Raw genomic sequence first — 288358 nt, 5'->3', positions numbered from 1 at the left:
CAGCAGATTTGTATCGTAAATGGCACTTCTCCCGCATGATGGTTTAATCTGTTAAACCAAGGGGTTGTCATTCAGTGACTCACCTTTTTTTGGCAGCAGAACTCAAACTGCAAAGGGAGGACCATAGCATTGCAAGGTAAGTAAGACTAGATCTTGAGTAACAGTGCCACACTTCCGCAACAAATAAAGCGAGAGGATTGAAATGCATCTTCTTGAGAGCAAATATTGAAGCCTTTGAAGAGACTGGCTCCAAATATGGCTGTGCTGAGGGTATTTATAACTACTACTCTGTGAAGTAGGCCTATGTGCATAGCAGGCCATTTTCCTGTAAGGGCTTCTTGCAGAGTGGCAGGCATGACCTTAGAGCCTGAACTAATGTCCATCTTTTCGGCTTGGGCTGAGTTTTATCTTGTGACGATGTTTGATTGTCAAATTGCACCATTCCTTCTCCCTAGGTAGTGTCCCTCCACTCAGCCAGGGCTAGTTCTGCTCTAGGAGCTGTTAGAGGGAGCAGAAATGCAAGTATAACTATGGATGGAAGCCTTCTTTGCACAAACCCTTCTGTCCTAAGCTTCCAGGAGTTTGTCTTTTTCCCGTGGTGCATTTTCAACCTGTTCTTCCTACTTTAGGAGTGTGCCCTACCTTCCCCACCCTATTTCTACCCCCTGGAGGCAGGGAGGACACATTTCTTTGCCTCATCCTTTTTGGCTTTTGGATTCTGTTGTGTGCTTTGTCAGCTTTCAAGGCGCTTCTTTCTGCGCTGTGCCAGGCTCTAGGGAGGGATCTTGGGATAGGTGCAGTTACTTTTGTGACTGCTGAAGGATTTATTATTTCTTTTTTTGCTGTCATGGCTTTTTTCTTTATTTTCCTCAATACATTGTGATCCTAAATGGCAATTTTCCATGCTGTAATCTGGGCATGGCTAGTTTGTGCTTAGATGCGATGGAACTTGATGCCAACATTTTGCTAGAAGAACAGTGATCATTGTGTTGATGCTAAGCTAATGTTGCAGCTTGGTGAAAGCAGTGCCAGAAATGGCTGCTTGAAAATTTTGGTAAGGTAAACAAGCAGTAAGACCACTCCAACACAGTTCATAAGAAATGCTACCATGCCACTGTTGAATTCTAGCGTGGGAGAAGACTATTGCGTGTTTTTCTTTTTTTTTTTTTTTTTTTTCTTTTCATTTGCTGCTTGGCAGCACTTTGCTGCTGCTGTGTGTGAATTTCTGTTCAGTACTGGCTGAGCTTAATCTGGGAGAGAGGGGTTCAGCCTTCCCTCAGCTCCCTTTGTGTGAAGAGCACTCTGGATGTGATGATGGCCTTCAGGTATGATGATGCTGCTTGGCTTGGCAGCAGTCTACCTCTGGCCAGAGGAATTCAGGAGGTAAAGCAGGACAGCCAGCTGGAAGTCTGCAGGGGAAGGTAAACACTTCCCTTTTCATAGGGTGGCCGGGTGGCCTTAAGGAGCCTCACGTTGGAAAGTGACAGTGGCTGAGTTCTGGTAGGATTTCTGCTTTTTTTTTTTTTTTTTTTTTTAATTTTTTATTATTTTGGAAAGCGGTTTCTTGAGAGGCATTTCTCTTTTTTTTTTCCTCCCTGGGATCATTCCTCATTGGGCATACAACATTCTTGCCTTGGCTAATAGGATTAGAAAAAGCCTGTGGACAGATTTCCTGCGGGTCACAGCCAGAGAAGTGAAGTTTGCAGATATTACGCTGTATGTGAGTCATCCTCCTTTATTTTCTAATCCTAGCTATATTAATTTATTCAGTGCTGGTTTCCAGAGAGCAAATTAATTGGGCCAAGACAGCAGCTTTTTCCCTTAATTGCTTAAGTAGAAGAGGCTTGTTGAGTATCTTCTCATGTAAATCATTGCCCAGCAGTCTGAAATCAACCCGCACTCTTGTGGCCGCTAATAAGGGAGATTTGAAATGTGCCTCTCTTAGCGTAAACTCTGTGTGAAATGTAACATACTTGAGCGTACTACATTACACCCTGTAATACACAGCATATGCTGGCATTTTGCTTTGGTGCCTATTTCTTTCCCAACGCACTTGAGAGCCCTGTTCCCCCACACAGCCACAGCTTCTTGGCACGTGAAGTTGGAGCAGAGGGAAGGTAGGACTTGGATTTTCAGCTCAGAGGCAGTGACAGCGCACTTCGGATCCAGATTATGCAGTGTACAGCTGAATGCCCTCAGAACACGTTTGAATCTGCTTGTTACGGTTTCATTCAGTTCCCCAGAGAGATCAGGGCCCTGTAGGCAAAGCCTGATACGTGCCTGGCTGTAGAGCAGGCTCAGCTGTTGTGTTCCACTTTCTCTTACAATCAGTTTAGCTAGACTGCTGCAAAAGTTTTTGCGGTCTTAATCTGTTTCACTGGTACCAAAGTATTGACCAAGGGAAGGTAAACTGCCCAAAGTTAATTTTGAATCAGAAGCGGTTCAAATCCTTGCAGCAGTATGCCACTCTTGCCTGTTGTCAAACATGATGATGCCTAAGAGTTACAGATATGTGTTGGTCTCCTTGTAGTGCAGGAGGCTGTGCTTGAAAGACCAGCTAGACTGGAAGGACAGATGGTGGAAAAGAAATGGAACAAGTCTGACTTCACTGCTGGCACCTCTTTGCTGACTGCAAAAGCTGGGAAGCTCTTGAGTCTGCTCCCTGTTGGCTGTTGATGTCCCAAGATGATGGGGTGGTCTGCCCTCTGAAATGCTGTGGAAGGGAGAGATTCTCCTGCCCGCCCATTTTGCCAGTGCTTTTGGGATTTGTTTCCCATGCAGGCATTCCCTTCCTGAGCCGTGTACTAGCCATGGCTTTTAGAGCTTGAGGGCCTTCGAACCAAGCCAGTGAGTCCAGGTGGCTTGCCCCTGCCGCAGCTTTCAGCTGGCCTCTGGGCAAGTGGAGCAGAGAAGGGCTGAGCTGCCTTTTGAAAGGACTCTTCAAAGGACACGCCAGATGAAAGAAAAGCCACTTAAGAACGAGTAGAAATTCTGACTGTACCAGTTCAAGAGAGGTTCTGGAAAAATGCCTTTTGTTCACTTCAGTGTGATATCCTAGTTTTAACCTCATAACCCAGAGAACTTGCATCCCCTTACAGCTCTGTTCAGAAAAACAGAAATGCTCAGACAATCCCTACAGAGTAAAATGCAATAGGGCTACATTTGAGGAGAGAGAATGCTTTGTGTCCCCCTCATAAGCCACATCCTGCCGGGTGCCTGGTGGGCAGTTTTTGTGCAGTCTCCATTCTTGGAGATGCTAAGTGTTAGACTGGGCAAGGCTCTGAGCAATGAGGTGTAATTTTGAAGTTGGCTTTAATTCTGGGTGTTGGATCAGATGACCTCTGTATGTCTCCTCTAACCCAGCCTCTTCTAGGATTTGATGATGAGGTAAAGGGTATTTTGGTTTGGGCTGGGTTGTTTATTTATTTTTTTTATTTTTTCTCAGAAGGAGAAAAGTAAGTTTTACAAAAGCGTTATTACCAGGTTTTCTTGTTGGAGAATCTGAGGCATCCTGAGAGACACCTCATATCCCACAACACACTAGGAAGGCAAGCTGCAATAAAATGCACCTGTGAGCCCCCAGGCAGTTTCAAACACAGGACAATAGACCCTCTATAGAAGACAGCTCATTTTCCCATTCAACACGCCTTTGACATGAATTTGTGAGTGTGAAATGACATCCCACACCTCTGCACCAGAAAAGATGCTCATTATCCTTTGAGCTGGGCAGTAGAGCTTTTCCACCCCCTCTGTAACTTTTACCCCATGCCTGACTCATTAAAATGTCATCAGGTTTCCCACTAAAAACCATCAGGCTTTCTTGCTCCGTGCAGAGATCATGTTGTGCTTCTTCCCTCTAGATTTGACATCCTGCTTTAAGGGTACTGCCTGGCTGAGTGACCCAGAAATCTCCTCCTGTACCAACCTGGGGACCTCTGGGAAAGGCCCACGCTGGGTCAGCTGCTGGTGTTGTCCAGCACCTGAACGGGCAGCAGCTTCCCCACAAAGGAAAGGAGGCACATACAGAGCAGTCTCATGGGCATCCCCCCGCTGTTGTCAACAAAGGGACTGCAGCAGAGCTGACACCCAGCAGTGCTTCCTCCTCACCTTCATCCAGCACGAGGGGGAAGCTTTGTCTCACTGTCTCCCGCCAGCAGAACCGTTGGCAGTGGTGGTGCAACCCAACAGAAGGAACCTGGGGGCAAGTCCAGACAGAGCTTTACTTCTGTTTGACCAACAGAATGGTCGTATGGTAGAGAGAGATTTTTTTTTTTTCAGCCTGTTGCAGCACTTTAGCTCTCCAGCAAGAACTTGTCTTCTGTCTACAGCAATGTCTGCTCTGTTGGAGGCAATAGCTTCTAAAATCAGGACCATCAGCGTTAGGTGATTGGTGCAAACACATCTGTTCCCACTGTGTGCATTTAAGTCTCCTCCTATGCCTCCCCAAAAGAAGCCTTTAACACAAAGCAACCCTCTACATCTGCTGATACAGGATGGCAAGAGGAGAGAGATGCTGCTTACAGTCCTAGTGAAGATGTTAAATAAAGAGGCTTTGATGTGAGATACAAAACTGATTTTTGCCTCGTGATTCTCTGCAGCTAGCAGGTGACTCGGTCATTCTTTCTCCAGTGCATTGGCTCCCTGCACCCTAGGGATGGCAGTTTTGGTGATCAGAGCCCTACTAAAAGGATGTGCTGTCGATAACTCACATGTTCACTGCTGTCTGCACCACCAAGTGATGTCTGATGCATTCTCTGTCACTTGTGGGTATGCAGCAAGGCCTTACACTGCAAGGAGAAAAAAATGTAGTCTGGAGAAACTATAGAGAGGAAAGACCAATGATAACTGATACACAGAACAAAGCCCATAAATTTTTGGCAATAGCAGCAGATGACAGCTGCAGTGTGGCAATTCTGCTGGGAACAATCGGGGGTCTCAGAGGTCACAAAAACAGGTCACAGGCACTTCCAGCGGTGACACTGAACACAGACCTCCAAGGTGCATGGTAGTGGAGCAGATCCACTGTCTACAGGGTCCCATTTGATCAAGGATGTGATGTTTGTATGGCACGGAAAGCATACCAGAAACCCATCATGTAAGCCTGCAAACCCTACAAACCTCACAGCTGGGGTGAGGAAGGTAGCGGAGAGGGCTTGAGGCAGAGTCGTGGGTTAACTTCTGCAGAGCAGCACAGCTTACTTGAGCCAATTCCATCGGGGGAAACTCTTGTCTGCAAACCACACTGCCTCTGAAATGACCATCTGCATCTTGGCAGGCAGGTCAGCGTGCAACATTTCCCACACAGGTGGCTGCGTTTTGTATCCTTCTACGTGCATCTGTAAATACCACGGTTTTGTGCGTGCTTCTGCTCTCTGCTGGTTTTCCCTACTTGTGGGCTCGCAGGTAGCTCTGCCTCGTGCCCTGCTGATCATCCTGGGAGCATGAGTTCCTTGAGGCATGAGTTGAGAAAATTGTCTTTAGATGCAGTTTGACAGCTTTTCTTTTTTAAAGAAGAAGGAAAGACAAATGATTTGGGCAAGCAAAGCTTTTACTCCCATCCCTTAACGTAGATGAATGTTTTTTGGAGTCTTTTCCAAAAGAGTGATTGTTGGAGAATGCTTGGGCTGGGAGGGAAGGAGGATGAGAAATGTTTAAAAGAGGAGAGGCGAGGAAGTCAGAGGAAAACAATGGTGAGACATTTACTTTCTCAGAATTCGGTCCTAGCATCATTCTTGGTGTGGTAGTTACGTACGTAATTAGGGTGGTATGATGGCGGTGGGAATAGAAGCTACTTAGAAAGCAAAAAGTTGTATATTAAAGCAGATAACTCAAGAGTGCAAGTTGTGCTCAGACAGCTATCAGGCCTATTAAGAGCCTAGAGGCTGTGCTAGGTGCTAAATAAATCAAGGGGAGTTGCTTTGCATTTGCTGGCTGAAGGAGGAGGGTTTTCCTTAAAGCAAGGCTTCGTGTCCACGTTCTTATAAAGCTGAGTGATGGTACCATGCAGCTGGGCTTCTCTCCCTGGAAATACTGACACGAAACTGCTTTGAGAGAGGACAAGGTTATTAACTTCAGCGGGAAATGGAAATTTGCCCTTAATATACATGTGAAATTGAATTGTCTGTAGCACGAAGCTTTGGAGATTACCCGTGCAAAATGAGAAAGTGATCTAAATTTAAAATTGTCCTCGGTACCGTAGAAAGTAATTGTGCAGCATGTTTCTTCCTACCCTGCCCCCCTTGCAACACCAAAATCTGCAGAGGTTGGCTCAATTAATTTAGGCTTAAACACAGAATCTGTGGCTTCACAGAAGTAGTTGCTGGTGAGGAGAGAAAGGAGCCTTTCTCAGAGGGATACAGACCAGTAGCTTTCTCCAGTGCATGTTTGAGGATGCTTTCCAGATCAGAAGGATGTTTGAACGTGGCAGACCTTTCAAATGCAGCTACATACTAAAAGCTTCGAGAGCTGGATGAAGGCAGGGCAGGGCAGGAATTGCTGCCCAGGGACAGCAATTGCTGCGACTTCTTAGTAGCAGAGCTCTTGCTGTAACTGCCCACCCCACTGAAAACATCCAGGGAAGACCACACAGCTGTTTCCAGCGTTCCAGGTAGCTTATCTTTTTCAGACCAGGGCTACTCTTGACAACAATGTGCAGCCTCTTCTCTTTTGTAGGATGCACCAGCCCCTCTAGTAGGGCTTGGGACCTGCTCATCAGCAGCTGGTCTCCACAGATGTGTAGCAGTCTTGCTCATGCTTCCCAGTGGGAAGGGAAAAAAAAAAAATAATAAAATTTTAAAAAATAGAGCCCGATAGGATGCTTCTCAGTGCTGATGATGTGTCACTTTAATCTGATCCAAGCTAAGGGACCCAGCCCTTCACCTCCTGGCATGGGAAGGAGCAGCTGAGACAGGGAAACAGCTCAGCACCACTCTGCCACAAGTCCTGTCTTGCCTGATGTTTTCTGCTGTTCTGGTGGCTTGTTTTGTTTTAATTTCACTGTATTGCACCACAGTCCCAGGCACAGTTTGTAGGTTTAGGTGGCTTTGCCTAGGCCTCCTCTTCTGCTCCCAACTCCTAAAACAGCATGTAACCTGTGTTTCAGAGGCTCTGCTGTCCTCCAGGCCTTCCTGGGTCAGACACTGCTGTTTGTCTCCACTTGCAGCCCACTCACGAGTGGCATGAGGCACAAAGAGGTCACAAAGCAGGAAAAGAAGGTGTGGATGCTGCCGCCGGGGGTTATGCCTAAGATGGGGCTGAGGGCCAGGCTTTTAGTGTTAAAACAACCAAGATGCAAAGTTTTCTGAGGGTTACAATCTTAGTGTTCCTTCCGCAGGCATTGCCTTGCTGTACTTGCACCTCTACGATGTGTACGGAGACCCAGCCTACCTCCAGGTGGCCCAGGAGTACGTGAAGAAGAGCCTGAGCTGCCTGACGAAACGATCCATCACGTTCCTGTGTGGCGATGCCGGGCCTCTGGCAGTGGCTGCTGTCGTCTACCACAAACTGCAGAACCAGAAGCAGTCAGAAGACTGCATCACTCGGTAAAACGCCTGGTTATGTCTTCGACCTGACGTTCATCCTGCACTTGCTTGTAGAACTGGTCTGGGCTTGTTCCAGGCCCTCTCCTCCAAGCCTGAGTAGATTTTGGCAGCCTTAGAGGCAGGGAATCCATTCACATAGCAAGGCAACGCAAACGTCTGCCCTGAAGAAGCTTGCCTGGCTGGGGCTGCAGGTAGGGGAGCAAGGATAGTGCTTAGCTGGCATTGCCACTTCAGAAATAATTCAGGTAACACAGGGAAAAAAATGCCCAAATTAAAAAAAAAATAAATAAAACTAACGGGAGGTTTGGGATTTTTTTGGAACCCTTAAATTTAGCTTTACTGCCATTTTGAGGAAAAGGAGAAATGTGTCACTTGCTTCCACTTACTATTTGTTAATTGGCTTTGACTTAGACCTACGATTGACAGCATCCTTTTCAACTGCTGAATGCAGCTGGTTATGATTCATTTATTTCTATTTCCTGCCTTCCTTCAACTGTTTTCAGATGTATTTTTGTTGGATACTTAAGAAAAAACAGGACATAGAAGCAGTCCTACAATCAGATCAGCAAATGGCAGAGGAAGGAAAGAAAAAGAGAGGAGGAGATTGCAGTTGCGAGCTTTTCTTGCTTAAGGGAGATAAGTTTGAGAGGGTGAGAAACAGCCCTGCGCAGAGATGCTGTTCATGAGTGGTCAGCACACAAACAAGACAAAACCCAGGCACTTCAGAATGATGCTGAATGTCCTTAAAACAGCCATGAGCTCCCAAAACATCATGCATGATACGGATTAAAAACGTCAGGAATGGCTATCTGAGGGTCCAGTATGACTTGGGCACCCCGTTCCCACTCCTTCAACTAAGAATAGCTTCTCATTTACATAGATGTGGTCAGTCTGAAGACAGATCTCCCTTTTTTATTCTTAAAATGCTCTGTGGTTTGGATTTTCCGTAAGACTGTGTCCAAGTGATGAATCTCACTATGATTAATGTATTTGCTAACAAGGCAACTGATCTGCCAACTATTAGCAGCCAGTTGTGGTCAGTACATAAGCCCCAAGTTATGGAAAATCCGTGATCTTTCTTGCTGTAATCTCCCCCTCACATATCCCTGCTGTTCTGCTTAGAGTGTTGTGGCAGAATGGAAAGTCGTGATTAATCCTGCACTGCCATCTAATGGCATAATGAGGGCAGAGCCTTGAAAATGGGTTTCTTCATACATCTGAGAGGAAGAAAGAGAAAATTGTGGCATTTTTGAAGGAACATTTACACCGTCCTTGCTCTACCACCAATTCCCAGAGCAGTTAGCCTGACCATGCTACCTTTAAAAAGAGAGTATTTCTCTTTGAGAAGTAGTTCCCTTGATCAAAGCTCTTCAGTGGGTTTTGAATATGCTGTTTAGTTACAGAAGGGTTGCTAAGTTATGCAGTGCCTGGAAAGTGGCCTTCTGTTACCGCTGTGGGGAAGGAGAGCCTCTCTCCATTGTGTTCTGCCTTTTAAAGCGCCTCATCTTCAGGTGCTGAGGAGAGAATTCACCAGCCAGGTTCTCCCTGCAGTGGGAAAGACAGGAGCTTACTTTTCTGCCTTGCTGTTGCCTAAATGAGTTCATGACCAAGAAATGTGCTTTTATGCTCAGGAGAGTAACGTTTCAGGGCAGCCCATTTTCCGAGACCGTGTGAAAATCGGAGCTGTGTTCCAGGAGCTCTTTTCCCTGCTGTCCCCCACCAATTCAGCAGGTCAGCGGTGTGCTTTTAGAGCCAGTGGCTTACAAATCCCCCCTCTTGCTTTGCAGCTGCCTCACTTTCCCTCTGACCAGACACTAGTGATTTCTGGCAGTTGAGATAACAGCCTGATCTGCGAGCAGTGGCTCTTTCTTTCAGGGCCCTTTTTTTTTTTATCCCCCTCACACCTGAGAAACACGTTCGGACTGTAGTCTGTACAGCAGCAGCCTGGGTATCTCACTGCACACATGCTGTGCAGCCCTGCCCCATGGATCTAAAAGGACAGCAACTGCTGGCAAGCTTCTCCCCTGATGGCCCTGGCTGGGAGGGCAGCTAGAAGCAGAAACGTGAAGGGAGCAAGAACAGTAGCTCCAGCTGCTCCAGATTTCCTCAGTAAGAGAAGATTTTACATCCACACTGCTGAAAATCCTTAGCATGGGTGTTACTTTTTATCCAGCCACCCATTGCTGCTATTGCACCTGACATTTTCCTGACATCCTCGGAGCTGAGCATCATCACCAGCCAGCATCTGTTCCTGCCAGCCTGCTGCTGGGCACTGCCCGTCTGCTGAAGCGCCGCCTTCCTCCTTGGGAGCCCTCCTTGTTATCTGCTTTCCTTGGACGTGGGGACAGAGGACACGGGGAAGCAGCAGGGCTTTCCCTTCAGCCCACGCAGCTGGGAGCAGGATCCCTGCCAGACAGGCTTGCCAGGCCCCTGGTTATTCCTAGCCTCGTGTGCAAAAGCTGTCTCTTGGGTTTAATCCGTAAGAAACCTCCCCAGGGAGCGATGCAAGAGGAGACAGGGCCAATCCACCTCGAGATGTTGTTCTCTCCTTTCTCCTCTGATATCTCTGCTCACTTTGAGTCCAGTGCCAAGGGAAACCCTCCTGCCAAAAGGAGTCAGAGCCCAGCGTCCTCTCTCTGCTCTGAGGGTACCCGGGACATTTGCTTGCCTCTTCCCCTCACAGCACCTCGTTCTGCCTGGGAGCAAGGGCTGCCAAAGTGCATCTTCTGTTCCTCACGCTGCTGTGACGGGGAAGCCCTGCACACAGTGCTCTCCTGTTTTAGCCCTTTCCCTCTTGCAGCTGCAGCAGGAATCAGCTGAAGAAGCAGCCTTGGAGCTGCTTTTGGTGGTGTTTCAAAAGTGATGGCATTTTTCAGAGTGCCATCATTTCTCGGAGACGAACAGGAAAATAAAGCCAGAACCAGTCCCAGCCCTGCCTGCTGCTCTGACACGGCAGGACCTCCAGTCTATGGAGTACCATCCTGAAGAGCTCTGTCACCATTAGCACAACGGGAATATCACCAGCTTCACAAAACCGTAACAGAAAAATGGCTCAGAAGGTTTCAGACTCCAGCAGAGCTCCCACTCTGCAGCTGTGGGCTAAAGCCTGGTGCCAACCCAGCAGTTGTCATCGTGGGGCTGCCCCACAGGCAGCCCACAGCACTCACGCTCTCCTGAGCTGCCCACTGTTGTTTAACTCTTCCTAGAGAAGGCTTCTTCCGTGTCCTACAGAAGCTTGATGTTAAACAGCATGTCCAGGTGCTTCTCCCCACCTCTTACCTAGATTTCTAGCTCCCGCCACTGACAGCGTAGCTCTGGAGCCCTGCAGGCATGGCAGTCAAGGGGCTTTGCTGTCAGGACTTTGGAGAATAAGGGGTGAGCTTTTCTCACATACCTGCAGCACTAGCCTGACTTGCCAGCATGCAGCATTGCAGGGAACTAAACAGACTAAAGCATTAAGCCAAACAAAAAGCAGAGGAGAAGGAGAGATTTTGTACCCTGCATAACTGGGATGCTGAGACACGGGGACTTGTCTGACAGATCTCAGGGCGTGGGCAGGAGTGGGGGACAAACTGTTTTGTGTTGTGTTGTGTTTTTTTTTGGTGTTTGTTGTTTGTTTGTTTTTTTAGCTCCAGTCTCACAACTTGTGTACATGGCTTTGATTGTCCTCTGATCACCCTCGTGAATTTTTCTTTATAGTTTGCTCCACCTACACAAGGTTGACCCCCGAGTGCCAGACGAACTGCTGTATGGCCGCATGGGCTACCTCTATGCACTGCTTTTTGTGAACAAGCACTTCGGAGAGGAAAAGATCCCTCAAAGTCACATCCAGCAGGTACTGCGGCTTCTCAACAGCAGAGGCTGAATTAGCCACCTGCTGATTCGTTAGCTGTCTCTTCCCATCCCGCTCACCTTTGAGCAGGTAAAAAATCAGTGCCAGATGCAGACAATTCTGGCAACAAGTGAGAAACCACCTTGAGGTTTCCCTCCTGCTGTTCTTTTTAAGAGAAGCAGCACTACATCCCCTCCTCCCCCCCTCTCTCTATATAAATGCCCAGACTGAATTGACATCACTCTCACTCCTTCAACCATGCTCCCCACTGCACGAGGGCAGTAAAGCAGCTTTGTTTTTTATCGGGATACCCATTGTGCTGGCTCCAAGACAGCAGCATTTCCCTCACCCACATCTCTTCCCACCCACAGGTCTGCGAAGCAGTTGTGGCCTCTGGAGAGAGCTTGGCCAAAAGGAGGAATTTTACCACTAAGAGCCCGCTGATGTACGAGTGGTACCAGGAGTACTATGTCGGGGCAGCCCACGGCTTGGCTGGCATTTATTACTATCTCATGCAGGTAAGAGGCACTTGGAGGGGAGAGGCTGGTAGCACTTGTTCCACTTTCCTACAAGGAGAGGCTTCTGAATAGGCTCAGGGCGGTGTCAGGCTAGGCAAGACATCTTTATAATGTATTTCCCTTTGTTGGTATCTGGGGGCTTTCTGCATTATTTTGTTGAGTTGGTTACTGGGAGCAATCTCAGATCGTTACAGAACAATAACCTGTAACAAAAACATGGTGAAAGAGATCATATGCATAGAAGAAAAGTGGGAAATGCCTTCCAAGGTCAGGCCTTCTATCTAAATGTTAAAGTTGTGGGACTTTTTACTTCCATAAAGCATCTGGGAGCTGCAGTGCCTTTTTGCTTTGAAGCTGCCTTTCTTACAGTTTTATACAACTCAGCAGAGTTCTGGGAATCTTCCCTGCCCTAGCTCTGAAATCAGCGTGATAATTCCCCTGTGTGGGTCACCTTGTGCATAAATTTACAGTGCTTAAGCTCTGTAATAACAGCAATAAACAACATTGCATCTTCAAAGCATTAAGAGTGCCCACTGAGCGATGCAAATTATTTTAACATAGCAAGGCTCATAGATATAGGTGTGGGGGGTTTGGGGTATTTTTTTTTAGACCTAACTCACAGCAGGTGGAAAAAATTCACCAAGGCTTGAGCTTTTTTTCACGTTTGAAGTAGGAGCCTCAAAGCTAATGCCTGTATGCAGGAGCGGAGTTCCTGTGAATTTACCTCTCTTACGTGACTCAGAGTAAGGGGTGGTTGGTGCTTTTGAAGCAGAAGGAGCTTTGCAGAAGAGGATGGGAGGTGATTATTGCTCAGGAGTAAAGAACAGCTGACTGGGGGCAAGGAAGACAGCAGTGTGCTGCTGTGCGCTCAGATTTGCACTGAGTTTTAGGCTGTTTTAAAATTTGTAAAGTCTGAGTCTCCCATAAAATGCCGTGCTGTGTGAAGCACAAGGAGCCTAGACGAGCTGAGCATAACGTACAGAAACCCTTGGGGGAAGCAGACAAGGGGCACACAGAGGATGTTGGACTCCTGTCTCCAGTGCTTTTACAGCACAAGTATTGACTTCTTATTTCCAAGGCATCAGCCTGGGAACAGCGTGATCCCTAGATTGGAGTCCTCCTTGCAGCCTGCCACAGGAGGTCAGAGCTGTGCAGTTTTCGTACCGGGCAGTGTCATTTGGAGGGGAAACCGAAGCCCCTCCCTTGCTCTCATCTGAGGCCTTGCAATTACCTAGAAACATCTGTGAAAACACAACATCACCCCTCCGGAGGGGTGGCCCAGCAGCTTCGAGCTGAGGTGCTTGGAATCATTCCTGGTATTCACCCTTAATGCTGTTTTTATACAATTAACCTCTTTACTCCAAAGCTGGGTACCTAAGACTATTCTTCCTTATCTTCAGGAAAAGACTTTTCTTCTCTTGCTTTGAGGGCTGCATTACACTCTTGGAGAAGTCTTTGTTTTGGGGATACACGAGGTATCTGGGAACGAGTCCCTGCTGAAGGGCAGCCTGGGGCCAAGCAGGTACCTGGGACACGTGAAAGCCTGGGCTAAAGAAAACACATAATTTACAAGGAGCAAGAAGGGACATAGGTGGCTTTGTTTCTATCTTTTAAGTGGATTTTGGACCTTTTAGGGAGAGACAGAAAGGTCTCCCGGATTTAACACTTTCTCTCTTTTAGCCTGGCCTGGGAGTGAGCCAAGTAAAGCTGCACAATGCAGTCAAACCCAGCGTGGATTACGTCTGCCAGCTCAAGTTCCCATCGGGCAATTACCCTCCCTGCATCGATGATACCAGAGACCTGCTCGTCCACTGGTGCCATGGGGCACCGGGTGTTATCTACATGCTTCTCCAGGCCTACAAGGTACCGCAAATCTTGCAAAGATCCTTTGGGGGCCCCTAAATGTGGAATTTCATCATGCAGAAAACATGCGAGACCCTCCTGCCTGAAAGCAGGATGGCTTCTTACAAAGAAATAACATCATCACCCCGCAGGGCCCACTGACTGACCCAGTTCATGTTTTAAAGACTTCATTTTTTAAATTATTTTTATAATTAAATTGTTTTAAAAAATATTAAATTACGTTTTTTAATTTATTTCTGAAAATAACCCATCAGTCTTGCAGGGTGTCCCGTTGCAGCTGGCTGATGGTGATAGCTAATTGTGTGGTAAGTAACAGTCACACAGCTCCATGCATCACATCCAAACATCCTCCAAAACAGGCAGCAAAGTCACACTGGTAGGCAGGAGAGGAGCTAATTAACCCAGGCCTCCCCGCTCACACAGGGCTGCTCTCTCTGTGTGGAGGAAATTGCCTCAGCGTGGGGGAATATTTTGTGTCTCTACAGGTGTTTGGGGAGCAGCAGTACCTAAATGATGCCCTGCAGTGCGCAGAAGTGATCTGGCAGTACGGGTTACTGAAGAAGGGTTACGGCCTCTGTCACGGGACGGCTGGCAATGCCTATGGTTTCCTAGCACTGTACAACCTCACTCAGAACATGAAATACTTGTACAGGGCCTGCAAGGTGAGAGCCTGTGTGAGGAAGGGAGAGGATTATTCTCTTTTGCATATTTTACATCATGGCCTTTTCCTTTGAAACCTCATTTCCAGCATGGCAGAGGTGCAGCTAGCTCTGACCAGTTCCACCAGCATAGTCCTCGAGCAGTGCAGTCATTGCCTGACAGCCTGCACAGAAGGAATGTCCTGCAGAAGCCTCGTTCTGCAAAGGGTTAATGTGAAGATGAGGGTGGTATTTCTTTTACGACACATATCCAGGAAAATTTATACACTTTCTGTTCCTCTTTTCCCAGTTTGCCGAGTGGTGTTTAAGCTATGGTCAGCACGGGTGTCGGACTCCAGATACGCCGTTCTCACTCTTTGAAGGTAACCTCCATTTCTGAGCTTGTGTTTTGCTCCTGGGCCTGAGCCAGTCCTGCACAGAAAAAAAAACTGAATGCATGATCCACTGAGGGCTTTGCAAAACTCGATAAAGAATGGGAGGGAAATTGTGTTCGCTGATTTTACTCTTTCCCAGAAGCAGATTCTTGTAAGACAGGCCAGGAGCTCCAGCAAGAGGGAGCATCTTGTCCCCTTGGGCCTCCTGCACAGATTCTGCACACAGATCTCAAGGGGAATTCATTAATGGGTGCAGGTCAAAGTCTGCCTTATGGTAGCCTGGCTTCTCAGGCAATCTCTCCTCTGTGCCTTTTTAAGGATTAAAAATCTCCATGGGCTTTCTAGTTCTATTTCAAACATGAGTGAAGAACAAGTGAGGCTGCATTTGTAGGCCTTTTTGGCTCCTGTAGCACTTTGTCACTCCTGCTAAAGGCTGAAAGAACTGGTTCCCCAGGTAACCTAAGTCTCCCCAGCTTCGCTGCAGGCCAGCAAACAAGGGCAGCTGCATCAGTGAGGATATCACAGGGTCCAAAGTTTTGCAAAGATGTTCAGATTCTTAAGCCAGGTAAAGCCAGAAGGGATGGGGCTGGAAGTGGGGAGACCCATCATGTTTTCCCAGGTGTTTTTTAACATTTGATTAATGATAAATGTAGGTTGCTCTACCTACAGAAGTACATAAGCTGCTTGGGAAACTTTGGAAATTATTTTAGGTCCTTCTGAAAACATTTCCCTTTCTTCCATCTTCCTGACTCATTCACACCCTGGATAACCAATAGCATTGGTGCCCATACAGAATCTCCCGAAGCTCATTGCCTGTTTTTTTGTTCTCAGGAATGGCTGGAACCATTTACTTTCTTGCTGACCTGCTGGTGCCAACCAAGGCCAAGTTCCCGGCATTTGAACTCTAAACCTGAGCTTGGCAGCTCCTTGCCTGAATCCTTCTGCACTAGGAAGAGCAGTTCAGCGCTGCTTTCTCCTCCTTCCAAACTCATCGTTGTTTACCTAACCGAACATCCACCCATCCCTCAGAGGGCACGCTAAGTTCTCTAATATTTCCAGTCATCTCATTGCGTTGTTTCAGTTTAAAACACAGAATGCAGGATTTGCTGGTGTCTCTTGAAAATGTGGGGCTGCAGTTGGGAGCTGGGGGAAAATGTACAGTATTTTGTTGGCTACAAAGTTTTGCTATTTTCTGTATCCCATTTTGTGGGAGAAAGATTTATATTGAATGTAACTTTGCCTATTTAATTTATTTTTCTTTCTTTTGTGCTGACAAATAGTTGCAGGATGTTTGCCTTTGGAAAACAAAAGATGAAATACTGAGACCATTGCCCTGCAATATGCTTTTAAGTGTTTTCTTTCTGACCATCCATGGAGCAGGTAGTTTAGGAGCTGGGCTGCTCCATAAGAAGTGAGTATGACGGGCTGTGGAGTCTTTATATATGTTTTTTTTAATGTCAGATTGCAAGTGGCGCAGCTGGAACTGACAAGCCAAAGCTTCGTCCAAAATTTACACCTGTGCTTTATAGGCAAAGGCTATTATGTATAGCTCCTTTGTGCATTTTTTCCAGTGACAGACGAATAAATAATCCACTAGTTTTTGTGCTTACTTGCTGTCTTGCAGAAGTCCATTGATCATTTAATGGAAAACTCCAATTTAAGTAAGCTAAGACTGCTTGCTGCTGTGGTTGCTGCTGCTTAGCTTTGAAAACTTATTTTGCAGTCCTTATTTAAAACTGTATGTGAATATTACAGGTGGCTGCCAGCAGCAGCATAGGAAAAGAAATGTATTCCACTGAGTCCTCTCAGTGTTTAGCCTGTTGCCTGTGTAGCTGTTGTTTCAAGGCTTTCTTTTAATAAGCTTTCCTGAACCCGGTTAATTTGAGTCACTTGTTACTGCTTCCTGGAGTTCAGTATGCAAAGTGTACCCATCCAACTGGAAAATCCGCCCCAGGTTAAATAGGCTTGACCTGTCAGCACACCGTATACTCGCAAGGGGTAAATATGCTTCCTTGTCCTTTGCTGATGCTACGCTAATTTGCAGCAGGTGGGGACCTGACCCCTTCAATCACTTTCTTAGCACCAAGCATGACCCAAGTACTGAGCACAGGGCACCTTACTGACTCCACGTCACTCCCTTGTGCTGTTTGATGGCAGCTCCATGGCCCGCACAGGGGTGGACGTGGGTTTGATCTTCCAAGGGTGCAGTTGGCGAGTGCCTGAGGGCACTGACAAGCAGGTGAGTGGCTGCAGGGCGGCGTGCAGCAGCAGCAGGCCGAGCCCTCTCCAGCCAGCGTAGTGCACTTGTCCCGAGGACCACAGCTGACACGCTCACAGCTAGCTCGTGTGTCTGAAGGCAGGGCAGTCTCTTCTTTAACAGTGGGGTAGGCAGACCTGAAAGAACCTCCACGAAGGGTTGTTTTAGCAAAGGGTAGAAAGCATTCCCTGCAGGCTGCCTTCTTCAAAGCCCAGCCTTTTGCACAGGAGGTAGTTCATGCAGCCTGATGTTGCGGCAGCACCGCGTCCCAGGGTTCATACATCAATCAGGTAAATCACCAGGGCTGGGACACAGCTGACAAATGGAGAGCTGTTCAATCAAACACTAAAATGACCAGGCTTTGGGTTATTTTACCCCCCACTTTGTGACAAGGATTCATTTCTGAAGAGATCAAGATAAGCCACAGCCACCATGCTGGTGAATTTGCTGAAATGTTCCCAGATGCATCCGTAAGCTGGACAGTGCCTGTGGCTTACAGGAACACCTTCAGAAGGTAAATGCTGCTGGGGCACTTCAGACAGGTTTGAGCCTGGTATTGCAGCAGTCCAAAGCTGCTTTATCACAGGTGCTTTCTCTTTCCAACAACCATAGTTGCATAGACTTTGTAGTCAGAAGCATACACGTGTGACCATCAACTAAGAACTACAAATTACGTTACTCATTGTGCTGTTTTGGTTTAAAAACCTCGTGCTGCATACTCCCAAGAAATAAATGAAAACCACACTTGAAGGCGCTGCCATCCAGCTCCATTTTTGTTGCCAATAAGATGAAAAATGTCCCAAATGCTGCCAGCCAAACAGCATCTGCAGGTGTGCAACCCCCACAAAACCCTGTTGTGGTTTCAGCTCTGAAGAAATGACAGCAGGCTCAGTGATGTATGAGGTGACAAAGGCAGGGACAGTGCGAGGGGACAAATCTGTTACTGTTCCCCCTGCCCATCTTTCTTTGAGCTCCCATTCCCACACTCAGTTTAGGTACAGGGCAGGCTTGGGGCCCCAAAAAGCTGCTGCTGGAGATGCAGCTACGTAGGGCAGAAAATTACTGGCACAGAACTTCTTTTACATGAGTTACCCAGCCAGACTCCACTTTTCGCCAGGATCCCCACCATGGTATCACCTATCCCCTTCCCCTCTTTTATTTTTATTTTTATTTATTTTTTTTGTCCAAAGGGCAACAACTTGGCCAAATTTGAGTGGGGTTTTCTTACTGTAGCAACCAAGGGAAGGAAGCCCTGACCTGAAGGCCAGCACCCAGACCAAGCCCCCAAGAGTTATAACACTATCCCGTGCCTGAAGACAAAATCGAACAGAGTACAAGGTAGCAAACTGTAAATGCAGGAGGGGAGAGCTGCCTGAACTCTGTGGCTGAGGCAATGAGCTGGAGCCTTACTCCTGGCAGGGGAGCGGGCTTGGAGACTGCTCTCATCCAAGCCTGGTTGGAGGTGGCTTCGGAAAGGGTTTGTCCCCCCCAGCAGGTGGCAATGCAGCCCGACTGCTGCTGGCAAGTCTGTGCCAATGCCCTACCTGGCTCCAGTTGCATGGGGTTTGCACAGGAGCTTTGCATGCACTTAGCTTAAGGCAGCCAAGCCCAGCAGCTGGGCAGCCACATCCATGGGGCTGCCACGAGGAGGGCAGAGCCCTGCGAGGTTCCTGCAGCACCCCAAGGGCTCTGCCTCTCCACTGCAGCCACCTCTCTGTGCTTTCCAGGCCAGCACAAGCTTGCTGGAGCCACCCTGAGCCCCAGGAGCTCTCGGTATGGAGGGGGGAGTAGGATCTCCACTGCTATACCCTGCCAGGGCCTGCCTGCTCATCCCAGGGCTTCTCATTTGACCTGAAGCTGCGATAATGCAACAAGCAGGAACAGATGAAGTCTTTTCATCAGGCAGCTCTTAAAACAGCTTGAACACACAGAAATGTCTGATCTGGGGCCAATAGGGGCCGTGAAAAGGGTAAGTTACTCCTAGCTAGCCCCTCCTGATTTGGCCGAGGAAGGCTGTGACCAAGATTGTGCTCACAAAGAAGACACCACCACCCCAAAACGTCCAGCCAGAGCCTCCAGTAAGGAGTTACTCTGAGGCAACTGATTTTAAAAGCAACAGGAATTCTTTTTAACAGCATACAGGGGGTATGTCCCCCCTCTAGTGGAGCAGGGTGTGAGGGCATGGAGAATCTGAGGGGGGCACAGCCCCTTCTCTCCTCCTTTGCTACCAGGAACGAACACTTCTCCAAGACTACAGCCTTAGGAAGAAAGAGAAGCCCATGCAAAGCAGAATTCCCAAAGAAAATCTTTTTACCCTGATCTAAATTTAAACCTCCAATAACATGACCTGATCCAAGCACAAAGCAAGCTTCACAGTGACCCGTAGCTTAGTGCAAATATCTGATAGATGCAACGAACTCTCCAGGTATCAGAGGAAATGTTGTGCTGGATAGAACGGGCTAATTCAGCAGGCTGCTAAACCACCAGGAATATTGCAGGGAACCTAGCAAGAAAGAAGAGGCTTGTAGTTCAGTTGCTAAATCATGCCTGACAGAGTTGGGATTCAGTTCACCTAGAGCCCTGGGAAAGTCAAAGAAACCAAAAAGCCCATGGGGAGGCCCTATTCGTACAGTGTGAGGAGCGAGAGGGAACTGAGAAACGTGGAGACCCCTCAGAAGTGGTGCACAGCCTCAAAATGGGGCTTGGAAAAACACATTGCTTCATTGACTACTCTCTTCCTGAACGAATCAAAATAACACATTTAATACCTTCTGCTTTTTTTCTTTCTTTTTTTTTTTTTTTGGTAATATTTTTATTTTTCTCTTTATTACCTTTGCTTCTCTCAGTAGCAGTGATGCTGTGGAAAAATCATCTCTGTGGGTCAGATCTGGAGCCAGTGCCTGAGCAGAGCAAAGTCCATGGCATTAAGCTGGTTTAGGGCAGTTTAGGATCCAGCCCTTCTGCAACAGCTGAGCGTAGGAGTCAGGGGGAGTTTAATTGACTTTGAATGGTTGATCACATTTCAGGCCTACCTAATAAACCTGTTTGTGCCTGACCTTAAAAGTAAGTCTTGTTATATTAATCAAAGGAACCCAGTGACTAAGACATGACAGGCATGGTTTGGTTTTGTGTTTGTTTTTCTTTTTCCCTTTTGGAAAGAACAGGTGAACTCTCCCATCATGGACGCAGCAGCAGAATGGCTCCCAAATACCCCTTGTCCATAAGCTGGAAAAAAGACCCAACACTCTCCCTTTGACACAAACATATTGATATCCCATGTGCACTCGCTGAAGCCCTCTGGCAAAGGCAGGGAGCTTCTTGGTGGCTCTGGAGTGAGAATTATGGTGTCTGGAGCCAAGCGTCACCCACCATCCTGGTACCAACCCAAGGGTGTCACTGACCTGTGAAAGCAGAGGGTGAGCACCGAGACCTGGGCAGCTGCTCTGAGACCTGGAGGGGACCATCCCGTCATCACATCCCGGGGGGTTTCTGCTGCTTCAGAATCAAAACCGCTCCCTTGGAAGCTGCTGGGGAGAAAATAGGACAGAAAAGCTGTCAATACAGCTGCTGCCTTAAGGCAGAGCCTGCTTTTGCATCACCCGCAAAGCCTGGGATTCTCGGCTGCTGCTCAATATTTGGGTAATCTAGATGCTACGAGGTTCCAGCAGAAGGGGAGAAGATGAATAAACCCTTTCTCATGTAGCCCTCAAATCCGGGGGGGACATTTCTTTTTAACACCCCATGCCGGACAGGACACCTTGCAGCCAGCCCTGCACCCTCAGATGCTCTGCATCCCCTCTGCTCTTTCCAGAGGGGAAAATTCAACAAATTTGCCCCAAAAGGCCACCAGATGCTGTAGTGAATGGCCAACCTGCCATCCATACCCAGCTGCTTGTGTAGATGATAGGGCACAACTTGGCTTCCTCGTGGTGAGGAAGACAACCAGTGGCAGAGAAGGCGCTGAGGTGCTCCGAAAGCCTGAAGGAGAGAAAATAAACCTGTGCCGGAGAGGAGCTGTTTCACTCCATCTCCTCATGGCCAGGGAATTTCTCACCGGCAGGACCCGCATCAGGCAGCCCTCATTTTGCGACCGTTGCAGTTTGCTGCAGCATCGCAGTGATCTCAGACGGTAACCCAATCTGCTGCTAGGGCTTCATCCTCCATAAATCCCGCTGGAGCCTGGCCCATAAATAGTGACACCGCGGCACGCAGCTGCATACGGGGCAGGAGCAAATGTTCCACATCGCGGCTGTTGGCTCTGATCGGATTAATTGAGGGGTCGATCATGTTTCCGCCACTTGGCCAAGTTTTATTATAGCTGCCCCCTCCTTACGGCGTGCTCCTGCCAGCGAGGGGGAGACCACGGCACCACCAAGCAGCTTTGTTGCCGGAGACCCCCGGAGCACCTCTTAGCTGCAGGGCTTGCCCCGTTCCCAGGGTTTATTTGGGGCTGTTTTGGAGCACTTTCTCTGCCACTGAGGTGTTGACATCTCCACGGTCTCAGGGATGCTCCTGGTGGTGGAGAGGAAGGAATTGATAAGCAAAAAACGAGAGTGAGACTGCAGAAGACAAAGCCTAAAAGACCGTAAGAAAGTCACAGACTTTGGCTGAGAGCACATCCCACATCCAGGATACCCCCATTAGGGATTTGTAGCACATTTCTCCCTCTGGGAAAGAGGACAAAGCCCATCACCCAGAACAGGGCTCACCTCCCCACCAGACCACAGCCCAGAGCATTTACAAGGGGTTCACGCCCCCCAGAGCTGGGGAATATCCCTGTCCAGCAAGGCTGACTGTGTTTTAGGAGCATACAGAAAAGACTGAGCCTGTTGTAGGGATCCCAAATGAGTACTCACAGCCGTGGCTTTGGGAAGCACACAGATCTGGTTTTTGGATCCTATTTAAGATAAGACAAGCGTATTTCCCCCTCTCATTATTTTCACAATAGCAATAGTTTCAGTTCCCTGGTTTTCATCAGCAATAATCGAATTCATTCATACCAGCAGCCACCCAGCCTTCCTCTGAGAGGTTTATGAATCCAGGTATTGAGTTACTGCCTTGTAAAATGGAGGAGCGAAGCTGTTAGCACTCACTGTCCTGATTTGTGACAGGAGGTAGCAGTGAGGGGGAAACAAAGAGATGTTCCTCACAGCAAGAAAAGAAGTGGCCCAGTATCCTCTCCTTGCTTTTCTCACTCTAAGGTTTAATATGAGGTGCTTTATAATAAGGCAGACGATTTGATCACAGGTTGGCTCACTTCTAAAGACAGGGCACATGAATTACCATGCTTTTGTGCCTTCCTTCCCTAATTCTTCCTCATTCTGAGTAATCCCAAATCCTCTGCATCTCTGACGGGAGCTGCTGCAGGACACGGGCAGTAGAAATAGTGGTTGTACCAGATCTGTGCACTGACTGAGACACGCCTTTTATTGTAAAAGGTTCATGCTGTGTCCATGCAGACAAAGCTGAAGCCTTTAATAGCTGCAAACAACAGAAGTTTCACATGCCATCCTGCTACAGCTCCTGAGCTGCCAGGAGAGGCAGCAGGAATCCCACACCACTCCTGAAGTAGTTTGGGGAGCTCCATTAGGAACTGGGAGAAAGCCTCTGTCTGCTTGGGTCCACCTAGGAAGTTCAGACCTAAGGGTTGGATTCGAGCCTGAAAAGCCTCTATGTGATGCCCTGATGACAATTCTTTAATCTTCATTTCAACCAAAAAGGAAGAAACTCAAAGAACAGGGGCTGGAGGAGATGGCTGAGAGCTGCTCCTGAGAGGGAGCATGTTCCCATAAACATGCCTCACCTTGGACTGGGGCTCAGCAGACAAATCTCTGTCCTCTGTCTGCAAATGCGAAGCTGGGGCTGCTCCAGCAAGTCATGTGGCTGCTCTCTGCTTCAGTTTTCTCCTATTTCTTTTAGATTAATTTACAGCATCTCTGAGGCAGGGATTCTCACTATTTATTGTATGTAACATAGGGCCCCCAGTCAGAGCTTAGAATCTGGCAATAATTCTTCGCATTTGTCCTAGGGGAAGTAGTAACTTTTGTACAGCATTTTCCAAATGCTCAAAAGCCACCGATTTCTCCCTGTACTTTGCAGCCAGGAGGCACAGCCGTGGCAGTGGGGTGTTTGACAGATTTGCAGTAGCCATGCAGAGAAAAAGAGAGCAGCATCCCACGTCTCGCAGCTCCCCGCTATTGCACAGCTCCCCTCTCCCTCTCTGACCATGCCTGCCGGTGCAGCTAGACGGGGAAAGCCGGGCAGGCAACCCTGCACAGCCCGGCCCTGCAGGCCTGCAGGAGATGTGCACTGTGAAGGCAGGTCCCAGGGACTTGGGATTAGTTATGATGCAGATCACACGACCCTGTCCTCTGCCCACGTGCAAGCCCGTGCCCTGGATGAACCCCAAGGGGAGCACAGCTCCGCAGCAAGGAAGTTGCCACCAGCTCTGTAAAAGGACTGTGAAAGTTGATGGTGAGAGGTGCTTTGCTTAACTGCTGCAAAGGTCACCTGCCTGCACGAAAACCAAGTTATAATGAAATGTGCCACATTTGCTGGCCAAGAGTGTCAGGGAGCTATTAAAAACAGCAGGGATGTCTTGGCCATCTATTCCACAGCAGCCCAGGCACCCCAGCTAGCTGCTGGGCATGCTTGCTTCAGCTCCAGCTAAATCACTGGACGTAACCTTTAGAGATGACACAGGGCTGGGAGTCTTGCGTGGGCATGAAATTAGGGCTGGGAGAAAAGACAACACAGAGAAATCCAACTGGCAGTTCGTAGTGGCCCTGGGAAGGTGAAAAGCTTCATCTGTCAGGAACACACAGAAGGTGGAAACACATGAATGCATGCCAAAAAAACAACAAACAGAAGTTGTACCAGGAGTCTCCTCTGACCCTAAAGCAGAACTGGAAGCCATGCTGAATTGTGTTCTTCCCAAACTGCATTGGAAATAAATAAAAAGATAAAAAATCCCCATCTTTGCTTTCCAAAGGGGCTGAGCACTTGTTGTTTGTCCCATGGCAGCACTGGGATGGGAATTCAGGCCCCCCGACATGGTCACCCTGTTCCCCAGAGCTCAGAGAGGAAAGGTGTGCCAGAGCCCAGTTAAACCCTTCCCATCAGTGCAACATCCAAGGCTTTGCAAGCGACACCACTTCAGTGTGCTGGGTACCACAACCCTGTTCAAACATTTTTCGAGCTCTACCCTGTTCCTTAAACCCACCTACCAGACTGCTTGACCATATTTACGCCTTTGCTTTCATCCTCCCTGCATGGTAGTTTCCCATTAGGTTTTATCTCCCCTTAATTTGAACCCTAATCACGCAGCACACGCGTACAGCAGACTACACGATCTTGTGGCCCCAGAGACCTTGTTAGGAGCAGAGTCAGCTGCTGCTTCCTCTTCAGAAACCCATCCCTGGTAACACAGCTTCAAAGTGAAGTGATTTCAGACACCTTGATTTGGAAGATGCTTGACTTAAAAATCCATGAAAGGAGGCTGCTTGCTTTTTTTTTTTTTTTCTTTTGCTTTTTTTTTTTTTTTAATGGGGGAAGATGTTCATCACTTTCTGAAAAAGACAGAATCAGTCTCAGAAAATCACTTGTGACTCCTTGGCCAATAAATAACAATTACCATCCTCATTACTGAGCAAAGGATGACAGGGAAAGCAGGTCTGCAGCAGAGTGCACAGAGAAGAGCAGCCCTCAGCTGCCAACACCACGTTCCTCCTGGCAGATGTCTTCTTGTCCCAAGAGTCGTTCCCATCACTTCTTGCTGGACTCTTTTCTCCAGCTGTCTAACCCCCAGCTGCAGCAGCTCTCTTCTCCTCCTGCGGGAGCAGGCGCTCACAGCCACGCTGCAGCTTTGGGTTTCTCCTTCGCTTGGAAAGGACAGGACCGTGGGACAAAACGCACTTGTCAAGATAATTAGGAACAGGGGAAACGTCAGCTATTAGCTCTAGCACGCAGGCAGAAGATCTGCTAAACCAGACAGGCTTTTCAGTGTTCAGCACCCTCAGGTAGAGGAGCAAACGTGCAGCCAAGAACAAGCAGCACACTGGCATTAAACGTTAAAGCCCACAGCAGGCTGAGAGTTATCATTGTAACAGTATTTAAAGAACAACACTACACAAAACTCCCTGTGGAAATGGAACTTTTCAGAAGGGGAGATGAACTCACCTCCATAATGAGAACAAAAGGGAACCGGAAGAGGTTGACAAAATAAATGAAAGGTGATGCCAAGTAAAGCCAGCAGGGAATGCATCCCTGCTGGAAGCTTTCTTGGGGACATCTCCACAGTGATGCTCCACGAGAGCATAAGCCCCAGCCAGCATTTTAAGATGGCTTAGAGTCTCAATTGATTTAAGATCACAAAAAGCACAAAGGGAAGAGAGAGACTCCCCAACTCTAACTCCTGTCAAACACAGCAGGCACAAACATGACACTGCAGCCTCACACCTCTCAGGACAGTAACCACGCTGGTATTAAAAACAGAGCTGTCCCCTCCAGTCCTAAGCTATGCTCTAAAAGCTGTGTGAAAATGGCATTCAACATGGGAAGAGAGAGAAGGGAGGAACTGCCGGGAGGTTGCCAAGATGACATCGCTTCCCATCCCTTGGGAGATGCATCCGACAACACAAAGGTTGGATCCAAGTTCCACCCCTAGCAATAGACAGATTTCCAGATGCCTTGATTTTCAGAACCCTTCATTATTTCAACAGGATTTTATCACACTAAGAAATCCTGTACACTCATGGCAGGGAACAAAGCATAAGTTAGGAGAACACATCTTTTTACATGGCCTTTATACAAATACTAAGTTTTCCAAAGGTTGTGATTTGATTCTAAGCCATCTCCTTTGCCCCTGCCACTTTACGTAAGCACAATAAGAGAAGAATTAATCAAGTGCCTCTAATCATCATCTGTACGTAACGTTTACAATGGCAAATCAAACAAAATGATTTCATATTTTCTGAAAGAAGCATTGGCTTGAGTTCACTGCAGCACATATGGCTTCATGTTATTACCAGTTAAAAGTATTCAAACATTATCTAAAATGCTTATTTTAGACATCTACCAGGAAACAGACCCAACTCCACTTGCCACAGAGAATCGGCAACAAAACATGTCACAGATAAAGGGGAGCCAGTCCCTGCCAGCCAGAAACACTGCATGCAATGCCTGGAGACAAAAGGTTACACGATCCAACGGCCCCATCCTATCTTTCTCCCAGGGAGGCTGAAGCCACAAGGCATTTCAGACTGCAACACTAGAGGAAGCTCCTTTATGTTGAAACTACCTTCATTTCATTTCATCACGTTAGTTGCAAAACATTCCTGCTCCTTTGAGATGGTACAGGTACCATTTATTGCTGGAAAGGCAGATAAATACCAGAAACCAGCATTTCATCTCTACACAATAGATGGAAGCTTGTTTGAATTTTGCAAAAACCCACTAAATTCCTTCCTTATTGGACAATGTTGTTGTATGAATATGAAAGAAATACTACAAAATAATCATTTGAATTTCTAAATCACTTCAGTTTAGTTGAAACGCCTTATATTCTTTGGCAAAATTTTCGCCAAGTCTATTCACCTTACCCTTTTTTTTTTTTTTTTTTTTTCACAATATTTGCTGAAAACTAATGATGAATCTGCAGGAAATAAATTCCTACGTAGTCTACTGGCTAATCAAAATGGCCCAGAGTTTACACTGAGAATAGTTACCTTTCCCCATCCTTGACAAATCCAGAAACTAAAACTCATTTGCCAAAATGAACAGATAAATAATTCCAATGTGACCACTGCTAAACAAAAAGGGTGGCACAACCGATTTTAAGAAGTTGTGGGGCTGGAGTTTGTGTCAGGCAACTCTCGTGTGGCAGCATCACCTTCCATGATCTGATCTCTCACATTGACTTTGGAGGCCCCAAAACTACAAAAGCAATAACTTCTATGCTGCACTTACCACGGTCGCTTCAAACTGGTCTTTCTGCAAACATTCATCCAAATCAGCGTCAGCACTCATTGCACTTGTTGTTTCTGAATTTTCTCTAGGAAAAAAAAAAGATATAAGCTCATAAGAGAAAGGGTTAAAAATAGAAGTTGTACCTGCACACGTGCAAACAGCACCCAACAGCAAACCGTTGCAACCCTATTGAGTTAATGGAGCTGCTTGAGAGAGATGAGTTTGGGACAAAAGTATGTAATGCAAATAACAGGCATTCCTGAGCTACCTTTGGGGGTAACAGTCTTCATAAAGTATGTCAGCAGCTGCTCGCTGGCAGCTCCAAAGCGATCTCATGTTGCAAAGCGGCTGACTTTGACAGAAGTTTAACAAGCAGGAAAAACCACCTCAGGGCCAGCTATTCAAGCGCAAGGGGCTCAGGTTGAACCCTTGCTCATATCGCACCCTGCAGGTGGGCCACCGGAGCCCTGAATACCTGATAGGGGACAGCAGCTTTCGCTGTAATGCTTGAGGCCTCTCGGTGGAGGCAGAGGCAGCTTGTGCTGGCTGCCAAGCACTGTCACACGAAGGTTTTGTCGTGGTTGAGGAGCTCCCCGTGGCCAGAGGGTCCCCCTGGTCCTTCAGCACCCAGGCACTGACGCCCTGCCTCACCCCGCTGGGTTTCCAGGTCCCGCATCCAGCTGCACTTTCGGGGAGGGTCACTGGACATCTCCCGCTAACAACCTCTGATCTCATCGGTCACACGAGAAGCAAAATGACATTCTTGAGCATCCCTGTGTGTCACTCGTCTCCCTACAGCTAAATAAGGGGTGCAGAACCAGCAGGCTATTTAAAGAAAGCCAGCAGAGCGACTTGACATCCTGAAGAAGAGGCATTGCACGCATATGCATTCTTGCTCCCCAAAAAGAGGCTCACGGCTCCAAGGTGCTGATTTCAGAGCCTTCCCGAGGTCAGTTTTCACATGCAGAAGGAAGGAGGAGGTGCTACACGCACAACACAAAAGGCCAGGCTCCACCACAGACAGTTTTAAGTGACCTGGACAGGTTTGCCCAGGGAATCGGTGGCAGTGCTGAGAGGAAAACCTCCCTGCATGCTCCGTCCCCCCATGTGGCAGCACAAGGGGTTGCTGAGTCTCCCCTCTCCCACCGAGAGCACTACGGGACCCAGGGTAAGAGGTGCCATGAGACAGCACCTGCTGATGCTATGGGAGAAAGCAAGTCCATCAACACCGGGCTGAGGATGGTGGTGGCCAGAAGGCTGGACCAAAAGGCATAGTGTCAGCTGTACGGGGCTGCTACAGGCAACACCCTGCCACCAGACACAAAATAACAGCCTCAAATCTCAAAAGCTCCCAATCAAAACATCAGCTCCATGTCTCCATGCTGATTCTCTGCCACAGATCCTTCCCAGGCAGCAACAGACACGCTAAGGAGGCACACGGGATGCTCAGAAACGCTCCAAGTGATTTGTGAGAAAGGAGCTGCTCCCAAGCACTGTACTCGTGTCCAGCCTGACAACCATGGCACAGATTATGTCCACAATACTTCCATGGATCTCTGTCAAGGCTTATTAAGCCCTGACAATGAAGTTAGACCCTTAAAAGGACTTTCTGAGATATGTGCAATACAATCCATCCCCTGATAGCATACTTCTATAGTCTTCTCTCCCAGAAGAGCATCATCTTCAGGGATATGATCCAAAATGCGTAAGTATTACCTGAAACCCATACAGATCCCATAAATCCAAAGCATTTACTGCAAGACATGGAAATAACTGAAAAAAATGAGTTCCTACAGCTTTGTTCTTGCTGGGCTGTCTCAACTCTAAAACAGCAAGGACTCGTGCATGCAGTCAGAAATCAGGGCGTGCTGGTGTACCCAGCACATTTTGGAGAGCCTGGACGTTTGGCAGTATTTAAGCAAACACAGACTGCGTGCTTGGCAGAGGCAGGATGGCAACGAAGAGGACAGCACGTGTATGATCAAAGAGTGATGCTCGCATCTCTAAGCTGCAGACCCTGAAGGCTGTCCGTACCTCCAGTCATCGTGAAGCCTATTAAGGGCCAAAGAAGAAAGATTGAGATTACAACACTAGATTTCCCCAAAATCAAATTATGTCCAAAAGGAGAGGGAGAAAAAAGGGAAAGAAAAGAGGTCGTTGCCCCATAAGTCACTTTGAGACTTTCCAGGCAATGCAGGTACACAGGGACTCTGTGCCCTATATCAGCTATCTTTCAGTGCCCTTTCCAAGGCTGAAGCCATTCCGTCTCCTAGTAGATTACTGAAAGGGGATCTGAGAAAGACTCGGTTCATTTAAATGAGCAGTAACATAACTCCTCTGCCGCACGCTCCAAGGAAAAGGGAAGAAGGGAAAGGCAGTGAGTGTCTGCAGCTCCCACACAGGGTTCAGGGCCAGGAATCCTGATCGTCCAGAGCAGCACCAGCATGATTTTATCGTATGTTGTGTGAGAGAGTGTGCCAGGATTAGTGTCTCACGCAGCACTTAATCTCCACATCTAAAATCACACAGCACTCCTCAGGGCCTGTGTAAAGAGTCCTGCCTGGCAGAGTTTGATACACGTGTCCTGCCCTTGCCCAGCAGGAGCCAGGCACAGCGTGGCTGCGTTTAGCCAAGGGGCTTGCACATCAGAGCTGCTGTGTGATCTACAAACCTTGTACAGCCACGAAGGCCAAAAATAACAGAGTTTGATGGGACAGTGAAAAGCAAACTGCAAAGAGCTCTTGGGCAACTCAAGTTCTTCCCCCAAGAACAGCAGTGTCGGGAAGGTTTCTGTGAGGCTGAACGTGAGCCAGAGGCGGCCCCGAGTAGCCCAGCACCTCCTTCAGGGAGCTGCTTCTCCCCGGGCAGCCTCCTGGGGGCACGGAGATGCTCTTGAGCTCTTCGAGGAATGCCTTGTATGTCTCGCCACCGCTTGCTGGGGGACGCTGACATCGTCTGGGACAGAATTAGAAAACCTTGAGCAGGAGGCAGGGCGACTGGGCACAAGTGCTAAGTCAGCCACAGGCTATATGCGGCACACCAGCTGGTGCCTCCCCTCCCTCCCTCCCGACCCAGGGCACATGCACGCTTCCCCCAGCCCTTCTCAAGCATCCCCCGTGCAGGTAAAGGGCAAACGCACTCTCTCAGGCTGCCCGCAACCAAATCCACCACAGCAGGCTTGTGTTTTCAGATATCCATTCCCTTGCCTGCTCCTTTGAAGCTGTTTGACTTCAGCCTGCACCACTGATAGCCTAGGCACAGCCCAGCGTGCCAGTGCCTTACACAGCGCTTGGAGGAGCCAGAAGACAAATCCTCCTTCCTTTGGCACGCCCATCGCCTCCCTCCAGCCAGAGCCCTTCACTTGTGCCCGTAACCCAGCCTTCGTGCCATTCACATGGCACTGTTTGCTGCTCACCTTCCTGTGCTCTCCCCTGCCCGTCCAAGGACAGGGCAACATGCAGGCTCAAAAGGTTTTTGGGAAGGCTCACCCTTGTTATGGTGCCTTAGCCAAAATCCAGCAGAATGCACAGCCACGTGCCCGTAACCACGCGTGCATAGAAGACCTCATTCGACCAAGACAGCTCTGAACATGCTGACCCAACCATTTACTGGGCAAGACTCCTTCCCCAGCTGGCCAGGGTGCCACGTAGCTGCAAGTGCCTCAGGTAGGAACAGGTTTCGCTTTTCTGTGTTGAAAGGACCTTGCACTGACAAAGCCAAACCACTGGTAGAAGAATTTGGTGCCTTGGTGCACGCAGTCAGCATCGTAGCCTGAAGCTGAGATCTTGAGAGAATTTGCTGGCAGCAGATCCCCAGCTTGTTACTTTAAGCCTGTGGTGAAACGTGGGAGAATCAAAGCAGACAAGCAGTCTGGCCAAGGCAGAAATCTCTCTTACAACCCCAAATCCCACATCTATGAGAGCACAAGAACCTTTGCAGCATCTTGATGTGGAAAGATGCAACTAGTCTCTATCACCTCAAGAACAGCTTATTGTGGTGAAATGGATTATATTCCTTCCCAATTTGTTACAAATTATAGTAACTCCGATAACTGCCTAAATGTTTGATTCCTTTCTACATCTTGTTATGTTCTTGGCCTTAGGTAGTCCCCCTGGCAACAAGATTCACAGCTTCAGCTTGGTGCAGGAAAAAACACCGTACTCACATACTGGTTCTGTAGCTCACTGACCCTCCTTTGTGTGGTTTCAACAAGCTTCTCCATGGCATTCCCTGTGCGCCTTGTGACTTTGGATAATAGGATCACTTCCCACTTATCAGCTAAACAAAGTAGGTGGTTGTACCATGGCACAGCTCCAAGCCGCTGCAGTCGGTCTCAAAGCTCAGTGCTTGCCAAATGGCACACACACGCTTACAGCTTTTCCTGCTGACACTGCAGCCACCCAACCTTCAGCAGAGGAACACTGCAAATGCTCAACAGCAACAGGTGTCAGGCAGGAGTTTATCACAGGAAACGAAGGACATGTCAGACAGCTGAAACGGTAGAAGATGAGTAGGTACGGGGCAGCAGAAATGCTCCAAGAAGAGACCGAAATAGGTAGTTGTAAATACTGCCTGTATGCCGAGTGCTGCACACCTTGCCTGAAAGCGAGCTCCCCTGGGCCCTCCCAATGACTGCTATATCAGGCAGCCTAAGGCACCCAGAGGGAAACCACTGGCCTGTGCCCTTCCGAGCAAATCGACATGGGAAGAAGCAGGCTTTACCTTCTGATCCCTGTGCAACATGCTGCAGGTATGCTGGGAGCAGCAAACAAGTGTTTCTTGGGCACTCGTTATAGCGTGTGGGCCTTGGTGGACATACCAGAAGCATAAGAGGAAAACGAAGGTCCTTCCTAGACAATCAAAAACCCAAGTATATACATTTTTTAATTACTAGGAAAATGGGAATCAAGGTAATTGCATCCTCAGTCATTTTAGACAGCAAAAGGCAGAAGTGTCAAAGGGAGCACACTGTGAGACAGAGCAGAAGCAGTGGCACTCACCCTTGCATCCAACAGCTCCAGAGCTCACCCATTCCCCTAGCATACGACAGATCCAGCCTGCTACTTTGTGCCTGGATGTAAACCAGCATCTCCCTCCTCCAAAAGGAGCGCCTGGCTCCCTGGGCTATAGGAAACCCTCTGGCAGAGGCATTTTGGTAAAGACTGGCCCAGAAAGGCAGACTTAAAAGCAACTGCAGAGGGACGGCAGCCCTCCCACCCCAGCGCTGCCATCAGCACCATCTCTGTGACCCAGGCTTGAAGAAGCCAGATGCTTCATTTTGAAAGTGTCAGAATTAATCATATCAGTGCTTCAGAGGGAAGAACGCACCTCTCTTTATTAAACCAACCAAATTTGGCCCAAATGCATCAAGTTTTGCATTGGCCAATACCGCATCTTCATCAAACTTTGGGAAAAAGGAAACAAAACAAAACCAAGCAGATCCAAACCTGTTTCTGCAAGTGACAGGACTCACGGAGCACGGCACCAAACAAACAACGTTCCCCCTGCTGCATTTTTTGGGGCCTGGTGAAACCCAAATCCCTCTCCCTGCTGACGCTGCCTCCCCCTGCTGCGGGATTCTCCTGCGGGATGGAGGTGCCCACGCACCCCCGGCAGGACAGATGCCAGCGATACCTCGCATCCTCAGCTGCTGCTGCTTTCTCTTAGAAGTGGATTTGGGCAAATCCCAGCGAGCGTGAGGCCGGGAAGCGGCTGCTAACAGCACAGGAGGAGCCCTCCTGCTGCAGCACCTGGCCCCAGAGCATGGGGACACATCTCCTCCATGTCACCTGGGGCTTTGCTCCCTGGGGACAGGCAGGGGCACACCACACGCGCTCCCAGGGATGCCTTGGGGCACATCCAAGCTCACCCACAGCACCCTGTCCCAAGAAACGTGACAGAATCCAAATCCTTAACCCAGCTGGTAAAATAAGGACCTGCCACCCACTTCCTTCTTTGCACCTGCTCATCTTCCCACCTGATCAATATGCAATTATTTTGTGGCAGCTCCTCACAGAATCTCTTTTCCTGACAGCCATCTGCTTTCTTAGGCCACGCAGTAAATTCATGCTTCATTTCTGGGAGCCTGTCTTCCTTAGTTTAACAAATATTTGATGCTGGCTTTCAGGACTATTTCATTGCAAACCTCTGGTGACTGCAGAAATTACTGGACTTTTTGTGTCACTGGTTTTTGCAATTAAAGTTCTCATAGGTGTAGAGATGCATTTAAAAAAAAAAAATCCAACTAAGTTACATCTCCAGGATCCATTTCTGCTGGTGGATTTTGCAAAAGTTTGGTTTGTGCAGTGTAGGACAACAGCATCACACAAAGGCCTTTGAGGTCTGAATTTCTAAGCACTTGCAGAGTGCAGTTCACAAAACTCATAATGGCCCCACCAAAAGCCTTGCACTCGGGAGGCTGAAGAGTGAATGGAAGAGAGACTGCTGGACCAGGGAAGAGTAAAGAGCAGCTCTGAATTTCTCTGCAGAAGATCTCAATCATACAGACCAGGGAAACCAGGTTTGAAAGTCAGAAGCCGCTTTGCTGTGCTGAAGAGTCTGTTGACAAGAAAGCTGCCTCCTGCTGAAAGCTGCATCTTCCAGTGAGACCTGGAGAGCACAGCGGGCCATCAGGGCACTGCGGGGTAGAAGGAGAAACAGACACAGGATGGGCAACCAAACAAGGGGACAACAGAAACTCCTCCTGTGCCTGGTGGCTAGTTCCTGATTATAACTACTGTAGGAGAAGGAAACCTTTTGTGGGGGAAAACATGGCATCCAGCTGATCTCCGGTCTATCTCGGGCTCAGCTTATCCAAAGGAAAGGGAAAAAAAAAAAAGGATCAAAAGGAAGAAATTAAAGGAAGCAATTTTAAATTTTAAACAGGGTCTTAATGTGATAGAAAGGAAGTCAGAGCAGCTGAGAAATGCCCAGGGTTTGGAGAGACGCCTTGGTTGAAGGCACTGCGGTGTTTTCCATATTTGTCTGCTTTATTTTTAAACACCCAGAGCCTTTGCTTGATCAACACTTCCTTGTAAAAGGAGGAAGCAGAGGAGGAGTACGGGGCTCTGGGGAGAGAGGCAAACGAGGCTGGAAATTGATGATTTTCCCAGTCATTAAAGTCAAAATTCCTGCTTGAAACCAAACCCTCCTGGAGCACTACACAGGCATGGGGGTGAAGGGGAGGGAAGGAGAGAATATTTATTACTTCAGCAGAACCCAGGTTCTGATGAGAAAAAAGGACCGCTCAACCCATGTCCGAATGTCTGCAGCAGATCTGAAGCTGGGTTTGTCACGTTTCCCCTCCACTTTCCACACCTTCAAAAAAATAAAAATAAAAAAACGCAGGGAAGGTGGCTGGGGTTTTTAAAGAGGGGTGGGGGGGAAGCCACCGAGGTCCCTTGATCTTATGAAGCCCTGAACTCTTACATTCCATTTATAGCCCGAGCTGGAATGACATCCCCCTTGATTAGCAAGCTGTCCAATCCAGCTGCCTGGGTCAGGACTGTACAAGGCACTAAGTGAAATATATATATGCCCTTTTAGATTTTAGCACATTGGGTCCACCCCCAGGGCACAGGCTGTAGCTCATTCTGACCACTGCTTCTCTCCCAGGAATCACTTTTAAAGGGTTTTTAAACTTTTTTTTTTTGGGGGGGGGTTACCTTTACTCTCAAGTTTAAGCAACACAAAATGGCACCAAAGAAGGACGTAAAGAAACCAGCGGCGGCCGCAGCACCAGCACCAGCACCCGCGCCAGCACCAGCACCGGCGCCCGCTAAACCCAAAGAGCCAGCGATTGATCTCAAGAGCATCAAGGTAAATGGATGAACGTGTGCTGAGCGCTGACCCCGAGCGCTCCCGAAGGGGAAAGTTAGCAGAGTCCTTGCTGAAACTGGCAGGGAAACGTTGTGTGTGTTTGTTTCCTGCTTGGGGACTGTGGTGAAATGAATGAATCCCCCCAGGGATTGATTTCTTGATCTGCCTGAGCTTTCGGTTGTGTTAGCAGCTGGAGGGATGCGAGGCATGGCGCATGATTTAATGCAAGAACGAAGCCTGGTGATTTCAAACGTGTTGTAGAAGGTGGCCCTCAGAACTTTTTACCAAATCAGAATTAGTCTGACCTGTTTTGTAAAGCTGAATTTTAAAGTTCCACCAAAAAAATCCTCAACCCCCAAGCCCTGACCTAAATGCATGAGAAAGGGTTACTGAAAAGTGAAATGAAATGTTTTCCCATAGCACGGTACTAAAACCAGATGTTATTTTGCAGTTTCCCCTCAAATTTATTTCCAAAATTTTGCAAATACCTGATAACCCTTTGGCCATGTGTTCTGAGATCAGCACTCCTTATCTTTAAAAGCAGAGATGAAAAGGATTTGCCAATTTCATCTATTTTCATTCTCTTTGCACAACAAACATTGAGAGAGACCCATGAGCTAGAAAGCCACGAAGGGAAGCATTTCAAGTGATTTCTCCTCATCTCTTCATGTTTACTCAAAATTTGCAATTTGCTTCATATTGAAAGTAACCGAGAAAAGATTTGCAGAGGTTTCCCTTGACCGCACATCCATTGGAACTTGGGCTGAATCGAGACTTTGCATGCCACCCGACATCACCAACTGCTGCCTGGCCCCTTCAAAGAGAATTCCTCAAATTCCCTTCAAAGGGAAATTCTCTATTTAGAAAGAGCAGAGAGAGGTTAAGCAGTTAAAGAGATGTAGGGACAGACCCACTTCTCTGGGCATGACTATACATAGTTATTCTCCACCTACCTGACAAGCTGATTGGTCCCGGGGCCAGTTTGCTGAACGCTGCATAAGGAATCATGCCCACTAGGAAGAAAAGAAGGAGTACAAGGTCTCCTAGTAGGACCTACTCATTTTAATTTCACGATGAATTCTGCTTCAGGTGCCTTAGTACACACAGTCTGTCACCCATACAGTCCCAGGATTGTGACCCATTTGGTAAAATTTCTGGAAGTTTTAACTTTCACCACCAGTAGCCAGTCCCTTGCTGAAAGAGCACATAGTTTCTTGCAAGGCTGAAGCTGAACTCACTGGCAAAGCAAAACCAAGAGCAAGAGGGGGTGGGAAAAGATACTTTGGAATATTTAGAGTGATCTTAGTAAAGGCTACAAAGAAAGCCACTGTTTTTGAGAATACTGTCTGAAAATTAGATAAGACCTCACATTTCACCCATCTCCAGAGATGAAGGGGACGCAAGCTAGATTGCCTACTAAATAATTTAATATGATTTGATAGCTCTCTGTGTCCAGTTCATTAGGGGAAAATAGAATTTTCAACTCCAGTGATCCCAGCTAATCTATCTTTACATAAATAGACTTAACAGTGTATTACCCGCTGAAAAATGGCCAGCTGCAGTCTGAGGCATCTCCGTGGTTCAGCCCAACCTACTCCTCTACCCGGGCAGCTCTCTGTCACAGCAGGATATATATACAGGTAGCAGAGAGAACACGCTGGGTTTTGTCACGTTGGGACTGAGAAAAGATAGCCTTCCTAAATTCTTTCTTTTGAAAGATACCATCAGACACTATTCTTCCTCTGTGATGTGCAGAAAAACCTGGGCTGCGTAAGACAAAACTATTCCCTTACCATTAGTGGAAGCACATAAGCATTACTGTTCTTATTTGCAAATGAGTAAAGCTATGAGCAGCACGCTGGATGGTGCAGGGCTGCCCTGCAATGTGCTGCTGGCACAGCCCCTGCCACACAAGCTCGTCACTGTCGTAGATCCCTCTCTGAGCATCCCCTCTGCTCTTCATCCTGACCTCAAGGAAGCCCTGAGGCACTGCAAGGAGGGACGGAGCCCCCCAGCACTGAGGGGGCCACCCCATGGCACAGCAGTCACCACAGGGTGACACAGGAGCCCGCGCTGCCTGTGAGGGTGAAGTGTCCCCTCTGTCCCCAGCCTTCCCCTCTTATGTGAGCCTCCACAGCAGGCCAGAGCTGCCCAGGTAGACTGTGGCACCTCCAGGGCTGGCTGTTTGGGAAGACACCAGGAACAACCACAGCACCTTTGACACAGACTTGGAACAGGAGCAGGGGCTGGAAAACCTCCTGAGGTCCCAACCAGCCACCCTGGGCTACCCGGTTGCATTCTTTGAGACCTCAGGCAGGGATGGGAAATAGCATCCTCCTCTAAACAATTTGCTTGGGAGATATATGTGTGGCAGAGTCAGCAATCATAATTCACATTTTCTGACTTCTAGCTCAATCCCTTCTTTAGCAGTAATTAATCCTGAATCCTTCCATTTGGCCAGGAAAGCATCAGCACAAGAAAAAGCACAGCACCATTTCCAGCCAAACTCTGGAGCCAAAGAGTACTTAAAGCTAAGCTTCTGACCAGGACTCTCAGTAAACAACCCAAGTCCTGGGGCTCTTTGCACTGATTTACCAGCCAAAACCTCCAGCCCTCCCAACAGGTCCCTTTCCAAACGGCCCCCCTGTGCTCACCAGGGGAATTAGCAGCCGTGCTGCAGCTTGCTGCTAACAAGGGATTCCTGGGACCACCTAGCTGTGGGGCCGGTGAGAATCTGGGGGGTCACAAAGCAGGCAGACGCACAGAAAAGCTTCTGTAATTTTTACACAAGTTCCCCCAAGCTCCTTCCATATCTTACAGCTGGAGCAGGGAAGAGTGGAGCTGCCTGATCAGGGTACAGCAGCTAAATAATCCAAACTTGGCTGTGCACTTCATTGCAATTGTCATCCGAAATAACGTTCTCCAAAACAAACAATAAAGAGGTTTAGCAATATGACAGGGGATTCTTTTGGGGGCACCCCTTCCCTTGGATGCCCTGCTTGGTCTGCCTTCAAGGAAACTGGTTCTGGGCCTCTTAGGGTGCATGCTTTGAAAGCCAGCCCTATTTATGAAGTTTCAAGCTGGGTTCTTGCAAAAGCAGGCACCCCAAAACCACCTGGCATCCCCAGAAGCAGTGACAGGCCTCTCACCCTCTTGAATCAATATTGTCTGTTCTTTCTTCCCCCTCCACCCTAAATTAACCAAATCAAAGCAAATCTTTGGTGATTTCCTAGTAGCAGATTTTCTGTTTTTGAGCACCACCTATTGACTCCAGCACCGAGTAACAGGAATACCAGACTGCAGAGACTCAAATCTAAACTCAGCCCTTTATCACCTCACCTCGCCATAACCAGCACAGGAAGGGAATCGAGGCAAAGACTGGGAGGAGGAGGAATTTGTTTTGATGTGGAAAAGTAAAAGACCCTTCTTCCTCCTACTCAAGAAAACAAAACTCAGAATTTACTCTATACAAATCTTTCTGGCCTTAAGTTATATTTCCAATTTTCCTTATCACTTGGGCATCCTGGGACTTGAATGTCAGGTGCACGGGTCAATAGTTACATCATAACTGACAGGAAAAGAACAGGGTGAGGGACACAAGGGAATGTCACCAACTGGACTTGAACAGGAACCAACAACAATTAAGAGAGAAATGACCATTTGGGTCATCTTGTTAAGAGACCCCTGGATTTTTTTATTTTTAACCTAAGACTCTAGGCAGGGCATTCTCACAAAACGTAGCTCGTTTGTTTTGTCAGCTTTTTTCTCCCATGCACACCTAAGCAAGAAACTCTGAGCTGACGAACAGCGCTGCTGTGGGCCACTTCTGATGAGGATTCCTCACGTGTTGGGTTTTGCAGCAGAGGCAGGGAGAAATGCCTAACCTTCATACTGTCCAAATCAGAAGCAGGTAGAGAGGGTTTGTTGGGTTCGATTTTGTCCATATCACCAACACACAGAGTGTGCTTTTGTTGTTGTTGTTTTTTTTTACTGGAAATCTAAGGGTCCTGCCCAGCCTCACAGCATTGGCCTTAAGGCTTTGGGACCTGGAGATGCTGAGCTCAGTGCTTTGTAGGCTCCTGCTCTGCAAAAGGTGACCCGAACACACAGTGTTTCACCAGGCCCTTTGCTTACAAGGGTACACCTGGGGGTACTTGCAAGTATCCACAGTATAAGGGACACTCATTTGGTGCACGAGGCTTCCCACACTGCTGCTTTCAAGATGAAATTCCATGGACAGGGACCAAACATGCTAAGCCCTGTTGCAGATAAGCTACCTATATGCACAGGGGAAAGTAATTCACAGCCATCCACTAGTAAAGACTTGCTGAGGCCTTGTGCAACCGTGTGATGCATGATGGAGCCTGCTGCATGGCAAACAAACCTGTGTGATTGTTTTGCTTTTACATACAGAGCTCTTAAGGCTGTAAAAAGTGTTTCTTCAAATGTCCTAACTCTTATTACATTTACTACTCAAGGAGGTGACCTCTGAACAGGCATTGCGTTGGATATAACCAGAGAGAGGTAATGTCCCTAAATGCACTGACAGAAAGCTGCTGGGCTGGAGGGCAAGCAGGACTGCAAATGTCAGCTGAAGCGCCCAGAGCGACGACGCTGCAGACCAACTCTGTGCGAAGTGGCACAGTGAGAACAGGAAGGTTAGCAGGAGCTGTGCTCACAGCACTGAAGGCTTTCTTGGGAACTGGCAGGTTCTTGGCTGAGGTTTTTGGCGCAGGCCTTTAGGTTATGCCTGATCCGACCCCAGTGATGACTCCAGAAAGATTCTTTAGGACGGACATACCTGCAGGACAAGGTCACCAGCCCCAAAGCGCCCTTCAGGTAGGACAGAGACAAACACAAGTACGACCTTGCCTGGAGAGATGTGCAAGTACCTATCTGACCATCCAGGCCAGCTTCCTCCTATCACTTTGACTGCTGAGACACGGCAGCATTTGGGATCCACTCCAGAGCAGCCCCGGCCACCACTCAGGAAGTTTTCTTTACAAATTTTTCAGAACTTTACCTCCTTTTTTTCCTCCTTTTCCTCCTAAAGTGCTAAGCAAGGAGTCCCTCAGAAGCAGAAACTTCCCCGTATATTTTAGCAGACACTTTCTTACATCTGCTAATGGGAAAAATGGTTTGAAAAGCAACGATTTTTGACAGGGCCCCATTCTTAGTAATTCACAGCTCTGGCAGCATTTAAAAGATGCCTATAGCCTTTGGAGGGTCTGGAGAGTGACAAAATTTGGTAGAAACAATGGAATTCAGAGAAAATGACAGAGAGAGAAGCATCTCAAAAGCTCACTTAGAGTACTTTCTAGTGCTAACATGGTACAGACTTTCTCCCATCACCAGATAAACTGAAAGAACCTAACAGTATTGCTAAAACAGCTTTAAACCCCTCAGTGCACAGAGATCATTACAGACAGCAACAAGATATTTGAGTTTATCTTACATAAGGTAAGAAGAAGGTGACTAATTTAGCCAGTGACAAGTAAAGAAAGAAGTTGCCTGTAAGGAGATATGAAACAGCCAAGATGGAAATTTGCCCCTGGCTCCTTGAGGCTTTATTACATCTTACACCCACTGCCAAAAAGTGCTTTCAGCTGGCTGCTTTACTGCATAGCATTTAAATGTCAAGTAGCAAGTTTAAAATAATGTTAATACTCTACCACTGCCACTGGGAGGCACGTTAAAACAAGGGATGCCTCAAAGAGCAGAGCTCCAGAGCCTCACGTTTCCTTGCACATCCCCTCACTGAGGCACATTCATGCAAAACTAAATGCAATTAGAAAAGGGACACACTAACAAATGAGCACATCTGAATGTCCTTCCCCCTATAAAGCCAATACAATCTGTGCAAAATGGTAAGATCAGCAGCTGCAGCACATTTCACTCCCAGGCATTTCAGAAGGGCATGTTCAATTAATTGCCAAGGTTCATCTAAAAGTTTTTGCCTAATTGTAAAGTTGCAAACTAAAGTCAGCAAACCAGGAAGTTACCCAGAGTACTTGGAAGGGGAAAATCTAACCCAATTCATCTATGTTGAGTCCATTAAACTAAGAGATTTTGAACTATTCTTCCAAACCTTGTAGTATCTCATTTCTTTCCCATATATTAGCAGTGTTCATCTTTATTCTTTCTTCTATTATATTTTCAGGCAGTTTCATTCTCAAAACCTGCATTTAGCGTTTATTTGCCTTCTAAAAGACAGGAGGCTAAATGCATCAGGCTGCTGATTCTTACTTAAACGAGAAGCAGCCTCTATGAATTCTGCAGCATCGATTGCACCAGTTACTGAACCAGGGTGAGGGTCAGCACAACGACTGCCTGCTTTCCAGCGGGGTTTGAGAGCTCTGTAATCCTGCCCTCCGTCATGGCTGCTAGAAAATCCGTGCATCTGTATTAATCGAGGAGCAGGCAGTAGTGGCAAGCAGATACTATGTGAACTACAGCAGGCACAACCCTAGCTATATCCACCCAGAATTAAAGGAAATCCTTTAAGGCCTGTATAAACTGCTAAACATATAACAGGCATCCTCAGGGACCCTCTGATATTCCCCTCTCTGATTTTCCCAAACATCCAATGAATTCTCAGTCTCTTCTATGGAGACAGCACCTTGAACCACCTGGGGGCTCTCTAAGCAAATCCCAGCTAAAATGATTCTCTTCTCTGTAACTCACCCAAAGGGTACCAAGCAGATGGAGCATCTTTAGCTTCTAGCAGCATCCTTTCCCGGGCCTTCACACCCTGCCCAGACCCATAAAACGAGTACAAAGTGGCTGTGGCTCAGCACAGCTGTATTTAGAGTGCCCACCAGCCCAAACTGGTGAGAACAGCACCACACAACAAAGACTTGGACCAGGGGTCCGGGAACCAGTGATTTTTTGAGAGAAAAGTTAGGAACTAATAAGAATTTGGAAGTAAAGGTTTGGATGGATTGGGTCTTCTGCTTATCTGGTGATAGGGAGTTGCATATAACCCTGTTCATCCTACCCTATATAACCAGGTTCTGGTCAAAACACTTCTAATTTGCAATGAGAGGAATAGAAGGCGGTCACAAGCTATACCTGGAAGAGCATTAACTGAAAATAAACAGCACTTCTCCTTGGTATAGATATCCTCCTGGATAATAACTTAGTCCATAAGTAAGGGCTGAATCAAGTTAGAGAAATCCAGTTCCTGCTGTTTTTTCCCTATCTTACAACATGTTCCAACAGAACAAAGGTTTCCTCATTGCAAGATCTTCCTTTCTACCTTGGGAAGTTTTTGAAAGCTTCTTACAGAATCACAAGTCTTACCTTTGATGATTTTTTTAAAGGATTATTGCATTTGCTTTACTGAGGGCATTTATAGATGCACTTACTCAAAGTGAGTAGCATTTTAAGCCCCCGACAGACCCCACAGGCTTAAAGCAGGGTGATTCTTAATTCAATTGTATGTGATGTGCCCATGCTAGAGAATTACTCCCCAGCAAAATTCTGTCTAGGACACTTTTATTTGACAAGTAATGAAAGGAAGGGCTGATGTGGTGCCCAGGTATTTCCTCATCTAAAACCTGAGCCAAAGTCTCATACAGTCAAGAGTTCAGCTGGCTTATATGGAGACCCCTCTCCATTTATACACACCTGATAAACCATTCAAGCCAGATACTTAATCCAGGTATCAGTTTTCTATATTCAAGACAAATTTGCCCCAGTTATTTTCTGGTTGTCATCTAACATGTTTTGGGATAGGTTTTGTTGTAGCCAACCACAGAGCTGACGAGGAAGTGAAGGTATCAAGAAATGTTTTCTTTGAACCAAATTCAATCATGTTGTTCCAGGGGAACATTTTCCAGTTGCCAGCACTGGACAGCAAGAGGCTGAGGGCAGGAGGAAAATTCCACAAAAGGCAACACACCACGTTGACCCAGGCAACATTTCAGCTCTGCCAAAGTCTTTAGAAAGCTTCTCTATTAATGCATCAGGACTGATGGCCAAGATCCATATTAGCTTTCTCACTGCCTGTGCTCCAGCCCCAGGCAGTATTTAATTAGAAGGTCTGAACTGTGCTAAGCCTATGTTGGATAATTCAGACAAAAAACATCAAACCTCTTTGCTACACAGCCCCATAGCCATGCTCTGTCCTGAATACGGTCCCGCTCCCACATGAAAATAGGAGCAGATACAAGTAGAAGAGGAATCAAAAGTGAAGAACTGGCAGCAGAGCATTTTTCATGCTCAGTATATGTTCCCCATATTCCCCCAAAATGCAAACAATGTTTTTGGACAGAGTGTTTTCCAACTGAAATGACTAGCTTGGAAACTTCTTTGCAGTTGTATCTTTAGTTTTTAAGTGGGGAAGTAGGAGGTTAAAGTCTCAAATCTAACTAAATATTTTGATTTATTTTGATTGTTCAGTTTAAAAAAAAATGTTAACAGTCTGCTTGGATCGGATTATTTTTTTCAGACCACTCAACAGACTGAAAAAAGCTGAATATTCAAAAAGGTTATGCTTATCTTCAGGGTAACTAAGTGAACTGCAGCAGAAAGTTTCTCACTAATCACATTTTATCATTAGAAAAAGAGTGGCAAGTGCACAGCAAAGGAAAATAACAAAAAATTAGAGAGGGGATGTTTGCAACATGGAGTCTGTTGCTGTCACAACCATTTCCACGCCAGCTTCATGACCCTCCCTACCCATTTGAGGTGACAGGGAGCAAGGTTTGGAGCAGTTTTTCTCCCTCTTTTACCTCTCACAGCACCCATTTGGAGATTGTGATACAGGCTTATAAGACGGTACACGATAGGAATTGGTCTTTGCTACTGAAGAAACTGCAGCACCTCCCTCCTCAAACCTACCCTGAAACTCTCCACTTGCAGTCCCAACGGGACCTCGTCTGCTACCCAAAAAGCAAGTGCCACCTTTCCCCACCATGAACAGTCACCCTTCCAATACCCAAAGCTTTCTGGAGGCTCTTGCTTCCATCACGGCTTCTTCCACATGCCTGTAGAACAAAAACCTCTCCAATTCTGGCCCCAGCAGCTGCTCTCCTCACCACACCAGTGAGCTCTGAAGCTGGCACACTACTGTCCTACCCCAACCACTAGAAGGAGGGTATCCTAAGTGTCCCACTGCTCTGAAAGGAACTTGCACATCAAATGCAAGCCTAGTACTAATATAGCTGGGTGCAAGACACTTGCATCAGTTTTCTCTTAGAATCATTCAAAATTTGGAAAACCCAACCAGCAGCATTTGATTGCACCAAACAGACAAGCAGCAACGCCACTCATCTAATGCAAAGCACCATATTATCCAAAAAAGGGGTCGAGAACAGCCCAGTGAAGGTGCAAGGACTATCAGAGATTTCATGGGCTTTGAAACAAGCCCAAAGCACACCATCCAGCTACACCTTACACACAACCTGCAGGCTACAGGCAAAAACAGCCAGCTGGGCAAACGCCTTGCACCTCTTGCCCCAAGTGTTCCTCAGTCGCTGACTTAATAGCTTATCGGAAAAATAGGAGCCTTCCCTAAAGGGAATTCTTGGTAGGCTTGGACAGGGAATATCCCTGCTTGACGGTCCGGACCCAGAAATTGCTGACGTGATTCAAACTTACTGCTTGCTACTCCCCTGCCCCTCTCCAGCCTCCTAAAAATAGCCGTAAGATGCCCATCGAGGCATGGAGCCTCCTGTCACTTTGCCCTAAGAAAGCTAAAGAACTCACCGAGGGGAGGGGCAGCTTCCTTCTGACACCTAATCCAGGCAATGCCGTCAGCGCTGCCAGATAAATAAGAGGAAGAAAGGCCAGGAAAGCAGGACCACTCTCAGAGACATCTCAGCTAATCCCTCCTGCCCGTCCGCCGCTCTACTTTTCCAACTCTCAATCATGGTGGGTCCACTAGAAAGCTAAAGTAGTTCGCAGCAAGCCAGCGTATTTTACATGATTAAATCCAGCTTCTCGCTCAATTTAGTTCTAAGTGGGAAAGATAGACCAAAAGATGACAGCTTAGGGTTGCTTGATTTTCCTCCTCAAGCCTAAAGGACTGTGGGAGGCTTTCCAGTCAGCCTCAAGCTCTGCTCTAGGCGGTGGTAGACGTGTGGTTCCTGCAGCTTCAGGCAGAAGGGTTACAGTTTGCTGGTGCTATAAGCATTTTTTTTTAATCTAATGCAAGAGTGGCAAAGGAAAATAGTAATATTTTTGATATAAGAAAGTATTATAGTTTAGTACTTTATAAAACAATGTACTGTCAAAAGCTAATTGGAAACAAACTTTAAGGGCATGGTTTATTTTCTTTGTTAACGTATAAAAAGCTGCTTGTTAAGTGATATTATTTCAAATGGTCATAATAAAGCAGGTCTACACTAAAGCAGTAAGCGACCTGATGCTACATTAATGACTTGTATGTTAGTTAAGAGGCTTTAGATTGTTATTGCTTCTAGCCACAACCTTGGCTTTCCCCAGGATGCAGATTTTAACAGAACCTTTAAAAACAGACCTGGTGATGCGTTTTTACAAGGCAGGTTGCTAGTTTAGGTTGGCAAGGCCTAATTAGGCAAGACAGAAGTGAGAACACTCAGCTACCTTGCAGCTACCTTGTGCTATTTGCTTTCTCTCAGTGCATTTTCAGCAGTACTAGCTCTCTCTTTTTTTTTTCTCTCTCTCTTCCCAACTGCAGTCCTTCACTCCTGACCAAATTAATGGTAAGTGAAACAAAAATTAAACTCTACCGGGGGCAGGAGGGGGAACATAATGGCTACTGAACACTAAGTATTCACCAGTCTTAAGAGCTCTTTTGCTATCTGCATTACTTCTGCACATCTGACAGGCCGTATTTTTGCTGTTTTGGAAGATACTCACGGATTGAGCTGGATGCTTTAGAAAACAAGCAGGTTCTCCCCCAGCCCCCCCTTCCTAAGCTATTTTTTGTGATTGATTTCCTTCCAACAGATCGAGTTCTCCAAGGAGCAACAGGATGGTAAGTTACAAGACAGCCAATGTGTTTTACATGTATGTGAGTTCAGAGAGGAGCTACAGGCTCAAATGTTTAACCTTTACCAAAAGATGAGCTAGGACTTCAGCCAGTAAAAGTCACCACAAACTCGGCTTCAGAAAAACTGTGCTGACTTACACTGAACAGGAACGTGGCCTCAGCCTTACATGCAATTTATCCGTGTGCTTATGCGTGGCCCAAGCTGAGAAGTTCATGAGCTTGTTTGAGTGGAAATAGCGTGGTGTTACCAGCTCTACCTGCTGAACATTTTTCAGCTGTGCTAAAGGGTGCTGAAAAGTGGTCTTTATTTTTAAGCCATGAGTGAAATAGACAGATGAAGTACAACAGGAAAGAGTTAAAAATTTCATTTAGCTGGGACTTTATATGAACAGAAGTATGGGATTCCACCAACGGCCCACTTGTCACTTTTGCTGGGGGATGCTATGGAAGGGGAAGCACAGAGTCTGTTTTATTGTAAATATATTCATGAAGCATGGGAATGTTTGGCAAATAAGCAACTTGTGCAACCTGTTGCTTATAATGGAATAGACTGGATATTATGCTGCAATTCTCAGGGATCTTGCTGTATTTCCCGGTGGGGATTTGTTGAGCACCAAGTCGCAAATGTTTTTTTTTCAAATCTAGTAGACGTGCTGATAAAAAAAAATCCTGATGTGAGCAGTTCCCCCTGAAGACTTGAAAATTTAAGCTGAATTTTTTTATATACTTTAGAAGATGCATTTAGGTTATATTAAATAATGTAGTTTTTAAAGACAATGTCTAAAATTCCATATCAAGTACAGCAGACCTCACTGTGAACAATGTATTTAGAATAGAAAATACAGGGATTTACTAGAAAGCTAGAGGAAGAGGAACAGCTTGAAGTAGCTCTTAAGAGCTCTAACCTTCCTGAACACCAGCCTTCTCCGGGTTGCACCATAAAAATCATCAGGGAGAGGTACTGTGCAGCAAGTGGGCATGGAAACCTTCTTCTGGCAGTCCAAATAGTCCTGGTCACAAAGGAAAGAGACTCCTCCTTACTTTGTAATTCTGGAAATTTTACAGAAGGGTAGGGAAGGTTTAATAGAGAAATGTCATCAATTCAAAACTGCTGGCATGTACAACAAAGCAGATTTTTCTTCCAGCTTCCCTACATATTTCAGCTCTAATGCTAAAACACTGTTGATTAAAGCAAGCAGAGAAGCAATTAATAACCACTTGCGAGAGGGAGGATTTCCCTGGAATAGAGATGTCCCACCCTCAGTAGCTATTTCCAGCCACACCAGCTGCTCGGCATTGCCCCCCTTAGAGAGGGATTTTAGATTTGCTTATTCCAGGGGTATAAACTAGGACTAACTATTAACAAAAAAAAAAAAAAAAAAAAAAAAAAAAAGATACTGCAGTGAAGCACATGCCTGAGACAAAAGTAAAATTTTCTTCTGAGCTAAGGAGCTGTGTTCAGAGCCCAATGAACATAAACCTCCATGGGATTTACAAAAAAAGAGGAACTCTCCCACTGACTTTGCTAATAACAGACTGGAACTGTATTTTATCTCTTGCTCTGGCTAAATGTCATGAATGCACCAGGTGAAAGATCTGATTGTATGGTATAAATCAGCACAGCTCCATCAACCTTGTCTGCTAGAGCACAGGCTGATACGAAGCTGGGATACTGTAAGGGGAAGCTCTACACAGCTTCAGAAGGCCTTGATTTCATCATCTGCAATAATAGCTGTAAGGGGAGAGGGTTAGCAGTGAAGGGTTATAGGTCTCACACATCAAACAGTAAGAAGATTAGTTTCAGGTATATTAGATTACAGCCTAGCAGGCTGACATCCTGTATCAGCAGTTTTACTGGGTGCCAGCAACTCCTCCACTAACGCAGTGTATGGATGGCTGGAGCAAGAACCAAGTACCTCTGTCAGATATCCCCAGCACAAGATGAATGAGGACATGACTTGATGTGGTTTATTGCTCCTAAATCTGCCCCGAGGCACAAAGAACATTCCACCTACACGCACTGCGGGACACAAAGCCTCTCCCTAGCTGCTGGGAGAACATGACAGCCAAGGGAAGGACATCGCGCTGCTTTACTCGGAGTTAAAACACTGAGCTATTAGGCACTGCAGTGCAGGAAAAGACCAAAACAACAGCACAGACCAAAATGCTCAGGACGTATGAGGTTTGAAAATGGCCTTTTAGATAAACCCATTACTTTTCTTTTTTTTTTTTTTTTAATTAAAAAAAAGATATCTTTACTCATTGCAATAAACAGCTTAAAAAGCTTGAAGAATACAGTAAGATTAGCATGGAGTTTTTTAGCAGAAAATGAAAACAAGCAATGTGTTGAAGGCAACTGCTTGCACCAATTTGTATAGGAAAAGTGTCAATACCCCTAAGTCCTTTGTCAGCAGCACGGGGGGGGGAGATGATTGAACTTTGATAATTTGGCAGCACCGAAAGAAGCAAAGTCTCAAAGTTGTATGCACTGGGAACGTGCCAGAATAAGGCAATGCAAGTGTTGCCACTGGAAAAAAGCTGGATATTCACCCATCTGTAAGAAGTGAGGACAGACAGGAGAGCAAATAAAGTAGAAGTGTCTTTGTAAGGCAGCTTTATGGAAAAGCAAGAGTAGCAGCATTTGAAATCTACCTTCAAGTTTCCCATTAGTACTGTGTGGCTGAGATGCTGGAATTGCAGGCAAATGTTTTGCACTCCTATGTGCTTTGGCAGAAGAGTCCCAGTCCTTGGGCAGGATAAAATGGAGTGGATTATTCAATAATATTTTTACCTTCTACTACCATGTCCTATAAAGAAACGTGTTCTTGAATGGCAAAGTCTGTAGAAAGCTTATCTTCCTCTGTGCTTGAAATAACTACAGGGTCAATCACAAAGCTACTGGTGGTTATTAAAGCCAGGAAAAGTTTAAAAATAGTTAAACCAAAACATCAGAAGAGAGGAGTTTTTCTTGGGACCATGGGTCAAAGATTCCCCTTCTAACTCCCCGGGAGTCGTTGGAACGGTGCCAGGAGACAAGAGGCTCACATCTTTGTCCATACAACTTGTCACTGCAGAGCTGTCTGGCTTGATTTAACCACTGCTCTTCCCTTGCAGACTTCAAGGAGGCCTTCCTCCTCTTTGACAGGACTGGTGATGCCAAGATCACCCTGAGCCAGGTCGGTGACATCGTCCGGGCGCTGGGGCAGAACCCCACAAATGCTGAGATCAACAAGATCCTGGGCAACCCCAGCAAAGAGGGTGAGTGCCCTGCAGTCTCTTCCAGGCCCTTTTTCAAACTGAGGAACTGTAATTAGGCAACATTGGTACTCACAGTAGGAGGGAGAGGATTTTTTTGCTCCAATAGGGAAGTCAGGTGGGATCTCAAGCAGGAACACATGGAATTTCACCAGTTCCTTTTGAAGAGGATGGCAGCCCATCTGTATATTTCAGCTGAACAGGGTGTTCTGCTTAAAACTAGTACAAGCATAGACATACGAGGTGTAGGCTGGATGTTTTGTTAGTGGTCTTTTACTAGCTGCCACTTTCTATTTCCTTTCCTCCCCCTTTTAGAAATACGAGCGGTGAATACTGTGATAATCTTTTCACAAGAGCTTAGGTACGGGACATCCCTGAGTTCGCTCAAGCAGTCACTTATTAAGATGGGCTACATCATATCCAAACACTTACATTTGGCAGAAGAGGCTCTAAGGAACAACTCAGAAGTCCTGAGTTCAGCATTAACACCCGTGGGAAGCGCTAAGCAGAGGACTAACAGTGAGGTGAAACCAGCAAGGTGCTGTAAGTGACTAAAGCAATACCTGTCAGGGGTTTTATATAGTCAGGTAGCAAAATACTTTCAGTAACAACTCTACGTTCAAAAATTTCTTATGTTTCCATCTATTATATTTCATTCCTGCCCAAATGAAAACTGCTCTTTGCAAAGATACAGGTAAGAAAAAAAAGAAAGGGATCGTTTAAGCAGCCTTGCTCTAACAAAAACACATGGGGAAGGCCTCACTGGAAACCACAATTTCTGGCTCACGGAAAGAAAGGGGCTAGATGCACTAAGCTTGTGAGGCCTTCAGCCTCCACACTGAATATGTGGGATATTCATATTCCTCTAGACATTCTTATTCTTAATTGGCTTATTCTTTTGCTAATAGCCTCTGCTTCTACATCCAAGAGAACCCAAAGAGGTCAGTAATGTGATATTGGCAGCCCCAGGGGCTTGCCTAAGTCCCAACATCCCACTCCTGTTGTCTTTCCCCACTGCTTGGGGTTCAAGATCCGTTTTACCATATTCTGTAGCTCCCACCCATCAAAATCTTTGCAACAACCAACTCATACAGCAAGCTTCATTCCTGGAAAAAAAAAGAAAAAAAACAAGTGTAAGCTTATAAAACTGTGTGAAAAGTTGAGGAAGTATGTGAAAACTCATATGGATGTGAAAATTAGCTCCCATGGTAAGAGGGAATTCAGATTTCACAGAGAAACTGCCAAATCCCATGGGAAAGGCAGGAGTAAGCTGGAGAACAAGGCGTGTAAGTGAGGTGGGAGGCTTCCCTGCATGTGGTGGTGAATACCCCAAGTGAACACACACTGAAGTGTGCAGTAGCATAGCAACTGGTGCTGTCTTTCCAGAGATGAATGCCAAGAAAATTACTTTTGAAGAGTTCCTGCCCATGCTGCAAGCAGCTGCTAACAACAAGGACCAGGGTACCTATGAAGACTTCGTTGAAGGTCTGCGTGTTTTTGACAAGGAAGGCAACGGCACAGTCATGGGGGCTGAACTCCGTCACGTACTGGCTACGCTGGGTAAGGGATTATCACCTCTGAACATTAAATTGCTGCTGTTTGAAGGCATGAGAGAAAGGAAAGATGTTCTAACTAGCTTGGAGAGACAGGAAGCTACAAGGCCAGACAAGATCGGGTTTCTGACCTGGGAATCCAAAGGGAAAGGTGATATAAAACACAATAGAAAACTTAAAAGAAAGGCTTTATTACTTCTAAACTCAAACCAGGTGCCAAGAGACCTTCTTGAGTGATAGACAGAACAGGCTGTAAACTTCAGTGAAGTAAAGCACACAGAGAGAGGATTTGTTGTGTAGTTTCTTCACTCTGTAGAAATAACTACAATTGCTGTGTCTATGTGCATGTACAGAACTTCTAAAGAGAGTTAAAATGAATAAATCTCAGTTCAGCTGCAGGCCTTTTCACTAACCTAGAAAACAGGAAGCATTTGGAAGAGCTGTAGGCTCCAGCATCATGTGTCTGTGTAAGAATTAACCAGGCTGTGTCTGTTCTCCAGGCGAGAAGATGACAGAAGAGGAAGTAGATGAACTGATGAAAGGTCAGGAAGACTCCAACGGCTGCATCAACTATGAGGGTAGGTGTGGGGGCTCACCACACCCTCTCTTGTCCTACATTTCAGCGCTGAGTTTCATTGCACTTGGCTTTTAGCTTCTCCGGCAAACCAGCTCGACAGAGCTACAGCTGAGTTATGTTGAAAGGTTTATGCATGAAAACAAGCACTGCAACACGCTTAGCCTGCAGTCACACTGCTGAAAAGGCTCGCTTTGGTCACAGCAGAGAAGGCTACTGCTGTCAGCCCTGGGTCTCTAGGCTCTGACTTTCTGTAGGAAAGCTGTACTGGGGGGAAGTAAACTAACCCACGGCAAATGGCTTAGGCAAAGCACTCAGTTTGGTCTCACCACACCCAGGCAGAAAGAGAATATAGTTTGTACAATATTAAGTTCTTCAAGCTTCCTATCACATTACCAAATCAAATTCAATCAGAAGTGCCTTTTCGACACCATCGGCTCCTGACCAGCTCTTGCCTTTAAGAGTATTTCCCAAACTACTATTTACTGCTCCTTCTAACCATCGCATTTGTATTTCTCCACAGCATTTGTAAAGCACATCTTGTCTGTCTAAGTGGACATCCCCAGATATGAAATGGTAGGTTCTTCATATTTGCAGTCTTAACCTTGTCTCTTTGCTATGCTTGAAGGTTCCTACAAGTCCATGGTTACAGACACAGGTTATGAAATCAACATGACACCATCTCCCCAATGATACAATAAAATTAAACTGTTTTCCAAGAGCAAGGAAAACAGGAGAGCAGATTCTTGGGCCTTAATCCAAGCTCCACAACTGGCTGGAAACTGAGGCAGTGTTTAGTGCATTTTTTTCAGATATATGTACCATGGAAAAAAACAAACAAACAAAAAAAAAATTCAGTTTATCCATGATCACAAACACCAGCTGAAATATCATCTTAGATTTCTGTTGTCATACAAAATTGGAGTTTACACTATGAAAATTGACAGCTTAAGACATTTATCCTATAATCACAGAGAATATTTGTTTAAAGAAAAAACAAGTCTAAGCAACACCTTACAACATATAGATTACTGTAGAGAGTAGCCTCAATACTGTTGTGAGCTACTCTTCAAATAAAATTAAGTAATCACCTGAAAAAAAGTATTTTAAGTCATGATCAATAGCCAAAAGGTGGCTTCAGAAGTATCTGAGCATTTAGCAGTATTTCTACAAAGAGAGAGCAAAACCTCACAACCCTGACATGATTCTCTTTTGTCAACAGCAAAGGCCAGCAGCTCTCTTTAAAGTGCAAAAACAAATACCGTGGCTTTTTGGGCCCTTTTGGACTGTTACTGTATCCTGGGAAAGACAGTCTCAACTTTCATAAGAAACAGACACCTCAAGATAGAAATCAAGGGCTCCGATTGTTATTTTGCAAGTGTTTTTTCAGCCAAAGGTGACTTCAAGTTCAACTCTCTCATTCCTTCCTAGAACAAGTCAAATTCGGAAAGACCAGATGGCACCTAAGATCTGCCCAAGTGAAATTCGTGCTCTGGCAGGCACCATCAACATGGAGACTGCAGAGGACTGGACAACGTGCCTCTAAGCCCACTAATTTCTACCAGTGCATCCACAGGTATTGCCTCTGGGTCGCTACACTTCCAAAAACTGAACTTTCATCAGGGCAAGCAAGATGGAAAAGCTGCTACCATCCAGCATTCATCCATCCCAAGCATCTCTTTCCATGTTGTTTCCCATGAAGCAATGTAATCCATTGGAAAATTAAAGCATCAATAAAACCCTGTGGTCACTTTGAGGCTATAAAGTCTTTTTTCCCCCACCTAAAGCAGTTCAAACCTACTCAAAGCAGAACTCAGCACTTAATTTATTTCTGTATGTTGTATTCCACAAAATAAAGTTTTATGAAAAAAAAAAAAACAAAAAAACATATTTAAACTTCTTCCAGAGGTCACTCTACTTAGTTTGGATGAAAAGGGTTTTCTTGGGGGGGACCGGCAGAAGGAACAATTAGGGAGCCACCACCTACATCAGCACTTGAATGTTTTGGGGAGGACACCCGCTACCTGGCACCAGAACAGCCCCTGGGGTGGCATCTGCCCTGAGATCCCAGGCAAGACCAACCACGGTGACCCTAATTTGGGGAGCCATTCAGAGCCACCCCCTTCCTGGCAAAATCTCCTCCTTAACACTACAACAGTGGGTCCGCAGCACAATTAGGAAGGGATCCTAACTACCTGTGGTATTTGTAATCTTATGGACACGTGGAACAGCAGCCACTCATACAGGCTCTGTACTGGGGGCACCAACCCCATGGCTGTAACCCCCCAGGCCTGGGGAGCCCAATAACCACAGGAGTAGCCAGCTCTCAGAGCTGTATTGTTACCCACACCTCCCCGCCCTAAGCGTAGCTCATTGCTCCTTTCCTTGAGTGTTCCCAAAACTGCCTTACCCTCCTTTCTGAGGGTCAGCTTGTTCTATAAAAATCCGGCTTAGCCTTATTAAATTACCCAAGAACCATAATTCAAGAGCCAACAGGTGCTGCAAGGGCAGCTGGTACGAGAATAAGCCACGGCACAACCAGTGAAGCAGCAGCTGCCTCTTTTCCAAGGCTTCCCCAAAAAAGTCTCCCACTTAAACCCTCAACATGCTGGCAAATGGGGCCAAGAGAGACCCAAAGATGAGCCCTGCCCAGAGACCCATGCCAGCAGGTAGTTTACAGGTGCTTGCTTCATGCAGTGGGAAAAAACCTTGATAGAAAGGGAGAAGGAAAAAAAAAAAAGGAGGTGGTTGTTTAGCCTGTCCTAAAAAGGTAAGGAAAAAAAGCGTGAGATGCATTAACCAAACTATTTATAGGGCCTCAGCCTGAAGGATGTTTCTCAAGGGACTGCTGGACACCCTTCTGTTTCTGAACATACTGCATACACACATGTTGTGTGCTTCCTCCTTCCAAGGAAACCATGGATCTCAGTTGCTGGGAAAGCAAACAAAAAGCAAAACACTTCACCATTTACACTGTCAGGCTCCTTCTGATGCTTCCTTGCTACACTACCCCGACACGCAGTCACGTAGCCAGCCCAGTCCAGGGTTGGACATGGCCTGAAGGACCAGAACTCCCATCGCTCGTTCCTCTCTGAACTGCAAGTTCAGTTAACTTTTCAGATATTTGGGGCCCAACCCCAGACTAGTAGCAGAATGGGATGACTTCTCATTTGTGGAGAAATAGGCTGGATTAAGCTACCCATTAAAAATATATATATATATAAAAAATCATGTTTTTAAAACAGTCCCATGTTATGAGACATAACCAGCTCGACAATACTTCTCTGAACTCTAATTGCAAGCAATCAGGACAACGTCACCTACATTACTCCACTACAGTAAGATCAGAGCAGAAATAATTTTCAGATAAAACAGATGAAAATAAAGAGAATACTCCTTTCCCACTAAACACTCTGAGTGGGAAGGGATTTCATTGAGCTACACAGGGAATGGATTTTTATGATAGAGTTTTGGTAGTTAAAAGTTTCCCAAATATAAACAATTATTTGTAAAAAAAATTTTAAAAAATAATGTCCATATTCTGATAAGACAACATTTGGGGATTATCTTCATTCAGCCATTTATAAAGAAAGACCCACTCCTTAAATAGTAGCCTCTTCCAGCTAGTGACAGCTTCAACCAGCCACTCTCATTCAACCATTGTGACAACAACCAGAAAATTGTTACTATATCTTCCAATGAAAACAAGATGTTTTGACAATTTAAAGAAAAAAAAAAAAGCTTTGAGAGAAAGAACAAACCCAGATCACTCAGTTTTAATTCCATTGATAAACCCCATCCCAACAGGTACCCAACCTGAAAGCACAACTTGGAAATGCATGAAAAGCTCTGGTGTGTTTTTTATGAGCTGCCAAACCTTCTGCTTTGCCTCAAAAACAATTAAAAAGTTAAACTTGTTGATTTGACCTACTGCCCACATGCTAGTAACCCCTGCATTGCTCAGAGCTCTGATCCTGGGGGATGCTCCTGAAAAGAAGGCCTCCTCTCCTTATTTTTTGCTTCCTGAGGAAAGATGTGCCCAGCACCAGCAGCACCACGCTGCACTCCCATACAGCACGTGCTCGCACAGTGCTGAGCTCCTCAGCTCCTCCTCACCCCAGAGAGAGAGACCGGAGACCCCAGCAGCTGCAGAAGGCTGCCCTGCATCTGCTCAGGCTCTGAATGGAAAGAGTGATTCTCAGTCTTGGTCATCTGACACCTCTTGCTATCGTTGCATTTGCTTTGTATTTTAAATAGAACATTGTTAATGAACATACTTTCCATTACTCAAAGCAATTGAGTTTAACTCCTCAGGAGCAGGGCTAGATCCCAAGGGAAAGGTCAAGCTGCAAAACGCTGGCCCTTGGCACACAGCACCATGGAGGGTGACTGATACCAGAGAGCTGGGGCACCATACAAAACCAAGGCAGAAAGGGCAGAACAACTGAGGAAAGGTAGCTCCAACACATGCCACCATGGAAAACCCAATGAGGAAGCTCAGCAAACACATCCTCCTTCTGGCAGAAAAATTTGCATGTACAAGGCTCCTGACTGAACAAAGTCCTCTAATATAACCCATCCAGGGATGTAAGCCTGCTCTCCCATAGCAATATTTTCTTTTTTTCCACACAGCTCCCCTTTTACAGTATTTCATACCATTATTACAAGACCACTCCACTTCAGCAGGTTTTCAAACTAATCTCAGTTTTTAAACTGAACAGGTTCAGTCTTTTTCCAAGCAGTATCTTGTTGTCCATGTAGCCCTGATGTAGCTTAAACCCGCATCCTTCTTACACCAGGGAGGCTGACTTTTATAGGGGTACAAGGAAGGGCTTAAGTGTCTCATGAAAAAAGAACAGTTCCTTAGTAACCTATTATTTCTCATTTATTTTATCATGAAGAATGCCACGCTTCCCCATCTACCCAGGTACTTACATTTATTTCAGAATGAAGACTGAAACATTGCTGAAGATACAGGATTTCACTCTCACATCTACCTTCTAGATTAATTGGCACAGCATACATGGATATCAGAGCACAGTTTATTAGAGCATTAAACTGAACTTTCCATTACCAAAATCTATGGTTTGGGAGGATGGTATAGATTAGCCCATAAACATTTCATTTCTTCACTAATGTAGCAATGATGGGCAGCAGCACTCCTAAATCAAACTGTTTGTTGTAAAAGAAAGGCTATTGCCAATCCTCTGGAAAGGATTTGCACTAAGAAACGTACAAGGGAGATTGACAAAAAAAGCAATAAAGACATGTGCATGTATTTCCTTAGCAGCATGAAAAGTATTACGAGACAGACAGTTCATGCTGATTAAAAGAAACAGCCATAATAATAGGTATTCGTAATTATACTCTGAAGTATACACAAAAATGCAAAGTGGTTTAGAGACTCACTTCCCAAAGCAAGCAAGGTTTCCAGACTTCCTTGTGCTCCATAATAATAAAATGTCTCTTTCCTTTGAGAAGATCCTCTTCCCAGGCTCTCAGCCCCCATTAAACTCCTACCACCACCACCCCCCAAGGGCTTGGGCAGACACAAGCCCTGTTAAATCTCAAAAACCCTAGCAAAAGTAACAGAAAATTCTCTCTTTCCAGGTAAAAGGAATTTATTGCTTCCTACACCCTAGTAACAGAGGACATGCACATCCTAAACTGCACATCCCTCCGTAAACAGCATGTATGTTAATACACACCATCCACCTAGTACCCCAGGGGAGACCAGGGATGCGTGTTTTAGGCTCTGTCCTTTAGTTGTTACGCTTCTTAGGTCTACCAAACTGGAGTCAGAAAAACAAAATAAGTTTTGTCTTGTCTTCCTAAGTATCAGCCGCCCTCCAGATTGCTTGCCCAAGAAAGAGCTTTCTTTGGGTCTTTGTGAAAGAAAAAATGATTCATTTTTTATTCCACACTATACCAAACACTGCCGTTTTTCAAGCTTTTCTCCACACAAATGACAGCACTTATTTACCACCTCATTAATTTAAGAAGTGGTTTCAGTCCAAAGTTTATCATCTGTAATGTTCCTGCATATCCAAAAAGTTAAATTTGGTTTTAATCAACAACAAACATTTCTGCCTTTGTTTAACTAACAAAGCTTCTTCTGCTCAATTTCTTTATAATTCGGGACCATCACTGATCTTTTAAGGGACGACTGATGTTATTACTGGATTTTTTGCACCTCCCTGATAAAATAAAAACCATCAATTAGATGAACCATACAGGTCACATCACGCATATCAAGAACAATTTAAAAAGAGCAGGAGTTACCTACTTTTTTTTGACAAGTTTGCTAAGGTTCTGTAATAAGCCAAACCCATAAGGGAGGTCAATACTTACACAAGCTCAGATTGCAGCCCTACTACCATAAAATAGCCCTGCTAAGCACTACAGGGCAATGCAGAAAGGTATAATGGGATGGTTGCAATCTCTAAACCCAACACCTACACCTGTGTGAGACTGGTGCTCAGCTGATTCAGGTTCTTGAAAGCTATGAAACATCTGTTAAAGAAATCCTTTGCTCCCCAGTGTATGTTAAAGTGACTACATTAATCTGTGCAAGTCTGTAGGAGCTTTCATCATCCCAGTTCTGCACGACTCCATTAAATACAGACTGACTCTCTCCCAGCCCCTTGCTACACTGTAGATAAGAAAACTTACTTTTCTATTTGCCTGCACTAATAGGTGCAGGCAAATAATGGCTCCTGGCCTCTGTGTCTAACACAATTAGCACAAAGCAGGGGAATGAATTCATAGCACAAGCTGCAACTGAGACCTCTCAAGCTCATTTCACCCCACTAACACTGAACTGGTGAGCACATTTTTGGTTAATGCCTGAGTTAGGCTGGATCTCAGCTGAAGACCCTGAAGGAAATGGAGGAAATGCTGAGTATCTCGTTAGCACTACAGCATTCAAACCCTCAGAGATGGTTAATTGAAAAACAAAACAAAACAAAACAAAACAAGAAATGTTGCAATGTATTCTGCAAATAAAATACCTAAGCTTATATAGAAAAGCTACATAATTTGGAATCAGGAGACCTTAGCATCATAGTTACTTGGCACTTATAAAGAAACAGCTAATGGGACTGATCTCAGCATTAACTTTATCATTTGAGCACTATTAAAGCAGTCGAATGGAATGGCTTTCCCTCAAATACCAAACAAATAATGAATGCGAACTCTGAGGCTGTAAGCATTGATATTGCTTGAGGAGAGACACTTTAAAATGCTATTGGAAGTGCTTGTTGCCAGCACACAGGATGCCACTCATCTTGATTCTGATATAATAGAGAGCAAAGAAGTACATTTTCATCCTTGTATAAATACACCATTGATTACATACGCAGGCAGTAAACCAGTTCTGGGAGATGAGGCCATATGTGCACAGCCCTGTTTCAGACAACAACAATACTTTCAACCTCCAGCAATATAAATTTCACATATTAACATCCATTGTGTTCAGTAAATGCCATTGTGTGCCTTTTACATTCAGAAACTGCAGCTCTGATCTGTGTCACTTGAAAAATAAGTAAATTTTAAATGATCTGTGACTGATGTACATAGGCCAACAGATCTGAGTAAGAAACAAACTTTGCTGAATTTTTGAATTCTTCACAGCCATCTTTGCGAACTTTTATCCCATGCCATGTGCCAAAGGGAACATAGACTGATGAACATCTCAGTAGCTGAAGTTTCCTTCTATGGTTACAGACCTACTAAATTCTCCCTACAGTAGAAACCCCTCCAACTTCTTCACTGGGAGTGCTGCTGTTCCTGAGCTCTGATAGAAATGATTTTGAAAAAAAATTTCTGAGTAACTCACATAATCCTGCTCCAAATCAGTACCGGCACGTGTTGAAAACTGCTGACAGCTGCCTAACTCCTAGAAGATGTGCTGGCACATGTATGCATGAGAAGCCTTCACAGACTCAAGCCCAGCACCCTAGATTGGCAACTCCATTTTAAACATGATGGTTTGAAGTTTCTCATAAAAAGACATGAGGAAAAAAACCTTGTCCCTTGGATGGACATCTTCTCCATCATCTTCAGGCCAAGCCATGTTCTCTACTCATGAGACTTACACACTTGATTCCCACATCCCTCTCCTTGCTGATACCCGGCTGACTGACTTCCCATAAGGGTCTTGGAGGGCTGCGGTGTCTCTCCAGTGAGAAGGAGCTGGATCTCCTGGTAGTGGTGTGTCTATATGCTACGTGTGGTCAGCAAGTGAGAGCCTGACCATGGTGCTCTGTCAGGACAGAGGAAGGTTATCGGTGCCCCAAAGGAGGCCCACCACTCATCGGCCACAGTCTCTCTGTCACATCACATCACACACGCATATTAACACCGTGTAACCCCAAGCAAAGGCTCACTAAGGACAGTCACATATCAGAGGAGACGTAAGTTGAGAGCCTGCATCTTGTTCAAGCTTGCCCTGCGCTATAATGCCAACATAGAAAAGTTGGACAAAGATCATGCAAGTCCCCTGATGGCCAGACATGCTAAATTGGCACCTGGGCTCTTCTTGAAAGAAGACAGCACATAACCTTTAAATAACCTACTCAGAAACCAAAGCTCTAGGGTATTCATATCAGACATGAATAGTTGGGCACTCTCTTTGCAAGAGATTGAAAGTCTAAAAAGGGAATAAAGAGCTTTGTGAGAGGGCTCAGTGCTGTCCCTTAGTGTGTTTTCGAAGCTTCTGTTTTTTCCTGCAGCTTGACTTTACAAACAGCAGCACCACTACATGTAGCAAGGCAGAGGAATACACTGAATCATAGGTCTTTTAAAAGGAGTCTCTGTTACCCAACCATGCAGACAGCCGAGGCCCTCTGGCAGAAGTCGTCACCTTCAGGGCTTGTTCCCACTGTTTACCTGCTGTCTGAAGGCCTCTGTTCAATGACTGATCAGCTGTGAAAAACATGCCTGCAAGTGGTTCCTCCACTTCAAACTGGATATCAAAAATGATTTAAAAGTCACATACATGCCAACTGCACAGGAAGAGCTCTAAGAAAAACTAGGACATTTGCATTCAAGGCCTGCAGTTACGTGTAGTTTCCACACATAAAATCATCTGTTGTCAAAACTAAATCCAACACACCTATTCCTAGAGGAGAACATGCTTGCACAGCAATAGTTGCTGCTGCAGATGTCATAGGATTAATGATGTCCTAGCCCAGGAACACAAGTGGAAGCTTGTAGATGGCTTATTTGACAGGAAAAAAAAATGCATGCAATGGGATTTGTTTGCTCAATTCCTTTATAATTGTTTACCTGCAGTGGAAATAAAAGACAGCAAAGAATAACTCTGAAAAAAAAAAAAAAAAAAAAAAAAAAAAAAAAATTCCTGACAAAGAACTGTTCAGACCTGGAAAGCTTTGCACAGGCTTTGTATCTGGAGAAGATATACTCCTCAGATGAAAAATAGGAACATTTTGACCAAAACCAGAACAAATTTCATTTAATCTGTCTTACCCACAGATCTCCACCTGAACACTTTTTCTCCAGGTAACCTACAACTTCCTTGTTTATAAGTTTTGCATTTTGCTAGGCCCCATGCACTTTTTCAGCATTATAATGCTTTAAATTACATTCCTTTTAGTAAACACATTTGACATTGTTCCCAAAAAAGGAGGCACTGAAGAGACTATGGGTTCTTTCCAGCTGTAGCAGTGACCTACAAATGCTGAAAATCATAAAAAAGAGCATAAATAGTGACCCAAAAGAGGGGTTCAGCCAAACCAAATTGCAACAAAGCCCAAATGTCACAGTGTCCTCAGATCAGGGCAGTAATACACTGTGTTAGAGCCCCCTGAATCAGTGCCTTAATGACATGCTGGGAGCACTTATGGTATGAGAAAGGTGGTGATACTAATGCTGCGTATGACTGGGGACTGTAGTGCTTACTGGTATAATACAGATTGCTCTAGCAGTTTGGAGTCTTAAAGGAAAAAGTCTGGCACTAGCCACACAATATGAGAGCAGGAGAGCTACTAGTTCAAGAGAATTTATGACTATGTATGTATGGCAATCTGCATCTCTCCCCTGAGCTGCCTGTACCACAGGTCAGGATGGACGGACAGGCCATTTACTGGTATGGCAGATAACCTTAACAAAGAGAAAGATTCACCGTGAAGAGGGGGAAAATCAAAATCAGAGACTCACCCTGTGACTATGTCCACATGAGGAACGAAGATGCAGAGACCAGAAGGAAGGTGTACACCACTGTCACTTAACACAGTGCTGTGTCCCTGCAAACGTGCAGAAGGCTGTGATAATTAAAGCACTATCCCAAACTGGAAACAGCATCTAGAAGAAGGCCGGAGATGTGTCCGCACTTTCTGCTCTGCTGTGGTAACTATTTCTGTCCTGTTTTCTGCAAGCAGAAAGTAAGTAAATAAATAAAAAGAAAATAATTGTTCTTAATGTCCATTTTTTTTCACAACCACCCTTATTCCTCCCTCCTCCCCCCCCCCCAAAAAAAATGAAAAATATCACTCTGCTTGCCACTGTCTGAGGCATTTACCGACCTCAGGAACTGACATAGGAAGCCTAGGCAAAGCCTGTTTTTCTGTGGCTTAGGGCAGCAGCTACCATCTCATAGCTCTTTTATAACTTTATCCTGTGTGTGGGCAGTGGGATTTGTCCTGCCAGATCTCATCGCTGCAACAAAACCACCAACTCTGTGAGCAGGGTAACCAGGGCACCCCCAAGAACATGAATCTTCTCCTTCTCAGCCTCAACAGACCCAGGACCAAGGTGCTACACTCATCCTGGAGCCAGTTCATGGGGTGCACTCCATGCACGATGGGACCTCACAGGCAGGCTCAAATCTTACCTCTGGGTACCCAGATTCAGCAATTCCCACCAGTTTGTTTTATTCATTTCCTCTTGACACCCCTCTACATTAACACTTTCTCCTGCATGCTTCTCTCCTGCCTAATCCGATATAATACAGGATCAGGCTCCTGAGTGAAAAAATGGTGTGTATTTTCTGGCTGCAGTTAGTTTTCTGGTAAGGGTGCTTCTGGTAGCACAAACTCTGCATTGCCAGAGTGTCAGACCAAAACCAGGAGAAGCAACAGTCCCTTCAGCATGCCCATCAGTAGCAACAGCAATGCCTCTGGCGCCATCGTGTGGCTTAGGCACAACATTGCTGAACAAAAATGAGGAATTTTTGTCTTAAAAAGAACACAACAGGTTTAGACTATGGCCTGATGTACAGAAACACCCAGATCATGGGAATTCTCTCAGAGAATTATGTTCTATTCACCTCCTTGTAAATTACTAGCTTTAGAATAACGACTTTGAAAGCTATCTTCTGTGTCACTATGCTTTTGAGTTCTGAGCCACTTCAGTTTTTTTGTTTTGTTTCTCAGCAAATATGAGGGTTTGAAACCTCCTTTTTGCTTACGAATTTGTGCCACCTCATGACTCCAGGAGATAATGCCTGAAGCTCCCCCTCCACCATGTGGGGAGAGAGGAAAGCATGTAAAATCTCACTGCCTGGCGCTATATATTGTTTTAACCCAATCCTCATCACAACCGTTAATTGGTGCTATTTTTTTTTTCTAGGTAGTTTGTATTTCAGGGCTTTGTTAAAGGAAACAGGCAGGAGCTCCTTCCTGAGTGGAAAGATGCTCTTTGATCCTCAAAACTTTCCCAGGTGGCTGACCCAGGAGAGAGGGGACGCCACCAACAAAGCCCTGCGAGAAAGGGCATAACAGGGATGTGGTCGTGAGGTAAAAATAAGAGCGCCAAAAATTTTGGCACACTTGTTCTGTAAATTAAAACCCACCTGGGGCCTGTGGAGCTGTCTGGCTGCTGAGAAGGACAGTGAAGGGTGGCTCTTCTTGGGCACAGCCCCATCCCTGAGGGGACATTGCCTCAGAGGAGGCAGGACAGAGCCGAATCAAAGGCCTCCCAGAGGTTGGGAAGGATTCATGCCCGGTGAAATCTCTCAAATAACCCTTCAGTAACTCCCTGAGTGCGCAGCCCCTTGCACCCCAGTGCCCACTCCCCTCTTCACCTGAGCCACGATTGTTTCTGCTTCCTCGCTTCCTTCCATAACGTGATTTCCAAACTACACTTAAAAAAAGCACAGCTATTTCAACATAATCCTATTGTGAACACGGATGGATTAGAAGGAGTTTATAAACGAAGGTAGGCAGAAGCGCGCTTCATCACACAGGCGCGTATTTCACGACAGCCTTCAGGAACCAGAAATCCTTCCCTTTACAACACAAGGCAAGGAGGGGAGCAACGCCTCCCTGACTGCAAGCTACCGCTGAACAAACCGAGGGATTATATATTCTGCATGGAAATATAAAATCAACCCCCGGGGAGGCGCCCTAGCAGCCGCGGTCGGCGGCGGGGGCCCGGCGCTGCCTCACCGCCACGCCCCGGCGCAAAATGGCGGCGCGGCTGCTCCGCCTGCGTGGGCTCCTGCGGGCCGCCGGCCCCCGGCCCTTCTCTGCCCAGGCCAGGTAGGGTGGCGCCGGGCTGCGGAGTGGGCACGGCCCCGGGGGTCCTGAGGGGGCTTCGAGGTGCGGGGGGTGGCGTGGACAGGTGGGGGGTGTGTGTGGGGGTGTCCGTGTGGCAGTGTTTGGGGCTGGAAGGGGGAAGGAGCCCATTGGGGAGGCGCTGAGAGAAGGGGGTGTCTGTTCGTTGGGCGTTATGTGGGGGCACAGATGGCTAGGCAGATGTACAATGTGCATGTTTAGGCACAAATGTGTGTGTTTTCCTGTCTGTGTGGGGGTGGGTGTGTAAGTGTTTGTGGGGTTACTCACAGTGTGTGTGCCCATCTATGTACGTGTATGTGTTCATATGTGTGAGCAGTGTTCATGTCTTTATGTATCCTGTATGTATCTTGAGGGGTTATAGGCATGTGCTCATGCAGCAGGAAACTTTTAGGCACAGGTACAAGTCTCTAGCTATATAAATGTGTATATATACATCTACAGGTGCCTATCTATATGCGTATGTTGGTGCCCCACTCGCAGGAGGGCTGCCAGGATCTGGGCGAGCCCCCCGAGCATCCTGGCCCCAGTGGCTTTGGGAGCGAGCTGGCAGGGCTGAGGCTGACCTTTGCTCCACTTCTGGTCACACTCAGGGACACGGAGTCCCGGTGGTGACAGCAGGTGACAGGGAGGACGCGTCCTTGCCCTCGTGAGACATGCTGACCTGCTGCAGGAGAGATTTTAGGGGGAGCAGCAGGGCCCTGGTGGCCTTGGGTGGCCTCTGAATTTTGAGCTGTGCCACCGTGGGGCGGTGGAAGGTGGTGGAAGAGCCCTCGTCTGCGTGCCAAGTGGGCTGTGCGCCCTGAATCAACAAAATAGCCAAAAGAGCCGTCTTAAATGTAGCTCAGTGTTGTCATAAGTAGCTTTAAAAATAAGCTGCAGCTTTTTGGGGAAGTCCATTGTATACCTAGCATGGGAAGCCTGAGTCTGAAAGCACAGCAAGCAGGTTGTGATACTGCATAGTTTGGGACAGGATTGGAGAATCTCTTTTCCATTATAATGTAACTCAGCTCTGTGGGTATAATTTCTGCTGTCTTGTGGCAATAAAGTAAAAGCAAGTCAAAGAACCCAACACACAAAGGTGAGAAATGAAATCTCACTTCAGCCATAAAGTACTATGTCCTTTACACTGTAAGCTCCTGGAAAAGTTTTAAACCTTACTGACTTTATTTATGCTTTCCTCATGTGGTTTCCACTACTGAAATCTATCACTGTTTCAGTTTTCCTTTTTTTTTTTTTTTTTTTTTTTTTTTTAATAATAAAAGAACCTTATTTTTGCAGATGTTGGTGTTAAGAGTTCTGTGATGATTAACTGTCCTGTGCTAACCTTTTAATGTATGCAAAAATACTAAAAGCTAGGAGATGTTAGTATTATTTTCAAAGTTAAAACTTTGCAGAAGTTGATGATAATGCAGGGTCCAATACAGCTGTAAGAGTGTGCGAATCCATGTTGTACTTCTATTTTGGAGAGTTTAAATTTTTGCCATAATGGATCCCAAGTTCTGGGGCTTTGGGGACCATGTATGAGATGAAGTAAATAACAGGAATATAACAGTAAAGAACAGGTTGTGAAGGATCACAACCCACAAAAAAACCTTTGCTCATTCAAAAAGTTTGTTATTTGAAGTTGAACTGAATTGCTTTTTGGGGTTGTGTCATGGGGGGATGAGGAGGTGGTGATTTTTAGCATCTCTGAGGATGAAAATATTTATCCCCTTACTTATGTATATATTCTTATTGTTTTTAATTTTTTTGAAGTGTTAAGGACAAAATGTTCTTGCTTTGCTGTCTCAAAGCCCAACAAAGTACGGTATTTATTGCAAGTATCCTTTGGATGTAATAGCGGGTTAGACTTGTGATACGAACTAAGTTTAGCAGGCAGATGTTTCCTTTCTTGTAAAAGGGTTGCGTAAATAGGGATAACTGTTCAAACGGGTATTCGCTTTTCTTTTTTAGCCCTGCACACACTGAACAGCATGGCACAAAGCGCCAAGAACCCTCTTCAGCTAAAAGTTTAACCGATATAGGAACTCGGAGGATCTTCACATCCGATCATGATATCTTCAGGGAGAGTGCCAGGAAATTCTTTCAGGAAGAAGTGCTGCCTTTTCATGCAGAGTAAGATACCTTTCAAACATTCTCGTTTGCCAAATAGTTTGCTTTTATTCCAAATATGCTTTTTTGGGTGTTACTTAATATGACAAAATAAACAGGGTATTTGTTTTCTTTTACCTTCTATTTTCAAATTGACTTGATTAAAACAAACCTGCCTATAAAATTTATGTGTGGATGAGTTGCACACAATCAAAATTCACAGAATACTGAGCTGCCATTATCATTTTAGGCATTTAAGCAGGACAAATGCAGTCTGTAGAGTTTCAGACAAAGTATCCCTATTAACTCTGACACTGGTGTTTTGATGGTAAAGTTAAGGAGACAGTTACCATGTTGTCATCCAAAAAGCATTAACGTTGTGTCTGGATTAGTGCAATGGATATTGCAGGTATGGTCCGTGCAGGATGGCAAGCTGGAGTATGCATTACCCAGAAAATTGCACAAAATACTTTGGTTTAAATTTGTATGTTTTTTGCTTCTGTGGAAGTGTGCGTGCTCTCTTCTACACAGTAGAGGTGTCATTCTTCCACTGAAATGGAGCTGGAGTTTTTTTCCCCTTATTTTAGTTGCATAATATTATAGTTGGGGGAGGTGAGATGGGAAGGAACTGAGAACATTTTTTTTGAAGGGAATGAACTGAGAATGTGTTTTTTTGAAGCGTTAAGCTACAGTACTGTCTTGAGCAATTCTACTTTACCTGAAAAACATGCCTGTAGCAGCAATGGGGGGGCTAACGAAGGGCTTATTCTTCAGTCATGCTGCAGGATGAATTTCTTGATGCAGTTCAAAGTGTATCTACAAACAATCAAGATGACACAACTGAGTGGGTGAGGTCTTGTGGCTCCAGGGCCGAAATGAACAGCAGGAGGCAAAGGAAACTGCTTATGTCGGGATTGTTGCCAGTTTTTTTTTTGTTTTGTTTTGTTTTTTTAAACTCTAATCAGGACCTCAAAGTCATGAAAAAGTGGATTTTCCACTACATAATCATATTCTGTTTACAAAAACAGATATTTTCCTTCATCTTTTGTTAGAATGACTTCTGTTTACAAAGCTGCGCCAGATACTGGATCTGCGTGAGGTTAATTACGATCTATGTACTAGCTTGCTGACAACTATTTCCTAGGTAGATTGGAACAAGTCAGACTTGTGTTCTTGCGTCACTTCAGTGACCTCTGAACCATTTTGTTCTCGCACCTTTGAAGTAAATGAGGAGGCTTCAAGCACAGAATACCAATTGGCTGAGCCAACATGAAGAGACTGGTGTGGCATCAACGAACGTGGATGGTTGTGAGAAGAAGCATTAGTGAGCGGTGAGGGTAGAGACAGGAATAGCCCCGAAAATGGGGGGACAAAAAAAAAAAAGCAAATATGGTCAATAGAAGGATTTGTTTAAGATTTCCAGCGCAGGAGCAAAAGCTCTGGGAATAAGCTTAAGTGTATATGGGATAAGATACATTATTAACTGTGGATAAAGTGCTGTGGTACAGCTCTAACACACCCGTGAGTGCATCAGAGGAATCTCTCATCCAATTTATCTACCATATTATTTCAAAAGTGTGGCTTAAAAAAAAAAGCTGTGCCATTAATAGCCATCCAACTTCCTAATATGTTGGTGAACTTGGTAAAAAGGTACTATTTTTCTGAGAACAAGTAATTCATGTAGTTTTAAATCTGCAGACTGTCAGCAGATGAGCCTTAGCTGTCTATTTGTGGACTTGAAACCACCGTGCAGCGTTAATTTACCAAAGTACAGTGCAAAGTACACAGGCTGTTGTTTTTCTTCCTTTAGGTTGCTAATGTGTTGACGTGTCTTTCTTAAAAAGCAGTTCTCACTGATGGATTTGAAATCTTTCACAAACTGATGTGTTTATATGCATTTTGTATGTGGGGAAAATAGTGTCTGGAAGATAAGTAATTATCCAGATGGTTGTGGCTTAATCTCCTAAATCCTGGTGTAGTGCTCAGACCACTAGGCAGCACAGCCTTTCATAACAAGGCTTAAAGAGATGTTGGGTTATATATTGGAAACAGGAGTTCAAACGTGTTATATAGGTGATGTCTGTGGAATGCCAGTGGCGTTTATGGGCTTGGAGGATGGAAAACCTGTTATTAAGCCACCACTTCTTAGCTGGGAAATTGTAGTTGTCTCTGCTCCCCACTTGTGTATTGCTGAGGCTGAAAGTCTCTCTCCTGAGCAGTGAAACCTGGCTGCAGGTGCTGTAGTGGGAAGTGGCAGCCATGACAAATGAGAGGTAGCACATGGGGAATTTAATGGATGACTCTGTTCTTGTGCTGTTTGCAGGTGGGAGAAGGATGGCCAGGTGAGCAGGGAGCTCTGGGAAAAAGCTGGACAGCAGGGCTTGCTGGGTGTTGCTATTGCTGAAAAGCATGGAGGCATTGGAGCGGATATTCTCTCTTCTGCCGTGGTCTGGGAGGAGCAGTAAGTACTAGACACTTCAGGACCAGTTTCAATCATGTTATCAATAACTTGTTTTCGTCATAAGAATTCCTCTATGGTTACAGAAAATAGTGTTTCTCATGAGAAGGATACTTTAGACCTATGTAAGTCCCTCCTGCTTTAAGTATTCCAGATAATTGTTTAAGTAATAAATGTCATTGTGCTCTACTGCTAGGACCAAGGGAAGCACTTTCATTAGTCTTCTAGGTCATACAACAATTTGGCTGTGAACGTACATTCTATAAATAACAGTACAAATGCCACGTGTTCAGGTTATGTATGAGACTTCTGTGGGGTCGGGCTTTCTTTCAGTGTTGGGGCCATGTTGTAAAGTTGTCAAGTTCACTGTTTAAATTTCTGCCTGTACTGTTTTGCTTTTTTCTCCACTTTCCAAGGATGTACGTTAACTGCACTGGCCCAGGCTTCAGCCTTCATTCAGATATAGTCATGCCTTACATTGCAAACTATGGCTCTGAAGAACAGATTAAGCGCTTTATCCCTGAAATGGCTGCAGGCAAGTGTATTGGTGCCATTGCCATGACAGAACCTGGGGCTGGCAGGTAAGCTAAAAACAAAGACAGATGGTCATAATGTTATGTGCAGTCTACTGATTTCTCAGCGGAAAAAAATTCACAAACATCCTGGTTATATGGTCATCTTAGTAACTACACAACAACCTAGTATACGTAGGACTTCAGACTTACAGATTACAGCTTTGTCATTTCAATACTCTTGCTTAGAAAGCATTTCCTTATTGTATTGCCATCGGCAAATATGCTTTGCATTTGCTTTTATAATATGATTTTATAGTTAATAATCTGCTTGTCATGTGAATATAATTCTAATATGAAATGTAGTAAGGAGAGAATCACGTACATCAGCAAAGAAGTCTTGACTTCTTTGGTATTAGATTTGTTTTGAAACAGGGTGTTGTATTGTTTTTTTCCCCTCTGAATCCTTTCAAAACAGAAGTGTCCTTCCTTTGCTGTCATTATTGAAGGGCAGACAGCACATGTTTTGGGTAGACACAGCTGATCAGGCCGGTTTCCAAAGCAGAGGAACAGGTGAAGAGCAAAACCTTTTGGTGTCACACTTCTCCAGTTGGTAGGCATTGCCAACAGCTTTTTTGCAGAGCCTCCTCATTAGGACTGAGCCTGCTCGGAAGGTGTCCTTTTGTCTGGCATTTGTCTTCTGAAGCGTGTCAGCATAAGGGGAGGCTGACCCATTACTGATACATTGGTGTCAGTTCTTGATTATTACCACCTCCCAAAAGCCAGTATATTAAAACCACCTCATGCTCCTGTACAGTGGCCTAGATTTACATCCCTTTGTGCAGTAGGCTTTTGGTTTCTGTTACACTCCAAACCATTTCACCATGTTCCATTATCCTGTGCATTTTCACTGATTGCATGTAGGGATGGTATGAAGTCTACTTTTATATTGGATAGAATTTAAGAGACAAATTGCAACGTCTGGAATGGTTTCTTGAAGGACCTTTTGAATTTCGTTCTAGTGATTTGCAAGGAGTACGAACATATGCAAAAAAAGATGGAAGTGACTGGATTCTTAACGGGAGTAAGGTAAGTGAGCAGACCTATGCCACTTGTAGCCTTTGGTAGTTGAATGCACTCAGTGAGGGATGTACACTGGAATCAGTGTTTCCTCCTACTCCTTCCACTTTCTTTTTCCAGTTGCTTTTTTAGTAAAACTTATATTTTTGCTATTGGCAATTAATGGACCAATTTATGGAAGGGTTTGAGCAGGTAGTTTTGTAGCTTTTAAATCATATCTAAACGCTTTCTTTTTTCTTGAACTGGAAGAAGTCCTGCATAGTATAATCAGAACCAGGGTTATTTCTCAGTGCTGAGGTTGAACAACAAAATATGTGTTACCAATGTGAAATCTTCTGTGGCCTGAGTGGCTTGTTAAAATGCAAGCTGTGGAATCTTTATTCAGGAACCTGCTGCTCATATTAGAAAGACAAAACCACTGCATTAGATTCCAAGTGTATGCTGTCAAGCTGTTACAAAGCTGGCAGCATTAACCTCATCTTTTGTTCCCATAATAAGAAAGCAAGAGGGCAGAAGTAAAGTGTTGAAATAGAAGTGTGGGTTCAACAGGTGTGTGGTAGGGTTGTTTTTGTTTTTTTTTTAAAGCTTCATCTTTCTGTCCTCTCATTTTGTAACCCTGTTGGAATCATAGTACTAACAGAGACTTAAGGCCTTAGCAGAATTTTAGGTGGTGAGAATGCATGCAAGCAAACTTTTACAGTAGGTATTTAAAAAAATACTCCCTTGTTCTGTGTAGTTGAAGTCAAGACTGCGTTTCTTTTGGTGGAGTTAGGATGAGTCATGGCAGGCGGATAGATAATTCTGCAGAACTGTAGTAAGCAGTTGTTAATAGAAACCATTAATAATGTTTATATTTTATACCTTGCTAACTCATCTTCTTTAAAAGAGAACCTCTCTTAATTTGATGTCTACAGTTGAAAGCACTTTCTGTCTTTATCATGGGACAGACAAAAGAAACAGATTTGTGTTCTTTAACTTCACAATTCTGATCCTAACCATACCTCTCAAACTAATCCTTCCCTTCGACAGACCTTGTTCTAAAGCAAGTTTTTTTTTTTTTTTCCTTATACAGGTATTCATCACCAATGGTTGGATGAGTGATGTAGTGATTGTGGTTGCAGTTACAAACCGAGAAGCCCGATCTCCTGCTCATGGAATCAGCCTTTTTCTGGTGGAAAATGGAACAAAAGGTTTCATCAAAGGACGCAAGCTGAACAAGATTGGCCTGAAAGCTCAAGTAAGTTAATACAACCTCTAACCCACAGTAGACTTGGAGGAATTCTAAAACTGGTTAATTCCTGGCACTAGCTAAATAAAGATAGAATGAAACTGTGGTGTTATCTTAACTCTTGGGCTTTAGAGCACAAAAAATATACATCCAAAGTATGTATGCTGAGTTTGCATATGGATGTCTGAAGCACGTGATGTTCAAGGAGAGGTTACAAAGCTGGATTTCTTCACTCTGAAGTTTGGATGGGATGGGATCATGTTGCTGTCTTTAGCTTTGTAAACAGTGTCTGTAGAGATGGAGGAGAAGAGTGAAAGGGTAGCAAGGCACACAGGTTACGCTGAGGAAATTTCTACTTTGGCGCTTCAGGAAGTGTAACTGGATAAGGCCCTCAGCTGTCTGCGTTGCTGAAGCTGCTTTGAGTAGGATATGGGTGACCTCAGGAGGACCCTTCCAACCTAAATTCTTCTATGACTTAATGCAATAGCATGAAAAAATGGGGTGCAAAAAAAAAAGTGGAATGAAGAGATAAGAATGTCAGACTAAAAACCCTTGCACTTAAAATCCTCTTAGGACACAGCAGAGCTGTTTTTCGAAGATGTGCGGTTGCCAGCAAGTGCCTTGCTTGGACAAGAAAACAAAGGCTTCTATTATTTGATGGCAGAGCTCCCTCAGGTAAGAGGAATGAAAGTGTTTGTTGTCTTTAGGAAGAATACAGAGACCCAACTTTTGTCATTGCAAGAATCTGCCTTAATCTTAGAGATGATTCATCTTGGAGAGCCACATCTGTCTCAGAATTGGGATGTCTGTAAACAGCGTCCTGTTGATACTACTGCTTTTTACCTGAGTTACACAGTTTCTACGGATAAATGTTTGGTTCTTTGGGCATTAGTAACAGTCTTGACATCCCACCAGCTCAAAGCTAGAGCTCTGAATCCCAGTTATTGAAGAACCTGCACGTAGGGTATTATCTTAAAGAACATGTCAGTTTTCTCATACGCTTCTAGTATGGAAGTATGGAATTTTGCTCAATAGACTACATACAGCTTGGAGCTATCATGACTTTGGCATTCTCTAATGAAAGACCAAGTGTTGCTGTTCTAGCTTTTCTAATTGCAGAACCATATTAAAGATACAAGTTTTTTTTTTTCTTTATCCATATAGCAAAGTAAAGAAGTTGTTACCAAAATGTCTTGCTAGTGAAAATAACACAGTTTGACTTACTGAAGCTTTGGAATGGTTTGGGAGGACAAAGAGGCAATGCGATTTTTTTTTTCAAAACACAACTGTGCTTTGTCAAAACTGACTGTTTGCCTCATCTGGTAAAGATCATGTTTATTTAATTTTATGCTGTGAGTAAATATGAAACCTGATTAAAGGAAATGTACTGCTTTAAAAAATAGTGCACTCACAGATTCAATGGGATGCATAAGATGACTTCACCTGTGCTAGAAGTAATCGTTCTGTACTTTGTTTCTCAACATGTTATGAGAGAAAGGAAAAACAGGCAGTGTTCTTGTAGGTTTTTGTTGGTTTTTTTCAAAGGTTGTCCTATTGAAATAGGTAAACACAGTGTATTTTGTTTTTGTGGTTTTTTTTTTTTTTATTTTTAACTGAGCTGTGGAAACTAGTAATTAAGCATAAATCAACGTGCAGCTTTCAGTCAGTCAGAGTCCTATGGTTGACGTGTAGCTATTTTTCTGGGATGATGTTCTGTCAGCAAAATGACCAACAAGCCTTAAAAGTGGACTTCAAGCATCAAGACATTTGTCCCGCTCATTAATTTCAGTAATGTAGTGTCTGGCTTGATCCCTAGTGTGACTTCTGCCCCCCTTTCTCAATGAACATCACTGAGCATCTGTTTCCCAGTTGTGCATTTACGTGTGTGCGTCTGCACAGAAATGTAGGACTAATTCCCCTGGATTCTGTAATTTGTGTTTCTAAAGGAGAGACTGTTAATTGCTGATATGGCTCTTGCCGGCTGTGAATTCATGTTTGAAGAGACAAGGAATTACGTGAAGCAAAGAAAAGCCTTTGGGAAGACGATTGCACACTTACAGGTGAGTTTAAATTGTAAGACTTGTAAAGCCAGATGCACAATGGAATTTGTATACATTCGTATGTGTAATGTTGAGCAAGTGAAAGTCACTGGACTGTTACCAAAAGATTGCTTGCAGAGCTTCACTCTTGGGCTGTGGCTGATTTTATGCCCAATGTTTTTAAAAACCACTAAAAGGCAATGCGTGTATTTTAAGTCAATAAGGTACCCTACAGCAGTACTGCTTTTGGAAGTGAAATATGCAGTAGAAACTATACTGGCTTTTTGCTGGTGATGAAGTAAAAATATGTATTTTTTTGCATTTAGTCTTGCATTTTACCATCAGAGCTCCTAATCATAGGGTTTACTACACCTGCTTGGATTCCTGTATGTGCCTGGAATCCTACAGACCGCAGAAGAGCTTGGTGCATGTGCAGGTACTGCAAAACTGCACATAATGCACTGCAGCAACATGATCTTCATGAGAGTGATGCTCAGGGTCCCCAAGCAGTGACCTTGCTGCCTGAATGCCTGCAAAGGTGTTTGTATTCAGCTTTATGGGTGTAGTAACAAGATTCCTGAGCTACCAGGTAGCTGGGTATTCAAGTGATAGCATTATAAAACTGTTGGATTTACTGTTGGAGTATAGGTCGCTTTTGACAGTGCAAATTAAATTGTATTTTGAGGCATGCTTACGCTATTTGGCTGTTGTCAGAAAGCCCAATAACATGAAAGCAACATTTGATGTAATTTTCCTGAAAACTTCATCTTTTAAGGCTGAAACAGACCAAGCTCCTGTGTGTTTCATCTGTAGGATAGGAGTGACTACTACTTGTTGGAGCATGTTAGCTTCTTTTGATATGCTTCAGAGATAATTGGAACTTGAATATTTTGATTCTGTCTTTCTTTGTCAAAATTAAATATCTAATTACTGGGAATAGCAGCAGAACTAAGCTCTTCAGAAGTGCTGGAATGGGAGGTATCTTTCAGGAAATCATGATCTTCATTTCTTTTTGAACCGAGTATTCAGAAATACTGGAATTTAGTATGTGCAAGGAGCAGATTTAACACAATAAATGTATTTTAAAGTTTATGTAGGTGTGGAATGCTTTCTAATTGTAGTAGTTCACTGTTCAGAGACCTCCAAAATAACGTTTTTCTAGGGTAAACTGTTGCCAGTCACTAGGAGGCCAAAATTGAGTCAAAAAAAAAAATCCATTCTTGCATACCTTTTCAGTTTCCTTTTTGCACTTAAATGTGCATGGAATCAAAAATCTGTTCTAATTAGAGCATTGACTTGCCTAATTCTTTGTTTTTTAATACCGTACTGTAGCAGGACTCAGTTATAATAATTGTCTAGGGAAGCAAGGAGACTTATTCTATAAAAGTTTAGAACAGTGAGATCGGGCAAAACTTCTGTTCCTGTTTGGTGTTTTGATCCAGTTCCTACCAGAACTGCTCCAAGATGATGACATACTTGCCTTACTGGATTTTAGGTATCCTTAGCAATGGATTTTACCTTTTCCATTTAGAAAGTCTTTTCCAGTGTGGCAGAACTAGATGTCAGAAAAAATTCTGATAGTTGGTCTAAAAACTTCTTTGTTTTTGCATATCTCTTGGCAATGCTTAAACTCTGAAAAAGTGAATGTACAGACGATGCATCCAATGTATGATGAAATAAATGTTACAGCTAGAGTGAAAGTACATGCTCCCACAAGGGGGAGCAGAGAGTAACAGCTCCCACTACCTCTTAACTCTGTGCTGTCTGGGAACTTGTTTTCAGGCTCTTGGAGGGTTTTCCCTATAATGCCATGTTTTGAGTTGGTCTGGAGGATTAAAGGGCAGTAAATGTCTCTAATAAGATTGGTAAAGATGTATTGAAAACAAACTACATTTAAATATAAAGAGCCCAAACTGTTTTGAAACAGTGATATCTTACAGGAATGCTTCTAGAAAATGCTTCCCGTTCTACTTCAAATGCAGCTTAAAAACAGTACTACTTCTACTCTTTCTTTCCTCTGCCTTATCCATCCACTCCCAAAATAAGACTGTACAGCACAAGTTGGCAGAAATGAAAACACAGATTTGTGTGGGACGAGCCTTTTTGGACAACTGTTTGCAGCTGCATGCGGATAAACGCCTGGACTCCTCCACAGCTTCTATGGCGAAGTACTGGTATGTGGTTGAAGTAATCTGGAAATGTTACTTGTATAACCTTAACGAGAGTCTAATAATAAAAACGCTGAACTGCTCATATTTGAACAAAAGATAAAATTACTGTCTGATTAATAACATTGTCAGTTTCTAGTAGAGGCCACTAGCTTTAACTTAAATCAAGTAGTCAACAACAGTGAGTTATGTTGAAAACCAGGGGCTGCTAAAGCAAATCAATTTTAAAGTAATAGCATGCTTTTAAAATAGGCTTCCATTAATACTAAGACCAGGACTCAGCCTCAATTAAAAGTGAGCATTTCATTGGTATTTAGAAAGTTACATATTTCTATAACAAATCATTTTTTTCTTTTTTTTTCTTAGTCACAAGTTAATTTGAAGCTCATATGATACAGAATACTTTTTAGTTAGCATTACTTAGCAATAGTTGTTTGGCCCAGCTACTTTTCGAAGCTGTCTGGTTTTGGGAAGAAATAGTTGGCTACAGCCAGTGCTGCAATTGAGACTAAACAGTTCTTCTTTTATTAGCCAGAACTTCTCCTCCCGCTCCCTGTATTTGATGGTGTTATCTGTTAACTTAGGCTTAACCAGAGAAATCTGGATGAGTAGGGGCATCTAAGATAAGGCACATGAATTTGTAATCTGCGTAGTTTTATCTTGGTTGTAAAGATAAGAGGAAAAAAGCATGCCAGATATTAACAAAAAATGTTATAGAAAATAGAGATTTACAGGTTCTAGACCTTCAAAAGTAAATGTAGTGTTAATAAGCAGAAAATGCTGATGGAATATAGTCAGAATACCTACTGTGAAAGTAAGGATTTTATTTGAATGCTATTCTTAGCACTGCTTACCTAGAAATAACAGGTACGTAAGTAGACTCATTCAGTTCTGAGGAGGAAGAAACAGCTAGTGCCAGGTCAGATGCAGACTTGCTTTGGAAAAATCTGTTGAGGAAGTAAGGAATTTGAAACTCCCCTATCCACTCACGTGTTAGTGCCACAGTTTGTCGTGGATTTCCCCATTCCCTATTAGAGTTCCCATGGCTCCTTTCCATAGCACTCTTAGATGGTCTAGAAACTGCTTGAAAGTAGAACTGCTTCATTCCCTAATATTCCAGGGGACTATCTCCCATTGATTTTGCTTATTAACTTTTGCCCAGTCAATGACTTGATTTAGAGGTTGGGTGAATTTTGAAGTGTAGCTTGTGTCTCTCTCCTGATACCTGGTGAAAGGTCTGTAGACTTCGTGGTGGCCAGTTGTACTATATAGCTAAATTTGGAGATACATTTAAAGGCAGTTGGCAGTAACTCACTGTTGCAGGTCTAAAATTGGTATAATAAACTGTAAGAACCTGGCTGGAGGGTTGGTTTAGAGAAAGGACTCCTCTTACATTCTTCCATGAAAAGCAATTGACTCCAGTGGTCATCATCTTTACTTCTGTTATCACTCTGAAACTTTTTTTTTCCCCCAGGTCATTTAACTTTGGCTTGAACTTCTAGTGAAGTTAAAATCCTAGGGGTTCTTATGTCTGATTTTCATTGATTGTTTGAAATAACATGAAGTATGTAGCTTGCCAGAAGCTGAGAGATACAGCACATCGACTTCAAAGGGCATGTTATCCCTCACATTCTAGAGGGAAGGCTTACAAAACTGAATGCTTTAAGAAAATTATTTTAGATAATAAAATTATTGAATATTTTGCAGTGAGCAATCCTGTTTAAGAATTGAAGTATTCTTGCAAATTTAAAGCTGTAAAATATTTATGGGAAAATAAAGCATTCCCTAATAATGGTTATAGTTAAAGAGCATCATGGTATGTTGGTTGTGGGGGGCAGAAAGCCTGCAGTGTTCTTAAATTTTATGATGTAACTGAAGGATAAGATGAGAGAACATACCAACCTGCTTTACAAAAGAAGTCTCTTAGCCTGTGAGAAAGGTAAACAGGTTTGTTTGTCTTGAACGCTTTCCTTCTCTGAAAGCTCTTCTGTAAGGGGAACAGATCTTAAATGGTTTTCAATTCAATGTATGTGTTTCTCATCACGCAGGAAGAAAATAGCCCTCACAATCTAAAGTATTTTAATGGCCAATGTTTTAGATCAGTTATGAAATATAGCCAAGAAGTTGGCTATCTTTTTGTCTTGGTAACTTCTCTGTGTCTCTGGTAATGTTTCCCAGCATACATCCTTCTAACAACCTATTTCTTTTTGATCATTTAAGGTCGTCTGATCTCCAGAACAGTGTAGCTACTCAGTGTGTGCAACTGCACGGTGGCTGGGGGTACATGTGGGAGTATCCAATTGCAAAGTAAGTGTAAGATTTCAGACTCGAATGATGAAGGATTACTAGCAAAGTAAAATGAGGCACTTTTACATCTACTTGTCAGTTGTTTTGTGTTAGTACTGATTTACTGTTCCTTTTTCATCATGTTTATTGAAAGGCAATCCTCTGTCCAGATGTCTGCAGGAAAGCTTTGTTTTGATCCTCCAAATAATTCATAACCTGTTGAGCAATTGCCTGTTTTTCACAAACAGAAGTTCTCCTTGTAGGAGTAATAGGGAGGAAAAAAAGTATTTAAAAAAGAAAATGAGCTACTGTACATAATTTATCTGGAATTAAATATATATGCATGAAGGGGAAAAAAGGTTGGTCAGCCTAAAGTTTGCCTAATACTGTAAAATAACAAGTTGCCTAATCAAGAGCATGAGTGGTTATGTTCAGCTTTTTGTACCTTTTTAAATGATAAAGCTGAGGGGCTTGCATGTAGAGAGAGATTTGTCATTCCCAATTTCTGGCTTTATGTTTTTTGGAACAGTTACAGAGTTTTTACCATTTTCTTACATTCTCTAGGAAGACGTTTTTTTATTTCTCTACATTCCATTGCCACAACAGGATATGTAGAGCTTCTGTTTAAAAAAAAAAAAAAAAGTTAGAAGGGTTAACTTGAAGTTAAAAGAAAAATAGAAGGGTTAGCCCCAGTTGTTATAAGCAGATACCTAGAGTTCATTTTTTAAACTGAGCAGGTTTAGATTCGTTATTCTAAATATACTTAGAGTATGAAGAGTTACTTTCAACTGACTGTTTAATGTGTGTTTTTAATCCTCACGTATTTTGTCGACTGTCCTGCATGCTATCTCATTAAGTAGGGAGGTCAGCAAGCCCTGCTCGGGGTGTCTTTGAAGTGCTGCTTATCTGTGTGTGCAGCGGCTGTCTGTATGGGGATGGCGATTCCTGTAGTTCAGCAACTGAGCTACAGGGATCAGGGATCATCTACAGGGATTCAGTGGGCTGCACTCTCTGTATAATGATGCAGAATTAGGATGGAAAAGCACACTGTCACCCTGTGTGCTGTCACCAGCCATGCATGTCCTGGGGCCAGTTCCAGCACAGAGATGGGAATGATCTGGCTGCGTGCAGTTTTTCAGCTGCTGGCCCACATGGAGCTGGAGCTGGTACCAGCAGAAAGCTGTAGCCAGGCTGACGGGAAGAAAATTGGCACTTTTCCTCCCAAGGTGTTTAAGGCCCACCTGAAAGAAAGAACTGACAGCGCTGGTAGCAGTCCTGTTGACAGGATCAGACAGGCCAGGGCATTAGAGCAAATTACCATGATAACTATCAGGTTGGCTCTGCAGGAGTTGTTTTTTCACAACAAGGAGGCACCTGGCTCCCAGAGGTTATGCAGGCGTGCTGTTGTCGATCAGGACGTGTGTGGGGGTGAGTGGGGTTTTGGTGGCCAGAGCTGAGTTAATGCACAGGGGATGTGAGGGAAAGAGGGAATGAGAAGCGATGGGGGGAAAAAGCAGTAGGAGTCTGGTTTTGTAGAGCTTTTAAAACACCTTGATGTGTGTGAATCTCCTTAGAAAAGTACCAACTTTTGTCTTCGAGTATCCCACTTCTCAAAGTCACTGTTTTTCCCATTTCTCTTTTTATTGTATATACATTCTGAGAAATGCTGATTTAAATCTTTTTTTCTTTTTCCCCTGTCCTCAGAGCTTTTGTGGACGCCCGCGTTCAACCCATCTACGGCGGCACCAACGAAATAATGAAGGAGCTCATTGCTAGGGACATTGTCAGTGACAAGTAGGGCGGGCGCTTGCCCCGCAGAACCCCTCCCCACCCCCTTTTATACTAACACATGGCTTAACCTCAGCCACCCGAATGTGAGTAGAAGAGATTCGCCTAGCACACCAGCTCCTTCAAGCAGACAAAACCTCGAGGAGAGGGGCGGTGGCAGCAGGAGCAGCTTCCTGGGGAGTCCTCGCTTCGACCACGAAGCCCTGCGTTGAGCGGCATCGCGCCGCGCTCTCAGCCGCCCCGTGCCTTACCCCCGCTGCCCGAATAAAGCCTTTCTATGCACACCCCGCCTCCCTCGCTCCGGGCGCGCCGGCGCGCCCGCGCGCGCTGGGGAAGGGGGCGGAGCGTCTGGGGGGCCCCGCCCCTCCCCTCGCGCGGCTTGGCCCCGCCCCCGGGGCGCGGCGCGCTTTAGCTGGGCGCGGACTGTTCAACCGCGGCACTGCGGCCGCGCCGCGCGGGCCGGAGGCGGCGGCGCCGCTGCTGCTGCTGCAGGAGGAGGAGGAGGAGGAGGCGGGCGGAGGCAAGCGCGGGGCGGCGGGGAGCGGAGCGGGAGGGAGCGAGGGAGGGGAGCGGGGAAAGGGGGGGAGAGGCCGGGGGGGGGGAGCGCGGAGAGGGGAGCGGGGAGAAGCGCGGCCCGGCGGCGGTTGGGTCCCGCGGCGCTGGCGCGCATGCGCGAGGGGGGCTGGGTGGGGGCGGGGCGGGAGGGGGTAACGGTCCGGGAGGGGGCGGGGCTTGGCGCGAGGATTGGGCGGGAGGGGCCGCGCCTCAGCCCCCTCAGCGCCCTGCCTCGGGCCCGCCGCGGCTGGGGGGGGGAACGAAATCCCCCTCAGCGACACCCCGCGGGGCAGGGGACCTCACCTCCCCCTCAGTGACACCCCCTCAGCACTGGGGACCTCAACTCCCCTTCAGTGACACCCCTCAGTGCCGGGGACCTCAACTTCCCCCTCAGCGACACCCCTCAGCACTGGGGACCTCAACTACCCCTCAGCGACACCACTCAGTGACACCCCCTCAGCACTGGGGACCTCAGCTTCCCCCTCAGTGACACTCCTCAGTGACACCCCCTCAGCACCAGGGACCCTACCGCCCCGTCACCGCACCTGGTGTCTCAGCGCGGCACCGCTCTCGTCTAAACCCGTTTTTCACCTCCCTCCCCAAAGCCACAGCTCCACAGGGCAGCTGGGTTGTCGGTACGGACCTCGCAGCGGATCTAAAAGTAACGCGAATGTTATCTCTGTCAGTAGCACGCATTAAAAATGACTTCAGATGCTGCACTCCGAATATACGGTGCCGCAGACTGGGCAGGAATTAGTTGATGGCGCGGTAATAAACTTGGAAATTATCCTCTGTGCAGCAGCACTGGGAGAAAAACAACCCTGTGAGGAGATTTTAATGAGTCATGGGTTTTACCATAAATGAATACTAATGAGTTCCACTTGAAGTATGTCCTTTTTGATGTTTTTTATGATTAGAACTGTTTGGGTGGTCTGTCCTAAATTGCGTTCTTGCTGTTCAAAGAGAGATCCTTTGTAGGTGTGTGGCGGTGTTTTGTTGTTTTTGTTTATTTTTTCTCCAGAGAGGAGAGATTTATGCTTGTATCTCCCGGGGAGCGCAAAACCCCGGGGTTTGCAGTTTTATCTCTGTGGCACGGACTGCGCGGTGAGCGCTGCTGAAAGCTGAGACTCCCCGCATAATCCTGTCAGTTTGTTTTTTCAGGCTATTAATAGAACAAAATACGAAAATGCTTAAATACTCGTCATGAGTAACCAGGCTGCTCTTGAACTGAAAACAAAGGCTGCCTACCGAGACCATTTCTTTTCTGAAAGAACAGTCCCAAGCATGCTAAATATGGACTTCTTCCCTTTTTCTTTCATACTCCTAACCAGGACGTACCCGCTGGGACCCGTCCCTCCTTTGTGGCCGTTGCTGCCGACTGTTCTGTCAGAAAATGCAGACTATGCCGTGAGCTCTTCCCTCTATTCTTAGTAATCGTTACGATCCCGTTCCCCTGGTGAATATCGGGAGGGCAAGGTAACGGGGACCCGCGTGGATGGATGCTGTGGAGGAGCTGCCCGCGCTGCGCTGCGCTCGGCGGCGGCTGGCGGTCGCAGCGAGCCAAGAAGCGCCGCAGTAGCACCTGTCTGCCAGAGCAGCGCTTTATTTTTGTCCGGCGATAATCGGAGAGGCGGGCTGAGAGCAGCTAGGGGTTACAGGACAAACAGCTCAACGCTGTAGGAAATCAGGTATTGCCGGTTCTGTTGCAGGTGGTACCTGAGGGGCTGTAACGCGGCTCTTGTCAGTTGGAAATAGAATATTTTTGTACGCTCTCACTGAACTTAATTCGGGGTATTTCAGCAGATGCTGTCATTTGCTGGTTACTTTGCTTTGCTTTTGGAATGTTTTCTAGAGAAGGAATAAACATTGGAAGTTCTGTCTAAAACACAGTTAATCTGTGAATAAACCAGAAACAAGTTAGTTATATTTGTTTGAAATGTAATTTGTGGGCAGACAACTGAATTTGAAAGCAAAAAATAACAATACAGAGGAGCCTTACAAGCCCTCCCACAAGTGGAAGTTTTAAAAAAGATAACAAAAATCAAGAAAAGATAAACCCACACCCTTCCCAAGCAAAAGTCCCCCAGCATGTTGTAGTGTTGTGTAATGTAAGTGATATTGTTATGCAAGGGGGGAAAGAGTCAAAAAGCGAGAGGACTATAAACAAAAGCTGCAGGCTGGGAAGGGAATGCCAGCCTGCATGCAGCTGGGCTTGCTCTTGTTGTTTTTTAATAGGGTGCTACTGCTGGCCTACGTGAAGGCATTAGATTCAGGATTCAGACAAATTGCAGTGAGGTAAGGTGGGTAGAGAGGGGCGTAAGAGCAAAATGTTCGGTAAGGAGTAAGCAGAGCTGGCAGGGTGGAGGGCAGCGGCAGAAAATCAGGGGTAGCTGCAGGGTTAGGGGCTGGTAGCTGTCATGTTCAGTGGTGAGAGAAGGCAGCAGGGTGTGGGTCGGGGCAGACTGCAATCCCAGGCTGTGTCCTGCTGGGTAATTAAGGCATTATGGAGGATAAGCATAAAGTCACTTGAAACATCAGTTGCTGTCCTGTGTGCATCTGGTACTTGTTTTCTTCTCTTCCCCTTTCTTTACATCGGCTTTCCTTTTTACAATACTTTTTAGACTTTCGAGTGAAATACATATTACACAGACAAAAAGCAAAACATTTGCCAGTTCAGTGTGGAGGTTTCAACATCAGCACAGCAGAAATACGAGTAGAACACAATGGAAAAATCCTTGAAATGGTTTACCTGTGACAAAAAAAGCTTTTTCCAGAATGACAACACAGACTTTTCCTCAGTACTGTATTACGCTACTTGCCCTCCCTCCCCTTGCTTTTTTTTTTTTTTTCCCAGAAGGTAATAGGTTTGGCTCTGAAAACTCAGTTCCAATAAGGGTGGAGTGAGATTATTTTTTGCTGCCTTCTGCCAAAATGAAATAAAATGTGTCAACATGAAAATTGTACAATTTCTGTGGAGCCAAGTGCTTGTACTAAAGTTTGTTTTTAATTTTTTTTTTCAGCTCGTAGTTTGTTTTGCTGGTGTGCCAATGACATTTTGTGTGTTTGTATGTGAACTTCTTGGAGAAATGCCAGGGGCTGGAGTCTGGGATAGTACCAGCTTTTATAAAGTCTTTTTGATGTCGCTGAAATTAGAGGAACACACGTGAAGCGTCTCACACAGCTGTCTTCAGGGCAGAAAGGTTGTGTGAAGTTTGTAAGTTCCTGGGTGAGGGGTTAGGTGGGAGATGTTTCTCTTTGAAAGCATTTACTTTTTAGTTGTGTTTTAGCTTAACCATCTTTTGTCAGGAACTGATAATTGGTGGCTTGTGTGGTGCTTTTTAGTTTAATGTTAGGGGGTTAATTTGAAGGTACTTCAATTTACCTTTTCTTTCTATCTTTCCCTTAAAGGAGGGAAAAAAAAAAGCCCTCCAAACTAAAGTAATTGTGCCTGTTAGTTCCTACAGGGGTAGAAGGACACAGAGCTGTCAGCCAGCCTGATCCGGAGAGCATCGCAGCGTCACAGGCGTGGCCTTGTCAGGTCCCAGTCACGGGGCTTTTACTCTGAACAGCTCATTGCTAGGGAGGGTGAAAGTTAAAATCCTGTGGTTTCTTTTAGTACTGTTGTTTAGGGTTAGTGTGAGGGCTGCTGAACCTGGTCCCGGTGATGCTGAGTAGGAGCTGTACAGAGGTAAAAACCTAACAGCCGAGCTCCTAGCTGCTTTTCAGGTTAACCAGAGAATTTACTGTGAAGTTAGCTGCACTACACTTACTTTTGCCACTCTCCTGTTGTTTCTGGTGTTGCCTCTAGTTTCTTAACCAAGAACAGCCAGTAGCTTGCTGTCCAGGCTTCTGCGGGCCAGGCTCAGTTCAACCTTCCTTTGTGTTTATTTCAACTCCTAAACAGAGTTGAAAGTAGGGTGTGGGGCAATGATTCCTGCACTGCAGGCTGTGAAGTGATAAAGTGGGGCATGTCGGAATAGCCGGTGACAAGGGGTAAAGGTTGACCCTGGTCTCTCCATCCCAATAGTTTGGGAACCCTTGGTCTAAGCGATGACAAGCCACAGGCAAAAGAGTCATTATAGGAAAGCTGCTGGTTTTTACTCCAGGGGATATCGAGGAGTGTTGGGTTTGTATTAAATAAACAGTGTCTGATGAGTAAAAAACAGGATACAAAAGCAGGGGAAGGATTTTAGGAAACATTCAGAACTGGCACTTCCCTGTTTTTAGAGCACTAGCCCTGATGACTAACTCCTTAAGTGTTCTGTGAGTGTATATAATTAAATAATCAAATACTTGCTCTACATAAATTAACTTTGAATACGTTTCTCCTGGTAGAGAGTCTATTTCAGAGTGTTTCATCATGCGGTAGGTGTTCTGCTTAGCTGCACTTGTAATAGGTAGCTGCACATCTCCCATTCTCCTGTTTATGTCACACTGTTGTTGACTCATTTAAAGTTTAAAAAAAAAAAAAAACTTGAACGAAGACCAAATGCAACTTAAAGTTCTTATCCCCAGAGCAGATTAAAACAAAATCCCACCAGAGTTCTGGGTTGGGAATATGTAGATGTGCATCTGTGTTTGTGCATCTACATACACACGCGCGCTCTTTTTAAAATGCAGCCTTCTAGTCCTACGCTTTTGGTTGTGTTTTGAGTTTAAGCAAGGTTAGATGACAGTCGTGAACTCCGAGAGGCTTATTTCTAAGACTGATAGGATCAGAAATGTGATGAGGTGTGAACACTTACTCCCCTGCAAGGTGGAGGCTTTTATTGCACATGGGACAACCTCTGCGTGAAATAAATTAAAATTTGAGTGTTCTTGTTTGCCTCGTGGGAGGGCGTAGTCTGTGCATGTTCTTTAGCTAATACCCTTTTTATGACATTTAAATAATGTTTAAGTGTTGAAAGACTGAAGTGCCTGACTGAGTTGTATTTGTATCATGTCATGAAAATGAGAAAATTTACATGGCCCGTGTTGTTTTCAGGTTTGCTGTAAACTACCTACAGTAGCTATAATGACACCAGCCCTCAGAGAGGCAGCAACAAAAGGTCATGGTATCCACTTGTCACCTTCTTTGTCCTCTAGAGCTATGGAGTCTGATACAACTTTGTGCATGGAAAATTCCAGAGCAGTGGAAGAGAAGATAAGAGAGGACTCCATCGCACGGATTACTTGCTCAGTCCTGGGGTTCCCCACTGCTGAGCCCAGCCTCAGGAATGATATCTTCAGCATGCAGCATTTTGCTTCTCCGCCGTCCTCCAAGCGCTATCAGTCTGTCTTGTTAATGAGCACAAATTCTGCATTTAGCAACAAAACCGGTAAGCAAATGAAAGCGGGAGAGCCTGACTGCTCCAGGATGAGAAGCGCGTTACATAATGGTGCTGACACATCGCTCGGTCACATCAGTCATTCGGGACCTGAGGAGCAGGTCAAAGGGGTCGCTTTTCCAGACACCGCACCTCCAAATCTGGCAGAAACGCCAAGACGTTCGGATTCAAATGTGACCGAATCCAGTACTGCAGAGGAAATGCAGCTCTTAAATGGTAAATGGTACAAGAAGAATGGGTTTTGGGGTAGGGCTTTGGGAGTCTGCACTGAAACAATAAAAGGGGGTTTATTACACCAAATTCTTCACGGGCCTTCGGAAGGGATTTTGAGCTGCACCCCGGAGGAGGTGTATGCTCGCTTACTCCAGTGTGTCACTAAGCAACAAAAGGAAATCAGTCGCGCCAAAAGGACACAGAAACGTTTACAAATGCTCCTGGCAAAGCACGTTATCAAACACTGTGATCAGCAGCTGAAATGCTTTGTAAAACATCAGTTACAAAGAATGAAGGTTTTCCACGAGCCAACCAGGTTTTCGAGCAGTGGCTCCCTCAGGTGCGCGGAAGGTTGGCCAGAAAACAGCACAGCTACTTTGGAAGGTAGTTCCAGTGCGGATGTACAGAACGGAGTTTGTGTTGCTCCGGGGGAAATCCGGGGCTTTGCACTTTCTGCCGGAGGGCTGCTGTCTCGTGTGGAGAAGGACCTGGACTCGGATGCAACCTGTAGCAGCTCAGACGAAGACTGTGACGAACAGACTGTAAGAACAACTGTGGAAGCGTAAGTGTTAAATTCCTGCTAGACTCATGTGCTTCATGCTTATAAATCAAGCTGGAGGGGGCTAGACCTGCAAATTCCTTCTGGTGTGAGTAACCTCACGCCGTAGGTAGGCCTCCTGCAGGAGGACTGCCGACGGGAGCCAGGTTTGGCAGGGTCCAGCCAGAAGTAGGAGCATGGAACTGTGCAGCATTTACGGAGCAGTCACTTCAGCAGGCTGTAGAGCTTGACTTTGTACTGCATCCTGTCAGCTTGCATTGCATTAGCACTGCTAATTATTCCCCACTCCAATGATGCTGTAAATCAAAACAAATAGTGATAGCAGTGCAGAAAAGGATACTTTAGGCCAGTAAAAAAAAATAAATCTTTTTATTCATGTTCTGAGTCATTAAGTATTAGTCAGCATTAAGATCTTGAAGTCCACTGTTACATGGTAAAGACTAAATATGAGCATCAATGCAGATGTCAAGGCATCCAGAACCTGGGGGGTACACATTGAAAAAGTTTGGTTCTTTGAATTATAATGAAAAATGTTAATTTACTTAATGAGGTTGTTCTGTTAATTTGAAGCTGGCAGGATTGTTTTTGTTGTTGCTGGTATCTTTTTCAAGAAGTACTAGAGTGAAATTAATGTAATTAACTAATTCTGCAGTTCTCTGGGTCTATTAAATTGACAAGTAACCTGTCAATATGAATTATTGTAGCTTTGGAAATCGGTGATGGGGAAGACAAGTGGATGGTTAAATTGTTTTAGCCTGTTTTTTCTTACCTTACTACAATGTTAACTCTCCGCTGTTGAGAAATTGTAGAAAGCAATGAGAAGAGAGCTTCTTTCCTCTTCTGACAGGTGAAGAGAACAGAGCACATCTTAAGATCTGGTAGGATGTGATGGTGAGAGTAGATAGGCAGGAACTTTCTGGTGCTTACATTTGTAGCACCTGAACTCCAGACAGTTTTGTGTTTGCTGATCTTCTATCACAGGAGGGGACTTTTAGGGAGTTTCTGGAAAGCACTAAGAGTGACACTGGTGTTGAAGGAAAATCAGGTATTTTAAAAAAAATCTTAGTTTCTTCAAAAGCTTAATGTGCAGAAAAAATCAAGGAAACTTCATCTTCCTTTGGAAGAGAGCTGTGCCCTATTACGTGGTTATAGCTTCATCAACGAAAGCTTCGATACAGCATGGTTTTATCAAATCCCTGCTGCATTTTCTTGAACTCTGTAGATCTGGAAAACAGTGGAAGAAAAGCAACATAAACACGAGTGTTCATTTGCTTTTACATATTGTCAGTGGTAAATACAATATTAAAAAGACCAAAGTGTAATGAGTTGTCAGCTGAGCTATGATCACCTTAAATATTTGAGTCTGCACAAAATTATTCTTTTGAAATACTTCAGTGCAAACACAGAATCGTTGGCTCCTGGTGCTGGAGAATCCGCATTCTTCTCTTAGCTGATACCTTTGAACTTCTGAGTACCAGCTCTGCCTCTCGGGTTCTTATCTGGTGATTACATGACCTGAATAGGGAGAACTGATGGGAAATGCTGATTCTCGGAGGGTTGTGAATAGTCTAAAACTTGGACTGAAGTTCTGTGCGAGGGCTTTCTTTTTTATTCTTGCCAGGGACAGTCCAGTTTCTCATTCTGCCAGTCCTTTAACTTTATTTCTTCTTTTAGCTTTCGAATTCCTTAAGTTATCTTTCCACTTAAGGCTTATTCAGTTTGTTTTGTTGCACTGACAAAAAAATGCAGAGGCTTATTAACCACACAGACACCACCTTTGGCTCAAAAAATCCCCAACTTGCAGCTGCTGGAAGCTGAGGGAGTATTCTTGAGAAGCGCTGCTCTGCGCTGCCCCATTTCAAGGCTGTTATCTGGCCACTGCTTAGAGGCAGGACCCTCGGTAGATCATCTGTAGGCTGACTTGGTGCAACCTCTTTTTTTTTCTTTTTCCTCTTTTTATGTTCTTTCAGTAGAGCAGCAGGGATACTGTGGTTAGCAGTGTGTATTAGCAGAGGCTTTGCTGCGTTGTCAGCACGAGAATCACCGGTGTTTGAACTGTGCTGCTGGACCAGCAAGCTCAGAGTTAAAGCACTGGCTAATTTAAGCTGAAGACTTTTGTCTGTGTGCACAGGTTGAGCCAATGCTTGAATTCACATTGCAGCAAACACACGCTGTCTCTTATCAGAATTTATTGCTGTCTTAAGCTTGGAATGGTTTTCTTCCTTCTCCACCTTTCCCAAGATGTGTCTGCCTGGCTAAAAGGCCGTACTTCTCCTCCAGGATGGCAAAGGTACATCAGTTCTGCAGCAGTGCAGCTGCTGAGCCTTGCTTTTCTCAAGAGCTCTATCACTTGGAAGTTCCTTTGGGTTGCCTTTGAGCAGGACAAAAACCCAAAAACTTAAAAGTTAGCATCCATTTTTACTTCCACTTAGTGGATTTATGTTGCTGTGAAATGCCTTTCTCTCCTAGGGAATTGGTTCTTTGTGCTTTCCAGAAATACTGTGATTATGTGGGTGAGGGAATGTTCGTTGCCTCGCTTTTTGACTTTTATTTTTCACCTGGAAAGACTCCTCCTCTCTGTTACATTCTAGACGTCATGAGGTTCTATTAATGCAGTGATGGATGGGGAAAATGTTTGTGGTTTGCCTGTGTCACCTTGCACCGATTGCATTTAACTTTCACAAATCATCATGCTAGTCGGAGGCTATTTGCAATAGGTCATTGCTACATCCTTGCTTTGTGTGTGTGGGAGGGGGTATCAATCCAAAACGTACGGGGAGAGAGAGGACCCTCCCCTTTCATGTTTACCTGAGACCAGGCTGTTTCCCATCAGCACGGCGAAGTTCTGATTCCAGCCCCAATATTTCATGGCAGGCAAAAAAAAAAAAAGGAGCTATTTTTAACCTCTTGAACCTGTTCATTCTCGTTACCCTGAAAAGGGTTTTGCCCGATGAGTGTTGACATAAGCTCTTCTGAGCTGTGTCTCGATGCTTCGTGTCTCAAGTACGATTGTCTCTATCCATCTATCTCAATACCCATGTTGGTCGGTTGCAAATAGCCCCCACAAGGCGCTTAGACCACCGCTCATCCCTTGGGCCTTGCATCGGTGCTGTCCTCACACAAGAGGTTCTCGGTCTGCTGGTGAGCGCAGTTCTTTTAGCTGACAGTTCACCGTGCTTCTCTGGTTTCTAGAGAGACCGGAAAATCTTGTCCCAGTTCTGAAACTTCATCAAAACATATTTGGGCTTTTGAGTATTTATCAGTACAAAGAAACAGTTGGCTTATCTCAGGAATTTTGGTGTTTTGCTGCTGGTGTCAGCTCAACAGCGTCTTTAACTTGTCACATCTTTCATGGAAGGTTTCTTAGGCACTGTACCAAACTGTCCTCAGCAGCTTGTCGTTTCCTAGCACTTTTCTGGCCTTTAGGCCATAAATTCCCTGCAACACTGTGTAGGGGATGTAGTAGTGCTTCTCTGCGCTTTTTTAAAGGCGTTAGGTGCTAGCTCCATGTTCAGTGCGTTAACCAAAGCGGCTGGAGTGCCCAGGGAGGCCATCAGAAAGCTGAGCATAGGCAGTTCCCTCAGGAATTCACAGCAGCCAGCGAAAATGCAGCATAGACAACGCTGCGCCAGCCGAGGTTACTTGGAACTTTTTGGTTTTTCTTTATGGTTCATGAACGTGGAAGATTTACTGTAGAAAATGATGTCAGATTCCAAACAAGGTGACTGGGGGGAGGACGTGAGTTTGCAGTGCTTTCAAGAGCATCTCTGCTCAGGGAGCTGCCTGCCATATCTTCCGGGGCTAACTGCATCCTCACTCAGGTGTTTTGTGTGATCCTGATGTGGCAGGAGGTTCTGGTTGTTTGCAGTGTACTTCCAAATGCCCTGAGTGATCTTCCAGAATCAAAAGATCCATCCCTGGGGTTCTTTGAAGGCACAGCTGCTCGCTCCATCAAGCAGTAATGTCTGTACCTAATTGATTAGAGAGAAAAGCTTTTTACAATAGATTTTTCTGTGAAACAAGTCGCTGTCTGTCTACTTGGGAACAGTCCCGTGCCCTTTTCCCCCAGTCCTCTTCCCCCATCTGAACACAATCCCTTTGCATCATGTGGTGGGATTTTTTCCTTCTGAAATATTTTCATGCTTTTCCTCTGATTTTGAAAGACATGTTTTACTGATTATCTTCCAGCAACCTCAAGCCTGACGAAGTAGCATTGTTGTACTTTTCCATGCCCACAGGGTTCATTGCGCCTGGAAACTTTTCTAATGAATGTGCAGAGATAGTAAATCTGCCCCCACCTCCTGCTTTTTCTTTTTTTTTCCTTTAATTTCTAGTTGGAAAGAGAAAAGATTGGAAATCTATTTTTAGTACAAATACTTGGCGGGGAGGGGAGTGGTAAGGCGGAAAGAATACAGGAAGGAAGAAAATATTATGACGGGTATCTCCAGATCTCATCTGTTTGTTCTAGATTATTTTCCATTTTTGCTAGCGTTTTTCTCATGGCTAATTGAGGAACATCAGTGCACTTCTGCGGGCCTCACGACAGAAGGCACTGCTGAAGGGCTGGGGCTCATTGCCCATCTTTGAGCCACGTTATAAGGGGAAGCTATTTGTTTTTGCAAGATCAGGTCCTAATTTTCCACTCCGAGCTGTAATTTCACTTCAAACCTGATAAGAGAACTGGATTCTGGTTTTTGGAAGGGGAGGGAGACAGTCTGCCAGCATTAAATGCTGTTCTCCGTTTCTCTTAAGCACAAAACCCCAATTGTTTCCAGTTTTTAAGACCTTTTTAGTTTACAAGTCAGGGAAATGTCTTATTTGCATAAAAGATTAATGTGAGGGCTTTTGAATACATAGAAATTCGTAGGTGCTAATAATATGCTGATTTCAAAATGTTTTACACATTGCTTTTTCACGAATTCCATTCTCTTAATTCTTGGCTCTTGTCACTAGGATGTGGGAGGAGAGTTGTTACCAGGGAAAGAAAGAAAAACCAGCTTTCTATTACCTTCTGTTTTCTTTCTAGGGGCACAGGTATTATTTCAGAATATATTTTAACCTCACTTGGTTGGATTTCCATACGAGGGATTTGCAACTTTTGGGTCCCCCTTTCCTTTTACTGTTTTTCTTTAGAAATCTGGTGTACGGCAATAGCAACTTGGTTTTGTGCAAGACTTCCTTCTTGCAAGACCGGAGTAATGCTCTTGTGAATAAGGATCCTGATTTCGAACCTGTAATTACATTAATATTTCTGCAGCTGCTGAGAGCAGGCTGAATGGTTGTAATGAAAGGCAGCAAGTTTGACAAGTTGTAACATGCGAGGGAATCTCAGAGCTGGGAATGTCAAAGCTTTTGAGCTAAATAAGTGCTGAATGCATATTAAATAAAAACTTGGCAGTGCTCTTCTGAATGACAGCTTAATACACAGTCACTACAGCATAGTAGAGCAGAGACTCTAATAAGCAGACACATGTATGTACACGATATCCTCGCGCGCTTAATTAAATGGTAGATCAAGAAGAGTTTTTGGTGCTCGATGTGAACTGCTGATTAATCAGGGCTTTACGGCGAGCTTTTCTTCTGTTGCTAAGCTGTGAAATGTGCTTGTTTTTATTGCAAGATTTGTTTACGATCAACAGCAAACTGTCTCTGTACCATCTTGTGGAGCGAGGGCATTGTGATTTCAGTTTGCAGATAACGTTGATTTCAGAAGAATCGACTTCAAAGGGATACGTCCAGTGCCTTTGAAAATCAGTGTTCGTGGGCCCCTGATACAGGAAATCATTTAAATGCTTTCCGTTTCACATGAAATAAAAAGTGTGCATAAAGGCTTCCCAAAATAGGAATGCTCTCCTGTAACAGGGTTTCATTCATACTGCTAAATATGGGTTAGGAATGTAACTTTAGATCTTAGATTTAAATATATTGACCTATGCTCTTTTTTATTGAAACCGAAATAGCTGTAAATTATTTTCATCCCAACGTTTTACCTAGCTGCTGTGGGCTAGAAAGCTTTGGTGGGGAATTTTAATGACTTCCCAATTAACAAACTTCTAATTCTCAACTCTGGCATTAAAAGAAATGCAAACTGAAGCGCGTGCATCGTAACCTACCCTTCCTCCCAGCCAGCAGGGGCTCACAGGGTAACCATGAAATCCAGTAGGCCTCCACCCCAGGCTCCTACCAAAGCCCCAAACCAAGAAGGTTGCAACTGTCCAACCACAGATTTGTCCTTCTGTCCGTCCCTTGTCCCTGCAGCCCCTGGCGCTCCATACAGCCAGAGCGAGGCCACTTGGAAGCTAGAGTGAGATGTCACGGCACTGCCACACCTGCCTGCCTCCAGAAGAATATAAGGACAGATTTTGGGACAAACTTTGGAGGTTGCAAAGGAGCACTGATACTCTGCCTGCGTGCTGCAATAATGTGCTACTGTGCTTGTCTTTAAAGGATTATATTGTAAGCTCTGTCTTACTTTATGTTGATTGTGGGATGCATACATAGCACTGCTTCCTTGATGTCTTCTTTCAAGGGCAGTTGTGTAATACAGGGAATTTCTAGGCTAGTGTTCCTGGTGTTTTGTTGTTAGCCTATTATGTTGTGCCATTTCAAGGACGAGAAAAAAAGCCTGTTTCCAGGCAGCCCTGGTGTTCCTGAGTTTTGTTTTTTAATTTTAGATTTTCCCGTGCATGTTAGCACTACCTGCTTCCATGCTCTGTTGATCTGATCTGCAGCATGCAGAAGTTAAGTGGAAGAAGCTGGGGCGCTGGAGCAGCCCATGGAAACTTAAAAACTCATTCCAAAATATTTTGAGCAAATAGCGTTTCTGGCTAAGCATTTTGCAGGTGTTTTTATTTTATTTTATTTTATTAAAAGGTGAAATGGTGCCGACTGTTTACCTTTCACAGGTTTTTACTTCTCGGGTGGTTAATATTCTAACTGACCCTACCTCCACCAGCAGTTTGGCCTTTTATCATTAACATCTGTGAACAATTACGTAAAGAGAACTGAAGATGAAAAGCACCCACCAGTTCGTGAAGTCAGCCATTGGAGTTCAGCACTGTAACAGATCCCTGTTTTAAGAAGCTGAATGTGTTTGTTTTGTTGAGCCCTCAACTAACAGTTCAGTGCGAGTGTGACAATTCAGTCTCTGTATAAGAGCTATAGGAATTGTATGATTCAGTGCAGGAGCCTTGTAGCTGGAAAATACTGACTGTAGCATCTCCTTGCATTAGAAGGTGTAATTTCTCCTTTTCTAGGATCTCCAAGCACAGAAACTCCTTTTTTCTCCTTATATTTTCAGTTATCCTACAGTTGTTTTTTTTGCCCCAAATACTGATTTTCCCCTTGCTTCTCCCCTTCTTACTTTCCCTTCTAAACTTATTTGTGGAAGATGTAAAAATCTTACTGTGTCGCCGCTTATTTTTCTCTCCACTCTAACGCTGTATCATGGATTTTCTTTTCCAGGGAAACCCACAGTTATGGTCGATAATTTCAGGTATTAGTGCCTGAATTCCTCAGGCCTGCTGGCTCAGCAGAAATGTTCAGCTGGATCAAGTTTGGCAGTTTGGGATGACAAGAGATGGTGGGCGCCAGGAATTGTTGCGATAAGCAGTTGCCGATGTCTGTAGACGACAGGGAGAGCTGTAACCCATCTGCTGGGAGGCCGGGTGGTGTTTAAGAGGGAAATCTCTGCCAGGTAAAAACTCCTGGTGAACGCCAAGGAAGATAGCAAGCCTGACTGATCCAGCTGCAGACTTTTTATGAGGTCTCGGCATAACTCTGCGTACCAGAGCGCCTCTCTCAACCCATGAAGGGTTTTGAAGTGTGTAGCTTGGTTTGGTGCCTGTTAGCACAAAACGGTGGCACGTTGCTCTCCGTGTTTGGTCTGTGGTGACTGTCAGAGTAAAGAAGCAGTGTTCTGTTGTGCGATGCGATGCCAGAGGATGGTTCTAGCTGCAGTTTGTTTTCATCTTGTTTTCACTCTGGGATGCATGGAAGAGGTTGGGTTCACAAGGCAGCACTCTGATTTTTCTGTCATGTCCTTATTATGGATTTAACAGTTAACTGGTCCACGGGAATTAATACTTCAACAGCAACTGAAGTTAGTTAATTCTGAAAACAAACATTAAGTAGGCGTGCTGGAAGAATTAGTCCTTGAGAAAGCATTTACGGGTCATTTCAGAGTTGGACATGTTTGTTTAGCCATTACAAGGATTGGAAGTTTTTGGTGGGAGTGGGCATTTTTATCTCATGAGTAAAATCTAGATAAGATTGTCTAGAGTACATTCACGACATGTCTGAATTCACCTATTTTAAGCCTTTTTTTTATATGATACCATCTCCTGGTTTTCACATGTTAACTTCTGTTGACTGGCAGTGTGGAGAGAGGAGAAAAGGAGCCCTGCTGAATTTCACTGCTGTGCTGTCAGAAGCCCCGCGCTCACCTTAATGCCTTGCAAAACTGCTCGTATCCAAGCCAGCTGCTTTCTGAGCATTGCCACGTGTAGTCCCAGGCAAGCTGCCTGCAGTGCTGGTGTAAAATCAGAGCCAGTTGAGGACGTTCACAGGCTCATGGCTCCGCTCCCGTGGGACCCCACACAGCTAGCATGCTGTTATGCCGGGGTGAGACAGTGCCACGGGGTGGATGTGAACTCTTTGGTGTTTACATACGATTGAGTGAGCTTCCCAAGACAACCGGGGGATGTGTGATATTTTTTTTTCCAGTGTGTGTTAAGTCTCATGAATTTCAGCATGAGTCATACGATGTCTGGATAGGATTTAAAGATCGGGAGAGTTTTCCGATTGTTCACTTTTCAATTCTCAGACTCGAGTCCTTCATCAGAATAGTAAAGTTCTGCTGTTGTTTGCAGTGACTCCCCACAAGACAGGTGATTAGCTTGTAATCCTGAGAGTAATTAGTCTGTAGTTTGAGCTGATCCTTGCTCCCAAATATTTCATCGTCACACGGTTGGCAATGGGCCTATGGTAGCACAGGAGATCCCAGCGAGAGGAGGAGATGAACCATCAGGGCTGGCTGTGGTCAGGATCACTGCATCGCTTTGGGACTAAATCATCTGAAAACGGGATACCGCAACAACGTGGGATTAAATGGGAGGGGATGTGGCATGGCAGGGAGAGCAAAAACCACAGGGTTAGGAAACCGAGGTGGGCATGTAAGTGTGAGAGCATGTCAGGAGCAGCTGCTGTTCTTACATTTCCTGTGGAATTTTGGAGTTTTTCCCATCCACCCAACGTGAATGCCTTCCTCCCCTGCTTGTCCTTGTTGAAGAATGTCATAACTTGACAATTCTGACGTTCTTTGAAACAAAGCTTTTGGGAGGAGCCTGTGTTTGGAGTTGGCAAACCTGTGTTCTGGAGTCTTGGTGTGGGTCTGCCACGAGCATCCTCCTTTCCTGTGTGGTAGGAAGCGTCCTTGTCCCTGCAGGCATGTCACAGTAGGGGTACGCTAAGTGTTCCCTCTCAAAATCAGGAGGCTGGAAGGCTTTGCTTTCCTTTTAATTTTCACAACTTGAGATAAGCGTGGAGAACCTTGCTTTGCATTCAGCTGTGTGCACTGAAGTATCGGCTTTCCAGAGCACCTGTGCAAAACCCAAAGAGCAGTGTGTGCCTAGCACAGCAGTGTTATTTTGGCTAGCAGTTCCCCTTTGCACTTGGTTAAGTAGCCTGGGGTTGTTCTTTGGGACGGGCTGATCTTAGCTATTGGAAAACATAAATCTCACCCTCAACTTCAGTGAGGCCCCAGGAGGAGAAGGCACTTCTCGGAATCCTCTAGCTTTCTTCTGTGCTCTTTGTGGCTTGTTTGTTCTTTTGCATTTCTTTTTTCTTTTTCCTGTTGCAAGCCACACAGGACTGACCTCCTGCAGTTCAGCCAGAACAGTGGAAATGCCAGCCAGCATCTCACCGGAAGACAGATTTTGCCTCTCCTGCCATTCCAGCATGTTTTTCTAGGGAAATTCAAATGGTTTACTTGTGCAAAATGAGGATTGCTCCATTTCTTGTCATGCTGCTGGCCCTGAAGGAGTGCAGAAGATCACCTGCGGATCGAGAGTCAGCTCAAGAGCACTCAGTTTATCTGCTGATAAATGTCTCATTGTATTATAGCACTGACCATTAGTAACTGTTGGAAATATGACGTGGTTTGTATGGACTCGCTGGCAGCATTTGAAATTCCTGTGGAGGAGGTAGGATGGGGAAGCACAGGAACTAAGTAGAGAAGCTCTGCAAAAGGAGCGCAGAGGAGGCAGGACAGACAGCTGCTTCTTTTCTTGTCTCCTTCCCAGCAGAGAACCAGAGCTGGGAGCTTCTGCTGTAGCACCTGAGCTGACTTCCTCCTTCAGTCCTGGTTCTTTTTGTAACTTTGGGTGCTTTTTTGTTTTGTTTTGTTGTTTCCCTTCTCTGGATCTGTAGAAGTAATGAGTTTCACCTTGAATCAGCTTTCTTTATCCACCTAAGCCAAGAAAGAAAGAAAGAAAGAGGGACACCGGAGTTACTAATTATCCTAGTGTTAAAAAGTATTCAGTCATCTACTCCTGTTCATCAAAAACTGGCCCGCAAATTCTTGTTGTCTCGTTTCTTTGCTGAGTGCATGTTAGGCTGTACACTGCAACATACCAGGAACATGATATACAGCAATTATGGCTTATTGTTTTATTGGGATAGCGGCTTGTTGCTGTTCAGTGCTTGGCTTGCCGTAATATTTGCTTGCATACAGCTCACTGTAAGATAAAGGTAGCTTATAAAGATGTTATGATTTGCTGGGGCGTTACAGGATTTACTAAATAGGTTGTAGAGAAACACATTTGGAGGCAAAGATGGTAGATAAATAACGTGAGCTCAAACAAAGGGCGAGGGACTGAGATGGGAACAGAATTTTGTATCTTGGCGCTTACCTTGCACCTCCAGCCCCTTTCCTTGTGCACCAGTCTGTCTGTCTGTCTGCAGGGCATCAGAACCAGGGAGGGGATCGAGCCTTTAACGTGCTTCATTCACCTTCCTCCTGAGGTTAAAATTAACCACGAGCAATTCTGCACCCGTGTCACTGCGTGGCTGCCCAGCTGCTCATACTGACACCAACACGGGGCAGCCGGGGCTGGCAGGGGTGAGAAGCTGAAGTCGCTTCCTTTGGCGTGAGCCTGGTCTTGGAACCGGTGGAAACTTCCTCACAGAGGAGCCTCAGGACATCGTTATTACAGTGTAATTAAACTAACAGGATTTAATTGCATACCACTCTTACTTTATGGCTTTAAGAAATACCTACGTAGAATTTAGAAGGGAATATCTACATAACAGATTTAACACCAGATGTGTGAATTTGAGACTGTTTTGTGTTAAAGCAAAAAAAGCTGTGCAAACACGTTTTTGAAAAATAACTTGTGATGCAACTGTGGAGCGGATTTGTTTGAGATGAAAGGCAGTAATATACAGATAGGATTTGTTTATCTTAAGGTTACAAAACTTAATTGCTCTTCTATTATCTGTTGTGGTTAGCTATGTGAGCATGGATTCCCTTACTGGCACGCTGGTTTCATACATAAGACCAGCTGCAGCCCTTGCCATTCCTCTTTTTGTTTCCCAGCTGTGTGGACAGGCTTTTTATTTTTATTTATTTATTTATTTTTTCCTCTTCTGCTCTGCTTCCCCTCCATGATCTGCTTTAGAGCAGCAGTGTTCTCCCAGCACTGCAGTATCTGGCTTGGGCTGTATTTCTGGCAGCGTGCTCCACCTTCTTTCACCTGGCCTTCTTGGGGTATTGTCCAGCTTCTGTGGAGTTTTTTTTTGCAACTATCATCTTTATTCCTGTTTAACTTCCTGTGTTAAACTTAACTAAGGGAAATGTTACAGCCTCAGTAGGCAGCTTTTTCCTTAGAGCTAGCATTTTGCCATCCTCAGGTCCCAAGACAAATCCTCTTCCAGCCACCACGCTTGCTTGAATAGCTGACTTCACTGAACTCCACCTTGGGCCAACTGGGAATTCAGATCCTTCCCCCCAGATTATTTTATGCTTTCCAGAAGCACAAACATGCAAAATCCATCAGTCCCAGAGAAGAGTTCTCCCTGGCTAAAGCAGAAGTCACCACGGTTACTTACCGAGGGCTAGCGGTAATGGGAAAGCAAAGAGAAAGAAGAGATCATCAGAAAAAGGGGTATTTACGAGATGGCTTCCTTCTTCCCTACTTTCTCCTTTTTTCCTAGGACAAAGTCACTAACATTTACATTTATTACAATACGTATTTGTAGAATTTTTGAATTCTCTGTTTGATGGTAATTTTATTTGGTTGCACTCACAATCTGGGCTTCAACGGGACGTGTCCATCTCCTGTCTAATTTCCCATGTCCGTTTTGTCTGTGCAGCAGAGAGTTCAAGTTGGTTGTAAAATATGTGGGCAGAAACAGGGAGGTAATTCCTGGTAAAAATGGGAGATGGTGTATTTTAGAGGTAACCTCCCAGAGACTGTGTCTAGTTTTCCTTTTATGATAAAGTAGACAGAACGTTCTGAGATTTTGAGTTACGTTTTATAATCTTTGCCTTGAAAAATACCAGGATTCTCAAATTGGTGATTGTTCATGCCAGAAAACGTCTAGTGTCTTCTACAGAGTGCTGTGTTACCTTTTCTTTCCTTGTTGAGATTGTTGAGGTTGGCATACAGTTCTGCATGAAGCAGCAGTTTGTGTGCAGTGTTCCTGTGCCAGTTTGCTTCCAAGTGCTGGTGGCTTTTCTTTCTTCTCTTGTGATACTTTGATGTTCTTCATTGCCAGGGGAATGAGGGATCACAAATTCTGCCTGTGTAAAACTGACCGTGCAGTGTTATCAAGGGTTGTTCCAATCCAGTAGTTTCTCCCAGTAACTTGTTGGAACAAAAGCACTTCCCTTCCAGAAGTTTGATTTTTTTTATTTATTTTTATTTTACTATTATTTTAAATTTACTTTAATTTAAAGTTACTCTTGTATTATCTCTGTTCCTTAAATTTATCCGACCGTTAAAATGATTTGCTGAGTGGTACCATATGCCATTCATTTGTTTAATATGTGGGTTGAGTAAAGTTTGCTGATAGCAGTAACAAATTCAGCATAATGAAGTTAAGCTAGTCATAATGTCAAGTACCTGGAGGCATATCCTTTGTTAAAAATACACCTATTTGTAAACTGCAGCAAGAGCCGTTATTTTGACCTACCTATACTATACTTACCCAGCTATGTTTATAAAACAACGTGAATAAAAGAAAGCTAAACTACGTGGTAGCATTCTTGGCCAGTGACTTGATAGCTCGCTGGCCATTGCTGGATGATGTCTTAGTAGATCACAGTTGTTAGCAACTGATATTCATGGAAGCTTGTGGGAGGAAGTGTGCTGCAAGAATTTGGATGCTGGCTGGTGGAGTGGCTGGAATTCTTCACAAATCTGTGATCTGCGTTAACTAATATAGTTCGGTAGTTTCTCCAGCTCTGGGTTTGCAATACCTAACAGAGAAGTAGCCTAGCCTGGGAATAGTTAGGAACGTTGATCGTAATGGTTGGGGCAAGTTCTGTAGTTACAGAAATAAGCTGATGTGAAACTGGATGGGGTATAATCAGATATTTTCTGAAAGCAACTGAGATGCTTGCAACATGAGGCAGAGCAGCTGTCAAAAATGTTCTTGTGCAAATGTGGTTATCTTTATTTTTGGACTAACCAGCATTTTGTCTTCACAGCAGCTATACTTCTGAATGGAAGTGGCTTGCAGACAGAGCTAGAATTGGCAGCCGTTGGACATGGCTACAAGCCCAGATTTCAGAACTAGAATACAAAATCCAACAACTAACTGACCTTCACAGGCAGATACGTGCCACCAAGGTATTGTCTGTAAGCTCATAACTGGGCTTTTCCAATCATTTTTTATTTTTTATTTTTTGACAGTGTTTCTTGTAATATTTATTTCTGTGGTTCCTCGTTGTTGTTGTTGTTGTTGTTTGTTTTGCCCTGGAGTTCTTGTATCTGAGTGGACTGTTGCACACAAAGGTTAATGACAAAGACATCAGGAGCTGCAAAGTGTTGTACCCTAGAGGCATCAGTACAGGTCTGGGAGTCAGGAACCTTTCTATCTGTGATAGTTAGAGACTTTGTTAGTGACTGAGGGTCCTGGCACAAGGTACTTCATTTGTCACGCTATTTCCCCCTCTGTGGAGAGGCAAGATGTAGCTTTTAGGAGGGGTGGTTGGCTATTCGTTTTCATGTTGAGAGGTTTGGGGGGCTTTTTTGTTATTTACAGTGCATGTTTATTCTGAGGAGTAGTTAGTTAATGTTTGTACAGCACTTTGAACAGGTCAAGGATTAATTATTACTAAAATTCCAAAGCGTATAACTCATGTACTGGCCTTTGTAAATCGAACTGGCTAGACAGTGGTAAAGTCACATTCCTGAGACATTAATAATCTATATATCAATTTAACGGCTTGTCCAGGTCAGTCTCCTGAGCAAGAAGCCTAAACCTGTGATCACTCTGTTGGTGTGATAGTAGCAGGTTTTGGAGAAGGGCTCATTGACGAGCCTCATGGAAGTTGTGTGATGTGTGCTGGGGTCAGATAAGCACAGGTGGAGAGGAGCCAGGAGATGCTTTACGTTTTACGTGGCTGAACATGAGACTTGGAGGGAGGAAAAAGGAGAGGGAAATCATGCTAGAGACTGTTTCCTTCTGATCACGTAAGAAGCCTTCTTGTCATGTGCAGCTTTGTCTCTCCTGGTCACAACTTTTCCCCAGTTAGGTTTTTCTTTAAAATAGAAGTGAAAGGAGATTTTGTATTTTGCTGAATGCTGAGTGTCCCTATTTTAGTGTTGTTCTAAATACCAGATACCTGCTAGATATGCTAAATACCAGATACGTTACAGATACACGCAGCCTGTTATGCCCCAAACCTATCACACTTGAAGGTGGCATAGATCTCATGAGCTGCAGAACAAGGAGAAAGAAATAGCAGAGAAATGAGGGAAAGAGCGTTCTTTTAGTCATGCATTTTCTTCGCATTAGGTGGCGTGTTGGCTCGGAGCCTAGTCATCTTCCTGCTGGAGATCTTTAGTGACATTCCTTTTTGCAAACTTCATGCCCCTTTCACCAGCTGTGGTGTTCAGCGTTTGGCTTTGTGTCCCACGGTGAAGGTGGATGTGTGTTTTCTTTGGCTCTGGCCGTTCTGTATGCGTGTTTGTAGCATGCCAGTGCAGCAGCTATGGAAGGACATGCAGGCTGATAGAAGAGCTCTTTGTTTTCACTTAGTGGCTGCAGAGTAGTTACACAATATTGGTCGAGTTTGGATGCTCTTTAATGGTTTCAAAGTGCTTTCTGTATGTTTTGAGTGGAAAAAAATGTGATTCATAGCCAGTGAACAATGACTTCAGGCACAACAGGAAGGGAGATGGTTAACTTGTGGGCAGTTTTTTGGCCTGGTGCATTGTGTCTTCTGCATCCCCGTGCACGCAGAAGTAGAAGCTTTGGATCTTTGAGAATCGGTCCATTTAAAATCTGCTTATCTGCCTAACAAAAGAATTTGATTTAATTTTGGGGGAAGCAGACAGGGGAATTTTGTTGCCAAAACCTACTGGTTGTAACCAGTTTGACTTGTGATTCCTATATAATCAAGGTTAGTCTTCTAATCCTTTTGTCTTCCTCTTTTATGCCTATTCTGTCTTCCTTTTCATATTTTTCAATTTACTCTTCTTTCCTTTTCCACTTCCCTCTGTCCGTGCTTGTCAGCAGGATTCCACAACTTCAAAAAAATAAAATTTCAATGGAAAGTGGTGGGTGTGGGGGGTTCCCTCTTGTGAGTGCTTTTCCCGTGAGCTTCTGATTTCAGAATTTGTTTTAGACATTTATAGATTGTTTTTAGCCTCTTCCCGTGATCAAGACCTGGGATATTTTTGCTGCCTTACTTTCTAAAGCTGTTGAGCTGGCTTGTCCTCCTGTTGTGGCACATAAAAATTAGAACTGTACTTGAACTTCCTTGAATGTACTGCCCACTTTGTATCTGCTGTGGCCTGCAGATTAGAGTATGATACTGTCTGGCTTCATTTCCATCTGCCAGAACTTGAAAAGCACAGATGGTGAACTACTACCTAATAGCAAATGTGGAAAATCTTGTGTTGACCTGGTGGAAATCCAGAATCTCAGTGCGCCTTTTGGACACGGAAGCAAGTTTTTAAGCACCTGAGTTTATTTTTAAAGTTTTTTGTTGTCAGGCTTGAAGTTATAGCTTAAACAGAGGAATAAGTTAGAGGCACGAAGAGGACTGGACAATTTAATGTTTTTTCCTGGTCTTGTCTTTGAAGCCTCTTTGAGAATTGCTTTCCTGTTTTAGGACAAGCTGCTGCTGAGGCAGGAGGCAAGGCACAAGTAAACTTATAGGACCCTTGATTTTCTACAACCTAGGTGAAGTCTGTCCCACCATCTTACAGGGGTTCCTTGTGTTCAGTGACAGTTTTCCCTTGCTTTTAGTGGAATATTCCCACTAGAAAGAAAAATTTGAGGCAGAGCAATTGAATGATCCCATTCTTTTCATATGTGGTTGAAATCTGAATAACAATCAGTAAGCCCTTTCTCTTTGGAGTATGTCTGTAGAGGCTTGGTAGCCTTTTCTGAGTATTCCCTGTATTTGCTTAAGATAATGACAAATTAAGAGGACATTCGAGGAACTGTTTGCAAGTTCTTTTTGTTTATTTTGTTGAATGCTTTAAGTTTGTTAAACCAACTGAGATGTTACCTGGGGATATATTTTACACTTCCGTTTTTCTTATCTGTGAAGTGGAAAGCACAGTGGGGTGTTCTTTTTCCTACTTTCATTTCTTAAACTGTTACTTCCCTACCATGTAAATCTGTATTTATCTGATTAGGTGATGTACTTTAGATGGTAGATCATATCTCGTACCGTATTTGTGCAGAATGCCTTGGAAAGGATTGAGATTGCTAGAATATGTAGGGTAGTTGCCTCTGTAATTATGAAACTCTAAAAATGCTCGCCTTAAAAATCAATTATTAAATTGTAAAAGGTTTTTGTTTTGATTTGTAGCAGTCTGTACTACATAAAACGACAACCTTAATGCGTTTTGTTTAGAACATGGATAAGAATAAGAAAAATAGAGTGCTTTAAAATGCCTCAGAGAAATCCATTGGCTGCAGAATGTAACCAACTTCAAATCAAAGGTGGTTGTTTCTTGCAGAAAAAACTCTTCTTAAACCAGCAGGCAAATGATCGTGTAGTTGCTCTAATAAGTATGAATTTCTGATTTGAATTTTGGCACAGATGTTTAAGCAGTGGTTTAACACTGTAGAGCGATTGCTGTTATAGGGAGTAGCACGAGCAATGCAGCTTTTCATTAATAAAAATACCTGCTATTTTTATTTTTGTGTATTTAAAATCTGGGCTAAGTGCTCCAGAGAGTCGCTGGGAGGATTTAAGGGGGATGTGCCAGGTTCAGCCGCCCCTTAAGCATGATTTAGGAGGGTTAATTCATTGTCAACCAACTGTGTTCAATTGCTGTTGTCTAGGGGATGGTGATCTTAGAAGAATTCCCATTTCCAAAAGACATTTTGAAGAAGCAAATACAATTGACAGACCAAGAAGCTTTATTAAACGCCACAGGGAATTCGCAAGCTGCCATTGAGAGACAGGATTCTTTGCCGGAGCATGACTTTGAAATGTCACCCAGCAGTCCTACCCTGCTTTTACGAAACATAGAAAAACAGGTAAAGTAAAATAAGAACTGAATGGTCGATGGAGCCAAATGATTTACTTCAGAAGCAGGGCAGGTTCCATGGTGATGCCACCCAAAAAGGAAGGTATTTTGCACTCCTGAGAGTGGGTGCTGTTGGATTCAAGGGCTTAAATAATACATTGTACACAGGTTTACAAATTAACCTTTTATTTCTGACGTGTCTGTGTTACCGCGTTGTCTCCATCAAAGCGGCCACATAACCGCTTCTAAAAGCTATCCCCAAACCTGCCTCTCCCCTGTAGTTAGGTTTCGTGTAGAGTTGCCACAGGTTATTTCAGGAAATACTTGTGTGAGATGAAGGAGTGCAGCTGAGGATGGAGGTATGCTGCATTTTACGAAAGCCCCAGCTGGATATAATTGTTGGGTTGGCTTTTCAAGTGTTGCAGGAGCAATCCGGCTAGGAGCTGAGGAATTCCAGGTACTTCCGAGGCAGAGCCGTGAGCAGAGTTTTGGTTCATGGTGTTCAAAACAGGCATTTCCAAGATTAATTCCAGGAAATAACAATAGAGACTCCAGCAGGGTTTTCTTTTGCTAGAAAGTACATAAGGAATATGGTAGGATCACATTGCTGGAGGAGATACAGGAAATTTGTTTTCTGAATGAGTTTATGGGGTTAGCGTCAAGCAAACCTAACAAAAGCAGTATGGTGCATTAATTACCTTGCTGCTGTCCCTAAATTCTTGGTCTATGCACGTTGTTCAAATGGGGTAAAAGCAGCTTTAGATACCATGTCTGTTCCTGAATCTCTGTGCCAATTTTTCTTATTTGATAGTCATACTTTCCTGTTCTTAAAATGCTTCCCCTGTTTGATGGTTCTTAACCACAACAGACAGGAGCGTGGAAGTGATGAAACAGGAAATTGATATGCACAGTGCTGGCAATTGCACAAGGTAAACCAAAGAGCATTTTTAGAATGTGGTGAACGTCCCCTCTTAAGTGATTATTTGGAGAATTAAACACAATTTTCTTTTAGTTAGACACTTAACAAATGAGGTGCTAGGACTGTGTTTGCTGGTACCAAAGCATCTACAAAGAGAGGTCCAAGAACTGCGATGACTTGGAAGTAGAAGTGCTCTTTCAGTGCATCTCTCAGATTACACCAGATTTCTTCCTTTTTGACCACACAAAGATTTGGGGTTTGATTTTGGTTTTATTGTTTTATTTTTTTGACTATTGGTTCTATAAATCAACCTGGACCCTGGGTTTCTTCTTGTTCACTGTCAAGAACAGCAATGCTGTAGGCTGAAGTATATCTGCACACATTCCCACATAATTCTTCAGTCCTATGTTAGAGCATTGCTTTGTTAGAAATAAGTAATTTTACGTGTGAGCGAAAAAAATGAAACAAAATACAAAATGACTCAGCCTCTCTTTTTTAAAACTGTTTTCAAGTTCTTTTCAAAGCTATGCAACGTCTTAAAAACATGTAATTTTTTCCTTGCAGTTTGGATGTCTGCCATTGTTGTGGTGCTTTGACATTCAGTGGAGTCTTTGCTCCTTTTACGGATTGAATGCCGCTGAGATTTTGAAATCAATCTGCTAAATATTTTACTGACAGCATGTTTGCTTTGTCCAGACCCTTTATAATTGACTTGCTATTTCTGTGCTTTAATATCCATCCCTGAATATTTTATTCTGACGTGAAATTTCTACCTGATTAGCCAACAGCATCACTTAAACATTAACAGAAAAGACGTGACTTGTAATAAAATGGAAAATAATTTTTTCAGCCTCTTTCTACATAAATGGTAGTGCCTGAAAACATAAGCCAAACGTATGGAGTGTTGCAGGAAGAACGGCCAAAAACACAACAGACACTAGTATGGTCAGATCATGCTGCCCTTTATTACCCAAAAAGCCTGACTTTTATAGTGAATTTAACAGGGACGGATAGTGTCTCACACAAGATTATTGGTCAAAAGCACTCAGACAAACAACTGCATGAAAACAACCCCACCTGCAAGAAAACAACCCCCTTGTGATTAGCAGTCATGTAGATCCCGTCCTTGAAGCCAGCTGCTGGCAACAATATTTTTCTAAATTCCTCAATTGGGCGATGTGGGAACACTGTCATGGGATCTTCTCATAGTCGTCCTGGTAGGTTGGTTTGCTCAGCTGCAGCAAGCCATGGGATCTTTGCTGTTTCAAAAATCCCTCAACGATGGAGTAACCTTTAGTAATTCTTGTTTTAAGCAATCATAGTCCTGAATGATAAACCCACAAAAATTTTAGAAGTTTAAGAAAACGTACTCCATTTCAGATACATTTCATTTATGTTTAATATGCAGCAGACAGTTTCCTCTAAGTAAACTTGTGGCTACGTTTGCTGTTGGAATAACCATTAAGGTTTGACATTTAAAACAAAAACATTGTGAAATGTTATCTGGAGTCAGTCCACAGCTGCGTTGCTTTACAGGGAGTAATTCTTAGTTTTAACAGACAACCTGCATTTGTTTTGGGACAGCCTTAAAAATCTGGCATTCTGGGGGGTGGGTACTTATTGCTAGTTTTAAGGACATCAGAAGATTTTAGCCAATCTGTCTGTAGTTACTCTTGTTGATTTCTTTTTAACTACAGCGAGCAATGAGGAGTATTCTTTTAACAAAAAAAATACTCTGGGTGAACAAAATGTACAATGAATAGCAGACTTTTTTTTTTTTTTTTTTCCTTTCCTGTTGAAATGCTTTCTGGACAGCCAGTTAGCTCTGAGCTGCAGCTGTTGTAATGTCAGCTGTAAAGTGTCCTGGTTTCTTCTACCTTTCAAAAAATGTTGCGCTAAAATACTGAAATCACTGATGTATTTTGTATGTTATTTATTCAATGTCTGTGGCTGGGAGTTCAGAGTTGGTTTTCTTGTTTGTTTGTTTTTGTTCTGTTTTGTATAGCTGAATATGATAATTGTGAAAGAAGGAAAAATGACCTCTTGATTATTCAACAAGAAGAAATTAAATATGTTTGTTCCATGATGTATGAGACTGGAACCCTAAGTAGGAAAACAACAAAAGCCCAGGACCTTTGTGCTGTTGAGTATGGATAAGGGTCTGACTACCTTCCATTTTTTATTTTCCAGAGCGCACAACTGAGTGAAATCATCAGTAGCCTAATTGCTCCACTCAACCTGTCTCCAGCCTCTTCTTCTCTCTCATCCAAAGCTTGTAGGCACAGGCAGCTGGTCAACGGCATCTCCTTCAGGTAGGTGACAGCGTGGTGCTGTTTTGGTTGAGACCAACTGGTAAAGTGAGGTAAATGGAACAGATTATCCTTATGGTAACAAGTTAGGAAAAGAGAACTGCTTTCTGTAAATTTCCGGAGAGACAAAGTCTTGCTTGTAAAGTTGAGTGTAGTAAGGTTCTGTTTGGTTCTTAAAGGCATCATAAAATAATGCTGTCACTGTAATTGCACTTACGTACTAGGATGGAGAATGTGTCTGTGTAGTAGTGAAAGAATACATTAATATCATGCTACTTTTGATTATTTTAGTCTTAATGTATTCAGTCGGCATGAATTCAACTTGAATTACTTGAAAACTGACAAACTAGACTTTGCTAGGTTAGTAGAAATCACAGGCAATGCCAGCTGTGGCACTGTGGGTCAGGGTCTGTTTATTTGTTTCATTAGTTTGCTCTTCATTTTGAGGCCAAATTTGTCTTTTCCAGCTGCTTTTTCAGGAATTTGAGAGAATATTTTTTTAGTTTGTGGTCTTTTGTTCTGGATAGATTGACTTTCCATGTACATAGCAGCTTGAAATTAATACTGTAGACAAATGTTTCTCAGTACTATCCATACGTTGTAATAATACCATCCATTATTCATGAATTTTCCAAGAAGCTGGAGGTACTAATCAGTATTATTCTCAAAACAATACTAAGATAATTACCTACAGTCCTGTCTTACAAAAGACCTAGATATGCAGGGTATTTCTCTTGAGATATTGGTGATGTGATTTGGGGGAATGAAGGAGTTGCTGAGTTATTCACAGGTCTTGATTAAAATGAAGTGGGTGAAGAAGGTGTTCCCTATCAGAGCTGGGGCCTTCTTGGCAGTGTCTGCAGCAGAACCTAATTCCCTGGCTCCCGGCTCTGCGTGGGGCTGGCCACACCGTCTGTTTCTGCAGCTTTGCTGCAGAAGCTGGAGCTTCCCCCGAGGAGATTATAATGAGCAGCTTGGATGGGCAGCTTCTTTAGCCACCGTCTGTTGCCAAAGCGATTGTGTGACTCTGCCCTAAATTTAAGGATGAAGGGGTCCTGTCACGGAGCATTCGTGTTCCTGATGTGTTGGTTCTTTACAAAATAACACAGGGAAAAATCAGAAGGTTCTGCTGAGCTTTGGAGTAGAAGTAACCCTAAAACAGAGTTGCTATTAGAGTTGGGGATATGGAAGAAGAGAGGAATTTATGCTCTTGGAGACCCATGCCTTGAATCAGTGACTTCCTCATGGAACAGATGAGGAAGGGTTCCTGCTTTTAAAAGTGTTTTTAGTTGTCTCCAAAATCAGTCCTCTTTTGGCTTTATGAGCAGCACGCTGGTTTGAGCAGCTCAGGGAGTGCTCACTCTAAGGCTATTTTTTTTTTTTTGTTTTACTGATGATCTCTAACAGTCCAAAGAAGAATGGGAAGACTTGGAAGATTTTCTCAGTGCTGTAGCTCAGAACTGAGAGGCGTGTGACCTTTCTATTTATCATCTTGGAAAATCAGTTAAATTAGTTTAATTTTTCACTTCTTCTGAAGTGTTTTGAAATCTGTTAAAAAAAAAAAAAAAAAAAAAAAAAAGCGGTTCATTAAAGATGGTAATTAAGCACAGGGTAGTGGTTACCATAAGAATCCTGCAGGGAAATTTCACTGACTCCTACTTGTGGTTTTGAGTATGTTTCAGGTTTTCATTGTATTTTGCTGTTGTTGTTTAGTGTGCAGTTAATTCAGGGAGTTACCTACTGGAGTTGGCTTCTTCTCCCCTCACTCTTCCCAGAGCATTGTGACTGAGTTATGTACTTGAGAAAGTACAAATCAAAGCCAACTGACAAGTAGGGTGATTCGGAAGACAAAACAGAAGGGATGACAGCTATTTTTACTTAGGTAAATTGTTGAAATTAGTTGTAGGCTCCTGATTTGAAAGATACGATAGGCCATGTTTAACGTGGGTCTGCATGTGAGGTGCTCTGAGGTTGATAATCATTGGTTTGCAGGATGGTTGGTTACTTGGGCTGTTCCCACTGGAATAGGTGGAGCATGCATGCACCTTCTGGTTGATTAAATGCGGGTAACCTTGAACTGCCATTTGTTAAGGTCTAATTCCATTAGTGGCTTCCTTTTTCCATGTAGCTTTTCTTTGGCCGGTTGAATCTGGATCCCAGTATCAGCCAGGAGCATTGTATGAAGTTAAATGTTTATAGTAGCAGTTCCTTAAGCTAGTGAAAACCACTTTCTTAGCAAGAGAGAGGAGGGAAAAAATTCTTTCACTGAGAACAGATAGTCTGTCCTGTGGCTTCTGGTGTGTAGGAGTGTCTGTAAGGTCTTGCTCTTCACCTAGGCTACCGTGCCAGAAAGGCCAAACTGCAAGTTTGAAAGGAGTACTTCAGCAAATTTGTGAATTTTACATCTGGGGATAGTTCACCTCTGTTCTTCTGTAGAATCTCGTTTTGAAAAGCACCCTCAATTAAGATCTAAATAAACAGATAACTTCAGCCTTGACTGGCAAGCCTATTTGCAGAAGGGGCAGGAAAACCATACTGCTGTGTATTGGAGCTGCAAGCCATAGAACTGACAATTCTACTCCCTCTGAAAATGGAGCTGAACGTTCCTGAAAGGCACAGGAGGGTAAATCGAACAGCTGGAAAAGACTGCAGAGAGATTAACAAAGACCTAGGCAGACCACCAGAACAAAGGCAGGGATTGCAGAAATTGAGGAGCCAGACTGAGGAGCTTTTTGTGCTAATATTCTTGTCCAAACTGTCTTGTACGTAACAGGGAGGTAGTGGAAGTCCAGAAATTGGTCTTGACACTGTCTGACATGAAGGGAGATAATGAGAGAGAAATGGTGTTTTGAGAATTCAGAGAAAGTATTTTAAGGAAACTTCTGCATGGACTTTAAATATTTAATTTCTTTCTCAAGTTTTAAAAGTTCAGCATTAGCATTGAGAATGTCATGCTTCAGTATTTTGGGCTGTTTCTTGGCACTTACTTAACATGTCCCTCTAAATAAATTATACCCTTCTTCTTTTAATTAGCACACTTTTTTATTGAGTGTGTGTTGCTTCTTGGGATGGTTTTGATACGTTAAAAGGCTGGTTCAAATTCAAGCCAATCAAGCATTATTACCACACGAGCACAACATGGGACAGTGTTTAATCACGCTTTCATAGCAAGTGCTTCTGTTTAATAAAATGTTCAGTTAGCAGATAGTTACTTGTCAAAAAAGATTGACAAATGGCCTCATAATAAATTCATTTTCAGATTGTATTGTCTGTCACAAGTTTTTTAAGGAATATATATCTTGCCAGATGAAGTTCCTGAGAGAAAATAATCACTGCTTCAGAGAAAGTAACGCTTGGTGCAGATAGATGACCTGTAAGGAGCCAAGGCTGCAATACCCCGTGTACTTGCACTTCTCGGGAAGTTCAGAGTTGCAGTCCAGGTCTTCAGTATCATAAAAAATAAACGCATGCTTGAGTGTTTTTTGCAGTAAGCTGTTTTCTTTGCAAGCAGGTGTTGCTACAGAAACAAAACAAAATTGGGACACATATAAAAGCGAAGAGTGTTCTTCCCACTGAATCATTCCTACCCAAATGGAGGGTGTTTTGAATTCTCACCTCATAGCCTACCTTGTTTGGATGAGCAGGCAGGCTGCAGTTAGGTGAGAGTGAGGGATCCAGGCATGTTAAACGAAGGCAGTTGTTGCTCTTCTTGGCCCTGCGCTGGCACATGGCTTTTTTGCTCGCGTTCTATATAATAAATGTTATTATATACATTCTCTATATAATAAAAGTAAAAATAAAACAATACCATATGGTTGCAGTAGCCCTCGCTCAGTCCCACACGCCACTCCAGCAGTTCTTACTCTTTTTCCCCAGCCAGATTTGCTGCTGTCATTTCTCTCTTTGAGCTTATGTATGAGGTAGATACTGTTTGGTGATAATGAGTGAATAGATAAACAGGCTAATGCAATTCGATTGTTCTTAGTGGCTTCACTGTAATAATTGTTGAAGGAAGTGTCAAATACCTTTCCCAAGCAAGACAGTTCCCATCGTTTCCCTGAAGGTGAGGTTTAATGGCTTTGTGTTGGACAAACTAAACATGCAGAATTCCTGATTCTGATACAAAAGTTTCACAGTGAGTTGCAGCCCCTATTGTAAGATATTAGTAAAGCTTCAGTCCTTGAGCAAAACTACACAATCTGAAGGTCTTCTGGCAGCACTCTAGGTCTTCTTTATGTTAGCACGACTGTTGCTTTGAGCAGAATGTAAGTTTGTAGGGAATTATTAATTGTAATTTAATGTTCATAGGTATTAGAAGTGTCAGAGAGAGTTCTTGATTTGGAAAACCCAAGAACTGTTACACGCTCAAAATCTTAACTTTATTTCAACGTTGGCTTCTGTGACCAGAAAAGTGAGCAAGAATGATAAACTTCCTTTTGTAACACAGAATTAGTCGAAGAGCAAACAAAGTACGTACATGGTTTCCTGAAACAGTAAACGAAAATACTTCAGGATGTCTTAAAATTAGATGGCTAATGCTAATCAGAGCTTGAAATCTTGGCCTGTGTACATGGAGTGTATTTAACTTTATGGTTTTCCTCCCTTATTAATTATGAAATTGCAGAGCTTCAGACAACAGAGAAGTATCCTCTTCGAGCAGCTGGTTGCTTGATCATCAGCACATCAAGAAAAGAAGAAGAGACAGGACAAGACTAAGATCTCTCTCTGTGACCAATGTCAGCACATCTGCCCGAACGAGGCCACTACATAGTTTCCAGAAGAGAAAACTCTACAGAATGCACGGTGCCTGTTACTGGAATCAGCAGGTAGGCCCTTGCCTCTCTCTCCAGGAGACAAAACCAAAGAATCTGGCTGCTAGAGTCAGTGTGTGTCTGTCTGGTATGTCATAAGCACAGTGCATGCTGTGTTGGTTATTTGTTACGTTCAGGGAGCATATAGTGTGTGTGCTGGGAGTACTGGCTGTGTCAGCAGGAGCTCAGAGTTAATGAGTCAAACATAAAAATTAAAGATCTCGCAGAATCCTGCTTTTCAAACCAATTTGTTGCATGGCTATCTGTAAAGTTTTTGTACAGTCTAAGGACAGCTCAAGAGCTTCCTTGGGAGGCTTGACTGCTGAGGAAGCATACTATGGTGTAATCAGCTGCCTGCTTGTTTTCAGAGTATTTGTTTTAACTACAAGAAAGTTTACACAGCTGGTGGCACATTATTTTCTAGGAAATTAAATAGCAGTATCTTAATCTCGTTTCCGTTTTTGCTGTTCTTGATTAGCTACGTTGCCTCTTTCATGACTTTTTATGAGTGCTTTAAAACTCCTAAAATTTTCTTTTTTCGTTACAAAAAAATTAATACTTCAAAATGGGGAAAAAAAAATGTAGAGCAAGACAAGGCATATCTGTTCACAGCTGATATTAATAGCATATTGCTTGTAGGAATGTATAATGAATTTAGCTGTGGCACTTAAAGCAACAGTAGCTAATTTGGGAGCAGAGACAGTGTGAACTCATTCTTTAGAGCAGTGTTAGTCCCGAGTGATTTTAATTTCTCGATTACTTTGCCTTTTAGAAACAGCATTACAGTGACAGAAGTCTCCATGTCTCCTGTTAACTATCTAGAAAATACAAAGTGTACCAATGGTCTGGGGGGAGAAATTTCCCCGCAAGGATGTTCTGTGTGAGTGTGCTGATTCAGCACGCTCTGCGAAATTGCAGTAAGTGTCCTAGTTTTAGCTAAAGACGAGCAGAAAGCAAGAATTTTGTTGAAAAGCTGTCTGGTTTCTTATTAGCTTGACTTCCCAGCTTCCTGGCCGCAGGGCATAAAGACTTGGCAATCTGCCTGGAGGGTTGATGGTGGGGGTTACGGTTTGGGAGCTGTAGCTCCTAGTCACTTAGGCATCTCCTCTTGCATTAGCCAAGGAGACTGCTGACCTGGGCTTGTTTCCCATTCAGTTCAGTCCACGTCCTGATAGAGAGCTGACAGGACTGATCCCAAGCTGAGGCCTGACCAGTGCTTCTTGCTGATCCTTAGCAAGAGACTCCAGGACCTTCCCTTCTCCTTAAACATGCTGGGTTTCTGTTCCAGATGCAGCTTCTAAATAGCAAGCTCTTTTGGAAGCCCGCATCCTGCAGGTTCAAAAATCTCAAATACACACCTATGCATGCAGGCACAAGTTTCTACAATTGCCCCTTATGCGTCTGTCTTTTAAAAGCTGGTCTAGAGCAACTACAGTCCAGAAAATAGCAGTAGAAGCTTGTGAATAGAAACTTCATTTCTGCAGACCAGCACAAAGCGGAGTTTACGTCTTCGTCTTCAACCAGCAGGAGAGCCAAGCTGCTTTGGGTGCTCAGTAGTTTACCTAGACCACAATCAGCAAGTGTGTTTTATGTGTGTGTCTGCTCCGTGCTCTTCACATTTCTAGTGCTGGGTTTCTGTGGGCTAAGCCACCTTGTGTCTCTGTACCGAAAGCACAGAGGTGGCCAAAGATGGTGTGGTAAAGACCTGTGCAGGGAATGCTGTGTCAGAGGAGCCTCCCAGAGCTTGATGAACATAACCTCTTGCTGCTTTCCATTTAAAAATGACCACTCCCACTCTCCCTTTAAAAAAAAGCATTCCCATTCTTCCCGCAGAGGAGCCTTTAGCATTAGTGAAATGGAAGCAAAAATGTCCTCCACATTAAAGGAATTCCCGTATGAATTCCTGCAATTTTAAGGCATACGCAGTGTTTTTATATTCCTTCTGCAGTGATGTGATCCCAAATCACATTGGTTTGGAATCTCTAGGCTGCTTTCCAAATATCTAAAACGCAGTCTTATCATTGTTGAGTTTCTGTAACGGACCTCATGGGAGAAGGGGAGAGATCTGTTCATTTGCATCTCTTGCCTAGTGATCTCTTTATTGACTCTGACTCCCAGCATCTTCAGGGTGGCTGAAGGCCACATAACTCGGATGCCATCGATAGCTACTGGAAATGTGTGCACCAAGACTGCAGGGCAAATCTATCTTCTACTTTCCAATCAGGTGCTTGCTTGGAAGGGTTTGGAAAATCATTGCTAGCCTTAGCCAGCTTGTGATGGGTGACTGTATGATTTGTGATGATGAGTTAATGCTTACCTCAGCTCTCAGCACAGAAGTTTGTGGTTATGCTGTGCTTTCTACCTGGGGAGTTAACCAAGGGGCTTCGTGGAAAGCTGTGTTATGTGCTACAGAGGGATTCTGCTCATGTTCCTGGAGAAAGTAAGAGGTGGTGGCAGCAATCAAGCTGTCAGCTTCAGACTTCATGCAAGTGCCAAGCTCAATTAAAGTTTTCAAAATTAAGGTAAAGATTTAACAGAGGCGCATACAGTGTTGTTTAAAAACAGAGATCCTGCTGGGAAAGTAAGGGATAAAATTGAAGTAGACAATTTCGGCGTGTTCTGACAATCAAACCTGAATGCTTATCAAGTCTTAGGGTTAAGAGCCATCAACAGTGTACAGTTGCATTCAAGAAGTTTGATTCTAACAGGCACTGGCACTGTCTGACTCGTGCACTCCCTACACTTGGTCACCCAGCTGATGAGATTGCTCAGCTTGAAAAGCAAGCACACCGGATATCAGCCCAGGCTGAGCTGTAGGTTAGGCAGATGTCTGAAGGTAAGGCTGCAAAATGCAGAGCGGCCTCTGGGACTGATACCTATTTTTCTTAGAAAATGTATTTATTTTCCAATTAGTAATCCAGCAAATTTCCTCTGGCCTTTTGTAGAAAAATTCGTTATTGCTTAGCAACATGGAAAACAGTTGGATTTTTAATGTAATGTTACTGTGCTGCCTCTGGCAGGTGGTTCCCCCTCATTTCTTTGAGTTTTAAATATTTTTATAGCCCATGGTGCCGTGGTTTGTGAGGATCCACCTTTCGTTAAGGACATTGGCCTGACAGCAAGCTGCAGCTAGGGGAGACTTGCTGCTACATCCCTGCAGCAGCGGTGGAGTTAACAGAGAGCAGCTTGCCAAAGTCTGAAAGAGAAGATTGGATCTTCTGAACGCTGCAGCTCTTCTGCCAGCTTCTGGTTCGCACAGCCAGCGAGTGCCTGGCGGTGCTGATGGGCAATGCAATCTGAGCAAATGGGGACAACTAAAGGAATCACAGTCAATGCAGACTTCCCGTGTGTAGGATGGAAGAAATGCTGGCAGAGCTTTGAGGAATTTGTTTTTTCAGGAGGGCAGATGACCGACTATGTGCCCTTTTGTTTATTGAATGGCATTCAGAGCGTTGTCCTTAGCATCTCTCCAAATTCTTTTGGGAAGCTCGTTTTCCCTGTGCAGCCCCCAACATCCATGTTAGGAAAAGGAAAGTATGAAACTGTGAGCTGCTATCCCATCTGCCAGTTCATAAGGTCACTGGGAAGAGAGCCACATTTTTTCTCTATCTGCTGCCATGCCGCATACATTTGCGGTGCTGTCAAAAGTTTGAGTCTTCAGTGACCCAGTAGCCTCCCAGTGCCTGCTGAGAGATGCCCTGCATTGTCCTCTGCTTTGTTGTATTTCTCTTCTGAAGAAGAGTATACCTTCCTCTACTCCAGTATTTCAGGTAATGGTTATACTGTCTACAAGAAAGCAAAGAACTCATGCAAGAAGCAGTGCAAAACTAGATGAATCCTTGAAATTGCCCTGGAAATGCAGAGGACCTGCCAGGTGAACAAGATAGCTAGGCTGCAGTGGGATAAATAAAACAGGATGAGGGGTGTTTGCCTTATTCGTTACCATCCAGTATCCTCAGGAACTTAAAACATCCTTTGGGGCCAAATTCTCTTGTCCACTAATTCAGAATGAGTAAGTACCCCAGATCATCTTTTGGCTGTGGAATCTGTTTTGCATCTTTCTTCTTTCGTTATCTAAATATCTCAGTAAGAACTTAGGCCATCTCTGGGTTGCGAGTCAGTGCGCAAGCCTCTCAGAACAATCCCCTTGCACATTGAACCCTGGGACTACAGTTTGGTTCGGAGTAGAGGACGTGAGTGTAGTGATGATGTCTTCAGCCAGAGTTTTCAATGAGTGTTAAGAACTTGCATGTGGGGTAAAACTTCGGAGCAGCTGCAGGCGTGCTCTAGTAGGAGGGACACGTGCTCCTGGACGGGGGCTGGAGCCCTGAGATGGTGTCATTTGAAGCACTGAGCTGTGATTGAATCTTTTCCTGGTGTTTGTGGCATTTATAACTTTCTTTTTATATTTACAACATTTATGACATTTCCACCCGCACCCACTGTGGATTCTCCAGTGCCTGGGTGCATCCACAAATACTTTTTCTGCAGCAGGGACCTGGAGTATCTCTGGCTACTTTTTGCCTAAACTTGGAGGAACTTGAATTTATCTTTGAGATTTCAAAAGCTCTATAAAATTTATTTAATAGCAGCCAACAAGTGTTACTACTACTTGGGTAGTCTCAGCGAGGTCTTTGCTTAGCTCACGTGTCCTGGTGTTTACTAGAATGTATTTCATCTGTGTGCCCTGTGTTTTGCTGCTGTTATGTTAAAAAAAAATAAATTGTTTTGCCCAGGTCATTCTGTTCCTTCTTTGTGTCATTAGCTAGGATGTTAGGTTAGTTTCACCTCTTTTGATTAAGTGTTATTTCACCAAGAGGTGTCACTGGAGCTTATACAGCGATACCTAAAGGTAATAGGCCAAAGAGGCGTGAGATCTGCCTGCTATCAAATTTGGTCCTCTCAAGTTTTTGTGGGGTTCTGGAGCATGGTGTTTGTGTTTTGTTTTGTTTTGTTTTTTATCAGAGAATTCGCATTGTATTCTGTATCTCCACCTGCTGGAGGAAGGCATGGTTGTGTGGACTGAGGCACATGTGGGGAAAACTGCTATTTAAACTTGCAGAGGTGCCAACACCCTGAAAGTCAGGAACTGAGGTGCAAAAGCTCGCTTTTTTAGATGCCATGAGCAAACAGTTGGTATAATGTTGCCAATCTCTTGGGGTTGAGTATTGCTGTATTTTTCTCTTCAGTCTCAGTCTGGAGTTCAGTGAGAGCATAAGAATATCTGCTTCCATTTAGTGGTTTAAAAAAATATTCCTGCTAGTCTCAAATAATAAAAATAAGTGCAAAAATAAGTGAGTGCAAGAAGGCTCAGAATCGGGGTGGGGTTCATATTTTAATCTGCTTCTCACACCAGTTCTATTTTTGCGTCTCATTGCTTTTCCAGTGCGTGCTTAGTGCTAGTGATACTTTCAGTAGATGTCACTTGATAAACGCATAAGGACCTGTGACCAAGCCTTGTTAGTATATGTATTTTATATATATGTATAATCTGTATTATACCTAGCGTGCAGAGCCTTTTCCTTAATTGCTGAGCATGTGCTATCTACAAGTGGTCAGTAGCTAGCACCGAAAATCAGAGGAAGAGAGAATATGGGACAGGGCATGTGTGCAGGCAGGCAGCTCCACAGGGCACTGCATGTACCAGGGAAGCTGGCCCCTCTTTTCTGCCAGGTGTATGCCTGTCTGGGGATGAGTGTTTTATCAACCTGCTTCCTAGCATACCATCCCATTTCCTCTGCCAGATTGTCCCTTGTCACGGTTTATTTGCTTTTAAGGAGATTGGGGAGATACAGGTGAGTTCTTTGTGGCTGTTGTCAGTTGATGGTTTCTCCAGCTGCAGATGAGAGTCTGCAAATGAGAAAAGGAAAAAAAAAGAAAAAAAGAGCAAGCACTGATAGTAACGATCCAACGTATCGTTCAGTAGCCGGCCAGCAATTCTGCCTTCAGGCGGAGCAGCAACCATTTCCCCATAGTTGCACTGGAAGGAACCTATTGGTTGTCATTCCCCTTGGTGTGTCACTGGATGTTGGCTCCACCACCTGCTTCTGCACAGCTCACTGGCACTGCTGGCTTCTCAAAAGCTGTGAGTACAAGGAGCGGTGCTGTCTTGCCAAGTCTCCTGCGAACTGTTCACAAGAAGAGGACGCATCCTGCTTTAGTGAAAGTGGTGGAGTGCCTCTGTGGATGTGTCAGTCTTCTGGTCTCGGGGGGAGAATCCATTGGTTCTGGTTTACCAAGCTTGTAAGTGGAAGAAGTAGTTGATAAGGTTAGTGTTTTAACTCTGGAAGCTTTAAAAAGAAACTCTCTTATATGTAAAATCAGGAGGGAAAAAAAAAAAAAGCTCATCTGGAAAAAAAAAGGTATTTTCTACACATTCAACTATTCTGAGTGCATGATCGGACTTATCTGTTGGAGAGGAAGGAAGGGAGAACACCTTTTACTTTGTAATGCTGTGATATGAGTAGAACTAAATCCCTCTTGGTAAGGTTTACGTTAAGCCAGTCAATCTGTAAATTCACTTTTCCAGAACAAAAAACTTGAAGTGTTCTTTTCACCGTGTTGCTACTTTAGCTTATTAAAATGTTTGAGTGTTTTACGGATCACATCTACTCTTAATGTCTATATGGCATTTTTACAAAACATATCTACATGGGTTAAAATGTCTTTCCTTCTTTGGATTTATGTGATCGGTCAAAGATGAATCACTAACCTTGATTTTTTTCTGTTGATTTGCTTCTTCAACAAAAGGGCTTTGTTTCAGAATGTTGAAGACAGCATACATGTCCCCAGAGCAGATGGAAATCCATCTCCCATTGGCTTAAAACTGGATTAAGGAAACCAAACTACATTAGTACTTGTGAGAGGCGGGTGGTCTGTGAGAAAGGTACAAGCTACCGGTTCTTTTATGACACCGACCAAAGGTCTGAATTTGAGACGGGCTGGATGCTGAGTAAATTGCCACTAGGCTTTATAAAGTCAGTTTCTTTCAGTTCTCTCCCTGGAAAAACGAACCTCTGCCACAGGCTCTGCCTTACCCACAGCTTGAGTGGGGCCAGAGGCAGACTGACTGCGGTACATCCTAGGGCAGCTCGCTCTGCTGCACCTGCTGCACCTATGTATAGATGGCAGGCAAGTGCGTGGGAAAGGGCATCTATAGAAACTGGAGCTGGCAGGCAGGCTCTGTAACACAGCGTGCATCCCTGGCACCATCTGTTAGGCACCTTCCCATGGAGGGCTGTCCGAGATGCTTCGCCCATCTTCCCCCTGCACCTTAGGCTGGCCTCTAAGGTGGGTGCTAAAGCACGGAAGTGAGTGGGTCACACGGTGCTCTGTTGGTTTGAGCTACACGTAGCACTGCTGGAGGATTAAAAGTGAGCAGTGTGTTTGTTCAGAGGGGGCATCAGCCATCCATACGGTGGTTCTCTCCTGTCCCACAGGTAAGCTTCTGCAATGTGGTTGGCTGCTCTTTTACTGAAGAACAGCCTTTAATATTTATGGAGGTAGCTCCTCTTTGATATTGCTGTAAAGTTCTGTGTGTGTGTAGGGAGAATAAATACTCTTTCGGGCTTATAAGAGTAATCAGAAGCAGACATGACGGGTATTCAGCAGAGTGTGTTCGAGCTGATTAAATTAACTTAGTGGCTTCATACACATTGGTGTAATTGAACTGGGGCTCTCTTGTACTATTACACTTGTACCATTTTTGGAAACGTGCCTAAGTTTCAGTAATCAGTAGCTGAAACCATGAGGCGAGTATTCAGAAGTCTCAACTGGGAGCACAAAACATTTTTCTTTTCAGTTGTGGCACGCTTCACAAACTTATTTTCTCACTGCAGGACGATGGTTGGCTGGCACTGTTAGGCTTTCTGATCTTTCTAGAATAATGGCATGACCCCATCGTGCCTTGGCTAATGCATTAATTTGTCACAAGGAAGTGCAAAAATTGTTTTGAATATCAAAATTAATTGCTCACTGCGTTGTCTGTGACCCAGTAAGACAGTACTAAGAAAAAAAAGTCCCAAGAAGATTAAAATTCATAATATTCTGGAAAATTAGATTCTGTTGGTGACACCACTCCTTATGAAGTTTAAAACAGAGCTGCTATTTTAGCTTAGGATGTAAAGGTCACACACTTCTGATTTCCTCATAAGTGCAGCGTATTTTCTTCTCTGTAATAGAATTAACCAAATGTAATGCTGTTCTTCATATCTACGTATGTCAGGAAGCACGAGGTTTTGCATTGCAGTGCTGAAGAAAAATGTGTCACTAGATGCGTAAGGTATTGTATGGCAGGAGAAAAACGATAAGGGTTGAGTAATATCTTTCTTCCCTTCTGAAGGGAAGCTTGCTGTTGTAGCCAGGCTTGTAGACACCTGTCTTCTGAGGGCTCAGTGCTTCGGTTTTCATGAAACCGCTTGGCTTTGCTGTGGCAGAGTGTCTGTGTTAGTGGGGTTGTTTTGTTCAGTTGTTTGTGGTGGTTGGTGGGGTGTTTCTTCGGTTGGTTGGTTTGGGGTTTCTTTTTTTGATGTATTGCAAAATCAGTAACTAACGGCTGTAAAAGTCAAGCTGTGGACTCCGTTTGATGCCAAATTGGAAGGGGGGAGAGTTTTGTTCTCCAATAGAGTTCTTCAGTTTTATTTCATGAAGGTTGAAGCGCTTTCTTTGAGCAGCAAGCTTCCATTCCAGAATGAAGGGCTTCAGAAATTGTTTCATCAAGAGTTGATTAAATCAACATTCCTGACAAACACCGTGATTTCACTAATTCAGCATTTTCCAGTGGAAAACTACTGCATTAGAAATTTAAACCAGATCTAGCAACTAGGAACAGACACTGCCAGGCCTTTTTTATTTTTTAAGCTTTTTTTCTAGTAACTTCAGAGGGTTTAACTAAAATTGCGCTTTACTATATAAGTCCTTATTTTCTTTTGAATTATGGACCGACTTAATGAAAGATGGAATTATTTAGGTGTTGATGCCAGAGCATTGAAGGAAATAATGCACAAACTCAGGCGTAAGCTTTGGAAACTCCAACCACAGACAAGATGAGGAAAAGAATTGGGCACTTACCAATGTTGGCAATTTGATTTCATTACTATTTCAAAATAGACAGATTGTGGAGGTTATTTGACAATTTTATGCATGTTTTTAAGGAGGCTGAGCTTTAAGCTGGATTGTAAACGTGTTCACAAGTGAAGTGCATTAAAGCAAGTCAGGACTAAGGGACTGGCTGTCAGCATGTGTTGGTCTTATCTTTGTCTTTTCTAAGTAATTTTACTGATTACTGTTTGGGGATTTCTTTAAAATATATATATATTTACTGTACTGTGGATTCATTTCTGAAAAAAAACAAGGCAGAGTGAGTGCAGTAGCAATTTAACTAGTGGACATTGAGGAAACTGGTTCATTTCTGAAAAATGTATCTGGAAACAGCTTTTTGTGCAATTTTGAAAAGCAAAATTTTGAAATTGCATTGAAATCAAAAGCTCTTCAGGCTTTAGCTTAATGGTCCATATAATGGGAAACATTTAAGTTTGCTTTAGCACTTACTGCTTGCTATATATTGGCTTCTGTGCCAGCACTTCATGGATATTTAAAGTTTACCAGAAGAAGCATGCCATATGTCTGCCACGGGAAATGACAGACAGTGCTTTTAAGGAGTCCTGGGCTGGAGAAGAATTGTTTCCAAAGTAAGCCAAAAGTGCTTCTGAGTAAACGTGTGTATGGAGATCATCAGGGTGGCTCAGGGGCTGTTCAAGTTCTCGTTTGTGAAAACTGGGAAATAAAACAAACAGTCCTCACTGCCAAGGGGTCTCCTCTGCTCCAGCATCCTAACAGGCAGTGTGCGTGAATTTAAGAGATCCTGCAGTTTGTTGATGGGGAAAGGAAGAAATGGAAACAGGATTTTTTTCATGGGATATTTTCAGGCTTAGCATGGGTTGCAAAAACTGATGCCACCTGACAGAAGTAAATTATTTCAGCAGGGGGAGGGATTGTTTCTGTGGTGGATACAAGCAGTGCATCACGTACAGGTGAGTGATGCTGCTAGAATACAGCCTGGAGTACCCCAGGCAGGAGGCAGCTAAAGAGATTTCTTTAAGCAGAAGGATTTAGAAATACAAGCGATGTTTGTTTGAGTGTCTTTCCTCTGATGCAGCTGCTAGGTGTTTTCCTCTTATTCCATAAAAAGTCTTAAGAAAATCAAGACCACTGTTAAATCCATTCTTGCAGTTTATTAGGTTGAAATCCTTTTCCAGGAGATGATAGATGTGGCTGTCTGCATGGTGTTAGGCTGAGAACCTCAAAGTACCTCATTTGTCCCCGTTTTAGGATTCTGCAGCATTTGGCAAAGTAACAAAAACCTCATTTTCTGCATAGCAGTGGAAGCCCTTAATGGCAGTACCTTTGGGTTTACTACCGCTAGTCTCTAGAGTGGCTGAAAGTGGCATCGGCAGCACTATTGCCCTGTAGTGGTTTTGTAGCATATTCTGAAGCATGGACTTGAGTTGCTTATTACTTAGGAGTACCTTGTTCAGCTCTTTCCTTCTGTCTTTGAGAGCTCAGCATACTGCCTGCACCTCCTACTTATTTCTGCCCATTTTCACCCTGCCTTTTGCCTGTCTTGCTACTTTGCACCCACCGGTTCTGTGCAACCCATCATTTAACTCGCTGTGCTCTAACAAGCCTTGCAAAGAAGCAGCTAAATTGCTCTTTCTCAGCTCTCCTCCTAGTAGTAACTCCTCTTACTACCTATTAATGAATTGTTAGTGCATCCCTCTCCTGCGTTTATTGTTCTATATCTTCTTTTGTGTCTGTTGCTTATCTGACATTTAAGTTATAACAAGACAAGGGCTTTTCCCTCTTGCTTTGTGTAAATACACTGCGTGCACAAAATATTTAATGTTGTATCTTGCATTAAAATGTACAAGCTGTCTAGAGATGTAGTCACTAAGAATCATACTAAAGGGATAAACGGAGGAGAGCCCTATGCATAGTTCAGTGTTATTATTGTTTGTGCACCCATGTCGTGCCTATTGTGCTGGAATGGCATTGTAAGGGGTGGTGGTTGGTCACAGGATATATCGGAATAATGATTGGAAACAGCTATGTTTTGCTCTGGAAACCCTGACAACTGTTTGCTGGTCCTAATTAAAGGGTATTTTTATATTCTTTGTATTGTGCACCATAGTTCATAAGAAGTGGGGTTAGTCATGTTTGGAGTAACTAAGTTTGTAGGAATACTTTTCCCATTCACACATCAAGGAGTCACTTTCTTCTTCTGGTCCCAGTTTGAGGGAAGTGAGTAAAGGAGAAATTAACCTTCCGTTCTGTGTATCCATGCAGACTTCACCATCTAGAGATGCCTCCTTTCCATACAAAACTCAGTTACCATGCGTGGTGCCAGCCTCCACGTTGATCAGCAGTGAGTACAGAACAGAATCGAGAATACTGGATTATGTGCAAGAGCTGGACTCTTCCTTCCATCCCGTCTTATCATTCCCTTCAGGTAAGTAAGTCAAACCTCGTGACTCTAACAGGGTTGGGCTTGTGAAAGCTGTAGAGCTTGTGGACTACTTTTTCCTACGAGCGATTTCTTCTAGAATTTAGTTCTCTTACAGAAAACTTCACACTGGCAGAACATGAGTTTAGACTAAATGAAAGCCTTAGCTTCATCCTGACATACGAAAAGCACACCGGCTAGATCTCCTGTGCCAGTAAGACAGCTGCAATTCAGAAAGACTGCCACAGGAAAAATATGGGGGTAATCTGTGGCTTGTTTCACAGTGTGTCTGATAAGTCAGTGCTAGTCCCTTCAGTGGTGCTTTTGCCTATGCACTCCTCTATCTTGGTTCTCTTGTTTTTTGAACCACTTCCAGTTCAGGCCCTTTGCACTAGGCTCAGAAAGCTTTTATTTTGTTTTTTTTTGTAATCATTCTTGTAATAGCCTTTTTGGTGATCTTGTTTAAACCATAGTTCCGGTTTCTGTCATCTGATTCTTTACATTTTTTGAACAGTAATGCAGATGGTTCTGACTCTTCTTGGCCCTGAAACTAGTGCAGGTGCAACTTGGCAGCACTTGGGGCTTCAAAATTGCACATGAAGTGTGCAGGAAGGATTCATTCTGTTAGATTTCCTGATGGTCTTGAGGTATTTGCTGACCAGTACAGCAATCCTGCTGTTCTGGGTGTTGTCTTTGCCACAAAATAATCCTGAACATGAGGCTTGGACTTCCATGGAACTGTGTGAGCCTTTAATCACACCCCCTGGCTTCCCAGAATGACGGAGTTTATGCTTCCTCCTGCTGCTGGGAAGTCAGGGATTAAATGAAGTGTTGGGTTTGGTGAATGCGTCGCTGACCAGTGGAGAAGAGCTGGGTGTGGATGTGGAACCCTGAGGAGGTCTCAGCTCCTGCAGGTTTACATCCCCCGTGTGGGATCCAGAGGAGATTCCCTCAAGGGGCAGACAGGGGGAATAAACACTTCAGGAGTGCCACAGCAAGCATCCCAGTCAGCAGGACTCCTCTGGGGAGAGGAGAGACAAGCAAAGCACCTCTTAAATCTTTGTTCTTTCCAGACCCTTTCCCTCACTTACGCCGTGTCTCTGGCTGCCCAGCTGGACAGGAGCCAGGGGCTAGGCAGTTGTTCCCAAATCCCTACAGAGGAGAGCTGTCCCCACTCGCTGCTGCTTGGGTGGCTGCCAGTTTGTCTAACTCATCAGATTGTTTCCTTGCTTCCGCTTCTGTGCGAGCCTCACTGTACTACAGTGTATATGTTTTGGGTGGCTTTTTTCAGTGTTTCTTAAGACATCTGTTCAAGGATAGTTGTTTAAGGCTATGCCCCTGCTTTCATTTTTTCCTTAATCTCAAGGGAGACTAGGAAGTTCGACAAGAATGTTGGAAATCTCTTTTCTTAGAAAAGATGGCTCTAGTCGTCATGAAAATGAAAGAGACTGAAAGGCTTTTGATTGCCTTGTGGCTGCTGTTGGTCACTTTGCCAGGAGGGAGGAAGAAAAATGTTATTTTAGCTTCATTCTGATACCAAGGACATCTTGCTTTTGGGGAATATTTATTCTCTTTTCCAGGAACCTTAGCCTTGCTAATAATAGATGAGACAGGAAGAGCACTACGCTACTATGTCCTGCTCAGATGCAGTCCTTGCTTTTGAGGACTGTGCCGTGTACTCCATCGTTTCTTCCTCCTCACGAGGACTGCTCGTCTTTTTGTCATTTTATTTTATATGATCAAATTATGAAGAAGCGCATGCTAGAAATTTTCCAGTTTGGTCAGGTAGTCTGATTCACTTTCAGGTTTTATTTGCAGCTTCCTTTGTTATCCCCTTCCAGAGGGACAACTTCTCTTAAAATACCACTTGTGGCGTGCCCACATCTTTTATCTTTTTCTTTTGAATAAAGAAAGTTTGTCAGCAGCGTAGAAGAAAAGGCTTTTTTTTTTTAATTTCCTCCGTGTGTTAGAAAATATTATTGGTATTTGTCTTATTTCAAAATTCTGTGAATTAGATTCTTCGTGAGGAGGGATTCAGATTGAAGATTCAGATGTTGTTCTCTCTTGTATATATTTATTTAATTTTTTTACTTCCAAAGGAGAATCGTAATTTACAGACAGTTTAATCGTACAGTGCAATTGGACTGGCTCACAGTGTACTTGCATCTGGAAGTATAATGCTCGTTACAGATTTAAGTCCTGCCCTTAAATATTTCCATATTACCAAGGGTCTTTACCAAAAATATGAGTGGTTACATTATACCTTGAGTATAGAAGTGCCTTTTCAAACTTGCACCTTGACACCTGGAAAATTGTAGTTTGTTTCTGATGTTTGGGTCTGGTATTTGTGCATCTAGCTTGTGGATAATCTGGAACAAATACTCCTGCCCTTTTAATTAAGGTACAGGAGTGCATAATAAAAAAACCCTGAAACATCAAGGTGGTTCCCCCGGTGAAAAAAAAAAAAAAAAAACAGGAGAAGCTTTTTTTGTTGTTGCTTATATAAATGTCATGACTAATAAACCTTTCAGACCTTATCGATGCTTTACTCAGAGGTAGAATAAAAAATGTGCCAAAAAGCTTTTGCAGGTCACCTTTAGTCTTGTGACAAAATACCTGCTTAGATCAGTATCAAATTGAAATAATTTGTCCTGTTTAGTTAGCAAAATATATTGAAAGCTTCTGTCCTGGCAAGTCCTCAAGGCTAAGGTTGTATGTAAATAAAAATCCTCCAGTGCCCACCCTGTGGCCCTGCGCTCAGTCCTCTTCTCATTCTGAATGTAATAGTTGTCAAGCGTGCTGCTTACGATGACATATTTCTTTCTACTTAATTTCTTTCATTTAATTTTGTTTCCGGAAAGGCTTTTCAAGCAGAGACCAATTTTTCTTAAGCCTTCCTGTCCTAACAACAGTGGCTGAATTCCTTACCACTTGAGATGTTTTGCAGACTAATTCTTGGTTAGAGCTCCCTCGGGAAATGAATTGCATTTCCCCGCTGTAGCCTTTGCCAGGGAGAGAAAGAAGGAATGTACCTTGAAATTACCTCTAGGCTCCCAGCAGTAGTAATTTTCAAAAGCGTTAATTACTTGTACACAGAAGGCTGAACCGAAGGCTTTTCAGATTACAGAGGAAAGTGCGCTGTGTGCTCTCCACTGTGCTGGGTTTTGTGCAGGAGTTAGTGAAGAGGGGAAGACCCCGATCCCGTTCCCACCATATCCTCCAGAGCTTGTTTCCAGTCATGGGGTCACTGCAGGTACAGACATAGTTTATTCCACAGTAAGATAATTCTGCGCTTTCTTACTTGGCCTTTGAAGACTAAAACAATGCTGTTAATCTACAAAGTGCCTACACAGAGATTGGTTGAGGAGCATCACTTAGGTTTGAGTCCTGCTTTGATCTTAGTTGTCTTGTCAGCCCTTAGAGCTCACAGTGGTGGAGAGAGCTTGGAACCACTTGAGCGTACTGCCTTGGTCAGCACGTGTGGCTGCGTAGCTTCACAGCAAAAAATGGATGTGTTTTTACCCTGGCATAGCTCTCACTTTCCAGTAGCAGAAAGAAAGGTACCTTCAGTTCTTACCTCCCTGCAATTACAGGACGTTATATTGTGTAGTACTTGTCCTGGAGAACAGATGGAAAAGGCTACGGATCTTTGCCTGCAGTGCAGGATCCCACACGTGCAATAATTACCTGGCTGAGAATTACCTCGCCTCAAGTTTTTTACATATGTATGCAAAACTCACGCCTGTAAAGTGTCTGGTTGGGCTTTTTTTGATTGTTGTCATCAGATTTTCATTTTGCCATTCTTGGGTGCTTCCCTATATTGTGTCCAGCTTGACCGTGTCAAGATACTGCAGCCATGTAGCGGTTAGTCCTCATGGCATTGATGTTCTGTATGAGCTGAAGGACTCAAAGCAGTATTGCTCGTAGGTTGTATTACGTAGCACTGTGTAAATCCACTCCTAGACCTTCAGTGATGATGTACAATTCATTATGTCATAGGTTGCCATCTTCTCAATACACACTCCATTCACTTTGTGTGTGTGTTTTTTTTTTTTCTCCTTCAGATATTCCTCTTCACATATACTTTGAAACATTATTAAGGAAGGATGACATCAAAGGAGAACCTGTTGATGCCTCGTCTCTGGGAGTGGAGTTTAAAATATCTCCAGACAATGGTATGTAAGGCAAGACATTTTAATATTTGCAAGACTGTTTTTCATTAGTTTGCCCTGAAAATGTTTAATGTATAAATTTGCCACAAAGTAGGTTATCAGAGAAGGTAATGGGCTAGGGGTTTAGGTGGAAGAGGAATTTCTTTGCCAAGCACAGGGTCAGGTACTCTGCTGTTAAGCTGAAGCAATCCTTTCAGAGCTGCAGGATGGCACCAGTACAAATGCAGGGAGTTTGGACCACAAGGTCTCTGCAAACACAGGTGCCTGACTGCAGTATTCTTTAATACCTGGATTCCTATCAGAAGTCTTTTTTTTTTTTTTTTTTTTTTTTTCCCTATATTAAGTAGTTCACCGAGACCGCCTGTAAATCGCAGCAATGAAAAATAAGTTTACAACATGATACATGTTTATGTTGTAGCCTACAATCAGCATAATGTTTCTCTCAAACAATGGAGCAGTGACTGTTTATCTAATTCATAAATCTTAATCAATGTCAGGAACATCTGACCAGCTGTCGGAGGGAAGAAAGAAAAGACACCTAAGTGAGACAGCAGTAGGTAAGAGACAAATTGTGTTAAGACAGTACTATTTTTTAAAACATTTTATTACTGTAGAAATGAGTTTATCACGGGCTTTTGAGAATGAATTTTAAAGTATCTCCAAAAAGGATACTATTACAAAACCTTACAGGAGTGAAAAATGAATTTAGGATTCCATGAAAATAATGTGCTACTTTAAAGCATCTCTTTCTTCATCAGTTTGTATTACAAAAGGAGACAAGCTTCTGTATTTTATTTTTGGAATGCTCTAAGGAAGTTGCTCAGCAAGTCCCACTGCATTTTGCTGTGTCATTATTTTCACCATGAATTTTGTATAGTAGTGTAGTGAAACAGATGAATTGCAAATTTATCTGTCAAATCATGCACCCAACCAAACACTTACTATTCCTGGCAGTTTGGTCAGCTATGTTTCATTTGTCGTGTACTGTCAGTTGTGGTTCTGGCTTCCTTCCAGACAGTTAAGAGTACTTGTGGGCTACCAGTGCTTATAATTAGTGTTTTCACTCTTCTTATCTTTATATTTTAAGCCCTTGAATCTGTACTTCAGCAGTAGGTAAATTAATAGAAACTGCTCTGAAAGTTCTGTAGAACCACATAGAATGATGTGGTAATTTAGGGACAAAAATTCAGCATGCCCTTGTAGAGATAAATAGCATCTTACTTCTGCAGGCTATTAGGATGTAAAACTTAACAGATTCTGTTAGAGATTGATTTATGTGAACCTTCAGAAAATGCTTAGTGAAACTCCCCCCAAGGTATTTGAGGAAAATGACTAATTATATTACTCTAAAATTTCCCTTAAGAAAGAATGAAAATATATAAATCATCAGTTAACGTTATGGAAAAATACACTTCCAGTGCATATCCAGATAAAGTTGCTGGTGTAATCTTGCAATAGAGGTGGGAGAAGGGGAATTGCTGCAGATGATTTAACCAAAACTTATGATCTATTTAAAAGCAAACAGCAACAATGAAAAGCAACGTACATATTGGTTAGGAAGTTGCAGGAGAGGCTGAAAGATGTGTTTGGACAGACTAAAAACTCTCAGATTTAGATGAGTTTGTGGGTCTGGGGTGGTTGGGTTTTTTTGTTTGTTTGTTTTCCTCGTGTTTTTTTGTTTGTTTGATTTTTGTCCTTCCCTTCCCTTTGTCATGCACTCTCCCCTTGTCTCCTCTTGGGAGGTGCTTTCCCCTGTCCCCTCTCGCCAGCAGCAATCTTTTTTGTCCGTGCCACCTGCTGCCCTAACCAGTCGCCAGCCCCCACAAGGCAGGTGCTGGCCCAGTGCTTCCGAAACCACGCTGTTCCCCTAAGTGAACAACTGGAGTTACTTGGGAGCACTAGTAAGAGAGAAAACTTCTTGGTATAAACCTTTTGAATTTACAGTTAGGCTTCTGCCAACAGTATTTGGCTATTTGAGTTAACAGAAGGGAAAAAACAAAACCAACATCTTTTATCGTAAGGATCATTTCCCAATGCCAGAAAACTGCAGGGTGGTATCGTTGTGAGTAGCAGCAGCAGTTCTAGCTTATTAGTGCTGGGGGTGTAGTACTACATATTTATTCCTAATTTGGGCTCTGTCTAGGAGAAATTATCCATGGGGAAGGTCAGCCTGATGATCAAGGCCAAAAATAAAAGCTGTGTGCCAGGGAGCTGCAGAGCTGCCGGGGAGATGAGAGTTCACGTACTTGACCCAGTGCAATTCAGTATTTAGGATCTGTCTCATCTCTTCTTTTGATGGTGGAATCCACCGACCCTTTACATTAGCCGCTATTTTAAGTTTGAATTCTCATTGTCTACTGGAAATTCAGGTAGAAGAAAAGCAGAATACTGGTGGTTAACTTCTGAATCCCTCCCAGCTTTGCTTACACTGGGACTGAGTAAGAGTAAACAAGAATTACGATTTGCCTGGGGCAGTGGACCACTGCTAAAAGAAACCACACATGGAGATCTAGAAACTAATTTTGTTACCCTTTCTGCCAGTTTTGTTTTACAGTTTTATCATTTAACCAGGAGGAATCTGTCACTTAGGGATCATTAAGTCAGTGGGATATGAAGCACTGTGTGGGGACACTCAGAGCATTCCTCTAGGCCTGGTTGTATTTGCTGTGTGTATAGTCTAGGACAGTTTCTGTAAAAAGAAGCAGGATTTGCCCGTATGAAGCTGGTTCCAGCAGAAGAAATCCTTCATAGAAAGAGAGGGATGAGTTGTGTGGAACAACAGGATGAGTAACAAGTGTTTATTTAGACAGCCTTTTATAGTATTTGGTAAATCTCAAGTGGTTAGCTGTGGGCTTCTAGAAATGACTTTACTCTTACTGTATGGAAAAATCTCCTTAGTCTAACAGGCAACAGACAGTGTGCACTATTGTTTACTACTGTTTTTGTGACAGGCGAACGTAACACTAGGTTTGAGACGTTCTCCTTTCAACATGCAGAACCAGAATCCCCTAGCAGTTTTGCTGCCGTGACCAACGTCAATGCGATGTCTAGGCCCTCTCACAGCACTTCATCACAGGTAAACAGAAAGTGTGTCACTGTCTTAACGGAAATGTTAACAGCTGTGCAAATTAATAATCCACAAATACAGGCTCTTTAAATCTAAGCTAATGTTAAGTTACAGTAAAGAACTGTGAATTAAGTGAATTACATCAAGAAATTTATTCCAGATTTAGTATGTAGTGCCCCTAAACCAGATAATTGGTTGTGAAGAGTTTTACAGATAACAGAACTGAAATAGATGCTTCATTTAGTGGCATTGGGCCTTTCATTTTACTTTTTTCCTCTTAAGTTTCATTAAATGTACTGTGATATATGCTCCCAGTTTTACACAAGAGCTCTTGCCCTTGGTGCAGCTATGCCAAATGGCATCACTGTGCAAATACATGTATAGTCACAGCACTTAGTAAGTCTCAGCTTTGCTATTTAAAAACTCTTGTGCAGCACTACTGGCAAAGTCTCTGGTATATGAATTTGCTGAGGAGCAGCAGAGCTCTGATTCAGTGACGTCCTTGCAGAAACACACTTTGTTTTAATTCTATTGGAATTAATTGAGAAATCCATAATAATACTCAAATCACAGGCCCATGGTTCTATTAAGCCTGGTGTTACACTGGTGCTCAGTAAGTCATCGTTTTAATCTGGAGATGACGACTGGAGAACTGAATTAAGATCTGCAACCTCCAAGCAGTTTTGATAATACTCACTCACATTCTTGAGGCCAGCTTTAAAGAATGTCTAAATGAGCATTTTAGAACAGACTGCTTCCATTAACTATCAGCTGAAAACTGAGATCTAGCAATATGGAGTATACGATTTAAAACTAAGCTTTCTCCTGTAATCTAGAAAATTCAGTTTTTGACACTTGTAAGTTCCACGAACTATTGAGCAGAGAACACTGGGAATCTAGTATGATCGTTCACTTTTTGTCTTTTGCGTGTCTTCTAGAAAAATATTTCCATGTAGGTTGTTCTTCACTGCTAAATGTAGATTCATTCTCTTGGAATTAATTGTGTCATGCTGAAAAACCACTTGGGTTATGTGTCAGTAGATAGGTTACAGAAGGTCTTCCTTATAGGCTGAATGTTAAGAAGAACACAGCATTAAAGTTCTCTTAAGTATTCAAAATTAACTGTATGTGAAGTTAGAGAAGCATCCTTTGATATCAGTAAGAGCTGTGCAAGCAAGGAGTTAATCTTAGAGGTGAGATAGTTTTAAGATCTGTTGAAATTACTTAAAAAAAAAATAATAATAATTTGGGCTCTAGAAAATCTGTTACAGAATATCTCAACTAACATGGATTTCCTGTCATATAAGCTGATAAATCTCCTCTTTTATTGATTCTGTTACACAGCATAACTCAAGGAGGAGGTTGAGAAGTGAGAGCTCCTATGACATAGACAACATTGTTATTCCCATGTCGCTGGTGGCACCATCAAAGCTGGAGAAACTACAGTACAAAGAAATCATTACTCCAAGGTTTGTTCATGACCTCCTTAGTTGCGAAATGAACACGAGAATACTATTAAAGATATTAACATCTAGTTAGATGTTGTAATACTAAGATGATCTTTTCATGTGCTTGTGGGGTTTTGTTTGGTTTTGGTTTTGTTTTTTACTGTGCACATCAGTTTGTGTATAGGAGTGGATGAAAGATGAGTGGTGGGAAGACTGGACAGCTGATAGCACAAGGGAAATAACATGATAGGCGCAGAGTGGTGGCAGATGCACAGACTGGCTAAAAATAGAAGTTTTTTTTATCATCTTAATTGTAGTGATACTCATGGGCTTAAAAGTGCTATTGGGCTGACATGCTCTTAGTTATTTGGAGATTGCTGTCTTTTGTGTTACGGTTCACTAAAAAGTAGCTAACAGCAAATTAAACAGAATTGTTTTAGCATATTATTTTTAAAAAATTTTCCATTTTGATACTATGGATTAAGCTGAACTTTTTCCATATAGTGTAAACACATTATTTGTAATCCACAATTCTAGAGATGTAATAAATAAATACATCAATAAAAGAACATCTTTAGATTGCTAGAGCAGAGTAATTGATCTCCTGTGCTATAATTCAGTGTCTTTTAAGTACTGCAAGTTGCCTGCAATACTGTAGCTGTTCTATATTTCAATCTCTAATTTGTATTTGTTTTTACATTGTCTCTAAAGATAAAACACTCTGAGTAACTTAAAAAGTTTGTTGGGGAAAGGAAAGGTTAAACGTTGGGTTAAGAAAGGAGAATTACATTGTGAGCATCTGCTATTGGCACCTGAAATTTGAAATTATTTTATCTGTAGAAACAGAGTCTTTACAGCTGAAACAATGAAGCAGCATGTAGGTAAACTAATTTGACTTTTCTTGTTTCATTTCTAGTTGGAGAGTTGTTGAATTTCAACCTTTGGAAAGATCTCCTACAGATGATGAAGAGGTAGGCTGTATTTTAATTAAACCAACAGTTTAGTTAAATTAGATACATAGTTGGGATAATCAGTAACTGTTTTTCAAAGTCACTGACTTCATGCAAATCCTGGTAAGTTTCAGATTTCAAAAATAAACTATTAGGTATTGGGCTGTGGCAATGTGTCCTACCCCAACTTACTTGACCCTGGAGATAATTCACATTTCTGCCATCCACTACATTAAGACTTGCTGTTCGCTTGTTCTGCCCCTTGTTGTCAGCACAGTCAGAGCTCCTGGAGGATCCCTTTGAGGCCTCAGCTCCCCCATGCTCCTGGGCACTCTGATGCTCAGTCTCTCTGGGTGTGACTCTCTCTTTGGGGCTACCTCTGCAGTAATGCCTTTCCTTCTCTCTCGTCCTTTTCTTTTATGGCCAGTTCCCATGGCCTCTTGTTCTTGAGGAGGTAATTTGGCATTTTGCTTGCGGGTTTCCTAAGTTTTCTTCTTGGTGTTCCTGCAACCCTCCTGTTGGAAGCAAGCTTTTCTGCTTTGTCAGGAACAACGCAACCATCAGCATTTCCCACTCACCTTTTTCGTTAGGTGTGCACACCGTGTGCTACTCTTGCTTCCTCCAGATGTAAGAATCCACCTTTTTCTTTCAGAGTACGCCCATGGACTTTGGGGCAGGGAGATTTCTTTATCCCCCAATGGTGGTTTTGAGGTGTTTCCTAACCCCAGTGTGAACACAGCAGTGTGTCTGGTCTCTGGGCTGGCTTTCCACTCTTCCTGTCTTATTGTGGCTCCTTTTCCAGAGCCAGAGGAGGAATCTGCCAGTTTTGCTGTCCTCTGGACATCTGTAGCCTCCCTCCAGTCCCTGCTGTAGGCCCCTACCAGCTGTTGTAGCTGCAGGTAAAACTTGTGTTTTACCTTCATCCACAACATCCATTCTAGAGCTTGTTTTACATCCCTACAGCCAGGATTAGAGACCTTAGTGGTAGACAAAGACTGTCTATCTGTAGCAGTACAGCAGGGTATGCTAAGCACCCTAGGCAAGTGAAATTACTGTGCCACTCCCTTGGGGTAGAAAATACACTCTCCACAAAGGCCAGGCTTCTTCAGGAGAGATTTACGAGGCCTGTTAGCTTCCTCCTACCTGGAAATTGATGCTTTCAGAGAGCATCACAGCCTCACCTGCCTACCTGGCATGGTTGCAGTCATTTCACATGGTACTCCTGGCTCTGAAGCAAGGGAACAACTTCCTCTGACCCTGCCTTTTTCGTGCACTTGTGAAATTCTTGGTGGTGGTCAGATTTTGTCACCTCCACCACTGCCTGTTAGCTTGGTACTGTCTGCTGGCAGGAAACCTGCCTGATCTTCTTTAGGAGTGAGAAGGTCAAACTATAATACACAGGAGAACGCTCTTGTGAGGATATTTAATTAAACTACGTGGAGAATTACTAATAAGGCAGCAAGGGCACAGTGCCCCATGAGAGCCTGCTATTCATTGTGCTCGCCTCGTCCTGGTATCGAAGGGCGGGGGTAGAAAAAGAACTTCAACAGTGGTTTGCCTTTCTTCAGGGCTTCAAGGGACTTGCTTGGAGCACTCGTTGGATTTCTGTCCTAGACCCCAGATCCCATACAGACTACTTATCTTGCATACTTTTAGCTCATTTTTGCTGAATGGACTTCAAGGAGTCTGTGAAGTTTGTGCACTTACTGCTTGTTTAACAGCCCTCCCAGTCCATTTGTATCTGGCTTTACTAGTTCGTGTATGATTCATCGTTTGGCCAGGAAATACTTGAGTACAATAAAGCAGCCTAGCCTCCTGCTGTGGTCCACTGCTTCAATATTGTCTGTCAGCTGCTGGGTATAACAAGAGAGGAGGGATGTCAGATGAGAAATATGCTAAAGATCTTACTCATCTAAATCATCCTTTGCCAATTTTCTCCCTTTCTTTTCAGATCATATTAATTGGTTTGGATGTTCTTCTGAGGACTGAGAAAAGGTGGCTGTTTGATCTTAATTCTTTCACTGCCTTGCTTCAGGTTTTAGGCTGAGTTAATTTGTTACTGTGTAAGCTGGAGAAAAAACATCAGAAAACAGGAGCGTTACCTTTTCTTTCCTTCACTCACATTCTGCCACTTGAAATTGTTTCATGCACTGAAATCAAGGCAAACTTCATCTAGCAGATCATTTGGAAAGGAGAAAAGAGCAGGCAAAATGTACCGTCTGCTTTCATACAAAAGCTTTTTCTTTGCTTTCCACTGCATAGCAGTCTGTGGTGGTACTGTGTAATACTTCTGTGTGGCCAAATTTAAAACTCCTCGAGTTGTCCTTGCGTTGTCCAGCACTTAGGGATTTCTCTCGCTTCATGCAATGGGCTCACACCAGAGTTCCCACAACTCACAAACAAATGTGGTGTCCCAGATTTGTCAGGTTCTACAGGAGCTGCACTTCCAGGGACGGGAACTCAGCACTTTCTGAAAATCGGGCCCACTCATGCTACTTTATTAGAGCCCAAAAAGCTTTTTATGGGGTGCCACAGTTTTGTTTCTGGAAATTTTGCCTTACAAGGACAAACACATAAAAGTTGGACAATCTAAAAGTTAATCAACTATCTGTGTCTGCTCCACTGCTCGCTCTAAAAATACTTAGTTTTGGGACATTACAGCGTTTGTATTTCCTGGTTTGCATGTGTAAATTTGCAGTCTGTTGTTGCTTTAGTGCAGGGGAGGGTGCGGCATGGGCTTTCCTGTTTTGTTTGCAGTTTGTTTTGTCCAGGTTAAAGTTTCTGGCAAGGCATGGATATAAAGTAGAGTTAAAGTTTATTTTGTAGTTGTTTTAGCAATTGCAAATACTTCAGAATAATTCTTTGTGTAATTAGTTTTGCATAAGTGTTTTTATGGCGTATGACTCAGCATTTCCCATGGAGCTGACGACTGAAGCACTGACTGTTGTTTTGAGAACCTTTCAGAAATATCCCTGCCTGTTTATTCCTGGTATTATTCCTGACTATTCAACATTAATGCATAGTGGCTCGTAGCTTAACTAGATGAGATGGGAGGGATTCAAATCTTAGTTTGCTCTAAGTCTTTCTTTGAATGAAACCATTAGACATGCCTCGCAAACACACCTTCCTAATAGTCTTTTCTCTCAGCGTCACTGCTAGACCCTGCTGGCAAGCAATGACAGCTCTTTGGCCTTTTTCAAGCTACCTTTGGTGGAAAAAAATACTTTTCTTTAGTTATAGTAATTATAAATTAATGTAAAGTTGTTTGAGGGAAATATAAAATCTTAGAAAGGTGAGGAAGGGCAGAGGCTGCACTGAACCAACCAGAGTTTTTTTACTCTGAGGTAATGTGATTTTTTCTGTAGAACAAAGAACAATTTTAAAGTAAGAAACTGTATTAATGGTTGGTCTTCAGTGGAATAGGGTAAAACTCAAATAAGTAGTTAAATCTCTGCTATTGGCTATGGAAAAGGTACAGTAAGGCTTACTTCTAATATTTTTCAGAACTTGTAGAGGAATGTGGGCTTGGGTTTTGAAAGGAAGCTCGTTAAAAATAAAGTTTCTTCCCAGCATGAAAAGTTTTGGCAATTTGCTAAGAAAAGTAATTTCAAAGTCTAAGTTTTTCTTTGAAAATTATCTTTTGTTTGCACTTCAAAGGAAATTGATCACACAGAAAAATCCTGCATTTTCCCTGAGGGAATAACACTTTTGTAGTCCATAAAGTTGTCGCCTTCACACTGACCTTGGAAAGGCAGAATGTGAACTGAGATGCAGCCCCAGACCCATGCCATCCAGGTGACAAGAGCTGGTGAATTCCAGAAAGGAGGAGACCCATTCGGTTGAGTTACATGAAGGGAAACAAACAGCTAACAAAGAAGTTTGTGTTGAACATAAATAAAAGCAAGGAGGAGTCTTTAAAAAGAAATCTTGAGCTGAGCAAACAAAGCAGGCCTGTTTGTCTGAGGATTCCTCTGGGGTGCTGGGCTGAGCAGAAATTAGGCAGCACCAGTTCTGGCAAACGGGTCCAGTGGCTGGTTCGGATCACACAGAAGTCTTTGAGATCCTTTTCACTGACCCTGCTAAATTTGGTTGTGGGGCTACGGCTCGTGGCCAGCAGCCTAGGATGGAGGTGTGTGCTCTGGCAGGCTGAGGAACGCCGCTGTCAGGTATGTTTGCAGCAGCAGCAGTGCGTTGTATTTTGCATTTGTACCCATAATGGCCATGCACTGCTTGGTGCTGCAAGGCCTCCTGGAGAGAACGGCTCCTGCAGAAACCTCAGGGCCAAGAGCTGCCTGCTGCAGAGTGAATCCTGCTGGCAACATAACCGTCTCTCTGGTGGTGCAGCTAGGATGCTGCTTTTAGTTCTCTGTTTTATCAGACTAAATCAGAAGATGAATCATGTTGCTTGTGTAGCAGCCACAAGAACTTTGTTTCATGGAAAATCAATTTAATTTTCTGTAACCTCCCAGTTCTTGGTATAGTTCTTGTCCAGGACTGATCTGGCAGTGCAGCTTCACAGCTCCTACAACCAGGAATTTTCTTTCTTAGAATTTCTCTGCTTTTAAGGTGGGAGTGGCTGGCATAAAAATCCATGGCTTCTGCACTCCTGTGCTCTTGCCAACCACAGCTTTTTAGATGAACTTTGAGGCTGAATAGTTTGGAGCACTTTGAAGTAATGCTGAGCTGTGCTGGAGTGGTCCACCCTGCAGTCTGGGGAGTGAGAGGGAAGGGCAGCACTGTGCTCCTCGCCTAGCTGCATACACACAGCAGACTTAGACAACAGAAAAGTGAAGATGGCTCTTCCTAAGTGAAGGTCAGATGTAAGCGCTGCATCTGAGGAGCTCTGCATAAAAAGCTGGCTCGTTTGACTCTAGGAGCAGTTAAAGTACATTTACATTAGGTCTGTGTTAGGTTGTGCTGGGCTCATGCCGCTAAGAAATGCTCTCTTCACAGCAGACACCATTTTCTGCTTGGTTTCATAGCAGGAATGCGGCACCTCAGGTTTGCTGCATGCCTCTCCATGTGGAGCTATTGCAAGCCCCTGTGATCTCAGACCTGCCTCTCTGTGCTTAAAGAGCACCTGGCAAATCCTGCTGCCTCCCAGCCTCCTCCTAAATCAGTCTCTAAAAACTCCTTGGATTTTTGCTCGTCTTCATTTTGTGCTTTTAATGCTGCCTTGATTTTGCAAATGAATACTTGTCTTTTTAATTCTCTGCTTCCCACCGTAGGGAGAAATGTGCTAGCTGCATAGGGCTGTAACTTCTGTATGCCTTCAGATCAACCACAGACACACAAAGAAATGCACAGGAGGTCACAGCGTCCCATAAACTGTGGCTCTAAGTGAGAGTGCCAGCTGGCGGCGTTATTTTGATGTACCCTGGTACTGCTAGCACACATTGTCTTGTTTGCTTGTGTTTGGTGAACAAACCTTCACGGAACTACATCCACCAGCACCTGTCTTTGTTTCTAGTGATGTTGATAATTGCAGCAGCTATCCCTCATTTTTCATTGCAGATAGAAGATCTCTCGGATGAAGTCTTTTCCTTACGTCACGCAAAGTATGAAGAAAGAGAGCGAGCAAGGTGGTCGCTGTGGGAGCAGAGCCGCTGGCCCAGAAGGAATAGCAGGCAGGTGTATTGACTTTGATAAGAGCGTTCCCGTGGGACCAGGGGTGGGTCGCTTGGTGCAGCAGGTTCAGAAATGCTGCCACAGAGCATAATGCTGCTTATTTATCAGCTCCTCAGAGTCACTACCAGGCATAAATTGTTTTTGCAGTTGAAAAGGGAAGGCCAGGCAGTTCTGAAGCATGCAGAACTTACAGAAAGTTGGCACGTTGGTGATCTGGCACCGCTAAGATTGTAGTGCCGTACACAACACACGGCTCTGTTGGTTTGTGCCACTCCCCGTTATCATGACTTTTAGCCACCCCTTTTCATTTGAATCAAGTATAATCCCTGTAAGTCTTGGAAAAAATAGTGTATATAAGGCCAAACGTCATATAGCAGCTGTATCTCCAATTTTGGTCTGGGAAAACGATTCCCATAATTTGCTTCAGAATCTGCCACAACAAAAAACATCCCATAAACATTAGGATAACTTTTCCTGCTGTTTATCATATATATGCCTGTGTCTGTTCCTGGCTGAAATTGAATCATGATGCAATGAATAAATATGCAAAGGTAGCTTTTATACTGCAGAATAAAATTAGAGGTAAAATATATTCAGGAATTAATTCTGAGCGCTTTTGAACATAAAGTGACTTTAGAACCTATACTGAAAAAAGACTAAATCGTATGAAAAATACAGACTTTATACGTACCTTTTTATTTTGAAAATCTGTGAGCTCTTTGGTGAAATCTTAGTGTAATTTGAAATCAGAAGTAAAACTGCCATTAACGTGAGGAAGGTCAAGCTTCTACATGACATTTGAAATGCGTGCCAGTATTTTAAATATTTTAGTTTAAATTTACAATAAAGGTGAGGTCAACATTTCTACTCTTATTACACAAACTATTTTGCTTGCTTTGGAGATTGTGGGTACCTTACCCTATGGGCTAGAGGGGCCCAGACGAGAGGTGGGGTGGCAGCGTACTTTGGGCACCTGTGTGTGGTGCTGTGCTCCCGCGTGGGCCATGCCACTCGCTGTTCTGCAGCTGGGGTGTGTCTGTTCCAGCCCCATGGCAGCTGCTTGTAGCTCCTTCACACAGCACTCTTGGCTCTGGCTTGCAGCAGCAGGGTTGTTCAGAACCACGTGTGTTGTTGTTCAGTTCAAGCAAGCGGAGCACAGGTAGCACTTGCAGAGACACTGAACACGTTGAAAAGAAAATCTGAACTACTCCCGGTGATGTGAAAGGGCAGGGAGTAGGTCTTAAGACTCTTGTCTCTCTTGTTCTGCACTAGATCTTACAGCAAAAATGCAGATGGACGACACAGCCAAGATGCGGTGCACAAAGACCACCACAGCAGCTCCTGTGCCTCGCTGCACTGTGCTGCTGAACCTGTTCCCGACCCGACATCAGAAGCCCACAGCTCTGTTTGTTCAGGGATTGCACAGCTCTGCAGGGAGAGCCATGAAGCCAAGGTGGGTGCTCCCAGTGCCCTCTGGGTCTGCTCAGGGCCTCAGTGACCACTGGCCCTTAACCTGAAACGGGGGACTTGAACATACCCACATCCTTCCCTGCTCAGAATGCCCCTAGTTTATGTGTGCTGAATGTAGCCCTTCTGTTCAGATGTAGACGTGTTTTTTATGAATGAAACCTAACATTTGTCAACAGGCTCACCGCTCAGTGAACGCGGTACATGTTTTAGAGGTGAGTGTGGCAGGCCTGGGTTCAGGGATGTGGAATCTTCCCTCGGGTATGCTGGCCAAGGGTTCCAGACAGACCTGATCTGATTGTTTTGGCGGCCAGAAAACCTGCTTGCCTGGCAGTATGGAAAGGAGCCCTCCCCCGTCCTGCGCTGTGCCTGCACAGTTGCAGCTCTGTTACGGGTTCAAACCCACATGAAGCCGGTGCACACTGACAGCTGGTGCCCAGCAGTGTGGTATTCTTTATCTGAAGAGCCCTGCAAACATTGTGAAGAATGACACTCATTTGTTACTTGATAGCAGAGCATTCTGCACACAGCTAATCAGACTCAACTGAAATCTCTTTTTTTTCCCTCTTTTCTCTTTTTCTACCCTCGCTCCTACCCTTCTGATTCCTTTCAGTCGGGGCTGTGGGAACTTCGAGTTTTTCCACTAAAAGATGAAGAGGTAGAAGCTTTACTGTGCCAAGATCAAGTAACGAATCAGACTGAAATGTCAAGTGCAGCTTTCCCCAGCGACTCGCTCTGTACTTCATGTACGCCCATTGGTTTGCCAGACAATGGCCATCCACCAAGAAAACAATCCACAGAAGAGTCAGAAGACTGCGAAAATGTTTGCCTGGGAATCAACAATACGAGAAAACAAAGGTGACAGGGAATAATGTGGTTCATTAAGAAAGCCAATTAAGGTGGAGAAAAGTGTAAGGTAAAATCTCTCTTGTTCACACAGCATATGACAGCACAATTCAAAACCTGTACATTAGCTGCATATAATATATTTTCTTTCTTGCTTTGTAACAGGCAGGATAAATCCCAAAGACAACACTTTCTTCTTCCTGAACCCCAAGAGAAAGTAATTATTTCAAGCTGGAAGTCTAATATTCCCAGTGTCGGGAGTGGGCGCACATAAATTGCTGGCACCATTCACTGCTTTCTGTTGTCATATTGCCACATTCGTTAATAATCATCCTCTTTTGTTTTGTTTGTTTTCAAATGTGTTTCTGGTTCTAGTGGATTCTGGTGCAGTAGGATATGCTGTCTACCTTAAACCAACAACTTCAACTGAACACAGAAAAACTACTTGAAAATACAGTGGTGAGAAAGCGATAACCACAGATTATTTTCCTGTGTGGCATGAATGTGTGGCAGAAAATCCACCTCTCTTTAAAGGCATGCGTGCAACCCACGTGTGAGAGAAGGGCAGGTGAGAACCAGCAGTCTGAAAGCAGACGTTGTCGAAGCCTTGCATCTAGCTTAAAACCTGTACTCAGCTCTCAGTAGTGCCAGGGCATGTTCCATATAGACGTCCTCGAGCAGTAAGATAGACATAGACCACTGCATTTCAATAGTCCGTGTATCTGCTACTCAGAGTAGGGTTCCTGTTTGTTGTGTGGGTTTAGAGAAAGGGAAGGGAAGAGGAGGCGCATCAAATCCCTGATGCAGCTCCCTGGATGTTGCGTTTTGGGTCACCTTACTTCCTTAGGCCTTCAGTAGCAAATGAGGCTCATAATATTTTGCTTTAATATGTTAAAGATGAAGTTTAGTTCAAATTTCTGTACAGTGCCTTGCAAGAGTCTCATAAGTATGCCAACATTTGGTGACTAGCTGAAAAGATGATTGATGTCTAGAAGACCAATAAAGAAAAAAGCCCCAAAGCTCTCCATTGTGATTCCAGATAGATTTTTAATTTCCCAGCAAGTTCAAGGTGAGGAAACAAAAGCAAGTTGCTGAAACTTGCATCTAAATAGCATAGTTTGGAATGTATCTGCAATCTGAAGAGGTATTAACAAAGATTAAACATTGAATGTAGGTATAATTCACCAACAGGAAGTTTTTCTGTGTAGGACAGTTGAAGGCAATTTTATAGGAGTCTCTGTTTTTGTGCAAGATTTCCTTCCATGTGTACTATCTAGAACTGAATGGCACTGGACAGATGACCCAGTTTTAGTGTCAATTCTTTTTTTTTTTTTTTTTTTTTTTTTGTCAAAATGACAGGAAATACACACTGGACATCTGAAAACAGTTCAGTAAAGTTTCAACACTACAACCTATTGCTACATTGTAGTTTATTGCACATTATGATTATTTTTTTAAACACTTTTTTAACACTGGTTTGTCTTAAACTTGAATCTTGCCTCATTGTCTGATACAATAATCTTTGATGCAAGGTTGTTTTTTTAATTAAAAGTTATTTCTATATATATAGACCCATATATGTGTGTTGTATATGGTCTGAATTGGATGGCCTTTTAGAAGTGCAGTGCTGGCTTTTGTGCTTTCTCTTGGCACAGAGACCTGCTCGGCCCAAGCGTGGCTTTGCAGACGCAGTGGCGTGGCAGTGGCACTGAGCTTTGCTGTCGTACTCGCGTTGCACTGGTGCTTGGGAGACTTCAGGTTCCCTCCAGCCCCTAAATTCAGAGGTGAGCTGTTCCACCTCTCGTCCTGCATGTGCGGCTGCTGCTGCTGGGAGAAGCTTTGTGAATTGCAATGCCTCCAGATGTGTCGCCCTCCACGCAGAAGGCTGACCCGACCAGCTCTCACCCAGCTTGCTGTAAGGTCAGGGCTTCCTGCCGGCTGATCCCTGGGGCAGCGCGAGTTCCTGCGATGTGGGGTGGGACAGGCGCAGTACGGCAGCCAGCGAGCTGCCTGACGTGGCCCAAGACGCTGTCAGGAAGCGGAAACGCATTCCAGTGTTGTATGGGAAGGAGGCAAAGCAGGGGGGGGGGGTCTAAATTCATTTGGGGGTGGGGGCGGGGTGAAGAGAATGTTAAAATGCAAGCAAGGAGACATGAACCAAATTTGGTTGGTCTCAGGAACTGTGAAGCTGCTCCTGTACGGCTGTTCAGTTCCCAGCTGTGGGCTCCTGTTGAACCATGGTGTGGCTTTTGGGTCGGTCCCCAGTGTGCTGCTCCAAAGCAGCTGTTTGTTACCGTGCCAGCTGCAGAGGCTGCACAGGCGGTTGCTGATGAGAGCGAGGGTAAGCACGCTTTCTTTGTCCTCTCTTTAGATGCTTTTGCTCAGCCATTGTGGGAAACAGCTAGTGCGTGGCAATGTAGCAATAAAAAGGCTAGGCAAAGAAAGCCAGAATGCTAGGAAAAAAACCAGCTTGTTGAAACTCTAACAATGTCTGTTGGGCTATACCCCGCCCCAGCCCTGTCAGCTCTCTTCTCTGTTAATGTCTGCCTCTCAGCTGGCTGGACCTGCAACAGCAGCCTGCACAGAGCTGCCCGAGCGACTGCGAGGCTGGAGAACCACACCCGGGCACTGCTTCCTCCTGCTGCCTCCACCCTGGGGCTGCTCCCAGAGCCTTGCTGGTGTGCAGCTTGTGCCATCAGGTGAGAAGCACACACAAGCATGGTGGGCAAAGGCCTATGGCTGCAGCTGTTGCCTGCCTGCCTCTGGCAGGGGCAGCTTGGAGCAGACAGGGTGCACGTGTGCTGCCTCATCAGCCTCCTCTCACTGCTGCAACAAGGTTAGAGAACTTGGTCACAAGCCCACCCCCTGCCTTTCCTGTGTGCTGCATGCAGCTGCAGTTGGCACTAGTGCTCTATTTCCCTGCCTGCAGCCCTTTTCCCCTGCCGAGCTGGATTCCCACCTTGGGTCAGGTTTTGCGTGAATCCTGGTGTCTTGAGGATGGCACCGGCGGTGGGAGTGGGCTGAGAGCTCAGAGCCAGAGTCACGCTTGAGGCCATGAAATGAGCAGGAACCCCCTGCTTGTTTTCTTTTTGAAAAGTTAAACAACAGGGGGAAAAACAAAAAAAGCTGTTTGTCTTTTGGCTGTTAAGCTGTAAGAACAGCTGTCAGCACTGCTTCCAGTGAAGGTACTCTAAAGGCTGCCTTAAATACCAACTCAAACACATGCGGTAAGGCCTGTAAGGCCTTCCCCCCACCCGTACATGAAAATGGGGTGTTGCAGCCTCACAAAGAAAACCATTTCCCTTGCACTTCATTTACCATTCTCAGCAGAGAAGTTTTTACGGCCACCTGCGTTCTGCTCCCTGCTGCTACAAGGGTTTAAATGCTTCGTCCAGGACCTTGATGGAATGTAAGTACAACTGCACCCTGTTGAGCCCCGCTGCAGTGAAGCCATGCGTGCCTCCAGCTCAGGGATGGGCACTGTTCCGCCCTGCAGCGCACACCCAGCCTCCCTGGGGCCGTACCCAAGTGCCTTTTATCCCGCCTTGCAGTCAGACGGTGCCGTGCTCTGGCAGCGCACTCTGGCCTGCTGTAGCCCACATGACTCAGCGTCACCACTGCCTCCCTGCTGCTTCGTTGCTGAAACTTTATCAGAGCATTGCAACATGTAACGGCTCCGGGGTTTGTTGGCCCCGCAGATATGCAAACACCTCGTCTGGTTTCAAGTCCTGCAGCTGGGGTGCTTCCTCTGTGGCGCTGCATTACTGCGCAGAGGACAAGCCCAAACGCAGCCTAACGGATTGCTTCAGGTTCTGTATCAAGGCACACAACCGGACAAGTCCTAAGCAGTAAAGGAACACCTCTTGGTGCTGATATTTTCATGGATTCTTCAGCTCTGCGCTCACAACTAGTTTTAACCTTAGGTGTGTCAAAGGACACTGCCATAGCAACCAGCTGAACAGACCCACCTGGGTGGGATTCACACAGAAAGCAGCAAGTGAGCGATTTTCCTGTGTGTCTAATTCTCTTCTCCCACAACAGTGCTAAGGTAAGGCTGAATGGAAGTAGAACTACCGCATTGAAACAGGGACAAAGCAACTGAAACCTCTGAAAGAAAACATACCGCATGGTTCTGTGCTCAGAACACAACGCAAAGCTCTCACTCACGCGGCATGACTTGGGGCCTTTTTTTTCCAAATTAATGAGAAAAAGCAAGGGAAATTGTTTGAATGCCCTTCAAACGAGCTTGAGATCAACTGTAGGAAGCAAATACTGCTTACAACGGAACGAAAAGTCATACTTCCCAATCCTGAACTAAACTTCTGATAGCTGTTTTTTACTGCTTAGCCCTGCATTTTAAGTACCAAAGCCTTGATTTTTTTTTCTCAATGTGCGCAGTATTTTAAACTCTACACAGCTGCTTTCCAGCTTTAATGTGTCCAGTGGGCACATGGACCATTACCTTTTTCCTAGCCAAGCTTTTTTTGGCTGCTTCTGAGATGTTTTCAGAGCAGTAGCTCCAGCAGACTCCATTTTTCTCTTGCTAGCTCTCATCTGGGGTTGCAAATGGAAACAGGAAGCGAAGACATTTGTTCACCTAACCCACAACCAACCACACAGGAAAACGAAGCGGCTTAGCCAGCTCTGAGACCTGCCTGGATTGTCTGCAAGCCCCCTCCTTAGTGCTGGCAGCAACCCGGGCTGTAACAGCACCCTGTGTCTCCTTGCCCAGCACCAAGTGTTTTACCCTCCTGCGCTGTTGGCTGCTGTGGGATCGCAGTGGATGCAGCCCAGAGGCCGGGCTGTGGGGCACTGCATGCCTGGGGCTCACAGCAGGGCGTGCGTCAGCTCGAGCGCTGCTGCCACAGCAGGAAGGTGACAGGTGCCCAGCTTTGCTGCAAGAACAAATTTGACTACGTGCTTGAACTGACCTGGATGCAATTGTTGAGCTGTCAGGCCTGCTCCCTTGAACTAGCATACAGCAGCCCTTCTGTAACTTACGGGAAAAAATGCCAAGCAAGCAGAACACAATAAAATATTAAAGGAGCGAGCACTACTGATTAGAGCCATGCGAGGCAGGTCTGTCTAACACAACCCACTCAAGTCTTCCTCTAGGGGGTTTTAACTCTCCTATTCCACATGTCCAAACAGGCCAAGCTAAGAAGTTAGCGCAAACAACCAGGAGCTATGAGAACTATTTAGCTTTCTAGCTATGAGAACGGAGCTGTTTAACAGGTGAAGAACCACCTCCACCTAGTGCATGTATCTCAAGCTACATACAGCGAAATCACTGCAGTACATAACACGCCTGTATGTCACTATCCTAATCGCTCACTTGGACTTACTTATGCACAAATTCAGGAGGTTGGGGTCAAGATACTGCACTCTAACATTCCAGCATGGAATTCCATCACTTCCAGGAATTTGAGTCAGAGCTGTCTTACCTGGCTATTTGAAAGGCGAACGAGAAAACAGTTCCCAGCCTGTGACCTGGTAAAGATGTTCAACAGATGGGTGTGGTGTTTAAAAAACTTCGATAGGTCAAGTATTTCTACACAGTAAAAGCAAAACAGAAATATTTCTATCATCCACAGCTTTCCCCAGCCCTAATAAACTGCATTTTCCCCAAAGTTACTATTCCAACTCCTCATTTTTGACAGTCAATTTAAAGGAGACTTACCACACCAGGAGAAGTGTGTTTAATGCAGACATTGGAAAAGTTTTGTAGGAATGCACAGATCAAGTGACAAAATACAGACAGCAGAAGGCAGGTTCATTAGAGTCGTCCACAAGAGAGATTGCATGTGGTGATGCTACACTCTTCTAGCAAGCAAAAACTGATTGAATTTTAGTTCGATCCACTCAGCATTAAAGGTTGTTGCATAAAATTAGCCTCCACAGAATCAAGAAACAGGTTCAAACCATTGCATTTCCAACCCTGAAAGACAGCCAGAATGTTTTTTCACTGCTGCTTGCTTCATTGCAGTGAAGGAATGATTCCTCTGTTCAGCAGCAACAAATTTCTGTAATTAATGTTCATCCAGCCCTCCCTTACGCACGAGAAACAAGGGCTCTCCTGCACGCACAGAGCCTTCTTGAACACTGTTCGAGTAGGTCTCATCGATCCAGACACCGCTTTTGAGCAGCTTCTGAACACACGTTCCTTAGAAGGTTGATCACAGATCTCGGATCTGCGCTCCTCATAATAGCACTGCCAGATACAATCATATTTGCACCTGCCTGGAAGATATTAAACACCCACTCAGTGACACAGAACAGACCCGTTTCTTAAGACTTTTCTTGCTGCAAAACACACAAGGAGACAGCAGTTTGTAGGCTGATGAATGAATGAGCACTACCTGCAGGACACAGGTACCGTGCCTCTAACTACAGCTGCGAATTAACTTTGGAAAAGACAGCACCTCCCCTCACAGCCCCTCACAGCTAACTGCTTCACCACTGCTCCTGCTTAGCTGCGTGTACAACAAACGACTTAGGAGGGGCTTCAGTAGCCACTGTTAAAAAAGGCACAAATGATTTTGCTACTATGTCAGCTTTACTGTTCCTTCTGAAAATGACTGCTCAAAGGGCTTGTCCTCCTATGCCTTATTTTCTGAGGGATGACTCCATCATCTCCCAACACGCTGACCCAGAGCGCTGTGCTGTTTCAGCCTCTTACCTCTGCGCACTTGTGGATGGTGTCAGGCCCAACTCCTCCATCCACTTCGATATCCAGCGATGGGAACTGCGTCCTCAGCCACTGAACCTGCGAGAGATGGCGTTAAAAGGCTGGCACTGAGAGCTGCACCCAGCCAGTTTATTCTCACACAGTTTATTCTCACACACACACAAGGTTTACTCGTTTCCCCGCTACTCTCTCTGTGGTTAACTTTACGCTCGGTAGACGGGAGGCGTCGGTTCACCTTTGGCATCATGTCTTCCATGAATTTCTGCCCTCCGAAGCCCGGCTCCACCGTCATCACCAGCGCCATGTCGATCTGGTTGGCCCAGGGTGCCAGCTGCTCCACCGTCGTGCCGGGCTTGATGGCCAGGCCCACCTGCGGGAGAGGAGGCGCAGAGCGGCTGCAGGCCGTGCCGGGGGCTGCGTGAGGCGGCTCCGGGCTGCGCGGCCGCTCACCTTCATGCCGTTCTCGCGGATGTCCTTGATGAGCGCGCCGGGGTTGTCCGCGGCCTCCAGGTGGAAGGTGTACTGGTTGGCGCCCGCCACCGCCATCGGCTGCACCCACTGCTCGGGCCTGGCCACCATCATGTGCATGTCTGCGGGGCGGCGGCGCCGTCAGGGCGGCGCTGGAGCCGCGCAGGGCCCCGCGGCGCCCCGCGGCCGCTTACCGAAGAAGGGCTCCTGGCCCAGGCGGCGCCGCAGGCTCTCGACCACCGGGTGCCCGAAGGTGATGTTGGGCACGAAGTGCCTGGGGGCCGAACACACGGCGTTACCCCGCGGCCCCTTCTCGCCCTCCCCTCCTTCCCTCCCTCCCTCCCGCCCGCCCGGCGTTACCCGTCCATGACGTCCAGGTGCAGGTAGTCGGCGCCGCACTCCAGCAGCCGCCCGCACTCTGCGCCCAGCGCCGCCAGGTCGCCGTTGAGCACGGACGGCCCGACCCGGCACCCGGACGCCATCGCCGCCGCCCCGCGCACGCGCGGCCCGACGGGAGCCCGCCCCCAGCCACAGCCACGGCCACGGCCCCCAGCCCGCCTCCGCCCCGCCGCCACCGGCGCCATCTTGGCGGCCGCCTCACCCCGGCCCCTCCGCACACCCCCGGCCACACCACAAGCACCCGCAGGGCAGCCCCGCAGCAACGCGCTGCAGCTCACACCTTTACAGTTTTCTGACAGTACCACAGCACACAGACCCCTCGGTCCCTGCTATGGCTCACTGCTGTGAAGGCACCCGTGACAGCGGCAACACCTTAGTGGCAACATTTATCACGTACACTGAGTTAAACCACGTAAATCACAGCTATTTTGGCAGAGTACCACAGTGAGGTTGTCCACCTTTCGTTAAGGTAGATTCTCCCGTCTCATTTTGCACAGAAAAGGTCGCTCTGTGAAATGCACCCTGAATTCTGCACGTGCAGCGTCCCAGCTCACATCTAAGCTCTCCTCCTCCCTGCCCGCCTGCAGCCCAGCCTACCTCAGGACTGGAAAGCAAAGCTGTGTTTTTTCTCATTTGTGCGTCACTGTTAATAATAAAACTTAGCATCTGGAATTTAGCAATTCTTTGAGCGACCTCCAAGCTAGGAGATAATCCAGAGCAATCTGCCATAGGTAGCTGGCGCTGGCCACAGCGTGCTGAGGAGCTCAGCAGCAGTACAGCACGCTTTGGTCAGCAAAGCAAGCAGTTCCTCAGCCAGGAAACCCATGGAGCAGCAGAGCCCAGGTGCTGCCACCCAGTCAGCTCTCTTACAAAGCCCCATACGCTTTAAAGTTGCATTAGTGCACCACCTATGGTTAGATGGATGGATGGATGGGTAGACAGACAGATACAGACAGACAGACAGAATTTGCCTCCAGTGCAGAGGACACAGCACATGCTCAACGCCCCTGAGCCTGGGAGGAGGATGGCTTTTGCTATCATCTGCAGGTGTTTGATGTGCACGAGTTCCCTCCTCAGACTGGTATGCGCAGCTCCCATCAAATGTGAGCGTTTGGCGAATACCAGGCCGTGCAGCGCGAGGGCTCCATGGGTTGGTACAGGCTGAAACCTGCTGCCAGGTGCACAGTTAATTTTCCACACAACGGCAAAATCTGCATGTTGCACCACAGCAGTGAGACTGTCATTTGTTCGGCAGTACTTTGAGCAGCTATTTCGGAGTTGCTGAAGAGGGATGCGAGTCCTTTCTTTGGAGATGGATAGGACATTGTTCCATCTCCACAGTAAGGCTGGTTTATGACGCATACGTTCAAATTACAAGCCCCAGGGGCCAAACTTGTAATTAGCACATTTTGCAAACTCTCAGGGTGATCTAAGACATTTTCCTCTGCACAATAATGCCACGATTACAAACCGCAGTATCTAGCTCTTCTAATGTAAGCTGAAAAAGACTTTATGTGAATCCCAAAGCACGGGGTAACTTTGGGCGTTGCTTATGATTTCATGGTTTGATTCACAGCTGTTGTGCAGTTCGTCTGTAAGCAGCTAATGGATAAATTCACATTTCAGTGTAATTCCATGATGCTGCAGCAGAGCCTGTAACTCAGCTGTGACGTCAGCTGATCCCCCGCTGGGATCACCTCCTAGGTATAAATGTAACACGTATACATCTAATACTTGCAGCCACCAGCATGACGTACATAAAATGGAACCTTTGTAAATACAATCTCAGCATGCCAAAAATAGATTCTTTCATCAAGTTTCTGCCCTGCAATATCCATCTTTTGTTTACAATGTACATATATATTTATATTTTTATATATAGGAACATGAAAATACCATACATAAATATTTACTTTAAATCCCTATATAGCTAAGCACGTAAGACAGCATCAGTGGAGCAGTTGCTAGGTACCAGAAGGTCCATGCATTCCAGATGTGGTTTCTTGTTGTTTTTTTTAAAGCTATGGGGATGAATTACTCAGTACATTAAAGCAGGACAGAGTGGATTATTTATACCATCTGCAGACCACTCACCCCCTGCCCATCTATATCTGTGCGCAGCACTTGCATCCCTTCTTATGGTATGTACTGTATTTAGAGCAAATATTTTTGTAGCACAAGGGCAGGATCTTACAAAGTGGAATGAAACCAACAGACAAAAGTAAACTCAACTAAAGGCTGCAGTGCCAGAAAAAAAAAAAAAAAAAGGAAAAAAGGGGGTGGGGGGGTATCTAATAGCTCCATGGTGCTTATCATTGCTCGGCAAGTTAGAAACAGTAGTCCCAGGCCTGTGAAAATCGAGCTTTAGATTGGTACTTTTTTGTCAGCATATTCACTGTCAGTACCAAACTGTAAGAGCCTTGGATACAGCTGCTATATAGCCCTCCTCTCAAAAAAGCTACAAAAATAAATCTTGGGCACAGTCTCAAAAGAGGTTTCTCTTTCCTGTCTTGCACAGTACAACAGCCTACTTACCCAAAGAGGCTGCTGATCAAAGTACATACATGGCTGCCAGATCAAGGTTTTGTGGACCACACATACTTGCCCACACCTCCTACCCTGAGAATTTTTTTAAAAATTCTCTGCTCCTACAGTCTTGCCCTGAACAGAAATAGATTTCGCAAACAGAAATTAGCTAGTCTACAGCAACAGGCTGTTAGCTATATTCTGCTTTTGGATAATAAAGTGCTCGTTTGAATTAGTTACTAGTTACCAGGGAACTCAAAGGAGAAAGCACAGTTTCCCTTCCTCCTCCCACTACTGCACTTCCCCAAGAGTTAAACGTGAGATTCATCCAGATCGACGTCGGTCTCCCCAAGCTCCACGTGCGTGAAGCTGAAGTGAGTGGCCAGCAAGGGGTTCTCCATCCCGTTGTCCTCACTGATGTGAAGGACCGTGTCCCCGTGCTGCAGTAAGCTGGTGGTCTCAAGGCCGGCGTAGTCCTCGGTGTCAGAGAGCTGGGTGGGTGGGGTGCTTTGTGCTGTGGCTGGCCGGGACTCCAAACCCTCCTCTTTTTCCTTCTCCTTCTCGGTAGAAAGTGCCTCACTCTGCAATTGAGGAGAGCCAGTGGTCATGTTCAGAGAGAAAGGGCGAGTGGGGGAAGAGCTACGGAACACCTATAAAGTATTTTCTCATTCAGAACTACTTTTTACCATTAAAGGGCCTTTTGCAAATTATAAATCCCCAAAAATCTGCCCTAACAATTATATTTATATTTTTTTTTTTTGCCGGTGAATGAAATTTGTAACAATAACCAGAAAAGCTGTCTGCTTTCAATTAACACTTCCTCATTTCGTATTTTTAAGAAAGTTGTCTTATACTTGTTCATGTCAAAGTCCATACACCCAAAAGACACCAGATAGCTGGGGTATAAAAGTGACCACAATGCTACTAATGTGTTGAAGTGGCAATTGTGATTGTCTCTCACTGTGCTCAGTGGTGTCCAACAAAGAAAAATGTTGGACAAGCAGCTTCTTTTGAAATGTGATGCTTTTGCTAAAACAACCCCGAGTGAGTTTTCGAAGTAATCCTTCCTGAAGGACTCATTTCTCATACAACAAACTGTAATTGCCAGATGATGAAAACTTGCACAGGTCTAGAAAGACTTGTAGTTATGATGGAAAGATGCAGGAAATATACTTACAAATTAAGAATTACTGCAAAGACCGAGAAGCGAGTAGCTTATAAAAGTAGAGGGTAGGACAGCAAATTCAGCCTTAAGAAAAGGCTGCCTTTACTCACCAGCCAGCTTTTGTTATACTGTTGTAGTGCAGCTATAAATATTTGCCCTGCAACTTCCATCAGCAAAGCTGAGACGAAGCCATGGGCAGACACGGGATAGAACTGTGAGTCGTGTTACCTGGCCAGTGGCCTGGCTGTGGAGATCAGCTACAATGATGGCAGGCGAGGAAGTCAGCACGGGTTTACTGGGCGCTTCCTGCTTGCTGCTCCCCTGGGGGCTGCTGTGGCTGCAGCCCTGCGGCTGAGCTGCTGGAGCCGGGGGGTTGGCTGGGGACGGTGGTGTTGCCTCAGGCTGAGCTTCAGTGAAAGTCACCGACCGCTTCTGCTCCACTGAGGGGTACAAAGCCCGGAAAGCAGGGTATTAAAATGCTGTGATTTGGGAAGGAAAGCACAGTAAGAGAGCAGAGAGCATCCCTAGTGTTTTTACAGCTAAAACAGGATTCGTGATACGTTCCATCTTTATAGGCTGTCTAAATGGCGCCTCATCTCACAGCCTTTTACTCCTCGGCTTCCTCTAAAGCCACAGCAAGAGTCAGGGATCTCCTGAAGACTATTGACCCTACCTATCTTTGGCTTGGTGAGTTAAATATCACCCATAACATCATTCCACCACAGAATATAATGAACTGGATCCCCACGTGACTTACGCATTTTTGCCTTAAGTAAAAAAGGAAAACTATGATCAAACACATAAGGGAGTTGCCCCAGGTTTTGCAGGAAAATGGAAAAGAAAGAGGGCAGCTGATTACCCCTCATTCCTCCCACTGACTGGGTTCACTACCCGGCAGTAACAAAGAATTTCACGGGCTGACAACAGCTAGACTAAAGCTTAACAGTAGAACAAATATCCCTGCTCCCACTCTTAATCATTCTGGTCTAAGTTTTATGTTCCAAGGATCTCCAGCAGCGCTGTTGCCCCAGCAGAGTCCTGGCTGGAAACCCAGGAAGTTCTGAAGCAACCTTCGCTCTTCCAGGTGTTTCCTCCACAGTTAGTTGCTCACTCCAGATATACGGAATAGAGCTACCCGCTCTGCTTGGCAATGCTGACTCCTGGAAATACATTGCACTGATGCCACAAACTAGAACAGTCCCGTATTCGTTTCCATACACAGCCCTTAAAACTCAGAACTGTTAAGCTTGCAAATGATGGCAAATTTCCTTCTTTCTCCCACTGTTACTAGCAGCTTCAAGATTTGCACATCCAGAGTTTTTAGACAAGGCATCCTGAATGGAGGACACATACCCTAGATCCTCCACACTTTTAAGAGACATGATCATTGACTGCCCGTGTCCAGTTTCACCTTGCTGGCCTTGAAACCATGAAAGTGTTTCGAGAGGGCGATTTTCTGATCCATTTACTAAGGAAAAGGGTAAGCATGCTGGGGCTTCCCTTTAGTACAGGCTAGCGACGAGCAAGTTGATGGTAACAATTTCCAGTCATTACCAACCTGAACACAAACTAGTTCAACATGGCACCTCTTATTTCTATGATGAAAACAGCTTACTTATTCTTCGAACGTGCTAACTTTTCCTTTAATCTAAAAACAACAACATTGAATTTTGTACTTTAAAACATGAAGTGCTGGCTCTGGAAATGCAGCACTGCCTTACCGGTAGGTTTTGGTTTTGGCTGGATGCTCCGCCGGGTGGTTGAAAGTCGAGCTCCGTGACGGCTACGAGGTTCAGTTTGAGTTTTTTGGCGTGACAGCAGTGGTCGTCGAAGCTAGACGTTGGAAGAAAGAGTCATGTTAGGCTGAGGTATGTTCATGTCCTGCACAACTTGTCCTCTGTAGGGGGGATACAGATACACATTTTTAAGGTTTCTATGGCTCAGACATCTCCTTCATACGAAAACAGCTACTGAACTTCTGTGTTTTGGATCTGTTCAGTTTCAGTACTGACTGTAATTGATGTGCTTTGTGTAACCATCATTTGAATTTAAAAACCAAACAAAACCCACAAAACCAACAAAAGTGCACAGAGGAAAGAACCAAGAAACTCAAAGTGCACCTTCTTTCTTACCAGTTTGCCAGGTCTCACGGCTACAACTCACACTATGGTCCTGCTAACTTAGCCAGAGTATCACAGAATCCGTAAAAGGGAAGTGTTACATGCAGGAATAATTTCAAAACATACAAAACTAGAAAAAACAACAACAACAACAACAAATCAAAGAGAAGGAAAGGTTTGTTACCTGCCGTAGGCCTCTCTTGCGCCCCAGGGGCTGCTGCAAAAGAAGGTTCTGCTGTCCCGGCTCGCTCTGCACGCTTGCCACCCTGTTAGATGTCGACAGCGTTAGGCCAAGCACGGAAGCACCCTGTGTAACTAGCAGGTGTCCTGGCAATTGTGACTGACATAAATAAATCAATAGATAGGTAGATAAACCACTAATGGCACAGTCACTTCAAAGAGCAAATACTGTCTTTGAAGGATGGGGGGGACGTGTCTGTTGGGTTGTGGCTTCCAAGGCTTAGGAGAGGGTGGGAGGTGGAGTCATGGCATTCAGGACTTGGCCACGCACAGGTAGCATCCAACTATAAATAACTGCAAATTTCAGTTTTCAGTCATTGATTGATGCATCCCACTGAGCCAACACTCACTTCTCTGCATCCTTTGCCACATAGGCTTTGTCAACAAAGGCAAGATCAGCTCCTAGCTCAAAAGCCTTCTTGTTTGCGTTTCCATTTGTAAGGACAATGTTGTAAAAGCTATTTTTTTCCTCCCAAATAGACTCCACAGCCTCATCAGAATTTTGTCATCTGGTTTTAATTTCAATTTAAGTCAACAAACAAAAAACAAACACAAAGTGACAAAGGATCTATTCACATAATGGATGCATGAGTTATGCAAACAAGGCCTCACACTCAACACTTGCAGCCTTGAGTCTCTTGGTAGCGAATGAACAAAAAATACAAATAAATTATATATATACATTTATAAAAGCACACATTTTCAGTTTTTAATATCTTGGTACAAAACAGCTGAAAATCTGCAGTAAAACAATCTTTAGCAGTAAAACAGACTCGGCTACACACCATCTCATCCTCCTATTCAGCTGATCATTAAATCTACTTCATACAAAAATGCCGCCCTCCCCTCATTTTCATCAAAGTCGTATATTCCTCCAGACAGATAAAAGTTGTTCATTTAGCAGACAGCGGTCACAAAACATTTTAACTGAATGAACTGTGTCTGGGAGACATATGGTTACAATAGCAACTAACGTGTAGATGGACTTCCTTTAAAGAAGGCAGCTGCTTATTTGGGACAGACTGGAATCCACTGAGCCACAAGTCCTATTTAAGCAACTCCCAGCCATATCTGGAATGCACTGTTGAGGATTTGGTATTACAATCCATTTTGCCTTTGGCCTGCATTAATCTAAAGAAAAACAACATTCTTTTCTCTAGATGTTTTCCTTGGATCTCCCCGGAGGAGCTCAGTACCACCAACAGAGTGAAGGTTTAATATCTGCCCTTACAGGAGCGGAGGGAGAAGGCAAACCTAAGGATTGACACGGTCAGACACGACATGAAGGATGCCTGAGGAGAGGCTTAAAAAGTCCTCCCTCCTGAACAGCTCGTTCTTCCCTTTGGCACAAGTTATTGCTCGTCATAGGTTTGGTAGAAGAGAACACAAGAGCTTCCCGGTCTGCTTCAGGTCAAAGTCTGGTTAACTGAGCTCAAAGTCCTACTCCTTCCTCTCTTATCAGTTTAAACCCAAGCCAGACTTCGCATTTAAACCATATGTATGTGCTTCTTCCACCAGCTCTGCTGGCAAGATGACTGGCAACTTCAGGGGAGAGACACTACCTTCAGCCCCCGAAGCTGTTTCTCTTCTCATTATCTGACCACAGCCTCCTAAGCCTAGCCATGCCTTCGGCGATCTCACCACAGCTGCAGTGGTTTGGAAAAAAGGAAAAGCTTATGCAAGCTCAAAGCCAGAACAAACAAGATATATTTGAGTCCTTTTCTCCCCCAGACAGCCCTTCCAAATGAGATCACCAGCCTCTGAAACACATTTTCCAGCTTTTACGTAGGGTATTGACATGATTTACATACAAAGCATCCTAAACATCATGCAAGCACCCGCCTATGAATAAGCAGAGTCCTCAGAGTTACTTCCTGCGAGCAGGACTGTGTTTTTAACCCAGGCAGTAACTGCAGCACGTATGACTGGTAGGTCCAGAGGCAGCTCATCATTCCTTATTAGAGCAGAGAGACCGCGCTCAAATTAGTCCTTTTATTTGAGATCCAGACTACCTGAAATTACAGCTTGTAGAACTTTCCTCATCTCTTGTTTCTACGGTTACATAGAAACCGAGTCCTGCCAGTATGTGAATTAAGCAGGAATTGGCTGGAGAAAGTCTTGAAAAAATAATTTGCTGTTGGACTAGCTTTTGCCAATACTGTTACAATGTCTGATGAAGGAACAGTAGCTCTTGGCTCTACGGGTGAGGAGACATAGCTGTCTGTAGCAGGCAGACTACAGATTTATTCAGTACAAAAACACTGTTTGGAGTGGTAAAACAAACTCGCTTCACATGCATCACGAAAATACTTTGAAAAAGTCATTAGATAAAGAGAGCAGATGGACCACATGAGGGCACAGAGGCTACACATGAGGAGAAAAATGGTTCCCATGCAGTAACCTGTGCACTGAAGACAAACAATAGAAAGGTGAGCAACAGAAAGGCTGGATTTCGTGTCTTCCTGCTGGAGTCTGTGATTTTCAGCCTGGCTTATATCACAAGTGAAATGAGTTTAGTGAGCTGGTGGATGCTGATTTCCAGCACTGAATCATTACGCAAATTGGTATAATTCAGGATGATCTTATGAGCTGGAATTGCAGATAACTATTGCAGACAAATGGTGGATCAGAGAGCAGCACCGTTTTGCAGAGCTGCCAGCACACAGCACAGTCCTGCTGTGGCTGTCTTTTTGCCTTTTATCTCCAAATTTTGATGAAGGGATAGGAGGGGGAGGGGGCAAAGAAGGGGAGAGAGCGTCGTGAAGACTGCAAATTTCAGATGAGTGGCTGATATTTCAGATACAACCCTTCACTTTGTGAGGGTTTGTTTTCACATCAAAGAACAGCACTGCTGATCGTATTTCCATGAAAATTAGTGTGTCAGACAGATTGTTGACTCCGTGTAAACCCTCCCTCCTTTTCTGTCTCTCCTTGTTTACCAGACCTGACCAGAAACAGACTGCTTTTCCGGCAGCCTGTGGAACCCAATCAAGGAACAGTGAATCAAATGCCATTTCAGCTGGCAGTACCTTTCCCTCCTGGGGCAATGTGATCGATAAGGGGTTTGCTGCACTACATAAATTTATTTGGGATATAAATTTATTTGGGAAGAACAAAATAGAAAAATGTCCTGCCCATCACAAAGATGCTCTATCACTCCCTGAGTATCTCTGTCAGAGGTTTTGTCTTCACAGTATTGTTACTCCTGCTTCATAGTTAGGGCAGACAGGTGAGTAAAAGATCAAACAAACCCAACTTCATGGGAGCATGTTGCCATCCCTACATGAAATGACAGCCAGTCACACAGTGGGGGCTAAAAGAAACTTTGTCAGGTTGGAATTAAGAGTGATAAACCATGCAGCTACAGAATAAAATAAAATAAAATAAAATAAAATACTAAAATAAAATAAAATAAAATAAAATAACAAAACTAAAACGCAGACAAAGGAAACAAGGAGTTTAAAGGTCCATTAAAGGTGTACATGCTTGCCAAGCCACTGTGGTAGAATGTACACATTATCTACATCCCAAGGCATCTGAGTGATGGGGTTAGTGGACAAAGGCCAGTGGAAAATGGGTTAAAATGTAGATGAACTCCAGCTCTCGTATTCCCAGACACATCCTAGTCATGCTGGTGTTAGGTCTGCTATGCCTGCAATACGAATTTGCCCTGATTTTCCCTAATAGGCACCATGAAGCTAGGATAGGTGTAACTACAAACATTAAGGACAATGTCTTTGTACAACAGATTTCCATTATAGCAAGTTCTCATTTTTCCTTTCCTGATTTATGGAAACATCCTTTCCTCTCAAATTATTGCTACAACTCATGATGCTGGATACATATGCTCGAGGTACCCCATGCTGTCTGTTTACTTCTGAGCACCCAAATGCTGTCCCCTTCCTGTCTTCCCTGCTTTTCTACACAGCTGTCTCTAATTGTTATAGAACAAAGGGAAACAGGCGTTATTCTTTCTTGTCTTTATCCCTATTTATTTTTTATTTGTTTATTTATTTACTTTTATTTATTTTTTTAATTTAAAACTCCTACCTTCCATAGAGGTCTAGTCTCCATATGATGTATTTCTTTGTGTCAGTTGACTAAACATCAGCTTTTGAATTCGTAAGGCAATCATAAACTGTTGCTACTGTGCTCCAGCCAAAATCAAAGTTATGAAAGAAAAACTGAAGCCTGCTTTATTCAAAGTTGATGTTCCTGAATGTAAAAACACATTTATTCTGTCCTATGATCCCCATAGCACAATAAACTCCTGCAGTGTCTGCTTCATTACTTCTGTGCTTTAGAGGAGGAATCCAATTTGCAAATTTAACAATGCAGTTGAAATTACTTGTCTTGCTCACGGAACTGTAATCTAGCTTTTTCATATGAACTTGCAGTATTTCCCCGTCTAAATTCTTTCTAAGGTTTTGCAGCTCTCATGCCCACTACTTGAAAAAAAAAATAAACCTTAACAGAATTGACTCCCAAGTACATCTGTTAAGCTCTTTATCTAGGAAAAGCTCTGTACCAAAGAGCAGGGGGGAGGACGCAGTGTCCTGGTCCCTAGCAAAAATTGGTCTGACAGAAATTAGTAGGAACCCACTGTACAGTTGATTGCATTTCAGGGTTCAAAATAAATTATTGCTTTTGAACTCATCTGTTGACTTGGCTGTCTCATATTCCTCAGCCTCATCACTGTTATTAGGAGTGACTCCCACTTAACAAGATCAAAACATTTCAAACTCAGCAGTGATGTAACCTGATACCAGGTCACGATGGCTTTAACTCAGATCCAGACCTTCTCTTCTCCTCATCCTCCTCAACTGTGGTGAGCTTTTAGCTCCACATAAGGGATGGCCCTTGGCTTCTTTGGTTGAATGGCTTCTGTTCTCTTTAAGCATGCTCAGATGACCATGCAATCAATTTTCCTGCATCACAAAAGCAGATAACCATATTCCTGCCTCTGCCAACAAGCTGATGTCTTTTCCTAATGCCACTCCTACAGCAGCACCATTTAGAGACCACTCTGCCAAAGCAGGATTCGTGCACACCAAGGCCGCTATGAATCATGAGAGATGATCTCAGTGACACAACCAACGATAAACTCTCCATTTGTCAGCTGAGAGGAATGAAGGAATGAGCAAAGCAGCCTGTCCCCACCCCAAACACCTCTCAGCATATCCACATTTCAGCTGGGGTGGTCAAGTAATGAAGCAGTGTGTTATCCTAGTGCTGCCGATGGAATGGGCCATGCTCCCCGGGAAGGAGACAGAGATGCTCTTGGGACTCACGAGAGCTCTCCGACCTCGTGAGGATGGGTTGCGAGGTGTGAGCAGAGCAGCAGGATCGAAAGGATGACTGGCACGACTGAGGTGGCCGTTAAAGGTGCAGACCTCCCTTCCAAGCTCACTTCGGACCCATTTGACAGGCACAGCCCTAACAGTGCTTGCACACAAAGTCCCCTATCCACAGGTGATGGTCAACAGCTCGGCCTGAGCTCCAGTTCTGAACGGGCAATTTTAAGTATGGATTCGTGGTGTTCACCTGCAAGCTTTCTGAAGCTGCCATTTGAGAATTGGGAACACTTTGCAAAAACAATGAGAATTACTGCAAAGCATCCACGGAGAACTTTGTTCTGCAGGAGTTATCGTAATTAGTTTTATTAGCGAACGTTAAAGAAAACAGCTTGATATTGTTATTAAGTCTTTTGTGGTGACAGCATCGTGAGATGAATGGAAAAACAGATGTCTGTTTTGTGTAAGCCTCCAGACTAATGCTTATAACAGGCTACAGCTAATGCCTCATGGATAATCTTTCTCATGCCTTTCAAGCAATTGCTAAACAAGGGGAAAAACCCAGGCTAGCCAGACAGACCACTACTTCACTTGCTGTTTCCCCTTCCCCTTAGCTTCCTCCGAGTTATTGGCAATCAAAGCTGAAAACTGAAGGTGGGTTGCTACACCTTTGACTTGCAGGCCTGAATATCAATGAGCCACAAGAGACAGAGATGGAGAGAGCAACAAAAGGTGAGGGGAAGAGACAGAGGAGGTTGGAAACGGCTCGGCTCGTTTCCCAGCACACACACTGACAGACAGGTAGTGTTAACACTGTACCTAGAGAGGCTGCCCTCAGTGGCCAGGCTCGGGGAGTCATCGAGGACATTAGGTTCACTGCAGGAGGGGCAGGGAGATTAAGAATTTAGGGAAAGAAAATGCAAAAAAAAAGCATGCGATTGTCTCTGTTTTAAAGGGAAAAAATATCAACGGAATAAAAAGTAAAAAAGGACGGTAACATTAATTGGTCTCGCACGCTCAACAGCACATATATGAGTCAGAGGAGCTGAAAGAACATCTGATAACAGGAGTAGTTGTTAGAGGGAGTTTACACTACATGGAGACATCTACATCTCTGCTCTGAACTGGGGAGCTAAGGACTTCAGTAGGATGTGTTTCCAGAGGATATAAGGTCAGGGAACTGTTTTCAAAGCCATTTTCCTGTGGCATTTTCATTTATTTTGGTTCTATTTACTTCCAGCTTCATAGAAAGCTTTTTTCTTCCCTCTTCCCTACAAGCCAGTTCTTCCTGAGGGAGGACTAATCTGCCTCCCAGGAGCTGCAGACCACTCTCATTCTGGTACAATTCTAAGGACAACCATCTGGAAAACAAGGTCTTGTAGTGCAATGAAACTGTAAGTAAACAGCTGGCGTGGATCCTGGCAAACACGTACACAATCGCTTTGCTTTTCTACACTTCAGCCACTGAGGCAGGAGCAGCTCTCTCAGCCACAGGAAAACCATGAAAGAAAGAAGGCAGTCTGCTGGGTTACCAGCAGGAAAGCAATAATAATATTACTTAGCATTAATTAGTTTACATTTGTGAGGCAGCCTGAAAGCCCAGAGACCATCCATAACTAAAAAGGGCATGATATTGTAGACTCTGATTGTGCTTGCTGAGCTTGTACTGTCCCTGCACAGATGAAAAGTGATTCTCCTGGTGTATGGTGAACATCAAAAGTAGAGAGTAAAGCTCTGTTGTAATTAAACTCTTTTTTTCTCAGAAGAACCATGACTTGGGATTGCACAAAGCAACATTGCTATCAGTCAGCTGTGACTCCTATGAAGTTTACGCATTCAAGATTGTAGTGAAAGATCTGGGGAAAATGCAGTCTTGCATATTAATTTCTTAAGAAACAAAGGGACTGAATCAATTGGGTTCAAAAGTCAAATAAGTTCCTGTAAGCCCTTTTGTGAAAACTCCCAGATAAAATCTGTGTAACTCCTCTCTTGTAAATCACTTCTCCTATCTCTGCTGGTATGTACCACAGCTGTTACTTTTCCTTCATGTATCAAGGTTATTTTTTTTTTTTACTTCCAAGCAAGACTGGGAGGGAACAATGTTGTTTGATTTTCCAAGGCTGGTCAGGAGATAATGCAGAATTTACTGTTTAAAGGTTCAAAGGAGTTAACAAAAATGAATCTATCCATTGTCAAGATATCTTTGGATAACTATGCCACAGAAAAACAAAACAATAAACACTATTTACTTAGAAAAAAAGTCACGTTTAACTGCATAACTTGTCTCTACACTCTAAAGACGCGCATTTTCCAAATTCCTATCTTTTTTTCACCACTCCATGTCAACCAGGAATAAGGCATTCAAGGGAATTTCTATCAACGTTAATATTTCGGGGTTTAAATTGTTAAATCCCATCTTTCAGCTGGACATTTGGTGTCCAAGATGATCTAGTTACTGTTCTTAGAAGGATAAAGTCTGCATGGGAAAAAGAAAATAAAAAATCAAACAAACTTCCTCTGCCCTCTGTCCAGCATCTGGGGATTACTCCATGCTCCCAACGCAGATTGTGTACAGTCCCCTGGTTCATTACAGAACCTAGAAATCACATCTGCTCTTTGTGCTACCCACTGTACTAGCAGAGGAAAAAACTGCTGGAGATGTCTGAAACTGTTTCAGAGGAAGGTTTCTAGAAATGACAGCTCCTTCTTTTGGACCTTGTGCAACACAAGTCATCCTGGAAAATCATTATTTCCAAAGCTGCACCCTTGGTCCAATGCTATTTTAGGATGAATAAATTTATTATCACTATGCTGGTGCTGATCCTCCTACCCCACATTTCTGATTTCCACATCATATACCTGCACCATTTCTGCTCTCGTGAATATAATGGGAAAGGTGAAAAGCCCATGTTGTTACCTTTGGCTGGGTAACATGCCCACCTCAGCCTGAGGTGCAGACACGCTGGAGAGATGGCTGGAGAACCGCCTCCTCCCAATGGCACCCATTAGGTATGCTTCTTGTTCACTTACCACACTGGGCATACTCAGGGAGTCATCTAGAAAGAAAGAGGAAAAAAAAGAAAACAACAAAGGAGAGGGAGCAACCATCCCAAACCCCCACCTCCACATTTATACTTTACAAACAACAATGGGATGCCAAAGGTGTACCCAGCATTTACTTACCAAGTCCTCAAGCCTGCAAATTTCAATGCTTCCACTAGATTTTACAAACACTGTTCAGAAAGACATACGCATAAAACCCTGCAGAACGAGGAGCACCGCACACACAAGGCAGGGATTTATGTCTGCTTTCAGCTTATATAACTCCCAGGAAAATGTGTTTGGGGAATTTGGTTTCTACTAAGGCTTAATTTCTGTGATTAATAAATTGTTGGGTGATATATAGTGATTGCTGGCAAAAAAAAGTTGTAGCTGGACATGTTATGGTATGAATAAATGGCTGCTCCAGTATAGCAAAGCACTGTTACAAAAGATAAAATCCATAACAAAGCAAAAGGCGGGATTGACAGCCTTTAACACCCTTTGGGACATGCGTTTTAAAATGTCACCCAAAAAATTGGATAAATTGACTCAAGCACATCATGCTGCAGCTGTGCTTTGCAGACAGTTGGATTGTGATCAGGACTGCTTTAAATTTTCTGTTCTGTTTCAAATTACATGAAGTATCTGGAAAGAAATGACTCTGTTGTGGTTTTTACCACAACAACTTCTAATTATAAATAAACAAATGAAACAAAGGGGAAGTTTTGTGTAATTTTCTCTTCTCTTTTTGACCTTTTCCAATTTTGATATACTGAAATACTTTACGGCAGCATTAAGCCAAGGCAGGGCTGAGGTAATACTGCCATGAGCAAACAGAAGACAGCACTCATCATTCCACACAGTGGCTCATCATTAATCTGAGGCTGAAAACAGCATTTGCCACAACGTGTAACAGAGAAATGTATCAGCAGAACAATGCTGGGTGGACCGTGCAATGTTTAGCAATGAACCCAGCTGAAATAATGTTGGGCTGAACCTGCAAAGTTTCAGGCTCACTGTTCTTTCCCAAAAGGTAGCTCTGCCTCAACTGCACAGACCCTTCTTTTGAGCCACCTATTTTCACCCCTTTTACTTAATGTCTTTTGGGAATAGCCAGCAATCCTCAAATACAAAACCAAAGTGCTTGAGTTTCAAGGCATTGAGGCAACCAACCCTTGCAACACCAGAAGACAATATCCTTGCTAAAGCAGGGGTAAACCCAAGCCTGATGACATATAAGCAGAGTTTTCTACCCTGGCTTTCAGTGACGGACAACTCAGAAGCAGATGGACAGCTCACAAGCAGAGAGAAGGCAAAATTCCAAGAATAACATGAAATTCAGCTGAAATGACAAAGCAACATTGAGGTCATTGCAAATTAGTCCCCAGGATATTCACCGTCTCGTTCCTTTTAAGCCGGCACCAGAAAGCCTGGCAACCCTGGAACATGCCAGCTACCCACAGGAGAGATCAAGCTTTTGCTGTCAGAAGGTTTAAGGCTTAATTTCCTCTCTGTGACTCAAGTGACACAAGCGCACAGACATTCTACCCTGCAGAGCCACAGCTGGATCCCATGCAGCACAAGGTCAACATATTCCATGTCAGAGCATCCAGACAGAAGTGATGAGCAGGAAATACTCAGACCCTGCAGCAACTGGACCCTAACTACAAAGCCAGCCACCACCCCGCCTTCTGCCAGGATGAAGGTCAAAGAGAGGACTGATCACTAATGCCTTGTCAGCACTGTGGGGACTACATGTCAGCCCGGGTCTCACACACTAGATGTCTGCTTAGGCCCTTCCTTTTCTCCACCCAGAGATCAGGAAGGGATGAGGAGATATGGAATGACCCAAGTTTTAAGACCATGGACTGTGTAGCAGCAACACCAGATCCATAGCCTTGTGCTTTTTGTTCACACTGGGACAGTGACAACTGTCTTCCCCTCCTATCTGTCCTCGGGGGCATCCAGAAAACACTTTCAGTGTTGGGAGCTTTGCTCAAATCAGTAACCACGTACTTTCTTCGTCTTCCTCATCTGTGCGGCTCAGCGTGTCCTGCGAGGCCTGCTGGGACGGCTCGCTGTCCTGCTCCCAGACCGTGCCGGTGCCTGTGTTGGAGCGGGACATGGTGGCCAGACTCAGGCGGTACGCGGAGGTGGAGGTGCCCACGGTGCTCACAGACGTCTTCCCTTGGTAAGCTGTGCAAGAGTGGGAAAACACAACCCTAGTCAGTGCCGGCACTGGGAACCAACAACCAGTGACACATTCCTGTCACACTGGGCACCTGACTGCTAGGAGCAGTGGGGCAGTGGCTGGGCAGAGGTGATACAGCAGACACAGAAGCCCCGGCTCACCCCATCCCAAATCTCTGTTGTGTCTGTTTTGTTTTTTCTGTTTGTTTGCAGTCTGGTTTTCTCCCTTAACCTTACTGCTTCAACATTTAGGAAGAAGGCAAATTATTACTGAGGAAAAAAAAGCTTGAGGCATATTCTTTTTTTCTTTCCTTTCTTAAGAACAAAGCACATAAAACCTCCTGCTGTGCATAAGCAGCGGCTGCCATCTTGTGGCAACAAGGGCGACTGTTACAGCAGACGTCCCCTCAGGGAAGGAAAGTGGTGAAAAAGCTTCAGTGCACTGCGAGCCCACTGGTAACAGTACAGAAAATCAACATAAGACCAAGAGGAGCTGTGGCAGTGAGAAGCTGCTGCTGGGACATGGTCTTAGTGGAAAAAAATGGGCACAACAAGGTGTGTTTCACAACTACCCTGCACTTCTGGTGGCTGTCCAGCAGCAAAGCTGGGCTGGGCATGGAGCCAGAGGCAGGGACGAGCTGTCAAGGTGTGAGGGAGTTACCCTAAGCCCCTCCTTGAGAGCAGGCAGGTTTGTCTCACAAGTTAATTCCCAAGTAAAGCAGCTGGCCAGACTGGGCTGATGGCCCTCTGGCTCTTCCCTCTCCTCCTTACCAGACCCGCTGTGCACTGCCTCCTTCAGGATCTTCAGCTCGTTATTGAACTCTGCGATGAGGGAGCTCTTGCAGAGGGGGCGCGGTATGAACCGTCTCTCCAGCTGGTCAGCGATGTGCTGTCGGGCAGTCAGCTCCTCGTGGTTCTCAGCCGGCTGGGCCAGCAGCTGAGAAAGGCATTAACAACATTGGGACACGTTAGCATGGCGGGGAAGCGATACCCAGGGAGCTGGGACTGGTCTTCAGATCAGCACGAGCCCGTAGCCAGCAGACTGTCCTCTTTGTAGGCATGGTTTTGACTGCAGCTATAAGAAGTTTCTGCCTGTCTTTCAGGGACAACCTTGTATTTGACTGAGCAGACACAAAATCTCACTGCTACATGGAGATCAGGGCTTCCTTAGGCTAAACTCTGCCGTCAGACATGAGACAGCTCCTGCCTCCAAGATGATTTAGTCTGTCCAAACAGTGAGAAGGCTAAATAAGGTGGAGTCTCAATCTACCCGGCAAGGAGGGAAGAGCTGTGATTAGCTTAAGCCCTGGCTGCCCCATAGCCCAGCAGCTGTCTGTCCATCTGCAAGAGCCCCAAGAGAACCCTCACCCAGTATGTGTAAGGCAAAGTACTGTTCCCTGCCTATTAGTCGCATTGCCCAGCTCTGTTTGGAGGAGCTTTTGGGGGAAATTTCTGCCAACCATGCCAACACCCTCCTAGGTCCAGAGCATCCATGATAGTCTCCAGTGCTTTCAGTGTCTTTGTTATGAAACTAAGTCCACATGCAAACCCTCTTGGCTAAGCCTAGTAGGTACCTTCCTACCCAGGGGAACTAAGTCTGGCTATACATGGGAGCTTCTTACATCAGAGCTCCTTCATGATGGGCATACTCTTTGCTGTTGTCTAGGAAAAAGCCTTTTGACTCAGTTTCAAGGGCTTCACAAGCCTACTAACACATCACTCCCTACATAAAGACCTGGTTCTTCCAGGAGCGCTGTTGCCTCTGTTTTCAGCAAGGGAATAAAGGATATCTTCAGGGAGCGATCTAGCAGGAGCCAAAGCAACTGTTACCTTGCACTGGATGAAGGGCCGAAGGAGCACAAAGATAGGGATCCGTGTTCGCACGATAAAGTCGAGGAAATCCCACAGGGCCAGCCCTCCCACCTTCCGCAGTGCCATCTCTTTGACTTGCAGGCTCAGCCAGTACCACTGGCTGTCCAGCTGGCGTTCAAAGCAAACAAGGATCACCTTCAGGGCTACATGGGAACACACACCAGCAAAGGACGGTCAGAGGTGTTATTAGTGTCCCTTACAAGCGCTGAGGGAGGAACGGGGGGGCCACGGCGGGCACAAACCTTGGCATGCATGCATGCACATGCACTTGCACACCCACACACCTCAGAGTCACAAGTTTCTTCTCTATCAGTCTGCAAACAGCGTAGGGAAGGAGGGAAACCTTGTCCTAATAAATGGCCTTGGGATCAGGACTGAGAGTCCCTCCTCCAGTTTTACCCATGAGGAATGTTCCTACTTCACACCCAAGTTCCTCTGTACTTTTTTGCTCTTCCCCTCTCCCTCCCTGCTGAGCTCTAGCATAATTTGATCGTCTTCCTGGAATTCAGGTACTGGTATCAATTTTGGTATTTCAAAAGCAGCTCAGGATGGGAATGCAGCCCTGTCTGATCAGACAACCTCAAAAACCTCTATTAAGCACAGCCACAGAAAGGGCCACCCTGTGAGCACAATCATCTCCAGGTTACCTTCAGGGTAATGAAAAGGACCTTCCTAGCAGTGCAGCTGCTTAAGCCCCCGTCTAACTGTAATCTGAACAACAACAACAACAACAAACAGTCCAAGGGCCATAATTCACAAGAGCACTGCATTACAAATGGGGATGAGCAGAGATGAGGTTCAAAACAATGCTCTCCATTAAAGTGGGCTGTGACCAACAGCTAGCTCGCAGGAGAGACAGGGAATCTACCCTGTGGAACAGTGGAGGCCTGGAAATTGCTGGGGGAATGGCTGACTACTCTACTCCATCTTTCTTGGTGGGATGGCCAGGACATCTCAGCCATCACAGATCTACATACAAGTTTGTTGGAGCAGGGAGCTACATCAGTGGTGAGTTGCCAGTTTTTCATCAGTAGTACCCCACACCTCAGATAGGGGTTAACAAAGAGCTGAATGTAAGTCTTTGGGTGAGTGCCCTCACAAAATTGGACACAGAGAAGCTGTGTGGAGGGCCCCCCATATAGCTCTGATAACCTGTACTGCTGCTGGATCTCTGATTTGACTGTTTTCTCTTTCCTTTCACCTGTGGGTCACGTGTGAGAATACAGTACTACCTTGCAGCAGCATACAGTGAGCAGGGAGAATAATAGTCTGGAAAGACCACATCTGCATAGGGCCAGCAGGCAGGCAGACTGCCCCGCATTTCACCTGCATGACAGAGCTAACCATGGGCCAGTGAAGCTGTGACATTAGGGGCTGGCAGGCAGAGAACCAGCCTTTTTTGGCTTCACTGCTATGTACTGGCAGTATGAAAACTGAGCAACTTCTCTTCCCAGAGGCGAGCAGAAGCCATCACTCACCCAGGTAGGCAGCCTGGCTGGTGGACTCTGCGAGCCCTTCCCGCCGCAGGTCCTTCCCCGCATCCCCCGGGGTGGAGCAATGGGCAGGGGAACTCTCCAGCATAAAATTCTTGCTGCGGGAAGTGCTGATGATGCGAGGTGGCAGGAGGATATTGATAACAGTCTGGAGCAGCAGCAGGACCTCAGGCTGCTCCAGCCAGGGGCTGTCTGAGATGCATTGGGAGGGGAGAGAGAGAGAGAGATCAGGCTACATCCCATCAAAGACAACCAAAAGATCCAGACCCTGTTCCATTCCAAAATGTGGGGCAATCTCAAATGTCCCCCAAGCCAAAACTCCGTCCCCCACAACTTGTTATGCTGCTTCTCCTCCTGCAAGCAAAGGCAAAGTTTATTTTAACACCAACACAGACAGACACAAACACAGAGCTACACAGCACAGCAGAACGTCCCGTTCAGTGGTCTCATGATCTCACTTCCTTTTTTTTACCTCCCCCTCTCCATTCTTCTTTGCTTTTGTTTAGGAATTTACCAGTGATCACACTCTATAGAAGAAAGCAAGGAGCAGGACTTATGCCAGACTAGTGGCATGGATTGGGCAGACAGCAAACCACAAGGGCACACAGCAAACCACAAGGGCACACAATTTTGTGACCTCTGCTCCCCTCTGTGGCTTCTGCTACACCACATTTGTCTTGCCCTGCACTCCAGTTTCAAAAGAAGGAGCACGTCTATGAAAGACCTGACTCAAGAACCACGGCCCAGCTGAAACAAAGAGGAGAAACAACAACTTCTCCCAGTGGGATTCTTTTCAGTCTCAGACCCAAAGGGCACTTAGCTGACACACTGTAAGTGACAGGAAACCAAATTAAAAAATAATAATAATAACAAAAAAAAAAAAAAGATCAACAGAGAGCAGCGAAAGTGCAAACATCAGTTGTCAGAAAAAGGGGGAGAAAATTTCTTTTTGTTAAATTAGTCAGACCTTTGCTTCCAGATCCTACTGTGAGCACAAATGGAATCAGTAGGTTTAAAAGCATTCCTTCCCTTCTTTCCTGATTGGTGAATGGGGAGACGACATGGCTTAGGGGGAAATCTTCTTTCAAAGCCTGTGCAGTAATAATAAGAAAGGATTAAACAATTTCGTCAGCAGATCACGCACACAAGTTACCGCAGGGAATGACGGTCCCCCAGGCACCCTGTTTACACAGTTCAACACAGGCACTGATGACCTGATTGAATTAGAAGCCCTGAGACCACTTAGGAGTAAAAGGATTTCACAGAGTAACATGGGTATGACCTGCTTTTGTCATAACCAAGAGGTAAGAAGCCCAGATTCCTTACTCATAGGCATCATTAACATTATCAGAAGCATCCCACAGGAGCTGACTGTGTGTTGGTCCCAAACTCTGTACTGCTGTGAACGGGAACAGGATTTGACCCAGACTACAAGGAATAAAAAATGAACAGAGAAAATAGAACAAATGACATAACCTAAATATTCTGCTGTCTGAACATGAAGGTTATTCTTGAACACATTTTTTGTTCTGCCTCACTTTGTGCTGCTCTGTCATCTTCCCTAACATAAACCCTGAACTCCTGAAATATAAACAAAATGCACATTTACTTCTTGACTCACTGAAGCCTAAATTGAAGGTCTTTTGTCTTCTTTAGAGGAGGTAACACAAATAACTATCACTAAAACCTCTGCTCATCTGCAATTTCCCAGTTGCTATAGACTTAGCTGTGAAATGCAACTGAACTTTGTAACCCCCTGAGCTTGTAGACCTGGGCTGAGAAACTCCAGAAAATGATTTATTGTGGGGTGTGAAGTATTTCTATTTTATATCCTTCGGGAAGGCTTAGGAATATGGCTTCTCATATGTTTTTCTGACATGTTTGTTTTTTGTTCCATTTAAAACCCATGAAAAGAAGGAGTGAACAGGGAGAAGATAATATAAGTGAAAACTCCCAATATGGTTTAAAAATGATTTTTTTGGTACCTAGTTAAAAAAAAAAAAAAAAAAAAAAAAAGAGAAAAGATTTCAGAGAAGGTGAGGGTGGCCCTTTTTAGCTTGTGATCAAAGAAACATTACCTCAGAGCTGGAAGAAATCTGCGCCCTTTATGTGCGAGTCAGTATCAAAAAGTCCTTTTGTGCCTCACGCTCTGAAGAAAAGCAGTGTGTCTTGATTCCTCTAACCCTTACTTGCCAAGCAGCCCCACTACTCAAAAATACCTGCTGAAGTATCCAATTGGATGTGCCAATACATACTTTAAAATGCAAGTTGGAGCTAAATTAGGAAATTTGTCTCTTCATTCTGTTGCTGCCAATGTCTCCCTTTCATCTGATTTCATGCCAATGGGGAGGGAGAGGAATATGGAGGCAGAAAGACTCTGTAATAGTTGTGGCACTGCTATGAGAAATGAAAAGTGATGAATTTCCAAAAGTACGGGATGGGTTTGTTACTGTGGACAAGGATGCTCTTGAGTAAGCAGCTGAAAAGCCAAGTTGCCCTGCCTGTTTGAGCTAGCACACCGTACAACCAGCTCAGGTAAGAGCAGAAGAGCCCAAACTCCACTCAAAGTTACGCACATGCACCCAACGAGAAAGAAGGTCGAGCTGCATGGACGTGACCCAGGCCAGGGCACATCTCCCCATGGCAGGAAACTTCCGCTAGCTCCTTAGGTACTGCAGAGAATCCTAATATGCTCGTCAGAGCCTTAAACAGCATCAATCAGCCGAACTCCCTGGACATGAATCAGCAGTGTTAAGCTGATGGATGCTTGTTGTAGACGGGTGAATTCTGAGCTCAGTTCAAGCCGTCAAAAAGATGGGAGAATTTACATGTCGCTTCTCTTTGATTTTTGGTGTATGTTCCACAGTTTTTGCCCAGCTTTTGCAGAAAGAAAACAGAGCACCGATGAGTTGGTGTCTCAACCAGAAGCTAAAACTTGCCTGGCCACAGGCCAGGGCAGACACACCTGTATCTGCAATGCTACAAGCCGGACAACAGCTGTGCTGAAGGGCAGAGGTGGCGAGAGATAAGGGCTGAGATGAAGAAGGGGTAATCCGTCAGCCACACTGGAGGGTCCTACCACTCCCATCACCTGCAATACAAACAGAGCACATCACCACAACTGACTGCTTACAGTTTCATCCATGCCATATCCTCCAACATCAATGAAATGGAGGGGCCTTTCATTCGAGCACTGGGTTGGGGTGGCTCTAGGAGAACCAGCCCCTGCCCAGTGGTCTTTGTGGGAGCTGGGGCCAGTGAGGAGGAGTTCTAGCAGGGAAGGAGAGGGGAGAAGAGGGAACCAGCAAGGGTGGGAGGAGTGCACAGGTAACCTGGTACATTCAGAAATGTACCCTGTACCAGCCCTGAATGATCAGCACTGGACCGGTGGAACAGTTAGAGTTGGAGGATACGTCATGTAACGACTGTAACAAATAAAATATGTCATCAAAGCAAAAAGTCTGCATTGAAACTGGACATCTTTTCCCTTCTCTTGCTGATCTACTGGAAAAATAATGTCCTAAGTCTGACCCTAGCCGGGTTTTGTACAATGTTCAGATTCCTCTCAAACACACTCGGTTCTTACAGATTCTAAGCACGGTTCATCTTGCCTGTCCCAAGATGTCTAAAATAGAGTCACCTGCCAGTGACCTGGTTGTCTGGAGCCCCATGAACTATCTGCACAAGAAAACAACACTTCTAGGGGAGGGTTATTTGAACTGTTTTGGATGTGTCCTTCAGGAGAAAATTAAACCACAGGCCTGCTTCTTTGTGTTTCTCTCCATGACTACACACATCTAGATGATGGAAACAGGTAGAAGCTAACTCATAGACTGCTGAGCTTAGGGGAGATGAACGCACACTGTATTCCCAAATTCAGCTTGGGGAGAAAGAGAGCAGTCAGTTTTCTCCCAGAACACCAAAGGACAATTTAGAAGGAGAGAAGGTGAAGCCCTTTCTCCATTTGAGTATGGAGACATTCAGACATTTCCCCACCTTCCTGCTGGATGTCTTTTTGGCTTCATGATGCACCTGGTCTACACATAAATACATGTATTAGCATGCAGTCAGGGGTGATCCTACAGCAGCTACAGCTCTTGACAGCTAAAGGTGAAATTCTCTTAATGTCAAAAGTACATTTTTTCCTGGTACCTCTTCCTGGTGTTCCCAGCCAGCTGAATGCAAGCACTATGACTGACTGCACTTCAGCACTGCAGAGCTTTCTGCTTTTTTTAGAGCACTGACTAATTCTTAATGCAGGCCTTTTGGAGAGCTTGCTGGTGTGATTCACTCCAGCTTGTCTGCCTGCCAAACTGCAAGTCCATTCTCAACCTGTATTTGAGCTAACTCTGTAGCAGCTTCCCTGGGTAACAACCCTAAGTACTTTTGAGGGTCCAGATTTACAATGCCTCCCAAGCAGCTGTCTCTGCATGAATAAGAAGGAAGTCTTGTGGGCTCTGACAGCTTGGAGCTTCCCTACCCTTGCAGCTATGAGCGATGTATGGGCTCAAAGGGCAGGAGCCTGGCAAACACTGACACTGCATTAAAATTGGTGATCATTGTTTTTAAAATTCCTCAAGGCACTGGTGAACCCTGAGAGGTTTTCTGCTACTGCATTCTAAGAAGAAAATGTTATTAAACCCAGTATCACTAACAATGCTAGGGCAGCCTTTCCCCCTTTATTTGTATTTTTTCTACACAGAACGTGAGCGTGTGTGTTTGTACAAACACCTGGAGTTACACTAATACCAAACTGGGGGTTTGTGCCCAGTGTTACAGCTGCAGAAACTGCAATCTAGAACTGAATGACCAGACAGGCTCTGTCCGTACAACCTCTCTGTGGTGACACACTTACAAACAAAAGTTCTACTAAGAGTGGGATCTGAACATTGTACTGTGCAAACCTGTACTAGATCAAGCCAGGGACATTGCAAACAGAGGAGTGAATCCACCCATGTGAACCCTTCTAACTAGCCGACATCTGATGGCCTCTGACAGAGCCACCAGGGCCCTCCCCGCTGGAGACGGTAGGGATCTCCAGTGCCACCCTCTGCCCGCCTCTACCAGGTGTGTGCAGTCTCCACCACCCCACTCTCCAACTTGCAGCCCTCAACTCTCAGCTCAGCGTGGCAAAGGTGGATCTTCAAAGTGGTGCGTGGGAAGCAGCGGAAATAAATCACTCGAGCACCGCTACCGCTCACTGTATCTCCCCATGCACCACTTCAAAAATGAACCTTGCTATCTCTAGTGTCACTTGCGAAGTCCCCTTGTGAGGGGTAAGGGGACGGGTAAAATGACGGGAATGGGAATGAACTGTCCTCGTCAGTCCAGAGAAGTCAACAAGCAGACTGAGGGTTAGCTAGGGTTCACGGGGTCGCCGCTCAGCTACTCACCAGATTGACACACACATTGATCAGAGACCTAAGGTGAGGCAGGAAGGATATGATTGGCTGCCTCTGAAGTGTCAAACAAACCCCTTCAATCAAATTGCTGGCAGGCTCCCACTCAACCTGGCGCCTGCAATACAACAGTAGGTGCCGTTAGCCGCTGGCCTCCTGCCCCCCACCAGACGCTCGCAAACACGGCGACCGACACACAGTGACGCCCACAGAGGAAACATTTCAGACAGCGGTGACGTCCAAGATGAGCACAAAGTGCGCAACAGAGAAAAGGTTTGACCCACGCAGCTCAGGAAAGCACAGAGCACACCGGGCGCTGGGAGACCAAAAATGGAGCAGAGGTGTCTGCTGTAGTGACACAAAACCCCTCACAACAGGAATGGTGGATGGGCTGTGCTTCACTCCCTGACTCTGCCTTCTGACGGATGGTGGATGAAAGGGAGCCACCAGACAGCTCTCTAGGTGTGCCTGTGTGTGGGAAGCCATCCACTGGGCCATGCTCCCATCTGAGAGCGACTCCTCCATCTCTTGTGGCTTGTGGATGTTCAACAAACCTTGCCAGCTGTGTGCATCCTCCAGAAACTACCGTGCAATCCTGTCTGCTCTGCCAGAGTGACTCCTGAACTTAATCTGGCCCAACAGTGTAAACCTCACCTTCCTTGCCCCGTGTAGGAGGTCCAATTCATTCCTTACTAACACTGAAGTCCTTTGTTGCAGGACCCCTTCCTTCTTCCCTCACACTTTGCCTTTTTCACCTAAACAGCTTCTAGGGCCTGTGACAGATGCTGAACGGAGTCCTTTCTAACCATAAGCTGGCACATAGATAACAACAAAGTGGCTCCCGTGCTTCATCTCAGGGCCTGACTCTTCAGAGGTTGCGTATTTCCCAAGCCAACATCTAACTGTGTGCTGACTGGGACAGGAGGACAAGGCTTGAATAACTGGTTAGCTGAAGAATAAACAATGCCCTAGTCAAGCTCCTCAGTAGACTTCTTAGAGATTCACGGAGGATCAAGGGTTCCCTGCCTTTTGGAGGTACCTCATCTTTCATCATCCACTGTTCCTAAACCTACTGCAAAATAGTGGTTTGCACTTTTACTTGTTTTTATGCCCTGGTTTGGAGCAGGGTGCCCACAGGGGGCAGCACGTAAGATTCTGATGTGAATACCCTAATGGATGTCTTCTGTGGTCTGTTACCCAGCAATGTGTGATCTCTGTCCCATCTTTAAGAAGCTTCTTGCTTAAATGATACTTAATGATGCTTAAATGTAGTTGCTGTATCTGGTCCAGTGGCTCTGCTGTCTCTGTCCCTGTGAGTACAGAAGAGTAGTTTCATCCAGGCACAGATGGAGGGAATATGAAGGGAATTTTAATTTATGAGCATTCGTTCAGCTTAGACAAAAGGAAAGCTCTTTGGGAACAGGAAGAACCTTAAGCCGCCTTTTGAGGCAAAAGAAAGTATGAGCAAGAAAAGAAAGAAATGGCAAGAAGCAGGCAAGACCTGGCAAAAAATCAAACCATCAGGAAGGGGAAGAACCAACATTTCTGCCTCTAACTCTCCTGCAAGGGCAGGAGTTTCTAAAAGGAGATTGTTAACTGAGGGGAAGTGATAGGCAGAGGTGCCAGAAAGAAGAGATCACCTCTGTATTATTTGCTCCATCTCAGTTGTGTACATGATTAGTTTTGTGTCTGAGTCCCACATTCTGATATTCTCTAACATCAGTTGGTTCTCAGCTCATACTGCCAACAAGCTGACTGATTCAAGCAGCTGAGGACATTTGTCCATGAGGTGACTGACACCAATGACTCTTTTCACTCAAATCACTGGAAAATCTACAAGGTTAACAGATTTCACACTACCCAGACTGGATTTATCACTGCCTCCGAGGTGGAAATGCTCCATATTGAATATTTCTTGAAGGCCTGAATGCTACTTTGTGATGCAGCAGGCTTTCACTAGGCACGGACTAGATGCCATTACTGGTCCCTTTATGCAGGAACATTCAGAAGCTACTGGGTAGCTCCAGATTACTTTTATCTTTACAGAGAACATTACGGTATTTTTGCGAGAAGGTGCTCTAGAAATACTGCTACTACAGCTAACTTTCCATTAAAAAGAAATAAAATTAATGTTCTTCACTCACAGCTAAAAAAATAATAGAGGGCAGACAGATGGTACGAATCTGAAGACTTATTTTGGAGAAAGAGAAAAGATTTCTGTACGTTCTCTCTGTAGTTCTTAATAACTCATGCATTTCTTCTCTACCAGAAGCCACAACAAACATGTCAACATAAATGCACACTTACAGAGAAAAAAAACTTATTTTTTGATACATTGTAAAGGTTCACTGTGACACAACAGTTTTAGGTAGATGACATACCCACACTTCAAGGCTTGCAACATCAGAAACGGACCCCAGAGGGTTGTTGTTATACCTGCTTACCTCAGAGTAGGCATCTTGTGAATTTTATTGAACATACGATCCAATCTCTTTAAGATGAGGATAAGGGCAGGTCTCACCGCCTCAGCTGTCCAGTCAGTGATGGGTAGCATCTCCATGATGTAGCACCGGAGACCTCGGCTTTCCATCGTCTGCGTGTCATAAGGTGCCAATTTCAGCAGGGAATGTGCGATTTCTGCCAACCTAAAACCAGGCTTTGTTAAGAGGGAAATCAAATACTCTACAGCTTGCATTTCCCCACACATGCCAATGAACTAGAAGATAAATGATCACTAGACCAGTAAAAAGAAGAAAATGTACAAGTCAAATGTGCTGCTATTTAAATCCTGAGGCCCAGTAGCAACAGTTTCTGGTCTATTAAGATTCTTTTGTAGGTATCACTGTTTATACTTATAAACAAAATGAACAGTCTAAAGAATATGCAAGCCTGTGTCGTTTTATGTTGATATTAAATGCACTGAAGGAACATCAGGAATCACTTACTTGTGTTGCTAAAAACAAAGTAACCGAGCTGTTAGTAAGATTGCAGCATTGCCAATGCCTGTGAAACAGACATTGTATGTCAACTGATGAGTGACTGGTTTTAGTTCTGTGCTTGTTTTTCAGTGACACTACTTTAAGAGATCTCACTATGCAATTTACAGGTGTTAAATTTTAAAAACAATGTGCTGTCCCTCAGGCTTACACATGCACTGTGTCTGACTACTCCCTGCAGCTTTGATCTGTTTCTCCTAACGCTTCTACAGATTGTGTTGCTGTGATTCCTTCTAATCCTCCCAGGTGGCCTTGCCAATGGCATTTTCTGTATTGACTATGAAATGCCATGGCAACATTTAACTTAGACTTGTAGTTGGACAAATAGCTGCTAAAATACGTGAAGATTTGTGGTAGACAAAAAGAAGTAATAAAGTCACACACTAATAAAAGGGATAGAAACTTATATATTTCCTGAACTGCCACTAAAATTTGTATTGGACAATTATAGGATAACCCTACTCATATTGTGGGGCTTCTTCTGAAATGCCTTCAACTAAAGGAACATATTTCCATTCTCTTTAAAATCTACCTGGCAATATCAAAGGCAACGAGTTCCTCAGATTAACCAAAAGTGCTATAAACATGTTTCTTTATCCAATATCTCTTTATTCTTACTTTTTATAACTACTTTGTCATACTATGGAGTAGATCTGTTTTTTTAAACACTCTGAAATTTAAATCATCTTGTAATTATGCTTTTTTCTGATAACACAATATCAATGGTACATAATGGTGTATCGAATTTGCTTATGCATTATAAAGTGTAAGATCCATCTCATCCAACACGAGATGCCTATCTCAATTACTCTTCTAGCTCTGTTCCTATCGAAATAAGGAACCTAGGAAATTCTAATTTTCCTGTAATACTGTGATAAAGAGCCCATTGGATTGAATCTCCCTTTGCATTTCATCCAAAAAGAACTTTATGACTTGATTGGACTAAACATTTCACTTTTAAATGTCTGAACTTGGGTGAGATGAACCCTGTCTGAACTGAATAGCCATATTATCTTGTTTTCTGAAGTCTCTGAAATGGCATCCATTAGCCTCTGAAGACCACAGCTGTCACATCACATTCTGGTAAATCTGCTGTCTACTTAGAAAAGATTTTTTTCCTGCAGCTAAATCCTGTTTGTCATTTAACTGATACTTATGAAATTAATTCATGTAAGAATCAGGAAGATGTTCCTTTTCTTTAGGGCTAACTAAGATAAAGCAATTCTGGTTCCAACAATAATAAATGAGTCATTTCTAGCACTTTCCAGGAGACATAAGACTATAAGACCAGGATTGTAATTTAATGTGGAAAAAAAATAGCAAGCCCTTTACTTTACTGCACTGGAGTTCATTCATCAGACATGTATTTCTTGCTCCCACTGAAATCCTCAAAAAAAAACAAAACATGTCTAATCAAGGATGTAATCTGGCCTGAGAATTTCACCTGTTTTCTAACATAAAGTTCTTATCTCAGACTTTTACTGATAATGTCTTAGACTCTTATTGAGTTTGTAATGCAGTTAAAGAGCTGTATTAATTTTTGATGTTTGTGTTCCTTGGAAAAAATATAAAGGTGGTACTGCAGAAGCATCCAAGTCCATCAGAACTTCAGTTTGTTTGCAGCCAAGCATTACATAAATGGCATGCATCTGTGGTAAGAGACATCTCTTGTTTAAAACTACCTTCTAAATTATTAAATATTTACCAGAGGGGGTTAAAGAAACATTCAATTCATGTGCAAACACGCAAACCAATCAAAAAGTACTTCGCCAATGAATTTGAGGTATTTCTTAAACAAGATCTAAATTAATCTGAAACACAATTTTGTGTTCTATAGAGACAGCCTGAATCCAAAGATCTCTAATCGTGACATAATCTGCCAGCTAAGGGGCTTTGCCATCTGTTTTCAGAGCATGCATGTAAAGGTAGAGGAGTTTTGTGCGGGTTTTCCTTGGTCCTGGGGGCAGGAACAGACTTGGTTTGGTGCGTTACTAGCATCAATCTCCCTTCAGCTTGCTTCACAAGGCTTTCCAGGCAAAAAATGGCATAAAGCTCAGACAAAAGAGTTTCCTCTGAAGATGACTGAAAAACTGACAATAGAATCAATTCCATTCCCTCGTGTTCCACTGCTCTACTGCTTTTTTGTCTTTAACATCTGGGCAAACTGCTCAGTAGCAACTTATCCCTATTTTCTGGTTACCATGAACAGCATAGCAGAGAATGAGGTCCAAAGTGCTGATTAAAAAAAGCCTATACACAATTCCTTCTAGGCCTGAACCCCACAAAACAGTTGGATGCTACAATGAGTATCCAACCAGCCAGCTGGGCTCAGTACTGCACCTTAATAAAAAACTTGTGTGCCTGATGTATTGCACACCGACGTGGTGGTCCTGTAAATGCCTCCTGACCCATCCTCCCCTATATTTCAGGCATGTATGCCATATGGTGCAGTGGTTTTTCTCCCTTTCTTCTTGTTTGTTGGAAGCTAGTTCTGGTGCGGTGTCACAGGAGAAGATTCAGCCAGTTGTGCAGCTTCCCCATGCCCTGGGGGGGGAAGAGGAAGCCTTATCTACTCCACTCTTCACCATAACTTATTCTGATGTGTAAGGTGGGCCTCCACAAGTGTTTCATCCACAGGAGATGCGGGTCTGAATGAGACCAGAGGAGAGCATATGAAATCCCTTTATATACAAGCAGCATCAGGTACAATCTAAGGAACATTAAAATATGCATGGTTCAGACAGCAAAAGTAGTCTACACTACCAAAAAGTCATTCACTCTGTCTGCTATTATGAAAAAATAAGAGCTAAAATAAAGGAATCCCCCTGACACGAACAAGTAGAAGCAGAATGCCTGGGGAATACCTCATGTGCGACTTCACATCCAGCAGTTCCAGAGAAGTCACTCTGGGCTCTCCAGCAAGGTTCTGCAAAATCTTCAGCCTTGGCCCACAATGCTTGTAGAACTCCGTGCAGATATTCAGCAATGACTCCCGAGGTCTCCTGAACTCCTCCCTGGCAATTCGTTCATCCAGTTCCTCTCGGGGTAGACCCTGGCCCTCCTCCAGTAAGTGAAGGTTCTCCCTGGAAGACACAAAATGAGAAAAAAGGTAAGTGGTGTAGGCAGTGGAAGAGCAGGGATAGAATGTAACTATCTACTAGATTATTTCACTCAGGGGGTAGTGAGGCCCTGGCACAGGCTGCCCAGGGAAGCTGTGGATGCCCCATCCTTGGAGATGTTCAAGGCCAGGTTGAACAAGGCCCTGAGCAACCTGGTCTAGCAGGAGGTGTCCCTGCCTGTGGCAGGAAGGTTGGAACCAGATGGGCTTTAAGGTCCCTTCCAACCCAAGTTGTTCTGTGATTCTGTGATTCTAACAACTTCTCCAGCTTATTTTGCAACAGATGCTTTCCTCTGCAATTGAAAAGAAAAATAGTTGCATCTGCAATCGAAAAAGGGAATTTGTCACCTGCAAAGTCTTGTTGAGAATGAGAAAAATTTCTATATGAACTATCCTTTGTTACGTTACCCTGCAAAAAGGCTGCAACAACAACAGTGGGTGAGACCCAGTAAATCTGGAAACTGCTGCAGAGCAGTTCACAGAATCACAGAATCATTTAGGCTGGAAGAGACCTCCAAGATCACTTATTCCAACCTCTGACCTAACACTAACAAGTCCTCCACTAAACCACATCATTAAGCTCTACATCTAAACATCTTTTAAAGACCTCCAGGGATGGTGACTCAACCTCTTCTCTGGACAGCCTTTTCCAATGCCTAACAACCCTTTCAGTAAAGAAGTTCTTCCTAACATCCAACCTAAAACTCCCCTGGCTCAACTTAAGCCCATTCCCCCTCGTCCTGTCACCAGGCATGTGGGAGAACAGACCAACCCCCACCTCGCTACAGCCTCCCTTGAGGTACCTGTAGAGAGCAATAAGGTCGCCCCCGAGCCTCCTCTTCTCCAGGCTGAACAAGCCCAGCTCCCTCAGCCGCTCCTCGTAGGACTTGTTCTCCAGGCCCCTCACCAGCTTCGTCGCCCTTCTCTGCACCCGCTCAAGCACCTCCATGTCCTTCTTGTAGCGAGGGGCCCAAAACTGAACACAGTACTCGAGGTGCGGCCTCACCAGAGCCGAGTACAGGGGGATGATCACCTCCCTAGCCCTGCTGGCCACACTGCTTCTGATACAAGCCAGGATGCTGTTGGCCTTCTTGGCCACCTGAGCACACTGCTGGCTCATATTTGGCCAAGCAGTTTTCTAACCACTCATCTCCCAACCTGTAGCGCTGCTTGAGGTTGCACCCCAGGTGCAGGACCCGGCACTTGGCCTTGTTGAACTTCATGCAGTTGGCCTCAGCCCATTGGTCCAGCCTGTCCAGATCCTCCTGCAGAGCCTTCCTGCCCTCAAGCAGATCGACACACGCACCTAACTTGGTGTCATCTGCGAACTTACTGAGGGTGCACTCGATCCCCTTGTCCAGATCATCAATAAAGATACTAAAGAGGACCGGCCCCAGTACTGAGCCCTGGGGGACGCCACTAGTGACTGGCCTCCAACTGGATTTAACTCCATTCACCACGACTCTTTGGGCCTGGCTACCCAGCCAGTTTCTAACCCAATGAAGCGTACGCCAGTCCAAGCCATGAGCAGCCAGCTCATCACATGTCAGAGAAGACTGGGTGAAGTTTTTACTGTACCTTATAAAGTGTAGTTTGGCTCCCTGTTCTGGGTACCTGAGAAAAGAGAAACAGTGGAGTTCTAAAGCAGCAACTTAAGAATGCCATAACCATGCCTTGCTGAGAGAGAGTGACAATGTTCTGGCCCAGAGGTACACTCTTTACAGACAGGATGGTACCTTTTGTCACTGGAACAATGGCTACATGTAGTTAGCGACCACAATGAATAGCCTTTATCTCCCAACTAGCTGCAAAAAACAGATTGTCATAGTTACTGCCCATGTTATGAAAGAAAAAATTCAGGCTTTCAAACAATTTCTCTTACTGATTTTCACCCCAGTGCTTGGCCTCTCTCAGGAAGCCACAGCTCACCTCCTGAAAATCAGAGTTTTGTTTTGTTGTCATCTTCTCTTGATACTTTTTGTTGAGAAAGCATTAGCAAACCCTGCACCACATGTCCAAAGCTGGAACAGTGACCATTCCACCATCATGAGGCTCCTGCTGTTGTCAACAGATGCCTGTTGCAATAACAGAACAAACATAGGGCAGGAAACTTGGAGCAGTGCAAAAATATTTTGCATCAGAAACTGACTGCTTGATCATCAGAAAGATCTGGAAATGAAAGCCAAGATATTTGAGTTACACAGCATCGGGAATCTCTATGGTGCCTGTTAGCAGATACGTATTAACTGCTTTCTGAAATCAGCAGACAAACTACTATCTATTACACCTTATTTTTCTTAGGGCATTTTTGCAATGGAAGTAAGCATCGTATATCCATTTCAGGCTTGGGCATGAAGGGGTTTCTCTGCTTCTGAGATCCTGGATTGAAGCACAAAGCTGTCCTGAATGCACTGCTGAGACTCCAAGCCTGGATGAAACAGTCTGCAAAGAATAACAGACTGATCCCAGAAGTTACCAACCAAGATGTGTGCATTCCACATTTATAAAGTAATGCAATAGCCCTTTGATGATTAATGCAGGAAGGGATTTCAATCTCCCTTCAATACAAAAGAAGACACGGAACAACTTGGAAGGCATGTCTTGCCAGAAAGGTATTACTGATTTACAGTCCAATATAGCCCATGGTATTTTACTGTACCATGCTATGCACAGACTTAGTATCAGCTGTTACTGACGAAAGAATTCAAGAAGGAATATTCTGCCCTGGAAGAACTGCTACTCCAGGAAAATACTCTGCTCTGGAAAATTCCTCCTCCAGGTCAGCACAAACACAGAGATTTTAAGCACAGCAAGGCATAACCTTGCAAAAAAGCAAAGGAAAAGGATAAAAAGAAAACCAGAGGAGGCGCTAAATTCTGTGAGTCTTAAGTGGCATGCAGTTTGAGCTCTTACTGCTGCTCAGTGTCTCAGAACAAGGCTAGAGGGATCTAACCCTTCTGCTATTCACTGATAATAACTATTCTGCTAACCACTGGTCTCTGCCCAGTGGTCTCTTTGACGGTGGACTTGGAAAGAAGCAAAGCAGAAAACTCAGGGGCATAGCTGCTTTGTCATTATACTTCAGGATTAATATCCTGGTCTTCTATTTATGGTTACATAACCAAAATGTATACTATTAGGAACTTTGGTTACTATCAGAGATTCAGTCCTGGCTATGTGCTCTTTTTATCTGACTGTTTTTTGTCCCACAGTACCTAGAGCACTTCCTCAGACAACTGAGGAAGCACTCTGCACTGCGAGGAGTGAGATATTATCTTTCCCCTCCAAAAAAAATCTGTTCAGAAAAACAAGAAAGAAATTAAAATCCACTGACTTACCTGGTGTTCACACCTGCTGACATGGTGTGGTTAGCTGTTGTGGTCCCTTTATGGCCTTGGTCACATCGACTCATCTGCGGGGCTGTCATAGGCCTGGCAAAGAGAAGGTGAGTAGCACACTAACGATGGAATATAACAAGTGCACTGAAATTCTCCTTGTGGGCTGGTGAAACCTAGCACTTGTTTTACCATGCCTAAAACGCAACCAAAATATCCAAAATAACTTGCATATTGTGAGCTCCCCTGTGCTCCTTTCTCCCACACCAATGACCAAATACATGCTCAGACCTTTGAAAGATGTAAGTTACCTGGTGAGAACTTCGACACTGTACAAGAGGGCCTGCAAAGAGGTGGCAAGTGCAGCCATAGCAGCAATCTCCTCACGAGCTGCTGTCATAGTCTCCGCTTGAGAGGTTTGCCGCTTCAGTTTCTGCAAGTAACAGGGAACCAGTGCTTCCAAGACCATCAGCATTTGGAGGCTGGAAAAATAACCAATACTTAGTCTGATATATCCTGTCAATCACAGAATCACAGAATTTCTAGGTTGGAAGAGACCTCAAGATCATCGAGTCCAACCTCTGACCTAACACTAACAAGTCCTCCACTAAACCATATCCCTAAGCTCTACATCTAAACATCTTTTAAAGACCTCCAGGGATGGTGACTCCACCACTTCCCTGAGCAGCCCTTTCCAATGCCTAACAACCCTTTTGGGAAAGAAGTTCTTCCTAACATCCAACCTAAACCTCCCCTGGCGCAACTTAAGCCCATTCCCCCTCGTCCTGTCACCAGGCACGTGGGAGAACAGACCAACCCCCACCTCGCTACAGCCTCCTTTAAGGTACCAGATGGAGGCTTAAGGTTCTATCTGAAAACCCCTGGATCTCCTACTGGCCTGTGATTTCATTGCTTCTCACTCGTTAAGCAGCCATGGGCCAAAGAAACTCTTGTATGAGGGACTTCAGGGGAAAAAAACTGGCTGATGCATGAAACAGTAATAGAAACAGCCTGAACTTTTAGATATCTTCTGAATAAGTCATCCACTTGCAGGCATTCATTTTCTCTTCCAGAGACTTCTTTCTTCTCTGGTTTCCTCTTGGAGCATAACCTTTTTGTATTCCTAGTTTACTTTCTCTCTCTCTCTGTATCTTCATTTCCTTTTCAGCTGCCTGTTTCTGCCCTCCAGTGCCCTATCCATTGCCTCTCTGACAACAGAAACCTTAATAACACAATGTGATCCCCACCTGGACGTGCAGCCTACATTACTGCTGCTCAGGCTGCCATCCAGCTCAGTATTGCAGCCCGAGACTTGGCCTCACAGGGAATCCTAGTACTTACAATGCATTTCTATATCCTCTGCCTTGATTTGTCTGTCTTGCTTTCTGATGCTATGTGCCACTTTAGGCCTCATTTGAGTCTCTACAAACCAGGAAAACAAAATCAGACCAGCACCTTCTGAATGATTCAGGAGCATAGGCCACCACTGTCACACACAGCTTAATGGCTTCACTGATCGAAAAGGTCAAGTCTTCATTCCCATAGCAGAAGTCTGAGGGAGTAAAACAATATGAGAAAAGTAGTACACAAACATACTGAATATGAAAAAAAGATAGCACGCTCCTTTCTTTCCCCCATTTTCAACTACTTGCTTCTCATGTTAACAATCCCCAGTAGGCTCTTGATTTTTGACAAAAATGAATCTACAAAACAGAAACATGTGCTGCACTCCCACTTGCACCCTGACATCCAAGAACCCAGCAGGTGAGAAACAATTCTTAGCTGGTCGAATCATTGCTGAGCATAAGGCCTCCAGCTGCTGCTGGAGTCTTGTTTCAAACATCACCCATCACAAGCAAAATCTTAAGCTCGCACATGACAAGGACACATGAGCTTAAGCACAATTTTTATGCTTCCTCTTTTTTTTCCTAGGTGTTCCCACCAAACCGAAAATGACACTGATGCACCACTGATGGAAGAAGATAGTTAGATTTCTAAAAATTAAGCCCCTTCTATACTGGCAGCCAGATGACCTCCAGCACAAAAGTGACTCTGGTTTGCTAATGATTTGAAAAAAAGGTTTCAAAAGCCTTTCAGTCTCAGACTACAAATTTTTGTACCACGAAACCCATGTATCCAAAGAATAATATTTGCAATAACGTTAAAGTCCCATTTTTAGACGAGACTTTGGTGTACAGGAACTCAAGTTAAAGCTACGGTCCCAAAGTGCATAAGTCACTTTGAAAAATGGAACTTGGAAGTCAGATTTTTAGGTAATTCTGATTTTATATGGAAAATACCTGGCACAAAACATACTCATCTACGGTCTCACTGTCAATATACACTTGGAAAGTGCAAATTTGAAAAATAACTCAAAGATTCTTATAAAAATCAGCCAAAATTACTTCCCTGCAAATCACAAAACAGTGAAGTTTTTAAATGCTGCAATGCATGGATAACTACCAAGAGACACAGTGTCCTGGGCACATCACACAGCCATATATATTCTGCTTTGTGATAAATCAGCTCCCTCCTAGAACTCAGCATGGTCGAATGTCTGAATGACATCCATCACTTACTAGTCATAGTCTGCCCACAGGAGAGGATGCTTTTGTTTCCTGCCCACATGGAACAGTGCAGAGGATGACACTGATCTTGTCAGCATAACATTTATTAGGCATCTACATTCTTCACCCACACATGACAAAATTCAGAATGCCAGGGGCTAGCACACTCAATGCAGAAAAAGGAGCTTTGGAATAAAATAAATTAATAATTCCTTTCCTGCAGAAAATATCCAGTGGATAGTGGATAAAATCAACCTTAAAGGATTCATGAGGCATAAGAAACAGATATTACTACATTGTGAGAGAAGAGAAAGACCCTGAACAAATCTTACAGCATGAAATAAATGTTTAACCAATAAATAACAAACCAGAATTACTGAATAAAGGATGATTTGCTGTTACCTAATGACTTGAGAGGCTTTTCTGCTTTCACCAGTTCTAAGATGTCCAAAATGTCTGGAGTCTCTCCCTCTAAAGACTGCAGCAGGTCAAACAGGCACTGAGCTGACACTCCTTTGCTGGTTCCATTGTTCGTAGCATCCTGTTTCAATGACACACATTTGGGGTTGATTTTCTCAGGACCTGTGTGCATCCTGGGAATCTCAAGGAGCTGGAAACCCTTCCTTACCTCCCCCTCCCCCCCCCTTTTTTTTTATTCTTGATTCAATAGACTGATGCTGTAATGGAAACATAATCTGAAAACTGCACACAGCTTTACTCCCCCCAAAAATCAGATCTGTGAAGAAGGATGTGCGTGCTTACAGTGCACGTGCAGTTAGGTTTGGCACTCCCACTTTAAATTAAAATTCCATTAATTAATTTTAACCCACTAAAATGTTAAGTGATTAGTGAAGATTTCAAAACACGGCTAATCCAGTTTTATAGTTCACATGTACTAAAACTTGGCAGTAAGTTTTCTGTTCTTATTGCTGGATTCTAAAAAATGATTTGTGTATGAAGAGTTACAAATCATTATTGTCCTTTTATAACCTATTTATACACAGAAACTTAAAGAGAAACTACATTTACTAGCCTGGATACCAGTGGCTCATTAACTCAGTGCCCCACTCAATTGACTGATAAAAAAAAGTGTGAAGAAGTAAGTTCAGGAAATGGTTCTGTGTAGCATGAAGTGCAGCAAGCACGTGTTCAGTCTGAATTGTGCTGATGCTCCAGCTGTTTTCTTTTTGTGATCTCTGAGGGGGGCTGTCTGCATACACAGGCTTCCCCACACCAAGCCTAGGGAATGCTTTTACTCACAGGGAACTCCAGGAGAGGGGCCACACTGGCGAACAGTTGCAGAATGAAAGGCTTGCGATGCAGAACGTAGAACTGGCGGCAAGCAAACTCTATCGCTTGGCGTAACTGTGGGTTGCTTTCGTAATCAGCATAAACCTGAGCAAATATAAAATGTCATGGAAGTACTACTCCAATGGAAGGGCTCGTCATCTCCTGACCCCAGACTGAATCAACTACGGCCTGACTCCAAGTCAGGAGTGCTGTTGATTGCAGTAGCGGAATTATTCCATGCGTCTTTCATAAGATACAATTCTGTATAGTCACCCCAGAATGGTATGTGACATTTTCTTTTTATTTTTTTGTCCTTCAACAAAAATATTTAGTTTCAGACCTGTAAAAACACCAATATTCTGTCCAGCAGAGGCGTTACTGAATCAGCAGTTTTCCGTTACATGTTTATGTGACTGATTATTCTTAATCAAGAACCTACGTTTGCCCAACCTCAGCAACATCATGTTTTTTTTGTTGTTGTTGTTGTTTTTGTTTGTTTTTGTTTTTTTCTTTTTTTTTTTTCAGACTGCATCTCCAGTTTGTCAAGATAATTTGAACTTCTAGCCCGTTCTCCAACACACTGACATTTCCACCCACATTAAAGATATTTTAAGTTTTTTAGAGTGGCATTTCCTTCAGAGTTGGCCACTGAACCATGCAGCAAACATGTTGCCAAAGATGTGGGATTTGTTTCTCAGAGTTATGTAAACAGTATAACATAGCTAGGAAAAACTTCACTGTGCTTCCTTCTTTTGTCTATATCAATTGCCTGTCTGCACATCTCTGCTAGTACAAGTCTTTGGGAGCTTTGGGGCAGGGGTGCTTAGCATTTTCTTGCTATTTGCTGGCAACAGGTAAGGCCGAGATTTTATGGTGGTGCAAAACTCACAATATAGCACAAGGCTCCTTGAATGTTTCTAAAATTTTTTACTTGTGTGAGACCTTTGCAGAGATGTACTCATTTTTCAGTGGTTTAGTAGCCTGAAGTGCGTCTTGTAGTATGTCTTTAGTACAATTACAAGCCTTTAGCTTGCTTTTGAGGCCACTCAATGGCCTGTTACACTCACAAGAATTTATTTATTTACTAAATTTATTTACTCTTTGAGCCCTGCAGAAAGTGTTACTGTCTATAGACAGTATATTGATGTTTCTTTATTGTCTGTATCTAATTTTTCCCAAATATTAACAGAAGAAGGGTATATATACATATATATACATACATATATATATATACATAAGGGTATATATACATACCACATATATAAAATATATATATGTATATACATACCACAAAGTGAAAAGAAACTCCACCTCTAATGCATGCAATGTTTTCCATCACTCACATGGAAAAGATGCATACAGTTTTTCAAAAACTCTTAGTGTAATTTTCTGTTGCTATTTAAATTGCAGATAATAATTTATTGTACTTTAAAAAAGTTAATACAATTCAGTTTAAGTCAGCGAGTAGCTTGTCTAGATATTTCAACCATTCTCCAAATTTCAGCCATCCCTGGGGGAAAAAACCACCAAGGGAAACCCAGGGTTGAAAAATTTTCAAGAACTTTATATTTCTGTGTGAAAGTAAAGAGTGAGGGAGACAAACATTTACTTAAAGAAGAAAACACAGTCATTTACTCAAGAAGATATGCGAATGCAATCCCAGGAATACTGATTTGTGCCTTCCCACCCTGATCTGATGTTTGTCTTCTCAGAGCCCCCAGAGCCTGAAACCTCACCAGGACTCATCAGATGGCTACAGTCAAGCATAAAGCTTATCCATTAACTCCCAGTTCTATAACAAAATGCCCGCTCTGAAGTCTTCCCTTGTATTGTTGATGGAAATGGCTCACCTGCAGCATGCTGGGGAGGACCCACTGGTACCCACTGAGGGAGAAGAGGTGGTTAAAGTGCACGGCTGTGTTGATGACTGTGGCAGCATACTGCCTCAACAAGGCACTGTCTTCGGGGTGCAGGATCAGGGCACCGTTGAAGACGTTCAAGAACAGCATGATCTCATCCCCCCAGGGGAACTCGCTAGGCATGCCAAGGAACATCTCCTCTAGCAGCTTAATCCACAAGCTTTTCTGAAGAGTGTCAAGACCAAAGAGCTCTTTTCCAGCTGTGGGGGAGAAGAGGCAACAACAATCAACTCTGTCTACAACAGTGAGCCTCACAACACCCCCATAGGCTAAAGGATTCTCCAGAGAACCCTTCCGCAAACACTGACCTTAGTTCTGCCTTTTCAAAGTGACTGCACCCATCCTGCACTTCTGCACATGCCTACAGGGCTTGAGCCAACCACGATTAAAAGCAAAACACATGAAGACTAAGACTGATGAACATCACACGGCAAATCTGCTCCCCTAGTTGGAAATTCTCTTCTTAAAAAGTGAAAGCAAATCTGAGCTTTTATATTCTTCTCACACAACCTGGATGGCTGCATGGATTTATGCTGAATTTTTATCCTTCAGGTGTCCCACACATTACAGGACATCGATGCATAGTTCCAATAATGCTTCTGAAAGCAAGTGTCTTTAGGGCCTGTTACAGAACTGGCCAATGTTTACCACTCTGCAACAGTGGCCTGTTTAATTCTCAAGTCAGCCTGGAAACTCTACTTGACTTTCAGATGAAAGTTCCTAAAAAGAGAGCTGTTTCTATATCTCTCCTACAGAGTCTGCCCGATCTTCATTTAGAGGCTGATGCTTCCACAAAGTGGATTTTGTGCTCTTCTTTTTATGTGTGGTTATGCATAGTGGGGTGTTATGCACTTCCTCTGAACTGTGTTTCATACCTCTGGGTTTGAAAACACTGACCCAATGGCAGGATGTTTGTGGAACAAGCTGGCAACCGGAGTTCTTGAGTTCAGAGAAATCAGTGCAAATACTCCTATGATAGTTACAGAAAAAATTAGGCTAGATGAGACAACCAAAGGTCCCTGACTCAGGCAAGATGAACTTCAAAGCTAATCAGGTGGCTCAAGCCCTTGATTGACTGATTCTACAAATCTCTGTGGATGAAGATTGCACTGCCTCTCTGTTTGTGATTGTAATGTAAAGATTTTTTTTTTTTTTTGGTCCAACTGTGATTTTCTTGTCTGCAATTTGTGTTTGCTGCCTCTTGTCCTATTGTTGCACATTTCTGAGAAGAGCCTGTCTGTTATCACCACAATGCAGCTTTACTGGAAGTCTGCCATGAGGTGCCCTACCTCATGTCTAAGCCTTCTCTTCTTCAAACTGAAGAAGTCCAGGTTCTCGTATGACCTCTCCTCAAATGACAAGTGTCTTGGCTCACTAACCACCACAGCGGCCCTTCCTTAAACCCACTCTGGGGTGTCTCCTGCGTTCTGGTGAGTCCAGAACTAGACACAGTATTCCAGCTGTAGCCTCATGCATAATTTTAATACATAAATAGATTCTCATCTGGGTCCAAAGAAAGTAACTTTGTCTAGAGATGCCTAACATAGCAAAGCTTTTTCTGCTGTTATGCTTACAAAGCAGCAGCTATGTATCATTTTCCCTAGGAAGAGATTTATCAGCCTTCAGTGATGCCACAAGCCTGTGTGTTTCTAAGGCAAATGAAGTTCTTCACATAAACCTTCTGGGCCCTATAAAACCACCAGAAAAAAGCCATTAAAAGGCCGTACCTTGGGGATCATTGAAGAGTGAGAACTCAGCATCAATGGCACTTCGGGGAAATGAAGGCAAACGCAGCAGGTCTTCCTGAAGCATTGATACGTGTGACTGCTTGTGGGCAGTGGGGATTTTCTGGGTCAGCGATATGAGGAACAACACCCGCCCCACCTCTTCTAGTTTGCGGGTGAACACCTGGAAGAGAAAAAGAGACACGGATCAGTGTCAGTCTGGTCAAAAAGCTCTTTACAAAGTATGTACTTTTTTCTAGGTTAGCTTCCACAGCTTTCTCCGATGGTAAAGAGATTGCACTCAAATCCCAGAGGAACCTGCTGAAACTCAGAAAGCAAGTGCTGTGCCCTTCTGCTAGAATTTGCAATGACTGGTGGGTTTTAGCCCCACTCAGCAAAGATGGATTGTGTTCATAAAGGAGTTTTAACACCGCTTTCCATTTCAGTCTTGTAGCAGACCCTGAATAGCTGTCAAATGTTTTGCAACTGTGCTGTCTAGTCTTTTGTAGATCAGTAGAAACTGCCTGTGTAAGCCCCAAGGTGATCAGAGGCAAACCAACTCCAAACTGAAACCCATACAGGTGCAGTTGCTCTCTGCAAGGTCTTAGACAATGGTCAACATCATGTCTGTTTTCTGGCTGGTATAATAAAACTTTTAATACCAAACATTTAAAGTTTAACCGCATTCCACTTCCTTTTTATTTCCTGCTTAGTGTCATCCTTTGCAGATATAGCTAAAGCAACTTTTTTCCCTACTTTTCCCTGTGCTACTGTGACAGGGACAGTGGAAAACGAAGTATGCAGCTTCCTACAGATGGAGTGAATTCAATATTGTCTTACTTTCTAAGGAAATGACACCCTCAGGGGTCTGAAGCACATTAAAAGCACTGCCCTGACATTTTAGGTAGGGTTTAGTTCCTATGAGAAAGCTCCTGGAAGCTGCAGAACATTAGCAGGATCAGACAGATTATCAGGTCTTGAGGCTGGAAGATGGGAGGACAGTGTCTTTGTGAGACAGATTCTGCGCCAAATGCTCCTTCTCCAGAAGAGCTCTCTATCCACATGCAGCATGAGTGGAGGTTTTTAAAGGGAAAGGAAAGGTTTATTTACACGATTTGTTTCTGGGCAGAGGTGTTCAGTGACAGTAAGATACCTGCTTCTGAATGAGCTCTTGACCCTTTTCGGGATGCATCTGTACCAGGTTGAGCTGGGGAGAAACTGACCTCCGGAAAGGATAAATGTCACGGACATAGGTCTGTCAGGAAAAGAAACAATAAAGTGAATTTTAAACAAATGCAAATTGTAACAGCATTACTAGTTAGAACTAAATAAGAGGCCCTTTAGTCTTTTCAGAAACTTTTGGGCAGGGCCTTCCAGACACTGTGAAACATTATGTGAAGCTTTTCTGAGAAAGCTAGACATGAATAATTTAAGAGCCAAGGGACTCCACTTCTGCCTCTCCCCTGTTCTGACAAACTCCCATCTTTCACCACACAACTAAATACCAGACATGTGGTGCCTGCATGTCTGAATTCTGCTTATGGGCTGCCTGTTCTCCTTTAGATAACCCTGATGTTTAAAAAGGGATGAGATGGAAAGGACAAAGTAATCAGTACCTGACCTTTGCCTTACCTTGTTGTAATGAATAAGATTCCATCGCTTATCCATTAAAAAGTAATGAGAAGACTGTGTTTCAGGTATGTTAAAAAACTCCAAACACTCCTGAAGGGGAAGGAAAAGAAACATCCTATTACTTATTCGTTATCTTGTAGAAAGACCTCAATATCCAAAATATGAATATCCAGCTAATAATGTATAAAGGCATAAACCTACTAGGCTCTCACTCTTTTGGCATTAATTCTTAATTTCTTTTTAATCATGAAGTACATTAATATGTTTGGGACAATCAAGGCATGCTGTTATCACAGTCCTGAAGACCAATTTACTTATTTTGATGTCTTCATATTGCATGTATTTGCCTGGCCATATGACCCATATTGGTATTGCAGCTTCCATTTCTATACTACATATTTATCAAGTTTTAGAGGCAGGGGACGTACAGAAACATTGCAGTTCAGAACTTCCAAAGCACTGAGGTGCATGTTTCCCATCAAAACTTAATGTTGGACAAACCTGAGTCTTTTATAAGTCTGTTTCTTATGTAGTTCACATAAAGTCATCCAGGACAAAAGGGAAATGACCTCACAACTCCTAAATCCCAACATATCATTCATCATGGCTAATGAGTCATCATTTCTGCTCTTTCTAATCCTGATCATCCTGTTTAGTGTTGATAAAACCAAAATTTCAGTGATTTATGTACTTATCCAGGGATAATACACAGCAAATACCCAACAAGCTGCACTGTATTCAAATGTACTTGCATTTGTGGGGCTTTGGCTGGCTATGAGGTCAGGGTGTTTCTATTGCCCTTTAATATGGGATTCTGTTTTCTTGCAACCAAGATCTCCTCATAAGAAGACAGAACTGCCTGTCACAACAAGGTGTCTCCCCTGACACTGAACCAGGAAGATCAGGCAGAATGTATTGCTGGCATACAGGTATGTCAGGTAAATGTACTATTGAGCAGTTTGTCCAGTTCGAAAACTCAATCCTACCTTCAGAAGGGCTTCAAACTGTGTGTCCTCATGGACTGGTAACTGAGTTGGGATGTCGCACTCATTCTGTCCATGTACGACAAGGGTCTTTGTGCCTAAAAGAAGAAAAGTAGAGGTACTCTTCCTGGGCTTTTACTTACTTCAGTCTCAAAAGACTGCCCATATAGGATAAGCAATATTTAAAATTCATTCCCGGGCAGACAGACTGTCAGTCCTGCCTGGAATACGTTACGCAATGTTAGCACACTCTCGTAGTTCTACAGTAAATGAGACATCGATCTGTTCCTAAAACATAGAGCTGGTGACTTTAGCAGCAAATCAACTCTGGGGAAGGAACAGGCATAAAAGGTCAAATCTGTTTTTCAGCAAGAAATCTCTTGCTTACTCATGAAGTCCTAGGCTCACAGCACACCCTTCTTGGGCTTTCTTGAGACTTAAATGATAGGTTGCATTAAATCAAACTGAGTCTGAATGGTACAGTCCTAAAAGGATCTTCCTGCCAGTCTTTCACAGCCCAACTGGCACAAAGCTCCACGTTGAAATACCTGTTCTCATTCACCTTCTGTTTGCTTCTTTCAGAGCTCTTAAAGCCGTTTTCTGAATCTCAAGGAATGAGAGGTGGAATTTACTGACTGAATCCTCAACTGAATGAAAACTGACTTAGAAAATGCAGCCATTTGTAGCAGGTCTGATCCAGTTCTGACAGATCTCCCTATTGGTAGAGGGCGGTTGTAAACTTGGAAGTGTAGTAGATGTAAAGACTCTTTTCTTATACCTGGCATTGAGGCAGTCACCAGCAGTTTCACTTCACACTGTTCCTTCTTCATAGTCTGTTTGAGATCCTTGAAAAAAAGGCCTTCAACATAACCCACCACTTCCCAAAGGAAGGTCAGTGTTGCAGAAATGGCATCCATGCCCCACTCACATGGAGTGCGTACAAAATACATGATCAATCCCACCTGCAGGTAATAAGAGTACCAGGTAATACGTATTCTAACTGTGCAGGGCATTGTATAAACACAGAACAAGATCATGATTTTTCTGCCTTTCTTCACTCGGGGTAAATTCATTATACTTAGATCCTGAAAGTTTAAACATACTGCAGAACAATCTGCCTCTACTATTCTTCCTTTTTTTTTTTTTAATAGAAGATGGGGAGTGGGGGCAAAAAGGGCAATTACAGCCCAGCCTTAAAAGGCATTGTAGATGAGGAAAAGGGAGAACATCTGCAATAAGAGACTTCCTTGCCTTATGCTCTGATGTGCTGCCACATAGACACCTGACAAACACTGGAAGGCTCCTGGAGCAGCATAAATCTTGTCTGTTTTTTCATCTCTTAACTGAAAGAACTGCAGCAAATGCATTTTCCACAATCATAAAATAAGCTCCTAGTTTTATTCCAAAGGGACTGTCCAAAAGCAAAGCATTTTCTGAATGAAAATTAAGTAAAATAATAAAAGGTTTCCAGCATTGTGACCCTCCTATTGCTTTACAACTCAGCATCTATGATTTAGCTCAGAAATTCACGACAGGAAGTTTAGAGGTTTAATAAAAAGGTAAAGGTTCCTCTTCCTATAAGGAATAAAAAGCTGATGTAAGCCCAGTATTTTGCATCTACAGCCAGAAGCAGATAGGAATCATAAATGAAAAGACACAGAGCATTTTTTTCTTTGCAGATTGTGGCATTAACTTTTTATGACACATGCAGATAGAGGTGAGATTATGAGCTGCACAGTTTACTCACAAGCTACTCACCAAATAGTTAAAGAGGATATGAGATGTCTGCGCAGGGAAGTCCCCAATGTTCAGCAAAAGCTTCCTTAACATATACATCAGCTCATCCTAAAAGAAGAGCAAATGTTTTCTTTCCATCACAAAATGGAAAATAGATTTCTCCACTTGTCTTCCCCAGCTTTGTTACCTCCCATTTTTCTGCATCCCTTTGTTCAGTTCTGTCTGTTGGTGCGTGAAGTGGCACTCTATGCTTGTGACTGTTCCTACATTTCCCAAAATAATACCCAGGGCACAGCACCCGGGTCAACATCCTTATATTCGTCCTTATATCCTTATATTTCATTTTAAAAAGGCCAATACCTCCTCCTGCCTCCTACTGCCATTTGTCCTGACTGTAGCATCCTGATTCTGCACTCCCTTCTCCCTGTAATAATACTAATTCTTGCTTACCACAACAAATGGCTGCCTAGATAATCTTGCTGAGACACTGTGAAATCTAGCACAGCTCAACTCAGTAACTGTGGTTGCTGGGTAGGAGATCAGGGCAGAATCTAACACTCCTTCTTTTAGAAGCTGCTTTCTTTAATGCAGACTAATTAATTTCTTAAGGTGGGGAGGAAGGCAGGTAGAAGGGAAAAAGTTTCACTGTCAGCCAAGGACAGACAAACAGAGAGACAAGGCCACGAGACCTTTGAGAAAAAACTGAACAGGATGGCATGGGTGAAGGTAATATGGCCTGTTTTTGATAGAAAGGGTTGTGCTTCACTAAGCATCTGTTCATGGCTAGGCTCAGAGCAAGTCACATCCTTAGCAGGGGTAAATGAGCTGTGCCCCATTTACATCAGTGAACAGTGCCTGAAGCCAACTGATGATATGGCCTAAAAGACTTTGAGGCACATTATAATTGCAGATGTTCTTCTCCAGATACTACCCACAGAGGCATTTTGCTTGCAGCTGTTCTCCCCTGCTCTAAGCGATGTACAAGGCCAATGGGGAGAAGAGGAGTTTACCTGTCGGTTGCTTATTGTGAGCTTCTCAAGGAAATGGCGCAGGACTGTAGAGGGGTCTTCAATTAAGCAGTTCCACAGGACCTGCTGAGCAACAGCACTTACTGTAAAACAGAAAGAAAACACAGTCAGAACTCTCTCCCTTAGAAAAGCCTTGAAATGGTGCACTTAGATGCAAATGTTCCTAACCTTCTATTACGATTAGCATTTTTGTACTGAAATACACAGGAGCTGCTTTGAGGCACTAGGATTCCTGTTCACCACTGCAGTCATTTGAAAAAAAAAGTCTAATAACAGAATTGTAGGGGTTGGAAGGGACCTCTGGCAATCATCAAGTCCAACCCCCCTGCTAAAAACAGGTTTCCTACAGTAGGTTGAGCAGGAAAGCATCTAGGCAGGTCCTGAATTTCTCCAGAGAAGGAGAAATTCTTTTACATTGTAAAGAAGTTCTTATGCATGTTTGTGTGGAACTTCCTGCGTTTCAGTGTCTGGTCATTGCCTCTTGTCCTATTGCTGCCTTTCCTAAATTCTGATGATAGGATAGGAATCACTTCAGCTCTGTAGTCAGAAAAATAATAAAGAAATAACTGCTTGGATTCACAACTCCATATGGGCAAATATGTCAATTAAAAAGAAATAATATATATATATATATACTTTTCTTCATGCATGGAAACGCCACCTCATGGTGATTCACTGAGTGACTTTATCTGTTATTAATGGATAGTATTAGATAGTCGGCAGGGGATTATGTTGATGATCAACTCCCCAAAGTGTAATTAATCATAGCCCTGTGAAGATTAACAACAGCTGAGAATTATTCATTGTTTTGTTTTCAGTGCTCAGTTCTTTGTCACAAAATGACATATTATTTAGGTGGCTGGCTACACCCACCCAAAACGGAATAAAGAATGTGACAGAAAGTTAAGTGTGCAATCAGCCATCATGATGGGTGATAAGAAAGGAAGAGCAACAGTCCACCATCTATAAACATTTAAGAGAAACAAATACAGAAGAACCTATTATTACTTTACAAATACATCACAGACCGTAAACAAAATGTTAGAACTGTGTACAGCTGGATTTCCACTTGTCTTTGGATCAAAGAAATATTGGTGGGAATAGGCTTCAGGACGTCTCTAGTCCAAGCCCTGCTTGGAGCAAGACTGTCACCAACACCAGATTATGTCAACCACAGCTTTGTCTAGCCAAGGGTTGATAGCTGCTGTGGAAGGAGATGGATGGAGATGGAGACTGCACTATGCTCCTGGTAGACAAGTTCTTTCCTAATTTGCATCCTGAGCCTCACAAGCTGCAACCTGTGTGGTAGAGTTTCTCCGTTTCCTTTTCATTACACAAAACAAGCCCAGTTTCCACAATCACTCCTCACAGAACACCAGTTTTAGGCCTCTTACTGTCCTGGTATCCCCTTGCTAGATCTTTTCCAGCTTCCCAACATCCTTCTTGAACTGGGAGCCTTTTCAGGGTCCCAAAAGATAGCAAATATCATTGGAAACCCTGAGCAAAGAAGAAAAAGAGCCTACAAGATCACATTTCTGTTTTCCACCCATTTGCAACTAGTTTGTGAGGACTGAAAATGTTATTCATAAGCTTTGTAACAAATATATACATTTATAACATTCTACTAATAGGAAACATGAACTATGAGCAAATCCAAGGTACTATTACACCTGTTCCCACTTTAGTTATGGGACCTAACAAATGAAAATATTTTAAGTGCTGGCAGGTTCTGCCACTCCTAAGCAAGAATCACTTGAAGTGTAATCTAGGTCAGTACCAGCTACTCCATCCTCTCGGACTTCTCCGTCTTCCATCAGATGGACAATGGGGAGCACTGCTGCACAGATGCATGCTGGAAACACAGCCTGAGGTGGTTGTGGCATGTGATGGTTCGGAGTATGCTCTGTAGTGTGTTCTTCATCTGGAGCAGTAAGAAGAGTAGAAGGTAAGTGTCCATGATAAGCTGTGACACTGCACAGGCAGGTCAGATAAAAATTTATGTTAGGTGCTGAACAAACGGAAAAAAATGATAGGCTGCCTGGTCACTGTGCAAGCACAGCAGCTTTACTGTTCATCTCCAAGAAGAAACAGCATCTCCAGTAAACTTCTTGATCAAGAATTTTTATTGTCGATATTATCTTTACTAATTTATATTTCTTTTCTTCTAGACATTACATTTTCCTTTTTTATGAAATCTCATTTCATTACCGTTTTTTGGCCAATATGGTCTCCAAGGCATGACTCAGTGAAAATGAAACATGAAAAGTAAGGGAGGACATTGTGACAGGAAGAATTAATAAAATAATGCATGGCAGTAATTTATTATAAAGAGTTCAAGCCTGAAAATACATTCAGCAAAAGAAAATGTCATCAGCTTTAAAGGTTAGCAGGAAAGGCTTCCAATGAGTGAAATCCTAGGAAAGTATACTCCAAAGCGAAGTCAACCCACCTTCTGCACTGACTGCTGAGCGCACTGACCAGACAGAGCCACGGCGGAAGGAATAGTTCCTATGAGATGTACTGGAGGTGCAGGAAGGACTCACAGAGAGACGGCGGGAGGCCAGGTTGGCAACTTCTTCTACTGACAAAGAGAATGGGAAATGTCAATCGAGATCTAGCTGACAGACTGTAGGGAGCTTTCTGAAGGAGAGCACTTGCAACCAAACTGGCACATTGAAATTTCAAGTCAGGTAACACTCAGAAGGAACAATTTCAAATCTATAAAGAGCAGGTAGGCAATTTGCTCATGCTTTGAGAAACAGCTGAATATTGCTCCATAGGAGTGTTCAGTGCTTTGGTGAGTCACATTTTAACTTGCTTCTCTTCATCTACATCCTATTACCCACCATGGTTGGTGGTGCTTAGTTTTTCCTAAGAATTGTGAATTCTGCTCACATACTTCCCAACGTATGTTTAGATCCAGACACCAGTGTAATTACCTAATTGCATATGCCTTGTAATGACTTCAGTGACATCTTTGTGCTCTCTTAGCTTGAAAATCCTCACCCATAGACTAAGTTTTCAGGGCACAACTCATGCCATGTAACTTTAACCATCTGAAACTTTAGTAATGAGTTTGAGCTGGTCATCTAGACCCTCCCCTCTAGATACTATAAAGACAGAAAATTCTGGAGGCAGTTCACTCTGTCTTAAGCTACGTGTCTTAGGACAAATACCGCCAAATACTCCCACCTTTTAATTATCAATGGATTAAAGTTAAGAAAAAAAATCATTCTTTTTGTCCCATATTCTCACTGTGTTAAAATCAGACCTCCCAAAATGCTGGGAGCTTTGATATATTAAGAGCTCTGAAGTTACATTGATTCTGGCTGAGGGGGAAAGGGGTAAGTGGGGCTCAGGACACAGTGAGTGTTCAATATATCTCAGGTTTTGTGTATTTTTTTTTGCATTTATTTTTAGTTATGATTTTTTCTCAGTCACTTAGACCCTTCAACAAATGAGTGTGGCTGCTCACCACCTTTACAGAGGTATTAAACTGTGGTAGTACTTGCGCTTGCTCTGAGGTGGTGAGCACAGCAAGGCAAGGAATTTCCTAGCATTAATGATTTTCCTGGATGTCACAACCCCAAGCAGTGCTGTATGTTGGTGGCAGGTGCTCCCTGGTTCCTGGAAGGCTTTTCCTGGCCCTGGAGCACACCTTCTTCTTCCTGCTCTGAGCTCGGTGTGCAGGTTGGCTCATAGCAGGCCTCCTGAGTGATTGGGATGGCTGTAATGAGACTGGCTTCCCGACCCAGGCGCTTCTTCTCTTCCTCCTGCTGCAGGTTTTTTAGGATGTGCTCTGCTCGCTGATGGGAACGTGACACTGCTCTGGCTGAAAAGGACTTCTGTCAGGAAGAAAAGAGAAGAAGCACAGCCTGAAGCTGTTGGTTAAGATGCACGCATCCTAGGTTTTTCACTAGGGTCCTCAGCGACATTCAGCAACTCAGTCTGTAAATACAAATCAAAACAGCTCTAGTTGCACCAGGTGCTATGTCTATAACAAGCCTTGGTGCCAACCTCTCCCATGAGGAACACACAAACTGGCACATAGGAAACTGTCAGACAGTTCAAGTGAACTAATTCTTTGGGGAGATAACAGCTGTCTGCTCCTAAGATCTGACTTACTGTCTCTCACAGGCACGTGTTATACAGTAGAGTGCCCCACTGAACAAACAGACAGAAAAGACTTACGCTCATGTAGAATGATGACAAGAAAACTCAGTTTAGGCCACATCTTTTGGTTTTAGTTCCCTCCATGCCCTTACTGAGAAACAGCAATACTCACCCTCATGATATAGAATCATAGAAGGGTTTGGGTTGGAAGGGACCTTAAAGATCATCCAGTTCCAGCCTGTTGCCAGGGGCAGCAACGCCTCCCACCAGATCAGGCTCCTCAAAGCCCCATCCAGCCTGGCCTTGAGCACTACCAGGGATTGGGCATCCACAGCTTCTCTGGGCAACCTGGGCCAGTGCCTCACCACGTTCATAGCAAAGAATTTCTTAATGTCTAGTCTTTATCTCCCCTCTTTTAGCTAAAAGCCATTACTCCCTGTCCTGTCACTAGACTCGCTGACATATAGCCCCTCTCCTGCTTTCCTGTAGACCCCCTGTAGGGACTGGAAGACAGATACAAGGTCTCACTGGAGCATTCTTTTCTCCAAGCTGAACAACCCCAACTCTCCCAGCCTGTCTTCATAGGAGAGGTGCTCCAGCCATCTGAGCATCCTCGTGGCCTCCTCTGGACCCGCTCCAGTAAGTTCCTGTCCTTATATTGGGGGATACAGATCTGCTTATGTCTGGCAGTCCCAGATATCTCTGCTTACCGACTGGTCTTCATTTATAGGGTCTTGCACACTCCCGCTGCACTGAGGAACCCAGGGGGGATCAAACATTGGCACAGATGGCATCCCCAGGACGGGGGAAGGCAAAGTGAAGTTTATACTTGGAGGAGGGATCTAAACAAAGCCATAAAAGACATTTTGTATGACAGCATACTAATATTAATGTCTGTAGTGCTAATTAAATATGAGTACAAGTACCCAAGACATTAATTACCTCTGCAAAGTATTCCCAGCTCTGCATTTCACTACAATGTAAGACTGTACAACAGACAGATTTCTTTCTTTCTCTGGTGTTTATCTTGACCCCATTATGCTTCTCCCATTTTTAAACAGGAGTTCTACACATCATCTCCCCCTCTGGTGTGACTTACATGATGATTTCTTTCTCTAAACTGATTTTGAGGCAATTTCATGGCAGCATGTCACAACACGTCTACCCCAGAAGACAAACCACACATGGCAACGTTGTGTTTCATGTGTCCTATCTACCTTAAAGATCTGTTGTGCTCCTTCTTCCATCCTTGGCCAGACTTGATATCTAAACCTCCAGAGTGTGTGAAATTTGAGAATGGCATTCAGTCTTTGCACTGTCTCTGGGTGATGAAATTCGGACATCAGCATGTCAGAAACAGCCTCTGGCACTTTCACAGCACACAGCAGGAACATGGCAGCTGCAGGGAGAGAACATCTGATCATCTGTTTTGCTTATTACTGTGTTTATCTGGCAGGAAATTTTGCAGCTGTATAAACTCCCACCAGAAAGAAACTTTGGCTCCAAAAATAAGATCAGCAGTCTACCAGGCTTAGCAAAAATTGTACTGCTTCATGAAACCAAGCATGTGTGATTCTACCTTTTGGAACCTTGCAGCATTATCTGTGCAATGTTTTTTAAAAGTTCTGTCAAACCTGCTTTTAAAATAAAATACAGCTTTGCTCTTCTCACTAACATCTCAGTCGCGAGTGGTTTAAAGTAAGAAGCAGCTCCTGAATAGCAGGACTAATTCAGTTTGGCTTTCTAAAATTTTATTTCCGAGTGCCTTCTGTGATGGTTAGTAAAGACTGGTTTAAGAGCTCAGCCTTTCCCTCAGTGCAGGAGGCAGTGGCCCAACAGAAGGCTCACTTGTCTATTTTCATGGGATAAAAACAAAAACAAAGGTTCTTAGCTAGCTAGGCACCATGCAATGACTGCAATCTGCTCAAAGACAAAATTGAGTTGCTATATATTGGGAAGCAAAGGACAAGATCCCAATGGAAGACAGCACAACAGAAGTTGAACTGGCCCATAGTTGCTTCAGTAAAGCATATTTGAATATAAACAGACATAGCCCAACTCCAGCCTTGTGGAGGCCAATTAATTTAGATGTGTATCTGAGGGGCACTGAGCAGGAACCAAAGGAACAGTGCAGTGCTGCTGTGGGAGTTTTGTGGGTGTCAGCACCCACGGCTTCTTTGTATGACAACTAGCTTACCACAGAAAGACTGGAGGCAATTTGTCTAGATTTGGTGACAATTCCTCCCCACAGCAGAAGGAGGACATTTGCCATCTTGTTTGCCTCACCACTTATTCAGAAGGTGCAAGGCACGAGAGCTGTGCTAATGGGAGGCAGTCAGGACACATGAAGAAGGACACAGCTGCCCTTTGACTGCTTAGGTCCCGCCTTGCACTGCAGAGACTCCTGGTTCTGCTCCAGCATCATGCTCCAAATCTGCAGGGCCCCTCCTGTTTCACCACCTCAGAGAACGTTCTGCTCTTCACTGTTTTAACTGCATCCATGTCGGGTCTTAGTAGGGCAGATGTGAAAGTGTGAGCTCATTCTGAAAGCTTTCCATACCCCCAGAAAATAAATACATCCCGGAATGGGGTCAGTAGATGGTGCTGTTGTCCAGTAACACGGAAGTTTCTTTTACCCAGCTTGGGGATAGAAATATTGTGAGTGTTCAGGTCTGCCCTTAATGACTGATTTATGCTGGGGCTGAAATCACTCTTGCTAACAGGACAGCTACCTACAGACCCTCAAATGGATTTTAATCCTCCCTTCACGAAGGGGAAAAGGAGAAAGATGTATCTAACAGGCTGTATTAGAGGAGCAGCCAGCCAGCACTCCTCAGAAAGAGCAGCAAAGCTTTATTACCTTCTCTGTGAGCCCGAGTAAGGTTTTGATACAGGAAAAAGAATATTCCTCCAGAAAGGAGCTGAAGGGGGAGAAAGGAGTGCAGCCTCAGGCAGCTTGTTTCTCTTTATTTTGCCGCTCTCTATTCCTGTTTGCACATTTGGCCCCATGTATTGGGTTTACATGGTGAGGCGTTGGTAGCGGGGGGGCTGCAGTGTGGTCTCTGTGAGAAGAGACCAGAGGCTGCCCCTGTGTTGGACAGGGCCAGTTCCAGCTGGATCCCAGATGCAGCTGCTGCTGGCCAAAGCTGAGCCCGTGAGCTGGTTAAGCCCCTGTGAAAATGTATTTAAAAGGGAAAAAAATGCTGTGCAGCAGCTGCAAAAGAGAAGATTGAGAAATAACAGGAGAAAAACAACCCTGCAGACCCCATGATCAAGCGAAGGAGGAAGGAGTGCTCCAGGCATCAGAGCTAAAGTTCCCCCTGCAACCTGAGGGGAAAACCATAGTGATGCAGGCTGCCCCCCTGCAGCCTGCAGAGAGGAGCCCACGCTGGAGCAGTCCGTTCCTGAAGGAATGCACCTTGTGGTACAGACCCCTCCTGGGGCAGTTCTTGAAGAACTGCAGCCCGTGGAAGGACCCATGTTGGAGCAGCTCATGAAGGACGGCAGCCCATGGGAGGGATCCCATGCTGGAGCAGGGGAAGAGCAGCAAAGTGTTATGAACTGATGTCAACTCAATTCCCCATCCCCCTGCACTGTTCAGGGAGGAGGAGGATGTAGAAGAACCAGGAGTGAAGATGAGTCTAGAGAGAAGGGGGAGGTGGGGAGGTGTTTGCAGTTCTCGGTATCCTAATCTGTTATTAAATGGCAGTAAAATAAATTAATCATCCACAATGCAAGTCTCTTTTGCCTGTGACAGTAACTAGTGAGCAAACTCCATCCTTATCTTGACCCTCATTGTTTTTCCCTGTTATTTTCTCCCCTTGCCTTGCTGAGGAGGGGGAGTGAGAGCATAGCTTGGCGGGCATCTGAGGCACTAAAGAGGACTGCAGTGGGTTAGCTTTGTCTGGTCTCTCACTGAGATAAAAGCTCTTTAATGAGAGACAAATAAAGGCTGCATGTGGTAGCTAAAAGAAAAAAATATGTATTTTCTACTCCCCATAAGCAGGTGATGTCCAGCCACTTTCTGGGAAGCAGAGCCTCATGGCTGTTGCTTCAGAAAACAAATGCCTTCATAATGAATGTCCCCTGCTTCCTCCTCCCTTCTTTTAGCTTTTACTGCTGAGCACAACATCGAATGATATGGAATAACAGACCTTTTGGTCAGTTTATGTCAGCTGTCCTGGCTGTGTCCCCTCCCAACCTTTTGACCACCCCCAGCTTGGTTGGTGACTTTGCTGGAGGCAGAGGGTTGGAGAGACAGCCTTGGTACTGTGAGAGCACTGCTGAACAGTAGGCGAAATTTATGTGTCATCAGCACTGTTCTAGCCACAAATGCAAGGCACAGCACTATAGGGGCTGTAATGAGGAAAGCTAACTCCATCCCGGCCAGACCCAATACACCTGGGAAACGCAAAGGGAAAGGGAAGAGCACAGAGAAGGCCCATGGGCTGAAGAAGTGCACTGTGTAGTGGAGGAGCAGATAGAAAGTGAAGAAACCAGAACTGATGAAGAACACTGAATGCAGATTCAAACAATGGACTTCAGGGCAGAATTTATTGCTGCCTGTGGAAAACAAAGGACTGGTAAGCTAGATGGAAGTGTGAGGGAGAAAGGAGAGAAGTCTGAGAACACTTCAAAGCTCTTGCATGGCCAGCAGCTTTTGATAAAAATACCCATAATTTAATCTCCACTGTAAAAACATCTGTTATGGCTCCCTTGGGTGTACAAATGTGTGGAAGATGGTAGTATTTAAGATATTCCCTTGGGTGGGTTCTGGGGGAAGAGAAAGGTAGAATTTGAAATTTGTGGGAGACTGGCTCAGATATGTATTTAATTGCTTTAATTTGTGGTTTGTTTAAGAAATCTGTGTCTTGCATTTGAGCCATGTTCACTGTTTCTAGGGTTGTGGCCCATGATCTCTGAACATCTGACAGGACAATAAAACTAGAAGGGACCTCCCAAGTCACATATCTAATTCCTTTCACAAACTATTGAACCTGAGTGCATTTGCTCTCTTTCCTGGTGGTTAGAAATCTTGTTTTCCCCCTGAAAGAAGTCATACTCATCTTTATGCTTACCATGGCTTAAACATTTCTTCCTCCTTGCCAGGTCTACTGTATTTATGCAAAGCAAGTGTATTGCCTCTCAGTCTTCACCTCAATCAATTAAATAAATACCCTTATCATATAGATTCTTCATTCTTCCTCCTGTCCTCACAGTCTTTCATTGTACCTGTCCATGCAAATGTCTCTTTCTTCAGTGACTGGAATTGTGCCCGAATGTGCTGTGCTCTAGGTAATTGTATGATATGCTTTATGACATCACCAATACTTTTTATCTCCAAAAAAATATCTCTGTGGAAGCATTTATTGCTTCCACATCTGAATTCTGCTTGGTAACTCACAGTCATCCTGTGGCCAACTGATACACACTCTGAACTCCTCTTCATGTCTATCAGTTCCATGGGAAAAGATCCAAACTCATAACAGAAAATTCACTGCTAGTTTGTAAAGACAATCGTACATTTTGTAGTAAGAGATTTCATCCCCTTTTTGGAGTTGCTTTTCTAAGGTAACACACTATATGTGATATTCTGATGTTCTTCAGTCTTAAAAATGCCTCTCAGTTATGTGCCATCAGCAAATATCTGCACAATCTAATACCAAGAGGGAATGTAAAATTTAAATGCCATACCATACGACTACCCATTAAGAAACACTGCTGTTTCCATGCAACAGGAGAATTTTTCTCTCAGCACAGCAGAAGTAGCTGTGACAGTTCCACTTCCATTCCGTTTCCTAGTTTTTGCAGCAGCTCTCAAATGGTACTAACAATTTCCATGAGGCAACATACCAAATACTTCAGTAAACTCTGGCCAGATTATATCACTGTTTCCTCTGTCTAGAAACCCTAGAGACACAAATCACCAATATTATTTCTCTTATCATCGACCACAACCAGGGCTGTGCAGATTGTCTTCCTTCTGTCTTCCTTCTGACCACCTCTTTTATAGAGAGCACAAAAGTATGTGGTCTATGAAAACCAAACAGCCATCAGGAAACCCTTGGTGTCATTAAGACTTCCTCCACTAGAAAGCTGTCTTGCAAGGCCCTGTGACCTCCTGTGAGTTGATCTGTCTGGCTAGCCACACTAACTGATTTGGTTCCCTTACCTGCTGCTCCAGCCATGTGCTCATCCACACTGAGAAGAAGCTCCCATGCTGCAGGCTGTATGTCCCCATACATCTCTTCTGTAAGGATAGGAGCTGCTTTGATTAGCAGTGACAAAGGTGCAGGGGAGAGGCTCATTACCTGGGGAAAGAAAAAACAAATGACAACAAAAAAAAGCTGTGCCTTACAGCTGAGCTGTATAATCTATCCCCAGTGAACAATACACTCAGTAAAATTTTAAAAACAACAACAAAAAAGCACACCCTAGTTTTGGACTGCACATTACTCACTGATTGCTTCTAGTTTCAGCCATTTCAGATAATGTTCCACAGAAAAATGTTGCTTTTAGCCTACACTAAAACAGCAGTATTTGCAAGCTAGTTCCATCTCTGATGCTAGTGACGTATGTCAACAAAGCATGGAGAAAGAGGACAAAAAGCAAGCAAAACTCTTCCAAGGTGATGCACAAACAGTGATATATACCCATGAAAATCCCACAGACAACCAAGAAAAGGCCTGTGAACAGCCCATTGCTTCTTCAGGAACATGGAACAAGAAAGAACATAGGAAATTACTGCTGTACACTGGCAGGTGGTTTCTAAACGTATTTGTGGATTCATTTTTATTTTTTGTATCCCCAATCTTGATGCACTTATCTCCATGGGAATCCAGAGATGCTGATTACCATTTAATGGAGCTACAAGTTTAAAGGACTTTTTTTGACAAGAGTTACCTCAAGAGGCTTAAATTTAGCATTACCCAGCTGGGGAAAACATGCAGGGCTGAATTAATCAATATTCAGCAACGACAATTCTTTCCTTCACACAGGCTTAAAGATCCATACATATTTTCCTTCCTGCTGCAGTTTGAGCTGACATTTATGTAGCAATCTCCCCAACCAGCATATGGCTCAGTCAGTACCTGGTGCCTAATATATTTTAACATTCCAGAGTCCTTCTTCCCTTCCAAGTTGATATCGATCACTCTCTTTTTTAGGGAGGGAGTTCTGAGGCATGACTTGTCTGAGCACTGAAAGGAAAAAAAAAAAAAGAAAAAAAAAACACAAAAAAGAAAGTCGAGTTCACATTTTTATTTCCAAAATTTAGAAAGGGAGATCACAGATAAAAGAAATTTCCATGCACTAGAAGCTGCCCAGTACCAGAGGTGCAGTACAAAGCCTTCTCCAGTGCTAGCAACATGCCTGGTATCAGTGAATGAGATGGTATATCTTGTCCCATTTTCTTCTCTTTTTAACATCTCTTTTCACATTAAAAGCTTAAAGCTGTGGCCTGTGAACCAAATCATGAATGTGAATATGCTTTGTGTAATCTTCACAGGTGGTACAACCAAGTATTTTAGGTGAACAGCCCTTTTAGCACTAAGAGGTACAAAGTCCACAGCTTCCCCCCAAAAATCCAACTCAGCCATTTGCTGCATACAACTTCAAAATTCCTCTTAGCTATGCTTATCTTTTCTTGTTCCTCAGAAAGCGTGTGACAACTCGCTTCAAGACTTGAGCTCATGCCAGCCTGAGAGATGTCCCTAACAGATTGCCAATGACAGTGACAAGGACAGATCCTGTTTGTGTTCATCATCCACAAAACCAGGGACCTTTCCCAGAATGGCAGGTTTCCATAGACTTTTCTCCTCAAGCTGATGGTCTGTTGATTAAAACAGGGTCTCTCATTTATCAAGGGGCTCACGAGCCCCATGGAACACACACAGCCAGACCTGCATAGTGCAGCTGCCTCCAACCTTTCAAACTGCAAACTATGAGAGTAAAGGAGAGGCTCCTCTGGAACCCAGATAACTGGAAACGGTGCCCAGGCAGCCAGAGAATGACAGCACTTCAGGTATACCAGAGCAAGAGGAACAGAGGAGGCCTACAGGTATGTAAGATACTAATGTGATCGATCGCTCTTCTGCAGCGAGGTCTGTACAAACACGGGACGTGTTTGGAGGAAACCTTATTGCCTCCCAAACTCTTTTTTCCTTGCTGTTGCTTAATGGCCATGACGGTTGGAAGGATGATGAAACATACACGACACTGCTTTGCAATTCAAAGCTGGAGATGAAACAATACACAGTAACAGTGTTCTTTTGCTACCTTTCATGAATGCTGCCAGCTGCTCATCTCAAGCCTGCTTTCTGTGGAGAAAGCAACTGTCTCTCTTCCTTAATACCTAATTGATACACTGCTTTTTCTGTGCCAGAGGGATTATATGGGGGTAACTCTTTCCAGGAAAGCAGAATCATTATCTCTTGTTTCATGTGCTCTGTGCTTTGTTCCATAAAGATACCCTTCAAATTCTAACTTGGCAGGAAACAAACAATCTGCTGGTTGATGAAGAAACGTTTTAAACTTGTCTCATAACTTCTACATCCACTAATATGGATGATAGCCTCTTTACCCAACTGAAATCTTGATGAGAGTTTCCTGAACACTTCTGCTTTCAATGTTACTGCTAAGCAGTTGGATGACTCCACCATTACAGGTACTCAGAATAATTGTCATCTGTCTTCTGCGATGAAGACTATGAAAGTATTTACTAGACATTGACATTATTCATTTGGTACCTCTGTGGGCATTTTACTGAAAGCACAAATCTATTTCCAGTGAAGATAAAGGCGCCACTCCTATGGCAAAAAGGGTACGATCTTGTTTACCTTGCAGAACTGATCATTAAAAGTGTGTCACTAATGACAGCATAACATGAAAGACTAATGAATGCAACTCTTGGAACCGATCTGAGAGTTCAGACCTAAAAGAAATGTTATGCAAGATTTTACAAGAATTTCAAGAATGATTCTTCTTAACAGACAAGAAGGAACAAGAAAAAAAGGGACTAGACTCCAGGGGCTGATCAGCAACCAACATTCTTCCTAAACAACACACATTACATTCTTTCCATAGTGCTAAATGATTCAACAGTTTTTTAAGCAGGACTGGGTTTAGGAAAGCGCTGTGTTCATTTTGTCATGAAAGTACTCTGTCTGAATGCATTATGCAGTTCTTGAAGGTAATTATGCCCTGTTCAGAAAAATAAACAAACAAACAAACAAACAAACACATGGAAACAGTCTGCTTTTTCCAAATACTCACTTCCTTTTGCTTTTTGCCTCTTGCAGCACTGTTCAATGTGCTGTTTTCTCGGAGAGAGTCCACTGTGTCTCCATAGAGGAGTTTGATGGCGCGGACAAGGCGAGCACAGGACCGGCTGTGATGGAGGTAGCAGTGTGGGTGACAGTAGTCAATGTGGGTACATATGAAACTTTGCTGATTGCATAATAGGATCATAACCTTGAAAGGAATAAAAGAGGACAGTTACCTATAGAAAGGAGAGTTACACAGAGAACTGCACAGCTAGTGATAGGGATAGTCAAGCTGACTTCCACAACCTAGCCCGGAAGGCAAAAAGCTCAACACAGCCTTTTGAAAAGTTAAGCCTGTCTGTGCTGAGCTCCATACTTGCAAGTAGTTTACAAACTGACTGGGCACAGCTAAATAAATATCAGTGTTAACAAAGCAGACAAAGAGACAGAGCTGGTGTAGATACGTGTATTTAGCTAGTAGCAAGATTAAGGTTGAGGAAAACAACATTCTCTTCAGTTCTCTTCAGAAAAGCTGTTGTATCACCACTCTAAGATGAGGGCTTAGACTAGAAATTGTCAACTATTTAATCATCATCAAATCTGCAAACCCAGCAAGTTCACCTTCAATGAAAAAGAAACAAAATGTCTCAGTATGCTTTCAGTCAGGAATAAGTTGCACCAGTGGTTACTGTATGCTTCCCTTGCTCTGCTCAGGTAGGCCCATCCAACCTAGCTTTATGTTAGCTGTCTCAGTTACTGTTTCTTGTGGTGGTGCCATATGGCAGCAGGGAGCTGCAAAACCCATCTAAGAATAAATATTTGGGCATTTAGCTATGCTGAACCCTGCTGTGCTGCAGCAACACAACTATTAGCCCCTAAACTAATTAATTAAAAGCAGCCTTGGGTAGGTCTACACTTCAGTGAGCGCACTCAGGCATTTAAGACCTGTACACAGGTCTTCATGTCCCACACAAAACCAGACACTTTGAAGCACTCTGAGGAAAACACCCTGGGTTTTCTTTTTTTTAATTATTTTTCTTTTTTTTTCTTTTTTTTTTTTTTTTTTTTTTTTCCCTGGCATCTGTAAGCTGTTCACATTGTAGATCACAACTGGCCTTTATGAACCTTCCTCTTCATCCCACAAGCTAGTGTGGAAATACCCAGAACTAACAGAAAGAGGCTACCCCACATTTTCCATGCATTTATTGTCTGTGCCACTGCAGTCTCCCTGCTCTCTCAAAAGACAGCCACATCACTCTCCACTCTCAGACATTTAGGCTTTTGGAAAGTCATGAGCTTAATTTAGGATAAATCTGAGTGGCATATGTATGATTCTTGTCTTTGCCAGCCTGTTCTGGCATCACATTATTTTGGGGTCAATCAGGAATAACTCAAGCCACTACTGTTGTATCAATCTGTGAACAGAAAATCTGATCAGCACTGTATAGCCTCTTATCTAGCCTCCAGTACACTGCTATAACTTGTATTTTCAGCACACTGACACAGGCGAGGACTTCACACTTGGGGCTGCCATAGAAGAAATACTGGTGCATGCATAGAAGCAACAGGATCCAGTGATCCTTTTGAGTGGTTTGCTCAAGACTGTAAAGTACAGCTTTTTGTTTTGCTGCCGTTTTAGTTACCATCTACCCACACCTTTCCAATAAAAATAAAAAAATAAGGTTCTCATGCAATATTGGTACTTGCGTGGCATTAACTTGAAGAGGTGATTTTTCAAATCTTCCTTTCTCATATGCAGGCTAACCATACAAAGTGAGAAAAACAGCTCAAGTTCCACTCAGTTTATGCCTCATATTTCTGAGTCCATACATCCCCCTACTTTGCGAAAAGGCACCATGCCTTATCCTAAGCTGCTAGTTAGGGAGTTGACTATTCTCTAGTAATTCACCTTGGAGTGTACACATTCATGTCTACATACTCAGATTAGTTCACTGGAATTTTCACTGGAATTTCCAATTTAAATGTAGTCATTACCACTAACATTAGCGTAGTGACAGAGAAGCAGGGAGACAGTCCAGGGATTCAAGTACTGGCTTGGAAAACGGGACATTCAAGCTCCCTGCCCTGCCACCCTCTTCTAAAAATTACAGCTACCAGGAACTGCTTCTGACATCACAGTACTGGATTAAGCCTGTTCTTGTCCACATCCTGGAGTAATAGGGCAGCTGAGAGCAGGCTATGTGAAATACCTGGGGGAAAGAGGAGGATATTGACTCATTCTTGGCAGCTGTCTTTCCCTCAGGAAAGGCAACTCAGAAGTCAAAAAGAAATTCTGGGAGGAATCAGTCCTCGCACACACATGCAAGACACAGTTACTGTGTGCACAGGCAATCCAGCTTCTCTGTGGAGACTGTACTGCACCATCACAGTGGGTCTACTGTGAAGCAACAGAGTTGTACAGTCCTTGGCTGTGGACTGAACCGTTAGATTTGCCCACGCTACCTGCATGATAGATAGTCAAAATTACTCAAGGCCCTGCTGGGTTAGATGTGGCAGTAGAAGGCATCAATGGAATCAAATAAAAAATTCCCAAAGTAGGCATTTTTCCCTGTAAGATGTTGTCCTGGTTTCAGTTAGGACAGAGTTAATTTTCTTCCTAGTAGCTGGTAGAATGCTATGTTTTGGCTTAGGATGAGAAGAGTGCTGTAACACCCCAATGTTTTAATGGTTGCAGAGCAATGCTTACACCAAGCCAAGGATGTCTCAGCTTCTTGCTCTGTCCTGCCAATGGGCCGGCTGGGAATACAGCAAGAACTGGGAGGGGACAGACCCAGGACAGGTGACCCAAACTAGCCAAAGGGGTATTCCATCCCATCTGATGTCATGCTAAACAATATATAGGGGTGGCTAGCCGGGGGGAGGGGGGCTGGACTGCTTGGGGTTAGGCTGGGCATCGGTCAGCGGGTGGTGAGCAATTGCATTGTGCATCACTTGTTTGTACACATTAGTAGTAGTAGTACTATTATCATCGTTATTGTTATTATTACTATTGTTATTATTATTATTGTTATTATTATTATTATTATTATTATTTTCCTGTCTTAATAAACTGTCTTTATCTCAACTCACGGGCTTCACTTTCCCATTTCTCTCCCCCATCCCAGGGAGGGAGGGGGGAGGGTGAGCAAACGGCTGTGTGGTGTTTAGCTGCTGGGTGGGTTAAACCACGACAGGATGTATAACTAAACTCATTGCCATTAGATTTAATGGTGACAAAAATATGTAAACTGATTCAAAAAAGGGGTGAGAAAAATCTTCTGTAGCTAGTAAACATAGTGGTCACAACAGAATCTCCAGCTCAAGTAGCTTCTAAAATACCTTCTTTCCAGAAGCTGGGAGCTCAGGTCATGCTTTCTTTCTGTTACTGCCCAGTCCCAGCCACAATGGAGATAAGATACTGAGCTGATGGATTTTTCAGCTGAAGCGGCATGGCTGTTTCTCACTTGCCTCACCATATACTTACATATAAAGCACCTATCACCATATTGATAAGCTCTCTTTGGAACCACTCTGATGGCAGGGTAAGAACACGAGTTGGCCTGTTAGTACCTCATCTAGTGAGAAATAGCTCCTTTTCCATTACAAACTAAATATATGAAATGGACAGAGGTAGCAAGAAAGAAACTTACTGCTTTTAGTCTTTTAGAAATGGCAAATAGCCAGTTCTGCAAAGGTCACAGCTTACTTACACTTGAGATCCTTGATGCTACATAGAGAAAGCACAGATTGTGATCTGTTGTTTGGTTGCTGGTTATTGTCAGCACAAAGGTTTCCTACCGAAAACGTCAGTCTTGAGAGCACAGCCAGCAACACATACTTACATGCAGCCACGACATGTTCCGATGATAGTTCTCCTCCGTGCCTGTGCTGCTCAGCACCTCTGGCTCAATGCTAGGTTCGCTTGCGCTCCAGGGGCTCCCTTCTTCAAAAGAAAAATACCCAAAGGTGGTTGTTTTTATTGCTCCCTATGTGCTTAAAGCCTAGGGACAGCACTTGTAAGCCAGGCCAGCCTTGTGGAAACAGACCATAGTACACAGAATATGCCACACTGGAAAAACTGTGTTTGGACACCCCTCCCCAGTCCTGGTATCATGCTGGCTTGACAATTACAAGAACCATTCAGACTGACAGGCCATCTTGTCAGCAGCAAACACTGCTACCTCCACACTTTTTTCTTTAATGGAAGGGGAGAAGGCAAACAAATAAACATCAGAAAGAAATTCTTTGCACCATTCAGATGCTGCAAATGGTTGGTGTAGTGATCTGCATTGACTGGGCTCTGTGTTTAAAAATACCAACAAAAATCCAACCAGAAGTGGCATCCAACTGGAAGTGCCAGTGGGCCACATAACTGCTAAGCGCCCATGGAAACTGCAAACGTTACGGGGATGAAAGGGGAAAAAAATCCTGATTCTAGCACACTAGTTCTGAAGAACTCAGGCAAGGGAGATATTCATGTGGGAACTGCACCAATACCTCTGTTTCCTGCAGCTATTTCATTACCTATGGACCTCCCACAATACTAACAATACTGGGGATGAACTGTGGTTAATCCTTCCTATCTTCTTGTTAAGTGAACTTTGACTTGCCCACGACTACAGACCAGGCAATCCCATTCTCCACGTTTACCTAACACACATCTTTTGGTCAACATAAAATTGACTGTAAAGTTTGGGACGTTACTTCTCCTCCAAATGTACCCAAACCTTCGTTTCTGATTAACACCCCTAGCAGAGGGAGCCCCCTTAGTTCAAGTGGGACAGAGATTCTTTCTCATAGGATGCACATCTGGTTTCCATAACATAAATATATTGGGATCCATCTTTTGAAGACTAAGAAGGCATCTGTAAACTGTAAAAATATATGTATATGCCAATATGTAGAAATACAGTATGTAGCACGCACATGTTGTGTTCTACATATAGGAACATATATATTGCATGTTGTATGACATGCCTGTGATACCATGTGCTACACAGAACGCGAAGCCCATGTGCGTACATATATATATCCTATCCGTTGATACAGACAATATCATATATGCATATGACCGCAGGTATTCGTTACATCATCTGATTTAGGGGTGTGTGTATGTGCACATACACACATGCATGTGCTCCCCTAAAGCCAGCATGCATCCAGCTGGCAGACACCAGCATTCCAAGAGTTCATGCTCTAACACACCGCTCCAAATGGACAACCTGTGCGCGGAGCTGATGCTGCACCCAGGGCACCAGAGGCAGGATTTGAACCGTGTTCTTCCCAGGCCCTACTTCAGGCAGTCCATGAAGAGGACCCTAGTTTTTTTCTAGCCTGTTGGGGTGGGGGTCTTGTCATTTCTAGATCTGCTGCAATAACATCAAGAGTTTAGGTCCTGACTATTTGTCCCCTCCCTTTCCACCCACTCGTCTAAGTTACCTATATCAGTGACAGTGTCCCTGCTGTGGGACAGCTGCAGCTCCTCATTCTCAGACTCTGAGTCCTGCCGTGATAACTTGGTGCTCTTTAGGCTGCCGGCCCGGCGAATGCTGGAAAGGGAACCCCCCTTCTTCACCCGGAAACTGCGGGTTCCTTTAATCTGGAGCAAGCGGGAGCCTCCTATCCTGATCTTCCTGCTGGGAACTGTATTAAAAGAATAAAAGAGGACTTTTTTCCCCTTAATTTTTCCCCATTTAAAAAAAGAAATATATCCTGGCCCGCCCCTCCCACCCAACCCTCTGCTGCCAGCCTGTATTGCAGCATCTTTTCTTCTCCCAGGGAATGTGGGGCCAGAGGCTCCCTCCAAAGCCACCGCCAATGCAGCTCTGTCAATCAGGCAGTAAAGATGCTTTACGGAAATGTGTTCTGCACCTCTTTTCCTGGAGACCTGGTACCTCACCTCAGGCCTTGTCTGTATTTGGAATTAGCCCTTCTTCAACCACCAGCAAGTAGAGTCAGCTGCTCTAACAGAAACCCAAAAAGTGGACAAGGAAAAACTACGATTCACACCACTTTGAATCAATTCCTGCCAGGAAACAGAATCCACCCAATGGATGTAAATTGCAGTTTCCTTTGTCAGCTTCTGGGGTTTTCATTAGTGCAGAATCACCTCTTGCTAGGGATAGATGGCTGAATCCCAATCATGAACAAGGCACCATGGACAAACCTATTTTCTTGTAGGCCTGGGTTCTGTAAACCCCACTGAGCTCTGCAGTAGGATCAACTATTTATTCATACAGCACGTGTGACTGCAGAAGGGTAGTCTGCTTCATGAGGCTGGCACACATGACTTCTTTGAAGTAAGATTTGCATAAATCCATTTCTCTGCATGTTACTCTTCATCATTAGAATGCTTTAGAGGAAACGGGAGCACGTAGATCCTCTCCTTCAGACAAATCAGCAGCTTTCAGGCATTAACAACATCCATTGACACTCTGCATTTTTGATGAGCACAGACATGAAATGGTTCAATGTTCAAAGCACCAACTGTTTGCACTTTCATTCTCCTCTTAGTTCAAAGGCAGTACATGGCAGCATGTCAGTCCAAATGTTGCAACACCCAGTCATTTCACTGCAGATCTAATCAGGCAAGGCCATGTGTGATTGATCACCTTTTGGCATCTTGTTGAGAATGAACAGGATACAGCTTTTTGGATATCATGGGTAAGAAAGTATTTCAATAGAATTGCATTTTGGCTTCTGGATAAGTCAAACGCACCTTTACTCCTGGGAGTGCCCCTAATTCCTCCTCAACCCAATTCCCACTCCACTTCCAGTGACTAACACTCTGGCTGAAGAAAGCTGGATAGGTTTTGAGAGATACTCCTCACTCCTCATGAACCAGCTGGGCAAATCACTGCCGAGTGATCTGAGAAACTCCCTCCAAGTGGCCATGCTGAGTTCCTTAGCAATCACTACTGGTTGGATTCTGCTCAGATCAACCTCTATACAGCTGCTCAGTTCACCCGAAAGCCAAACTATTTTAGGTCTTGTAACTGTTATTTCACGACGTTTGTAGAATCCCACGTTAGCACCCAAATAGTATGTATGATCCTCTGAGAGCCTGCATCTACCTAGATTTAGTGTCTATATTTCAGACCTACCTGGAGCAGATTCTAGACAGTAAACCCGAAGCTTTTGGATAGCTGTTAAGCCACGCCTGGGGTGAACAATGACAGCAAAGTTTTTAACACTCAGAAAGAAATGAAAGGAAACAGATTAGTACTCATCAAATAGGTTGAGATAAAGAGACCTGCCACTGCAGGCAAGAAAAATTTAGTTACAGTCACACAACAACATTTTCTTATCTAGGAAAGAATAAATTACAGAAGATGCCTCTGCATCTGTTATGTTTGGCCCAGGTAGATCCCCTGAAGAATACGCTGTGGCCAGAGAAAATAATGTAATTATTGTAATTTTTAACTAAAACATTATCTTGCATTTATTTAGATTCCAAAATACTTCAAACTCATTTTTTTGCTCTCACATATTTAGGAGTCAGCCTTCTTACTATAGTCACTTTGCCCATCTCTAAAATGTAGTAAACAAGCAGCTTTAGCAAAGGAATACTAAGTGACAGATTAGGAAGAAGGGAGAATGGGATAAAAACAAACAAACAACTAAAACTGCAGGGAAAATGAGTTAAACAGAGTCAAGGATGCAGAAAGTTAATACTGTCTTTGCAAAAATAACTCAAGTCTGCATTATGCCTGCAGCACATTAGCACGTGGAGGCACGCCTCAGTCAGCACGGTCTCTAAGAATGGGACAGTTAAAATTTTCCAGCAGCACCACATGCTTGTAGGCTTTCTGCCACTCAGGTAATGCCCCAGTGGATGGGACTGCTGCCTGAGAGGCTGAAAAGTGGTAGTTAATAGCTATCTTCAAATAAAGAAGGAATGAATGAAGGAACTTTTTCTCATCTAAATAGCTGGAGACATCTTATCCCACGGATCTTAGACTATGAGACAGATCATAGGGCTGTTTGCTTCTCTGAGCTGCCAATATACCAGGAGTACAAAACATTAGGTTGAGTGTGAATTTAATCTACTTGACCTTTCTTAAGTGGACACCTAGCTGTCTTCACAGAAGTAACCATCCCACCTGACACACAAATCTGGAAGCAGTTTTACACCACATGAATTTTGGAAATGTTTCTAACACTTTCTCCAGTAATTGTGGCAGGATCAAAGCTGAAGACAACACAGGCTTTATCCAAAGCCCTCTGAATCATCAACACACATTACAGTTCCTGAAGGATAACCAGCCACAGAATTCATTCTTTTCAAACAATCATAAGACATTTATCCTTTTAAAACAATCATTAAAATTATCATTCAAACATCTGCATCTTCATCCAGCTATTACAATACAGGATTTAAACAGTTCTAGAAAACATGTTAGAGGGAGAATCGTGTACAGGTAACTATCTGGCAGTTTAGCCTCTAATTGCAAATATGAACAATGACTGTATATTGTATTGCAACACTTGTACCATCAGATAGTATGTGAGTTTTGCATGAGATGGCTTAAAAATGGAAACAATCTGCTGTTCTCAGCAAACACAGTGAGCTTGAGGTTTGCTTGTACAGTATACAGTATGTTGGTAACATCAATCTGCTAGCCATCAAAAGCCACATAAGTGTGTGTTTGTCATGTGGTAGCAAAGAATTTAAGAGATCAAGTGATCACCCACTAATTCTGAGATGCCATGACTTCCAAACCAGTACAGATTTTCACAGAAAGATCCCAATCTTCTCTCCTATCTGTGATTTTCCCAAAATTAATAATAATAAAAATTTAATCAGAATAAGAAACAAAAACACCTTTGATCTTTATTTTTAAAGTGAATCAAGTAATGATGCTTCTAATAGCATTCCACTGAGTTACAGTTTCAAATAAGGGATCCTCATTTTTAGAAAACTTGCAATGCTCTTATTTGGTTTCAGTCATAGCAGTGTTTTGTAAAATTTCAGATCTTTGCTTCTCACATTTGTCATATTGAAACCTGAAGGCCAGAAGCGTCTCAGAAATGATTCAAAGCCACGTGACTCCATGGCCCCCTGCTTTTTAACACAGTCTATGCAAATGAAAACATAAAATCAAGCGCCACTTCACAAGCCCCGAGAATACAAAAGCTTTGTTGTGCCAACAAACCTTTTTTCTCCTCGAAGCCAGCCTCAGATTTGAGGGTGTGGCTGCTGCTGTGCAGGGAATCCTTTGAATCTTCATTTTCATCCAGGACCCCAGCAAAGCTGATCTTTCTTTCATACCTGTGCCGGTCCATCTCAGGGTCCAGACGCAGTCTGCAGCTCTCCAGATCCTGTTGGCAGCATGTACACCACACAGATGTGCAACCAGTATGAGCCACCATCTTTTTCACTACAACCACAGAAACTTCAGTAAGAATTGCTTCAGACAGGTATTTATTTCTGGATGGTCCAAAACAGTTACTCTGGTCAAAATTCTGTAGGCTCAAGAGGTTTCCTATTGGAGTTTATATTGTAAACTCCTACAAAATTTACCGGGAGCTGCCTGGCTGGTGACAAAGTCTGTTACTTCAAGAGTTGATTTGTTAAAAAAAGAAGGATTTTCTCAAACATATGTTCTAGACTGAGCTATGATGAAATGGGTTAGCTGATATTAGCCAACTAATGCCAACTGGAGGTCCCAAACAGTTTGCAGTCAGCTTTGCATCTCCATGGAAAATGATCATAAATGACTGACAGAAAAGCTAGCAGTTATTTATAATATGGGAAATATTTTGACTTTGCTTAACAACAAAAGCTGAGATATAAAAAGGCAGTTGCCTGAAGTAATGGTCTGTAGTATCTCTGGCAATGAAAATGTCTATGTAAATAGTTTAGAATGTATTGAACACAAACAACTTAGGGTACGAAACAAAGGCTAAAGCAGATCACAGGCTTTTATCCTGAACAAATCTGCCTGAATTACAGCAGCTTCAGAAATTACCATGCATAAATTAAGCTGTAATAGTACTACAGGTATATTCCTAGGGCAGAGATTCCCCTCCCAAAAACGTTTAAACACATTATTCCTCCCTGCTGTTTGTCAACATGCACACATTAGAAATTGCTGCCCCCACAAAGTAACTGACAGAAAGAAAGACATCCTCTCAGCACAGTTAGCCTGACAACTTCATCTATTTTCATCAGCTTCTTAAGCTAAAATGTATGACTTTGTGCCACAGCAAAAGACACGTCCTAGTTATCTGGCTCTACTGTGGGAGCAATACCCTCCAAGAAAAAGTACTCAGCACTAGCAGCCATTTGCAAAGGGAGTTTGTATCTACTCCAGCAGCTTTATTAAAAGGCTCTGGATGAAACTTCAGTCAAGACTGCCTGTCTCTCTCAGAGGTGTGGGTGCTTAAGCCCTCAGGCTGACAAGTATGGATGGGCTGTGGGTAGTTACACTAGTTCACCACAACTAGTTCAGTTATGAATGCTTTGGTTCTCCAAGGCAGGTAAGTGTATTCGTATTTATGGAACAGGGAAGGGTTCAGGTTTGACCCAGGAACAACCTTTCAGTAAGGTTATGCCTGCAAAAAGCAATGGAAGTGAGAACTGAATTCCAGCTTTATTGACTGTAACATTATGTACCTGATTCTCTCTGAAATGAAGCATCAGGCCATAAATACAGGGACTTCATTTTTTACTCTGGAGTGCTGTTGGCTTTTTTTTTTTTTTTTTTTTTTTTTTTTTTAGGTATAAAGTTAAAAGAACACATGTATGGCCATTTTCTTTAATAGGCTCTTGCATAACCTTAAGTTTTCTTCGGCCTATGCATCACAAAATAATTCCTCCTCCTTCTCTCCCATATATGAGTCTGAAAAGCTATTAATCAGTTGCATTTCTATCTAGTACAAAAACACACATTTCTATTGACCCTCATTACCCAACATATTCTAAGTTTGAAGTCAGCTACTTTCCTGAGATGAATTCTAAATCCTGGTATTATCCTGCTTTTGGATGCTGTTATTTATTACGCGGTAAAAATATCAACAAATTGTTTACGAAGACTCATTCTGAATTTCTCCCCATTTTTTTAGAATTGCCCTTCTTGCATACCTGGGGGCTGAGTCACTTCATCATAGGCCAACTACAGCTTTATAACCCATTTCTGGCCCTGACTACAACAACACCAAGCCATATCAACCTGTCAAGCATGCCTCTCATCAGAAATATTTTATCTAAGTCATCTATTAACAGGAAAGAGAACAGTGTGGCTAAATCCTTTGTGCTCACTTAGAAAATTAACTTCTCATTCTCTTTTTTTAAAGAATTAGTCTGATTTCCTGAAGAAATTAAGCTTAAAAGATCATACTGCTTGTCTGCCATACGATTCTCAACTCATTCTGTGCTTACCACCTCTGAAGCTGCTGGCCACTTTCCACACAACTTGACAGAAGATAGCTGATTGTCTGTGTACTTTGTGAAAGAACAGGCTGAAGGCAATGTGGAACCACAGTATTAGACGTAAGAAAATCCACACAACAATGAACTGCTGGAAATCATGGGGTCCTGCTATCCATTAAATTAGTTGTCAGTCATTTAGCTTATTATTCGTGCTAGTATTTGCCTGTGCCTCTTTTAGTCTCATGGAGGTTTCTTTCATTCCTTGCCTCTGTTTCTTTCCTTTCTTCCCCCAGTCCCCATCAGTTCTCGTGGTAAGACAACAGGGAAACTGCAACCAGGGCAAAAGAAGTGCAACCTCTAAGCTTCAGCAAATGCTCTGTAAAGCATCCTCTTCTCTTTCTCCTAAGTGCTCTGCTCAGTTCTCTCTCAACTGACCCTCCTCATTATCTATGTAGCACTTGAGCTGACATTTGCTGCAGTCCATCTCCCACACCTCTCAGGTCCCCTCCACAGTTTCTCAGTCTATCTGCTGCCTTCTCTATTTTGAAGCTTTCATGGACTTCTGGTACATACTCTGCTTCTCCAGTCTTATCTTCATCAACCTATGTGATGTGCCCTGCCCATCTTCTCACCAGACAAAGGCTCCTTTCTCCCTGCATCAGACATTTCCTTGAGTTATTACCCCATCAAACCTCTCCTCAGAAAGGCACAGAGCGCAGTGGCTTTGTGGACAAGTCTCCCTCTCCAATTTCCATAGCTCACTTACCACAAGAGGCTCAGTACGTGGCCTGGGCATGTACGGGAAGGTCTCTCGAAGGAAAGTGGTTATCTCCAGGAGAAGCTGGCAGGCTGCCATTTTCAGTGCAAAAGGGCAACAACATTTGGTAGGATTCACAGTGCCTAGGGAAAAAAAAAAAATTCTATGGTGAGCAAGAAGATTATGCAAAATCTTGAACCAAGAGGTGATGGACATTTTCATGTATGGTGCACAATACAAGCTGCACTAAAAAAAGGGGAAAATCCAGACTTCTATCTATGCTACTATTCCTACACAAAAAGGGTCATAGTCATACAATATCGGTCCATGTATTTACCAGCACATGCTACAGTACCAGCATGGTATAGTGTTTTATCATATTTATTACAGTATATAGTGAGGAATCTACTAAACTAACAAAATCTTACAGCATTTTATATAAACCTTCCTATTTAATGTTAGTACAGGTGAAGAAGTTAGATAGCCTTCGGTCCCTTTAGAGTTTTATGTTCAGACAAACCTGCAGTTCTATAAATATATAAAAATTTCTCAAAATATATATGGAATTATTATGAGACAGTAAAAATGTACTGTGCCTATTATTGGTTACTACCCTGAGAACTGGAAAAGACAGTCTCCTCTGAAATCAGGCTTCTTCGTTTGTGCAGAGCATCCAAGTGCCATTTAGGGATAATTAAGGAATAAACAATCAGAGAATGATTTGGGTTGGAAGGGGCCTTAAAGATCAAACTACTTATTCAAGTTAGACATTCAAATGCTTAACTTGAAATAAAGGCAGAAGGGAACAGGCTGCCCAGGGGGGTTGAGGAGGACTCTGGGGACTTTCAAAACCCACCTGGACTCATTCCTGTGTGACATGATTTAGGTATTCCTGCTCTAGCAGGGGGATTGGACTAGATGATCTTTCAAGGTCCAATTCCTAATATTCTGTGATTCTGTGAAAGGGATTACCAAATACTTGAAGTTTTGCTTCAACTGATTCTAGACAATCAGCTTCCAGAGTCCTACACTCTGTAAGCAATCCAACCTTGAAAAGTTATGAAGCATTCTTTGATGCCTCATAAATTTGAGAAATACTATTTTGGATAATGAACAGTAAAAAAAAAAAAAAAAAAAAAAAAAAAGTACAAAAAATTATTTGTGACAATAGCTAACCACACCCATTTTTAGTATTGCCTATGTATAATCTAATTATTTTTTGCAAAGAAACGGTCCAAACCAGACAAATGAGAGGACACGGAAGGCATCAGATAAAAACAGATTAATTCTGTGAAGCTTGTTTATTCCTCTGTATGCACTACCTGTAACAGAGATGGACTTCGTAGGGACTAAAATAGCCTGAACTGTTAAATACAGACGAGATGTACAAGGTAAAGGAATATCAAACTGAAAGTTTTACGCTCCTCAGTCCAATTTCTACAGTGCACAGAGCAGCTTTAGGAAAAATCTCTGCCTTCAGCAAGAAAGCAAACTATATATCTTTTATCTATACCCTGGCTTTCAGGGAAATACTTGAGATTTTATACAGCTTTCTAGACCACAACTTGCTCTCTGTTTTCGTGTCTTAGGCCGCCCTGTTAAAGCAGCTCCACGTCCCCTTACGAATGCCTGCTATCAGTGGCTGAACAGGGACAAGAAAGCCTGTTCCATCTCTTGATTATGGGAATGCAGTTGTTCACCTTTCGAAAGCCATTCACAGTGCAGGAGAGGAAAAACTTTACGTGCACTCTCCTGTTTTGGATACATCTCCTAAAGAATAAACCAATAAAATATCTGGAACCCAGGCTGCTAGGGTTGACACACTACATACGTAGTGGCACATATCTAAGTCTAAGCTTAGTGCTGATACCTTGTCTTGACATTATTTCCCACAAACGCCATTTCACTGCTCCCTCTATCCCAAAGCTGGCCTTGATTCAGTAAGAACAAACTTACAACCACAGAAAATGAAACCAGAAGATACACAAACAGTACTAGCACACTATATCCAATGGCAAACAACAGTACATGTATACAGGCAGTGGTACATTACGGCACAGACATATATACAAATGGTGTCTGGAGAGGACATAATGTTTGTTACCACCTTCACCTACGACAGTAGCTGTTTTGACTTATTTTGATTCACAGACTGTGTTAGAATTTGTATGCCTACCTAGACTTTCAGAATCAGTGATTTATCACCCTCCCACTCTCATGTACAGACACACACACACACAAATGTGTGTATTTTAGTCATCTTGTTACACGGGTCTTAATGATACTTTTTATACTGTACTAAGTTTCTGCTTGAGAATCAGGCAAATACAGTGAAGTCAAGATTTAAAATCCTTTGGCAGAGCTGTGCCGATTTATATCAGGTGAGAAGATGACTCTTTTCTTCAATGCTAAGAAACAGAAAGGCAGCTAATCCTACAAAAACACTTCAGCAGAAATAACTAGAAAGGATGGGAGTCTGAACCACTTTGGACATTTGAGTGACAGCAAGACTCAATAAATAAATTACTACCCTGCTTATAATTACTTTTGCTACTGTACAGGAATTACAACTCACTACCTATTTCTGCCCCTCTTTTCCTTCAAAGTTTCCCAGTACTCCTATCCATCTGTCATGTTGTACATCCAGGCACAGAAAGAACAGGGAAAGAAGCTGAGGTGGAGGTGAGGGACTGGGAAATACAACTGAGTGGCAAGAAGATGAAAAGAGAAGAAAAATTAAGTGCTCCTAAAGCAGAGGTTCTTACAAGCGGGGGTTCTTGTAGTAAAGGGAGTCTCCTTACTGTCATCTAAAAAGTCTTCTTCCTCATCCTCCTTTCTCAGGCGCCTCTTGGTCTCCTCATCATAAATGAGGCCCAGCAGGTTGGCAGGGCTCTCACTCTCAGCGTGGCACAGCTCATTGAGGCGGACACCAATTGCCTGCAGACAGGGAGAAAGAGAAAGCACAACGATGTGAGAATTTCAGCCCAACTCAGCGGTGGTCCTTGCAGGCTGAGAAGATGTTCCAGCCAGAAGAGAATGTCCCAGCTCCATTTCTGTTGTCTGCAAATGCAGTAAAATAAAAAAAAAAAAAAAAAAGAGATGATAAGAGAGTAATTGCTACAAAAAACATTATTTATTTCCCTGGTTTTTTCAACCAAAATTTGAAAACTGCCAGATTTCAGGAGATTTCTTGCAGATTGTGTCAAATAACAACAGAAATGACAAATAGGTCAGTATTTAGTATGAATTTCTTCCAATTTTCTGTCTTCCCTCAATATATATGTGCCAGATTTTTGCCAAGCCTTTTCACCAAGAATGTACATCCTCTGTTTGAACAACCATCCTGTGGCTTAAGAATCCAGTAACAATCCACATTTCCTCCATAAAACAGTTGCATATGCTTGATAAAGCCTGCTTCCATTTACAAAGAAGAGATTTCCTGATCCACCTTCCAACAACAAGCTGACCATATGCCCATAAAAGCTGGGAAGGTGCATGGGTAATGGTGTAGAGGGGATTGACATAAGGAAGACAGGCAGACTGAATTTCCACTGTAACATTCTCTAGAAGGGCATTGACTGTTTCTTTGTGACTGTTTGTTAGCACCTTTATCAGCATGTAAACAGCCCTTGTGGTGCTGTCAGCAAAGCTACAGATAAAGGTGTGTTAGCAAGAAGTATGCTTTCCTGTTAAGATGCTTCAGAGCTTTTGATTTTCTTTGCTGCAGATAGGTAAAGAGAACACGGACAAGTATGTAAAACTTGATCCTGTGATACCACTTTGCAAAAGAGGAAATGTGTTTAATTACAGAGTTTTAACAAACACTTCCCCTGTGGCCTTCTTGGCTTTGCATAGTTTCAGAGAAAGATATTAAAGAGGATTTCTGAATCTTCTGGAAGTCAGAACTGATGGTCATGCTAGCACTATATAATTTTCCTGTCTCAGCTCAAGTGAAGCAGAAACAAACAGTCACAAAGAAGACAGCATTACAGCTCTTCTTCCTTGTTATTAAGTAGTTCCTGTGAAATTCAGCAACAATGAAGAGAGTAGACTGCTACACAAAGAGAAAAAGGTGGTATTATCGTGGTTTGCAAGCTGATGCCAATAGTTATCTCAGTTATCTGTATATTGTTAAATAAACTCCACATCTCTCAATTTTTTTCCCTTTTATGTTTCAGTCATTTAAGTAAGAAATGGTCTGCGTGCGTCTCCACAAAGCACTAATCAATCTATCACATATTATTTACACCGTGTTCTCCAACCTTACATTAAAGCAGTCATAGATCTTTAACTACTGTTGGATTTCCTAGCAAATGGAGAATGGAGAACCTGCACCCCCTCTTTTTTTTTTTTTTTTTTTTTTTTTGATCATGACACTCTGCAGAAATGACTGGTTTTGTGCAAAGAGGTGAGAAGCAGTAAGCTCAGTTCCAGCTAGACATATGTACCAGGTACCATGGAGGTCAAAGGGACTCCTCCCAGTATTTTTAATTGTGTGAAATGGCTTGCAGTAAGCATCAGACCTTCAGCAGGTATGGGCTTCCAAAGAAACTGCAAGTGCACTGACAGGACCAGGCAGGGCAATTGTCTTGATCACATATTGCACAAGATCATGATCAAATAAAATGTGAAGAAGCCAAGCTCAGTTCTTTAGATGACATGCAGTAGCTATGCAGAACTCCTTGCCAAAGAATGACGAGTGTTAACAGTTTGTAAGGGTGCAAAGAGAGACTGGACAAATACCTTGAAGAAATCCACTGAAGGTTGCTAAATACACAGCACCACATCTAGCCCAAACAGCCCTGGTCTGTTTTTAAAGAGTTGGAAGCTAAAAAAAGAGCAAGTATTATCATAAACACTGCTCTTACTCTTCCTTAAGCATTCATATACAGTAAGTGCTGGAGACAGGAAAGTGGGCTGAAAGGATCCTCAAACTGAACACGGCAAGGACCAGGGAAGGGCAGGCTGTGGAGTGCAATTCGGAGAGGAGGCTCCTGAGTCCCCATTTTACTTAAACTGAAATCCTGCAGATGACCAAATTACCTTCACATTTTGGTTTACATTTAAACGTAAATAGAAGAGAAACAAGCTCTTACATCTCCCCATTGGTAGAAGAGCTTAGCTGCATTCCACTGCAGCTTCTGGTTCCTTTTGTTGCCGACAATAGGAGAACGTCCACGGGACAAGCCCTTCTTGGTAATGTTCACATGGTGGCCTTTCATCCACTCGGGCCAGTTGCCACGGTTGCAGCGATGAACAAAACGTGCACACTCAAGGAACAGGGCTGCTCTTGCTACTACAGGAGCTTCCTGAAATATTTGTAAAAAAACCACCTTAAATACAAATACATTTGGAACAACAAATATTAGAGGATTTTGTGCTTTATTCAATTACTTCACAGGCTTGCCATGCAGTCACACAGACTGAGTGATCTCTCCAAAGTCTGAAAACAGGATCTCTGCCATGAATCTTACCTCAAGCTAATAAAATCAAGGCCCATAGTGACTGAGCAGTCATGCTTAGTTGGACCACCGAAGGGGCAAGAAGAGCCACATTATAAGCAATCTTCTGTTTCACCACCTTTCGTTCAAAAACCACATTAGCTGCCACAAAGCAGAAGTGTTTACCTGACACTTCTACTGGAGGAGTGAGTCAAGTTTTCTTTTCATCTCCTCCAGTAAGCCTGCAAATACTGCAAGCACAATTAGTAGCATTGACACACAAATCCTAGCGTTTGTCCCGTTAAGTTTTGCTTGTGGAGCTTGGGAGTGGAAACATGAATGCGGGCTTGCTAAACTAGGAAAAGTGCTGTTTTGCCCTTAGAACAAGCAGATATGGACAGTGAAATCCTTTACTGGCATAAGTCAGTTGCACAGAGAAGCTGTGGATGCCTCATCCCTGGAGGTGTTCAAGGCCAGGTTGGACGAGGCCCTGGGCACCCTGACCTACTGGGAGATGTCCCTGCCTGTACAGGGTGGGGTGGAACTAGGTGATCTTTGAGGACTCTTACAACCCAAGCTGTTCTACGAATCTATGATAAGTCAAAAGAATTTCACTGGCCTAACTGCTTTAGCAGTACCATAATAATAGCAATAACTTAAGGAAGTACCATACAATTTAGTATTGGAACTTCACATCAGGCAGCTGAGCTCTGAAGTGATGGCATTGATAAATTTTCAGAGGGATCTCCCCTCACCCCCCAACTTGGAAAAGTACTTTTCTTTAATGGGTGATACGATATTGAGTCTATCTTGGTTTGTATGAATTGGCCTAGCAGGATCCAAGTTAGACCAATAAAGTGTACTTCTGCAACTCACAAGTACGTTCAAAAATTGACACTGCAGTTTGTTTCCTAAAGGGTAGCTTAGCCTCAGGAAGGAGCTTTCTTCACAGCAGTCTACAGCTGTGTTCAAAATAACATCTTTACAAGCCATGGAAAGTGACTAAAATTAAATGGTCCTCCTCATTTCCATTTAATCTTACCCCTCTTTTCCTGCAATTTTCACAAGCAAAAACCCCTGTGGCCTGCAAGTTTTAAAACTAACGATAAAACAATGTCCACAATTCACAAGTTGGCTTTGATGCTTCCCTAGATGGGATTTTACAGAGCACAAACATGTGTTCTATGCAGGTAGATACTGGCAGCTTTAGTGAGATAATTTAAACAGATCAGCATCTATTTGTAAGGGCAGGTTCTTCAACTATTGTCCATGAACAACTTTAGTTGGTCTGTATAACATTATTAAATAGTGCCTTCAATAGTGCTTCAATCAAAAGTTGAAAGCAAGAAATTTTCAAAAGAATGTTCCAAAAATTAATTCCCAAATTAAAGAAATTCTGTACTGCATAAATTACTCCTAACAGGATGGAAGAGAGTCATCCCTTTTAGAAGACAGTCAAAAAAAAAAAAAAAAAAGAAGAAGAAGAAAAAGGATTATGTGCTGTCTACACTAACAAGAAAAAATATAATTGCTTCCTGATGCAACTTCCTGTTGCAACTAAAAACTGCAGATGGTTATTTTCTTCCATCATTTGAATAAAATACAAGCTTTTTGATTATATTTTCTTCAAATGATGGAAGAAAATAGCAATCTTTCAGCAATTCTTTTGAGCAGGATGAACATTAAAGCTTACCCAATGTTCTCACCAGGAAGGCAGAAATCTGAAGTCAGACACTCATCCACAACCAGAAACAAAACTCATATCTAGCACCTTGAAAAACCATTACAGACTGCTTGTTGTCCATATGAAATATGAACACAGAAATAGGTAAGGACTTTATTTTCTTATTCTCACATAGCAAAACCTTCACCGGACCTGGAGACGTGTAAGCATTGAAAAGATGGAAACCCAGTCTTGGTCTCCTGTTTTAGTTCACCACTCATAAAATCACAGTTTCTTAGCATACAGGAATCTTGTAAAGACATGTTGTAAGGGCTATGGGAGCACTCAACTACTATAACTAAAGGAGCATATCTAGGATAGGGTGTGAAGGCAGGAAGAATGTGTCCTGGCACAGGAATTCCAAATTCAGAAGCACTATAAAGACCCCGTGCATGAGAGAGGAGTTTCTGAACAACACGGGGCACAAGCTCCTTGTGATTGCTTACCTGAGGCTCAGTGAAACCTGAAGCAGCAGAAAGAGAAAGATGAAGATGTAACAGAATGGACAGGGATGGATTCACACCACAGAGAAACACATCACAAATGGAGAGAAATGAATCAGGCAGGCGATGCATAGCTGAAAAGAACACAAGTTACCATGGTCACTATCAAAACTTCACACAGTAGCAATACTCTCACATGCCTGTCCCTGCTTGTGAAACCATTCACAAGTCCACCTTTAATATTAGACATACTTTATTGCTTTGCCTTTTGAAAATTATTTTTGTACCACTTAAATTGACATGAATAAGAACCCACCACTTTCTTAACAAAATTTCAAGTACTCCCAATGAAGCTTTTCAACAGATAACCTGATTTGTACAAAAGGAGCAAAAGCAATGACCTGAGTGGGAGGGAGCAAATACAGAATGGATCTGGAAATTTATAGCATCACATTACTGTTCAAGTACAGCTGATTGTGGAGAGGTTTATGACCACAGAGTGTTTAGGTCCAGGTTTGGCTTCAAGGACAATGAATTTTATAAAACAAATTAACCACTAGTAATTTTCTTTTGCCCTCTTTTATACTCTGCAAGGCACTTTGAGAAAAAAAATATTTCCACTGGTCTCTACAAGAAAAAAAAAAAAGCAAAATAGCAACAATCTACTTCTGAAGTACATAAAGTAAATGCATGTACTCTCAAAAGCTGCTGTCTGGATAGCTCTGCTTTGTCTAGCCATGAGGTTAAGTCTGGCATGAGAAGTAGCCAAGCACATGTACTGAAATCAGGTTATGAGTGAATTATTAAGCAAAGTCTAGGAGAACAGCCTCAAAAATATTAGTTCAAATCTCTCTGATTATGTGCAAAAACAATCAAGTAAAATCCTTGCTTCTGTTCCCAGTCATCTGTTGTGGGGACCTATTTGGTGCAACCTCTGATTTCCTTCCAGATGCTACGTCCTCCTGTGGACAAACATTTCTCCTACCCAAACAGGGACATGGGAACAATGGAGCCCACCTGAGGCCTCCGGTTACATGCAGTCAAGACCCTGGAAAGCATTCCTGTTCTTGCAGCTTAGACTTTCCTTCTGCCCTCCCACTCCTTGGTAGGTCCTCTCAAACACAACCCTGTGGTAAAGCAGTGCCATTATGGCATTTCTACTAGGGTACGAGATGCACGTTAGAACAGAGCAGATCATACTTCTCAAGAATGTACTGGAGAAGTGGAATAGTGGTAAGCATCACTCTGCTAAACTCATCAAAGGAAAGCTCATGTTTTCCCATCTGAGTCATTTACGCTACTCTAATTAGGATACTTTAGGTAACTTCTTTATAAAGTGCTAGACAAGGGCCTTTTGGAACCCTTTACAGAAACTTGACCAGACTGAAACATCGTATTATTTGCCATCCAACCTTCAAAATTTCTTTTAAGGGAAAGAAATTCAGTTTTATTATTGCCAAGTCTGGATTTCAGCCAGTGACATAGAGATGAAACCACCTGCAATATATTATCAAGTGTCATTAAATGCTTGCAAAGCCATAAATTGCTTGCAGCTTTATAAAATTCAGTCAAGGATGGGTGGTGTTTCTGGGAAAATACGTTAACTACATGGTTTCTAATTCTAAGAAAATCCTGAGTTTAATGTATAAATAAATCATTATCTCCATAAGGATGTAGCCTTTGTTTCACTACTCTAATTTCCTTAAGTCACTGTGGCAAACCTGTATAAACATCCAGGCTAATCAAAGATCTTTAAGTCCATATAAGAATGGAATTTCTTGTCAAAATATGCATGAAAGAGTATGCTTAAGAAGTTTATGAAAACTGAAACTGGAGTATTTTGCCTTTAATTTTTCAGAGGTTGCCATAGCAACTAGGCTGGATAAAATGAATTAAGCAGCTTTTAATTCACGTCAAACCTGATTCCAACTATTACTTCAAAAGCCTGAAAACACAAGTTAAAAAACCAGAATGTTTTCTGCTGGGTGTGCTCTACTGAAATAAAATATGGGAATTTTCCATAACAGCATACATTGCCATTAAGTGGTACAGTGAGATGACAAGCTGTCATCTTTTGAAACCTGCAGTGCATGCGACTTCATAACTTCCACATATCTCTAATACTTTGTAGAAAAAAATGCCAGCTGAACAGGTACTTGAAAGTAGTTTCCAAAGTCTGTAATTTGAACAAGGTTTCCTTCATTTAGCTGTAGACTTTCTAGAAACTCTGATCCCAGAACCTTGGGCTCTCATTCAAATCCATAGCTAGTCCATAATGATACCCCTGTGTACAGCACTTCTTACAGCCCAAAAAAAATCTGCAGGCAAAGCAATGAGAAAATGTAGAGAAAAAGACCAAATCGTGGCCACTGGAATGACAGACCGGGGTTTCAGTTGTCTTATTCTCAGACTGCTGATGTTACAGGGAACATACAACAGAAGACAACAAATGAAGGAGAAGGTGTGTATGCATTCCAATAGATGTCACAAATTTCTCCTTCATGGTACATAACCACTTTGTGTATCTTCTGAAGGGGCAGCTTATTAAAGCCAGCTTATTTGGCTCCCTGCTACTAGGCTGCAGAATTACAAATTCTCATAACATAAAAATCTGTGCTTTGTATCAGGTCACACCCTCTCTGAAACCACACAGTAGAAGTCCAAGAAAGAAAAAAGAATTTCAGGCAGCTATAGTATTATTTTCTGCTCTGTATCACAATCCCAGTCACAAGTAGCAAGAAAAGGCCTTGGTCCAGAGTTTTCAATGATCTTGGGAAGTATTAGAAATTTTTCATAGCAGATGCTGTGCTACAGTTCTGCCTTCACTAGATGATTGCAGACTGACAGCAAATACAGAAATACAGAATGTAAGTGCCTGACAATCTCCAAAGGCAACTTGTAAGAACTGCAATCCACCCAGCAATGAATTAAAATATGCTGATGGTACTGACTTAAGAATACTACCAAATCCTCTAAAATTGTGTAGTGCTTTATATGCATGTAAGTATTAATACTCGTTTGCGCAGAGGCTGTAGTGAAATCAACATTTTATTCACTGTAATAATTTTGATTCTACTGATTTTAAATGAGTCACTGTGGACCAACAAATACACTACTCAGGCTAGTCTTCATAGCCAGATTTTAACAAGGCTGCTCTCTTACCATGTGCTTTGGCCAGAGAGCTACCTTACACTGCAGCCCCTCACTGAAGCCATCTTCATCATTACATGGGAAAGGAAACAGAGTGAAACGGTTTTGTAAAAGCCAGCCTGGGAAGTCAGAACAGACATCTTAAAATTGTTCACTTATATCGGTAGTTTCCAGTTGACTTCACACACAGGCACACAATAAGCCGGTCTGTGTCTTAAGCATGTGTCAAATTTAAAAAATAAATAAGACATTTTCAGCATATAAGGAAATAATTGCCAAATCCATTTTGACAGGCTGATGCATAAGCACACAAAGTAACACATCCCTGGAAGGATTTTAGTGGCATACTGGACAGCAATGACTTCTCTCTGCCCATGTACAATGGGGTAGTAGTAGCCTGGCAGCCTTGAAGAATGATTTTGTGTTTGTGCAGCAAGCAAAGCACGAGTGACTATCTTCCCAAGCCATTTTCCAAGCTCACTGCAACCCTGACTGGTAGGAACCACTTCTGGCTGTGAGACTGCAAGCCAGACTTCACAACTAGCAACTCCTTCCATAGCTTTCAGCCAGAGGGCCAACAAACCCTGACAGGAAGAGTGGGCACTAGTGAAGAAAGCATCTGTCCACTGGAGGAGAGACAGGAAGCAGTCCAAAGAGTAGAACTAGCTGTGATGTGATAGCAACAGTGACTTTTGGCCAATATTAAGGCAGACTTGCTGGGATGGATGGGACCTAAGGATGCAAGGTTAAGAATGATGTAAAGAGTTGGTGCACAGAGTATCTCACCCCCAGAATTATGGAGCAGACAAGACAGCACGGCTCAGAGCAGGGCACTAGCAGAATGGGAGTCCATAGGTCTGGCATCTCCAGCAGTGAGCAAAAAAACTGAGTATGAGCACAAATGGCACGACAGTTTAAGAGGCAAGAAGTGGCAAGTAGGAAGACAGTGGGATAGAGGATGTGGATGCTTTGAGAGCAGTGGCTTTCAACCTTTCTCAGTTTGCGGACATCCAAACACAGAAGTAGAACACTGTGCAGACAAGTTACAAATAACTGGATGGCTTTTCTTGGCTGTCTTTGTCACACCCTCTCACAATCATCTCAGAGTCCCACTGGCCCATGAACCACAGGCTGAAAACCACTGCTTTATAAACAGAGGGACTGTTAAAAAAAGCAGCTGCAAGGAAAGGAAGGAAGGAGGTACAGAAGAGACACTCACTGTCAGGCAGGAGGACTGAATTGTGTCACTTCTGTGTCTTAGATCTGCAAATTAGCAGTACCTGCATTTAAAAGCACGCACAGCAGCATTTGAAGCTTTTTCCACTGACTGGCTCTGGTGACTAATAGTTTAATGTTGCCTAGTATATTTATAACTCTATCCGAACTCCTGAGTGGAATTACTGTGCCTCCCCAGGTAGCTACTTAGTCTTCAGTCCTTATTCTGAAACTTAGTATTGACAGTAGGAGCAGAAGCAGAACAGCTGTGAGCAAAATTTGAAGTCTGACAATAAAAGCTTTGTGCTAGCAATAATCTATTTGTGCGAAGCCATGTAATAAAAAAAAGGATCCAATTTCTCTGCATGCTCATCCAGTCATGGGTGCTAAAACTCCAGCTGCTAACAGCACTACCCGTTGGCACTACTATAAATGCTTTACCTGCTATCTGCGTGGGCATGACCGACATCAGTGAGTGACAACGGACCACCACGTATGCACATGCTCTCACTCAGCAGGTAAAAACAAACCAAAGAATGACTTACAAGATCTAGGGCTGCTGCCAAAATGGAGGCATCGGGGATAGTGCCTGGTTCACAGCAATTCAGGAGAAACTGAAAGCGCTTCATCCCTTGGCGGATCGCTCCCAGGTTCACAACGTTCTTGGATTTTCCTCCTTCTTGGTTGGAGGTCAAATGATCATCAAAGCTATGGCAACCTAAAGAGGTAAAGAGTACAGAGGGGATTGCAGGGAGGGGTAGGGAGAAAGGAACACAGTCTCTTACCAGTTAGAATAGTAGTACAAAAAACTTGAGGAGCACAGTCTTGGTCTAAATCCCCTCCTCACACTGATGTACTAGCTTGAAGATAACAGGGCCATTTTTACATTATCATGACTTCCATGAAATAGGTGTACAGCGGGACAGATTCTGGTCTTGGTCACGCTGATGTCTGCCCAAAACAATGCCACCCTAACTGGCATAGAAAACCCAAACCTACTCCAACATAGGTGAACCAGACCATGACCCTTCCTCCCCACTTCTTTAATACAGAAAATCATGCTTACTGTCTCTTTTTCCTGAATACCCTCCTACCTTACTTGCTTTTCTATCAGCCTCTAACTTTAAAGTGAAGGATACATAAACCTAATTGCCCATATATTAAGTAATACTATATCATGTAATAGGACATAAAAATCAGTAGTGAATATTATAAACGTTCCATGTGAAAATCACATATTGTCTAATTTTTATGCATACATCTTCTGCAATGACCAGAACACCCAAAGTGAGACTGGACTCTGTTTCTAGTTATCTTCCATCATTCCAGCCTCTCTCCCTTAAAGTGTATTGCATTGTTTTGGATTGAAGGCTCCCTTATACAAATTCCTTTTGAGAATAAAGTTAGCAATTCCCTTTAGGGCTCCTTTCAAGCATGATTTCAAACTCCACGCACTGACGTCACATGGTAGATCGACAAATCCCATTGCAGACTGTAATTAAGGCTTCCTAATGCAGAAGATCATTGTGCAGTCTGTTCCCAGAGTCGAGAGAGTGACAGAAAGACACAGATGAGAAACCACAAAAGAAGTTTTAAGGCCAAGGTGGCTGGCCAAAACAAGAATAGTCAGCTTCTGGGGCTTTTTGTCTTTATCTACAATACTCTATCTGTTTAGGTGTGAAAGTACAAAAGGTTACAGAATACTGAAGGATAAAGCACTGAAGAAGACAACACTGAGTGAAGAATTCAAGATTTGCTTTAAACATGGATTTGGAAGACAAGAGGCAAAATGTCAGCTCTACAGGACTTTGTGATTTTTCCTTCATCAGGAAAGAACAATGACTGAAAATCATCAAGTCCCGTTGAGATTTCAGTTCCCAGCATTACTTAGAAAGCACTTATCCACTACAAATAGTCACAACAGAAAATGGCAATGTGTTATCTTCATTTTTATCCTGGTATCAAATATCAAGAGACTTCTTTACAACATCTGTGGCTTTTCTCTCTCAGTGAAGCTGTACATAGTTTTCCAGTAAACAAAATGTTCCTATGTTGGGAAATACTTCATCAAAATGGAACAAACAAACAAATAAAAAAGTAGAAAGAACAGGCAGAACACTTACATAAATAAGCAGGCACAAATACCCTTTTCTTTCAACTCCTCTTGTTTCCTTACAGCCTGTAGAATCCTCCCTGAGCTTTCCTGCTATGCCTGTTTTAACACTAACTCATGTCTGAGGTACAAAAAATATTTTGTATGCAGACCTCTGTTAGGGCTGTGCTTGTTACGAGACAAAGAACTGAAACTTGACTTTTTGATAAATAAAGGTTTGTCTAAGGCACCTCCCTAACACCCCACTATAAAAATCTTTGTTCACCTGGGGTCAGTGGTACTACCTAGAGTCAATCACTCCAGCCCTTTGCAGTCCCAGCCTTGCACTTATGTTGATGTTTTGCAAGGGAATCCTTCAGAAGCAGCTGATGGCTGTCCTCTGCTATGCCTTGCTGTCAGCAGGGGAGCTCTCTCTGGTTTACAAAGGGTTAGTGTGACTCAACCCTGCAGGAATCTCACCCAGTGAGCCTCAAGATCATTTTCCAGCATAGAAGGACACTGGGTATCCAAGCACCTGTCCTGTCCCCAGAGCTGCTTCCAGGGTAAATGCAAGATCGTCCCTTGGAGCAAGCACATGCTGTGATTCGCCCATACTGTATGGCTTGAACATCCTGGGCAACTTCTATGGTCACTGAAAATGTCTTCAGTAAATGTCTGAAGAAACAGCAAGGCTCTCATGTAAACATATGGTAACTCACTTCTGTATATATGCTGTGTTCTTAGTATAAAGATCATTAAAGTAAACAATTTTTTATGCATGAATGTGCATATATTTATGTGTATATATATGTATACATATGCACACATACAGATATATACACAAACACATACACACGCACACAGATGCATACATACATATCTGACACAGACAGAATTTCCAGTCGTCTAGATGATGTATCACAATGAAGATTACAATTCATAAATGATGTGACAAATTATTCTATATGTTAAAATATCTGTGTATTTACTTACTGTGAGGTATTTCTGTGTTTTCTTTTTAAATTTGGCCTACTGTGTTAAAAAACCCAAAAACACAAGAGGAAGCACCACATGGAAAATTATGAGCACAGTAATGGCATAGCATCATGAATGTCAGGAATGAGAAGGCAGAAATATGTTCCAGAAAAATACGTCAGCGTCATACCTTGAGGGATCTAATAGTACACCCATTCATCTTGACAGACTTCTGCTCTCCTCTCCATAAACACATAAAACATGTTGATTTCTACGGAATACACAGAAGCACTGCAAATGTGAAAGCACCATACATGATCCTGTTCTACTGTGTCATAAACCACCTGAAAAGGCCTCACATTGATTTCAAAATGCACGTGCATGTACATACACACAGGTATGTACAGCTAAACCAATATTTTTGCTAATGGTAAGTTGCATCATTTTTATTATCCCATTTCTAATGCACTTATATGTCAAAACTAAGCATGTGTCATGTACATCTCTTCTCTCACAGCTATATAAAAAGCCTCAAGTTCTTGCCACTGATTAGACAAAATCTGATGTTATTCACAGAAGGCTGTAATGTGGACAACGCTTCCAAAGTCCACAAAGTCAATAACTAATGTGTCATCTGAGTTTTATATAGATTTAAGATCTGCCACACACATGGAGCAACGCTATTGGTGTTCACAGGGTCAAGACTAAGTCCGTGTGATTAAATCAAGATACAGGCACTCTAGACAAAAGCAAACTCACAGCGGTGAAAAATCAGCACTGTCACGGTGAAAAAACAGTATTTCCTGCAAGAAAATACAAAGCAAAATCACAATATGAGTGCTATAGAAACAGCTGTGGAAGTCTAAAGATCTTGCTGCCTGAGTTGTTTGTTCCCAGTAAGAGCTGGGACAAAAGATGGTGGAAGCATTTCACATCCGCTTCAGTGCAAAGTAGTGGATGAAGAAAACAATGCAATTCATTCTATTGTCAGGGTTTTCACCTTCAGCTAAAACAATACAAAAAGCTACTGTGCTGAGGCAACCTCCTTCTAGAGGAACATATTTTTTAACTTGGGAGATGGGCTGAAAACCACCACCAGTGTTTCTGCAGTGGTGGAATGATGACCAGTTTATGAGATATGCTCATCCTTTGCTAATACCGCTTGCCTAAACAATGGTTTACACACATTGCATGGCAGGTCTGGGACAGATGATGGTAAAATGCATGCAAAGCAGTGCCGAAGTGTAATGTCAGAAAATAAAAAATGTAATGCCAGAGAATAGACCAGCTAACGTAAAGATACAGAGGTCATGGTGGAAAAGAAAAGCTACACTTTTTCATGTGTTTTTGGGAGGCTTTTGTTTGTTTGTTTTGAAAAACAGGAATAGAACTTCAAGATACAAGGTTGTCTTCCTGACAACAAAGATGAACTCAGAGCCAAGGACATGAGCATGTGAATGGCTGCATGACATTTGAAAAGAGAATATATCATGACCTCATATTATTCATAAAGGCACTTTTGAAACATTGCTGATTTTGAAAATGCATTGCAATTAAATATACTTTTGTGGAAAGGAAAAGTAGTGTTATCATTATGTTGTGTGCTAAGAAAAAGGGACAGCATCCCTAACGAATGGTATGCAGACACTAGACATGCAACACAGAAGAAAAGAGATAATTATAACAAGGTTTGTGCAGGGTTTTCCATTTCATCAGTGCTGATCTTTGCTAAAACTGTCAAATGGTCACAAATTGGAAAACAAAAAACAAAAAACAAAAAAACTGATGGAATACCCATTGTTATATTAAGCAATGAAAGATTTACACACCTAATTTCAAACTGAATCAGTGCTTTGAAGCAAGCATTAATTTTTCAAGTGTGTTGATCAAATTCAATTTGATTTAAGAAGCCCAAATGTTGTATTTGCATAATTTATTTGGATCGTCTGGAAAAAAAAAATGACTTTGCTAGAGGTTTTTCTAAATCAAAACAAAAGAAAGAAGGAAGGGAAAGAAAACAGTTACAGAGACTAAAAAGTTGGAGAAGGCAAGAATGGATACAAAAACTATGGAGAAAGCAGGAAAAAAGGGTAAGGGATGAAATACAGAAAGAAATAGGTTAAAAAATAAAATAAAAAGAAAGTAAAAAGGAGACGAGAACCCTGATTTCTAACCATCTTTTTCTTCTGTGTGATGAAGCTTGGATGGGTGTCTTCGGCAGGTGCGCCATTTACCAAGACGCTTGAAGAAATTCTCCTCTTCATCTCGCCCATTGTCCAGGCCACCTCCTGGCCCCCCTCCTTCTGACAGCTTCACTGCGCTGGTAAACTTCACCTGAGCAAAGACAGAGGGCCAGGTCAGGCTGTGCCACGCCACTATCTCACGTCTAAGCAAGAAGACCAAAGCATTTACAGCAATGCAGGAATACAGTGGATCACCATAGCAACACAAGTGGGTCTGCACAGACTTACGTAGGCTGAAGCACTTAATCTTTTAAGCTTTCTGCTTAAAGGATTGGTCTTTCACATGAGGCTGTAAAGGCACAAAGCATGGAGAAACGTGACCAACAGTTAAAACTTAAGTGTATTGACAGGGCCTGCATTTCTCTCTCAAAGAACAAAGATAGACAAGTACAGTGGAGGTTTAACCCAGTCTTCTTCGCATTCCAGAAGAGTCTACAAGGAGTTACTCACATACCACAGCCACCATCATCACGTCCTTCCTGCAGAGGATCAGCTCCATTATTCTTCCTGACAAGGTCATAACACTTTGTGACCTTATCCTCTTTTACCAAGATTGCATTCTGAACTTCATTATCAGACAACTATACTCTTATCTCCCAAGCACCCTGGCAACATCATACTCTTCAATGTTACACCAAATATTGGTAGTGCTTCATTAAAGTTTCTCCTCAGTATTTTTCCAGTATTATAAAGTACAGGACAGCTTACACATTAAAAAAAAAAAAAAAAAAAAAAAAAAGGTGCCCAAATATAGCTTGTCTCCAGTCAATACCACTTATTTATAGATAGGAGGAAAAGCTGCTGTTTTCTATAAGAATGTTCTCACTTGCATGGAGTTAGAGGAGACAACATGCTGCACCTGCTGCAGAAGGTCATGCATCAGCATTTAGAGACAGACAGGATTTGGAAATCCTGCAACACGGAATGGCAAAAGGTGGAGCTCTGCCGCTCTTTTCACAGACAGAAGTGAGTATAGACTGGTAGAAGAATGAACACACATCCTATTATGTAGAAGCTATTTTTTTCTACTGTGCAAGGACAGGGGTGGAAAAGAGTATAGGGGGGGGAATAAAAAGACATTCTTGCTTTCAGAAAACAGCAGTGCTGTAATGTCCAATGCCAGACCAACTACTTTCCTCCTTGCCCTGACTCTGAGGACTCTTTGTACTTGACACAAATATTTATGTATTGCTCTAAGAAGTGGATAGACACCTAAATGTGAGGCTCCCTTACGGTGCTGAAGTCCAGTACCAAATTCTGATTTCTCTGTTCTGAAGACTTCTGTCACATTGACTACAATGCCAACCCTGATTAGAGTGTTTCCTTGGACAGCTGCAAATGGTCAGATCCTGTCCTTACAAGCTCTCTGCAACTGAGTCTAATGCATTTACCTTGGAACTCTGCCTGATGAAAGACAAACGGTCAACAGAGCTGATATCTAGAAGATCTTCCACCCCATCAGCCAGGCCAGAGAGGGAGGAGCGCTTCAGCCAGTTCCCTGTTGCAGAATAAGCTACTCAGAACACTTCTGAAAATGCTTCCAAACAGAACTAATTTCTTAGCAATTGTGCACATACCCTCTGAAATAGTCATGCCAGGATATGGCAAAAGGGAAGGAAAGGGAAGGAAACCAGTCCATGTTACATGCATTAACTACCATGCAAGGCTGGGTCCTGAGATCTGTAAATGATGTACATGTATGTTTTATCTATCAGATTGTATTTGGATTATTTCTCTTCAATGCTTAGAAGATTAAGCTACTAGCATACTACTTTGGAGACATGGATTGAGTGTTCTGTTTTGCCACAGATACTCTCTGCTACCTTTGGTAGATTGGTTATGTTTCCCTTTGCCTCAGTTCTCCATTTGCAAAGTGGAGAGAGCATGCAGCATTCCCCACCTTGTCTTGGGAGAATATACAGTATACTTGGACAATAAGGAACTGTGTTACAATATATCTTAATATATATCTGTGTTTTTCTGCACATGCAGTATGTATATAGAATATGAAGAGACATACATTTACCTATGGGGAGTTTGAGTTTCTTTCGAAGGGAGATTCGTCGGGAACGGGAGCGGGAGCGCCTGTCTGTAGTGGTTCCAGAGTGAGCAGTGGTGCATTCGGATGTGTCCTGCTCAGACTGACTGCTGGTATCACTTGCGGCACTCTGTGACTTGAACATCTTTCGCCAGAAGTCCTTGCGTCCCAGAACAGCGCCTTGGATTTGCTCATCACTGGAAGAAAAAGGATGCAGAACACGAGCTGAACTTCAGTGAAGTTTGGACGCTCAGGGGAATGAGGTCTCCTTCCCACAGCCCCCTCCTGACCTCTCTATTCTTTGAGGTTGTTATATTTTGAATTCCAAACATACTCTTCTCAGTGAGACATAATCAAGTTTGACAACTTGTTCAATATTGTTCAAGGCACATAATAAAAATCTTTTCTACCCCGAAGAGCTTGCCCACTGAACAAGTCATTCCAATTTTCTGTTCCTACAAGTGAAAAGCAAATCATCTTCTTTAGGTCAAAATGACCCATATTGACAAGACTACAGTGGTGCTTTCTACAAGTGTGTGTACTGAAGAGCTTTAGAACATCATGATAGCTGTTTGTGAATCTGTTGGAGTCACAGTTCTCATTAACTTACTGGAATGGGGACAGCATATTTTGCTGTAGTCTTGCAGTCTCCTATGGCTATGGCAGGGCTCAGAGCAGAACAGCTTGCCGTAATTCTGCACAACAATAAAGGCCTTTCGGTTATCCTTGCAGTCTCAGCAAGGGAGAGACTTTGCAGGCTCAGATAATGCCGGAGAATACATAATAATAGAGCTCAGGCCCTTGCATTGTCTTCTTCCAGTGCATCTCAAAGCACTTTAACAAGACAGACTGATATTGAGAGGCATGGAGAAGTTAAAAGACTTGTCCAAAGTAACTTAGGAGACCAGTAGCTATTCATAAAATTTTCTAAAATTCTTAGGAATACCAATTAAGTTTACTTCAATATGAAATGGCACGGTTGTTTGGACAGCAGAGACTTCAAATATGCAATGCCTTACAGCAGTTATCTATATGCCAGTTATCTAATATGCAATGTACTAATCGCAGATGGAAGCTGCTGGCAAAAATGCAGTGAAATAATATTTACTTACTGTTCTGGAGTTTGCATTGGGCGGCTTGAGATGTAGCTGCGACATTCATCAGGTGCAGCTGATGCCTGACCTTTGTCAATGATGATGCTTCCCACCTCGGACCTATGCAGACAATGTACATCATCAGCTAAAGTGAATGGATGGTCCATCTCGTGGTCATCACATAGCTATACGACCCAGAAATCAGCACTGCTGAACACTGAAACAGCTTTAGAGATGCACCATCTCTTCAGCAACTTATTGCCACTCTATATGTCATTCTTGAAAATGGCACCAGCCCTTAGAGGGAAAGTCAAGGTTTTTAGGAGCTTTTCAGCTTTCTTAATCCTCCTTCACAGCATTTTAATAAGGCAAGCCTCAAAGCACAAGAGAAAATTTCTTTTTGATACAGAAGCATGTCAGATTTAGATTTCTTCTGGGACTTGTTTTGCATACCAGGGTTTACCTGTCAGATAAGCAACACTAACCTCCTCAGGATGTGACACACATTGAAAGCTGTGTCATGCAGTGCTGTGGGACTGACGCTATGCTTTTTACTTCTTTTAGCCTCTTCTCTTCCCGGTGTGTCCATTGTGCTGTTCTCTTCAACATCTTCTATACGAGGGTTAACATCTTTTGCTATAGATCTATGACTGCCTCAGTTCATTAAATTTTAAAGGAGGCTGCTGCCATAGGACAGTTTTGTGCATTAGGAACTAACATAAGCTCTGAAAACACACAAGCCCTTGGTATTTCTACATTTGTGTTCATTGCATACAGTCATACAGCCATATGCAAATTAATCATTTGCCTTCTCCCTCCCAGACACCAACCTTTTGCTCCCTGAAGGTTTCTGCTCTTGCTCTGCTTCCTCTGTTTTTTTTCCTGGTATTAACTTTTCAGCACTGTCCAAGAGGGCGCTGAGTGCTACTCTCCGAAAGACATTCCCGTGAGCCTCCTTGATAAACTGGACGAGCTGACGGATATCACAGTACAAGCCCTGGGGAGCACAACATCATGAGAAGAAAAGAGAATTCAGTTTGCAGTTTGTGAAGAAGCAGTGAGAATTAATAGTTCTTAAAGTACTTCAGCAGGCCACTACTTCGTTTGGTTGTTGTCTGATGTCTCCATGCACAGGGCTTGTGTTTTCTGGCTGAGATCAAAAGCTGGCAAAGTTGCCATTTAGCGTGCTCTGAAGAAGCAGACAGTGAGGAGCATTATTGTTATGGAACGTGCTCTGCAGTGGGCTGAAGCAAATGTAGGGGGATCAGAGGCTAGATAAGGAAGCTGCAAAGATGCCTTAAAGCCTGTTTTATCCCATTCATCTAGCCCATAATCTTAAAAAGCATGAAAAAGCCAAGTGAAGGGGTGGGAGGGAAAGCATAGTGCAAAAAACTGCATGTTTTGTTTCAAAACCAGTGGGCGTCTTGGAATTTTTCTTAATTATTTTAGAGCTCTACATCATGGGAAGAGAGAGGAGTGACTCATTCCCCAGCCTACTCCTACACTCAAGGCTCTTTTTAGTTCTGAACATTCATACAGATCTGTGATGTGGCAAGTCATCTCTACCTCTGAGGTCAAGAGCGTGAAGGGAAGACTTACAGGACCTGGTTTTCAGACTGTGAACTTTGCCAAAAGAGCCTGCATTATTCTGAAAGTTCCCAGCCTAGGAACTTAACAAGCTTCCAACAAAAAACACTTGCTATATTCATGGTATTTGACTACAGTGAATTCCTTCTTCACTGCGAAACCTCGCTGGTCACACCCAAGTGAAAAAGCAACTTTGAAGATATGAAATCAGCTACTTACCAGGTTTTCTGGGCTGTGCAGCTCATGTGTAGTAGAAGCACAGCGAGTGATCAACGACTTGAACATGGCACTCACAATAATACCTTCCACGTTCTGTGCTGTAGACTTGTTGTCCACTGTGGTAAAGTTATTCCCAAATCCAGCCTTGTCTGTGAAATTCAAGTACAAGCAAGCACCCTGGTTAAGAATGTTTTTAAAAAGATGGCTGAAAGATAATTGTTATGGTATTTAGATATACAAGAAAAGTGCAGGTCCTTGTCTAAAATCTTATACTTGGTACTGTCAATCTCACCTCACAAAAAAATAAGGCTGAAGGAAGTGTAAAATAAATGAAAATGATGACATCTTCCCAGAAATAGCAGTATGAAACAGGATCAAGAAGATTAGAACAAGTCAGGCTTCCATTTATCCACATCTCTCACTTAGAGATGTATAAAATAAGACATGAAATTTGAAGAAAACCTCCAGCATTTCTATTTACTATTCTAAAGAATAAGAGATGTTTGATTAAATGGAAAAGTGACAATACCCGTGAAAAGAAAATCTTCTGAACTAGAGGAACACTGTTCTTGCAAGGTGCATAAGCTCTCAAAGATTCAAAAAAGCATTACACGTTCATATGACAAGAAACATCTCAGTTTTATTAGGTGAAAGGAAAAACTTTCAAAAGCTGCATGAGCTGTCACTCTTCAAAGCATGAGCATGTCAATAATTAGTGCATATTGAGGAAGTTTTCTGTGGGCATCTTCACAAAAGCCTGCTACATTGATTTTTTTATGCTCTCTCTGAAATGCCTGTGATCAAAGAGAGGCTAACGGACAAGGCAGACTCCTTGAATACCTGGGAATAGTTATTTTTACTCTGTAAACAATCATTGTTAATTACTGTCACACACAGTGACCAATCAGAAATGTTTGGTCATTTAAATAGCATCCTAAATAATTTTTCTAACTAAAAAAGAAAATAAAAAAACATATACATGCACACACACACAGTTGTATTGTAGGCATGCACATCTGTGTGTTCATATTCTTGTTTCTTCAATCTGTTCTTGCTTTTTCCTGCCTCACCTGAGGCACCATGAAGGGTTTTAATGCTCAATCATATCTCCATTCAAAATAAACCGTGGATTAAACAGGCCATTTCAGCTGGTGCCTGGTCATGTCATGAGATAGCAAAGTTCCTTCCTGAGGCATAGTTGAATGAAAATATTTTCTTTCAAGAGCCATGAACAACAGGTAGGACGAATCAAAAGAGATGCCTTCAATTTCAGATGCACTGGCTAATGCAAGTTCATGGTATGAGATCACCAGGTGGTCAAATAGAGGAGTTCCAACTCCGCTCACCTGCGCTGGCTGAGGATATGGTCTGTATAATCTGAGGATTTAAACCCACTTTTATTTTATTTTTTTTTAAAGGCCAAGAAAAAAGACATGGCTTCTTTCTGACAGTAAAGTTTAGGAACATTCAGGTGAGAGTTGTTGATGCCAGCTGTACTTACTGTCTGTGACTGGCTCCATACAGAATCCTAGTAAAGCATGCAGGAAATCCACTACATTATTGAGAGAATCCCTGTTCACATAATCCCTCATGGTCTGCCGGAACTGCATCCTATCCAGTTTGTACAGCTTTGTGAGGCAGTTCTGAGCCTGCAACGACATCCATCAAATCAAGTCATATCACATCAAACTACGGGTCTAAGTTTCACTAATAGCAGCTGGGTATTTTGGCGTCCTTTTCTGCTCTAGCTAGATAAGTGCTCTACTGTGCTGTCTAAAGTAACCTAGGAGCCAGAAGGTTTCGGTCCTGTAACAAAACACAAGGTTTGCCTCTGAAGCAAACAAGAAATTCAGCACAAGGTGAGAGTGGACCAGAATGGGTCCTGCACCCAGTATATGCACTTGCACCCTGTGACCGATTTGTATCATGCAAGACATTAGCTTCATATTTAAAAGCTATTAACTGTCAACTTCTTATCAGAAAAGCATCCATCCTACTGGGACCCTAAACAGGATGGAATTAGTTAGTCTGAAATATCAGCTCTATGGGGAGCATCAACTCTTCTGCTAACTGCAAAAGGGTGCTTAGTTTTCTAGTAAACTCAGACGTGATTGTGCATGCAGTCAACACAAATGGTGCATGCAAAGCAGTCTGGACAGGCAGAGACACAGAAAAAGCAGAAGACTTTGACACATAGGCAAGTCTCTTCCCATAAAGACCCCAGTTCAATGAGCCTGACAAGAACCTTGGCTCCAAGAGACCCGTTCATTTATGCCTAATGTTGTGCATAGGCCTGAGCGTTCTGCTGGCTGAGCTCCAGCACAATGTAAAAGCTTTACCTGACACCTTGATGAATATGGTGTATATTCAACCAGCACTCTGTACAGAACCTTTCTGCTGTTACCACCGTGACTCTTACCCCATCGAGTCTCCCTGTGTCCACAATTAACATCACTGCTTCAGGCTCCTTAGTAACCAGGAGTCAAGCTAACAGAAGAAGGGTGCATGATATGGAAGCAGTCAGTCCAGCTCTAAGCCATCTAGCTCAGATCCTAGAACCAAATCACAGCTCTGTTGGCATGGCTCAGGCTAACCAAAGCCGTGGAGAAGCACCTGGTTCCCACCCCCAGTGTGGATGGGGGTAAATTCTCATTACAGTCATCAGAAATGTTCTCTGCAGCAAACACAGAAGGCAAGGAGGAGGCATATGCTGGAGAAAGCTTTTGGAAGGCTCCCATTTGACAGGGCATTGGACTGATCTCAGGGAGTCAAACCCTTCTAGATGAAGTCAAATGTCTGGGTTACATACTGGGCGCTTTCCCCTGCCTCAACTTTGGCAGAATCAAAAGTGTAAGGAATCAATGGTAACCGTTCACCCTTGCATTCAACAGGCCATGAGCCTTCTGCTTCCTCACAGTACATGAGTACGCCTGCAAGCACAGTGCCCTCCAACTACCAGGAGCTTATGGAGCAGCCCAGCAGCAACTAGTCATAATTGCCATTAGGAAAGATGGATGTAACTATGTCTTGGGCTTCTCAGTTCAGATATGCAACCCAAAATAGCGGCACCTCTTGTAAACAGCATACTGTATTGGCGTACCACCAATGTAAAAAATGACTCAGAGCAGCACACATGGGGCTTTGCTCCAATGTTTTTGTGCTTTTTCAGACAACCTATCCACTGGGGTGCTGAGAAGTACCCTGGGTCGCAGGTGTGCTCTTAGCAAGCCCCAGGGTCTGGAAGTTAACATTAAAATCCGCTACAGCTGGGCTGCAACACAGTCTGTGAGCTCAGACAAAGAGCAACACATCTACTGCTGGTACAGAAAAAGCTACAGAGGGGGCAGACAGCAATCGCAGCAGCTGATGTCAAAAGTACAAGGGGGACATTTTAATGAGCTTTAATTTTCTTACATTCTCCCGGAATACCTGGTGTCTCAGGCGATCTCCAGAGAGCCCCCGATGTCCTTCTCCACAACCATAGGCACAACCCAGGGACTTGACAATTTTTATCAGCATTGTGAGGGCCAGCCTATGGGTGCTGACAGATGGACCTTCATCCTGGGAATCACAGAAAGTCAGTGTGAAACCCCGGCACAACCACTGGCATTTTGTTACCATTTTACTTTTAAAAAATTGCTGTCCATTTCCTCCCCCAGACACTTCCTTACAAAGTTGTTACTCTTAAAATGCATACTGCATAAGGGACTAGCCCATTCCTTTTCAGCTCCTGTCAAAAAGCCATGTTATAAACGCAAAGCCCCCTCCATGTTGCTGTGAATACTAGTCAGCACTTACTTCAAAAAGATACACCTGAAAAGAGCGAGCTGGTTTGCTTGGGCAGAAAAACAATATTTTTAAAATGTCTTCAGTACTATATTACTATGAATCGCAACTTTGGAGATCAGCAAAAGCTCCTCTTGGACAATTCTCACAGCAATACTGAAAAATTTATGATTTCTGGTCATCAAAGAAAAACTGCGCTCACACGCTGGATTCTGTTTTTTCTTATAAGCCATGCATAATAAACAAAAATCATTGTGATTGAGGGTTTCAGGCACTTCGACGGGATACTGAAAATGCCCATGCAAGGCTCACAAACTCTGCTTCTGGCAGTTGCTTCACTGGAGTAGTTACAGTGCTTAAATTCCCAATCATGTTGCTTCAGCAGAACCTCAGCAAGCACCAGAAGAAAACAAATTAAATTGTTATTGTTGTGCAAAGTAAAAGGAGGGAAAACAGGAGGGCAATTGCATACACACACATCCTCTTATCTTAATAAACACCGCATTCCAAAATGGTATAAAGGCAAGCAAGACAAACCTTTTCTTGTTTTTTGTCGTTTTTCTCATAGGGCCCTCCTCCTCCTCCACCACCTCCATCACTTCCACCTCCACCTCCTCCACCACTTCCACCACCTGCTTCTTCTCCTCCATCTCCAGCTCCGCTGACTGGGGGAGGCCCAAATCCACAAGTTGAACCTCCGGAAGCAGCCCCTTTGAGTTGGAAGGATCCTTCACTTGGTCTCTTTTCAGGTGCCTCATTTTCCTTGTTCTCACTCTTCCTCCGTACCTTCTCTACACATGGCACCACGCCAAGCTGAAGTAAACACTCCACGATGTTCAGCGCCACATCACAAATCCTGGAGCTGATGTCATGATTCAGGACCAAGTAAACAGCCTTCAGGACCACCTGGTAGATTCAAATATCATATTTACAGTCAGATTTGTTTGCTCTCCTAGTACTATTCAGTGCCTGAAATTCTAGTCACAGACCAGAGACTCATTACAGCAGGCAGAGTACAAACTCAAAATGAAAAACACACAACCCTCAATCCCAAGAGCCTACAATCTAGGTGTAGACAAGAAACCACAGGCTGGGCACAGTCAGGCAGACAGGTAAACCATGAGATGACATCTGTGAGCCTGAGAACACTGCTTCAGTGCACCAGGAGCTGTCAAGTCATTAAGAGAAAATGCAGCAAAGGTGAGTTTTAAGGTGCTGTTAAGGTGCTATTCAGTTTTATACTGTTTTACAGGGAATTTGGTGCATGCCCCAGGAATACAGGAAGTAAACGATATAATTTAAGGTTTGATGTGTGCATTCCACATGCACATGCACTCCTTGCAAGAAGTAATAGGAGTTGCAGTATCTCAGAGGAGGCTTTTATGATATGCACAAATGTATCTGACTGACCTTTAGGTACAGCTGAGAGAAGTCATATAAAGAGGTGGAGGAAAAGCCCGTCAAAACCCTGATCTCAATGGTACAGCTATATTGACAGAAGAGGGACCTGGCTTTCCTCATTCCTTGCCAATTACCGAGAGATCCAGCATGCCGTTCTTGTGGACAAAGTTGTTGGTGCCATCAATGTGGTCCGTATCCTCCAAGCAACTGTAATTGATGCAGGAGTCTGTCAGGCTCCGCGGGAGGTTGGCACATGCAAGCGGTTCGTGGGGCATCTCAGGGATGGGCACCTGGTTGCAAAGCTTCCTCATGTGCTCGCTGAAGAAATCGGCATAGCCCACATTGAACGAGGCCAGGGTAGTGTTGAAGGTGGCCACCGTGATGGTGGAGATCTGGGACCGCACTGCAGGGAGGAAAATGGCTACCTGTGAGTTTCCATCTCTAGAGTTATAACACAGCAACTACTGTGCTTGTTTACAAGAAGGGTGCAGCTCTTAATGCAGTCTGTAATGCTGAAAGGCAAAACAGGCTCCTAATTCCTATCACAGGTACAGGGATGAAAGCATAAATTCATTTCTTCCTTTAAGCCACTGCACAGTAGAACACCAGCAACATTGCTCGAGCAGTTCCATGGCAGCTTACATTGATCTCAGGCTTCTGGGCAGTTAAGCAGACCAGGGAGCTCACACAGTTTAAATTTAATCCAAAAGGGGGGATTAGATTTTTGGCTAGCTTTGCTCTCTCTACTGGTCAAGTGCCTGGTGTCAGAAGCAGCTGCACCACTGCAAGGGGAAGAGGAAGGACTCTGCAGCTGGATGCAGGAGTGCAGGTAGGGTAACAACAGCACCAATTCAAAACAGCTTTCTAAGCCACACCAGCTTGAAAGATCTCATCATACCAGTTAGAAAAAAAAATAATGGAGCAGTATGCTCCTAACACTACCCGTGGCAGTCTAAACCATCTCCAAAAAATAAAAATGACTGATGAGAAAGGCAGTGTGGCATCTAAGTTCACAGTGCCCAGAGAAAGGACACCATGACATAGCGAGGCCTAACTTTAAATTGGTCAGCTCAGGTAGTGACAGCCTTTTGGCAACACAGGCTCATTTTTATCAAGGATCCACCGCAGTGTTAACAACACATGACAAACTCCAGGCCATGGTATGAGTAATCTCCTACGGTTGGTGCTTTGTAAGCAGGTCTACACACTCTGTAGTGTAGAAAGACCCCATGTGTCCCAAAGTGTTGATGGGACTACCTTCTCTGAGGCAGTACAGGGCTACAAAATAACAAAGAACTTCTGCCTAAGGGTAATTAATGTGTTCTAATTAATAAAATAGCATAAATCTGAAAAGAATCTCCAAGGACTGACTCAACAGTGGACTCGCTATGGTTTGCAAATAACAACTTGCCAGAGCAGTGACTACATTTCCTTTGCATAACCTGTGCAACCCTGCCAGCATTGAATGAGCAGCTTTTTATTAAGAGAAATGTTCCAAGGTCAATGGCGTTCCCTTGAACTGGGTTAGAAATTGGTCAATGATTAGGGCAGGAAGTAACTACTGTACCTAATGTGACATCAGGATTACTTGCTGGCACGTGTGACTTTTTAATGGCAATCACTGACATTTATATGGTGAAGAGAACAATAACGAAAATAAGGAATTAGGAAACTTTGTTTAAACTTTGCTATAAAGACTTATGACTATCTATGGTTAGCTTTTTTTTTGTTTGTTTTTCATTGAGGTTTTGCTTAGTTTGTTTTGAAATGGGTAACAAAAATCCATTACTAAAACCTACATAAAATATATTTTTCTGTACCGCACCTTTATTTCATTATCACTGGCAGAGCTGACTGCTGGATGGGACGCACAGAGGTAGAGAAGGAGGACTAAAGACTCTTAATTTACATCCATGGAGGCCTGCAGCATGTGTCCATGACTTCTCTTGAGCAGCTACATAGGACATAACTAATTTTTCATCTCTGACTGTGTGCCAGCCAGAAAAATTAGTTTATTAGCAAATTTCTCCTGGCCATGGAAATTAGACAATACATAGGAAATTATGGATGGCCAGCATGTACAAATATAATTGGGCACATAAAACAGAACCAAAAGGTAGTATTTGTACTCATCCTTTAACTACAGAATGGTTCATTCAAAGTTGCGTACTAGCCCCCAAAATAGTGTGATTTGTCCTATTGTTCATACAGTTGCACGACAATTGTACCTGGGGTGCAACCAGGAAAAGATGCACTGCATATAGCTACTTTTTAGAAAATATTTGGCTAGAAAGCTGTTGTCACGTGTGGGATTGCATTTGCATTTCTTGATGTGTTAGATTTACCTTCTTTGACTGTGTTCTCTCCATGGCTGTTCGAGTGGTCTGGCAGATCAGAGACAAGAGTGTGGTGAGAGTGTGAATGCCTAGCACTTAGGCTTTCCATCTCGGTTGCTGTGTCAGAGCTCCCCCGTCTGGTGAACTTTCCTAGGGTGGAGATAAGAATTTGATATTTAGTTTACTCATCTGAGAAGTGCTTGAAGGCAAGAGACAGTAGCTGAGGTTAGAAATCGAATAACTGGAGTCAGCAGAAGTCAAGGCCTTCCGGGACCCTGTGAAGCAGAACCAAACAGGTAATTGTGGGATATCTTGCAGGGGGTCATTGACATAAAAACTAAGAACACGAGAATGCTCTGGCATGGCCTTAGACAATCATTTCTTACTTTGTACCATCTCCAAGAAGGTATGCTAGGATGAAAATCTATGACATTCTGAGTAAGTCTGTGAAACAGAAACCATGCCTAGATACTGTTGAGTGAACTTGGAAGACTGAACAAGCCTATATTTAAATTTAAACACTGCATCTTTGCAAAAATCAAGACAGTTACCTGGTAAGCTTCACTATCTGAGGCAATACTCTATTTTGTATCCAACATTCACTTGGAGAAGACTGAACATTTTTTGTCATGTATCTAACGACCATATTGCTGCTTCTCCAGAGATTTCTCCTTAAAAGAAAAGAATGCAGCCATTCCTCGAACCTATTTTAAGCTGCAGTTGTATAATGCTTCCTACCACTCAGGGGAAAGCATAGTCATGACTGTACTGCTTGAATACAAGTTGCTACAATAGCTATTACTACATTATATGATGGTAGCTCTCAGAGAAAAAGTGAAGTAAAGAAAGTGGTAAGTTATTCAAGGTCTGTTGTCAGCGCAGTTGCCACTTCTGCGAGCAGGTGTTTAATGTAAACAGAACTGGGTATATAAGGTTGCAATAGGATAGATGGAGAAACAAAGAGCCTCTGCCATTTTCTGAATGCTGTGGACAGGAATGACAGAGAACCTGGGGCAGAGATAAAAATGCCTCACCTAATATGGTGGTTTGCCATCCTCCTCTCTCAATGCCACGCCGGTCCTCTCCAATTCCAGAGAAACTGCCGAAAGAGAAAGTGCTGCGAGTGGGCGAGACATCCAAGTGGTCCTCGTGGAGGAGGAAGGGCACCCCCATCCTCCGCTGTCGCTTCTTCCCAGTATGGTGGAAAGGAATTGACCCTTTGCGCTCACGTTCCCTGTCCTCTTTGCGGCTTTTAAACTGCAGGAGGAAGGTGAGCAGAGATGAGAGCAGTTAGAGGCTTTGAGACATTCAACTACTATTTGAGGGGAAAAAAAGTAAAACAGGTATATGGCCGAGCTATAACCTTACACTCTGAGCTTTTTGTCTTGGCCATTCACTATGATAGGAACTATCTGCTCTCTGGGACCATATAAATATTTTAAGGAACTCAAGTCTTCCCACAGGATGGGATGAATGCCCTTTTAAAATTTTATGGCATGCTCATACCTGAAAGCTAGATTTGCAGAATACGCAAAACTCTGCTAAGTGTCTTGGATGGTTGCAAACCGAGGGCTTTACAGCATAAAACATCAGAAAAAACTTCACTGAACTATCTGGAATTACAGCAAGAACCAGCACTTGAAAATCTGGACATTAAACTGCATTGTTTGAGTACACTCCTCCATGCAGTTTCAGCAGGGTAACTATCTGAATAAAGGTTTTAGTATTGTGATTGGAAAGTGCACAAAAAAATCTAAGTAATTACAAACAAAATCACTCCCAATGAAAAAAAAAGATGTCAATCTCACATACAGCATATATGTATAGTCCAAGCAGACCTTCACTTGCTACTTAGCAGAACATTTAGGTGCTGAATCACTGGAAAATTTGATTACGTGTGATTTTCTTCTACTCACTTTTTTGAAGATGTTCATCCCCAGGTCTGTGGAGAGATCTGGAACTGCTGGCCTACGCAAGTTGGTCAGTGAAACCTTGGAAAATGCTTCCGTGCTTAGTGATTTTTCTTCTTCATTACATTTCATTGTAAGATCCTGCAGTTCCCAAAACAAGACAATAAGCACAACGAGAACTAGACGATAAGCAGCTTAATACAAGAGCTGCATCCAAGAGCTGTCATAGGAGAAGCACAATAGCAGAGAAGGACATTCAATTCATCACAGAGAACACCATTCACACATTTAAAGAAAAATAAATAAATGCATTTAGAATCTCCTAGAATTACTGACCTAAAATTTTTGTGATCATGAACAACAAAAAAAGGGGCAGCACACTGTGCTGCCACAGAAGAAATTCAGGCATTGCTGCCAGTGTGGTCTAGTGGGACAGAAGACTCATGGCCTGCTCTGCTCCAATTCTGATCCCAAGTATGGCCTTGGGTGGCAGATGATCTTCCTGATGCCTTGGTTTACATTTATATGCAGTTATAGCTGCCACTTTTTGTGAAATGTTTTAAGTTATGAGAGAATATGACCATAATGATGTACATGTATGCTCTTAATCACGCATTTTGCAACTTAGCTGTAATGAGCAGCACTGTCCCCTCGAGAGATTTGATTTGTAAAAGTACTTATGATAAAAAAATGTTGTAACTACAAGACTTCCTATGAATGCTACAAGGCTGTTTTTGTTCTGGGCTGTTGTGGAAAAAGGAAGGAAGACAGGACTGAGGCAGCACTCATCTTTAATTTTATTTGCTTACTAAAACAACCTAAGACTTCAAAATCAGTAAGCATCCCTCACTTGCAATAACAGTGCTGCAAGATCTGTCCACATCACGGTTCTCTTCTCTTATTTGTGAAAGCCCCTACAACTTAAAGCACAGAACATTCCAGGACAAGGAAAACGGCCAGACTGATTTACTGACGCCTCAGTAGAGGGCACTCTGCTACCCCTCTGCACTGAGCAGAATACATCACAGCTGCCTGCTGTATTGGAGGGGCTTTGCTACAAAGGGTAGCTGAGCTCCTGACCATCTGTTCTCATTAAAGATCTGATGCCACTTTCCAGGAGATGTTTGTGCAGCTGACCTGACCAAATTCCCTCAGGATAATTTTCATCTGCCTAAATATCAGCTGGTTTCCAATGGAGATGCTCTTCTGCCTTGCCTCCCCTTTAGACAGCTTGTGCTGATCAACTGGTCACGTTAAAACACCTTTTCCCTTTCAATCCAGAGAGCCATATGCCATCTATAGCTGAAGACTCCTACAGAATGAAAAGTAGAGATCCTGGTGCTGCAACACACAGGAGTGTGCAGTTCTGTGCGCATGAAGGTCCTGCAGAAGCCAGTGACACTTTGCAGATGAAGTCTTAAGGACCAGTTACAGTGTCTACGTTACTGGGATTACTGGGGACCAGACATTCTCTGGAGACTTTTCATAGCAGTCAAGGACTGCCCTTAAATATTTCTTGTTTATTTTTATCAAAACATGAATGAAGGAGCATAGAAAGATTCCACGTCATGGTTGTTTTCAGTCACATTCAGTCAAGGTTTGCTCTTAAATCATTTTGCATATGTGACTGAAGATTCAGGGGAGAAGTCATACACAAAATCCATCAGACAGCAAATTAATATTAAGCCCTAGATTCTCTCAACAGCAAGGCCAGCAAGTACTCCATAAGGTTTGGTTCTTAGTTTTTACAGCTCTTTGGCTCCTTCTGGCTGGAAAACACATGCATTTAATTCAGATTCATTACCCTCTGTCCATTAGTTACTAAATCAATGCTTTATTAGGTGGCTTATTGTCACCAAAAGGACAGAGTGAGGATCAGGACCTACACCATGATACAAGCCATATAAACACACAGAAAGACAGTTCCAGTTCTAAAAAACAGCTTAGGATACGTATCAAGCAACAAAAATGCAAGTTATAGAATTAGCTTTAACCTACATGTGACCTATTTTAATGAATCAAGCTAGTACTCTTGTTGAAGACTGATCAAAAACGTAGCTATGGCTTCTGTGCAGTACATGATCTTGTATTCATGATAGGCATACGCTGCACAAGAAAGTAAAACAGTTTTGGGGCTGCTACTCTAGATCTTTAGACAATGTTTTCTATTGCCTTCCTTCTGCACGACCGTAAAGATAGCAGCTCATTAGTACTTCTCTCAGCTCTCAAGGTATTGCTCTTGAGACTCGTGGTTTTGTATGAGCATTGCAGTGAGTCATTGCAGCTGCACTGGTCTGATGTTTAATTTAAGCTTTGGCTCTTCGCCCCTGCAACGTTACTGCAAGACTGTAGATGTGCGTGAGCCTCATGAGGTCTCATTTCTCAGACTTGTCCTTACACTAATTCACTGCATACAGGTACAGTGCAGGTTTCCCTCATCGTGTGTTGCCAGCTCTGAGATCTGTTTGGATTAAAGTCGGTTTCCAGAGGAACCCAGTATTCTCTTTATTCACACTGCACCCAGTACCCTTTTGCTATGCAACAAGGAGCTGAAAAGATTCAGTGCATGCTGCATTGAATCTTTTCCTACTTTGCTCTTCATTTTACTAGGCAAGATATGGGGGATGTTTCCTGCATTCTCTTAACACATGATCCCAACTTCTTTAGCCCCAGATTATATTTAAAATGTTACTTCACACACACAGAAACCAACAAGAAGTGCGAGAGTTTTGCTGAGGCTTAGGGAAATGCAGGAAGTTAAACAGCAGAATAACAAATAACATGGATTTATCAGAAAAATCTGCTGGCCCCTGATCTGACTTGCATGCAGCTATTTTTGTCTTTAATCAGTTTATGCATGACACTTTAAACCTATCCCACTGAAACAGAGAGCAATGATATTTTTGAGAACATATTCCTCAACCTGTGAGCAGAAACGATGACGTCTAGTTTGGAATTTAAGATCCAGATCAAAAAAGGTTTTAAGCATATCCCTGTGTCTGACTGATGACCTGGTAAAGTCTCAACATAAAACCTCTTGTGCGGTTAGAAAGAAATGACAAATCTCAGTCCTTTGGAGGTAGATCTCTCTCCTTTGACTATCACAGAGCCTTGAGTGATGAGACTGAATTTAAGAACCTCAGTTAAGTGCCTACAGTCAGCCAGGATGAATGGTAGGGAATGGTGTCTGTGTTGCACAGACTTCAGCCTTCAGAATTGTAAAGAAGGGGGGAGACGAGCTTCAGGAAGGCTGTTTCACCATCTCCATCGCAGCTGTTCTGCTTAACAAATTGAAAACCTTTTTAAAAAGGATTCTAGTTTGATGAAGCACAGTAAAAATACACAGGACTGACACAGAGGTTACAAAAAGCAATCAAATCTAGCCCTGGAGGGAAGAATGCCCTGGACAGAGTCCTCACATTAACAGCCAGAAAGTACCCAGTGGAATTGCCAAATGGATTTAACAGAAAAACGTTAGTGAAGAGTAAAGAAATCTTCTGCAAGAGAAACATCCTGAAAAAGCAAGAAACAGCCAAGTGTGTGAAAGGAGGAAAGTGTCTTATTGCACAGAGAAGAACCTGCACAAAGCTAACGCAAACAGCACCTACAGAGGACAACCCTATGCAGGCTGCCAGTGTGCTGAGAACCACTGACTGCAGTCCTGCTGCACGAGTAGCTACCATGTTCATGTGCAAAATAACTGGGCTATTCTGAACAGTATGAGGGCAGAAAGTGAACCACCTCAACAGCAGTATCTTCCAATGTACCGTTCTACTTAGGCAGCATTCCCTCCAGGAGAGGATATTAAAAGGAGGATTTTGTGTACGTGTACAGAAATCCTATAAAATCCCCATGCAAAGGTAGATTAAGATGGAATAGTAATTCCTATCACCTGGCCTTTATGGAGATATGTCAAGCCTTTACAGGGATAAAACAGGCAACATTTTATAGAAATGACACTAAAATTTAACAGTTTAAACAATATTGCCACTGCTGAGCCTTTAAAATCACAAGTAACCACCAGCCCTAATAAAAACTAGGAGAATGGCGACAGAATCCTGAGACTTTAAAATAAAAATACTATTATTTATGTTGTTTATGCTTGTCTTCTGGCTTATGAGTATCTTGGCTGTACAGGAGAAAAGACATTCTGCCCTTTATGCTTATAAAAGTGCATATCAAAAACTGTCAGAACACTGAATACAAGGCTTTAAGAAAAAACAAAAAATTCTAAGAGTTCTGACTCAAAAAAGACATTTGACAGCAACATTAGCAGAAGATAGAGCCTCTTACTTGAGCTGTGTCATAAAATTAGATTGCAAAAATAGAATCCCATATTACTGTATTAAATTTTGTAAGGCAGTTCCACCAACTCAGTAAATCAGAATTTGCTGTTAGAGGCCCACATGACAGGAGGAATGCACAACCTAAAAGTATCACGAATCAACAAGGAGATTAACTAAAACTGCAGCTGCATCCCCTTTTTATCCCTTGATCAACCATGAGCTACCCAAAAGTTAAAAAACAGTTAAGCTCTAACACAAAGATCTTTACTGCACTGAGGTCAGGAGTCTGGTGTTTCTGCCCCAGCAAAATAGGGAAGAAATTTTGACACCTATTAGGACAGTTTGTCCACTGAGGTTTTGCTGGCAAATACAAAGGCTACACACTAAGAGTTAGACACTAAGAATAACATCAGGAGAAGAGGTAACTGCACAGAGGTCTTTTGCTCACTGCCAGAGCTTTCAAAATCTACTTTGCTATTATAACACAAGCATTTGCCTGAAGTGTGCAGTGCTATACCAAGAGCAATTCCTTTTCTCTCTTTTGAGGGGTTATTCCAAAGAGAGCTCAGTAAAGCAAGTCTGATTTCTTCTGACAAACACATTAGTATATTACCACATTAAAAACTAATTTTATCGCTGTTCGCCCTAGAACAATTATCCTAAAACAGCCCTCAAGCTTTCAGCAGTCACCAGCTCGGAGTCAGATTCTGCCTCCAAACCCCTCATCGTTCTCAGGGTCTCCTTCTGAATCAATGCACACGTCTGACCTCTGAGCACTTCAACCAATACCAAAGCTGTGCTTTTCACTAGTCATCCAGCCACCGCTTCCCAGCATCACCACAACAGTTAGGTGTGTTTTTTTTATTATTATTTATTATTTTTATTCAGTTGATGGCAACTGCTTACCTGAGTTTTGTGGGTATTCACCAGGGAGGGTGCGGCAGCCACCATGGAGCTGCTGCGAGGTCTCGGCAAAGGGGTGATCTCTGGCTCGGGTGGTTTCTCTGGCTTTTCTTGTAACATATGCCTCAGCCTCTGCAGGTAGTACATCAGTGACCACTGCGTGCCCTCCTCAGACCAATGGGGCTGCAGCAAGCAGCGCAGCACTGCCACATCAAAGTATGTGGCATAGCGAGATCTCTGGCATGGTGGGATCACCATGGACAGCCTGTTCCAAAAAGGAAGAGCAGAAATGTTAATCAGGCTCCTAAGACCCTTCTTAAGTACTCTGCTCTCTGAACAAAGAGGCACTCAAGGGTGATCTGTCAGTTTTGTATGTTCAACTGTTCTTAAGAGGTCACTCAACACCACAAAGTTTTCCTTGATAGCTGGAGACCCATTCTGTCCTAGGACACATACTGGCCCACCCCAAAAGACCCAACAGCTCTACTCAGAAACCTAAACAGTCAAGAGCTGTAAGCCACTCACTTTCTCCTGCCATCTGCAGCAATCACCAGGACGTACACACAGCTGTGCCTGCCTCAGCTTGCAGGGACATTTGATGCTGACCCTTTGGGACTAAGGCCCTGGCTGAGGAAAGCATTGCTGATGATGTGTAAGTGGATATTTAGCTTTCAGATCCCTGGGGGGCTCAGGCACAGGTTTTGTTAAGTGTTTTCTTGGACAGAGTTGCTTTCTTAAGCTGCAGTCTGAAGACAAGCCTAATGCACCTGTGCTAACTGAATAATTTGTTCAGCTGGAAACAGATAACTCATGAGCATCTGCTCTTCAGACACTCATAATTTATATTTAGGAACTGTTTACATTTGTACACATCAGGCCCTATTACAGAACAAGCAGGCAGGGCAGCTAAATTAAGTAACCATTTCATCTAATTAAATTGATCTCATACAAGTAAAAACTACTTTTATAGACACTTGTAGACAAGGTGTGCTAGAGAAAAGGAAAACATTTTAGCCTTCACTATGGCTTTCCTGCCTTTCAAGGGGTGTCATTTCCTGGCAAGTATTAGCACAGAATTTCCTAAGTATTGTAAATGAACTTCTGTGATTTTGGGGTTCTATGAAAATTAAAACCACTTCTGTGAAATGTATTCTTAATCACTTGGGAGACAACACAAGAACAAATATTTTTTAAAGCCATTTATATTATCAGCTCCATTAAACAACATGTGAACACCAATGGCAGGACATCAGCTAGGTGTCACCACATTCAGAGCAGAGGAGTCCAAGGCCACCCAAAGCATTACAGAAGAACCAGCAATGACTAGTGGAACTCCTCTAAGTGCTAAGAACAAAGTGCATGCTTAAAGTGCTTTACTGGATCACTGCTCAGTGTCACAGAGCTGCCCTGCACGTCCCAGGCAGGTAGAGGACTGGCAGAGGAGACAGAATTGTGCAGCAAATGCTGACACCACTGGGAATCACAGGAACCCTCCTCCACACTGCATGGCTGGCAAGAGGGGCAGGTGGCAAGGCTGGGCTTGGAGCAATGTGTGTGCATCTAGAACTCAAACCTGCAGGAGCTGGTTTGCTGCCAGCCCCACAGGCCAATGTTGAAGGCCCATGGTGATTGCAGGCCAGCCCGTCTGTATCAGCATATGTCACAGAACACGATTTATAGACTCAAAGCTTTTCCATAGTGCTGTATTCAAGGTACAATGTTACAAATGTTATGACCTTAGAATGAGCTGTTATTAAAAAAAAAAAAAAAAAAAAGGAGAAAGCAATGATAAATGGAAATATGCTATTAAGTTTTTTCCATATACTTGACTGGAAGGCTGCCTTTGTCCAAGTCAAGATTGTGTCAAATAGACACAGACTATACAAAAACATAAACACAGCTGGGATATTCAAAATTATACCAGCAAGGAAAATAACGCCCATCACGTCAGCAGCAAATGTAAAGGAAATGTAAAGGATGATGCATTGCTCCCTGGTCACTTTGCAGGACCCAGATCAGTGTTTGTGCTCCTCTGTATGCAGCATAGGCAAACACAAGGCACAAGAAGCCTGGAGCAATACACGTTCTCCTTATGCCACTGAAGTCCTGCAAAGCATATTTGCAAAGCAGAGTGTTCAAGGCAGCAGCTGGACGACAGGCTGTGGCTTTAATTGCTCCAAAGCCTTATGCTGTGGTCATCTGTAAGTGCGGCACTTCACTGAAAGGAGCAGGGGTAATTAGCCATGATCAGAGGAACAAGCCATTTTCTTAAGTGTCTGAAGAACCAGAAATTAAATTCTGTGCTTCATTTAGAAGGAAACCTAGTGTTCGTTTCCACAGCTCGTGGCTGCCTGTGACTGCAGGAAGAATGGCAAGGCAGTCTTCCTCCAACCCCAGGCCCAAGGACAAAGGAATACTGCGGCTGTTGGTAAGCAGAGTAAACAACATTCGCTCCCCAGTTGTCTGTTGCGTGGCAACCAAAGCTCCCTGTACAGTTTTAACTGATCAATGAGTCCTGCGAACGAGGAGACATAATGATGCTCTCTTCAGTGCCTGTCTGCAGCTCCATCCCCATAGCAACCACCAGAGCCAGCCTGACAAATTGATCACCTGATTCTGTCTTCTCAGAAGAGACTGCTTTTTTTTTTTGCCTTTTTTTTTTTTTTTTTTCTGTACAGCTGTGCCTCTCTGAGCAGCAGTGTTTACACAGAAAGGCAGTTCTGTGCCCAACTTCAGTTTTACTGGCTCACATTAATACAAATTAAATAAACACCTAGAATTGACGGGAAGCTTGATAAAAAAATCCCATGGGAAACCTCCTGATAGGATCAGAGCCATAGAAGATAGCTCTGCCCTTTCTACCAGGGAAATGGTGCATCAAACCCCTTTTTGAGAAATCTGAGCTGTTCCTAGATTCTATCCAGAAACCCACTCCATCCCACATTTCTTCTGTTTCTGTAATGAAGCAATTTCTTAAAACACTGCTGTTTTGGGTATGACATTTCCCCAAACAGATAAGCACCAGAACCAAATTTGTCATGAGGAGTTGGAGTGAGACTCCTAAATCCAGAGACCTTGAAATATAGTTACGTTTCAGTTCCTCATCATTACTCCCCCCAGCCCACCCTCCAAAAAAAGTACTCATCAGCTTCGTTTACTTTATAGCACTACTGAGTGTTCAGCAGTACTGAAAATTTGGTTCTATCTTTACCTGCCCAAACCTAGATTAAAATAAATTAATGTAGCAGTGCCACGCTGGAAAACTGTGACCTGAACTCTGCTGGGCAAGCTGGGAGGATGTTTGTGTGGCTGTGCTTTTTTGTCAGTCTGTTTCTTTTGGTCAGGAGTCCAAGGCAAGCTGACTAAGCAGCAGGATAAAGAGAAAGCATAATGACAGCAGTGGAAAGAAACTTACAAAAATCCTTGCTAAAGGGAAATAAAATTTTATCAGAAGGAAGCCAGAAAAGATACTAGCTGCTGAATTCAGCTAAGAAGAGCTGAATTTCCAGGTTATTTGAAGGTCTCTAATTGTGAGAAACCAATGTATTAGAAAAGACCAAATACAGTGCCACAACAGGCCAGCTGGAGATTTCTCCAATGACTGCCACTGAATATCAAGTGTCACCCCCTTGTTCAGCCCCCAAAACAGATCTGTTGAATTAGAAGTCTGAGATAAACATCCAGCACCCTTGGGGTTTAGGAACAACAACAGATTCACGAGGACCTCTGTGACCTCCCCCATTGAGTTACAGCAGCTTAACTTTCTGCTGAACGGGTTTGTACCTGGGATGTGGGGCGCCTCTCTCCTGAGAGGCTTGGGAGGACATGCTTCCATCCAGGGAATTCCCACGATGACATGCTGAAACAGTGGGCTTTGGAGGTATGGAATCTGGCTGGGCTGTCTCACAGACCACCTGCAGTCCCTTTGGATAGTTTCAATAAACAGAAACAGGTAGACAAACATATTTATCCATCCTGTATTATTTTCCTTACTGCAGTTTATGCTTAGACACAGGTATTACTTATACCATAATAACATGGGCAGTTAAGCCTTGGGCTTTCACAGGATGAGGAATCGTATAGCCAAAGCGTAAGACAGGGCTCTAACCCAAGAAAATATGTAACATCAGGCTTCCATCCTGTGAGACACAATAAGCCCGAAGAGACCCTGACAACCATCTCAATACCCTTTGGTTCCACTGCAGACAAGGTTGGGAGCTGTCAGGAGAACTGTGAGCAACTGTAATTTCTTGACAGGGATTACTTTAGGGTAATGACTGCAGTTGCTGTTTTGGCATTCATTTCCCCCCTCCCTCAGCTACTCACTCAAGCCATCTAGGCCTTCGCATGGAACTCACCTCTGTATGGCTGCTGTCCAGATTAGGGGACTCACAAGTCACACTCTGATTGTTGGTAGGAGAACTTCTTTTAGCTGACAAAAGAAAATCAAGTATCATTTCAGAAACCACCTCTAATATGTAAACTGCACCAACTGAAAGGATATACCTAAAAAAAAAACAAAAAAAAAAAACCCCAAAGCAGCATCTCTCTGCTGCAAACTTCCTAGGCATTAACCATTAAAAAAAAACATTTAACTTCTGCACAATTTTCAATTGTTCTGTCAACAACATTGTCTACTGAAAATCATAATTTCTTTAAAAACAAAAATTGAATTCACATTTTATCCTAAGTCCATTTGACATTTTCCTGTGCATACTAGTGCATTTTATTTTGTGTCTCTTTCCTCCTCCTATTTCCATGTATATTCAGCTTCTTTTCTAGGTTACATCTCTCTGAATGTGTTATGACTTCCAATTTGACAAATGCCTTCATCACAGAAAGCACACAAATGTCACAGAGAAAGTTTGATCAGCAGTACTGAAGAAGAACAAAGACTAGGATGACAGTTCTTGAAATCCTGTCATATCACAAGCTATCCAGATGCAACGTAGTATCAGACCGACTCCAAGCAAAATACTGCAAAGCTTCTGCAGTAGATTTTTTTTTTTTTTGGGGGGGGGGGTCTCATTTGAAGAAGAACTTAAGTAAAATTAACTTGGTCACAATTTGAGACAAGAATGCTACAACATCAGAAGCTCCCTTGACATATAGAATGTCCTTCCAATTACAATTTCCATTCTGTTGAAACATTTTCAAAATGTAAGAGTATTTTCCTAGTAGACTTTACTCTTGAAGGGATTAACTTTAGGGTTTTTCTGACCATACCCCAAAACATTAAAAAAAAATAATCCAAAGGTCAAAGAAAATTTAGGACTAGTTGCTTCTGTTATATCCAGCGCTGAAATCCTATTTTCTAATTCCAAGAGAAGGGAAAGCTAGATGCCACAGACTATTTTAAATCAGTTGAAAGATTTCTATCTTTCCAATCCTGGACTGTCCCAGAGGCCTGTAAAACCTTCAGAATGAAATACAATATCCAAAGTGACTTGCTACCATTGAAAAATCAGATTTAGCTAACTATTTTCACTTCTATGAAAATTACAGTTCTGTGCTTTTAAGAACAAGCAAGCAATGCCAGTGATATACCCAGCACACTTACAATTGACTAGTTTGTAGGAATTATGCAAAATTATTATCTAAAAATGCAATAGTAAAAAAGGATTTTTAGAACTAAGTCTGACACAAAGGTTTAGAAGCCTAAGGACCCCACTCCAGTCTCATTATGGCTGAGGAACAAATGAGGAACAACCCCTTACAGTATATAAAAGTGCATCAGCAATCTAAGCCTGCCTCGGAGCAAGCCTCTTGAAACTACTTTATTTAATTACACAGCATGGTGAAATTTGGATTTTAGATAGGAAGAGAACCTACACTGATAACTGTGTGCTCTTCACTGTTAATATGTCCAGTACCAGTCTGGAAAAACCTTCCCCAGAGTTGGACTGCTGCTAGATACTGCCTTTACCCTTCTTAGCAACTAAGGAAGATATTGTGAAACAGAGATATGAGGCTGACAGAAAATGGTAACTCCACTGAAGTTTCTCATTTCCTATTTGTGACTTCTCTCATCTCCTATTTAAATATTATGTAAATATTACTTGTTTCTGAAGAGAAACAGCCTGAAACTACTCTCAAAGGCTTGACTAGTTCCTGCAGTATTAACATATTGCTCAAGTATGCTGGCTACAGAACATAAGGCAGCAGCAGCCAAGAAAAGGAAAGGTTTCCCACCTGCACAGCAAAGTCACAGACCTGTAACGATGCTCCTGATCGGTTTAACGAGGGCGTTGAAGGCAGAAACTTCAGGCTGCCTGTGTTCCCACATAGGCTGCCAAATAACAAGGCCACTAGCCAACCGAAATGTCAGGTCAGACTCCTAGAAAGACAAAAAGAGGTTGTATCACATGGAAGAACATTGTTTCCAGACTAAAAGGATTGTCCATTCCCTGATGTACAGATCTTACAAGAATTAAGTGACACTAAGCGCCATTCAGTGGCCAGTATATGCTAACTCAGTGGCCACTGACACCACTCAGCAGCCATCAATACATTCCAAGTACAGCTATGAAAAACCAATAGGGAAATCTCAATACAAAAAAGCTTTTCCCAAAATGAAGCTTCCATACTAATGAAATCTGTTTTTTCAGGACCTTAAGACATAAGAGAAAAGGTCATTCCTATGTCAAGAGCATTGGTGACCCTTCTGACTATAAATAACTTCATATTTAGTCTTCAATTTCATCTTAACCTTAGCGTTTACACTTCTGAGACTTGATCTTATGCCCCAGAAGAATAATATTAAATATTAATGTATTGGTTAGAAATTGAGGCAACATGAAATGCATCAAATCAGTATGAAATATTAATATAAAATAATGTTCTTATTAATAGTAACACTGTTACTACTTGAGATATGTCCATGGAGAAACATCAGCACTGCTAGCACTTGCACCATCATTGCTTTTCACATTGTGCAAGTAGCTGAAATTGTGTAAATTAGCACACAAGTAAATCTTGGCAGGTGTGGGTATGCCCGTACCCGAAAAAGGTCAGACCCACATGAGGAGTCCCTAGGGTTAGCATAGTCCCACTGTCCCCCTCGAGCCCCAGAAACACTGGTAATAGCAATCTCAGTGCATCCTTGCAGCTGCACCACTGTCTTCTGTTGACACAGCCTCATCTGCCTCACTGTCTGTAATGAGAAAGTGGAAGCAATAATGTGCTACATTTTTAGTTTGCACTGCCAGCTTTTGGAAATGTGAACACTTGAGTCGTTAAATTACAGGATTACATGCATACCACCCCATGCCCACAAAGTCTTGTTTAAGAACACATTGCAAAATATGTAAATCCTGGCAGAAGTCATTAAAATTCCATGACAGAGGCCTTCCTTTGCAAACAAGTATCATCTTCCTTGACATATCCACTATTTCTTTTAGTAGGTCATATTCTTCCCCTGAGACCCCTACCTCTGTGAAACACAGGGGTGGCGATGCTGACTTAGAAAGCCAGTTATATGCCTCATTTACCTTATCCTTTTTGAGCTTTGCTTTGATGACAGAAATGCTTGTTTTCATGGGCTTTTCAAGTGTTCATCACTACAGTATCTCAGAGATTCATGGATATTTCCTAGATTTGTTTTTCAAGGTGAACCTGAGATAATGTTATTAATCCCATCTTGTAAATGGGAAATAAATCTGAAAAAGATGATTACAGAAAATTTGGAAACCCTGTTTCAAATAGCCAGGGTCTACCTCCAGCTTCATTTCATTTGTTTCAAATGATAGCCCACAGTGGTGCATGTAGCACTGGAAAGAACTCAGTGTTTCTTTCTTCCATGTCTCCATAGCTCACAGAGAAAATGGAGAACTAGTAAATGACTAAGAAGAATTTGGGTTACATAAATTGAGCTGTACAGACGCTTGGTAACAGAAGTAGGGAAGGAAGTTTGCTCTGCAGACCCACTTTCACCTGCCTTAACAGAATGATTAACCTTTCTCTCCTCTACTTCCTTATCTTCTTCAACTGCTGTAGCACACCAGGCGGTGTTAGAACACACAACAGACTCCAGTTCTTCAAGACTTTACAGACCTTTTCTGACCACCTGCTCTCCAGAGCCAGTTTGTCATTTGAAGCCTACCTGGAAGTGTAAACTCTAAACAGCAGCTCTCTAGAGAGCATAAAGACAAGAGGAGTCAGAGCATGCAGAAAATGACTCCTCATTACACAGCTCTGCAAAGCTGATGCACTCAGCATAAAACCAGCCGAGGGACCCTGGCAGACAGGGAGCCTGCAGCCTGCTTCCAAGTTCAGAACAAAGGAATGCTTAATTGCCTCTGCCACTTCATGCTTATACCACTATAAAGCAATCTTGGTAATCAGCATCAAGATGATTAGTAATGACAACAGCAAGCCTCAGCAGCAGCCCCATGGTGGAATTCCTGAAAAGCTAGCATGGTCCTTAGGAGCAATGAGTGAGAGACACTGGAGCAAGCTAAAGCTTGCAATCCTTTCCGCAGGTTCCAGGCTCCCAAATATTCCACATGGGCCTCAGATCTTTGATATTCCTAGGGCCTGGAAATGCCTCACTTCAGATTTATGTGCCTTTCTACCTGCCTGATTCTACAGTGATTGTTCACGTCACTGGAAAGGCTGAATCACTGTTTCCGTGCTCAGAGGTATCTCTACACAATACCCCACTGATGTTCTACTTACTTTAATCCTGTGAACAAGAGGAGCAAAGAGGAACACGAAGAGCTCCACTGTGGCCATGGAGTTCTGGAAGAACTTCCTTCTGTTATTCTCCTCCTCATCATTCGTGGCGCTGGGCCGGGGATGTCCTGGCGATCCCTGGTTTTCAGCCTGGTGGATAAAGGCGCTACCACTCCCTCCCCAGCTAGAACCTCTGTCTCCTCCAAAACGATCATTGCTGCAGTCCTGAGGGGCCTCCAGCAGCATCCAGTGAAGAGTGTGAAGCAGTTTTGTTTCGGCTACACCAAGTTTATCCTGATGTCCTGGATGGGAAAAACACGTCACAGTATCTCACAGGCTTTCCACTAATGGTACTGTTGAGAATTTCAGAGGAATTCTGGGCATCCAACCTCCCTCCTAATGGGAGCTTGAAAATTAAAGTTCTGCGTTAACAGTCTCAACATTCTGTTCTATTTGAAAACTCCTAATTCACAAGCCTCCATTTATTTCACAGCATTTGCAATTCAGTCCCTGAAAAGTCAGTGGCAGAGCCACTGAATTTTTTAGGACACGGTGTGGTCCTAAAAGATGGCAGCTTGAAAGCCTCATCTGTTTGACTCCATCAGATAAGAAAAAATGCAAGTAAGTACTGTGACGCTCCTGCTAAAGCTAGATCTAGGGTATCTGGAAATTAACTATCAAAATGTCATTGAACTACTTTGACTCTTCAGCTCGTGATTTCTAAAGTTAGCACACCACTGACTTCACTGAGGAAACCCTCCCAGGTAACCCTGCTACAAATGAGAACAGAACATGAAATGTGTAACCCGCAGAATATACTAGGATTCCTCGTTAGAATCCTACTTCTAGGGTTTAAAGCATGTTTTGTGGCATGCTGAGCATCAGTCTTCTGTTCAGACTGATAACTTCAGTAATGGAAAAACAAATGCATGAGCACTAACCTAGCTTGTTTCGGTTGGAGAGCAATGTGGCAGTGCAGTGCAGCACATGTGGGAGCGCAGCCTGGACAAGTTCCCAGCGAGAAATGCTCTGGATGGCTTCAGAGAGAGCTGGAGAAAGGCCATGCAGCTTGTTCTCTACTAAAACTCGTTCAAAAGACTGTAAGAAAAGAGGAAAAAAAAGACTTTTTACATCTATTTCTGCACAGACATTCTAGGACATAAACCATTCTGGTTTAAAAAATTGTAATCATTATACAACTAAATAATACCTTAGAATATTCTTCCTGTAGGATATGGACTGTAGCTAAAGCTCGGACACATGGACACAGTTAGGGAACAAATGAGCCACTTAATATAATACAATAATAAAATGTATAATACAAAACTCAATGTAGCATAACAATAAGAAAGAGTTAAAGTAAATATCACATATATATATAAGTAAGTCCTGGCATCAAGCCAGATTTACAGTTGCACTGGGTATTAAGCTGGCATGCCAGTAATCCTGTTGGAAGTCCCAGGAGCTAATGAAGCCTGCATGTGTGGAGCTGAGAGCTGGATATACTTCTCTTTCACACACACACATGCTCTTTCAGTTTAGTGTAACATAAAGGGCAACCCATTAAAGGTATATGTGCCTTAGGAAATGTTTTCACACCCTGCCACAAAAAATACTCAGTATACAATTTTTTGCAGTGAGCCATGATGCAGTGGTTTTATGAACACTTAAAAGATCTGATAGCTGCAGCAAGTTCATTATTTCCACCTCAAACAACACAAAATAAGACTATCTGCCCTTGAAACCCCAAGGAAGTTCTTTATTACTAGTTGCTCTAACTATTTCAATACGCTCTTACTCTGACCAGATACAAAGACCTCATTACGGGTCACAAAAGCAGTTATACTCCTTCACTGAAGTTCCTAATGCTAAGAAATACATGTACGTTACTGGTAATGCACGTCCTTCCACAGACCAGCTTAGCCTCCTGGCTACCTATTTGTTCACAAGCTGTTTCCACAAATTTCATCAGGCTCCAGGCACTCAAGTAACTGTTGGCATTCATGACCTAATGGATGCTTCAAAAGCCCTCACTCCAGATTCGTAAAGCTTATCCTTTGACACTAGTCATAACAATTTTTCCCATAATAAACGTGGTATTGATAGGGACAGACTTAATTACAAAAAAGGAAAGCTGGAAGGGCAGCAGTCTCAAACCAGCTCTCCTAAATGACCAGACTCCAGTGCACACCATGACAACCAGCGGTAACGTGCACTCTCCCCGCTCAGGTTGTGGCCACGTCCCCTGGTGGGGACAAACGTGAGCCCCTCTGCTGAGAGGCAGGATGAGCCAGTGCACACCCAGTCACCATGGGGTGACAGCACCCTCGTAACAGCTGGCTCTGCTCCGGAGTATTTGGTACTGAGTACGCTTGCAGAGGACTACACCTGTAGTCACACAAATCAAATCTGAAAAAATACTGACTTGAAATGAGCTGCCAACAAATGTAACTCTGTGGAAAGTTGCCCACTTACTAGAAACCCCCAGGTTCTGGTCAGAAAAGTCAACCAACTCTCATTATGGAGCAACAGCAGAAATCAGAAGGCATCAGTTATAGTATGTGGACAAAAGAGCTGGCTTCCGAGGGATCAGTCAAAAAAAAAAAAAAAAAAAAAAAAGTGCCATGGATTAGGTTGTCAGTAACTTGTATTCTTAGCAGCAGGACGAGGTAACATGGCTATCACAGAAAGTAAGACTCAAATCACTCTCCCTGTAAGAGATCTGTTGGGTGTCACTAGCCCTACAAAGGGAACCAGCCCCCTGCCATTCATCCTACCCACGCAGGAACACAAGCAGTCACAGCAGAGGAACCCCAGCCCCTTCAAGGCAGGGAGCCTGGTGCTCGTTTTATGGTCTGAATGTTCTGTCCAAATCTGGAACTACAAAGTCATTAAACCACAGAAGCACCCACAGAAGCATTAGGACAAAGGCAACAGAGGTCCAGAATAACTATCCCAGCCAGGGTTACCTAACAGAAGGGGGAATGAAGTAGCACAGTGTCCCTGGAAGCAAGATAAGAGGTGCAGGGATAACAAGTGGTCACAAACAACACAGAGCCTGGAAGGGCCACTGCAAAACTTGTTTTGACTTTTGCCCAAAGGGGTCAGGGTGCCACCCTTCATTCCCCATCTGTTGCTTCAGCCACTCACCCTCACCTCTGCTGTTGCATCAGCTGTGGGGCTCACAGCCAAGTCAAGCCTCTCCACAGGCCAAAATGAAGCTCAGCACAGAAGTTCTTAGTTTCTACCAGGCTAGGGAGCTAAATTAGCTCCCTGGATGGCCTGCCAAGCACCAGAATCAGAACTGAGCCAGGCTTCACGCTTCAGCACTGTGACAAAACTATTTGGTTTATACAGCAGGAGGAGGAAAACAGAAGTCACTGGAAACAGCAACACTGTTCTGAAATGGGATAGAAGACACATTGCTGTGCCCTGACCATCCATTCAAGGTCTTATTTGCACGCATGTCAATGGTGTCAGGGAGAAAGTCCTGCAACAACTGCCTTCTGGATGCTCTGGCCTACTTCAGAGGCTCCAGGGGAGGTCACGGAGTCTGCAATTACATCTTTCAAATTAGGTTTACATTCACTTCAACGTTTTAGCCTTCTGAGCCATGTGAAGCTTTTTGTATATAGCTTGCCACAAGATTCTCCTGTTCCTTCCCGGCCTGAGCATAAAGCTAAATATCTTTCTGCAGCCCAATGAAATACTAACTTCTGGAACAGCATATGTGATCCCAAGCATCTGAGATAACATTTTTCTGGCAGCATACAGCATTCCTAGCACAAAGGAATAGTTTCCTGTACAGAAACTATTGAGCGTCCCTGTATGCTAGAGGCACTGGCTGGTACAAAATTACCACCGTGTACGTACTATCAGCGTGGGACCTGGTTGGCATCACTCCCCACACTGATAACACCAGCCACAAGCAGTCCAACAGCAATATGTGGCTCTTTGGACAAGTGCTCCCGTGGGATTTGCCTCAAGTTCTTCATAAAGGTCCAGCTCACAGCAGCTTCTGCCTATACCACACATTCAAGATGCAAGGCTCCAGGTTAGCATTTGCTCCTGCAGCACCTCCTTGTTGCTCTGGAATGGCTCTTCCCTAGTTTTTAGGGCGTGCTAAAGAATACACTGACATTAAGACCTAACTTTCACACACAAAAAAACTTAGCAGGTGCTGCTACAGCTGTGAAGAGTTACATGCTTTAATGAGAAGGTTAAATGAGAGCATCCAAAGCAAGCTCCCTCTAAGTCAGTCAGAAGAGGGATATTGTAATGCCACGGCTATGTCTGTGGCTACAGTCTCAGGGCTGCTAGTTGGCTAAGAAAACAAAGTTACCTACTTACAGAAGCTAGTTCCTGACAGCAACACCCCCTATGTCAAAGGAGGATAAAGAACATCAGCCAAGGTGGCAGCGAGGAAAGTCGGTGCTATGTCTTGGCTGGAGAAAGGGCAGCCCCTTTCAGCAGGGCTGTGTGCGTGCGTTCAGCTCCCTCAGGGCCCCCTCCATGTGCATTCTTCCTTTTGGCCTGGCGATGCCATCTGTTTTCACAGGGAATAGCGGTCAGCCTGGCCTGGCTGCCTTCCCACTGCTACTGTTCTCCTTTTACCCTCCTCTCCAACCAAGAATCAAAGAGGCCGTCAAATACCTTGTGAGCAGGGTCAGCATGTGCCCCCTTCCTGTTGGAGAGGGAGCAGGTAGCTGCCTGAAGAAGCCTAGAGAAGCCCTACAGAACAGAACAGCTCCTGCATTATCTCTGTCCAGACACCTTGAGATCTGACCTCTCGAAGCACACATTTGGCATGAAATAACCCTCTCACACTCTCACAGCTACTGTTCTAGAACTTCTGTGCTTCGCACAGAGCTGTCTAGCACAGAATTTCTCTTACTGCCCTCTTCTCCCAAAGCTCAGACTGCATCATGGTAGGAAACAGAGAACCAGTGCTAATGTCACTTCAGACTGACTGGAGAGAACTTGAAATGCAGGCAGACAGAATTGGCAGTCTGGGGAAGGTCCTCCAAGTAAGAACTGTACCTACAAAGATCGAAAACATCAATCTAGGAGCTCAGAGCACAAGAAAGGGTCAGGTGCTGTTTTTGACGAATCCATGGCTATCACAAAATTAATTAACAAAAAAGATACTCATAGTACAACTGACAATGAAGCACAGATGCCAGACACTTTATTCAGAGAAAATTCCTGCGTCCTAAGATTCAATCTTCTACAACCATTTCCAATGGCTTTTCTTTTTACATGTTATTCCATATCTATCCTTTCATTGTTTACAACAACAAAACCACATTTGCAAAACAAAAAACATTAACTTTGAATTTGCTGGATCCTCCAGAAAGCACCTGGGTTCTTCCATGGCCACTGTAAACCACTGAAAAAAAATCACAATCGATCCCTTAGTCCCTTACCCTCACCCCAAAAAACACATTGTCTTTGTGTAACACATACATTCCACTGAGGTCATTTACAGCTTTTATTCAGGCACATTAGAAATTCGATTGAGTCAGGGCAGAAGAGCTTCAGAAGAGGGAGGAGAAGAACATTAAATCTAAACCGAGACACGGGTTCATTGAGACAGTTTAAGACAATGGGGGGTATTTATCTTTATGCCCATAATCATAGCCCAACTAAAATCAGTGAGACTGTTTGGGTAAGGAAACAATGAAAGGGCTACATTTTACTCGAGTATTAAAAATTATAAAGTGTACAGCAAAGCTCAAATAACCAAAGCAATCTGCTCGTACAAAATAGATGCTGTACTGACTGAATCTAGGCCTCCAGCATCTGCTTCCTCAATGCACAATATGCAGCAAATCCTAGTGCAGCAAGTTTAGAGCCAAGAATAATAATACACAGCGCTGTGCAGTCCTGACAGACAGTTAATGGCCTGTAGCATGCCTAGAACCATTCTGGCAAAAGAACTTAAAAAGGACGGATCGTACATGTATAACAGGTGCACAGTATTCTTAGGCAGGCTAGTCAATGTAGCAGTGTTAGATAAGCAGACTGATGTTTCAGAAGATAAGCCAACTACCTGCCAAGCTCTCACCCACTTAGCCAGCACCCTGCTGACCTACTAGATAATGTGGAAGATGTTGACGTGGTCAGGCGTTCCTGTGGATTGCTAGGGATAGGAAAGCAAAGGGCAAAAGAAGGTGGCAGATACAACAGCTCAGGTTGCATCCCATCATTTCCTCAAAACGAAACCTCACCTTTGGAAGCTTTTGCTCGTTATTTCATGATTATGTTAAGAACTGGAGAAGAATCAAGCTCTCCTTTATCTGAACAGCTGAAGCAGACTGCACCTTCATGGAAGTTAGTTAAAGTTGTACAAAAAACCCATATTTATATCTGCAAGAGCCATACATAATTCTAAAATGCCTTTGGTAATCCCAGATCTCTTTTCCGTGGACTGATGCAGTCTCTGTGCATTCATGGTGAACACATTTCTTTACTCTCCCCATCTCCTGAGACACTGAGCTCTCCTGCCCTTTGGGGTGTTGGGGCTTCCTATAAAGCATGGCACCACAGACCTTGGGACACAGAGGTGCAACTGGTTTAAAAAAAAATGCCAAGCTCATCCACGCCCAAGCTGTGACTCTTCAGCACCAAGGCATTTTGCTGGGACTACAGCGTGTTCAGTATGTAACTGCACAATTCTGGGGCACAATCCAGGCTGGGTACTCCTCAGCACTAGCTGAAGGAAGGAAGCAAGCCCCTTGGTCTTTAAGGCAGGCATGGCTTGATTGCCCTGGTACTATCTGCACCCCTGACCACTGGAGAACCATCCCCGAGCCCAAAGGCCCCTTCCTTCCTGAGCCTTTTTCCAAAGTTCCTTTTCCTTTGACTGAAACATTTGATCTATGCTGTTCTGCAACTTTTTACACTTAGTAAATCCTGGTATTTGCTCATGAAAGGCACAGGCTTTAGAATCAATCTGTGGGACAGAGAAGGGCTGCTCCCAGTAGCATAGCATGAACCACCAGGAAGTCACATACACAGGTGGGTAGAAGGACAGAGCTTCCTTATGCCTAAGGCACACAAATGCAGAAGGAAGCTCTGTCCCTCAACCAAACAGCAACAGAAGACACAAGCTCACAGGTGGGTCCACAGCCTCAGATTAGCAGTGCATCAAGCCATGGCTCCTGCACACTCCTGAGACTCCTGCATGATGTGAGGCAACAAACTCCATGCTATATCCTCTGAGCTGTCAGTGGTATAAACCGGAGGTGATGCTTTGAGCTCCAAGTACCAGAACCGCCATGCATTTCACCCACCGACACACTAAGACAACAGTCCTCTGCCAGTATTTGGTATCTAGGAATAATCCTGAAAAATTCATGTATTTCTTAGAGGAAAATTAGTCAGCAGTAACTAGGGCTTCTCCAGCTTAATATCTTGTGAGAAGGAAGTCAGAAAACCGCTGCAGCGAGACCTAAGTACTTTAAACTATTAAGGTACATGTCCAGACCACATTTTTCCAGTCTGTCAGGTTTGGCTGCAACTGCTTAATGTACTTTAAGTCATCCAAAGATCAGCAACAGCTCAAGTTATCTGCTGTTCCCTAGATAACCATCCTATCTGAACTTGCTGCTTGTCTTCCTTTTCTCCCTCTACACACTAGATTGAGGTTTAATACTAAATACATTTACAAATAACAGTTATCAGCATCTGCATAATAGTCCCTTCAATTATGCTGCTAAAATACCGTCCCCTCTTTTCCAATGGAGGAGGCATTTTCATTTTGCACAATGGTAGAAAGTATTGGTTAAAGTATGTTGTTAACAATGTTTAGATTTTCAGTGTTGTAACTCTGAAAAAAATCCAATAACCACAAGCCAAAATGACATCAATCTCATCTGAGCACATGCACGCGTGATGAACTGCAAGTTTAGACCCAGTTTGTCTCAGCTCAGTCTGTCTGCACCATTCTTTACTGTGTTGGTCCAATTACTAATACCAAAAGCAATAATTTTTTGTTGTGCCTAGAGATATGCACAATATCTAAATTCTCTAGATGGGAAAAGGTTTCAAATCCTTCATGTGATAAAAGTACAAAATTAGGCTGAATGGACTAAATCCACTTCTGTGATGAGCTGAGAAGCTTGGTGATCAGCCACCAGGGGCAGATCACATTGCATAAAATGTTAGTTACTAATAAGGAGTTGAAAAAGAGAAATGGGTACATACCACACAGGAAGCTTCATATTGTTTCCCCAGTTTAGGTCTTAGAAATGCACTGAAGGAGGGGGAAAAAAAAAAAAAAAGATATTAGAAAGACAATACTTCAAGTTTGAACTCTGCTTAGTTATTTTTAGGATTATTCTCATGTCAAAGGTTGGCAAAAGGCTGAGAAGCTCAGCATAAAGGAAGGCAGAAGAGTGCCCAGATACCTGTTGATGACATCTGCCAAAGTTCCACTACCTCTTCTAGAAGACAGTACCCACACTAAAATGCCAAATGGCAGTTTAACCGTGGGGAACAGGACATGCCTTGAGGGCAGATTAAATCTTACATTAGACAATTTTCAGCCACTTTACCACACTGAAAGGTTTTCACAATGTTCTGTTTAACAAGTGTTAAATATTACCGAACTTTGCCCTGCCTATATTTTAAGCCAGGGATCCACGTGCCAGTTTTGTATTAATTATTTCCCTCCATTACTGCTGACGCGGAAGGCTTCTGATGAAATGCAGGCCTGTTCTCTGTAGCTAGAAAACAACCACCCTCTGCTGTCATTCCCCTCCAGAACGGAATCTGTTACACCAAGGGGAAAAAAGGGTGGGGGGAACACATTAATTGGGTCATACTATTATATATTGTTTCTTGGAGGACGTGGAAACTGTGTGATAAAGGGTTTTTGTGACTAAGGCTTTTAATTAGAGCCACAACCTTCAAACCTTCCACCCTCCCCCCACACACCCTTCGGTGTTTTCAGTTTGACATTCTTGCAAGTCAGGAGACAGCCGGGATCCACAAGGGACATAAAGCCCCAACCATACATTCAGCCTGCCCCTCACACATCATTACTCTCCAATCCAATGAAATAGGGTGAGATTTTGACGTATGTTTGCATGCTGACCTCTCAAAGCATAAAGCATAGATTACACTTCCAGAAGGGCTGCAAATAAAGATGCAGGCAGAGCGGCAGGTCCGATGCAGCACCGAGGGACGCTGCTCCTAGTACCCGAGCTCCACAAGTCCTCTTAAAGGGGGTGGACGGGGAGCAGCAAGGAGGGGTGAGGTGCACAGACACACGCACGCCGCTGTTTTAAAGTCAAATCAAGAAGCTGCCTGCGACCGCCACCGGATTAAACTGCCTCAAATCCTTCCCCTGCTCCCAAAACACACAGATTGCTCTACAGAGAGTGCAAAATGAACAGCTTGTTTCTCATCTTCGCGTTGCGGCTGTGATCACCGCTGCCTCCCCACCACTGGGCAGCAGCTGGCCTGCCCGTCCCCCCCCCCCCCCAGCTGTATCCCCCCCACCCTGTTGCAGCTGTATCCTCCGCACCCGGGGCTTGCTGCTCTCACCTGGTTTGCCTCCACAGGAAGGTCTGGATGGGCAGGGGGATGCCACGGCCGCTCTCCTGCTCCTGGCCCTCGGAGCTTTTCCTTTTCACCATGATGCTGCTGCGAGGCAGGCTCAGCAGTCATACCGGGGGGGGATCTCCCACGGCCGCCTCTTCGCTCTCCGCAACTCTTTACCCCCTCCCCTTCATCCTCTCCATCCCCCCCCCCAACACACACACACACACTCCCCTCCTACACCTCCTTCTGGCTGTGCTGGTGCAAAATGGCTGCAGGAGGCAGGGAGGAAATTGGGGGAGCGAAGATGTCCGCGTCCCTCCGCTTCCTCCCTGCCTTCAGCACCTCCCTCTGCGGACAGCTCCGGCACCGCCAGCCGCCGGGCGGGGGCAGGGGCGGGGGGCACCGGCCGGGACCGCCCCGGGACCCGGCTTCTCCCCGCGGCTGCCCCCTCCTCCTCCTCCTCCTCCTCCTCTTCTTCCTCCTCCTCCTCCTCCTCAGGCAAGTTTCAGACCCCCGGGTCCCTCCCTCTCGTCCAGGAAGGCAGCAGCCCTCCAGGAGCTGTCGGGACGGGAGATAGCTGTGTGCCTCCAGAGGGAGGCAAGGCGTACACCCTGCAAGTGACGGGCAGCGAGAGGAGCACTCAGTCCAGGCTTTTTTCCCATGTGGATGTAGCTGAGAGGAACAGTGGCACTCAGCACCTCCTCTGCCTCAGCAGATTTACTCGTGCTTCCAACCAGCAGTGGGCCAGGTTTGACTAACACTGATGTACAACCAGCTCAGGCTTGCGGGCAGTGTTCCTGTTAGATTGCTCTATTACACATCACGGGATAGCAGCAGGTAACATGCCACCACGACTAGCTGATAGAGCAAAATGGAGCACCGACACCAGCCCACCCTCATCAATTATTTTTTCATGGAATTTTGTGAAATTCCATTGCTTTTATTAATAAAAAAAAAAAAAATAGCAAGTGTAAGGAGAGATGCTCCCAGAACTCAAGGCCACATCTCTGACAGCCTTTCAATTACCCCACTTGATATCAGGCACTTAAAGAAAAAAGCTCACTGAGGTCATTCCTGCCTGCAACAGGAGAGGAGCTGATCAACACCACTTATTTTGTTCCTCCAGGACTTACTGCTCTGCCTGGATCCATGCAAGTCCATGTTTCCAGATGGGATTCATCCCAGGGTGCTCAGAGAGCTGGCTGGCATCATCACGGGACCTCTCAATTATTTTTCAATGGTCTTGGGAATCTGGAGAGGCCCCAGGAGACTGGAAGCTGGTAAGTGTTGTGCCAATTTTCAAGAAGGGCAAGAAAGAAGACCCTAGCAATTACAGGCCTGTCGGTCTCACATCAGTGCCTGGTAAAATTATGGAGAAGTTGATCCTTGAAGTTTCTGAAGAGCACCTGGGGGGACAATGCAGTCATTGGTGCCAGCCAACATGGGTTCATGAAGGGTAGGCCCTGTCTGACTAACTTGATTTCCTTTTATGATAAGGTCACCCATCTAGTCGATCAAGGGAAACCAGCTGATGTGATCTTTTTGGATTTCAGTACTGCTTTTGACAGTTTCCCATAGGATCCTACTGGACAAGATGTCCAGCATACAGCTAAACAAAAACACCACACGATGGGTGAGCAATTGGCTGACGGGCAGGGCTCAAAGGGTTGTGGTAAATGGGGCCACATCTGGCTGGCGGATGGTCACCAGTGGGGTCCCTCAAGGCTCCATTTTAGGGCCATTCCTCTTTAGTTGTTTTTTATAAAGGATTTGGATGTAGGACTAGAAGGTGTTCTGAGCAAATTTGCCAATGACACCAAACCTGGAGGAGCTGTAGACTCGGCTGAGGGTGGACAGGCCTTGCAGAGAGACCTGGGCAATCAGCAACCACACAAAGTTTAACAAGAGCAAGTGCCGGGTCCTGCACCTGGGACAGGGCAACCCTGGCTATATGTACAGACTGGGTGACAAGGCGCTGGAGAGCAGCCCCGCAGAGAGGGATCTGGGGGCTGTGGCTGACAGCAAGCTGAATATGAGCCAGCAGTGTGCCCTGGCAGCCAGGAGGGCCAACTGCATCCTGGGGTGCATCAAGCACGGCATCACTAGTCAGTTAAAGGAAGGGACTGTCCCACTCTGCTCTGCGCTGGTGCGGCCTCACCTCGAGCACTGTGTGCAGTGCTGGGCACCAGAGTACAAAAAGGATGTGAAACTGTTGGAGAGTGTCCAGAGGAAGGCAACAAAGATGGTGAAGGGCCTAGAGGGGAAGACGTATGAGGAGCGGCTGGGGGCACTGGGCCTGTTCAGCCTGGAGAAGAGGAGGCTGAGGGGAGACCTCACTGCACTCTACAACTTCCTCACAAGGGGTAGTGCAGGGGCAGGTGCTGATCTGATCTATTCTCTTTAGTGACCAGCGATAGGACCTGCAGGAGTGGTGTCAAGCTGCAGCAGGGGAGGGTCAGACTGGATGTCAGGAAGAGGTTCTTCACCGAGAGGGTGGTCGCACACTGGAACAGGCTCCCCAGGGAAGCAGTCACTGCACTGAGCCTGTTGGAATTTAAGAAGCGTTTGGGCTGTGCACTTAGGCACATGGTCTGAATTTTTGGGTAGACCTGTGTGGTGCCAGGAGTTGGACTCGATGATCCTTATGAGTCCCTTCCAACTTGATTCTGTGATTATACATGCAGGTACGTAGTGGAACACATTTGCTGAAAACCCAGTGCCACTGCTTGGATAGCCTGCATTTACTCAAACAGGAGGAGTTTCTGGGTGCCCAAGCCAGTGCTTCCCTGCAGTGACTGCAGCTGGCCCTGCTCTCCACTCATGGACAACAGGACCCCACAGGGCCTACACTTTGCTAAAACCCTCCTCTTGCACAAAAGCAATATTAGAACAGTTTTTTGGGAGATAATCTGTTAAATAAAGCCTAAAGCATATGTTTACAACCAAGAAGTTTTAAACATTTTTTTTCTTTTTGTGTGTGCTTGTTTCCTTTTGTTTGGCTAGCAGTAATTTTTTCTGCTGGTGAGCAGAAATAAGGCCTCTTTAGTTTCAGGATTAGCTCACTCAAACACAAAAGTTTTTCTTTTTTTTCCCCCCTGAAGTTAGGTCAGAAATAGGGGAGGACAAGGAAACGATCTTGATTTCTAAAATCTTTTAAGAACTAACTGCAGAGAAAAGTTGGTTAAAACAAATTACTTCTACATGCAAGATATGTATTAAAAAAGTTTCCCTTATCTCCAATCCCCTCAATGCATCTAGGACTTGCATAGAAAGCTTTTATATCTAGAAAGTGAATTTGAGTTTTAATCCCTTACAGAATGCCCCCTGACAGTCAGAAGTGAAACAATGCATTAGGAATGATAAATGTGTTTTTAAAGAATTGCTTTTTCCAGTCCCATAATATATTATAAAGTTATTGAATATAGCATAATTTCAGCAAGCAACAAATCTGAAATTTAATTTTAGTCTGAGGTTCAGTAATTATAAGGCAGTGACAATCACCCTTTCAAAAAAACAGTATGACAAAGAAAGTTTTAATGATATTTGCAATTAAAGAAAAAGAAATCCGCTGATTTTGTTAAGGCCTCAACAGGTGCAAGGTTGGCATCTCTCCTTGTTCTGCGTTCTAGTAGCAGCCACTTACACCACCTTCCTACTTGCTACTCTAACTGTGAGCTTACTATTCCCATCCTCTGCTACACAGAAGCAGACCCAAGAGCAGAAGGAGCCCTGCAGCTTACTCACAGACTGCTAGAGATGCTGACTGACAGGGACACCAGAGGCACTGGGTGGTCAGTCCAGGCCAGCCACTCAGGGGTAAGCAGAACCCAAAAGTCCTCTCCTCAGCCCAAAGAGGAGCAGGCCTGGGGCACACACAAGGCCACTGCGTGCCACCTCCACATCCTGCAGCACCAACCACTGCTCAAAAAGCAGGAAGACAAATCTCAGTACACCTGCCTGGCTTTCTGTTACATCCTCAGAAGACTCTACAGGAGAAAAGCACCACTTTGAACTACAGGGTTACCTTTATCCTTCCCTGTGCACAGCCAGCTCCTCGTGCTGTCACACCAGCGTTAGCAAGTCAAGCTTGGGCAGCCCCAGACACAGCCAGCGTCAGGCAAGCTGGGAAGGAACAACCCAGCTCACCTCAGCCACTTCGGCAGCAGGGAGGGCTCAAGGTGGCCAGCTGCAGAGCTGGGTTAATTTGCAGCTGTAACTAAGACAAACACACGCAGGAGGTATCAATTCATCTAACTGATGCAAGAGCCAAAAAAGGCCTTCTCCAAGTAAGCTGTTTGTAACTCAGTAATTGTTAATGGCTTCCTGTGACAACAGGTAGAGTCAAGTGTACATCTTATATATATATAAAAAAAAAAGGAATGTTGTCAAGCCTAATGTGACAAATACTTATCAGGGCTAAACTGGCGCACCAAGCTGAAACCACTGTACTGCAGCTGGAACATCTCTGTATCAGCTCAGTATCTCAATATGAACAGCAACCTTGGTGCCGCCTGCAGGTCTGGACAAAGCTGCCACTGAGCTCAGAGCACTGCTCTCCAACACTGCCAAAGAGACAACTGAACACCTCCACTTGTACTGGGATTTGAGGCTACAGAACTTTTTACACACTGATGAAAAACAAATCGGAGAGCAAATCAGCAGCTGTCACTCTTTTAAAAACCAGCAGTCACAAAGGTGCAGATTCTCCAGTCTCCCTAGGCTGTGACCAGCACTAAACCCAAGAGGCACCAAGTGTGGTTTATATTACTTTGATAGCATCTAGAGGCCAATTTTATTCTCACCTTGTTTTGCAGACCATGCCCCCAGCCCCACCGCAAGGGACACACAAACTGTTACCCATGTAAGTAAGCAAACCAGCTTGCAGCTTGGGAATTGCGAGTTTAAGAGAAGGAACTTCATAGCCCGGAAGATTTTAAATACCTATACTGAACTTTTGCAGTGGAGGCTCTCAGATTTGCAGTCAGCATTTGATGGCACCCAAGTACTAGCACTCCAGTGGTGCCACAAAAAGAGGACTTCAGATCAGCCCCCTGCTTTCCTTAGTTCCTAATATTGTATATATGGCTTTTGTTTAAACAAAAAAGATGCAATCACAAAACAATAAAAAACAGGAGGCGAAGGTCAATATTGCACGCTAAGTTTGACAAAAACGTCCTCTGAAAGACCTCTGCATTATATATTGCCAAACAGCCCTTCCCACTAGAGCTGCTCTGCAGATGAGATGTGCTGGAAGCCAGAACGAGTGCCGGGCAGTTGCTATGACACCTGCCTGCACTCCAGGGCACAGCGCAGCAGCAAAAATCGACTTGCCTAATTTCGTGAAGCATAGGAAATGCAGGTAGATGGTTTGTGGATATAGAGTAGAACTAGCACACATTAGCTGCACCTATATCACAGCACACTGTACTGGGGAGCAGAGAACCGGGCTGAACACAACCCACGTTTGCACAAGTGCTTTCAAGCCTGTCTGTGCAATCCATCCTCCATTTTAGAGCTGCTTTTGGCTCCACGATCATCCCAGCTTCAGCACATGCATGAGGTGTCCCTGCATCTGGCTCTGCATTTTTCCAAGAGCCTACCAGGTATGTCCCACTTGCTCTCTCTCGTCTCCGACCCTTCCCAGAGAAGAGCATCACATCAACAGAGACAGCAAGGAAGGGGAACAGCTACAGCTATATGAAAAAAAAAGGGCTATCAGTGGAAATAGACAGAGTAGGTCAGAAGCAAGAATAAGCAGAAGAAAAAGCAGACCACCTTAATTTGTTCTTCACACAATTATGCTCAGGAAAAACTATTTCTATCATGGCTGTGTCAAGCTTGTGCCTTGGAACAGTTTCCAATTAAGTTCTGGATAATATAAATGCACGAGACGGTAGGAGAAAGGCAGAGATCAGAATCACAATCTCTTTACAGATGCAGAATGGATAAGCAGCTGCCTCCTCCAGCCACTCCTGGGCCCAGGGTTTCCTCCTGCCTCCAGGACCACCTCTGGGCCACCAGCGCCCAGAGACCCAGGGCATCCATCCCAGGCCAACGGACAAGGCTACTGCTTTCCTATTTGCAGGTTTCAGTCAGTAGCGAAGCTAAACTTGTATGCCAAGGACATGCACGTATACACAAGACACCAACACAGCCACGGAGACTGCTGCAGACAAGACGCTGCCTTCAAGTGCACCTCTGTAGGACTCAAGAGACTTCAGTACAGGCAGCCAAGCTCTCTCCCTCCTCGCTGGCTTGTGAAGCTCACTCATGAAAGCCCTGCCCCAGACTGAGCAGCACACACGCACCCACAAGCTCATCTCACGTGCACTCCACACTTGTGTACCACCCCACCAGCACAGCCCCTCCACCCTTCTGATATCCCTACCCAGACCCGGGGTCTCCTACTCACCAGCTTGCCGAGTTGGATGTGTGTTAGGGAATTACCCATCCCAAATATCCAGGTTTGGAGAAGACAAATACTCGGGCTCTGTTACCTGGGGTCAAGCCCATGGGGTTGTGACCCACAGCCCCACTCTAGCCACTGGTGCCAAGCCCCTCACTTGCTTCACTCATCTGGTCCTCAGCCTGGTTCCCACTGCTGCCCCGGTGCCCACAGAAGCTGGCAATCTGGACATACCACCTACAGGACCTGTAGAGATGCTCCCACGAGCTGTGGTCCCTCCAGCTACTGACATTAAGACCCTCACTCTCTTGCTCTCCAGCTGCTGGCACTACCAGCTCAGGGGTACCTACATCCCCAGTCTGACTCCAGCTGCTGGCCCAGCATCCATACCAGTCATGCCTGTAGCTGGCATTTAATCCTTGCACCACGAACATGTGAATGTACACACAGGATTACACAGAAAGGTAGTTAAGAACTGTTGCTTTGTCTTGGAAAAAAAATAAGAGGAACCCAAACAAACAAAAAAGGAACACAAAAGAAGACCCAAACAGGTTCACCTTTTTCCAGAAGTGGGAATCTCCTGATCCATTCAGTTACCAAACCATTCCCCATGTGTTGTTGTTGTTGTTGTTTTTTTTTTTTTTTTCTACCATTTTCCTGTACAGTGCCAGGAACGAATTGTGATAGACACAGGACAGGAAGACCCTCTGTATATCTTTCAAATACTGGTGCAGTATTCCTGGGCTATCCTGGCTTACAATAGCTAGTTAATTGAGATCTGATTTGCAGCTGCTACTGACCACGGTGCTCCAACATCGTAACTTGCTAGCAAATCATAAAATACACCACTTACGACATGCTGCTAATAAAACACAAGGAGCATCAGAAACACCATCTCTTCTTCATTCACTTTGAAAGGAAGACATGGGTTCTTACCAGCTGCCCGCAACCATTACTCTAGCTATAAATGCTTAAATGAGGATTTATGCTTTTGTTCTCAACCTTTTAATTCCTTCCCTTTTGCAGATGATATATTAGCTTTGCCTTGTGCCCAACAATTCTAATGGATAATTAATAGCACTTAACGATTCTTTCAGGTTGACCGCATTTATTTATGAACATTGCAGAATTACGTCAAAAGTCCAGCTCACTCAGAGGCTGGACAACTGCAGGTAATCCACTCAGTCTCCTACTTCTGGGACTGCAATATTCAAGGGATATTTTTCTTACTGAGATCCCAGCCTGTGGTACACACAGAACTCAAGGAGCAGCTGATGCTAAAGGTCTCACTTCATCTGTGTCATGACGTACCTTGAAACCCATTTTCGGCAAGCGTTAGAGCAGGAGGAGGCAGCAGAAGCTGCCCTGTGTGGGCCGTAGCACGGCAGGTCAGCCTGTGAGAGGCTTCTGCTTCCCACAGCAAAGCCCCACGGTGAGAAAGCACCTGGACAGACAAACCCTGCTGTCCTGGCCCATTTTCTGGAGTGTTCCACCTGCAACACCGACCCGACGCAAGGGTTCTAACCCCCACCAGCAGCCCCAGGGCAACAAAGTACCTCAGGCAGCCCCCAAACCTCGGGCCGCTCCCTCAACACCTTCCAGGGCAGCCCCAAAAGCCCACCACCCGCCGCTCCCATTACCTCCCACCCGCCCCAACACCAGCAGACTGCAGGGAGTGGACACAGCGGCGCTCACCTGTCTCTCCAAGGCAGACAGCGAGCCCTGCTCCTGCCAGCGCCGTCCCCTCAGTGCCCCAATGGTCGCCCAGTGGCCGTTAATGGCCTCACGCTATGGCCCCGCCCCAGCGCGCCCGCCATTTTGGCGCTGAGGGAAGGGGCCGGGGTCCGCCATCTTAGGGCAGCGGCTGGGGGGCCCGGCCTGGCTGCAGCCATGGGTGCTGCCTTTTACTGCGCAAGCAGTAAAATCAGATTTTTCGCCAATAACAGGGCTGAAAAACATGACTTCATCTGCTCTGGCCTCTCTTGGCAGAGCACAGCAGCAGGTGTGTGCAGTGGTTTTTCATGCAGGGGTTGAATGCTCAAAGACCTCCTTGGCAAACAGTGGAAACCAACACAAGCAATTAGATGACAAGCGGTTTTATTTTGCAAAACAATCACTATACAGCAACAAATACAATTGCAAATTGGATTGAAAAACATGAATTACCTACCACCAGCCATTCAAGAAATGCCTCTTATGGTAACAGGCTCTAGAATTATCAGAAAAAAACACAGGTTTGTAACAGCAGACTGTATTCCTTGAAATCCCAGCATACAGCATGTTTATTCGTTGGCTTTTTCTCTTTGCTAAAGTTGAAGTGGCTTTTATATGCTTGACTTTTCCAAGTGTGAAACTAATTTACCTTCCTGCAGTGGGAATTGCTTGAGTTGCAGCGGGAATTGCTCTAGCAACCTGACGAGAGGGTGAGCTCTACACACACCTAGGCTAGATTCTACCTGCTTCGGTTTTTATAGCAAACGTGTTCTACTCTTCAAGGCATCTGCCTTTGAAGGGACATGGGTGCTTGGGTTTCAAACGGTGTTTGGTCCAGCACGGCAAAAACTGCTGCTCACATGTGGTTGCACACAGGCTGCCTTTCGACTCCCTTTGGGTCGTGTATATAGGCAAACATCTAGTTGTAAGCAGTCACGATGAGGTCACTACTGTACTTTAGCATAACACTGAATGGATAATACCATTTACTGCTGTACAGTGAAAATATACATGGCCCCGGTGGGCACAAAATTACCCTCATCAATATTAGTTTTTCCTTTATTGTTGCTGGACAGAGGTTTGCTCAACTTTGATTTCTTTCTGCTTGTGGTTACATAGGAACAGAACTCTGCAGATGGGGCAGAAGCCCCTTTTGTCTCTACAATTTGACAGACTATTAATTTGGGGCTCTCCCCTAGCCATCCAAACAGGTTTCACTGTTCCATTTATCTGGATTATCTCTGCTTTGTTACAAAGTTAGGTCTCAAACACCCAACATACCTGCTGGCTCAACATGCCTGCAAAAAGAAACACAATGGATGCAGTTTCCAGGAAGCTGGCTCTATCTTCTTTAGTGGACATTACATATTTACAAAACATTTTTTTTTTAAACCAACACTCTTCTTGAGAAGTTAAGATTAATATGAGCTTTTCAGTGAACATCTAGAGTCATGTAACATAACTTTATTTTTTTTTTTAACAGCACAAAACTCTTTGATTTCTTTTACCTTCATCTAACTCCACAGCATTCTAGGATTCTTTCTATGGAAGGATGATTACGATTACAGAGGTCTTTGCCTGAATCAAGACAAGAAAGCTCATTTTAATGCATGAAATAAATGACTTGGTGGGTTACACCACTCTAACTTTGGACTCATAGGTGGATGATCTAAGCATTGTTATCTAGAGTATGTCAATTTTAAAAGCAGAATTAAAAAAAAAAGAAAAGGCAAAAAACTACGAGTCACAAGTTAACACTGTTCTCACTAGCTGGTGTTCAGCCTCAGAGAAGCTGAGGTTCAGTAGTACCAGAGACTCTCTCACCCACATTTGCAAAAGGCATAAAAAAAACACTGCAAGGCTAATTTATAGTGTGTGATCAGAGCAATGTGATATAAATACTGTTTGATGTGTTTTTCTTGTTCTTCTTCTTCTTTCTGTCTTTTGCTCTCCTGGAAAAAATGGGAAGAGGCTTTTTAAGCACCTCTTTTGACCTGTTTCCATGTGAATTCATACAATTAACTCTACGCAAGAGTTAATTAACTCTATACAAATACAAGGCAGAAATCAGAACCCATTTAGCATGGTTCTAAGCTCACTGTCCTTTGTATAAAAGAGCTGACTTACCAACAGTATTAGGTACTTTACAGTGTGAAAAAGCTTTTTGCAGAGCTGAAATGTCATGTGTGTGGCTGTTAGGAGTTCATTTTCAGTAAAATTTACAGAGATTTAATAACTTTGTTTTGTCTTTGTACTGCTGTGACAGGTTAGCCAAAATCCTCATTTGGTCCACTGAAGATCTACTGCTTAGTAACTGTGCATTTGCTACCTGAATTATTTGGAATCCTGTGCTATTAATTATTAGAATCCTTCTCCACAGACATAAAAATGTTCTCTACGAGTCTTTTTGGTTCAAACCCCAACACACACACACACGCACACATACAAATTAAGGAAGAAAAAGAACAGATCAAAAGCTTCCAACACACAATGTTAACCTAATACATGTATCAAATATAGCTCAACTGACAGTGCAAAGTTTAGTTAAGAGATTTCAAAAGGAAAAGATCAAACAATCTGCAAGAATGTAAACTGGTCATTTGATAATGTCTACTGTACATATAGTATCAGCAGATTACTACCTGCTGATGAGTAATACTACCTTATTACCTTCAGTGTTCTCTTAGTGTCCATAAGACAGCGCTGGAGTTCTCGCAGGTAACTCCATTAGATTGGATGTTTATATATCTCTGCCCTTTATATTTTATGCACACTTTTTCTTATACTTTTTATAGTCAATATAATCCCACTTTGCTCAGATTTTCAGATGCCCTATTTATTGATTAATCGCTATGGCAGCCCAGTCTAGGGAGCTCGATTTATTTATTCATGTACTATAATTTACAGGCATCTCTTTTATGCTTATCACTGTTATCTGAGTGCCTGAGTGTATACGTAAGACATCACTGAAGGAGTGGAAACAACACCTTAATACTCGTTTTTGTGTTTCAACTTTAGCAAAAGAAAAAAAAATAAATAAATCTAACATTTACTGTTACTACAGGAGTTAAAAAAAAAAAAAAAAGCCAAACTATGTTGGATTTTTAAAAAATCCAGAATCCAAACCCAACCATCTTTGGAGACCGTTTTACAAACTTCTGGACCCCACAAAAATTGTAACTTTGTGGAAAAAAAAAAGAAGGGAGGGGAAGAGGGAAGGAATCCTTTTTCTAGCATCACAGAAAAGACTTGCATCTGGCACTAAAACAGGGTCACGGCTTTTAGTTGTTACAGAAAGCAACTTCATGCTAAAAGTTTTCATCGTTTTAAAATGTGTTTTTATGAAGAGGGAAAAAAAACCCTGCTAACATCTACTTTTACATACCTAAAATTGCAACACCAAAGGGTGCAAGAGACACAGATACTGTGAATAAAGTAGAATATTCAAGTATATGAGGAGGGCGTATCACAAATGACCACAGAGAAATATATATATCTATAATACTGTATTAAACAGATGGAAAGGATGTGAAACTGGTGGTGCGTACACTAATCTAGCCGCTTAACCAACTTTCTAA

General features: G+C 43.7%; 6 protein-coding genes across 13 annotated transcripts in view; 4 read left to right on the top strand and 2 right to left on the bottom strand.

The window, feature by feature from the left end:
• Positions 1–16396, top strand: part of LANCL1 (LanC like 1) — a 17613-nt gene extending 1217 nt beyond the window's left edge. The window contains exons 3-9 of the mRNA XM_032190291.1: positions 7334–7541; positions 11241–11376; positions 11745–11891; positions 13572–13754; positions 14240–14416; positions 14703–14775; positions 15619–16396. Of these exons, the coding sequence (XP_032046182.1) occupies positions 7334–7541; positions 11241–11376; positions 11745–11891; positions 13572–13754; positions 14240–14416; positions 14703–14775; positions 15619–15695 (1001 nt within the window). The 3' untranslated portion in view covers positions 15696–16396. The remainder of the gene's footprint in view (positions 1–7333; positions 7542–11240; positions 11377–11744; positions 11892–13571; positions 13755–14239; positions 14417–14702; positions 14776–15618) is intronic.
• An 18306-nt stretch (positions 16397–34702) lies between these two features.
• MYL1 (myosin light chain 1) lies at positions 34703–52933 on the top strand. The gene is made up of 7 exons (XM_032190346.1): positions 34703–34828; positions 45764–45791; positions 48921–49064; positions 50448–50621; positions 51115–51192; positions 51712–51764; positions 52620–52933. Exons 1-6 carry the CDS (start codon positions 34703–34705, stop codon positions 51738–51740), a joined length of 579 nt encoding a protein of 192 aa, XP_032046237.1. The 3' UTR covers positions 51741–51764; positions 52620–52933.
• A 10588-nt stretch (positions 52934–63521) lies between these two features.
• On the top strand, positions 63522–79656 carry ACADL (acyl-CoA dehydrogenase long chain). Its single transcript, XM_032190562.1, has 11 exons — positions 63522–63688; positions 65678–65839; positions 68139–68276; positions 68690–68854; positions 69808–69874; positions 70938–71102; positions 71667–71768; positions 73040–73153; positions 75179–75306; positions 77521–77607; positions 79291–79656. Exons 1-11 carry the CDS (start codon positions 63615–63617, stop codon positions 79382–79384), a joined length of 1296 nt encoding a protein of 431 aa, XP_032046453.1. The 5' UTR covers positions 63522–63614; the 3' UTR covers positions 79385–79656.
• A 5267-nt stretch (positions 79657–84923) lies between these two features.
• KANSL1L (KAT8 regulatory NSL complex subunit 1 like) lies at positions 84924–141905 on the top strand. Of its 5 annotated transcripts, XR_004253386.1 has the most exons (15): positions 84924–86031; positions 99740–99881; positions 103561–103758; positions 106858–106979; positions 111601–111802; positions 123131–123293; positions 127352–127462; positions 127957–128016; positions 130411–130535; positions 131871–131995; positions 132891–132945; positions 138439–138551; positions 139825–140005; positions 140633–140935; positions 141031–141905. XR_004253386.1 is itself a non-coding variant. In XM_032189633.1 (14 exons), exons 1-14 carry the CDS (start codon positions 84944–84946, stop codon positions 140879–140881), a joined length of 2931 nt encoding a protein of 976 aa, XP_032045524.1. In that variant the 5' UTR covers positions 84924–84943; the 3' UTR covers positions 140882–141905. The 5 variants fall into 5 exon arrangements, 4 of the variants coding, with proteins under 4 accessions (XP_032045524.1, XP_032045525.1, XP_032045523.1 ...); XM_032189633.1 differs by having other exon boundaries at positions 99743–99881; positions 140633–141905; XM_032189634.1 differs by having other exon boundaries at positions 130456–130535; positions 140633–141905.
• A 4642-nt stretch (positions 141906–146547) lies between these two features.
• RPE (ribulose-5-phosphate-3-epimerase) lies at positions 146548–148503 on the bottom strand. Of its 2 annotated transcripts, XM_032189637.1 has the most exons (6): positions 148382–148503; positions 148216–148295; positions 148004–148143; positions 147789–147923; positions 147545–147631; positions 146548–147105 (listed from the first exon to the last, which is right to left on the bottom strand). In XM_032189637.1, the coding sequence occupies exons 1-6, from the start codon at positions 148501–148503 to the stop codon at positions 146983–146985; spliced, it is 687 nt and encodes a 228-aa protein (XP_032045528.1). In that variant the 3' UTR covers positions 146548–146982. The 2 variants fall into 2 exon arrangements, with proteins under 2 accessions (XP_032045528.1, XP_032045529.1); XM_032189638.1 differs by lacking the exon at positions 148216–148295 and having other exon boundaries at positions 148382–148406.
• Positions 148504–150670: 2167 nt separating this feature from the next.
• Positions 150671–276879, bottom strand: UNC80 (unc-80 homolog, NALCN channel complex subunit). Of its 3 annotated transcripts, XM_032189639.1 has the most exons (65): positions 276665–276879; positions 275321–275369; positions 268054–268210; positions 267116–267414; positions 264653–264776; positions 262798–262871; positions 262223–262362; positions 258443–258704; positions 253257–253391; positions 252375–252597; positions 251350–251490; positions 249139–249407; positions 248141–248509; positions 247232–247378; positions 245319–245466; positions 243818–243966; positions 242842–243008; positions 242030–242131; positions 240906–241114; positions 240271–240377; positions 238871–238970; positions 234115–234287; positions 226694–226906; positions 224399–224534; positions 221607–221740; positions 218622–218787; positions 214906–215109; positions 213309–213409; positions 209477–209674; positions 207295–207402; positions 206376–206514; positions 201421–201602; positions 200914–201045; positions 199749–199935; positions 198540–198671; positions 197868–198011; positions 196073–196173; positions 195084–195170; positions 194104–194287; positions 193329–193423; positions 192343–192432; positions 191864–191965; positions 190714–190894; positions 188918–189186; positions 187038–187172; positions 186180–186318; positions 184666–184762; positions 183522–183692; positions 183214–183306; positions 181454–181489; positions 179622–179840; positions 176206–176406; positions 173756–173879; positions 171328–171453; positions 169330–169453; positions 168348–168554; positions 166828–167012; positions 165769–165934; positions 164824–165003; positions 162683–162821; positions 160585–160641; positions 154416–154497; positions 153833–153944; positions 152340–152551; positions 150671–151527 (listed from the first exon to the last, which is right to left on the bottom strand). In XM_032189639.1, the coding sequence occupies exons 1-65, from the start codon at positions 276754–276756 to the stop codon at positions 151258–151260; spliced, it is 9996 nt and encodes a 3331-aa protein (XP_032045530.1). In that variant the 5' UTR covers positions 276757–276879; the 3' UTR covers positions 150671–151257. The 3 variants fall into 3 exon arrangements, with proteins under 3 accessions (XP_032045530.1, XP_032045531.1, XP_032045532.1); XM_032189640.1 differs by lacking the exon at positions 214906–215109 and having other exon boundaries at positions 240900–241114; XM_032189641.1 differs by lacking the exons at positions 160585–160641; positions 214906–215109 and having other exon boundaries at positions 240900–241114; positions 247247–247378.
• Positions 276880–288358: the final 11479 nt, after the last annotated feature.

Source organism: Aythya fuligula, chromosome 6 (genome assembly GCF_009819795.1).
Source record: "Aythya fuligula isolate bAytFul2 chromosome 6, bAytFul2.pri, whole genome shotgun sequence".
Classification (NCBI taxonomy): domain Eukaryota; kingdom Metazoa; phylum Chordata; class Aves; order Anseriformes; family Anatidae; genus Aythya; species Aythya fuligula.
Note: the sequence above shows the minus strand (reverse complement) of the source record. Positions and strands in the feature narration are given on the sequence as shown.

Coding starts and splice junctions, on each gene's coding strand:
- RPE (XM_032189637.1), bottom strand. CDS start 148,503: ATGGCGTCCGGGTGCCGGGTCGGGCCGTCCGTGCTCAACGGCGACCTG. Junction 148,296..148,381: donor CACCTGGACGTCATGGACGG/GTAACGCCGGGC, acceptor TTCGGCCCCCAG/GCACTTCGTGCCCAACATCA. Junction 147,106..147,544: donor CCATCCACAAGTGCGCAGAG/GTAAGAGGCTGA, acceptor AATATCTTCCAG/GCAGGTGCAAATATGATTGT.
- UNC80 (XM_032189639.1), bottom strand. CDS start 276,756: ATGGTGAAAAGGAAAAGCTCCGAGGGCCAGGAGCAGGAGAGCGGCCGT. Junction 247,379..248,140: donor ACGACAAAAAACAAGAAAAG/GTTTGTCTTGCT, acceptor TGTGATTCCCAG/GATGAAGGTCCATCTGTCAG. Junction 195,171..196,072: donor TCACAATAAGCAACCGACAG/GTAAACTCCTCT, acceptor CTCTTCTTTTAG/GATGAGCTGATGTATATGTT.
- ACADL (XM_032190562.1), top strand. CDS start 63,615: ATGGCGGCGCGGCTGCTCCGCCTGCGTGGGCTCCTGCGGGCCGCCGGC. Junction 63,689..65,677: donor CCCTTCTCTGCCCAGGCCAG/GTAGGGTGGCGC, acceptor TTTCTTTTTTAG/CCCTGCACACACTGAACAGC. Junction 65,840..68,138: donor GTGCTGCCTTTTCATGCAGA/GTAAGATACCTT, acceptor TGCTGTTTGCAG/GTGGGAGAAGGATGGCCAGG.
- MYL1 (XM_032190346.1), top strand. CDS start 34,703: ATGGCACCAAAGAAGGACGTAAAGAAACCAGCGGCGGCCGCAGCACCA. Junction 34,829..45,763: donor TTGATCTCAAGAGCATCAAG/GTAAATGGATGA, acceptor TCCTTCCAACAG/ATCGAGTTCTCCAAGGAGCA. Junction 50,622..51,114: donor TCACGTACTGGCTACGCTGG/GTAAGGGATTAT, acceptor TCTGTTCTCCAG/GCGAGAAGATGACAGAAGAG.
- KANSL1L (XM_032189632.1), top strand. CDS start 84,944: ATGACACCAGCCCTCAGAGAGGCAGCAACAAAAGGTCATGGTATCCAC. Junction 127,463..127,956: donor TAAAATATCTCCAGACAATG/GTATGTAAGGCA, acceptor AATCAATGTCAG/GAACATCTGACCAGCTGTCG. Junction 130,536..131,870: donor CTCACAGCACTTCATCACAG/GTAAACAGAAAG, acceptor TCTGTTACACAG/CATAACTCAAGGAGGAGGTT.